The following is a 259,001-nucleotide window of genomic DNA, read 5'->3' on the forward strand; positions in this document are numbered from 1 at the left end:
TACTGATCTTACTATTTTCCAACAAATTGCCTACATAAATAACCAGTCATTTTCATTCCGTCTTTACAGGTATCACATATTTTTATGCATATTCTTTAGTTTCCTCTACCAATGCATTTATTACAAAATAAAACATATGCGCATTGTAGTGTCAGTGTACTATCAAACATGCCTCATAGATATAAACAACACTCTGACTTTATCTTGTACTACTTATATCTCTGATTAAGAAGACATTTTAACTGCTTACTAAATGCAGTTGCTAAACAGGTATCACAAGCACATGTTCTCATGAATTTACTTATAAATTCACTAATATCCCGAGCAGGATCCATGTCTTCCTGTTTTGTTAGAGATTACACAGGTTAATGTTCCAAGTGTTGTTTGAAGGTAACTAAATATTTTATATAAAGCTAGAGTAGAATACATACTTATCTCATTGATAATATGAAGTCTATGAGAAAACACAAGATGTTAATACAGTCGTGTAAATTGCTCTGTCAGTGTGTGAAATCTTTCATACAACACAACATCAGGCAGATTTCTTTGAAATATCAAAAATAAATCTTATCGCATATTTAAAGAATTTCCCACAAATGACAACATACTTATGCTTTTATAACATTTCACTTTATAGAAAATGATACTATGGAAATATAAAACAAAATAATTATTCCATATAACGACACAATATTTTGGAACTATAAAACAAAATAGTATGGGACTAAAAAAGAAAGATCTTCCATATAGAACAAAGTAGTATGGAACTATAAAAGAAAGATCTTCCATATAGAAGAAAATAGTATGGAACTATAAAAGAAAGATCTTCCATATAGAACACAATAGTATAGGACTATAAAAGAAAGATCTTCCATATAGAAGAAAATAGTATGGAACTATAAAAGAAAGATCTTCCATATAGAAGAAAATAGTATCGAACTATAAAAGAAAGATCTTCCATATAGAAGAAAATAGTATCGAAGTATAAAAGAAAGTATCGAACTATAAAAGGAAGATCTTCCATATAGAAGAAAATAGATATGGGACTATAAAAGAAAGATCTTCCATATAGAAGAAAATAGTATGGGACTAAAAAAGAAAGATCTTCCATATAGAACAAAATAGTATGGAACTATAAAAGAGAGATGTTCCATATAAAACAAAATAGTATGGGACTATAAAAGAAAGATGTTCCATATAAAACACAATAGTATGGGACTATAAAAGGAAGATGTTCCATAAAGAACAAAATAGTATGGGACTATAAAAAGAAAATGTTCCATATAAAACAAACTAGTATGGGACTATAAAAGTAAGAAAGAAAGATGTTCCATATAAAACAAAATAGTATGGGTCTATAAAAGAAAGCTGTTCTATATAGAACACAATTGAATGGGACTATAAAAGAAAGATGTTCCATATAGAACAAAATAGTATGGAACTATAATTGAAACATGTTCCATATAGAACAAAAAGTATGGAACTATAAAAGAAAGATGTTCCATATAAAACACAATGGTATGGGACTATAAAAGAAAGATGTTCCATATAGAACAAAATAGTATGGAACTATAAAAGAAAGATGTTCCATATAAAACACAATAGTATGGGACTATAAAAGAAAGATGTTCCATATAGAACAAAATAGTATGGGAGTATAAAAGAAAGATCTTCCATATAAAACACAATAGTATGGGACTATAAAAGAAAGATGTTCAATATAAAACACAATAGTATTGGACTATAAAAGGAAGATGTTCCATAAAGAACAAAATAGTATGGGACTATAAAAAGAAGATGTTCCATATAAAACAAACTAGTATGGGACTATAAAAGTAAGAAAGAAAGATGTTCCATATAAAACAAAATAGTATGGGACTATAAAAGAAAGACGTTCTATATAGAACACAATAGTATGGGACTATAAAAGAAAGATGTTCCACATAGAACAAAATAGTATGGAACTATAAAAGAAAGATCTTCCACATAGAACAAAAAGTATGGAACTATAAAAGAAAGATGTTCCATATAAAACACAATAGTATGGGACTATAAAAGAAAGATGTTCCATATAGAACAAAATAGTATGGAACTATAAAAGAAAAATGTTCCATATAAAACACAATAGTATGGGACTATAAAAGAAAGATGTTCCATATAGAACAAAATAGTATGCGACTATAAAAGAAAGATGTCCCATATAAAGCACAATAGTATGGGACTATAAAAGAAAGTAGTATGGGACTATAAAGAAAGATCTTCCATATAGAACAAAATAGTATGGAACTATAAAAGAAAGATCTTCCATATAGAACAAAAAACAAAATAGTATGGAACTATAAAAGAAAGATCTTCCATATAAAACACAATAGTATGGGACTATAAAAGAAACATGTTCCATATAAAACAAAATAGTATGGGACTATAAAAGAAACATGTTCCATATAAAACACAATAGTTTGGAACTATAAAAGAAAGATGTTCCATATAAAACAAAATAGTATGGAACTATCAAAGAAAGATCTTCCATATAAAACAAAATAGTACGGAACTATGAAAGAAAGATGTTCCATATAAACACAATAGTATGAACCTATAAAAGAAAGATGTTCCATATAAAACACAATAGTATGGAACTATAAAAGAAAGATGTTCCACATAAAACACAATAGTATGGGACTATAAAAGAAAGATGTTCCATATAAAACACAATAGTATGGGACTATAAAAGGAAGATGTTCCATAAAGAACAAAATAGTATGGGACTATAAAAAGAAGATGTTCCATATAAAACAAACTAGTATGGGACTATAAAAGTAAGAAAGAAAGATGTTCCGTATAAAACAAAATAGTATGGGACTATTAAAGAAAGATCTTCTATATCCTTTCCGCAGCCTTTACGTACTAAAACGTATTAGCGTCTGATGGCCCTTTCACGCTTCCGTAGAAACAACATTTATTACACGAAACTTATTTTGAAAATATTTCTGAAATGTCTAGGTCGGCAGCTCTCAAATACGGTTATATCTTACATCTGAGGCATATACTGACACTCTCAGACAACATCAAAAATGACATTTTGAGCGATTTGATGAAGTTCCAAAATTATCAATGTACCTTTGGTCCGTTACGGACCCCTGTGGGATTTGTGTTTATCCAGAGCTCAAATACTTTTTCATAGATTAAAGGCTGACATGCTGTACTTAAGCCCAGGTAATTTCAATTCGTAATAAAGTGCTGAAAATTGGCTCCCCAATAGCAAAAAAAAAAAAAAAGTCCACGCGCATACATTTAGACGGGGTGACCCCTGCGCGTGACCCCTGACTATCTACGAATCAAAATGCGGCTTTCGTTTTCAAGTTTAGCATTTCTACTTTCAATTTATTTACTTCCGGAAATAGCTGAGGGTCGAGTGACGTCAATTTCTGTGTTGTCAAAAACATACATATACTTGGCGAGGTTGCATAAATATGTGCTGGCCGTCCTAAGGATATAGGACAAACTAGTACGGGACTATAAAAGTAAGACCTTCCATATAAAACAAGCTAGTATGGAACTATAAAAGAAAGATATTCCATATAAAACAAAATAGTACGGAACTATAAAACAACAATGAAATGATTGGTCACTTTAATAATTTCGATTTGAAATATTTTATTAGATGACAAAATACTATTCAAATTTTTGAGAATGGCAAATTACCGTTCAACTTACCAGATTTAACAGCAATAATACGTCAAACAAATTTTTACTTTCCATTTTTAAATAACATTTGATTTCATAGTCGCAGATATATAATTATGACGATCAGAAACAAGAGTAAGTTGCTGAACCAAACCTTTTCAGTTCAGAACCTTTCACATTCTGCCGTGCGCTGTCATCTTCATTCAGATGAATAAAATCGGTTTTCATCAATCATTTAAAATATTAAGTACCCAATTAATTAGAACTAATAGTCATGGTTAAAAATACCCAGAATTGATATATTATTCATCGGTGTTAATATAAATTAGTCTGGTACTATAACTGTACTAAATTGATTAAAAAAGCTTTCAGAGAAGTCAAAAATAGTCCTCAGTACAGACGCTTCGTCATTTCTGTAGATGCGCAGAATCGGTAATTTAGGGTATTCACACGCTATCCAAAGTGAAATCAAGCGGTATATATTTTTGTTGTTATGCCTCCTATTTTGAACAGAAAATAAATCCATTTTGTATCATTTCTAGTAATGTCACATTATTTACTGGTAAATAAATTTTAATTTCGAAATAAGGTAGATTTTTAGAAGTTTAATTCAGAAATCTGATAGGAGTTTTAAAGAAGGGGTTTGTACGTAATATACCTTATTGAGGTTTTCCCTCTCGTCGTTCCAAGACGATGTCCAACTGTTTTTTTTATCTGTGCTCGCAATAGCATACATATTGTATAAACCGTATCAGCATCCACATTGTAGATGTTATTTTATCACTTCTGGCTTGAAGATATACATTTTTTCTAGATGATTAAAGACACATTTTCGACCCAAAGTCATACTTGAAAATATGAGTATCAGTGTAAACATGAAATTAACACGAACAGTACTGTGTGTTAGAATAGTACAGACCTGATATATCAATGGACACTGTTAACGCCCCTTGTAATTTCTGCAATATCTTTCCTAAGTATGAAATCGCAGATACTTTTACACAAATATTTCGTTAACAACATATAGAAATTTCAACAAAATCGATTCATTTTAGTTTTAAAAGGTCACAGAAAAAACACCTGACTGTCTTACTTTTTAATTAAAGTACAAGTATCAGTTTTAGAGCAATTCAGTGGTCGATATGAAATTATTTTTGATATATGATCAAATATGAAGCCACATTTAATTTTCTTTTTAGATATGGCAGGGTAAAGAAGTCATTTTGCTTTTGTCATTATTTTCCTCCATTTCAACGACATTCGTTCGTTTGTTATGTGTAAACGTTTATTTGTATTTTAGTGACTTTTATAAACTAAGGGTTTAATATGAATGAAAAGATATTATAACTTTTTCAATTTATTTGAAATTTGAACATGTTATTCAAAACTTATTGTTTTATATATATGAGAAACTTTATAAAAATGAAATAAATTTAAAAATACCGAGGGGGCGTTAAATGTTTCGTTAAGTTAGGAAAAGGTAAGGCTAGATTTCCCGGAAGCACAGAGCACCCCAAACACAGCCATAGAGCCATACATCGCAACGTAGGCCCACAACAAAAAGAAGCTGTAATGGAAGAGAAACAATTAACTATTATACATGGCATTTCATTGTGAATGTAGCTCTACAAACATAGTTAGTTTATATATGTTGCCAGGTCAAAATCCTTTGATGAGGATTTCCTATATTTAAAGTAAGTATCCATAAATAAACTATTTTAATGAAAGATGTGCACTGGATATATTTAATTGTTGTGGCTAAACTGAACATGAATCATGCTAAGGGGTGCTACTGTAGTATACTAGCAATAAAGAAATGAAATAAGTTGTCTTTCTTTAACCATACAAGCCATGAATTATTATATAGATAGAGTAAGGATTTGATACATTTTCAACAACTCATTGTAATACTCTGGATAATTAATATTTTGGTTCAAATTGAGGGACACTTCTATGTGTATTATAGCACATGTCTTTGGGAGCAGGTCATCATAAAGCATCAAATGTTCATGTATTTTAATATCACAGTGAATTTTAATATTAACAGCCGGAAATATAGGCAACAATAGGTCAGACACACCACAAAGAAAATACGAATAAGTTATTTCTCTCTCTTCACCGCTGATATTTTTTTATTATTAAAACATGGCTTTTAAATTAAATCTTACCGTTAGCTGATGCTAGGCTTAAAGATACAGGGTGACGTTTATAGGTGTCTATACTTAACTGACGGCAATCAATCTTACTGTAATATGAACATTATTTTTCCGCATTTTTTCTTAACGAAATCTCGTTGGATCGCAGCTTTCTATTGTTGGAAAAGTATACAATTTCAAACTAATTTTCGCGAAAATATAACTTACAGTAACATGATCTTTAATGGCAGTCGTTTAGATTAAAATGAGGTTTTTACGATGGATAAATATTTTCAAATTATTTCTCTTTTTGGTTTATATTACAAACGTAGTTTTTCTTTTTGTCTTGTCCTCTTTGGTATGCATTTAAAAGCATTTATGCATCTAAATTACAACTGCCCGAAAAATAAATATAACCATACCGCAAATAAAACTGCATCCATTGAAATAGTTTTCATGAAGTTAGTCAAAGCATTTTACTTAGTTTTGTAAGTAGCACAAGACGTTGTGTCACGTAACGTTCGTTGTTCCTGGTCTTCTGTATTTTTTATTTGAAATAAAGAAATGAATGCAGAAAGGATTTGAAATAATGTTTTGGTTTTTGTTTGTTTGGGGTTTAACGCCATTTTTCATGTTTTGGTATGAACGGAGAATATGATATTAATAATAATCTGTTTACCTGAACAATGAAAATATGATAAGCGAGAAAGACAAAATAAGTATGTTTTGTGTTAAAGTGAAACCATAACACCATTGTTTAAGAATTATTTGGATATGTCTTTCATTCCTACAACTTTAATTTAACTGTAACCTTTCTCAACTTAAGGAAGATCGGTGGTAACGATGAAACAAACGCCAAAATATTTAAAATATTCCATCACTACATATCTAATTCTAAACGGTTTGAAGAAATAGAAATCGACATACAGGACTGGCTGCTTGCCCGACCTCCATGCAGTGGTTTTCTTTCTCTTTACATCAATTCTTGCCCTATAAATATTCATGAATAAAATAAACTGTTCATTAACAACTTATTTATAAACGGTTTTTGAACAATTTAAAAGTTCTTTTAAACAAATACTATTTTTATCAATATTCAATATACATTGCCGACAAAGGAAGTCACAATGCAGCCCTTTTTAGATCAACCAAACTTATTTCTTCATTCTTATGACAATCATATTGGCTTAACTAACTTCAGTATGTGACCGGTAAGATTTTTGCATTTATTTTACATGTACATAGATTTTATATTAGCATAACAAATTTCAAGTTACATGTTATTGATCACTTTGTTAACACGAATATGATCTAGAAAATGTATTCTCACATCATTCTGAATCATTTTGAAATATTTTGTTCTTGTAATCTTATATGCGGGAGTATATATATATTCATAATATTGTCGATCACTTTTATAACTAATAAAAATGTTTGATGTTTGATGACCAAGGTGAGAAGAATTAATTAGATGAACATGCATTGCATTAAACTGCAAAGCAAATTTATAACTTACTTGTCTTATATACTATTGTCTCTAAATAATTTGAAATTTCGTTTCCATTGTTTGTGATTACTGAGGACATTTTAATGATATTATTTTCCAGAAACACTCTAATCATGATATAAAACTTTTTTTAAATATTTTCACAAGAAATATTACATGTCCTCGCATAACATGTCCTCACATAACATGTATTCCAGTAGTCAGTATTTCTCGTTGCTTTGGCATATACCTATTTACGATTGATTATTCAAAATTTGTACATATCTTTTTAAAAAGGCAGTTATGTTGTTGTATTTTATGCAAAAATATTATAGCCGATGCTTAGATGGAAAAGTGAAACGCGTTTCATTTTTCAAAACGTTGACTTAAAAGAAGTACATGGAGTTAACATGGAAAATGCATTTTGGTAATGTACGCCACAAAGACAAACCACTGTTTCCATTTTCGAAAAAATTTTAATAAATGATATTACACAAAATTGAAACATGGACTGAGTGTTACCTAAGTACTTTTCGAAAAGATATACGACCAAATATCGCTATAGAAACTAAATATATAATGCTTAATCAATTCACCTGTACAAGAGAACGACACATGTGACGTCATAAAGCTGTTATTATGACATCACCGAGACTATAGCACAGTCTGTTTGACGAGAGACTACTATGTAAATCGAATGATATTGTACGCAAATGTTTAAAGTTGGTTCGTCATTTTAGTCATAATCGAAATGCTTTCTTCGGTATTTATATCCGCCGTACTGTTTCTTTAGCATGCATTTCGTTTATAACCACGTTCATTTTATATCGTGCATAGTGAAATTAACGGCGATGCACTTTTATCTTACACCTAGTCGCTTGCATGCGAATTGTTCAATCAAAAGGAAATTTAGACGAATGTCTTCTATACTGTAATCAGAGACTTGATGGAAATGTGTGTAATATAACAATGACTTCCAATTAATAATTTATCATGACAACCCTTAGGCCTAGGGATCACATCTCAGTACTAATTATTATTTCCTATTTTGGAAGTTCTTAATCAAACCTTAAGAAACTATGGGAATGTCCATGTTACAGAAAACAATTTTCCTTTCATTCTTTCAAGTTGTATTTATGTAACGTTAGTGCATTTCACATAAAACCATGCTGTAAATGATTGTTTTCATTTTCCTCTTGTCAGTTAATAATTTCTGTCGAGAATCAGGTTCGGTAGTCGGGTGAAATAGAAAGATGTTGGTACTTCTTTCCCATTTTATTCAATTATTCCTTTATTGAAATATGATATATCTTGCCATCACACTAAAGTGTTGCCCAGTTTAAACTAAAAGAAAACTCTGGGTCATTCAACTTCATCAAATAATTCTGTCAAACCTAGGTCATCATGAAAGTAAAGAAAACAAGACAATGTTTTTAATAGAACGTTTTCGGGCTTTTCAGTGATTTTATTCAGTCTCAAGAACAAATTATGTGTTCTGGACAGTTCCATTCATTCATGTCAAACCTAGGTTCTAAAAGTAAGTTTTCAAGCTTTTCGGCTTTTCAATGATTTTATTCGGTATTAGACTTCACTTAAAACAAATTAATGAATATAGCGTATTTGTTGGCTAGCTGTCTTGCCGCCGCTATATATGTATACGACCAAATAAGGGGAAACACTTACAAATACATAAAACTATAAGAATTACATGTAGAGTGAGTGGCTTCATTAGGCTAACAGACTAGTGTAAACAAAAAAAGAGATGTGCAGGCATGGAGATCCTTTTTTGCTTCACGAGCCTACTGGAGCCTACTATTAAGCCTTTTCGGTCAGTTTAAATAAAAATATATAACAAGGCGTGGAAGTTACTAGCCTTAACCCTAATATCTATAAACAGAAAATGACGCCATGTAGATTTAAGGCGAACAACAATATACTTTCATTATCTGTTGCGTAACGTTATGCAATTTTTCTTAAAAGTATTTTGAATCGAGATATACACTGTTACGGACAGAGCTCACTTTTTAATGTACTTACCTTTTACACCGTTTTATTTTTAAAAACGAAGAATTCTATCCTGACACAGCTTGGAATGTCTCATGCAGTCGTAAAAATTGCATGATAAATGACGTTATATCAATGACGTGTCGTCTGCGGAAAAGTAATATTTGCAGTCGCTTACGTATTCGCGCCTTTCATTTATTTCGATTTTATGCGATACTTCATCCATTAACACACGTGAAATTTCATGTAATTTAATGTTTTGAGAGTTTATGACTATTTTAAGGAAACATACTCGACTATTTTAAGGAAAAATACGTAATCCGCCATCAGGTATTCTAGCATGTAACATATTATATGTTTATATGAATTGTTTGCGACCTGCATTTTCTATGCATTTAGATATAAGGTGTAACCTTTGTTAAAACAAACGACTCCTTTTGAAGAGTGAAATGGTATCAAGATCTATTTAGACAAGTTTGCCGTTGTAGTTTTGTTGGACTAAGTTTTTGTTTGTTGCCGATTTCCAGCAAAATAGAATAAAGGCTAATGAGACACCATTTAAAGAGAAAAATGTCGCGCACTTTATAGTCGTGAATAATTAATTCCGATTAGATTAGATTAGGGATAGGCAGAATGGATTTTATGAACACTGTAATGATGAGGTTTATGGCGGACAGCTGGCCTTAGTCTTCAGCGTCTACCAGATTCATATAAAAACAAAAATTCCACCTAAAACGTGAAAGGCTGCTTGAAATGAGTATCTATTTCTATTGACACAACATATAATGTAATGTAAGGGCTAGAACATATTAGCCAGTCGAAGAATGCTTGTAATAAACTACATTGCAGTAAAGACGTTTTAAAAAATTAACAGAGAAAGAAACGAAGTGAACCAGCAGTCTTATCAGAGAATTGAATATAATATATTATATTGTGTAAGCAAATTTTCATATAACGCTCATTTTATTGTATTAGCTTTTATGCATTTATTTCTTATATCTGTATTCACAAAGTATTTTTGTAAATTTTCGTCAATGGTTCAACTTTTATCTATGCCCATATTACTTCTATATTAATTTGATTTGATTATTTATCCATTTAGAAATGTGAGTATTTTGCTTCCAGATTGAAAGATAAAAGGAGGGAATATGGTGCGGTATTAGGTATGGAAACATTTTATCATCCCATCAAAAATCTAATATGACTTAATCAAGAAAAGAAGCGGGTACAATCTTTACAATGTATTTGATATGAGTCTGGGAATGAATTGCATTTTTCTGTATGGTTACTCGACAACTTACATAAGCTATTCTCATACTATTGAGAATATGTGGAGAATAGAAAGAGTTAAAAAGTGACATCATATAACTGTCTAGACATTAGGTGACTTAATCTCTCCTGTTAAAATGTCAAATACCTTTTAGAATGAAGTTTGGATTGCTACGTAGAACTTTTCCCCCATTCATACAAACTTCATATAATGAAACAAAAATGGAAATTAATTAAACCACAAAAAAATGAAATCCTGGGGAAAGCACATTTGAATAGGAAGTAAAACTCGAGCAGTGTTACTTTTGCTTGAATGAGACAATAGATTCAGCATCTCCCTGTGGTCCTGCGAGAGATGTTTCAGTTAGAACAGACACGCACTGGCTCGTTTTTCTTAAAGGGGTGCGCCGAACAAGTTCCATTCATACAACAGAATTGGCATTGCGCCATATGAATCCGAATATAGCATCCAATTCAGTTTTTTTGTAGTTTTCATTCACTGACTCAGAGATAGACCACTACTGTTTTTCCTAGGTCTATTAAATGGAATGGACATTTACGTTTTGTGCTGGAATTTAATCAAGCAGGTTCAAAGTAAAGAATCATAAAAGCAGATTAATTAAAATTAACTTATAAAGAACACATTTTTATCATGAAATTAGTATTTTCTCCACAGAATCGCTTCTTTTCTTGTAACAGTTTTGTTGTATAGATCCAGCCTTCTAATGAAGAAAAATCTTGTCAAAATTGTATTGTGGAGAAAAACGAAGAAGCGCATTTTGCAACATTATTGAATGAAACAAAATAACAAAACAGACTTTTTTGTGAAGATTACTGTATGGTTTTTGGTTGCCTCCCCTCAAATGATTCTTTTTTTATTCTTCTTAGGTTGTAACATTTTAAAATGTAAGTAAGTAAAAGTAAGTAAGTAAATATTTTATTATAGTGACATGTGTTATACAGTATACATATAAAGCCAAATGTTAGCTACGTAATTCTAAAAACACCCGGCCCCACGGGCCTATAAGTCACCTTCTGTCAGTATATACATATTTCAAAGACGTCAAATTTTAAAAATGCACTAAAATATACATATTTTCAAACGATGATATATATCTCACTTTCAACCAACCTGTGTAACCGTGAAAATAGATCTGAGTTTTATTGATTACCTTCCGCTCTAGTCATTTTTCGGGGGACTCGTTGACCGAGTGGTCAAGTTTAATTACATAGTAGTCCCGCAATGTATATTGTATTCTTCTATGTGGTGAAGCTATACAACTGGCTGGTTCTATCAATGCGTCGCTTGTCCCTAAAAATAATATCCGTTGATACTACTGGGTTCTTCCTCAACCTTTCTATATAGTTGCCGTTGTCACTGAAATTTAAAAAGAAAAATGCGACTAAATTTTTACTTTGGAATTTCACATTTTATTTTAACATTAAAATACATTTTGGTCAAACACACTTTTGTAGAGAGCTTGATACATTTTGACTTTGACATGCTGTATATCGACCATATGGTCTGGTTACACACCAATGACATTGCTATTATATACAGTAACCATTCTATTACAAATAATAAGACTTTGAACCATTGAAAAAAAAAACAGTTTAGAAGCCGAGAGCCAGAAAATCCCTAACGTAGTTCAGTATTTAATTGAAAAAAAATCAGTGAAAGCTATACAGTATGACCATCTAAATAGTAACAAAGTACTTAAAAGTAATGTCTAGCTAAATGAACAATCTGAAACTTCTATAGATCTCGTAAATGTGAAAGTGCCACAACAGCATTTAATTATGTAAGACATTTCTACCTACGGTACCCGCATCACTTAATTAATAAGTGGTCTCCTTTCTCTTCACTGATTTATTCTAAACGTTTAATTCGATTTTCGCAACCAAAATGTAAGAATAAATGCATTTCTTTCTACTTAATTTAGTTTTAATGCGAAGATGCGTGCCTTTAACAATGTATTCATGCATACCACTTCTAAATAGACAATTTTAAAGTTGCGAATAGAAACATAATTTGTTAATTAGAATAAATACTTTTTCAGGTAATACGTGGGCAATTTTACAAAGTAAGCAAACAGTTTTCCACACATGACGAACAGAACAGTACGGACCCACACCCGTGAACTTATTTTTTTTGTTTTCCCTAATGAGAGTTAGGTGGCAGACGGGCATGCAGACAACCTGACGCCCGCCACGAAAGTGAGAAAATTCTGACAGGATATGCTATCTACTTTTCACAGAGTTAACTATCTCTTACATAGTTTTTGTGTTACTTATCCTGCGCGAAAATTGTTTTTAATCTACACTTCTGACGGTAAATGTCAAATTATCATCAAATGATGCTAAACATGTTTCCAGTGAAATGGTGATTTTTGCTTCATTTTAATGCGTTCATTTGAAATGCGTGAATTCGAATGCTGGCACTGTTACTCGATACACTGGAAAGAAATCCTTCCGTAATTATTTTCTAAATCATGCAACAAAGTGAGACCAAGATACCATCTTTAAGCTTGAGGAGGTGACAGACCAAACGAGATCTTGATTTGAACTACTTAATCGATTTACCACATGTAAACATTTTGTAGCAATGTACCAAAAATTGGATACGAACCGGTAAAACTCCGCCAAAAGTAATCATCATAAATTGCCACAGAAAGTAGACGCGAAACTTCACCAAACAGAACAGAATATACATTGCCCTTGTCTTTGTTACATATCTTCTATTATACCGTTTTACGTAATGTTTCTCACATCGTACGCTACTATGAACTGTACCGCGCAAAATGTGCAACAACTGCACTTTCTCCTTTGCAGCGTTGTCTTTCCAAATGTCGAGTCAATGTTCTCCTTTCTTATAATTAATGATAGATCTGCGTTGATGCTTGTAAATCTTGAAGTAAGGTACATGTATAAGAAATAAAATAGATTCTTAAATAAGACCATGAGCATCTGTGGATAAGAATCGTTTAAGTAATACTTTATGACAGGCGTCAAAAGGGGGGAAGAGATATAGAAGTAATGATATGGAAAGTAAAGACCGATAAACCCGCCCGACGAAGCTTGGCCGTCAGATGGCGCTTTAGATAAACCTGCCTAAATCGGTCGTTTCTTCCATCGAATGGCACATTCGATAATTTGCTTTGACATTAATTTGAGATTTTAATGGGAGTTGTATTTACAACAGGGGATTTTATGGAGCACAGATGCGGATATCTTTAAAACCTTACATCGAATTATTCCATACGATCTTAACTGGGGTATGATATGGCCATGATATCGCCGATATAACGGAATATTTTTACAACTTCGGTGCTGGATATATTCCCCTTGGTTCTTCGAAATTAAATTAGCTAAAACAATTTTTGGAGGAGATAAGATGCATGTGCCAGGGCGTGATTCAAGTAAAATGAAATACGTACAGAATTGTCCCAGGACAATTAACATTTCTAGATGCATCTATAAAGTTATCTCGCATAGGAATATTTCAGTAGTTCTTTATAGTATTTCCAATAGACAAGGTAGAGTTACGGTTGCTTTACTGATTCATGTGTGCAAACTTTTCATAAATCGAAACTATTGTCCATTTAAATTACAGTTCTTGAAAGCAAGTATGCAACATAAAAAGGCATGTAAGTTAAACTACATTCGGCAGGTTTGCAAACTGGTTCTTGGCAATAACATACTGACTGAGTAATGTTTTAGATAAAAAAAGTGACAAATCATTTTATGTGAAAAAAGGTTTCTACACTTTCTGTATAAAAAAAAAGAAAAAAAAATTCAAGAGTCATTTAGTTTAAATTCCAAACATAAAATACGTAACTTGTCAAGAGACGATTACCCATAACGAGGCAGAACGGAATTATGGGTACACGCAATTATCGTATCGACTTTATCCCAGCGTTAAGTCATTAACGGGTCAAAGGTCGACACTGGAACAACTACAGATTGCAACGTGTTGAGTGTATCAGACTCGCTGGCTTTTACAGTCAATTTAAGCCTCGTTTCTTTTTAATATCTGCAAATTAAATTTCTACAGTTTGCGTACCTAATTTGCCAGAAATAGAAAAACATGTGTGTAATAATTTGCATCATTTCTTTCAATATTTGTTCTGTCATGCTATCAATAATAAGGGTAAAAATAAATTATTCATTTTAAATTGCTCGTATACCAATATCATTTCCAATATGTAAACTTCATATGTGTTTGCAAAATTATGGCCGAATTAATTAAAGCAAAGTAAAACGGATCATGGAACAAAGAGTCCGACATTGATAGCATACCAGAACTCTCAGCAGAGACTGGTTTACAATAAGTTTAATTATTGTCAAGCTTTTAGTTCACCTTTGTTTCTTAATTATTTCATCAGAACAGATGAACAAAGTTTAACTAATTGCTAATACACGTATACGCCGAGACTATTCATAAACTACATGCTTAATTTAAAAAAGAAAATTTGGTGACATCACAGACGCTGGCACGAGTCCCTGGCCTGTCAACAGCGATTTGAATCGCTACAGCAGAATGGTAGTGGGTAACAAGACATGTGGGTAAAAAGACATGCTGTATTGAACCTAAAATGTGAGAAAAAGGTTATTAATTCCCGACCTGTTTCAAATGTCTTTGAATATCAACAGTACAATTATGGCTGTACTGGCTGGTAAACGTAAAACAGGTCTCATATACTCGTGTCTGACTCCATGTTTGAAGTTATATTAAGTTACCGGAAGCATTATTTGGTCACCCATGTTTCGGATATCGTCGAGTATTATTACTCTGGTCACTTGTCATTTACAAATCCGGAGCTGTCAATCAAATTCGCGAGGACAATTCTTGTCTTTGTTAGTGATATGTCTGAAAAAAGGACAATCAGAAGTCTCTATAGAAAATATTCTAAAAATAATTTATTGCTTTGTTATGTAGTTGTCCTGGATCAAGTACTTTCTTATACATTGTTTCATGTAAAAATGTAGCATATTGTTTCAATTCATCTAAATTTCATGACAAAACAAAGCATTACCAGACTCACTCAAATGGTATGGGTTATATCTGAAGGATTCACATGTTAGACACAGATACTTGGGGTTTGGACCAGCTACGACCCTGTTCTGGTCTACATTTTGGCCAAATGCAAACAAAGACTAATGAACAACACCATAACAGTTCCCAAAATAACAATTTAATAAAAATCAGTCCACTTTTTTTTAAATCATATCTACTGTAGAAAGTAAGAGTTCAGCGGTATTTCTATGATTTTAAAAAATTGGACTGATTTTTATTAAATTGTTATTTTGGGAACTCTTATGGTGTTGTTAATTGGTCTTTGCTGCATTTGGCCAAGATGTAGACCAGGGCAGGGTCGTAGCTGGTCCAAACCCCAAGAATCTGTGGTTAAACACATTCTTTGAGTGTACCCCTTCTGGAATGGGAAGACATTTTACTGATGGTGAGAGAACTTGTAGGTCAACCCTTTGCATAATACATGAATATAGGATTGATTTATTTATCTATTTTATGCGTTTATATTGACAACAAGATGTTTATACAAAACGTAATGTATAATGGCAATATTTCTACACAAAACATTAATGATGCATAAATGTATTAAATAATACGTAGGTTTGTACGCATTTCAAAAATTGTTCAATGTTCATGTTATATAAATAATATCAAAATTGCTTATCACTTAGGCACATTTAGCTTTCTTAACGTGGTGGTACATGTGAAATTACAAATTTATTTTAAAAAAGAAAGGTTATCGAACATTATACTTATATGATTGCTTCTTATTGTTGACCATTGCATTGGATTGGAGTAACAATTATTCATGTGCTTATAAAAGCAATCGATGATTCTGTCTACTGGTACGGCCAAAAGACAAGATCTAAAACGATTGAGATAGCATGTCCGTTCCTATTTGACTATTTTATACATCACGCCAGAATAGACACATGGTCACCGTAATCTCAGGCAACTGAGAATAAACGAAATCAGAGTGACAGACGAATATAAAAATGTGACAATTTTCCTTTTCAAATCATTTGACATGCTGGTCGCGTGGCATATTGAAGACCGTTTGATACGCCGACCAAGTGTGTTAAAGACCGTATTTGTCAGCAGATTTCATTTTCGGAATCGCATATACTTAGAGAAGGTGGTGGTAAGCAAAGTAATAAAACATTGTCTTCCTTTTTGTGTAATTCATGTCAAAGTCCAAATCTATTTAATCGAAGAAGTGAGGATAATTAGAGTTTATGGAAGAGGCTCCGGATGTCCAGCAGGTCACGTGGGATGGTCAGCGATTAGACAGTGACGATTTCAGCTCGACAGCTCGGTCCTTGGGGAAATATAGTGTTTTACTGATTGAGTGTTACGTTACGTCGGTGGACACGATTTTAAGAAATATGTTCAAGATTTACAACTCCCTCGCACGTGATAACTATGGACATTAACTGCAGCGCCGCCTAGGGAGAGAAAATTGCCTGTTTTATGGGGGAAATGTCACAGTTAATGAACATCTTTTTGTCTCTAGAGCAGACGACAAGCGAGTGACAACAGAAGCGAACAAGACAGACACATGGCTACTGAGATATGAGATACATATTTTTACTATCAGTTCTATCTTTATTACGTAAATGGACAGCCTGTAATTAAATTTTAAATGATAACAAAAAATATTGATAAAATAAATTTCCAAGGTACGCTGCTCATTCAGGTGTATTCACTTTGCTATCAAACTTGTGCAGTGTCTTTATTGTTAACGATATGCAATTATTGTAATAATGACGTTGTTACCTTAAAAATATCGTGTCACGAATATATTTCAGCAGTGAGGATTTCTGACTTTATAGCTTTAATAACTCTGCATTTCCATATATAATTATCTTTGACTGAAAACATACTACATTTTACGTGAACACAAAGACAACCCAATGACGTACGGTTGCATGTCTACATGTATGTGGTAAATAAACGTACAATGATACATGACATGTCTGCTGGTCTATTAATCGCTGTAAATCTTGTTGTCTTCCATGGCATTTTTTGGCACTGTAATTTTAAATATTTGTTTGAAAAAAAAAACGTCATGAAAGCATGGAGTACACCAGACGAAACTGTAACCACCCAACGCAAAGTAGGACAATCAGAAATTGCTACTGTAGTGAAGAGGGTACTAAAATACCCACCGTCGGTAAAGCAGACATAAACAGTTGAGTATGCGATATGGGGTATAAATAAAACATGAATAATTGAGTGTGGTGGATGACGCGTCAAACATATTTAACTGAGTGCCATTGAACTCCATAACGAACGACAGTGTAAGAACACTTCCATCAGTCTGTTATGTACATGATTAACTTGAGTAGACATCGCAACATCAACAGAAACTCTTAATGATCATCTGTAGAGTGGTCAAACCAGATGTGCACTGACCTTTACGATGCTTAGATTGTACTCTTGAAATAAAATTAAATTGTTTTCACCAATCTTTGGTCATCATTAAAGCTGTGATTTATGTTCTATATTTTATTTTTCATTCTCAAAGAATCCCGAGTCTACATTACCAAGCTTAATAAATGTTTTAAGGTTTGTGTTTTTATTTCTTTGAAACTTATGACGGCCCATGGTAAAATTTGAATAAAGGCCTTCAGTAGTTTATGAAAACGTTTTTCTATTGGGTGATTAGATACGAGGCATCCTAAAGTAACCTTCACTAAATGATTTTTAACGTCGCGCGACACACTTTTCCTGCTTTGATGGTAGAGGAAGACCACAGGTGTCCCACTGGTCATCACAGTAGACCCACCGGCCTTCTGTAAGCCAGCTGAGGCTAGAGACCAAATCGGTGAGGGGCAAGTGATTCAAAATCAGCGACCATAACCACTCAGCCGCGGAGGCCCATAAATGATATTTATAAATTATAGTAACCTTCAGTAAATGTACTACTTGAAACTCGTTGTGAGACAGATGTCCATCGTCGTGTATGGTCTCCTGACTACCGGAAACAAGGGATAATGGTGTCTGCGATGGGTCACAAACTAGAGATTACAAAGGTGTTGGGAACGACGCGTGTTCGGTGAGTTTGTAGTTGCGTTCAATAAAAAAGTGATTACATGTAACTCACCTCCCATTTATATCATTTTATTAATGTTGTATAGGTATATTTTACAAATGTCACTATGCAGAAAATAAGTAATAATGACGTAATTGCAAAACTTTAAATACTTTCTACTGGTCATAGACAAATACGTGAAGTATTTTTTTCTTCATTAGTTTCTACAAATGTCACTGCCTTTCAAAGATTATGATCTGTTCAGTTTACATCACCAGATCAATTATTCTCGCGTCGTTCGAGAAATTCTCATTAAAATGCCGCTTTAATAGCCGGAATCACAGTTACCTTCGATACGGCGTTATTTTCTTCATGGACTAATCACCAGTAACTGATATGTACAGGTTATTTGGAAAGTGTCTTCAACCTGTCAAATTCTTCCTTTTTAAGGGATTAAATGACTTTTCTCCGTGAAGTACTTGCGGGGTTCGCTATTATAGTTTCCATTAGGCCCGGAAAAGAAACCCTGGAAATGTGACTATAAACGAGCGCTGCTATCTGTAATAAACACGAACAGTGAGCCGATGACGAACTTGTAGAAAGTCTAAGCTTTCTTTATCGACAAGAGAAATCCTTTAAATGGTAATTTTCATCGAGGAATAATATCGTGCTTGTTTTTTATTTCCTTTTTTTTTTTTCAGATAATCCGCTTTGAGTAGTTGCGTTGCTTTCATTTTTATAAATAAAAAACTTCGCAACGATCACATTTTTATTGTGCTGTGTAGAATATTTAAGTTCGAAAAAGATGAAATTCAGCTCATGCAATGTATAAAAAAGAATATTCGTTCAATTCTTTACGCACCCTTCAAAATGCATGTATATGATTTTTCAGAGATGTTTTACCTATGTGCAATTTGTAAAATGCAACGGAAAATTGTGATCTTGAACAGATTATATTCACTAATATAATTAGTCTGAAATTCAGTTTTGTTTTGTTTTCAGATCATAATATCATAAACTGACTTGAGCAATATGTCTTATACTGATAACTGCCTCATACAATTACCGTTTATACATGGTCCTGCTTGACGTATAGGAATTGTTCCACTTTACTGACTACTACAACCTTCTGATAAAAATGGGTAAAGTGGGTCCATGTTCCGAGGATTTGTCTTCGTTCAGATCTTACTCATTTATTTAGATACAACAAGTTGAGGGTATTACTGCTAGTGAATAGATGACCGATAACAGGTTATCAACCCATTTCAGGATAAAACCAAATCCATATTTGCCCGCTTAGCTCAATAGGGAGTGTACAGACCTACGAACGCGGGGTCGCAAGTTCGATCCATGGGCGAGGCGAATGTTCTCCCCGACGATTTGATATTGTATCTGAAATCATTTGTCCTCCAGTCCGGATTCATGTGGGGAAGTTGGCAGTTACTTGCGGAGAACAGGTTTGTGCTTGTACAGAATCCAGGAACACTGGTAAGGTTAACTGCCAGCCGTTACATAACGACATACGTTAACTACTGTTAAAAGACGGAGTTAAACACAAAACAAACAAACTTCTTTTTTTGGAATTAGTGTCAGTTCAAAGAATTCGACAATTTTTAAATATAATGGAATTGAGGTAAGATACGCTGTAAAAAGCTGATCTAGACCAGTTTTAATCTAGAAAAAACACGACATTGACTACATTTCCTAAGGTTAATAACGGAAGTCAGGTCATAATGAACCAAAAATAACGTATTTCAATTTATTCTTGATCTTGACCAATGTTGGATTCACTGCATCCGTTTCAGACAGAGATGACGAATTTAGGTATTGTTATATGTCAACACATTGTCACTAAATGTTTTATATTTACTCCCTGTCACCAAGGGACTTGGAGACAACCAACTACTCTTGTAAATATATAGATATCTCGAATAAATCAACAACATATATTAAAAGAAGATCTGTAGCCTTATCTATAAAATAACTAATGTATTATTCTAAATTCTGTTTTTTATTTTGCTTTGTTTCTTTCTCATGTTTTAATAACTGTCTAAAAGTATGATACTGATCTTCTTGTGAATTGAGTGTGTAAATAAAAATTCCTTCTAAAACTGAATTGCTTGGCTAGTTGAGAAAATAGAGTCCAGGGGAGGCAATTGTTTCATGCTAGTTAGTGACCGATGCTTGAAAATGCAGTATATGTACACAATATACTGAAAATACATTTCATTTTCTTGTAACCTTATTGCTCAAGCTGCATAAAGATTTTTGTTGTTAATTAACACTACCCCTTCACACACTAACAACATAAGCACAGAAATATGCGGCAAAAGTTCTTCCGCGATACCCCCATTTGACATATTACATTACTTCATCGCCTTGGCCAATATTGTTTTCTTCTGAGGAATTTCACATCATATTAAATTGCTTAAGAGCCAACAACTGTTTTATTATATCAAAGTTCCTTTTTAGGTTAAATGGTAGAGACCAAAAAATGACAGACCAAAAAACTTTTGATTTAAAAACTTAACACATTTAATAAGTAACAAGAAACAGTCAAAAGTAGATATGGACTAAATTTGAACATGTTACAGTCGACAAATAAAACATTTAACATTAACGAAATAAAATTTCAAAGAATCATAAATGCTCCTTCAAAATGATTTTATCAGTTGTGGATAAAACCTTTCTCTGTCAAGTACAATCGCAGCACTCCCACAGCATTTTCAGTTGCTTTCTTTGTATCGGAAGCCTCTCTTTCATTTATACTCTTCTGTACCTATGATAAAGAGGCAAATCTGTTTTTAACTTTGAGTGCGGTAGGTCCCTGTCCGCGTCATACCAAAGACGTGAAAAAAATGGTACAGGCTGCCCTTGCTTGGCACTCAGTGTCTAAAGGGTTGTTCCAGGGGGTAACATAAGTGCATGTAGGTACCTGTTACTGGATGCACAAGAGCTTTATAGCTTATTTTGTCTGTTGATTATGTAAGGCGTTAAATAAAGCTTACCTTTACCTTTACCTGCAGTATAGAGCAGTTTCGTTGGGTCCTTAAGGGTGTTTCCCTTGATGCTCTGTCTTCTGCAAAGGCGTTGAGCACATACGTTTTTGGTTCTGAAGGTTTGCTTTTTATATAATTATACTTGAGCATTTTTGTGTTTTACATGTCATGCCTATTGTTTCCGTTGCATGTGTTAGAGATTCACCTGGCGGGGATTACTTTTATTTATACCGTCCCGTGACTTTGGAACATGGTGGGGATAAAAGGTTGGATGCGAAGCATAAACTGGTTTATGCTCCCCAGTGGTGTTTTTGCCATTGACCGTTCCAAGGCGGTGCCACACTGTGTTCCTGCTTTCTATGTAAGTCTGTGTGTTGGTAGTGTGCACATTTGCGTGCTGTGAGTTTCGTTTTTAGGAGGCTGCGTTTTTGGAACGTGAAATTCCCTGTTTGATATTTATCCTTGTTTTTTTTTCTCTCACCAAGTTATAGTTCAACATTTAATAACTGATTATTTTCGGCGCAGCCGCATAAAGCTCGCTTTTGTCCAGGGCACGACAAGCTCTCAACAGCCAATAAAACACTGTTATAATGACAAGTTATTTTTAGAGTGAGAAACTAACTTTGTAAGGCATCTTTTGATTGGATGATATCGCGTGAAAAGGTCAATAAAATAGTTTTGTGTTTCCAGGGTTAATGTTATTGTAGTGATAGTAGGTTTATAGGCCACATCCAACAGCCTTGCTGTTGGGTTAACTCTTTAGCGAAGTGGTTAGGGTGTCCGCCTACTGATCACGAGGTCCGGGGTGCGAGCCCCAGTAGGGACCTTCGTATTTTCTCTCTCAGGGTTTACTTTAATGGCGACGAGGATGTTTGGCGGACTCATGGGGTGAGCATGGAGGGTCATTATGGAGAGCTAGTGAGCTCTGAAAAGTCAAGGGGGAGAAATGTAGTGATAGTAGGTTTATAGGCCACTTCCAACAGCCTTGCTGTTGGGTTAACTCTTTAGCGACGTGGTTAGGGTATCCGCCTACGGATCATGAGGTCTGGGGTTCGAGCCCCAGTAGGGACCTTTGTATTTTCTCTCCCAGTGTTTACTTTATTATATAGCGTCAACATCACCTCTATTGTTTGATATCGTCGGTGTGTGGAGCAATTATGCTTTTCTATGGATGAAATACGGTTACTTTTCTAGTAATATTACATACCATCATTAATCTAATTTACCTGACTGCAAGCAGCACTACTGTATTTGTCGGAATATTACTTTCTCCATATTCAAAATAAAATAAAATAAATGATAATAATAAATATATTTTTGAAAGTCAAGTTTATTATACAATAGTATAATTCCGCAATTAAAGACTAGTGTCTTTAGAACTATCTGTTGTGCCGATTAAATACTAATATGATTTAATATTACCTGACAAGTGTCAGACATGCAATTTCTAATGTTGGGTACTTGGTTGATTAGACTGAGCTCAATATAAAGTGCTGGTATACCTATGGTATAACAGTCAAGGGCTGATATACATTGAGTTTTGAAAACATGTTCATTGATGAATGTAACTGGCATTCAAGCTCAGTTTTACAGGTAAACAGTGATTTGTTCAATATCATGTTTTTATTATGGAAGTATACACAGAACTTCGTGTTTTATGGATTGATCTATCTTCTGTAGATCGTCGTGGGTTCGATCCTTGGCCGCGACATACCAAAGACGTAAAAAATGGTGTTAGTAGCTTCCTCGCTTGGCGCTCAGCAATAAGAGGATAGTGCTAGGACTGGTCAGCACGGTGTCATTATAATGTGAGTGACTGGGTGGGATATCATGTTACGTGTCTACGGCGTGATATTCCAGTCAGGCAGAACTATAAAGTTGGGCATTGTGCTCACTGCTACAAGAAGATACCGTCGTTTATATGAAAAAAAATGTGAAAAAGACGTTAAACCCGAACACACACACACGCTCCAAGTAAGATGGACTAACAAAGGGTATAAGTCCTAGAGTAATTGGCGCTACATCCAATACCTTTGTGTGCGTGCGTGTGTGGTGCTTTATTTGTGGATTCCCAACATAACATATACCACCCTGGCATTTATCTGGTAGAAATCTATTTGACTCGGTGTGATCAGTTAACGAAATGAATTACTTTTGAACAGTTGCAAAATATTCTAACATCGGTCTCAACTCTTGTCTCCTTTGAGACTCTAGGCAGTTGCATGGTAGGGTTTATATACGACTTAGTGAGGTCGAGACGCCATAAATCCTTACCAGAGATCAAACGTAACCGCATCTATTTTGGCTTCATGAACGCGCACTTCAATGCCGGCGTGCTATTAATAAAGCCGTGTACATATTTCACGTCCATATATTTTCTCTATCAAGAAGGCTTCTCGTTTGATCTCACCGCTGAGGTGATTTATAATCAAAGATAAAAACAATTGCTCTAGTTCTTATCGCAAATGTGCAGTTTTTCAAAAGCACAACAAATTCATTGAGAGGTAATAAGTACGGAAAGTCTAAATGTTACAAATACTCAAAACTAAAGATTTTTACAATCGACTGACCCCTTTCAAAAACGTTATATTTAATGGTGATATTATCCGTGTTTTCTGTGGATACTAGCACAAGTATTCCCAGAGACAATATTTACTCTTGACTGGCTAATCGCAAATGACAATTTTATACCTAATCGATAATGTATAACATTTTGTATATAACTTTTTTTCTGAAGCGTCTCTATATAATTTCGTTTTCTTGCCAAATGCATTTCTTACTGAAATGTTAAAGATGATATCATCTCTTCCGTTTAAATGCTGCTTCTTTCATTATCATATTTTTTATTTCATGTGTGACAGTGTATACATATATCACTATATTGTCATATTAACGAAGATACATTGTCTTTTATTTGATTTCACAGAATCAGCAGCTTGGTTAGTTGTCTCTTCAATTGAATTAGAACCTCCAAACTTCAAAGCTTGTTTGTCAATCACCTGCAAGTATGATGTGGAGTTGACCCGACCAGTCACTTGTCCCATCCCGCAAGAGGATTGGCCATAACCCGCCATACATTCTTTGTCAATCCCAGAGGAGAAGAATGGCGTTTTCTGTCCCGATACAACCAAATGAAAGTTTAATCAGATTATTTTCTGTGTTTTGATGGGCTCCAGATACAGGCGATGTCATCTATTGTGAAGGGAATGGAGAATGATATGTATGTAGTATTAACGGACATACGTTGCTCAAAAGTCATAAAGTGAATATTATATAATATATAAACACATTTCATACCTTTACAAAAACAGAATGAATTACATTTATTATTCAAGTGTTTTAAAATATTTAAAACAATTGATTTACCAAAACGCATTCCATAAAGTATTTAAGTTAAAATAAGTTTGGTGTTTACATACGGTGTGGTATTTTGTTGTTGTTGTTGTTGTTTTGTTCGTATATTTTTGTTGTATTTTTGTTTAGTTATGTTTTGTTTCTTGTCCTAAGTCATTGTGACGAATATCAACATGTTATTAAATTGTCCATAAAACATACAATCAGAAAAGTTTTGTATAAATCCCCAAATATTACTTTCATGTTTTTAATATAAAGTTAAGTAATGTCGAACTGTTTGGAAATGTGCAATTTTAGATACTATGTACTAACTGAAAATATGTAATTTGTTTAATCATCTTTTTTAGTTCTTTAAACATTAAATATATATTTACATGCAAAACATAAACCGGTTTATGTTCCCCAGTGGGTTTTTTTTCCCATGAGCTTTATATTAGTTATTACTGTATATGCTATTGATATGATTTAGTAGATATAACAGTGAACACCAAAAAAAGATAAAAGGTAAGGGGGTAGATTTTCCGGAAGTACAGAGCTTCCAAAAACACAGTCATAAAGCCATGCATCGTAAAGTAGGCCCACGACAAAAGAATCTGTAACGGAAAAATATTGTAGACGGGTTGCTTCAAAAAACAACAACAAACCCAACTATAGATATATGCAAAAGACAGAAAATGGGGGTTGGGTGGCAAGGGGTAGATAAAAGAGGCCGGATGCTGGGGGAAGGAGAAATTAAATTAATTTTTCTTCTGTATTATATTATATTATATTTTCTTGCATACCAGACGGGGATTTCCGGTATTTTACCGGTGCTGGAAAAATCCATCTTACACCCCGGGGTGTAAGATGACTCTCGTGATGTAAATGACGTACTACGAACTACATATATGTAGAAGATTTATGTAGTAATTTATATTTTATTTAAAAAACGGAATAAAAATTCAATACCTTGACAGTTCCTATTGGTTCCTGATAGTATATTTCTCGATTCAAATCACGTTGTTTTATCAAAAATTCATAACGTTACGCTGCAACTGATAAAACAAAACCGGAACTAACATTGTTATTTGTTTTGAAACGTCATGACGTCTTTCCTGTTTACGGACGTTGGTTTCCCGCGCTTTGTTTAAATACACTGCTATATGAAATAGTTCTAAAAAGAAAGCCGTTCGACTGATTTTATTTTCATTATTTTATCTTGATATCGGTATGCAAGAAAAAGATTCTGTCACTGGTTATAGGTGCAGATGGGAATATCCGGCTCTCGGGTAACTGTTTAGGCGGTAACTCGGTAGGAACCTCGTTACCGCCTAAACAGTTACCCTCGAGGCCGGATATTCCCATCTTCACCTACAACCAGTGAAAGAATCTTATAATATTATATTATAGTGTTAGTGAATACAGATAGGAAAGTCGTAGTGATTGCTTTGTAGGATAGGCCAATCACTAAAGTATATGCTCTGTTCTTTACGATGCTTGAATTGTATCCTCTATCCACATTTTAAACAGTTTTCACTAATACTTGAACAAAGTAAATACTATTTGTGATTTTCCGTTTTATTAAATTAGATATTTAAAGTGCTTATATTTCAGATGTGTAAGGCTAAGATAGAGAAGTTATTTATGTCTGTGTTGTGTTTCTTACAAAGTTAAGTCGACTTTTCGAACAAATTTAGTGAAAACTGCCAACGAATTCTGCATGTCCTGCGAAACGGACTTTATACCTTCCTTTTAAAATGACCCCAAAACTGCTATTTGAATATAGGGACACCGCATTGGAACATTCAGTAACCTGGTGGTTAAACACGTTTCTTACACATATTTCATTGCGAAATTAACACAAGGGACTAAATACGTAATTGTCGAAGATAGAACCAGTCCGTGACATGTATACAATACATTCTCTAAGATAGGACCAGTCCGTGACAGGTATACAATACATTCTCTAAGCACGAGCACCAAGGACAAAAGTCAGCTCCCTCCGCCCGTTGTATAGACATTATGAAGTCTTACACTAGAGACAAATTTCTGTTGTCGGTGACGTTTTATATATATATAATATATATATCTTGGTGGTGTTACAACCCTCTTGGTCTCCTAGTATTTTGTTGTCGTTATTACAAGATTGAGCATATCTGTATCTGTGTGTTTTGAAGCACGCAGATTGATATACCTTTCAACTACAGTGTCAATTTTTGCTTGGTAACGGGGTAACATTTGACTTTGTCTATATTCTACTTTTACTTTCTTTTTATCACGATCGATTTCCAAGTTTCAGATCACTTACTGACAACTACAGTTGTTATTTTGGTGTTAAATTTAAATATTGTACACAGCAGTTGTAATTACAAATCAATGTATCAAATACTTATGTATACTTTATCCGCCGTGAAAGTGAAATAATGCCATGTCCTATTTTTGCTATTCAACGAGTGTAATTATTTCAGTATAAAATCTTCTATTTATGCAGTTATATGATAGTATTCATTAACTGGCAATGTTATTCTAGGAAAGACAAAAGCATGTAGATCAACATCAGTAAAACATCTTTTACAAGCAAAATTAGTTGTGTAAATTATTTCGTGTGTGCTTTCTGGTATTTGAATTTGATCAAACAACAATGGCACAATAGAAGTTATGGTATAAATGCAGGAACATATACGGCTCATGCGCTCCTTTATCATTATCTCCACTTTTTAAACGTTTCAACTTAGTGAGTTGATTCTAAAGATGTGTGAAAGTAATACAGTTAATAAAGTTCAGGAGTTTAGCTTAAATGGCTAGACTGTTTGCAATTTCTAACGATCTCAAACCGCTTTACCTCACGCCGTTATACCACATACGTGATTTCAACTCATGTTACCCATTGAAAGCATGCATTGTGGCACAATGTTAGAACCTTCGGTGTTCCATCAGCCGCCGTTAGTTTGACGATTTTGTTGTTTGAGACATCTAAACATTCTTATTGTTTGAAACATTGTAACAGAAAGAATAGTAAAACGGCAAATACACGATATGTTATTCGTGTAAACAGGTCTGGAGATTCCAATGTTTCACCGGTACTGGAAATTCCATTTAAGATTACTCTGTTGCTGTAAATGGCATATGAATTATGTTTATATAGTAGGTTTGTCCCTTAATATTTAGTTTTATGTAAAATATGATGATAGATGAAATACCTTGATTATTGCATGCGTTTCTTTTCGTCAAAATTTTATTTTATAACAAAAACAACGTTACGCATTAAAAAATAACACAATTGAATTCCTATGTTGTTGTACAACATTTCCTGCGCATCGTATTAATACGATTCTTATACTTTATACAAAAAATAGAATATATTGCTGGAAGCTGTTGCGGAAGAGTATATAAGAGTCCTGTTACCGCAAAACAGTATGCCACATTCCCATTCGTAACTGCAACTAGTTCCAGGCCGTCTCAACAGGTCGGTATTACGATAGCATTTTGTTTAAAAACAACCAAAAACACCGAGCTGGCGAATCCCATGAAGGCTTTTTTACCTTGCTTTCTGTACGAGCACGTGCAAATGCATGTGGCAAGTTTGAGAACTAGCTCTTGCAATATATTAAACCAAACAGACTCTAAATGAAAGCTGTTTCCTTTTATTTCGTAACTACTCGAATGATACTTCATACACCTTTCAGTGTCCGATATACTGAAGATTTGCATAATAGAAGGGCCGCTGACTTGGTTTCAAAAAAGCTATTCTTGTAATATATTACCAATACCGCCATATATTTATGGAATATATCTTATAGCTGAAAAGATACTTTATTCTCAAATGCAAATTATATTTTGTATATAATATATGTTTATATTAATAGAATATGTTACATTTGCCTTAAATGTTTGAATATCATATAGTTCATTTTCGTTGGTAAAACCTGCTATACCGTTCACACTTATTTATAGATGATATGATATAGTGTAATATAATTGGTTGCAATTACCTTAATTGTATACACAATTTACCCGCATTTGTAGATGTTGTTTCTGAATGGTTTAAATAAATTTCTCTTTAAAAATCTAGAACTAACATACATACAAATATAATTTTTGTTTATATAGAGAAACAATTCAGAGACAATCAAATGAAATTCAGTAGTCAAACAACAATGAACTTTAAAACGCCTATTATAATAATTGTCGTCATAATTATATACAAAATATTTTATATGAAAATTTAATAGATTTTTTTGATACTCAAAATAGACTGATACTGTAACAAAAATAAATGTTAATCACCTACCATCAATTTATTTTATGTGATGTTTTTATCAAAACATCTTGCACTTTGACCTACACAATGTAGCAGAGTATGTAAAGATGCTCAATATAACGAAGAGTTGCAAATGAACAGATGTGACTAATTTACTTTGTTTAGAAATATTATCAAATTTTCATTTCATTCAATATAATGGACATTATTTTCTGTAAGTTTTATTGTTAATATATTTTTGTATATACACATTAAATGCAAAAAAATAAGTCATAACCTGAACTTGTTAGAAATTTAATTATTTAAGTACAATTAAAACTAGTAAAGAATTTTTTATCATCAAAATGAAATGGAAATTATTACGAATGTGGACATTACTAACGACTGTCAATGAAGAATCCATTAACTATATGGAGGCATTTTCAAAAACAAGTAGAATATTACTTAGTTTGTTATTTTAAACTTCTAGCGATGCGAAATCACAACAGGATAATAACTTGACATGTATATATCCTAGAAGCATGTCAGAATTTAAATTAAGAATTAAAAATATTGTCAATTATTCAAATCTGTTTTTCGAAAACAAAACAATAAAATATATAGCTTAAAACAATACAGATAATTTATGTGAATGTTTAGTTGAAGGAAGCAGTTTTGTGGATACAGCTGAATGCTAGCAGAAATATTCTCTCAGTATGTTGATGACGGACCTGGGGTCACCACTTGGCCCATTAATTACACAGAAAAGCATAAACAACGTCAAAATGTGAAGCCAGAACAATTTATTTACCCTCATTTGATTTGCATTATGATAATTCTTTAGATTTATGTCTTATAAAACAAGGTTTGTCTAATTAATTATTCAAGATACTGTCACTTTACTCATTTATATACAGTTAAATAATTCATAAATTTGCGTCTTGATCAAAAACAGAAAACTTTTGTTTCAGTTCAAAACGCCCTATATATTTTTGATATACTTTATATTTTCTTTAAATAATCTCTAACAAAAATATTAAACCCACAGGAAGTATACACATTATTTTTGCAAGGCGAACACCAAATGCGGAAATTGATTAAATGTTCTATTATTCAATAGTTTAAATATCCATTTGTTCAAAGTTATACATACACATACAGATGGATGGCTTATTCAAAATTGCACATTTGCTGTTTAACAAAATAATTTATCTTAAAGTTATATTGATATAGGTAATGACCTAAATTAAATGTTTTAGCATAACCTATATTGCAATTTGCAATTTGCAATTACAGTGTGTAGTCTAGTTTTTTTTTTTTTTTTTTTTTTTTTGTATATTTTTGTTGGGTTTAGCGTCGCACCGACACAATTATAGGTCATACGGCGACTTTCCAGCTTTCCAGCTTTGATGGTTGAGGAAAACTCCAGGTGTCCATCCGTGCATTATTTCATTATTTTCAGGCACCTGGGTAGAACCACCGACCTTCCGTAAGCTAGTTTGATGGTGTCCTCACATGAAGAATTCAATGCCCCGAGTGAGCGAGTGAGGCTCGAACCCAAATCGTTGAGGGGAAAGTGATATGAAGTCAGCGACCTTAACCACTCGGGCACAGAGGCCCCTGTGTCTAGTTTGAAAGTCTTTAGGGTGTCTGGCATGTTCCTTATTGTCACCCAGTGAAGTCTTTATTCAGCATCAGTACTTGGTTTTGATGTTTTAATAAAAAATATTGACACAAAATTTATTGAAAAGTATTTAAAAAGGGTCCTCCAGCAATTATAAATGTATGCAATGACATTACAGTAACACTAATCTGACTCAATTAATGCACATAAGCAATGCAATATAAAGTTAGTGTGCAAGCGATAAGTATATGATAAAATAATACAGGAAAATGTCGGATGTACTTTAATTTGCTTTTTCCTAAATTGAATTTCCAGAGATATTTTTAAGTAGTAGCATCGTTAAAACAACCCACAAATTCCTTAACAGATGTGTGATTACATGTTAAATGATCCTTTAAAAAGTGAAACTTTTTAGTTACTTGGTGTTTAGCATTTAGTACATACGTTTTCAGGTTCTTAAGGTTTGTTTTTTATATATTTATACATGAACATTATTGTGTTTTACATGCCATGCCTTTTTGTTTCTATTACGTGTGTTAGAGATTCACCTGGCGGGGATTACTTTTATCTACACTGTCCCGTGTCTTTGGAATATGGTGGGGGGTTAGAGTGAGGTTGGGTGCGCACCATAAACACGGTTTTAAACTCCCCAGTGGTGTTTTTGCCACTGACCGTTCCACTGCGGTGCTCCACAGTGTTCCTTCATTTGTTCGTTTTGTCCTCGAGTGTGTGTGTGTGTGTGTGTGTGTGTGTGCGTGTGCGTGTGCGTGTGTGTTGTGGGTTTCGTTTTGCGGAGGCTTAGTGTTTGGAACATGACATTCCGTTTGATATATGGCCTTGTTTTTTGCACACAAATGTACTTGTAGTCATATTACCTACCGTTTGATGTTTTTTCCAAAGGTTAAATCAAATAACCTAAAGCTAAATCACCCGCTGAAAAGTTAGCTATATCAATATATACAATTGCCTTTGCATAGCATTTCTTTTACAGTGTAATTTTTATCAAATGTTTGACGTCATGTGAGCGAAAGAAAGCCATCACGTAAATTTGGTATTTCACTAGTGTAACAAAGCTTTGACGTTGACGTCGTTAAAATGTTAAAGTGTAAATGTTGAGTTCTGCTCAACCCGGGGCTAGAGGGCGTGGGCGGTATCATGCATTTCCACTACCATTCATGAACAGGCTCAATCAAACTGAGTCTGTAACATTTTCGTTTTTGTTGTGTTGAGCGACCTGTGGACTTTCCACTTTGTATAGGAGACGTTGATCGAATTAGATCGAGTTGATCGAGTTTGTTATTTTAAACTTCTAGCGATGCGAAATCACAACAGGATAATAACTTGACATGTATATATCCTAGAAGCATGTCAGAATTTAAATTAAGAATTAAAAATATTGTCAATTATTCAAATCTGTTTTTCGAAAACAAAACAATAAAATATATAGCTTAAAACAATACAGATAATTTATGTGAATGTTTAGTTGAAGGAAGCAGTTTTGTGGATACAGCTGAATGCTAGCAGAAATATTCTCTCAGTATGTTGATGACGGACCTGGGGTCACCACTTGGCCCATTAATTACACAGAAAAGCATAAACAACGTCAAAATGTGAAGCCAGAACAATTTATTTACCCTCATTTGATTTGCATTATGATAATTCTTTAGATTTATGTCTTATAAAACAAGGTTTGTCTAATTAATTATTCAAGATACTGTCACTTTACTCATTTATATACAGTTAAATAATTCATAAATTTGCGTCTTGATCAAAAACAGAAAACTTTTGTTTCAGTTCAAAACGCCCTATATATTTTTGATATACTTTATATTTTCTTTAAATAATCTCTAACAAAAATATTAAACCCACAGGAAGTATACACATTATTTTTGCAAGGCGAACACCAAATGCGGAAATTGATTAAATGTTCTATTATTCAATAGTTTAAATATCCATTTGTTCAAAGTTATACATACACATACAGATGGATGGCTTATTCAAAATTGCACATTTGCTGTTTAACAAAATAATTTATCTTAAAGTTATATTGATATAGGTAATGACCTAAATTAAATGTTTTAGCATAACCTATATTGCAATTTGCAATTTGCAATTACAGTGTGTAGTCTAGTTTTTTTTTTTTTTTTTTTTTTTTTTGTATATTTTTGTTGGGTTTAGCGTCGCACCGACACAATTATAGGTCATACGGCGACTTTCCAGCTTTCCAGCTTTGATGGTTGAGGAAAACTCCAGGTGTCCATCCGTGCATTATTTCATTATTTTCAGGCACCTGGGTAGAACCACCGACCTTCCGTAAGCTAGTTTGATGGTGTCCTCACATGAAGAATTCAATGCCCCGAGTGAGCGAGTGAGGCTCGAACCCAAATCGTTGAGGGGAAAGTGATATGAAGTCAGCGACCTTAACCACTCGGGCACAGAGGCCCCTGTGTCTAGTTTGAAAGTCTTTAGGGTGTCTGGCATGTTCCTTATTGTCACCCAGTGAAGTCTTTATTCAGCATCAGTACTTGGTTTTGATGTTTTAATAAAAAATATTGACACAAAATTTATTGAAAAGTATTTAAAAAGGGTCCTCCAGCAATTATAAATGTATGCAATGACATTACAGTAACACTAATCTGACTCAATTAATGCACATAAGCAATGCAATATAAAGTTAGTGTGCAAGCGATAAGTATATGATAAAATAATACAGGAAAATGTCGGATGTACTTTAATTTGCTTTTTCCTAAATTGAATTTCCAGAGATATTTTTAAGTAGTAGCATCGTTAAAACAACCCACAAATTCCTTAACAGATGTGTGATTACATGTTAAATGATCCTTTAAAAAGTGAAACTTTTTAGTTACTTGGTGTTTAGCATTTAGTACATACGTTTTCAGGTTCTTAAGGTTTGTTTTTTATATATTTATACATGAACATTATTGTGTTTTACATGCCATGCCTTTTTGTTTCTATTACGTGTGTTAGAGATTCACCTGGCGGGGATTACTTTTATCTACACTGTCCCGTGTCTTTGGAATATGGTGGGGGGTTAGAGTGAGGTTGGGTGCGCACCATAAACCGGTTTAAACTCCCCAGTGGTGTTTTTGCCACTGACCGTTCCACTGCGGTGCTCCACAGTGTTCCTTCATTTGTTCGTTTTGTCCTCGAGTGTGTGTGTGTGTGTGTGTGTGTGTGTGCGTGTGCGTGTGCGTGTGTGTTGTGGGTTTCGTTTTGCGGAGGCTTAGTGTTTGGAACATGACATTCCGTTTGATATATGGCCTTGTTTTTTGCACACAAATGTACTTGTAGTCATATTACCTACCGTTTGATGTTTTTTCCAAAGGTTAAATCAAATAACCTAAAGCTAAATCACCCGCTGAAAAGTTAGCTATATCAATATATACAATTGCCTTTGCATAGCATTTCTTTTACAGTGTAATTTTTATCAAATGTTTGACGTCATGTGAGCGAAAGAAAGCCATCACGTAAATTTGGTATTTCACTAGTGTAACAAAGCTTTGACGTTGACGTCGTTAAAATGTTAAAGTGTAAATGTTGAGTTCTGCTCAACCCGGGGCTAGAGGGCGTGGGCGGTATCATGCATTTCCACTACCATTCATGAACAGGCTCAATCAAACTGAGTCTGTAACATTTTCGTTTTTGTTGTGTTGAGCGACCTGTGGACTTTCCACTTTGTATAGGAGACGTTGATCGAATTAACTTGGTCTATGGTAAAGAATGAAGAAGTTTTGATGTTTCAGCAAGAAAAGCTAACGTATTACATTTGTTTCTTTCCACATCATACCTATTTAACTCGTTTAATAAATTCAATATGAAAAGGCACTTATATAATACCTCTTATTAAGTTTTACCTAACAGTTTTCATCCCAAATTCATACTGTAACATCATTTAATTCCATCGGCATGGAATTTTCGTGGTTTAGGTCCAAACAGGTATGCATTCATAAATTTAGAAGAAGTTGATGTGTTTGTTGGAACTGATTTAACGAAATCAGGCATAACATAGTCCGCAATAAAAGTATAATTTCACAGCAGTTTGGTTCTACTTTCACCGTTTACGATGTATGTAGTAGTGCCAGCATACATTATGTTCAAACTATTTGAACGTCTGTTTTTTTTTATAATTCTTTAGGACATGATATATTGTCTAAAGGTACCGCTAAAACAGGAAAGTGAATTCTAGGGATAACAATCATTGCATCATTCTATTTGACAGTTCGCCAAAAATGCTATCCGAGTGTGTCTTAAATAAAATTTTCAATATTTTGTATTTTCTACTGTTAGATTCTATCACATATGTCACAAGTTTTCAATTTAATTTTTAAAAAAGCTGTAGGTTGATGGGTGATGGGTTTGTAATAACAAATTGTATATACAAAAGACCATATGTGCAAACGTCAGTCATTCCCTCTACAATATGTTACGAAAGTTATAAAAACATGGGGAAAATTAGACGCCATATGTGAAATCATTTAAGGATCAGAAAAAAAACGTATACATCTATTTTGATATTTCATTACATGTACAAAATTCAGAATAATACATTTGCTATGTTAGAAACTTCACAGATACGACAATACTTTTGTTGTTTTCTGTACCATTGTTTATTACGAATAGGATTATTCAAAATGAAAAAGACCTATTTCTCTTTTTGTCACATATCCTCCACATATTTCCTGAGTATTACAATTATTCAAACGCAAAAATACTGTTCTCGTTTTTTCTAACAGAAAATAAAAATTTGTTTTAACTAATAAAACGATTAGAATTGTAAGACTGAAGTATGTTTTGATCCATTGATGAAACTAAGTAATGTACATATAAAGCAGATATAGAATACATTTTAAATAATGGCAAAAAGGTTTGCCCACAAGTTCATCTAACGTTAGTTAGAAATCCATCAGACAAGAAGTAGCATTAACCAAAACAGACGTAAGACGACGTGCTTGTACCGTTTCTATTGTCAGAAAAAAATGCCATGTAAATTCAAATATTAATTTCATTGAAAGATTTCAAGACAAAACAGATGATATATTTGGTGAACATACTTTGATTCTCGTCAAAAATAATAATGTTATTGAACACTGAATCAAATTATTTTCATTTTAAATTCGCCGAAGATTTAGAGAAGGGGATATATAAACGCAATGCCAACCCGTATAAATTCTGCAGATTATTTTTATTTCGTCTATAGAGTATAGAAACTATACAACCCAAGAAAAAGTAAATAAATTTCACTAATGACTACAATAAGAATGTAATAAGAAAATGACAAATACATCAAACATTATTTTTGAAGGAAATACTTAAAACAGACAAAATGAAATGAAAATAAATAATTTTCTAGTTCAATCAATAGCCTAAATTTGAAGATTTTTTGGGCTCGTGTCAGGTGGATATTTAAAATGGAGAACTGTACAAAAAGCACATGTATAATGTTGTTTAGATTCCATTGCCAATTTGGCGTTCATTTCCTTATTTTGTCATAAAAACATTGGACTCATTCCATACGGCATGGTTTAGAGACAGTTTTCATCAAGGAGTATGACAGGTCTACCCATAACTTTTCCTTCAAGAAATTACACTGCGTCATAAACCACTCTCAAACTCTATTGACGGTCTTCTCTTCGAATGTGGTTTCTCACCCGTTCTAATGACTTTGCTACAATAAGACGCAGTCCATGTCAGAAAGGATAAGTTTATAATATTCATTAATGGGGGTCTCCATCAATGTTTTATGGCGGAGATTCCCTTGAGGCGGCATGGAAAGTGGTTAAAATTTAAACACTGTCTTGGCGTAGGCCGAAAATGGACTGCTTAGTCTGTAGAGCCATTAGCATAAATTACATCCCCTTTATGCAATCAATAATACTGGTTTACTACGCCAGACAACGGGTTTTTTCTTTTAGAAACTCATTTATCCTCCGGGCTACATAACTTCCAAATTGATGTGGAACTTGAGGGAAAATTTAGCCTGTATTCTATTTTTATTTGAAGACTGCAAGCAAAGATTAAACTACCAGGGTGTTTATTATATACGTAGAAAAGCCAATTATGTTCGTGTGACATGCAGAATTCATAAGTAGCAGTTGAATAATGAGAACATTTTTATCACAGTAGGACTAAACGTGGAAAATATAATTGAAAGAGATTCCTTAACCAAGCAACCAAGAGTGCCTGGCTGAGAACTGTATACATTCTGAAACTGTATTTATATATTGTCCCTGAGAAAACGGTTCTGCAGAAAGACACAATCAGACCTAACTTATTTAAGATGTCGGCTGTACTGAAGCTGTTACTTCCCTTGTTATATGAATCAGTGACAATGCCGGTGGAAAGGTCTGATCTAGGACGAATGATTTCACACATAAGGTCTTTTTATCGTCCGGGGAGTGTGCACAAACTCTGCTATCCATAGATATGTGCTTTCCTTATTGAGATTAGTGGGAGAACTTTCTACATAAATGCATAAATGAAAACAATGCTTAGTTGTTTCCTACGGCTTCATTCTTACATAGAATTCCTTTTGTTTTGTAAAAGATGCACATATCAATTATATTCAGCTCTATAGAATTACAAAAGTGACAGTATGAACTTTTTTAAAATTGAAAGATGTCAATACCAATTTTAATTTCGTGAGCAAAAGGTGTATTTTGTCATAGCAAAGCCCTTTTAAAGCACTTAACGTTCAATTTATTTTCGACCTTTTAATCGGTGAGATGATGAAACAGCATTTTTTTTGTTTTGTTTTTTTAGGGGGAGGGGGGGGGGGGGGTAGGGTGGTTAACGCCGATTTTTCAACAGTATTTCAGTCATGTAAAGGCGGGCAGTTAACCTAATCAGTTTTCCTAAATTCTGTACCAGTACAAACCTGTTCTCTGCAAGTAACTGCCAACTTCTCCACATGAATTATCAGAGGTGGAGGACGAATGATTTCAGACACAATGCCTTTTATCAAATCGTCACGGAGAACATACGCCCAACCCGGGAATCGAACTCGCGACCCCGCGATCCGTAGACCAACGCTCTCCCTACTGAGCTAGGTGGGCGGGCTTACGTGGCCAAAACAGGTAAATCAAACATTACCATTACAAGTTATGTTTTCAAGCGCCTGCTGCAGCTGTCACCTTTTGGTCCTTCAATACTTCAGAATTGTTTTGTGGCATCAGACTGTAATTATTAAAACAATCACTGTGACAGTTAATTGCCACATTTATACAGTATGATATGAAGTATTTTGCGATTATTTGTACTGTTTAAAGTATTTTGATATTATCATGTAACAAAAGTTACATTCATATTGTGCACTTATATAGTGACAAGCATTTTAACAGAATATTTTATAGTTGGCAAATAAAACATAATGTTTAAATACGTCTCCCGCTGTCAGTCTGTGCAGTTGTCGCCTTCTGACCATGTTGTGACCTTGTAAAAGTCCTTGGGCAACGACCACCAGCAGCCGGTTAGAAGCAGCAACATCGCTCAGCAGTAAATGACAAATAAATATGTCACAAGATGAATGAGTACTATACTTCTATCAAGTTCATGGTTTGCTATTTTTATCTTGTTTTTACTATACTGTTTTTCCCGACTTTGATATGTCGACTTAATGATGTTGTTGTGCTGCTGCAATAACTACTACAGTGTAAAAATGCGCATTCGTATTTAAATACTTACCTCCCCGTAGTATATGTACTTTCGTCTCCATCTGTTAATTGATGACTAATTCGTATATCATCCTTTGGGTTGAATGCTCTTATTCTAGTCTGTAGACGCTTTGAAATATATATCCTTACTTTCAGACGCTTTAGAATATATATTCTTACATCATGACGATCTAAGATATATGTCTTCATCTCCAGAAGCTATTGATATTTCATACCGTCATACTTTAAAGATAAAAGGTCAGGGTGGGTTGATTTCCCAGAAGCATAGAACATCCGAAACACAGCCTGAGAGCCATGCATCGAAAAGAAGGCCCGTAACAAAAAGAAACTGTAGTGGAAATATATAGCTTCAAAAACAAACAACAAGTACATTAATTTTTAATTATAATAAAGATACAAAATAAACAAAACTTAGATACATATACAAAAATGGGTAAGGGATAGATAAAGGGGTGGGTTGTTGAGGAAGTGAAAAACGCAAGGGAAGCAACGCTCCAAAACCGCAGTCTCCCCACACCGCAAACCACAGCAGAGCAAACACGGACGTGCATGAGACACGCACCGCTCAGGGACGGCCGGAAGTCAAAACTTTGGTGGGCACCTAACCTCACTCATAGTAAAAGGAGAGGGTGCGTTAATGTAATGGGGCAATGTAGGTAAGGGGGTGGGGTAAGGAAAGAAACGCTACCAACAAACAAGACAATATACGTAACGTACAATACAATACGAAATGGACAAAAACAAACTGAGAATAGGGGCATGGCTTTGAAATGGTCAGTATCCTGTATATAGGAAAATGGGGGTTTAAACGCATTTAAGACATGCCAACCTCGCACATTCCCTATGTTGAACAAGAGCGTAAATAAAATTATTCCCTGCTGAGAAAGACACTAACATTAGTGACAAAATACCAGACTATATAAAGTGAAACAAATAAGTAGTGTCAGTCTTAGGTAAAATTACACCAATGTCCTCAGCAACTTGTCTGAAGCCACAGCACCAAGAGCCTAACATTTGAGAGCACGACTAAGCAAGTTCATTTCCTCCATCCGTTTTTTGTAAGAATTAGAAGAAAAGCATAAGGGAGTCTGACACTTTATTAGTCATCGTACCATTAAATAGGAAAGCACAGAGACTAATTTTAGATGGGTCAACCACAAAACTTGCACTTTGTCTTTACGATTTTCGCATTGTATCCTCTTTTGACAAGCGTACACATTTTACAAATATTTGATTAAAATATTCCGTAGTGTACGAGATGTGTAAGAAAACGTTTTAAAAGTGTTTTAAGGTTTGTTTATATTTCGTAAAAAACGTTTGGACGATCTGATGTAAAATTTAGTGAAGGCCTTTCGTAGTTTATAATATCTGTAACCCTGTTGTAATATTTCTGATTTCTATTATCAAAACCCTCTAACTTCGAGCAATCTCTTGCAAAATGAATAAGTTGCCAAATATAGACACCGTTTTATCACGTCGTTTTGTCGTGCTGTTGCATCCTCTGGTCATGTTATCGCATCGTGTTGTCGTCCTGTCGCATCCTCTTATCCTGTTATCACATCGTTTTGTCGTTCTGCTTCATCCTCTTGTCTTGTTATCACATCGCGTTGTCGTGGTGTCATGGTCGACCGTACGACGGTAAGCGCGTCAATATCGTGTTATTACGTTCCGGTTTAACAAACGTATTATCAAACACATAAAAGATTTAGGTCACAGCAAACCAGTAACCAGTTAAGTCGATCTGCCGATTGGTTAGAAATAACTTAATGGGTATATTAAAGATAAAACATATATCAGAAAGTTTATAAAATATGGTGAAAATATTTCGACTTTAATAATTTGTTGAAATAATGAACATTTATCTTTCCTTTCATTTTCCATTCTCTTTTGCGTCCGCATGTCTAAACGGAACGCGATAACGCGATATTACTGTCGTTCCCTTGACATCGACACCACGTCAAGACAGTCTTATTGCGCGATATTATTGCCGCACTGTCGACCGCGACACCACGACAACACGAAGCGATATCACGACGACACGATGCGATAGAACGGCAACGTGATGCAATTATACGATAACACAATGCAACATCACGACAATACGATGCAATAGTGCAACATTAATGTCACATTGCTGTCACATTGTGTACCGTGTCATCGTGTTGTCGCATCATATTGTCGTGCTGTCATATAGTGTTGTCGTTATGTTGCTTCGTGTTATCGAAATATCGCCCTTATCTCTGCAGGTTCGACATTACCGCGGTACGATGGCCTCAACGGAACACCGTATTTTTAGCTCACCTGAGCCAAAGGCTCATGGTGAGCTTTTGTGACCGCTCAATGTCCGTCGTCCGTCGTCAGTCGTCCGTCGTCCGTCCGTAAACATTTTCTAAAAAAAACTTCTTCTTGAAAACCACTGGGCAGAATTACACCAAACTTCACAGGAATGATCCTTGGGTTGTCCCCTTTCAAAATTGTTCAAAGAATTCAATTATATGCAGAACTCTGGTTGCCATGGCAACCGAAATGAAAAACTTTAAAAATCTTCTTGTCCAAAACCGCAAGGCATGTGACATTATCTTACGGTCCTCTATCAAGATTGTTCAAATTGTGCCCCTGGGGTGAAAAGAGGCCCCGCCCTGGGGGTCACAAGTTTTACATAGACTTATATAGTAAAAAACTTTAAAAATCTTCTTGTCTAAAACCACACGATCTAGGCCTTTGATATTTTGTATGTAGCATTGCCTTGTGGTCCTCTACCAAAATTGTTCAAATTATGTCCCTGGGTTGAAAAGAGGTCCTGCCCCGGGGGTCTCGTGTTTTACATTGACTTACATAGGAAAAAAACTTTAAAATCTTCTTGCCTGAAACTGCAAGGCCTAGGCTTTTGATATAAAGTATGTTGCCTTTCCTAGTGTTTCTCTACCAAAATTATTCAAAGTATAGATTTAGGGTGAAAAGAGGCCCTGCCCTGGGGGTACCAAGTTTAACATAGACTTATATAGGAAAAATGTTAAAGATCTTCTTGTCTGAAAGTTCAAGGCCGAGGCATTTGATATTGGTTTGTAACATTGCCTGGTTGATCTCTAACAAGTTTGTTCAAATTATGCCCCCCAGGGGTGAAAAGAGGCCCTGCCCTGTGGGTCACATGTTATAATTATGAGTTATATAGGAAAAATGACTTAAAAAATTATCAGCTCATATTTCCTAGACTGTTTAATTATAATTACATGATAACTCAAGCGATTAGGGATCACTTGACTGTGACCTTGCCCTACTGACATACTTTCTTGTTTTTCAAGATACAGCCTTGAAATATGGATGAAATGTACAATTTTGCACACCAATCTTAAAACTGTCTTTCAGTGACCATGAATGTGACCTACTGACCTACTTTCAAATACTGTAGCGTCAGATTGCCATTTGAAACATGTTACTCAGGTGAGCGATTCAGGGTCATCATGACCCTCTTGTTAAAATTTTATCCCGACATTTTTTATTTTGGAACCTTTTTCTTTTACTTGGGTGTAGTAACAGAACCTTGGAAACGACAAAAATCATAAGTGTCCTTTGGTCTAACTGATGTTTCTTATGGCGTATGTTTGTGTCTTGGTCCATATTATTCAGCCAACATAAAGCATATGATTTAGAAAATTAGAGCATTAATCAGTTTAATATATGTTGATAGCAGTACCTGACAAGAGAAACAATCCTCATTGTCAAAGAAATCTTAAAGACGAATAGTTGTAAGCTGTGTTACAATTACACATTAATGCTTTGTTCGCTTTTAAATGAGTTAAGTTTCAGGGTCAGTTATAACTGCATACAATAATCTTTTAATATCAGATCTGAGAAACGTTCTTTTGCTGGATTGCAAGAGAAAATCAGAAACACTGTGTGTGGTATACACTGCATTACATGTATCATTTTTCTAATAAAAGCGGAGTGGGCATTTTGCTGTAATAAATATGTGCCTAACATCCCCGAGTCGTGTTATAATATTAAAATCACAGCTGTATTCCTTGTATTTTTCTCATTTTTTATGTGCAGTCCTGTTGAATTTTGGATTAAATACTATAAAAATTTACAATTTAAAGGGAAAAATAATTTACAAAGTTCTATAAATATCTTTTTTACTGTGCAAGGTGTCAATTATATAACAAAGGTTTGTGTTTTAATTGACTAAATTGCGTCGCACGTGCTGCCGTATTTGGACAAAAATCCTCCATATTAAAATGTCTTAACTTTTTAACACTACCAAGATAATTCCGTTGCAAATTCAATCATTACGCTAGTCATTATTTGTTCATAATGCCTTTGAACTCGCTTTCTTTTGTACGGCAGTTTAATAATGCCCTCATATGATTGAATATTAAACAATATGAACGTTTATCTTTAATTAACCACAACCAAATTGCTACATGAAAGCGTCAACCATAAAAAACACGAATTCCCTCAAAGGTGTTTAGATTCGGTAAATGAGAAATACCTGTAATTTAAATTGATTTACCGAAGCAATATCTCCATGGTTTATAAAACGTGATTTCAATATTTGATCAAATGAACAATTACATCTCCCTACAAATAATTTATTTCAATTTTACTGTGGTACTATATTACAGACGATATGACGAATAATAACACGAGAATCCTTGGTATGTAATTTTATTGTACTGGAAAATAATACATCTGCAGAAGGTGCCATTTTTGAAAGAACTTGATTCAGTCGTAAATATCCAGGTATCAAAGACCAGAAAATGTGGACAGATAAATGTTTCTAATACCTGTAATCAGACAAATAAGGAAAGAATATTAGAGCAGTATCAGAAACACAGGAACATGTTTTAACGTGTTTCATTACCAAAAATATTTGAAGTACCAGTTAGTAATAAATTTGCAGTAAGGTTGTCTTTACTTATTTCTGAGTGACATTGAAATAAAAATTTACAAATGGTAACCAGGTAAATTTGTACAAAGACAAATCGCCGAACAATATCCAATCTGCACATCAAACCGACTCTTTGATATTATGTTTTTCAGTCCATTTTGGTAATTGTGTAATTCCGACTTTTGAATCACCAATCCCTTTGATCACGCTTTTGATTTAAAGCAAAATTTCACCTCGATGTTTGAATGGTTAGACAATATACCGTTGTCTTCGTCAGCTGACTAGTGCTATTGCCCGAACACCGTAACATATGGTCCAACTATTTGGGAATCGAGGAACCATTTTGCTTTTTGTCAGGAATTAGAATTTAACGTGTGAAATCAGAGCAAGGTAACAACGTATTTAAGTGGCTTTGTTCGTTCGTGTTTGGTTATCCCTCTACATTCAATATACCGAATGTACTTTAATTCGATTAAGTTTTATGAATAGACATAGGGGACATGTTTTGTAAGTATTTCAAACACAGCTAAATTTAAAGACACTGTAATGTTTTGTTGTCATTGAAACAAAAGCATGACGTACCTTGGCAAACCTGTACTGCTTTGTTACTGCTGTCATTACAGTTAACCTTGGCAAACCTGTACTGCTTTGTTACTGCTGTCATTACAGTTAATATTGGCGAAAGGCTACTGCTTTGTTACTGCTGTCACTACAGTTAATCTTGGCGCGAAAGGCTACTGCTTTGTTACTGCTGTCATTACAGTTAACCTAGGCGAAAGGTTACTGCTTTGTTACTGCTGTCACTACAGTTAACCTTGGCGAAAGACTAGTGCTTTGTTACTGCTGTCACTACATTTAATCTTGGCGAACGGCTACTGCTTTGTTACTGCTGTCACTACAGTTAATCTTGGCGAAATGCTACTGCTTTGTTACTGCTGTCACTACAGTTAATTTTGGCGAAAGGTTACTGCTTTGTTACTGCTGTCATAACAGTTAATCTTGGCGAAAGGCTACTGCTTTGTTACTGCTGTCATTACAGTTAATTTTGGCGGAAGGCTACTGCTTTGTTACTGCTGTCACTACAGTTAATCTTGGCGAAAGGTTACTGCTGTTATTACAGTTAATCTTGGCGAAAGGTTACTGCTTTGTTACTGCTGTCATTACAGTTAACCTTGGCGAAATGCTGCTGCTTTGTTTCTGCTGTCATTACAGTTAATCTTGTCGAAAGGCCAGTTAATCTTGGCGAAAGGCTACTGCTTTGTTACTGCTGTCATTACAGTTAATCTTGGCGAAAGCCAGTTAATCTTGGCGAAAGGCTACTGCTTTGTTACTGCTGTCATTACAGTTAATCTTGGCGAAGGGCTACTGCTTTGTTACTGCTGACACTACAGTTAATCTTGGCGAAAGGCTACTGCTTTGTTACTGCTGTCACTACAGTTAACCTTGGCGAAAGGCTATTGCTTTGTTACTGCTGTCATTACAGTTAATCTTGGCGAAAGGCCAGTTAATCTTGGCGAAAGGCTACTGCTTTGTTACTGCTGTCATTACAGTTAATCTTGGCGAAAGGCCAGTTAATCTTGGCGAAAGGCTACTGCTTTGTTACTGCTGTCATTACAGTTAATCTTGGCGAAGGGCTACTGCTTTGTTACTGCTGTCACTACAGTTAATCTTGGCGAAAGGCTACTGCTTTGTTACTGCTGTCGCAACAGTTAATCTTGGCGAAAGACTACTGCTTTCTTACTGCTGTAATTACAGTTAATCTTGGCGAAAGGCTACTGCTTTGTTACTGCTGTCACTACAGTTAATCTTGGCGAAAGGCTACTGCTTTGTTACTGCTGTCATTACAGTTAACCTAGGCGAAAGGCTACTGCTTTGTTACTGCTGTCACTACAGTTAATCCTGGCGAAGGGCTACTGCTTTGTTACTGCTGTCACTACAGTTAATCTTGGCGAAAGGCTACTGCTTTGTTACTGCTGTCATTACAGTTAATCTTGGCGAAAGGCTACTGCTTTCTTACTGCTGTCATTACAGTTATTCTTGGCGAAAGACTACTGCTTTGTTACTGCTGTCACTACAGTTAATCTTGGCGAAAGGCTACTGCTTTGTTACTGCTGTCGCTACAGTTAATCTTGACTAAAGGCTACTGCTTTGTTACTGCTGTCTTTACAGTTAGTCTTGGCGAACGGCTACTGCTTTGTTACTGCTGTCACTACAGTTAATCTTGGCGAAAGGCTACTGTTTTGTTACTGCTGTCACTACAGTTAATCTTGGCGAAAGGCTACTGCTTTGTTACTGCTGTCACTACAGTTAATCTTGGCGAAAGGCTACTGCTTTGTTACTGCTGTCGCTACAGTTAATCTTGACTAAAGGCTACTGCTTTGTTACTGCTGTCGCTACAGTTAATCTTGACTAAAGGCTACTGCTTTGTTGCTGCTGTCACTACAGTTAACAGTTAATCTTGGCGAAAGACTACTGCTTTGTTACTGCTGTCACCACAATTAACCTTGGCGAAAGGCTACTGCTTTGTTACTGCTGTCACTACAGTTAATCTTGGCGAAAGGCTACTGTTTTGTTACTGCTGTCACAATAGTTAACATTGGCGAAAGGTATTGTTTTGTAACTGCTGTCACTACAGTTAACCTTGGCATACTGTACTGCTTTGTTACTGCTGTCACTACAGATAATCTTGGCAAAAGGCTACTGTTTTGTTACTGCTGTCACAATAGTTAACCTTGGCGTAAGGTAATGTTTCGTAACTGCTGTCACAACAGTTAACATTGGCATACTGTACTGCTTTGTTACTGATGTCACTACACTTAATCTTTGCGAAAGGCTACTGCTGCAACAGTTAAACTATACTTGCTTACTGTGGCTTGACAGCTAAACTGGGAAAATGTACATTGCTTTTGTCATCTGTTAAATAATGTTTTATATATGCAAGATGGTAAATGTGCATTCATTAATATTGTCACAGCCGCTTAAATATCTGAAATATAATGTTTTGTTGAGGTTGTGACAGCACTCTGAAATAGCGAAAGTGTAAAGTTTTGTTAATGCGGTAGCAACAGGCGTAGTGAGGGGGTTATCCTTTATATTTGTAACAATGCAGAAACTTACAGAAAATATGCGAGTTTGTTTCTACTGTTACAAGAACTAAACCTGAAAACAGCTAGCCAAACACACGTCACTGCTAATTTGTGATACAAGTATTGTAATATTTTTGTTGCTGGATCCCTTTTTGTTGCTGGACCCCTTTTTTGTTGCTGGGCCCCTTTTTGTTGACGAAATCTCTTCTGAGTCAGTCTGATATATATCAGTCTATATATTTCCTTTAATGTAGCAATGTCTACTATAAAACACTTAAGGAGGTAGGTTACCTTCATATTTGTATATGCGCATGTCCAACCGGAAGCTAACGTGACGATTTACGACGACGTTTACGACAAACTAAATGTGTTTGTATATTCATTTTTCTGAAAACAAATCATGAACCTGTCTTCGATCTGATGCTTTATGGCTTAATAATGCAGAAATAATGAATAAATTGCTGCAGAAACGCTTCAAAACAATGTTGTCTTAAAATGACGTCATTGACGTCATGACGTTACGTGTCAGTTACCGCGCAAAATTATTAGTTTTTATCTTGAAAGTACGTAATTCTATGCATTTTCTTTATTTTAACTATTTTCAAATAACCATTATTTGCTTGAATATTTCTTATGGGTCTATTGCTCTGAATGATACTCAATATTTTGCTTCTTTTATGTAGTTATGTTGAAATGTTATGCGGAATGTAAGAAAATGGACGAAGATAGCCAATGTTATTTGGAATATAGTTGGGTGAAAGGTTACTTATTACGGCCATTTTCAAAAAAAAATCTAGCAGTTTGATTTGTAATACCTGTTTTTCAGGTTCCGTTGATAATTTGTTACTTATATACTAGAATTTAGATCTAAAATTGTTCAAATTCCAGTAGAAAACTGTGGTTTCTTGAATTAAATTTATGTTACCATGGAAACGAAGCCCGTGACCTATGTATCTAAATGTAAAATTCAAAAGCGTTGACACTGGTCTATTTAAGAAACACAGCTTCGGCTTTTTATTTTCATTTCAACAATATCCATGAGAATAATAGCAGCATGCTGAACGATTTTTCCATAAAAATACCAGACGAGTGGTACTGCTGTAAGTATTCTAAGCTGTGAAATTTGTTTGAATAAATGCAAATAACACGAAAATATAACTTACGTTAGAAATAATATGTTTTAAAGATACATTAATTAGAAAGATAATCTTATTCAATATCTTTTTATATGAAATTACGTCAAAAAGCAAGATATAAGCTATTTTAAACGCCTCTGTTGCCATGGTTACTTTTAACTTTAAGAAAAATAGGGTACCATGTAAAGTGCTTGTTATTTTGCTGATAATATTACCTAAATATTCCATGCCGGTCACTAACAGAATGGCACTGAAGCCGTCGAAAACCCGTATTTTTATTCATAGTTGTTTAAAAATGAGAGAAAATGCGTTACCATGGAAACACGAGCCCCGCGACATATACATTTTAAGCTGATATTAGAAAGCTAACGTGCATTCTAGTAAAATTATCAATTATGCAGACTTCTACGGATATCATTAAAACTAAAATACACTGAAAAGTGTTAAATATCCGTATTTTCCTTCTTCTTTCAATATGAAATACCTTTTGAGGGTCATGTTCTTCAAACCTTGATAAAAACTGAACTTGAAGGGACAGAGACAAAAGAAATTGAGATTGTAGTAGTTAAAACTTCATATTAGATGAAATTAAAAAAAATGCTGCGGTTCAACTAATTTGAATTTACCCTTGTAACAAGGTAACCTACCTCCTTAAAACACAGTGACAGAGAAGTGCGTTTTGTTGCTATAACAACAGTTTTGTCCACCAGAAGACAGACAAAGTAATATTTCGTCGTAGCTGATACAAAATTAGTACATTTTGTAACATGCTTAAAGACAGAATTGTGTTTCTAATAATGCAACTGTTGCAACTGCTATATTTAAATACCATGTAATATTTTGTTGTTGTTAAGTTGTAATTTCATACTGAAAGACAGAGTAGTGTATTGTTACCATGGTTCGTTACAACTGCACTACTGAAAGACAGTGTGATGGTTTGTTGTAGCATTGAAGATCCATCCTGTATTCTTGCTTACATATTACCTAATGCTAAGACTTTGTTCTATTTTCTGATAACCTCTCTGGCTGAATCAAAATGACTCGCTTTGAAGAAAACTCACTTAAAGGGTCATAATGGCTTCGGTTATAATGTGTCTGTCACATTTTGTTTGTGATGAACATAAAGTATATTAATATTTCGTCACGTCCATTTTTTTCAGCAATTGTTTTTTCAGCAGTTTGAATATTTGATTAATATAGCAGAACATATTCTTGAATCCAGTTTTATTACCTCCGTTTATGACTCTAACAATATCAGTTCATATTCAACATTAAAAGTAATCCTTTTTAATCATGTATTTATGCATATTCTCTGTTTGAACAGTTGTTTTATCTATATTTACATAAAGTTAGAAGCCCTACGGAACTTTAAAAGTATTATTGTGTTGGTTTTGGCTAAAGTTACAGTTACACAACTATTCCGAGATAGATATATATTATGTCATTTTCTAGTTGTTTCATAGCTATCATTTGTCAGCCTACTTGTCACTAATATGTATTATTCGCCAAATAAAAAAAAATCAACACATCTTGAAATATTTTAACTTATAAAATATTTAGAGATCTTATAGTGCTATATAACATGTGTTTTAACATTTAGTTTAAATATCACAGCCAATGCGTAACTGAATCATTGAATATGATCAAAATAGAGTCAATTATGTAATTTGAAGATCGAAGACATTTTTCTGGTAGCTCTGTAAAAATTTTATATTTTGTCTGAAAATGTTGTGATAAGATTTATCGCAACTAAATGTTATTTTACTGCTAAAACACATTTTATACAATAGTTTTATGGCCATTTTAAAATACATTCACTAGGTATATTCTAGCTCGTTCATTTATCACTGGAGATGCATCACTGTAGTGAGTGGAAAATTAATCAAATGAAAGCATGTAATAGCAAGTGTTGGCGAAGATGGCAAAGATATGGCTTATTATAGAATACCAAATAAAAGCGTTAAAATTAATTCAAAAACAAGGAATAAAATATAAGTTAAAACGCCATCAAGCATTGTCATAAATCAGCATTAGCGACTTGCCTGACATACATTATGACAAATGATTGGGTGTCGCAAAATAAGAAATGTTGAACGGATAGAAATAAAGATTAGATCAAAGGATGGCAACGACATTGGTCATCAATCAAGTCGTTATTGGTTTTACTTTATTCCAAAAGAATATGTACGTGTGCGGTCTGTGTTTTTGTTTTCTTTTTTAATTTCTGTATGAACAAATTGTGAACCGTTACTGATACATTTCAAAATTAGCTACGGAAAACTGGTGGAAATATACTGTAGTATTCGTAATAGATAAAACATGACTTTGAGAGTTACAAATAGTTGTCTTCTTTGGAAGGAATTACAAATAAACAAAATATAATAAGTATAAAAAGACAAAATAATTTTATTCAGTTAGTCAGTTCTGAATCTAATACTTCTTTTTAAAAAAATCTAATATTTTGTTACGCACAAAATTTATAGAGAAGTATGGAAACTATTATAAATGGTAATAACAATTTTTTATATTTTCATCATATTAAATATCGTCATTTAGCAGATGCTGCTTCAAATTTATGATACATATCTACTCGAGATTTTCTAATTTGAAATAGCAGGATTATAACTCATTCACTAACAACGTACTGACAAAGTAAAAGTGGTGTACATTTCAACCAAAGGACATACATCAAATAGCAAAGTAAATGAACCTTCTCCTCCCTGGAAAACCAATACTAAATGAGCTCCTTGCTTTATTTATTGTGCTTGTTGCTCGCAATAATATAGTTTGTTTGACTCATGAAAACTGTCGTCAGAAACGCTACAGTAGTATGAGGTTTTCTAGGAATAACAAAATACGTCCTTCAAAATTCATAAGCGACGAAGGTGATATTGCCATTCAGTTTCAAAATTTCTGACAGAAAAAAAAAATCAGTGGTGGAAAGTAAAACGGAATGCATGCTCTATTTGAGAATAGCGTCTGCCAAAGTGTAAAACATTAACTGATTTGATTTTATTCATAGACCTTACGTTGTTATTTAATGTTTCACTTAAATTTGTTAGTCTTTAATAAATTAGGTACAGTAGTTGACATGAATGTTTAGGTATCGCCTCACATTTATAAAAATATCACATATCATGCATATCATAGTCTTGTTTTACATACTCTAAAACCAAGTAATATACGTTTCATTATATTCGTCTATGTCAGTTTTATCCCCGTGTAAAATGTTTTCAAACCAAATATATTAGTATGTAAATACATTACGGTTTATTGTAAAATACAAATGACGTTCATAATTCCATTATGAATCTAATTAAAAATGTGATGTTTGACTGGCCTAGGACTTTTAAAACAGTCTGTGGTAAAAATATATGTATTCGCATTTTTGCTTGACATGTTCATTTTCATTTTAATGTCAATGCATCATTTTATATTTATTTCATTTGTACGAAATGTGCAATTTTTATGTTAAGTATGTTGCGACACAGAATAATAGAATGGTTTTAGCCCAGCATATTCTTCATATCGGTTCTTATTACACTAAGCATGTTAGCTTTTCGAAATTAGAAGCAAATGAAAACAAATATAGCTTTAATTTAACTGACAAAAATACAAATAATTAAAAAAAAACGTTGTATATGTTGACATATTTTGAGACTGTATTCTTCTTGGTAATATAAAACCGAATGAAAGGTGCAGCAAAATTGACAATTCTGAAAAAAAAATAATTTCATAGATATACGACATTTCAGTTTTTCATTTTTATGTGTTTTCATGCACACTAATGCTCCATACGTGTGCCTATTAATGACAAAAAAATAATTGATAAGATATAAGCTAATTATGTCAAGGTTTTGCTTTGTATAATCACAAACACACTTCTATACAAAAGAAAGACACAGGTACAATTAATTGCTCTAATTTTGTCAAGTTTCTTAATAAAGGAAAACGAAAATTCTAAAATGATACTTAAAAGTTCGTGTGCTATTACAAATATTTACATACGATTACTTTAGATTCTTCATTTCATGTTTACATAATGGCATATAATTACACGTATACTAAAACAAAAATAACTTGACGCGAAATAGTTCAGACACGCATGGAAAGGAAAACATTACTTTTGCTAGTTTCTGTTTCAATTTGGGGCTACCTATTTCTTCCGTAATAACCCTGTAGAGGGCCAAGCCGTCCTGTCTGAGAAAAATAATTTTAGCATGCTGGGGGATTAGTGAAAATCGATCATCATTACAGTCGCCTGATATTACTGATTTTACAAAAGTGTGGGCCAGGAAATAACCGTCATTAATTATTTACTGGATTTCTCGACCTAACGATGGGGAAGCCGAATTGGCGGTGTGAGACAAGTCCCTAACTCTAATGAGCGGTAACAAAGTGGCGAAACTGCCGTTTTTAGGCTAGAAAATGATCAGCCTCAACGGTTCTAGGGTGTTATCAAATTTGATTGATTGTCGGATACCGGTCAGTGTCCGGATATTCACAAGCGCTTTAGGAGCCTGATGAACCCCATGTTCAGATATATAAAAAAATGCAACTGAAAAAACTAACATATGTTTATTAGATATAATTTTAGTCCTTAATTGTGACGTTGTTCTACAGTGTTGAAAAAAAAAATGTATGAATACAATTCAATGTAGTGGCAAGATTAATTAATTGTAATTAGAACTGATAAGTGATTTTTTACTGAATAAATCATAAAAGTATTTTCACTAATCCGATATGTTAATTACAACATTCTACGATATTCTATATTCATTATTTTCACTTTTATAGGTTTTTAACAGTCGTTACTTGCATGAAAATATTTTTATTTCATAGTTTCTATTTATATATAGGCATGTAGTATTTAAAGCATAGTCATTTTAGGGTTTGGTATATTTTTATTATTTTTTTCGATTTTATTAGTTTTAAACAAAATAATCTGTACACTAGGTGCACGCGTAACATGCCAAAAAAAAATCAAGTGTATTTTTTTTTTTGAAATTTAATTCAACAGTACAATAAAAGACTGATATATTATGTTACAATCAACCAGTTATATTGTGCGCAGCATAGAAAAACAGAGCAGAACAAATTCCATTATTGCGGTTGTAACATCTAACATGGCAGAACAATTTTCTGGGACAATGATTCCACTGACCCTTCATTTCAAAGCAGTCACTCGAACACAATGCAAGAAATGAATAACAACCAGTTTTTCTGATTCACTTGTCATGCTATGAAGAACAATTACCCAGGAACTTTATTAATATACATTCCAGCACGGCTTGCATATGATACAAGCTAAAACAATTACACGGAAATAACAAGCGATCGGAGCTACTGCAAGCACGCGTCAATTCGCATTTCAAACAATCCTGTCAAATATATCTTATTCCGCACGGCGCTCGGGAACCCGTGCAAATGTTAAGCAGGCGATGTGCGGCAGGGTCAAGACCAGCGGACTCTCGGGTATAGTTTTCCACTATTTGTCTGATCGAATTTAGATATAATAGATCAGATTATAGCTGTGTGCAAAAAGACAAGCAGAAAACTCTTGCCATATGATACAGGCGGAAAATGTGAAGTCGCCACAGTACTGTCTCGATGTATACAGGAAAATGTTATTAATATCAGTTTCTGGTTAAAATTACAAAATAAAAACTCTGTGAATGTAAAATTAAATCGGATAAGATTCCAATGTAAAATGCATTGATAGACATCTCGATCCCTCGTATCTGAAATATTGATAATATTAATAAAAACCTCTTTAAAAGTTTCCAGTTTGCTAAAACAAAAACACATTTTGCAGCCCAAATGAACAAAATATCATTCTCACAAAAATGCTTGGAAAACAATATTTAGAATAATTTCCAATTTCTGCCCGACCGGGATACACATTTACATAATGTTGGTTCATTTTCTTTCGTGCACATATTTTTTTTCAAATTTCATTTTTTTTGTTGTTGTGTTATTTTACTTTAGTTTTAGTTGTCTTTAATATAGTATTATATGTATTAGTTTTCTTAAGCTTTTTTGGTTTCATAAAAATATCCTTGAAACATCAGACAGTCGCAATCATTTAAAGGGAAAAAGAGCGTTGTTTTTATAACCAGAGCAAGAAATGGAAAATGTTATAATTTGAAAAAAAAATAACATATATTTGGGCATAAACCCTCTGTAAGCCAAAAGGTCAATTATACGAGCCTCCATTTCCACAGTTTTATATACCTAAATGGTCATGAAATGGCTTAAAAGACGCTTTAACAACCTGACTTAACACGAACTTGTAATTACACCGAGAGAAGCCCTTTCTTTTATTGCATTTGGTAGTAAGTTTCGTGGATCTAAATCGATTTGTATTTTGTATAGAAACGGAAATAAAAAATCCTTTAATTTAGTAAAAAAAAGTAAAATGTACAACGGCAACATATTTTTGGAAAAAGAAAAACTAACTGTATTATTCTGCTCCTAACTGTATTATTCTGCCTAACTGTATTATTCTGCTCCTAAAATGAATTTCATGACAAAAGAAAATGAATACACAGAGAGATATATACAAAATATTAAATGTAATCTAACATAAAAAGCATAAAGTTAAAAAAAATATCACAAAACAAGGAGTTTTGACGAAATGTTTTATTGAGTAACTAAAACACAGACGTGTATATTTCTCTTCCCTTTGAAGGAATCTTACAGATTATTCACAACATGAAGTATTTTTTTGTATTTTTTATTTCGCAACTATTTAGAACAATGAAGTTTGACTTTTGAATGCGCGAAGTGAGGTCAGCATATCAGCAGGGTTTTGGCATATTTAAAGCTACTGCTACACAATCTTAAGCAAAAACTGGAAAGTCAAGAAACGAAAGAAGGAAAAAATACAGAGTTGTTTTTTCTTGCAAAGGAGTTTTTTACGGTTTCATAAAAGACTGTAAGACAATATAATTAATCTTATTTTTTTTACTAAAGTGTGTGTGGCTTAAAAAAAACAACATTGTGATTTAAGGACTGTAAATTATTTCGCACCAGTATTTAAATAAGTCAGTAAATTTGAAATTTTACAATAGTAATGTCTTTGGCAGTTAATGTTTGAAATCTTTTTTTAATTGTTGTGTTAAAAATGCCATTTTACAGCGGGATTAGGAGAGAAAAAAACTGTTGTATTTTAAATTAATTGGATGTATTGTTTATAACATTATATATTTTAATAACATGACATGGAATAAAATAAACATGATATAATTTTTATTCGTCTTAGGCATGAAAAGCAAAAACAGAAATATAAACTTCGTGTATGACATGCGTAAAATACATGTATATTCTGTGTGATATTAAAAATAATGTTTAAGATAAATAAATGTTAAATAATAAATATTAATAATAAATTAATAAATAGCTACAAATACCATATAATGTTAACATAATTATGGATGTAAAGATGTGGGAAATCCCATAACAAAATGTATCAATATATGAAAAATGATTTATGTCTGCAATAAAACAGTTGCGGAAAAATGAACATATTCTTTCACATGATTGTGTAGCTTTGAAAATATTCACAATAAAATAGTCCTCACTGAAAATAGAAACGCCTTGATTTCTTGCTAAAGTCAGTTTCATATTTCTGCATCTGTTTTAAAAAAAATATTATCAAGGGATTGGAACTACATGTCTGGGATATTTATTCAAATTATCTCCACAACTATGCTAATTTTATATCATCAAAACAAAAACGCAATCGCCCGCAAAAAAATAGCACGAGTTCGAATTCATGTCTTCATAATTTGAATGTTTGAAATTGTCTTCTTTTTATATTCTTTTTTTTCTATTTATGCCAGATTTTAAAAATTCAAACTAAGTGTTTTTGACGTTTAACTATACAGAGATAAGGCACACAGAGGTTTTGGGAGAAAAGTCCCGCTTAGATTAAGGGATATATTTTATAACATTGTCAACAAAGATCAATCAAACGGAGAAATGCGAAAATCCGTGTTGTAAACTTACAAATTCCGCAAAATCCTTTTGATCTTATTCAGTAAATTAAAACCGAAGGTAAAATTTTACTGTTACTTAAATACAACAGGTGAAAAAAAAAACTTTGTAAAAGTATTAAAATATTTAAATATAAAGTGTTCCTGTTTTAAAAATGAATATTAAAAATACATAATATCATGCACACAGATGGAACAATAATCGTATATAAAATTGATTTCAAAAAATATATAGAAAGTTTCATTAATATTTCAACATCGTCTAGGTATGCAGACGACTTTTTGCGACACTGGGCTGTGTTTAGTACCAGCGTCTAACGTCACAGCTACGTCACACTAGTTGGTACACACGAAAGCTGCATAGAAATTTCCGTCGTGCGCACAAACACATTTCGGATCTTCTCACATTAGACAAAAAATGTTAGTTTCCTAAAAGCAGTATACAAGCAACACTATATTCTCCGACACGCATAGCCATTTTCTTGAATATAAATATCCATCCAGATGAAAACATATTTGTTCACACTTTTATTTTATCCTTTTCGGAATAAAACAAACAAGTGAGGACAGTAAACACGAAGAAGAAGGTAAACAAACTCCGAGCAGAATTTTCACGGTGTTTCCTTGATAAAACTGCATCCTGAACTGATATCCACAGTCTCCTTGTCCTTCTCTTCAGCCACAGACATTGTCAAGACTGTCATAGTCCCGGCGTTCATATTGCCAGTTTTTCCCTGTTATATATGTTTCCTTGCATACGAGTTGCCAGTTACCATTTGTGAAGAAAGATGGAAGAGACAGGTTGACATATTACCATCGTATCGAAACGGGAATGCCGAGCTGACAAAATCTGTCAGGGAAGCCGACGTTTACACCACCACAATAGATTGAAAATGAGAGAATAAATAAAAATGTTCAAGCAGATCCGGGTGTCAAGATTGAAAGTTTGCTAAACAGCTCCGGCAAGGCGATCTTTGTCCTGTCTTCATTAAGCAATAAATTTGTCTAGAAGGACGATAGGAGGGATTAGTGTTCTAATTGAAAGATATGATCTTAACAAGCATAGATGGAAATGAAGGTGGACATTATCAATTTTGATCATGGGGTCAGTGCAATGGAAGTTATGAATTATAGCTTTATATTACACTTTAGTGATGTTGAACAGAGCAAACACAGATCCGAGAGTAAAGAGAAAGTGTTTTAAGATTATGAGGTAAAACAGCCATAAGATATATGATTTCGTCTCGTATCTCTAAGCGCTTTTGACATTACTTATAAAAGGAAACGGCGGAACAGCTGAAGGCAATGAAGTTATTGATCAATGATATTCTATATAGAAATAATTCATTTCGTTGTGTATTTTATAAATAGTCTGGTTGAAGGATACATGGATACCATGTCAGATTTTCCGTGAATACACACATCTTTGTATGGAAAGTAAACATCCTCACCGATGTATTATATCTTTCACGGGTTCAACGAAGCTGTAAAATTGTAGACAACTAGACAAGCGAAGGGTTAAAATATGATGCACAAAAACTCCCGGGAATACAATGCGGTCATTGTTTTAACGTCACTAACTCGACAATATTGAAGTGGTTTACGGGCAGAATAAAACTAAAACTTTTATTTTTGTCCCATAAAAGAGGCCATAAATCATTGGTTAATGGAGGGACTTTCATTAATTCATAGCAACATTAATTATACATAAAAACAACAAAGGATGAATCCAAAGGAATGCGAAAACAGAAATAGAAAGTTATTATATACATATATATATATATATTTATCACAGTAAAGACACGAGCTGTTGCTGCATAACTGGTTGTTTTACCAAACAATGATCACATGAAATATCATGTCCAGTATTAGCTCATAAATGGTTTTCAGATTATGTAAGTTTAGGACAGTTATAACTAAAAATCATTTAAAGAACATGCTTACAATTTATGTCGAGCGGTTAGAGTGAAAGTGGCGTAAGTGCATATAGTTGATCTCGAGAAGGCTGGGAGCAACAACTATGTGAAGTAGTAGCATGACTGGCTTTGAGTATAGTTAGTACTTCTATTAAAACCTTTATTTATGTATTTGAGATATCCAACAGCCAGGCCATGTAGCACTTAAGATACTCGATGTTATTGTCCGAACATCTATAAACAAAAATCATAATCCCAACTGCTGTAGAAAATGTACACAGCATCAAAATAAAAAGAAGTATACTATTTTTCCTCAATTTTTGAGGCGGAGGTCGTATATTTGTGTTCAGTGAAGAGTTTATTGCTTACACAGCTAGTCGTGTATCCTGGACGCTTGATTTATCCTCTTTCTACTGTCTTTCTATTCCGTTCCCGTCGCGCTTCACACTTCAAATTATTACATTGTCTGAGTCCAACGTAAATGAGTTATTCACTTTTTGCACGCACATATTTTAGAAACTGTTTTTGAATTAGAAAGGAGTTACAGAAACGAAAACGTTTCAGTTATCATAGTTGGGTTTTGCACGACATTCACACATTTACCTTTACTACATTAGCGTTAGTAATTCTAATTTAACGCAATGCGATATCCAAAACTTAGGTAAATCATTAAGGTGTTCAAGCTCGCAATCAGACACTCTTTTTCAGCTAAATGAAATCGATATTTAATTTGATGATGGCTATTAAAACTGCATTCACAAATTCATACTTGAAATGAAGCGACTAGGAAAAATACATTTGTTAGGACGAAAACATTAACTGGACGACTTAATGTCTAATGATGAAGGTACCAATCTGGCACATACACCTACGACAGGCACGCGATGTTTAATCGTATAATCCTTGTAATACGTTGTTAATATGCGTTTAATTTGGCATTGCAAATTTTAAAGGTATTTCAACTTTTGCTTTACAAAATTGTTTACTTTTTGGTATCACTCAAGACAGTGTTAATAAGTTATATATCATAGTTATATATATAAACAAATACAGAGATGGAACAAAACTTTCCTGCTCGCCTTTAGATAAATTAGTTTTGTGTGGAATTTCAATTCCTGGTCCTATCGTATTTAGCATTTAAGATACAACAAACAATACCAAAATGCCGCAAATATTACAAAAAGTGATAAATGTCTCTTCGCATTTAGACGTATTCTTAATGTACGCTCACAAATACTCGGAAACTCGTCTAAAAGGGAAATTTAATATGGCCGTATGAAAATAACATCTTTTTCGATTATTAAGAGTATGACAAAGAATTTGACATATCACATTAGTTGGCGAAAAGTCTCCTTCAACGCGATTTTATCAGTAACAACCTCCACTTCTGGAAACTATCTAAATTCACTAATAAGCCAGACTCTAAATTCTGGTATCGTGTACGTATCTCATTATTTTGTTTGTGATATATTATGTTTAAATTTAAGTTTATGTAAAGAGAACTACATAATTGCTAATTATTACTTTCGAAAGAAAACCCGTATTAAAGCTCTAGGTTTACGGAAAAAGAAAGTCTTTCTCTTTATGATGTATCCAAAGTTCTAAATATGCATACGCACGCACACATACACGCACATGTAATCTATTTCTATGAAGTGAATTGACAGTTGATTCAGTTAGTTAACGTGTATGTTTAACTGATAACGTATGATTAAAGTTCAGGCAGCATAAGCAGCATGAAACTGCTTCCTAATGCATTATTGCTCTTTACATATTCGCATTTTCATTATAATTTAGTACATTGTATTATAATTATGTACTTAACAAAATGGCAATGGAGTGTGTACGAACTGTACCTTTACTGAGAAACAATACCCAGAAACTGTTTATTAATCATTTTGTCTGGCATGAAACGGAGAATTCTGAAAATATATTTTTCAAAATTAACGTAACAATAGGGTGGAGAATAATGGAGAATAATTCGGAGGTATGTAGAGATTTTGTTTGGACTATCGGCATGGCAAAGATGGTGAAGATAACGGTTCACATGATGGAAGATGGCACATGTTCGGCTACCGACACGTCACTGTAGTTTAACGCTGATGGACGATACGCATCAAAATAAGAAATGCCACGTACCGTACTTTTTCTGTAAAACGAACTCATTTCTAAAGCCTATGCTATCAATTTTTATTGCCGAGAATGCTCACAACCCCGCCCCACACAAACACACACCCACATCCATACCATAATTAGTAATGTTGAAATTATTGCATGTCGTCCTACTATCGAACAAAACAATATACTAAGTAAATAACATAAGTAAATAATAAAACTCATATATATTTGAACGTACATTTTAGCAATTTGGGTGAAAACAGAAGACAATAATTTGCATATAAGATTGTATTTTGACAGCGTTCATGCGGTAACAAGCTATATTGTCAAACTTTTTTTTATTTACACTGTAGCATTCATATTAGTATGTGAAACACTACAATTTCTTTGGATGAAAATTTAGCTCTTTCTCTGTGGTTTTAATCTTCATACACTACCTAAATGAAAAAAAGAGCAAAATTCTGGGAGTTTTGGATATGTGTAAGAATTTGATATGCAATTACGAAACTGAATTAATAATGTTGATATATAAGACGGCAAAATATTTTTTGTATATGTGTATTGTTAAAATTCAGTTATTGACACGTTGGTTATATGAATCCTCTAACCTACACTAACATAACTACGGTAGAAATCGTATACACAATCTGTCTAGTGAGTCAAGTTAATTCGTGAGAAAAAAATGCCTAATACTTCTACAATTATATCATGATTAATGCTTTTATGCTGCTATAGCTTTTTCTCCTCAGTACTAAGGATAAATAAATTGAAACTACACGAAGAACATCAAGTGGAAAAGATTAATGAATTGTATACTGTAAATATTCTAAGTACGTAAGTAGAAGAACTATTTGTTTAAAGCAAAATGAATGAGAGAATATGCAATCCGAGCAATTTTACCATGAAATGGCATCTGGTTATATAATATTATTATCCTTTAAAGAAACACTGTTCAAAGACGTTCTTTATAGTATATAGATTATATTTTCCCGTCCTTTATGTTACAAATTCCCTTTTATCCATTTAAATTAACAGGGGACAGAAATGACAAGGGTCGTGTCTGTATAAATCTGACTTACTATGTGCCTAATGACACAGAAGCCGCGAATGACTTGGTGTAATGATATGTCCATCAAAATAGATTAGACTATAATTAATACGTCAGAGGAGGCTTTCCTAGACAAACTAAAAAAGTCTGATTAAGACTGAAGTTAAAAGCAAATGCAGACGAGAAATCACACAATTAATACATTTATTTTCGCTCCAAGTCTTTATGGCCAATGGTCGGATACGAGCACGATGGTTCTCCCCAAAAGAACGCAACAAGTGCAATATTAACACACCATTACCAGGTATATCAAAAGTGTACTTTGCGACTTCAAAAGACAAGGATTTGTTTCTTCAGATTTCCATCAAATATTTTAAGCGAACTAGACAAATGTGATAAAAAATGAATACATCGCCTTCTAGCTAAGATCCCATAAGCATTGATTCTTAACAAAATGTAAATGAATATGTCCAGCACGCAGAACTAAAGTCAGATTTGATTATCAGCAAACCGTCTTTTCAAAGTATCCATACATATTTCATGAAGGTGCAAAAATACACATTTTGTTTAAAGTATTTAAACTGGTGATTATTCCCGATGGATTTACGAAATTGTTTGAGTTTTAAAAAAACTTGCATCGGCAAAGCCTAGAACAAAAACCTGGACAATTATTGAGAATATGGACTTTTTGCAGTTTAATTTTGGAGACATACAATGGAAACAGGATTGATTAATCGCTTCAATTACTTGCAGAAATTCTATTTGTACACCCCGATTGTAGAAAAGTTCAAATTAATTACCACCCTATCCAATAAAAGATCGGAGATCAATCAGGATCTATGGCTTGATACATTCAAACAGATAGCGATGCTTTCTTTGGTCAAGAATAGAATAACGCCATCAGTGCATGTAAAGATTTTTTTCTAGAGAATCTAGGATTTCTGTCTTTTATTATTCAAGGTCTTTCTCCCAAAGTAAATAAGTGTCATCAATTTATCATTGAACGAATAAAAATAATCAAACGTCTGTGAAAACGTCTGCATTGTGGACACAAAATCTTACAAAGGGTTCATTTTCAAAGATTTCCCTCTGGCTGTTAGCAAAAACGTAAATTTTTCCTTGAAATAAAAGGATTCATCGCAGTTCTTCATAAAAATTTCTGACTCAGATAGTTTGATGAAATTTATACTCAGCAATTCTGAATGCCTAGTGTAAAAAGAAAGATTCGGGTTTTCATCCGCCTTAGTTTTCTACTAGTCTTTGATCTGGCTTTGAAAGCCAGTTGCATTGATAACAAGAATTAATGAAACTTCTTTTGATAGCTTATCCGCGGTATCAACTGCCAAAAGTTATGATAAGGAATCTTTTAAAGTGAATTAAAAGAAAAATGAACCCGCTGCATGAGGCTGACTTCCTGACGACGTCATTAGATAGCGTAACTAAGGACAAATGGACGCAACAATCTCGGGAGATATTTAAAAAGGTAACAATGCAAACAAAAGGAGAAAATGCAAATGAGCCGCGCCATGGGAAAACCAACATAGTGGCTTTGCGACCAGCATGGATCCAGACCAGCCTGCACATCCGCGCAGTCTGGTAAGGATCCATGCTGTTCGCTAACGGTTTCTCTAATTGCAGTAGGCTTTAAAAGCGGACAGCATGGATCCTGACCAGACTGCGCGGATGCGCAGGCTGTCTGGATCCATGCTGGTCGCAAACCCACTATGTTGGTTTTCTCATGGCACGGCTCAAATAAAAACACATACGTGCTTCTTCTGGGATTTTTTTTCTTCAGAAAATGAAATACAGTAATTTCAGGTAAACTGATGTTGTTCAAAATAGATATTCCTTTGACGGAAATTATTAAATAAATTTGAGCATTTGAGGTATTTAAGTGAGTCTTATTGTTAAATATGATAGAGTGTACGGTACCACAACAAACCACGAGAACAACGTGTATGCTCAAGATGGTTTACCCTGATATAATTGAATCAGCATATACAACTCAAACAGATTTAACATATTCAAGCTATATTTCATAATCTACTAAAATATATACTCTTTCTAATGACAACTTTTTTTCTTTTTTTTTTCTTTTCTTTTTCATTTTAAATTGTATAAATCGAATTGTAATATACGTCATAAAACCTATTGCAGTATTTTGCTTTCTATATCATTTTTATTCATTATTACATAGATGCTACATACTCAATGTCATAAAACTGAAAATAAAAATGAACACACCCAATCCAAAGCATAAAGAAATTATTTACAAAATAGACTTAACAGTCATAAACTTATATCTTGAAATATTTTCTCAAATTTGACACCAAATCAGTTATTTAACGTTTTGCAGTTAGCATTGTAAACATGAATTTTACAAATACCTTTGCACAAAATGAAGTTATTCATGTAGACTTTTACATACATTTTATCTGCTATCGTGTTTTTGTGTTCCATATTCAAATCACAAGTTTAAAACAGAAACATTTCTTTTTAAGTGCAAAAAAGAAGGAATAGTCAAAATGATTTTTAAATTTCCTTTCACAAATAAAAAAGATAATAATTCATGTAGAGTTTTACGTACATGTTATTTCTATTATCTGAATGTGTTCACATACCATCACAGATATATTTGGATCACAAACTGAGTTCTTGTACAAAAGGAATAGTCGTGAAAATCTGATACTCCAACACAAAAATAATTGTGATATATTACAAGTTAGTTATTATTACTATTTGTTTGCATAAATATGTTAACAATTTAGTTAAAGACTTTGTATTAAAATATTTTGGAGCAAAGACTAAAACAATAAATGAGCCGTGCCATGGGAAAACCAACATAGTGAGTGTGCGACCAGCATGGATCCAGACCAGCCTGCGCATTCGCGCAATCTGGTCAGGCTCCATGCTGTTCGCTTTTAAAGCCTATTGGAATTGGAGAAACTGTTAGCGAACAGCATGGATCCTGACCAGACTGCGCGGATGCGCAGGCTGGTCTGGATCCATGCTGGTCGCACACCCACTATGTTGGTTTTCCCATGGCACGGCTCAAATCGAAAGTGACCATACATTGTGCAATCTTCAACTTAAGGCGTCTGTCGTTCAAATTTACAAAAGCTAAAAGTTCCAAGTTCCTCGTATGTTTTGGAATGAAATGCTTACGAAAACGATATAGTCACAACTGTTGCTGTAGAAAGATAAGAGTTTTGTACTGTCTGTTCTGTTACTGGCACCATATATTTTGGTGCAGCTTTTAATAGCGTTTGTTCTAAATAAGCATACACGGTGGAATAAGCAAGGTATTGCTATGCCCACCCAGGATGTCAAAAAATGTTATTACACAAGATCATTAAAAACAAGGTAATTGTATGCCTAGTCATAACTGTAGTACTGCTCAAACGACGAATTGGCCACCAGCTTGTTAAATATTAGCATACTATAGGAAGCCAGGTAATTGGTGAAGATTACATAGGAACCCGAGATACGGCTGAATTAACTAGGCCCAGTGGGGAACTCGTGCCAGCATCAATTAATGTTGTACGGACCAGGTGCGTTTAGACACGTCTTTAAATTGAGCTAAAGTGATATGGGTGGTATCGTGAAGAAAAATGGGTTTCAATTTGTTTCTGTGTATGCTGCAGTGAATACAGGTATTAATAGTATATATTTTTAATATTCAGTTTGTCTAACACAGTTTAAAATGACATATGAAGTATAGAAAGACTGGTGTTGTGGTCAAAGGAATTATATCAAAACTTTCATAATCATAGGAATAATAAGAGGTCCCGTAAAATGTTTGAAAGAAATGTAAAATAAAAGAAATATAAAGGATGATGAAGTCATGTGAGAGCTTCCACCATTTCTAAACAAGAGCTTCCACCATTTCTAAACAAGAGCTAAACTAGGGCATTATACATGCGTCTGCATATGGAAAATAGAACGGGAGTATAAACAAAAGTTGCCGAATGCATGGACCATAAGACTCACGGACCTAAACCAAGAGGGAGGTATTTCTCAGTTACCTAGTCAAGACTGCTTTCTTCAACATCGCGGGAATTTTTTTTAAATAAATGTATTGAATTATTTTATTATTTTTAAAGAGAATAAATTGAGATAAAACGTTAAAACAAGGAGAAAGTTAACTTGACAGAAATTACACTTTTCTTCCTTTTCTATAAAAAGACAAAAGTAATGTGAGAGAGGAAATTGTTACTGGTACTGATGATAAACTCGAACAGAAAATGAGATTTTTTACCTGTAAGTTTTTCATTTCTGCAAATTGTTATCAATGGTTGGTATCTAGATAAAGCTTAGCTCTTACTGAATGATTGACATGATTTAAATTGATATTTAGTAAACAAACTCACAAGAAGTGAGGCCCTGAAAGAGGTATGTAAAAGGGGGACTGTACGAACGTTGACTAATGATAAATTCAACCACTTTGTCATTTTAAAAAAATCCCCATAGTATTATATTGAAACTTTCCCAAAAATGTTGCAACAGTCATTCGCGATCAAGTAATGAAAAGTTAGATAGATATCTTTATTGCCTCCAAAGATTGAAGAGTACATATTATAATATAACATTTCAATTTACAAAGCATAATTACAAAACAATAGGTGCAATATAACTTCAATGTACAAATCACAATTGCATATTAAGATGGATATTGAATATCAATTCCAATTATAAATGAGATGCAAACACATATGTATATTATATCTGAATAATTACAGTAGTAACAGAAACAGGTATACACATGTGAGGAATAATAATTGTATCACACGATTCGTAAAATCTGCGCATTTGTTAAGTTTTAAAAGCTTATCGAAACGAAATATAAGCATTTAGTTAACAAATATAAGCAGAAGAGATGTGTTAAATGAAAAATTGTAAATCATACTGTACAATGAAATCATCATTTAAACATGGTTAATAACTTATATTTATAGCTATAATTCGATTTCGATATTTTTGGATAAATATTTTTTAAACAGACAAATGTAAGTCATTTATTTATACAGATTATTTACCAATTTTGTTTTTGTTTACACCAGTTGGTGTTGTAATGAGTTACTATTAGAGGGCATGTTCAATTATATAAAAAAAAAAACAATGCAGTTGAATAATTTAAAGGTGGTCGACTTTATCATCTGTTCGAATTTATCATCAGTACCAGTATATATATTTATTCGTTGTTATATGTTTCTATACATGTTTGGAAATGCTATGTACGTGTATTAATTGCTTGTATATACTTTTGTGGAATAAAAATGGGAAAAAAAAAGAAATTACACTTGTGATAAGTGAATTGACAAAACTCACTGTGTCGAATCATTATTGCATATCAACATTACATGGATGTATCGGGTGTACTTCCTTTTTAATACGTGATTAGAGTCGAACCACGTTCTCGGGGAGTCTTGCCTGAAGAACTAGTGTAAGAAATTGCGACATTTTTGTACCATTTAATGAACGGTAGTTTATAATCGTCCAAATTTGACATTTCTTTCAACTTCGTGCCATCTTTGTTCTTCTCACATTAACCTTAATGTAGTGTGACATTTTGTTCCGCGTACAGTGTTCTTGGCACATGTTCTTAGCGTTCTAGCACCGGTTCTTCTCCACGAACATGTTCTTGGCGTTCTGGCACCGGTTCGTTTCCACGAACATGTTCTTGGCGTTCTAGCACCGGTTCTTCTCCACGAACATGTTCTTGGCGTTCTGGCACCGTTTCGTTTCCACAAACATGTTCTTGGCGTTCTGGCACCGGTTCGTTGCCACGAACATGTTCTTGGCGTTCTGGCACCGGTTCATTTTCACGAACATGTTCTTGGCGTTCTGGCACCGCTTTTCCACGAACATGTTCTTGGCGTTCTGGCACCGGTTCGTTTCCACGAACATGTTCTTGGCGTTCTGGCATCGGTTCTTCTCCATGAACATGTTCTTGGCGTTCTGGCACCGGTTCTTCTCCACGAAAATGTTCTCTCTTCAATTACAGCTCGCCAAAAGATGGCCAGTCATATTAACTAAAGTTTGATGGCAGTCCGACTGACACTTTGGCCGAGTCTCCTGTATCTATAAAATGATATAATTGTATACCGGTAGTTAAAAACACTATACGCATCTCCTGACTTATATCAAGAAAACATGACAGTTTATGGACGGACAAAGGGACGGACACCGCCTTAATATGACACGTCTCGATTTTTATCAACGGGCGTACCGAGATGAAGCCAATCTACAAACACAAAAACGATTCTAGTCTTAATTCTATCCTGCAACACTTCATACAACTATTATTACAAAATGCATACTGATGAACTCTAGAACAAAAGAAAATCATGAACAATAATGTTATTTAAAGATTACCATCACAGTAAATATCAACAACAAGTTAACAATTAATCAAAATTATAGTTTTGGCGTTTTCCGTTTCTTTCATTTTAGTACTTGATACACGTGCATGGTTATAAGTTGACAAATTTATAACACTTTGGCTTCTGCAATGCCGTTTTGCATGGTTGCCTAGATTAAAAGAAACAATGGTAAAAGACAAGCAATATGTAATAAATTAGATGACTATCAATGCGATGCTTCGGCGAACTTAGTGCTTCTTAAAGACAGATGGAAACATATTGCTAATAATTTATTGACCGCTCCGTTTCATCTCAGTGTTTTCATTTCAATTACAAGGTGTGAAAATATTGATTATAGAATATAATGCAAAAACAACACCATGTACATTGTCTATAATTAATTGAATTTTCTGCAACAAACTGAACACGATGCAAATAAGTGGCAAGCAAACAAGGGTTGCTAATTCATATTTTATATTTCAAACTTGAAACTGTATGTTCAGTTCATCTTGTATCAAAGTTTAAGGTATATTAGATAAAATTTCATATTTAAAAACATGAACAGTTACTTCGTATAGTTTATGTAAAACATGAAATTAACAAGTTTATGTGTATGTACAGTACTATGCATTAAATTTTAAAATAGTACACACTGTATACATGTATAGATAAATACAGTAAAAAATGAGTACTCCTATGTTTTTTAACAATCAACTCTTACTGCTGAATATATCTCTATATGCATACTTAATTCATATACACGTATTTAGTAAAAGTAAATACAGTTGTTGAGGATTTATACATTTGAATTAAATCTCTACAGATAAAATATTTTAGGTCAAGATGCTCATTGGATAAATTATTACAAAATGAATGAGATAAATAGTTTGAGTTAAATAAGTACAGCTTATTGACAGTATTTTTAAGTAAAGAAAATTAAAAAAAAAAAACAATGATATATAAACTATATAAATGATAACTTATATCATATTTCTGTATATATACAATAACATGCATCAGAAATGAAACATACCGTTATTGAAATTTTAACATTTTGTAAAAAAATATGCTTTTTACATTGCTGGACCTGCAATGAAGCCTAAATAAAATCATTCAAATCGGGAGTTTTTCAAAAATACCTCTTAAAAATGTATTATTGTAACTATGTAACTATTTTCTATACGTCTATATATTACAAAAACCAATTACAAGTGGAACAATTATCTGACAACAAATAAATCCCTTTAGCAGACCCTAGATTTCTCCATTCTGTGATTAAAACTAGAATAAACATGATAAAAGTTTTTAAGATTGTCATGAAACATGCATTAATTCGGAAACATATTAACAACTACTTGAATAATTCACACTATCAGTATAATATCAATACTGAAATAAGTCAATAAAAATACACTATCTTTGATGTTGCCGCGAGTAATAATCTCTTTATTCAATAATTCATGAAAATTTAATGAACTACAATAAACCGGGACCTGATATAGTGTTATAGTGCCGGTTTATTAAAAGACATGTTTTGATGTGTGATTTTCCTTGGCCATTTTTTTCAGAATCGAATCAAAAATACTATAAGGCAGTATTATTTAAGAATAAACACCGCACTTTTTAGACTGAAAATAAGAAAATATTCCTTCTACAGTTATACTGGCTTAAAAGTCCACATCTGTTAAGAGACCACATGCATTAAAAGACAAAAAAAAAACAACAACAAAAAAAAACAAAAAAAAACAATGTTTCTAATGACTATTTGTGTTAAGAGACCACTTTTTGTCCTCCACATAGGTGGTCTTTAAACACAAGGTACAAAAAATCAAACCAAATTTCACGAAAAAAAAAAAAACTTTAAAAACACTTTGCAAACGAAGCAACAATATACCTCACTTTTATACAAACTTTACTGATCGAACTCGATTTTCTATAATTTATACACTCCATCTGGGATGTTGTTTGGTTTTAGTATAAAATAAACCGGTGGTCAATCGTGAAAAGTGTGTAAAACTGACACCAGAACTGACCATAATTCACCCGCATGTTATCCAGCTTCAAGTTTTTTACGCTACGTGGTAACCTGTATTGACCCCATGTCGAGCTGCCCGTCCATACCATAGGTATGCTGTCCACTGATAACAGACTTGTTCGCGTATTATAAAATAAATTCTTTGCCGGCGTTGACAGGTACGTATCACTTCTGTCTGGAGCGAGTATAAATACCTGCCGACACTTAAAACCAAGCTTATCGTCATCAAAGCTAGCATTGATTTAAAGCCAGAAATTGGATATGTCCAAATAGTACCCAAAGCATGATCGAAGTTTAATCGGCAGGTCGACACGATTTCATGAAAACACTGTAAACAAAAATATCTTTTCAAAGCTTAATGATGTTTGGTTTTTGAGATATCTTAGCTTTGATAAATGCAGTACAGACTATTGACGGCGTAAATCAAAAGAGATTGCAATAACTTTCAATTTCTATTCTCTGCAATACTAATATAAAATACAGGTGAAAATAACTCCGCAAATCAAACTTACACAATTACAACAATAAATCATAATGTCTGACAAATCTTAACTAATATAAAATACAAGTGTCATAAACAGAAAACAAGAAATTCCAAGATTTTCCGTGTTTTTCAACTTGTGTTGTAAGGACCAAATTAGGAATCTTTCGGATAAACGGAACTTCTTGCATGCTTCTTGGTGCTGTTTGAACTTAATCTGAACATAAGGCCTACATTCAAAATGTCCTTTGATTAACGAAAATGTATTTTCCAGTCGACGAGCACGTGCCAAAACGCGGTATTCAGTGTGAAATGCAAACACCCATCACAAGGGAACATTTAGCAATATTTGGAATAATATCAGAAGTGTTCCACGGAAAATTGATGGTCAAATCTGCATTGATAATTTGTGTCAATGGGGTGATGGACTGATCTATGAGGCTAAAGGCATTCCAGAGATAAATGGTTCCAGACCAGTGAGAGAGCAACAAGATTACAGGCAAGAACTGAAAGGCAATCAGGCAGTTGTTAATGAAAATTGTATAAGACAAAAAGTATTTTGTCTCGACGCTTGGCAAAAAAAAAAAAAACGCCTGCGTGTTTTCTGTTTTATACTTTAATTCCTAATATCTTTTATGCCCTTTAAATATGTTTTAGACACAAAACAGCAAATCTAAGAAATGTTTACTAGTATTGTTTTGCTATAGTGAATAGGTTTAGTTATTGTAGTCCAATATTCCCTTCCTGTGCTTAGGTAATAAGCTGAAACATCCAAGACAAAGATACCAATAGGAATAACCATATTGCAAGACCGCGGTCTAGAAAACAAGAAAACTGATCAAAGTAGCTAAAAAGACATACACACAAGTTGGCGGAAGCAAAGCCTCTTTACTTCATATTTTCCAAAAAAAAAAAATCTAGTACATTTTTTTTAAAACTCGCCACACGAAAAAAAGAACAGAGCTATTATACTCTGTCATTTACTACCAGAAAAAAATAAAGCAACATCTGGACAATGTTACTGTACCCTGTATGCTTGTTTATTTACACACAGAGACATATCAGTACCGTGTTAATTACAAAGGTCGATCTTAGGGAAATAAAAATCCTAGATAAAATGTAATGGGCAATATGATTCCAAAATTATCATGGCAGAGAAACCAAAATATGCCCTAAATCTTTTTAATGTTGTTCAAGCGACAGATACCCTGTGTTTACAAGATATGCAATAGTACGGAACGCTAGAATTTCAGCGCGTCTCGGAGTCGAGGCACCCATTCCTAAGATAACGTTTACTATAAATCTCGCAAAATATCACGTAGTCTGGCGAGAAGTCGTGACGATTGAGCTAAAATTCGAAACTGATCTCACATTGATTTCTTTTTCTGATAACAAAGTTCCCAAAACGCTGCCACCTTTTCTTCATCCAGTAGTCTGAAACAGTACAGTCTCTATCAGCCTTATACTTTAATACCTATTACTCCAGTAACACTATGACAAAACCGTTTTTCCAAACTATTTACATAAAGTAAATCACTTTCCTTTTGTATGTTTGTATCCAGTTAAATGCACATTCAAAACAAGCAGTAATTTTAAGCATTCAATATTTTATTCATATCGATTTGTTTTACAAGCTTTGAAAAATATAGAACAAAAAGAGAGAAAATACCATGTGATTTCAACAAATCATGAAACAAAACAGTTGTCGCAGACGTCTTTCTTTCCCGTCAGCATTAACACTTTGACTGATGGTTTAATAAAGGACAGGACTATTCTTTCCGTGCGGGAACTTAGTTTTCTGTAATTCAAGACGTCTCCATTACATTCAGCGAGACAAACACAGTTTGGACAAATTTGTGTTTTCTGTTGTTTAGAATATTTTGTATGCAAGAGGTTTGATGAAAATTCCTCCCTCTTCTGTTAAAAATCTGGCATTAGGAAATAGATCCCCATTTCCCACGGCGTTTAGGGCTTTTACAATGTTTTTTCACCTGCGTCTTAAATATCCGAAGAACCAGTTTTACAAATAGCACACTGCTTGAAATAATGGGCATTCCGTAGATGGGTTTTTGCAGGCGATATCAAGTTCCTTCTTTAGATACATCATCTTGAATTTGACAAGAAAGCTTGTACGCACAACAGAATAATTGTCACGTGGAAGGACTTTACGGATAAATGACTATAATTACATTGCAAAATGACCAATCATAGACATTACGGTCGTTATTGCATTACAAAATACATTTGCATATTTTCATTAAAATAAAAAATGGCAAAAGAATATGGGCATCATGTCGCTGTCATGGGCTGTTGTTGTACGACTAACTGTCAAACATTTTGGGACTATTTTATGTGGCATTTTTTGAATGGTCCATTATATCCATTATGGAAGTTACTTGGACTTTCATTACGGTCAGATGGGTTACAAATAAATAGACACCATTTTAAAACAATAAATGGCAGAATGATTCTGGCAGAGTAGCATGCAGAAACTTGGTATTAAATCTGAATTCATAATAAAAAGGAAAGAATGTTGACGTCAGTGGTGATGCACGCATTGTCTTCGGAAATGGCAAGCATGAAAAGCAAAGGATTTTGTATCTGTGTTTTTAAATAAAAAAAGCAAATTGTTTTGCTGAATGCCATTATGACGATATTCTCAAAAACTGAACCTAATTTAAAACAGAGACATAACCTGTACATATACCTTCTATAGAAGGAACTCGATGCTGCCAACAGTGACGAGTCCAAATTAGTCCAACATGCTAGTTTTAACAAATTATCCATAATGAATTTAGATGCAATAAGTATAAAATAAATATTTCGATTTCTGTAGATTCCTTATTTCATTAATATATTATTTACTGACATCATCATATATCAAGTAACTCGTATTGGTAATTTTCGCAAATAATACCAACAAAACGATTTCTAAAAAAAATCACACACGACAAACAAAAACATTGTAAATCTATAATATTCTGTAATTAATTGTCAGGTGAACTTTTTATTTTATTTAAAATATAATAACATTTTCTCCTTTAAGTGAGTTTTATGCAATGGATATTACATATGCTTATTTTTATTCTTTAACCTTCCAGTTTAATCTACAGCCGACATACAAACCAGGACTGGAAAGATTTAGTTGTCGACAATCCCCTAAAGGGGTAAGAAATATGCAAGATTTCAAGATTTTCAAGATTTTATTTATAATAAATGCATAAGTCCCACAATAGCGGGAAACATCAGCAGTATGATAGCATATACTAGTATACAAAATGCACAATGGAAAACGGCTACATTACATTTCTAATACTATATTTGCTAACAGTACTGTTTTACAAGATTGAGAAGATTGGTACTTCATATCTTTTCTCATAACATACATATTCTAATTATACATTATTGTATATTGCTTATACGTTTATACTATAATAATCTCAATATTCAATTATACTGTAAACTGTTCTTTTATATATTTTTTTATAAATTGATTACTTCAAATGTTGTGTTTAATCTTATCGCCAACTTTTAAAATGTCTCATAAATTTCTAAATTGAATGGACATTATTATATAATATACAGTGTTTCATGTTGTTTTTTTTTAAACTGAATATTGAAATATATAATATATATTGGGTAATGGTCTATTACTCTGTTTGGGTAATGGTCTATTACTCTGTTCTATTTGTGTGGCGTTTGCAATATGACTTCTTCTCGGCGATGTATGACCATTTGTGTCGATTCGCCGTAAAACCCAACTCACTCACTGTTCTATTTGAATGTACTAGTAAACAAGATTTGGATATATCATAGCAATGCACTCAACACGCATCTAGCGGTACCATTTAATATAATACTAAAACTTATTCTATATCTGTATCAAATGTGTTAACAATGACAGAAACTTAAAGAAATTGTTTTGATAAAATATTTTCAATTAGTGTTTATCCACAAACATGGAATAAATCCTAAACACATACGAGGTGAAGATGCTGACTACTTTAGAATAAACGATGTTAAAATCCCGAAATATGGACAAGATGTCTTAAATGTTATTAACAAGTCAAGTCAAAAGTCAAGTCAAATGGTTTATCTATGTCTCTTCATACATACAGCATGATATAACAGTACATTATTAAAATATTTTGAAAATACGTATGCCTTTCTATACAGAAATAAATAAGAGACAATTTGATCTATACAGTTTTATACATTTACATATTCTAAAACCTAATATTTAGTAAGATGACTAAGTCACTGACATAAAACTATTGAATTCATTATAAGTAGGTATATCTTCAAAAGGTTTGCTTACATAAAAAACATGAGGAAACTGTGACTCCATCTGTGACTAACTGCAGATAGATGCTGTAAGGAAATTTTGAATCTATCTGTGACCAAATAAAGTTAAAAACTGCTTTAAGACATGAATAAGAAACAGTTTTGTTAATAAATCTTTTATAATATGTAGGTTGTATCTGATCAGATTTGATATATATTTGCAGATTGATTCAATGTTCCCTCATACTATTTTCCTAAACTACAACTGACAATGTTAAAATATTATTGACATTATTCACAATACAATAAAAAATTTCTATGTTTTAGAATATTAAAACAGGCTTTGGCTGTGTACTTTACTATATTTGTGTCAGTGAATAATACACAGAATTTCTCCTCATCAGATAAATTATCAAAATCATTTAAATTTCTTCTAATATGTGTATACAATCCCTCCCTTACAGATGAATATAATAGACAATTTAGTAAAACATGTTTTTCATCTTCAAAACAGTCCGAACAATTGAAACAAGTTGGTTCATTTACGTCTAATATTTCATTAACAGTTAATCTAAATATCTTTCATTGTTCTCTTTGTAAGATGGGCGTAAAATTTCAGCGGCTTTAGATTGTTTAGGTCTGTCTTCTACAGTAGTATAATCTGCATTCTGAACTCCGTCCATGCTGTTGTGAAATTTAAAGTATTTCTTATATATTCATCAAAATGAAGTATATACAATCAATAACTTTTATAGTAGTATAAATATTATTATGAAAATTCATTCACCAAAAATGTACAAGATGCTTAAATCTACATTTCCAGCTAACTGTCTTTATGTACCCTGATTTGTAATAAAAATTTGCTCATACAAACGGGAACGATACTTTGCTTTTTTAACATGTAATTCATTAGTTATATGTGTGTTACAAATATTTCTTATTTGTAGGACAAGTTTTCATTAATCTAGGGATAAATAACTCATTCATCACGTTGTAATTAGAATTTACCTTGAAATAAATGAAGTCTATTTTATAAGAAAGCTATATATTATATCCTTAAATTTATGTTGCTCTGTGAGTCGGAATAAAATTCAATTTCCCCAAAATCAAGTTGATCTATCTCCATTATTTGAAGACATTCTCGTTGCTGCGACGACGAAATTCAGTAGTAAAATATTATAATGAATAGTTACTGCTTTAAAACTGATATATATACGCCTGATAAGTTACAACTTATTGTGTTTACTTGACTTGTATATAATCGATTGTTCCTGGCATAATTCTTCACTTAAGGAATAAATGTAAGTGAAGCATTATCAGTTAAGGAACTTTCAAAGAGTATATCATTTAACAGGTTTGGTGAAATATTTTCAAAACAACAGAAGAAGTTCATTACTTTAAGTCATTTGAAGACGTGTCATTGTCTACGTTTTGATCACTCGGGAAATTTTCTTAATATTTTTACTTGACAAAACGAAAATAAGATATGCAATAATGAATTTGGCATCAATAAATAGTGTAAAATAAGCAAATACAACATTCGTCGAGATTTTGTAAAATTCTACAAACAAGAAAGGACACTTGATAGCAAACACATAATAACTTGCAAGTGCTTATCTGTCAAATAAGTATTATAGGAGGCATGCCATTTTTTCCTGATACATATTTAACAGGAACTTGTCCACTCATGATGCTACATGGTTAGTTTCGACCGCTAGTTTTGCCTCTTCAGTACTAGTTACAAAACAACACGTTTACGGGTACTAAAGTTAACCTATTCCCATTGCGATATGACCATATTCTATTTTAATTGTAGTGTTGTATTGCGATTTCTACTACATATGCATCACCGAAGCAAATTTTCATAGAAATGATTACAAACGATAAATATAATAAGATGATAAACTAATGAGGTAGAAAATGTTTCACCTACATCCGATCACCTAGGTCTTGTACTGTCTTTCTATGCTGATTCCAAATACGTTTTCTACATGTTAGAAATACAGAACGTTTTGAAAGGAAGTTTTTTTCTCCTCTTTTTAAAAATAGTTTTTGCTTTTTAGTAATAAAATCATGTTTTGCGCCGAGTCTAATAACTGACGAGAAGACTTAATTAAATGAACATCGATTCCCACCTTCTTGTTAGGCAAACAAAAATCACAAAAATACATTTAATGTCAACACAGCTGGCGCATAACGGCAACCGATGTCTTTGTAACATCATGAAATATAATATGCAAGGTATCATGTCTGACATAAATATTTTATATCTAAAATAAAACACAGATAGTTTAATCATCATTTTATACGCCTTTAATGTTGCTAGTTCGCGCTACTGTTCTACAAATGGTGTCAAAATTTAATGATTCAAATTAAGCTTTTGAACCCTTTAGTCGATCAATGTCCTGAGAAAGCCCAACACTTCGCAAGAGAGACTAACAGACAAAGAAATAGACTATAGATTTCTTTCTAGGCTCTAAAAGCACAAAAACTGAAATGTTCACTTGAAATTTTATCGACTCCCATCATTAATAAGCTAGTTTATCGCCCTTTTACAGTTTTATGGAGATTATAGAAACTCCTTGTCGTCGACAATGTCGTATAGAAGTCATTTTATATCACATCAGCTGTTTGTGATTCTTTTCTGGCTGACGCCAAACGAGGAGTATATGACCGAATTTGGAGCTGCTTGATCTGGAGATATATTATTCATTGATTGCGATACAGATATGATCGATATCAGCATCTGATTTTCTTCACTTGACACTTGACCCCCTGATACAAAACTAGATATACGTGCCTTAAATGAAAGCTTCTAATATCGCGCACGCGCCGAAAATGTAAACAAAAATGGAGACTATACAAATATTAATATCTAAAGATGTGGTCACTAAGGTCTTCAACAAAATTGCATTAGGTTATACCATTAAGCGGGTAAACAGTAAATTTAGTCTAGTTTCCTTGTAGGAAATGACAGACACAAACAAAACTGGTGCCATGGGAGATATTGTATTAATTCGTTAAATCAAATCATACAAATGTATTTCTGTAAATACATCAAATTGTATTCTTCTTGAAAGAGAAGTTGTTTTTCGAAACCCAAAGCGGAAAAGTTAAGAAACAATTTATTTAATGAACTGTTCAGGTTCAACTGCTGTAGTATACACATTTGTGTTAATGGAATTACTATCACATATCGAAGAGACAACAAAAAATATGATCGTCTGTAAGTTTTGCTTTGATATGTTTCTTTCGATTCACTTTGTCATAAGATGTGTTAATTCAAAGCTTTATTACGTTGAACTAATTCATCATTAAAATGATTTTTGATAATATGTCGAAGTAGGTTTTGTCGCGGACAAATAAACACATCACTAAACCCCTAGAAATCTACATCATTTACTTGTTTCTTCATCCAGTTCTTCCAACTTTTATTTCAATACCTATATTCATACATAATGAAAAGCAAAGCAGACTTTTCAAGTTATATAAAGACAAATATGGTGGACCCATTTTTGTGACTGTATCTAATATGTAAAGATATCCATTTCCATCTTTCCATTGAGTACAAACATCAAGAATATACGAATGATATTAGTTATAAAAAGATGAAAAATCCTTATGGAAAATACATTATAATAAATACATATGATTTCTCACAAGAATATAATACTAGTATATACTTCCATCTTCACATTAAAATGTTGAAAAAGAAGTCTTTATTACATATTTTCAAAACGTATCAACCGTTGCGCCATCGTAACGTCATGATGTTGCGCGTGACATTGTGTGGGTAAATATATTTTTTATTAAAACCACTGAAAAGGCATAAAATAACATTAGATCTTTTAGATATAAGATAAAAAAAATCACTCGTGAACACCAGATTTTACATTTTGTCTAGTGCAAAATATTACAAGCATGCCTCAAAAAAACACAGAACTACTAACAGTATGACGTCATAAAATTGCGCGTGACACTGTGTGTTAACACGATTTAATTAAAAGATACTGACTGAAAAATCATGTAAGGTCAAACTATATTTCACTTGTGAACAAAACAGTTTACACACATATCACATATGGATGAGAAAAGCATGTATATGGATCTGACACTGAAACAAAAATACACCTTACTAGTATATGATCCAGCTTGTGGTGGTCCCCTTGCAACATATGACTAGTTGCCGTGTTCTGTATTTCCGGGAAATCTACCCTTACCTTTTTTGCGTCTCTGTTCATATCTATTAAGCTCATTTTCAGGAATTAAAGAATCATTGAAATATGGAATAAAACTTCACGTTTTCCTACAGCGGATGCAGGCCAGACATAAATTGATATGTTGAGGTCAAGATATTTTTATCATTAGATCTGTGTTTCGTTTGTTGTTGTTGTTTTGTTTATTATTTATATTGATGATAATGTGATGGAGCAATCTCAATGCTGTGCAGTTTGCATTGCAGACTTAACGTCAGTCTTATTAATAAAACAAGTACAACATTCCATCGTTTGGTCTTTTTATCGTTTGTGTCTTTTCTTAATTAGTCAGTTTCTTAATTTTAAATGTACTACCAAGACAGTAAGGTGAAAGCTGTATGCAGTAAAGAACAATGGCAACTAAATACAACGTATTTGGCTCTCTCACCACAATACCAGTTTGCCTAAAATAAAAGAACGGAGACAAATACAATTGCTAGTATACTGTCTCCTACAGAACACCTCAGTAGAATTGTTGTAAGCTATTATTAGACAATAACGTTATAATAGCATAATGCAAGAAACATCAGTATCAAAGAGAAAACACAAGCCTTGGCTGGAAGCATCTGACAGTCTGCAGCTAAAAATCTTAACAACAATATCAAAAAGTATAGATTGAAAGTACCGAAGTTGTGGTCAACAAAATGTATCAAAAGAATGACCATTCACTTAACTTGCAATTATATGTGTTAATGAAAATAGCGAGAAGTAGTTATAACAAACGAGATAAAATCGGGGGAGAAGTAATGAAAAGGAAGCACGAACCATTAAACATTGCACGTGTATTTAATTGACTTTATATGTATAAAACGTAGTTTAAATAAAGAAACTACGTGCAGGAGGAAAATAGCACAAACACGGTTAGAGAACACTTTTTCAAAGAAAACAGTAAATTATAGATATTCTATGCAAATGACGTCACAGGCGCTGCCACTCAAAGCAGCATTAATTAGTGTCATTGTGTCTTCTGTGTTATATATTTTAAAACTCATTAGCAAGCATTAGCTATTTGAACGTGTTGGTCACATTCTTTCATGCAGGTCCGCTGTTAATTGGCATTTGGTATATGTCGCTTCCAATGTACAGCAACAACTGGGTTTAGTCCCTGTCTTCCTTTATTTCTGTTGTTAGAACTATCCTTTCTTTATGTTCATTACGATTTGGACAGTAAAATCTGAATACGTCACTTTCATAAAACGGTTCTACAATACAAATGTAATATATGCCGGCGTTTTAGTGTTATTGTCACTTCCATTTAGAAATGTTTAAATTAAATTATAGTTTGGACCCTCTATTTATATACTGGTTTAGATCTACAAAATGCTTATAAGGCTGGAAATGTTAGTCCACATGTATTTCAAAAGGTATGTTTTCTGTTTCTTACTTGTTGGCAGACCGTTTGATATATATTTGGTTACTTTTCACCGCAGCATAAGCACTTGAAAAAAAGTAATTTAAATAATTTTACTTTGTAACAGCTATGCAATGCTTCTGTTTATTGTAATTTATTTTCTTATTCAAACGTATGCAAGTATTTTGTAATTAGTATTATTAAATATCTTTTAGATGTCCTGTATAGGTTGTAGAGATGAGATTATGCGATATCGTTTTAATATTTGTGCTTTTTAGGGTAGAAAAACAGTGACACATTGTAAAAAAGTGTTTCCTTCGAATTCCTTTCGGCTATTAAGTCGGTTTCAGTTTCACCAAACGACATTTCTACCCCTGTATGACGTCGTACACTGGTGTTGCGCAGTGTCATTTTATTGTAATCAGACCCTCTAAAATGCCTACCTGCATCTTGGCCCTATTGTCAGGTGGTTAAATCTCCAGTCAAGGCGGCTAGTTTAACACCCTTTCTCGTATATCTATCTATCTTACAAGGAATCAAAAACTAACACTCGATTAAATCGCTCTCTTCCTACTTAACAATTTCAGATGGCGATATTTATCTGTTAATTGCCAACGTTCTGAAAGGGTTAATATACGAACGGGTAGGTTATAAAGTGTCACATGTCTTCAACATAAATTCATTCTGGTCTCGGGTTACAAATAAATTGATCTAAATAAGTATAATATAGCATTGATACGAAAGAAAAACATCGAATATCTGAATTAAAAAAAAAACTTCTACAGGAAGAGCTACAGAATCTTTTGTTTAAAATAGATCAGATTGTAAATTTAGGAAGTATTTTTCAAAGTTTTAATAATTCAGTTGCATCAGAAATGATAGAATTTGTTGAAAGAAATAGTTCATAAACATAAGGATATATAATATATGTTATGTATTAAGGAGTTTATTAACACATGAAATAACAGAAATACTGTCAATATAACGTTACAACTACTGTGAAATAAATTAAGGTTTGATTGTACAAAAGTTCTATAGATCTACCAAAAACATGTGCCTTCACTCTGTGACTGAAATTAGCTCCTTAAACAGTAAAATATGTATTTTTACTGAGTTGATGTTTTCAGTTAATCTCTAACAACAAAAGTTAAGTGAACTAAAAAGTTTAAATAAATTCTAACAATTTACACATTATTTTTATTGTTAAAAAGGTTCATGGATTTCTCAAGAGAAGTATCTTCAAACATGTTTCTGCTAAAAACATTTAATCAAAAATCATTTTAAGTAATCTTTAACATAGGTTAGTAGCATCTTTAGTTTTATTATTTTGCGTGGTTGCATTCTATGCTTTAACAGATTTTATTATTGTAAATATTGATATGTTGCTTGTTATCCTGGTCTCTCATAAACATAGTGGACAGGGTGGCTATGTGCAGATGCTTGTGATATATATATATATATGAAGAAATAAATAAATAAACAAATAAGTGAATAAATATTACATTCATTTGGATGAACCTGTTGATATATATTGTGGTAAACAATTCAAACATAAGCGATTATAAAACACTGGCAAGATAAAAGAAATCTCTGGATTCTCTTATTCTAGAGGAAATAATCTTGATTAAGCCACTGTATTGTGTGTATTTGAATTATTCTGTCTGAGTTATATATTTTTATCATTTTTAATCAGATCTCAAATATATGTTGCAAAACGATACATCAATTATTATGAAATAAATTGCTCTTTATTCTGAATTTCCTCATTAAATTCATGCTGAAATAATTAATACGGAGAATTGTGGAAAGATTATATTTTCAAAATTAACCACATATGAGAAGCCTGGTGGCTAAACTCATTAAAACAAAAGTCATTTCTTGAACAGATCATTTTTATAAGATTTACCGCATAACTTTCTTTATTTTCTGGTTCTCATTAGGAGAAGAACCGCTCAATGATATCAATAAATCAGAAATATGATGGTTAACAGGCAATCTGATACGTTCGAGAGATGACGATAACAATAGTATCACAATACATAATTCGTACATTAATTATAGAACTTTTCTGTAATTGGAAATATTGAAAGTGAAGATATAACTATGATTGTGCGGCTACTATGCGCAATAAAAATGGGAGAAAAACCTCATACAGGAAACGGTGTTGCCGTAGCTTCGCGCTGAAGTTTCCACAAAATTGTCAGATTAAAGGTTTGAGCGTTTTTTTTGTGTGTGTGTTTTTCTTTTTCTTTTTTTTTTTTTTGTTCTTTTTAGAATGTAACTTATAAAATTTTCAGATTAAGTCTTTCATCGGTAGCATTCAAATATTTTAATAGTGGAAAATAAATTGTGCTACTTTGATAAAAACTGTTGATTTACTGTGTATTTTATTCACACATTTTACAACAGAAAATTAAAAGAATAATATAAGAAAATGGATATGGCAGAACTTGATAGACGAGTGCTCGCTATTTAAATAATATGGATATAATAGCCAAATCTTCTCAAGAAATAATTAAATTATTTGAAAGAAAGAAAACTCCAATCATTGGAGGTGCAAAAAAATTTACGAAAGCATAAAATCCATTCATAATCTTACCATGTTTTTAGTGTAAATAAATGTTAAAATAAGAATCGTATGATGTTTGTCAACTGTCGCTAAACATATGTTCATATAACATACTGGTATGTAAATTCATCATATATTTTAACTTTTTATTCAATTGAATAGCGTGTATTACTAAACAATTTTTATGTCACTGTTTTAATTATACATGTATATAAATTCACCATCTTTGTAATGTTATATAACACTTTGCTACATATCAATAAATCAAAAACACTGTAAGTACTTATCAGCATATGAAACAGTATTTATTAATTATTCCTTATTAATTTTCTGAAACAATCCAGCACAAAGGCAAATTTATAACCACTAAAATCTCAAATACATTGTTTTCATATTTGTTTTTTTTTTATTCGATTTCATTTCCTGCAAACATTTTTCAGAAACGAGAATTTCTTTATTTCTTTTTTAAATTAGAACAAAACATTTTTGGACAATATTGTAATCGATACAGTTCACCTAATAGCTTCATTTCTCATGGAATGGAATAATTCCGGGCTATGATATAATAACGCCACAGCACAATCGATAGTAAAGACCTTTATAAGGCCGCTTTTACGAATTTATATCATCAGAGGTGTCTTATAATTTGAGGAGAAAATAAGATCACGCTATCCAAAAGTGTTTTCCATCTTTGTGGCTGTTATTTTCTCCGCCTTAAGAATTTGTGAAATGGCCTTATTTCGATATAAAACAAGCAACAGACACTCTTTGATTCCAGACAAATGAGAAAATACTGCGAGCAGACGAAAATATTTTTCCCGGGAAAAGATAATTATATTTGCCCCTCCAAGTATGCTGTCTATTTACCTTAATAAGAAAACTGTTCCCGAAATTCGAGACAATTTGCCTGAGTTCTAATGATACAGCACCGAGTCTAAAGCCATTATGAAATGGAAAAAACGCAAGCCCATCGTAATAAACATTTCTAGTTCTTTCCGTTTTATTTTGATCTATTTCTCCGTCACTAATTGTAAGTATTCCATGGTTCGATTTTGACCTAAGGTTTTGTCTCAGTGAAAAAGCAAGAAAAACAAAACAAGACCGATGTTATCCAAACACAATCCAGTACATAAATATTCATATCCAATAGAGCGCTGACTCCGCCTCCTGCCTAAAGGTCGAAACAGACAGATAGATTATGAAAAACGAAGAACGGTAAAGCATGACAGATTCCATCAGATTGCTTTGTGGCTGTCGTAAACTAGCCGAGGTTTACTTTGACAGGTTGCCTGGCGGAATGACAGCCCATTCTTTGACACATTGCTAAATTTTAAGTTTTCTCTTGTAGAGTATTTCAATACGGATATATTCCCGTCTTCATCCATCTTCCGCCCGAGTCGATCTGTCTGCCATACAACAATATAAGGTATGTGCATTTCAATAATCTGGAATATTGTAACATATTCATTCATGTTCATTTTTTTTTTGTTACTGACAAAAGTTGCAGTTTGATTACTAAATAATTTATAAAATGAAGTTTAATTTAAATTTTGTCGGGAAATCTAGAATAAAGCTTAACAGAGTGTGTTGTTTTTATTGCTTGATATGTTAATATGCAAGGTGATAGAAGTTTATTGAAGATGATGCCTTTAGTCTGATCGTTCATTCGTTTTCGATTGTCATATATAATTTGGATAGTATGAAGTGTACATCATTTATACGCTTTGTCAGTCGTCCCTTGGAGAACGATTTAAAGAGCTCTTCTGTATGGAGTTAATAACAGTCGCCGTAAACAAGTCATGTTCGCGCAACTTAGTTCGACATCTTTGCTCTGTTTTGTAGGGTAGACGGGTACTACTAATAAATTTGATTTATCCCATCAGATAAGTCAAACAACGGACACATCAAAAGAGGCGCATTTTAATATGAAGATGAAAGTCGCACTCGAAATTGGATAATGTGGAAAAAAAGAATTTGCGTTTTTCAATTAGCGACTTTGTTACGATCTGATTCGGTCGCGTCGCAATGATTCCATATTTTTCATATCAGTGTTAAAAGATTTTCTTAAGATACAGCATAATTAGGAAGTGTTGAAATCGAGCTGACAGGAAACTGCGCCGGAGATTCTAGTCTCCATGACAAATGCTAGCATGGCATCTTAGATAACAGGAGTAAATCTCTTGGAAAAAAAATGGGTTCGCACCCGAAAAATATGGTGTTCTAAATCATGTAAATTCTAGGTCATCATCGTCGCGATATAAAAACTAATAACATCAGATCGGTTTTTTTTATTGTCAGAAAGTATTGTTTGGTTATAATAAACAAAAAATATGCGGCTGTTTTTAATAAATTACTGTTTAAATGCATTTTTATTATCCGGAGGGCAGAAAGGTACCTTTATATATATTTCCTCGAAAAAGATAAAAATAAAACCGAATGTGATTTGCGGTAAAATGCACTTTAGGATATAATTTAATTGTGGTAGCGTATAGCGGAAAACAACAACATTAAAAACGGAAAAAATTAAGAAAGAAGAAATACTTGTACAATATAGTAAGATTTGTTTACGTACTACCTTGGTCTAACATTACTTGTAAAATAAAAAATGAATTGAAGGAATAAAAGATTACCTATTCATTAACCTTTAAATGTTGATATATATTTTTTAAATAAATACACATTAAAGTTTGCCGGAACTATTCATCAACAGTGCATATCGCAACTATGAAATACACAACACCGGAAACAACGTTTGGCGTTGGACGCGGTACGAAGCAGCAGAGATCCCCGCTGCAGATATTAATTTTTTTTCATACAAAAAATACCACGACAGAAACAAGACGAATAATTTAATATACAATACCTATTCAGCGTTTACTAATTTCGATAAGATTTGTTTTAACACTTATATGAATTAGGTCTATTCCTAAAAAAAAAACCCCAAAAAAAACCCGTGTCCCATTGCAATACCGTATGAGAGTGCGCGATAGCAACCTTGCAAACTCGGTGCGACTCTAGCATACGACCTCCGGCTTAATCGGCTTGTCCAGTAACACAAATCTCAATGACATTAGTTTTGCTGCCATATAAGTATTGAGAATTCATTCATTAATCAGCCGGAATATGTACAAAGCATGTATTAAATTATATTCTAACATGTTACAGGTGATTTTAACTGAACATACATGTGAAGCAATCAAAAGGTAGCGAATTGTTAAAGTATATCACAGGCTATACACTACTTTAAATCATTTATTACACACTTATTGAATGGCTTGTCAGTTTATAGTAAAAACTATTACCCGAGATCCGAAGGACCAATGGTCAATTGTTTTTTCTATTGACTGGCAAGCCATTTAACGACGTATTATATGACATCAGAAATAGATTTTAATTACATATTCTTTTCCAGTTCTAAATTTAACCCAACAAGATACGGTATTGAGCTCTAGATGGGTCATATAGCACATACCGTAGATCGGCAAATTGTGGTACTCGTATATTAAAAACTACCATGTTATAATTATGGGGGTTTTTGCTAAAGAAAGTCTGAACCCATTGTCTGGCCGGTGGATTCCTATCCGTATTCAACGCTTACATTTGTTCTGTAATAAATGTATATAAGTTTCATGAATAAATGTAATTTGAACATATATTTATCATTTTATTCTGTACATATGATCTTACATATAGATTTGCAATAACAGACCAACTCGTTCAGTATCGGCAAACCAAGATATTTGTTACAGTTGACTATGTCAAAGTACGGCCCCTAAACTCAGTACTGACATTTATTCTATCTATTAAATTTTCGCTGAAATAATATAGAAACCATTCAGTTAATTTAATCCAGCTAAATTGTACAAGGAGGAAACTGTTTGTTAAAGAATTATTCCGTAAATTACATATTTTTTCCAACCCAGGTGGTGAAAACAAAGTCATTTTAGAGTATACATGGATATAAACAGGTGTGCTAGGTTATAATTGTCATCATAATTCGTCAAAACATGACATATCATCCATTTTCCCCGCAAAATTTATATAGCTGTCACTCCCAAATCCTCAATCTATGGTTTTGATGGGGTGAATAAAATTTCCCTGCGGCAAATTTACCTGTATGTTACGACGAAAAGGCGAAATAAAACGGAATAAAACAAAAACGGCGGCTTAATTTACGTTACTCAGCCGTTCCACTACGTTAACGTTGGATCGTTTTTCGTGCGAGGTCACACAACGTTTCAAAAGCAATTCGTTGTTTAAACGTCATTAGCTTTCTCTAAAATGTAATTTTGGAGAATCAAATTGGTAATCAAGCGATTTTCTTTGTTAATTACCCTATGCAAAGGGTGATACATCGATGTGCAAGAGTTTTAATTACCATTATTCTGAACACAAAATGAGTGTGCGGTTTTTAGTATCATACGAAATATGTAGTGAACGAAAACGAAAGGTGTGTATATTGCTTTACGCATAACGGAGAATAAAGACGAAAATATGCAGTCACCATGATTATTAAATCAAATTAAAATGGCAAACCATCCGTTTAAAAAGGCACATATTTATGGTACACCTGTTTGTAGTACGAGTATAAAATGTAAACACGCGTGTTTATTCCCTGTTTAAAACTTTCTTCATAAAATTAGCAATTGTATTACAGTAGTTGACTCATGAAAGTACTTGCCTCCTTCGTCAATGTTCTTAATAGTAGATACAATATTTAGCGTGCATTTAGAATAATCAAGTACTTTTTACCAAACTGAGTACTGCTCGATACTTCTGTTTTAATTTCCAAGAACGGCTTAAAATGTGTGTGTGTGTGTGTGTGTGTGTGTGCGTGTGCGTGTGCGTGTGTGTGTGTGTGTGTGTGTGCCTGTCTGTGTGCTTTAAAAAAACAAACTACAGCAAAATATCGTACGTAATTGTAGAGAGTTGGTACTAATCCTTTAGAATAAAAGTTGACATTACATCAAGCACTGAAAAAAAAGAAAAGAAAAAATGCAAGATTTAACATCTGCCCGGTCAATGTGTGAACATAACGGTCTAGGAGCAGCATAGTTATTATGGGAATTAGTATCAGAGTATGCTGTACCAACCTGAGTTACAATTCTTGAAAAATACTGGCAAGTCTTGTAGCTGTATAACTTCCTACAGTATAATATCACCTTTTAACGTATTTAAATTCTGACACGTAGTGCAAAACGTCCGGATTGTTTTTTGTTTTGCAACGTTTACGAAAAGTAGATTTCTCCGCCAGTCACAAGTTAAAATCAGGGGACCTCAATCAAAGTAGAAAAAAATACATGTACATTAAGCGTTTATTATTTTTAAAACTTTATTGTCTTGAAAAGAATCAATATATTTGACTGTCACAAATGTTAATAAAAAGTACGTCCATTTTAAAATCATAACGATGCAGATGTTCTATAGAAAATGTTAAATACTTTTTTCATTCCTTAATCTGACTGGCACACAGTGCTTTAGCGAAAATGTAGAAGGATGTGACATTGGACTTTTTTTGCACACTCTTCGTGTGTCCACTTACATTCTCTTCATCCCGCCGACATGTAAGAAACAGGCCGCACTTGACATGACAAATTGACGTGCAGACAGACGAACTGCAGGGATGTAACACCTTTATAAGCGTTTGTATGTTAACGAGCATTCATATCGCACAAAACGCTCAACAGTCAAACTGGCATTCTGCTGACAGATCGGACAAAGACCAGTACTCGGACAACATGATATCTAAACACTTTAAAGATGATATGCTAATAATTGTCAAATTAAAATCACATCAAGTTCAGACCAGATATTCAGTAACCGAATAGACTCGCCCATTTCGTGTTGCATCTTGAAGAGTAATATATACACTTCTTTCAGCTTCAACCGCAATTATATATGAACATGTTTCATCAGCGCATGGTGTATTTGCACAAATTTCCCCTGACAAGACAGAAAAAATCCCTTGATTCTGTTTTATTAACGGCACTTGTTCCCTAAACTGAATAAAGTCGGATAATATCGAAAATGAGATGCTATAGGCCGATACCGGCACTTGTGTTTTTTTCTTTATAAATAAAGATTCGGTGCAGATCCGTTTTAAATTCCAGTTTTTGTTTTTGATTGACAGGGTGTATTAGTAACGTTACGAATGGATCTCTAAGGACGAGGGCTGGGTTAAGATGTTAGCAACAGCAATTTCTCAGATAGAATAGGGGTTACAACCCCTCAGAAACGTATCACGATGAAAATATCTTAACTGATTAAAATCCCCCTGGTCTGATTAAAGTGACTATTTCATTTAATTCCAAGCATTACCTGATTATATGGAATGGATTTCGGCTTCTCTTACACACGAGACGTTAACTAGAGCAACTTCTGGAAATTCATATGATAACTGCTATATTCTTAACGGCAATTTCCTTTGTATAAAGAACTATGAGGGACTCGTGTTTTTTCTTATGTGATCTTTTACAACGTATATACACTTAAATTACGCGGCATTCATTTATTTGCCAATGTCTTTAAAATTGCTTGATTAGTACTTCTGAAATTGTACAAATATTTGGAAAAAAAAATTATTTGTAATTGGATGATAGTATTACTGAACAATCGAATTATGCAATCACTCATTTTATTAATTATTCTACAAGAACCCATTTGAAAAAGTCGCAAAACAAGAATTAATAAATAAATTGCATTTGTTTTAGATACTCACATATTAGGGTAAAGTGGAATTACCTAAAATATTTGTGCCAAAATACATTTTGAAAGTAATATACGAGTTCTTGTTACATTATATACTCTATCCAAGACACTTTTGATAGTATGAAGAAATGACATTCATGTACGTTTGCTTTTTTATTACGAGTTTGTCAAAATTCATTGTTCCGCCGATCTTCGGCGCTCAAGTCATAGTTTGGTTAAATAGTTAAATTGTCAATGAGCATGAAAAATGACATCATATAGGATGGTTAAAATAGTGATTAGTATAGATATTACTACAGCTGTATCAGTCCACTTATTGTATATTTCCCGCAATGCGGTTACAATTAAATTGTAGTTTACACAAAACATTACGTTAATTAAGCTGGTTGGTTTGTGTGTTTGAACAGTTAAAGTCTTCCCGGACTTGAACTTTAGTGTTGTTATATTTTGCTGGACCTTTGAGAACTTGGATTCCGTCCACCATCCCATGTATTTACAATAGAATTCTACATATGCTTGTACTGAGGAGTATAGCAAAAAATATTACCTGTCAAACCGAGTGTGCTATAATTTTGCTCGGTTGCGTTCATTGCTTTCCACGGATCTGCTTGTACTCTATTTTCAGTATCTTTCATTTATAACAAAGCTTTATGTTTTTGTATGTTTTTTTTTTTTTTAAATGTAAGGATGTATCTTGTCTGGAGACTTTTACTGTTTCGGTGAGGCTATCAAAGTTCGGAAATTGATGTATTACACTTGAACAAATTATATATAATAGGAAAATCCTAAAAAAAAATACTGTATGATACGTTCGAATTCTCGCAAGACAACATAATTATAGCTATATTATAAATATGAACTCGACTTCTTATCTTTGCTTTATTTGATATGAATTTGTAGTTTGACATTTGTAATCAGTCCGATTTGAAGTGGACTGAAATTCAACACGAGCCGTGAAACAGCAAGTTGTTGAGGTAGGGAAATGCATATACCGTTCTTGCAAGGGGGTATGAGGGCTTCCCTCAGAAAAAAAATAATTCAGGAATGCATTTCGTACAATTTGACATATACCTGATAGCTAAATTAAGTTTAACAACTATAGGCTGTCCATTCAACAGACTCGAGCTGGTGAGATGTTGTATGCTGCCCTTGCTAGTCAGTGAATAGGCGACATTTTCAACATGTCATTGATTCTTTCTTCGGGTACGATTGGATTGCTTTTGCTATGTACCATGTGATCCAAGGAACACTTTGTTAGTATTTTTGTATTAAATATTGATTTTGTTGTTGTTGTTGTTTTTTTTTTTTCAAAATAATGAGGACTCAACTGCATACTCTCGTATAAGCACTACATGCCTGTACGTAGTCTTTGGTCAAAATCAAACGAGTCCTTTTACGGCTAAACATGAATTTTGACGAAAAAGTTCAAAATTGTTATCGCTTCAGTCCAAACTTCAATTACTCTTGAACCAAAATATGTTCATTTTTGTTCTGTTGAAACGAGATTTGCGGTATTGCTGAGTGTTTTCTTTATATAATTTAAGTATAAAAAATCTAATTGTTCATTTAGAAATAGAACTAAGATCTAGTAAATTAGATTGAATATGCAGTTAGATACAAATTAATCTGGTTTTGATTTATTGCACATAAATATGCTGAATTTGTATGTAATAATCGTCATGGAGTAATGATATACAGACATTAGTATGAGTTTTATTATACCATACCATTGGCATAGGAGCGACTCAAATGTGGGGTGTGGGAGGGAGGGCTATCGGAGGCCGACCAGCTACACCTGCCAATATTTTCCCAGAACATATTTGGATAACCAAAAAAAAATAAATAAAGCAAAAAACCTTCTTAGCTCACCTGTCACGTAGTGACAATGTGAGCTTCGTCCGTCGTCCGCCCGTCAACAATTATTTGTGAATACGATAGAGGCCACATTTTGCAATTGATTTTAAGCAAACTAGTATACAACTTGTATTGGCATAATATCTCGGTTTCTTTCGAAAACTGGCCAGATCCCATCATGGGTTCCAGAGTTATGGCCCCTTAAAGGGCCAAAAATTGCTAGTTTGGCTTGTTAACACGATAGAGACCACATTTTGCAATCGGTTTTAATCAAACTTGCATACAACTTGTATTGGCATAATATCTCGGTTCCTTTTGAAAACTGGCCAGATCCTATCGTGGGTTCCAGAGTTATGGCCCCTTAAAGGGCCAAAATTTGCTATTTTGGCTTTTGCGGCCATATAGAGATTTCATTTATGGTTTAATTTGATATAAACTTGCAAAATATCTTTAACAACAATAGATCTTGGATTCCATGATGAATGAATCCATCAGATATAATCACAGGTTCCAGAGTTACGGCCCCTAATTGACCCTGAAAGGAGCAATTTTTTCTATTTTGGCCCTTTCAGTCATATAGAGGTTTCATTTATGCTTTGATTCGATACAATCTTGCATAGAATGTTTATCTTGATGATCTCTAGGCCAAGTTCGAAACTGGGTCATGTGGGGTAAAAAACTAGGTCACCAGGTCAAATCAAAAGAAAGGCTTGTTAACGCCCTGGAGGCCAGTTATGACCCTATTTTTATGAAACGTGGTCAGGATATTTATCTTGGTAATTCCTAGACCAAGTTTAACAGGTGAGCGATATACTTTAAACACTTACCGGTACTTCTAGATTCTCTTTCAAATTTGCTTTTTCTTTATCTACTGTTAGTTCTGAGAAAAAAATGTTTTATATAATATTTTAATATAATAAATAATTATGCTGCCCCTCACCGCTCTCTTAGTTGGGGAAAGGTTAAAGCCACATTTGGAGGCCAAAGGCCAAATAGCTTAACTTCGCGTCTGCCCCACATTGTATTAACTGTATGGGTGATTTTTATTAAACTGATATCAATCGTTTACTTTGCCGAGACGATGTGTAGAGCTCACAGTCAATGTCACTAAGTGGAAAGTCAAGGTCACAGTTGGATATTTAATGTCAAATTACTTCGTGTCCGCTCTATATCTTCTTAGCCACTGGGAATATTTTCATACCACTAGCTGTTGATAACTTTAAAACTAAGTCAAGGGTCAATGGTCAAATAACTTAACCTCGTGTCCAGATCTTCTAAACGGCCTGGTAGATGTTCTAAAAACTAGCATAAATCTTTTACCTCGTCAAGACGACGTGGAGAGTGCACAACCCAGGTCACTAGACCAAGGGTTAAGGTAGCATTTTCAAATCAAAGGTCAAATAGATAATTTCAGTCCACTGCATGTCTTCTAAACCGCTGGAAACAGTTTCATAAAACTAGCGTCAATTGATTACCTCATTATTGATGACATATAGAGCACATGACCAAGGACACACTACGTTCAAGGTCAAGGTCACACTTAGAGGTCAAATAGTTTAAATTTCATTATAGCTCCATATTTCCTTAACAACTGGAGGGATTCGTATTTTATTAGCATCATTTGTTCACCTCATCTAGATGTCATGCAGAGTGTGCAACCCAGGTAGTAAGATGCGAGGTCAAGGCCACACTTAGTGGTCAAATATCAGATGGCTTAAATTTGTGTGCGCTCCATATCCTCGTAGCCATTGAAAGGATTTTCGTGAAACTGGCATCATTTGTTAACCTCGTAAAGACGACTTGCAGAATGTAAAAATCAGGGCACTAGGTCAAGGTCATATCGTGATCATTACATTTTTCTTGTGTAAAATTTTAGCTACATGTATTAAGTGTGTGTAAATCTTTAATAAACTTTAAGATTTGCCATTGTCTTGAAGTACAAGTTACATTACATTAGCTTTTCAATAAAAAACATCTTTTGCGTAAAGTATTACAAACAGACTGCTCACTGAACTTAGATACTTTAAATAAGTATAAAGGCCCAACAATAACTTGACCACTGGTTACTTAATTAAACTGTGTTATATTTTGGTATCGTACGAAAATGTAAAAGCTTAGAAATAGCTGCTCAATACTACACAACAAATATAGTGAAGACATTTTAGTGTTAAGCATTGCAAACAGCCCGAGAAAGTCAATCTTTCATGTTCCAAGACATATTTCAAAGTAATTATTTTCAAAAACCTCTGTTTCGATAACTATGACACTGAAATATTGTTTTAAAGTAATCAGTTATAAAATAATCTTCAGTACAAAAAACAAAGGTATATTTATGGAGATAAGAGAATCTTCATCATCCGAAATGATCATAACTTAAAGAGGAAGGGGCATAGTTCACTTAAAACCCATCTTACTAACATTTACAACACTGAAAGAATTTTTAATAAAAATATATTGACAGTTATTGCTGAATATGGTGTCAACAGTTTTGAGTTTATGACGTCATTTAAAATCTTATGACATTTTTTTTATTATTTTAAACCACGTTGAATGAAGAAAAGCCATAGTAACCATGGTTACACATGTTTCAACATAAAGCATTATAGATTCTTACTCTCTCGCTGAAAATATGAGTAATTTTTATCATTTGCTGAAAATGAATTATATGTATATTCAAAATGAATTTAAATCCGCATTTTTCCCCATTGTCATGGAATGGTTTCCATTTTTGTACTCTTTTGACTTTGGAATTGTTTGACTGATTTTGAAAATTACTTTAGAACATTGAATCTTTAAAAAAAAATAAAAAATTGAACCACGTACACATGTTGCCAGTGTCGGCTTGTTTCTGTTATGTTGCGGGAAATAAATTTAAAGTATTACTTAAGACCTAATATATTGCACCCACTGATTTGTCGCTGAATAAAAACATTGTTTGGCGTTCAGATGCGGAGAAATTATATCACAAAGGCGCAGCCCGAATGATATAATAATACGCACAATGTTTGTGTTCAAGAGCAAATTACCGAGTTCTAACACGTTATCAAGCTTTTTTCATGTACTTCTGTGACGACACCTACCAAATATTTCCTGTTTTATATCGGTTTCTCTTTTCTAACGCGCCGCTACAACGTTGACGCTGTGACGTAAAATGTGACTCATTGCAGACCTGGAGCGCCTGTGGTAAATACTCCGGTATATACCGGATTCAAGCGTTTCTTTAATGTATATATTTTGTAACCATGGTAATACTAACCCTAACCTTTAGTAAGTATATTATACATAATCATTATACACTAAATGCGTGCGTACAATAATTTGCGTATTTTTGCCGTGTGCTCCAAATGATAATCACTTCCGGTCATGCACAGAAAAATAAACAAAGACAAATATCAAACAGGGAATGCCACGTACCAAAAACGCAGCCTCCCCAAAACGAAGACCAGGTCTGCAATGAGAAACATTGATGACGTAATAATTCTGACGTACAGTGAATTGTTGCATACTCTTAACCACGACCCGATCCATTTTCCTGTTGGACAAAGAAGGCTGAAAACTGTGTGTTATTGTACAACAATACATTTTTCTGACAACACAATTGTTACGTCATATCGTCACGCGCTCGGAAAGAAACTAACAAAACTGGCAAATATTTGTGGATGCATTTAAAAATCCTTGGTATTAACGTGTTAGAATCGAAATAATGTATCTAATATAGTGATTTGGTCTTGAATAAAATCATTGTTTGTCGTTCAGATGCGCCCTTTTGTTATAATTCCTTCGCATCTGAACTCCAAACAATGATTTTACTCAACGACAAACTTCAAATTGAGATATATTAAACAGTTATATATTTTCATAAATATTGTGAAAATGTTCGGAATAACAGACCCCTGGTTCCAGAAACTAGCTCCATTGAACCAACATGATACTATACGAATGAATACTGTTTTGCAAGTGAGCTCTCGTGATGCACCGTGTATAGTACGTTATACTTTACTCTCATACTGTATAATAACAAAAGAAGCTTTTTAACTATGGACTCTTTATTTGTTCAGATACGCAATGTGTGTATATTGCATACAAATATCGTGTTTTATGATGATTTATTTTAGTTTTATTTAAAAGATATGCAAAAGCTCAACATCTTGATGTTTCTATTCGTTTCGGAAGGCACACTTTTGAAAGAACAATCTTTTAATCAGAATATCAAGAAAATGTTTTTAACTTTTATGAACCGCTCAAATGTGGAGTTTGAAAGACATTTTGTGAACGGGAAATGCAATGAAAGAAATGTGTCAGAGTGCAAATAAAGTAAACCGGCTTTCAAGGAAATACTGAAATATTGTTTTAATAATACTCTTTAGTATAAATTTGGTATAATACTAATGGACAGTTTTCGTCTTCTGCAATCGTTTCTGACTTAAGAGGAAGAAAGGCTTATTAATTAACAAGTAAAAACCACCAACATATATAATACTGAATCTTAAAAGGTATTAAAATTGTTCACAGAATATGACAGATAATTGGAGCATCATTTTGAAGTACAATATCACTTTTAAAATATCATTGTATCTAAAGCCGCTTTGCACCTGCTTTTGTGTAGAGCCATCAAAATACGTAAGCCAGCTAGATGAAGAAAGACCTTTACATCACGCAAAGGGTTTCGAACCAACAGAGGTTGTCTTACAAAATCTAAAAGATTTTTATCGTTGTATCAAAATAGTTTTATAAATAACAAATCGAACGAAGTTACAATAGTTACATACCGACCGGCCATAGAGCAAAGATGGCCGTCCTAGGATGCCTACTACGGGACATGCAGTATAGATCGAAGTTCTTTAGGCCGCTTGTAACATTATGAGTTATCGCAAAGTAATGATTACCTTTTGCTTTTGTTACCTGGCAACGAAAAAGCTGGCCATATCACATTCCAATGCCTTATAAAATTTCAAACAGAAGATCGAACTATCTAGATTTCACTAAATAAGATCAAAGGAATAGTTGAAATTTAAATGAATGGTTGTATCTTTATTAGGTGTGAAAAAAATTGCAGAGATATGGGCACTTATTTTGAATTATGACAAAATACTGTGTTAAGTCTTCTTTCATAACGAACTGATTTCATATTTTGCACCGGACAAATAGGTACAAACACCGCGCGGAATGTGGCTTAGCTATACGGTCCATAAATATGGTATATACCTTTGTGCAATATAGGAATTAAGGTTGTTTTACAAGCGCAATCTCAATTATGTACCTGGTACATCTTGTTTGTCAAAATTTGGTGCCAATATGCGCATAAAGTAAATATACACACAGAAACAAAACCTGTACGAATTGACGCAGTTTGTGTATACACTACATACAGTTATCAAGTTAGATGCTGATGCACATAGTTTCATTGAAAAGATGGAAAAACAACATTTTAATGTTTTATTTCGTTTCGGTAATTAGATTGTCCAGAAACCTTTAGGGGTTTTGAAAAATATGTAAAAGATATATGCAAATGGTATAATTGCGTTATACTTCGAATAGGCTTTCAGATTTTGCTGCATGCACGTATGTAAAACAAGACAATCCTTAAAATCATGTTAGCTTTGATTGTGACTTGATTGATCTATCTCAAAAACTGCTTTTTTGCACATTGTCCGAAAAGATTTACATCTTAGGGTTTCGACAGTAAAACTTCAAAACACATTTGTTCGAAAGGATTTAAATTTTAGGGTTTCGACAGTAAAACTTCAAAACACATTTTGGATTTACATATGAGGGTTCTGACAATAGAGCTGGGACGATTGTTTCATATAATTCATCTTCAGCTTTAGATGAGTAAAAAGAAAGTTTTAAACGTCTACAAACATGTATTCTCGAATATCATAACTGATTGCAAAAGCAGAAAGTTAAAAAAAACTTTATATCTTACATAATAAGCTTTTTGATTTACACTAGCGGGTTTTGACAACACAATTGCGAGCGAGACATCTCGTTTGTGTATTCCTGTTTGACTAAAATGAAGTTTAGACTTATTTTCGCTGGTTATTATTGCCTTTAGAAACATTTCAGAAGTTAAAAGTACACGCTGGCTACCATAAACTCTGTGTAAATGTTCAATTAATTTACCATAGAAACCACATCCTATACAAGAAAAGTTATCTTTATACATTTTCGGCAAAAATCTCATTAGATTTGCAAAAATGAAATACGGTGTATAAAAGAATGTTGCAGAAAAAAAAGTAGTTTTTTACTAAACTTCTAAAAATGAAAAGGTTATGTATATTTTGGGCCTTATAAAAGTCATTTGAGAAAAGAACATAACAAGAACGTAGCGCTTATGACTCAATTCGCACATACATATTGCGAGAAAATTAAGACAAACTATGGAGCAAAGCTACCACCTCCACTATAATAATATCAATGATAGTTTTTAAAGTTTCGCTGACAAATTCTGTGATGCACTATTTCATGTTTCAATAATGCGATACAAACTTTGGCTGTAATATATGTGATCTCAAATACATTTCTGAATTATGTAAATTTGTGCATTATTCATACTGAATATATAATTATAACATGACTTTGTGTCATACCTCCAATATCAGGGACCACAATGGAAATAGGAATCCTTTCCTCTTTTTTGTGTTACCCCAGGTATTGGTGAGCATTACATGGCTTTTATTTCATATAATTTATCTATGTCATGCCATATTTCTAGTCTGATGAAGTTCACCAATGTTATATGTCACACCTGTGCCAAATAAAACTACTACTACTACTACTACTTTCAAAGGTTTGTTATGTCGATGTGGGCTCATGCCCAATTAGGAGGTTGGTGGGACAAATTGGCAATTATAACATTCTGGCTGGACTAAATGAAGGCATACAGGTGTGTTTCATGAATTGCGTATTCATGTATTGGACTGTTGTCCTCATGGGCTTATTAGCATAATGGATTGAATACATAAACTTGAAACTTGAAACCACATGCTTCTTAGTCACCCTTTAGTTAACTTCTGCCCAATATTACAAGAGAACAAAACAAATTTTATACAAAGAAATGAAGTTAATATTCAGTGATGCAAAGCACAATGTTTAAGTGACAAGGTTCTACATATAATTTCCAAATTTATTATTTGTATAATAATTTATTTACATCAAATATCAATAAAAATTGAAATTTCACAAATTCAGTTCATCATGTCTCATATAACAACAGACATGTCCTTTAAAATATAACTTTTATAGCAATCAGTGTACCTCTTGTGATAACGTCGATCAAAAATTTAAACAGTTATATATATATATCAAAGAAAATACACTAGAAACTATCACATAGTTTGTTCTATGTTCGAGGTCCTGGTTCAACAAATACGCTAGAAACTATCACATAGTTTGTTCTATGTTCGAGGTCCTGGTTCAACAAATACACTAGAAACTATCACATAGTTTGTTCTATGTTCGAGGTCCTGGTTCAACAAATACGCTAGAAACTATCACATAGTTTGTTCTATGTTTGAGGTCCTGGTTCAACAAATACACTAGAAACTATCACATAGTTTGTTCTATGTTCGAGGTCCTGGTTCAACAAATACGCTAGTCCTGGTTCAACAAATACACTAGAAACTATCACATAGTTTGTTCTATGTTTGAGGTCCTGGTTCAACAAATACACTAGAAACTATCACATAGTTTGTTCTATGTTCGAGGTTCTGGTTCAACAAATACGCTAGTCCTGGTTCAACAAATACACTAGAAACTATCACATAGTTTGTTCTATGTTTGAGGTCCTGGTTCAACAAATACGCTAGAAACTATCACATAGTTTGTTCTATGTTTGAGGTCCTGGTTCAACAAATACACTAGAAACTATCACATAGTTTGTTCTATGTTCGAGGTCCTGGTTCAACAAATACGCTAGTCTGGTTCAACAATACACTAGAAACTATCACATAGTTTGTTCTATGTTTGAGGTCCTGGTTCAACAAATACACTAGAAACTATCACATAGTTTGTTCTATGTTTGAGTCCTGGGTCAACAATACGTAGTCCTGGTTCAACAAATACACTAGAAACTATCACATAGTTTGTTCTATGTTTGAGGTCCTGGTTCAACAAATACGCTAGAAACTATCACATAGTTTGTTCTATGTTCGAGGTCCTGGTTCAACAAATACACTAGAAACTATCACATAGTTTGTTCTATGTTCGAGGTTCTGGTTCAACAAATACACTAGAAACTATCACATAGTTTGTTCTATGTTTGAGGTCCTGGTTCAACAAATACACTAGAAACTATCACATAGTTTGTTCTATGTTCGAGGTTCTGGTTCAACAAATACGCTAGTCCTGGTTCAACAAATACACTAGAAACTATCACATAGTTTGTTCTATGTTTGAGGTCCTGGTTCAACAAATACGCTAGTCCTGGTTCAACAAATACGCTAGAAACTATCACATAGTTTGTTCTATGTTCGAGGTCCTGGTTCAACAAATACACTAGAAACTATCACATAGTTTGTTCTATGTTCGAGGTTCTGGTTCAACAAATACACTAGAAACTATCACATAGTTTGTTCTATGTTTGAGGTCCTGGTTCAACAAATACACTAGAAACTATCACATAGTTTGTTCTATGTTCGAGGTTCTGGTTCAACAAATACACTAGAAACTATCACATAGTTTGTTCTATGTTCGAGGTTCTGGTTCAACAAATACACTAGAAACTATCACATAGTTTGTTCTATGTTCGAGGTTCTGGTTCAACAAATACACTAGAAACTATCACATAGTTTGTTCTATGTGTTCTATGTTCGAGGTCCTGGTTCAACAAATACACTAGAAACTATCACATAGTTTGTTCTATGTTTGAGGTCCTGGTTCAACAAATACACTAGAAACTATCACATAGTTTGTTCTATGTTCGAGGTTCTGGTTCAACAAATACACTAGAAACTATCACATAGTTTGTTCTATGTGTTCTATGTTCGAGGTCCTGGTTCAACAAATACACTAGAAACTATCACATAGTTTGTTCTATGTTCGAGGTCCTGGTTCAACAAATACACTAGAAACTATCACAGTTTGTTCTATGTTTGAGGTTCTGGTTGTTCTATGTTCGAGGTCCTGGTTCAACAAATACACTTGTGGTCCAACCCTTTTGTATTATCACACATTCGCAAAGTTACTGAATACTTCCTAATGTACAGTAGTAATATATATGTCTTGTATAATGATAGTTTGCTGTTGTATATATATTTACATATGTATCTGTATAATATTGTCTTGATGTACATTACTATAATGTCTTGTGTGATGATTACAATAAAATATGATTAAACTAAAACTAAAACAAATACACTAGAAATTATCACATAGTTTGTTCTATGTTTGAGGTTCTGGTTGTTCTATGTTTGAGGTCCTGGTTCAACAAATACACAAATGTATGAAGCATGATCAATGCATTTTATGTAAAACTATCGGAGACCTCTTGAAAAATCGAATAGTATCATAATTTATTGACTGCTTTAAGCAGTTATAAAAATGCCGGAGAATGGCAAAGCGTTGTTACTTCAAGTGCGACAAAAATTACCAAGTCCAGGATGCATGGTTATCTTCTTTGAAGTCTGTAAAAAATAATGATGTCATGAAATGTAAGCTTTCCTAGGGCTGTATAGAAATTGCGTGGTGAATGCATGTAACTTTTACATTTTATGAAATTCTGAGTTAAGGATAATTGGGAGAAATAATCCATTCGTAATGTCTTGCAATATAAACAATGTGAAAGGTGTTATGTCCTTTTAGACCCTAGAACATTGTTTTAAGGTTCCATAAGACTTTTAATTTATGTTAAAACAGATAAGGCGGGCTGATGCATAATTTAATGGTTACAGAAACACTAGAAAAATTGTTGCAGTCGTATATTTAGCAAAAGCATTATAACCTTTTAACTATCTTCGTTCATTTCCGAGTAAACATATAATGAATATTCTCATCTGAAGAGGGAGGCAAAGACTTCTGAAATGAATGTATAGGTACATGAAACACAAATGCTGTATATATTGTTAACTTTTGAATTCTGGGACTCTTGTAACTAATGAGAAGGGCAAAACATTTTTCTCAGACAAAGAAGTGTCTGGAATCACTGATATAGATTCACAATTTCTTAATCACGTTGGTATTAAGTAAAGTAATTTTCAAGACAGTTTTGTTGTTGTCAGTTCACAGGGAATCACTTAAAATGCGTCATATATTGTAGGGGTGTGTGCTTACGAAAATGTACGTGACGCTGCTCCATTTTTCAAGGTCCTAAAAAGGCATTCCATTGAGAAAATATATCGCCCGATTTGTTTTTAACTGTGGGACATTATGTTTTCTTTATCCTTTAAGACCAGACCGGATCTAAAGGAAGATTAGTAAATCTAAAACACATTTTGATCTCAGGGAAAACTACGATACGACACTTGATCAATATTTGAACGCTTTTTACTGGGTGTTTTATCTGAAATTCCCATTCAAATAGCGATAATCTTACAAAAGACCGTACTTTCCTCTTGAAGAAAAAAAATAGTTCCTTTAATCGACTTACAGTTCTATATTGAGTTTTGTTTGATTTGTGAAATATACGATACAGATAAGAAATAAATGTTTCATTTGCGATTAAAGGTATGTTCATATGGTCCGTCTGTGCGAAGAGTGATAAATGATTAAATGAAAGATAATCGCCTCAGTTAAAGCTGCCCAAATATTACAATAACACACGCAAATGCTGCCAATATGTAACAGGAGTAAAAACAACATTACACCATCATTTTTCAAAAGATGCACAAAAGCTGACGTGCTTGAACTGCATATATGTCGCCATGAAGTTGCAGTGTTTAATAACCAACCACAGGAGGTGTCAAAACCACGTGGCTAAACATGGCGGTCGATGAATGAACTCATTCTTCGTGGGGAAGACATTCTTACCGGTGGCGTAATATCTCCACACCATGAATACTAATCTCAGCATTGTTGCATCGATTTGATATGTCACCAACATGACAATATACATAATCCGTTAACCAGTCATGATTGATAAAACGTTTTAAATAACCTTGTAAAATGAGTCACATATCTAAAATAGGTTTTCTAAAAAAGGAATAAAGAGAACATAATACGACCTTGCGGACCCTTCATTATCTTCTGTTGTGAGAATATGGGTAAGTTTTCAGAACGAAATAAACAAGCTTCGAGGAGCTCGTGATAATTACGACATAGTTCTACAGATGGAATTAAAATGAAACTAAGTATGCCAGACGTGTTTCCCGGTATGGACAAGTTGTGGTCGGCAAATTGTGGTCATCAGAAACTGACTTTGACGCCAACTTCACACAAATCACGCGTTGCGTTGATTTTGCAACACCATTGCATCACCTTTGCAAGCAAGTGCTGAAAAACAGTCATCTCTCAAAGCTGATCTTAAAGAAATGTAGGTCGCGTATGTATGCAATTAACACGACAGGCTATCATTTAAGTAACATACATAGACAAGAATATTTTATCACTATAATATGCAGATATTAACATACGCGACTTTCATTTTCAGGTTAATGTTTAAATTTGAGACAGTAGTTTCAGTAATTGTCCATATGACAAAGATTCAGTACTCGCGTATGAACATTTTTTTTTACAAAACTCTCCAAGCCTCGCGTTGTAGGATCGGATGAATTAATGTGTACTTTATTTACTGTTCTTTAGCTATTGACACTTTTTATATCTAACAGACTGAACGACGTAATAGATTGCTATCTGCTGAAAAGTTTGATTCCCCTGAATGTAAAAAAGCTGATTAAATTTAACTGAACCCGTTCATTTGAGTGTTTATGTTTATAAGAATATGATGAAATATGGAAATGTGCAGTACAGAAAATGTCAGCACAGTCTAACATCAGAATCCCAGCATGTACATGTGAACTCAAAGAATATTACACGACCACTATAGACTAAATGGTACATGTACATATATATGTACATATATATCCCTTCAAACTAATATTTTTAGAATCATATGCTGTTTCGCAACCAGCTGATACCATAAACACAAGCACGGGGAAAAGGAAATTTTATTAATGAATTTCTTTCTTGTCAGTAATTAATTAAACATCTTGCGTACGCAACGTGTTTTTAATGGACGCAACACTACAGTTTTCGTATCTCGCAAATAATAAGGCTCTCGCACTTGGATTGTTCCCCACGGAACACGGAGCAGAGAGAGTCAAGGAATGAATAAAATAATTCATTTCTTTTGCACATTATTCATTTCCCTTGACAGGCTAGCATTTCATTCACATTCATTGAATTATTCAACAGTTTTTGGACGGTCATCATTATTGAATTTTAGCGAATACCGGAACATGAAATTCTACATTATATGTCCAGTGGTCTGCATGTTAAATATTCTATGAATATACTTAATATGAGGTAGGTGTGAATAATCGTACAAAATGGACAATTAAGTGTACCCCACAGAATAACCCATCCAATTTGCAAAGCAAAATAAATGAAGAAATAGAAAATCCAAGTAAAAATTGGAATGACAAACGCTGAAAAATATGTTCAATACTTAATCTATTATTTCAAATGTTCTAAATGGTGTTAAATTATTTGTGAACACGGGCAAATTTTGGTGATAAATAAATTTCATTTCTTTTGTGTGTTTGCATCCAGCAATATTATGCTGACAGTTATATGTGACAAAATACTTTTAAATTCACTGAAACCAATGGGACATTTTAACTTTGTCATTGTCACATTGTTTCGCTAGTATATCACTTTTTTGAACAAGAATAAGGGTCAAAACGTACAAGTTTTGTAGGAAGCAGGAAAGATTATTCGTTCTTAATTTTGTTACTGAATAATAATAACACGCTACTTTTGTATATCACCGGTTTGTAGCGTTTATGCGGAGGGATACATTTGGGTTTCAAGTATGTTTTATTATGTCGAGTCTTTCAAAAGCATTGTATGCAATACCGGGTGTACTATTAATTTAGAGAGGGTTTAGACAGGTTTGTGCTAACTTCAGGACAGGGACTTTCACTTGCAGCCGAGTGGTTCCGAATGTTGCTTTCTTGACTAAGTATTCCATCTCCTAAAGAGCTATAGAATCTTTTCTGCAAATATCGGTCAGGAAAAAAATGACATATTTAAATCCGTCATTTTTTTTTCAAATTGCAAACGCATATTTTACGTTAGTTTCAACTTTTTCAAGACTATAAAATGGCACAATTTTTCAAACTTTATTAGACAGAGAGAAAGAAATTATATCAGTAGATGTAGAAGTAAACAAATAAATAAATAGATGAATTGATAAAAGAAATGACCCAATTAAATTAAGGAAAGGTATATCCGAATGTGAATAAATTTTATTCGCACAAACAGAAATAAACCCAGTCACACATATATTTTATAGTATAATTGTTTATTTGTGTCTCATATTTGTACATCATAACCCGACATATAATACATATACTTCATATCAATGTGAAACAAAACTATAGGAGGCAAACGTATTACTGAAATTAAAACTCATCATTGAAATTAAAACCATTCAGTACTTTTTAGGATAAATCTTTGTATGTGTGTATTGTTTATTAATATAGCAATCCTGTATAGTATAATATAGTTCCTTTCTTTGGCTGTTGACCAATAGGGAGTATCATATTTTTCTGCTCTTGTGTTTTATATGCCGAAAAAGTATAGAACTGGCAACATATGTTTTATAGGAAGCAATGGTTCCCTTCTAGATACTGTGTACAAATATTTATCCAACTGCATGCAAAATGTATAGTAAAAAATACATTATATAATTTCAAATACAAATGTTGCATACTGTGTACAATCTGTTGATATTAATGGTTCGGCATTTATGCAGCTATTGTTCAAACTATACTTTGGAAAGCTTTGTGTTTTTGTAAAAAATATAGCTATGTCTTGTAAAGACACGATAGGGATCAAGTATTGAAGTTTTCTTTTGTTAAATCATGGAACTGAAAGGTGCATCCGGAAATTATATGGTACTGTATTAATTTAAAATACAATGTAAATGTAAGGCTGTCGCAAATCAACCTGCCAGAAATGTCCCACATTTGCGTTTCGTCACCTTTTCAACACGGGCCTGTCAACTGCCGTAATATTCATACGTAAATAAATGATAGCTTTAGCTTATTTTTAAAAACCAATTTATCAACAAAATTAATTAAATTTCGCTCGCTATCTTGACCTAGTCAGTGAGCTAGAAAATCCATTTACACTCGATTTGTTTCCGTGATAGGGGCTCATTTCGTTTTGATTCTGCACGAAATCGGCACAATTATGGAAATAAAACTGAAAGTTTAAGGGTCATTATGGCCATTTTATTAGGTGGTTTCTGTATTTTGTCGTCTATTTAGTAGGTTTCCGGTGACCCAAGGGATCGGGGCTAAATTGCGCACCCGATATCGCTGCCATCTCAGGGTGTCATCAGGGATGTCTTGTTATCATGGGCTCTATCAACACGTTATCCTTATCGCTTTTGTATCCTCTATTTCAGGGTTATGAAGGGGTCGCTTAACCCAATCTATTCTTGGCAGGTTAACTGTTTCAAATAATCATTCAAAACGCACGGCTTTGTGAAATATTTGTTTTCCAAGTACAACATCAAAACCAGTTTCCGTAGTAAAACGAAGTAGTTTATGGCCAATAAGTCTAAACAATTCAAAAGAATGTTTCGCATAATTATGAAAATAAAACATATGTAAAAAGTACAATATAAGTTAAGATGCTTATTTATCATGAATGTTTTGTATAATGCAATATCTGACGGACTATGATAAAAAAATTGACACAAAATTACTTATGATTCAGTGCAGTTTTGTTTCTAAAAATAAAACTAACAAAATACAATCAAAAATAAATTTTGCCTTTCACCAAATGAAATGTCAGGTTTATGTGTAGCTAAGAAAAACATAATTTTACATGGTAGAAGCAAATGAGCCATGTTATTGCGGTCAGCTCGATTGTTATATTAAATTACATTCATGTTGTTAAAATGCGTGAACGGTCGCAAATTTCATACGGTAGTTAACATACCAGCACGCTTTATGTTTCTAATGAAAAGTAATAAATATAAAACATAAGTTTCCACAGAGTTAAATTTCATGTTGAAACATATACAATCAATAACATTTTGTCTACTTTCGGTATGTATCTAAAATGAAATAAAAATAAAATGAAAATTTACTTATAAATGCCTTTAATTAGATTTTACAGAAATATAATAATATAATTATACATAAATAGTTATGAGTGTAGATTCTAATAAGAATTTGTGAAAAATGTTCGCAAAAGAAAATGCCAGTCGGAGCGTCATGTGTACGCCGCTCTCTTACCTTAATTTTAATCGTTTTATTATAAATAACATGTCCTTTTAATAAAAAGCGTCCATATGTTTCACGTATGATATCTAAAATTCAAGAAAACTAACTTTCCGAGATCTAAAATAACTTTTAAAATGAGTAAATAGAAAAAACAAGAAAATCGCTGTCTAAAGAAGAAAATACAAAGTTTTGCAAGATTTCTCAAGTTTGTTCATAATCAACACAAATCACTAAGGCGGAGTTATCGATTCTACTTACAGCAATGAGTCTAAAACCAAGGCGGATCGATTTTCAGTAGGCGTACTCAAAGGCGGGTAGTGGGAAATTGAGGAGGACTACAATTTGCATGTTCCCGCCTCTCCATTGAGCAGTACAGAAGGGCTCACAGCGGGGGAACAATAACATAGTGAGCGGCAGATTACATATATCACACGGCTAAAAATACTGTCACATTCTTCAATGTTTTATCATTGTGACGGATAACCATACAGATAGAGCTAATACATATTTGACATATCAGTACTGTTTGAAGATTTAAACACTTCACAGTTTCACTTCGTCTTACATGTCTTCTTGAGACAAACACAAATCACCGCAGATCATTCAACAACACGTTTATTCTTTCCCACTGTGAGCAAGTGTCTGGCATATCGTCTTTGTCACATATATATTTAAGCACATTAGAATTTATGAAATATTAACCATTCTGAAAATCACGAGTTCAGTGCTTTAAGTAATACTTTTGTGGGCTTAAAGTGATCAGTTATTTCATGTTTTGAAACAATTTTTCCTGTCTGAGAGGTAATCTTGTTACAGGGTAATTTATAGCGAATATTTTTAGAAAGACTGAACTGGGTCAGGAAAGGCTCACACTGGTATTCTACTATAATAACTCCGGCACATTTAGACAAGGAGTTACCACCAAATCTCCCGACTGTATGAAAATGCGATATATCATAACTGAAAATCATTTTTCTTATCTGTAAATTCCCCAAGTGTGGTCTGATCCGTATCCTATGTACTAAAATTTGAAACAGCCGTATATTCGCTAAGTCGGTCGATAAAGTAGAAAACAGCGCCTCATGCTCGACGCGCCGTCCCGCCTTAGGACGATATATCTTTTTCTGACAGCTCATTCGTTCGTTCGGTGTGCTGTATAGCGTACGGAGAATGATTGACAGCTATACCGTGTTCGGCCGATACTAGAGACAACATACTTGCTAAACCAGGCTTGTGATGATAGTGAGTAGAAACGTTTACTAACATTGACAGTTTTGTATTTCTTTGACAGAATCTCGGATTTGTTTATGCCATCCGGATACATATTGACGGAAAAACAGGGTGTTTTCAGTAGCCACGGACAAGACGGATATTCCGGAATCGGATACTTAGTAGCCTTTGCCTTGGACTGCGTGAAACGGGTCCATGGCTCAAAGGGTAAGGATATAGCGATTCTTAATTTTCGTAATTGGGTTACCGACGTTCTACGCGGTGTTTTGTGTCTGTGTTTTAATGGAAGTTTATAACCGTGAATTATGATTTTTGGATACAGAATGGAAAATTCGTAACGGTGCTTAGTTTGTTGAAACTTAAGTTTTTTCTTTACTTCTGCACTCAGCTGGATATTTTGGGATATATATCTGAAATGTGTCTGTTTCTAATTTCAGTTGGAAAACGATTTCCCGGCCCACTATGGCGGGGCCCTGGCCGGTATGGAGAGCATGTACGACCCTCATCGGACTTCTATCCCCAGTGGACACTCTATACCCCCACACAGTAGTGTAAATCATGGGGGATCTATGCATAGTTCTTACCCTCCATACTCAACAAGTAACTCAATGACGAGTATGGGGACAAATTCAACACAGGACAGTCAATTAAAACGGGATAAAGACTCGATATATGGGTAAGTGTGGCAAACCCATACTTGGATATAAGTTAAAGAAAAGTTGATAAAAAGTGAGGAGTGAACAAGTTATGAAAACAAGATCTGTAAATGTTACCAGAGTGCAGGATTTACTTTATAAACAATGCTTTCGGAAGGCACATGTTATAAACATATGCATTAAGCGCTTATATATAATGTTAAAACATGTATATTTAACCTCACCGTGTTTAATTTAAGGTCAAATGTAAACACACTAATATTGAAAATTAATGTTTTAAACTAAAGCAAACGTTAACAAGCCGCTCAGGATATTACGCAAATTAAGTCAATAAATACGTTACGAATATAATATTTGTTCACGTTAACAGACATTTCAAATAACTTTTGTGAACATTAAACCATTGATAACATATGTCCGATATGAGGATACATTTCATCTCGACAATAGCTCGTCAATATGCCTGTTAAACAAATCTGTGGTAATTGATATATCAACTATCCATAACACATAGACTACACACAATATCTATCATTTTACACATATATTTGACAATTCATCAACACAGGGAAAAAATGTGGAATACCTTTAGCGATCACATATTCAGTAAACTATGTGATAAAACACAGAAACACGAGTGATGCTCCGGGCCAAACATCAATACATAAACTTGATAACCAGCAAAACAAAATGGCTGGCCGATATGTATTAACATATTTTTGTAAACACGCAAGAAAACCATTTATTTCCCAAACGACATAAACAAACTGGATAACACTGCTTTTCGCATCTGTCTCAAGAAACATAATTAATTACACTGAATAAATATAAAATTAGGAATTTATTCCATTTAAAAAAATAAATTAAATTAAATATACTGGTCAACGCGGGTAAAAAAGTTGGTTCAGTTTAACAATGAATATGTCTCTCAATTTTCTTATTTAGATAGATAAAAATGAAACAATATACTTAGTAAACGATACAAAAAACGGAAAAGAGGGAATAAAAAATATTAATATTTTTAAAAACAAAAAACTTAGATTCTGGCAAGATGTAAAATCATTTGGAAATTTTTGTATGTGTTTTAGGCACCCGTTATTCCCATTGTTGGCGCTCATATTTGAGAAATGTGAATTGGCAACGTGCACACCCCGAGAGCCCGGGGTTGCTGGCGGGGACGTGTGCTCATCAGAGTCTTTCAATGAAGATATAGCAGTTTTTAGTAAACAGGTCCTGGTACGTATGTTTTTGTTCTTTTTCTTAAAAAAAAAAAACCCGCGACCGACTCCGTCTTACTTATTGTTGTCTTTCTTAGTTTTTTTCTTTTTATTAAAAGTAGGACCTTTTTTATCAAAAGTAGGACCTCTGTTTTTTTCAATTATGCTTTAAGAAAATACTGGTACAGTAAAAATCGCTTTTGTACACTTCATACAGTTAACCTTCTAAGCCCATTTTCTCATTTATAAAACAAACAATTGCTTTAGTATACATTGCAGTTTCGGTTAAACTCTTAAAATCTTAAATCCGCTGTAAAGTGACCCTTGTCTCGACTTTTAATATTATAACATTTACAATGATTAATCAGGATAACAGTTCATATTTATACAATCAAAAAATAACATTATTTATACTTTAGAAGTGATTAAAACGATTAGTTTCAATTTAAAGAATAGGTTTATTCTACCTTGAACAAAACATGGTTGTGTGGAATTTAAATTCAATAAAACCATAAAAAGGCAATAACCACGCTGATCCGCAATGCATAAATTATTTTAATAAGAATGTATTTAACTTTAAAGGTTTTATTTCTTAAACCGATTTACGGGACTTTTTTTTAATTTTTATATTAAGTGTATTTTATACATTTAAAATTGCGGTGAATCATAAGCCAGCAAATGGTCTCGTGTAGATATAGCTAGTCATTTTTATTACCCAACTTACGCAATAAATTGACAATTCGGGTTGTATTTAAACATTAAAGGTCGTTACAACGATCATAGTTATAATGACTAAAGCCCGTATCGCGAATGTTGGGACGAACTTCCAGCAATAAAAACAAATTACAGGCATTGTCCTCCCACAACATGTATTGCAAAAACCTGATAATGCTTCCAGGCCAAAATATATCATGTTTTCTCTCGGCGAAATCCTACCAGGACACATATTTTTTGTTGATTAATTTAAATGTATTTTTAGAATTCTGTTACATATTGTAACGGAAAGATTTTTTTCTAAAGAATCTCAGTGTAATTTGGAGTGTTTATTTTCTATACGGGGATGCTTCAGTCAGACTGCTCCATACAAAATTGTTGTGTTGATATTTCAAAAGGTATCATGACAACAATAAAACCTATTCCATACCACATTTGTTGTAAAAGCGTATGTAAAAATGAGTATGACAGATTATTTGTGGGAAAAATCTAACTTTATTTTTCCTATCTTATCCGCAGGCACGATCGGATAAACCCTTATTTTCATCAAATCACGAGCTGGATAGTCTGGTAAGTTGTTATTTATGCTAGTTATTTCCTGGTTCTTTTTCAGTTTCTTTTATACTTTATTCCTTAATAACTTGTCCACTTTTTACTCATAAAATAGATATTAATTCACGCTTCAAACATGTTCGCACTAAAAGTGTCAAACTATGAAATAAAACGATGGAACTTTATACAGTACAGTGAGGAGTGTCAGAAACATAGCCCAAAATATACGTCTATTTAAAATACTAGTCTGTAAAACCGAGATAACATTCCGCAAATAAGTATCATGATACAAATGGGTTCAACATGTATAGCACATCGGCAGATTGAAATCCTAAACCCGCCGAGATTGTTATGATAAACAGCCCCGGTCAAAACTCAGCGTTTTCCCTGGCATAAAATGTACTTTCTTTACACGTCTAGCGATGAAAATTACTAGTGTTTGAATTACCTTTTCAGTTCGTCTAATGTCATACATGTAATAAAAATCGCGCAAATTTTCGCATTTTTATATCGAGTTAAAGTATCCGTAGAATTGAAACTTTCAACGAACCATAGTCTGTTGCATATTTTGTTCTGAAATAATGGCAAAGTAAAACACATGGCTCGTTTAGAAATATACAAGTATACTAATAAGCTAGCAGATGGAAAAGATCTCTAATGCGAATCTTTAGGCATTCGTCTAGAGGTGTTAATTTCCTTAGAATCGACGGGAATCTTAGACCAGATTGAACACAGGGGTTTCCAATATGGCCGATGCAATTAAATTCTCACTAGCGCCGCCAATTGACACCTTGTCCTAATTTTAACCATCGTCTCTTTTATCTGGCACATTTGTAATTTCTTTTTCGAAATATGCAACCTAAAATCTAATTTACATAATGTGTTATTACATAGTTAAAATTTATTGTTATTTTCTATACATATAACTTCATTTTTATTTTATTATGCATATAACTTGGCTTATTTTAACTTCATTTTTTTTTATTCAATTCCCTATAGATGATACAGGCGATTCAAGTTCTACGTTTCCATTTATTGGAGTTAGAAAAGGTAATATTTTATGCTGTATTTTGTTTAGTCTTATAAGTAGTACTCGACGGGAAGTATTTAATCCAGGCTGTTACAATACTTAATAAAAACAATAACATATTTCATTAACAATTTTGCCGCATGCATAAATATATCAGACACTGACTGCCGTATTTAAATACAGTACTGAAAATATATAATTACTCATTGATATATTAGTTTTTTTTTCGTCAAAACGTTGGATAGGAATACACTTGAATTTGCGCAGTGTACAAATTAAATCACCTACGTCTGAGGTTTTGAATGTTATCTCCGATAATATTCTCTAAACTTAACAATTTTGTAATGTAGGACCAGATACGACCTTCCGGACGCACAAAAATCCTTCCTGATAAGAAATAAGCTAACAAATTTACTCGCCTTAAAATATTTGTATTTGTGCTGGTTTATGAGAGCAAATAAAAGATTTTATCGAGATTTTCTTAACATTAGCAAGGACAATTACGCCAGATATAATGATAATCTTCTAATATCATGAAATGTATACTACCAAACAGAGATAAAAAAACTCCTCAAAACACGATTCAGTCAACATTTATTTTATTAAACTGCATTGTTACAATATTATAAAATGATTACTGAAACTTACCCAGCCTGTAAAATGAAAGATGAACTATTTCCGTGTCCTGTTGTAAGAAATGTATACATAATTAAGTGAAATGAATTTATCAAAATAATTAATTACATTTGTTTCTACAATTCAAGTCATGAACATATTGTTTTGGTTTATTATTTCAGGTTCACGAATTGTGTGACAATTTTTGCCATCGATATATTAGTTGTTTAAAGGGCAAAATGCCTATAGACTTAGTGATTGATGAACGCGAGGGTACAGGAAGTACTACGTCAAAAAGCCCGGAAAACCCGGACCCTACAGACCTGCAGGACCCGGTAAGTTTGCTTTTTCCATTTTCATTTCACAAATATAGATTTGCTGTGGAATTTTATTATGTGACTTTCAATGTCTGTAGGTCCCTTGGTATGAAACTTATTCTAGTCACCTAAAGTGTATTTAGGAGCAGGAAAAAAGTCATTGGCACGGTCAATATTTTTACCATTTTCATGAGAAATAGCGCCCCATTCTCCTGCCTGACCCGAGACAGAACAAACCAAGATATTGTATTGATCTCCAGCCTATCTCTATAAATCAAATGCAATTGTTTATTTGTGCGAAAAATTCGCCAATATCACTTAAGTGACTATATTTGGACGTATGGGATTGATTCGGAGATACTCAACAAAATCGTAATGGATATAAATAATAACAGTTTAAAACCACACAATTCAGTTCCTTACACTAGACTTGCAAATGTTTAATACTAAAATAAATAATAACCAGTCGCCCTCTTAGAAATAACTTGAATTAAAAATATGTTTATGAGATGTAAGTTAGATAGTAAGAAATCAGATAATTATTTTACTACACTATTTACGAGTATTGACACAGCAGTGTGGATAAATAACGTGTAATTGATCATTGGCCTCGCCTGTTCTGGACAGTTTTGACAGACCAATATACTCATCACAAATGACACATCCTCGGGGATTTTACACGATTTATTACACATTTTGTGTTGATTGTGTGTAGATCCCTGTCCCACTGCATTATCTGGCAAGTTTTGAAAATAATTGGGAAAACATCTGACAAGTTTGTGAAACATAAATTGCAAAATAACAAATTAACTCGACTAATGATTGCATATTTAAACATACAAAGTGGTTAGGGTGCGCACCACACACAGCGATGTACTAATGTTGGTGATTTATAAACAAAATAATGGTAAAATATAATTATGTTTCGTTTTTGAACTTTTCAAAAGGAAGAAAATGCAATATAATTTACAATAGGGTTATCAGCATGGCGTGTTCATTATGGAAGGAAAAACATATCACTCCTCGTTACCGCCATATTAAAGAAATTGTAAATAATTTAAAAGGGCTGGTTTCCTTTGTTTTATGTCTCATCCTCGCAGCCAGTGTTCATTTAATTCAATACCACACACTCAATGGCATAAATTACACACACAGAATTACAGCTGAAAGAAATTGTGTATAATTTATGACAATAAAATTGGGTTCAAGTTGAAATGACGGGCATAATTAGTATTCTGTAATATGAAATCAAACTGAGCACAGCATTTGTGTTTTCAAATATTCAGGCATATATTACAGGTTACTGGGTATGTCTGTATAAAAGTGTGTGCACTAGACAGTTTACAGACATTTGATAAAATTTCTAATAAATAGTAAAACCATAATGGAAGAAACATGATACAGCAGTTTTAGAAATTCCAATAACAGACGTCTAACAGACACATATAAACGATTGCATGAACATGTAAATAGATAATAAATATGCATCATTTAAATAACATACAGAGAAATTAATAAGAATAATATATTATAATGAAAGTGTTCATTTTTATGTACTCTGTAAACATGTAAACAAAAGTAAAAATATGAATTAAACAACAAACTCTGTAAAAAGCTGACACGCTTACTTGCCACGGTTTAAAACATGAACAACAGCAATTTTTAAAAAAAATATGTTTACGATCATTTTTGAAAACTGTTACTTTTACAGATTTTTTTTACATTATGAATAATAATAATGATAACAACAGAGTTGTTGATTTCATGCGCTTCGTTTTATTAGACACGAAATCTACGTAGGTATTCTGACATCATGACCTCTGTACTAGTTTCAAAATGTCACTTTCAAAAAACATCAATGACAAGTGTGCTTTTGTTAGATTAACAAAATAAATACAACCAAATATTCGCAAAACGGAAATGATAATAATTAGTACATCACAACCTATGGTGTGAAATGGTGACAGTATCTTCAACACGTAAACTAAGAAACATTTTAAAATAAAAAAAATACTGTAATATATCGAAAATATGCGAACTGTTCTGCGCTGTCAGCAGGCTCAGAACATGTCTATCAAATAGACACCAATATTCAAAGCTCACAAACTACCCTAACGAAGGATCAAGTAGACTGTATTATCAGTAAATTGTGCTCCTGATCAGCAAAAAGGTTATGGGGTTGTTTATTAAAATGATATTGTGAACCGCATACCCTATTATTAAAATAATTTAGGTATCTTAAAGAGTGCAAGCACCTGTCTTAATTACCGTGCATTTTGAATGGAGTGTCTACAAAGCACTGAGTATTTTACCCCATGCTTCGTTGTCCGGGTGGTTGGCCTCTCCGACCAAGATTTTATCTTCAAACATACATAGTAACCGAAGCATCCAGTCCCATTTCATAGAAAACTCGGGGAAATTATCAAACAATTGACAATGGCATGGCCTCGATGTGGAGATGATTATCAACTATTTCCTTTCACGTGGGTAAGGGAATAGACCCAATTTTCTATGTGTTGTAGAAGGTCAAATCTTTTCTACAATTAGATGAACAGTTTCGCTAATAATGAGATCAGTCATTAAATTATCATTTCGTCCAAACATTGTATGATTGCCCTCGCTAATGCCTGTATTTAATGTCATTTCCTACCGCCGGTATCACTAGTGCCATGAACGCAATTCGTACTAATGTTAAACTGATTATTAAACTAGATTGCACGTGAACATTATGAATATAAAGAATATTGTATATGATTTTTTAAAACGAAAAATATTTCCTGAAACACCTCCATTTTGAATTTATATAGAAATTTACAAGCAATTTCTTCAAATATGAGGAACATATACCTGGGCGAGGAATATGGATGAAGAATATCACTGAGAACTTTGTATTTCAGTAGAGAACAATGTACATTACTATGCAGTTAAAATGGTGAATATTTCGCCTAACCTTGAGTAATTTTATCTTATACAGTAATGTTCTACTAAATAACTTAACAAAATCAAGAATATGGTAAACGTTTTAATCTTAAATAAAATGCGTATACATGTAATCAAAAGTAGGAAGAACTGTTACATGCTGTCTATGTAACATACTGTGTGTATTGTATGTACTGTACTGTAATATAGATGATATATCAAATAATAAAGCAAAAAGTAATTTATGTAACTCCTTTATTAAAACTCATTTATAACCTGTACAATATGACAGGTGTATAATTACAGATAAATATTCCTCACATGACAAGCAAGGCAGGTATTCTGTGAGTTTGCTGACCTTTATAGGGTGATATGTAAGGTTGACAATATAAAAGTTGAGTAAAATTTGAGTACATTACCACGATATATTATCGCACTAACATCTCAATAATCACTAAACTTGTTGAAAGTTATAATTTTATAGTGTTGATATGGTGAAATACTTCAGCGGTTTATCATCCTCTTCTCGCACCTGCGCGTTACCTTGCAATTTCAGCGACCCTACATTTTTGCCTACGGTCCCGTTTAAAATATGTAATTATAGTTTGAAGGTTTACGTATTTATAATTTAGTACAAAATAATTCGAGTTTGATTCATCTTCATGTAACAGCAAGATTTGTATCTTTACTTACTATCATTTTTATAGATTTCATTCCCTTATGTTACCACTAAAACCTAATAAACCATAATTACATGGTAATCTATATATTCAGATGAATTATTTGCGTGGAGTCTTGCTGCAAGTGTTGACTGCATCACATATTTATTTACAAGAAATGCAAAATTCGTGAAAGACGAGATACTGAAACAAAAACTAGTTTTTATCTGTTGTGATTTTCATGTCATATACGATTGCAGTGTCACGGTGTTTTTTATATGATCTTTGACATTCGAGTCATTACCAATGTTTAAGTTATATCTTTGATGTTATATGTAACCGTCCTCTAATTGGCCCAACGCATGCATTCTCAAACGCTGTATTCTGTCATTAACGGGGTAGTTGAAAACATGATGATGTATAATTTTACCCCTAAAACGACAACGACGGGCTATCAATGACAGTGTTTTGATTTCCAATCAGCTAAACTTAGCTTCTGGGTGTTACGGATACTCTAAAAAAATGTGCATTTTGACATTATCGAAGAATAGATCACACACCTTTAATTTTCTGGTGATTGACACTAGCATAAAAAGCACTGATTTAAAGCCATACAAAGTGAGTTATGTGTTTTAAAATGATTTATTTCCAAGATTACGGTGATCCGTTTGCGTTCAGCAAAACATCGAAAATTATTTTATTTGTGTTTAAATGGCATATTTATAAAGAAACTTTATTATTATTATTGATAGGCGTGTTTATGTGAAAATCACTCAGTTGCAAGAAATTAATATGTTTTCTATGAAGCTGTCTTTGTCATATATGATAGGCGGTTGTCAGACTGAACTGGTGGAAAACATTTATGCAGAAAGAGAAGATGTATCGGTGTAAACCCGTTTTGATTTTGTGATAAAATAGAAATATGTTTATAAGACTTGAATGACTGATCTTTTTTTACTATTGAGTAGTTTGCACATAACATACAAACTGTAAATATAGATAAATAAATAAATAAGTAGATAAAAACTTACAGGAGCCATCTATATTAGCATACATATAAAAATAGAAATGTGGCAGTTTGGTCTTTAATTTAGACCACTTTTTTAATAATTCTATAAAATAAGCACTTTTTATTACTGTACATATCTGTAATATTTTTAGACACTTCAGTCTGTACAGGTTATACCCTAGCATTAAGATATTTTCTGTTGTATTTCATAAGGATTTAACTTAAATACCTCGTCAATCGTTTGTAATATAAACTCTCTTGCTTGCAAATTAATCACGTGTAAGAATTACTTAAGGCAATATTTACTTATTACCATATCATATTGACTTGATTTTCAACTTCTTATAGTCGAGTTGATACAAATCGTGTATCAGATTTAAAGCAAATTTTAAAAAGTTTATTCCCTACAGTTTGGTTACGGTCTTAAACGAGCATTCGAATCACTTCGCTCATAAAATGTTTTATGATATTATAATTTGCAGTGATATGACGGTAGTTTCTATCGTCCCCAGGCATTTTATTCTTTTTTATCCGAAGTTAACTGAGCCGCCTCAAAAACAGTATTAAACCGTATGAAATCATATGCAAAACTTTGCCAAAGGAACAATTTAACTGAGGATACCATTCTCAAAACGGATTAATAACGCGCCAATGGCCAATGTAACGCGCCGTTCAATAACATAAAAGCACCCATCATAGGGAGGCGGGAAATTGTTCTTTGCGATTTGTAAATTTGGATGCCTTCTGACTTTTAATGAGATAGAAGAAATCCCATTTTAAATGCAAACAGACGCTCAATTTTCGTATCTGTTTCTATGCTGTGACAATGTGCACCAGAAAAAGACCGCGGCCGCCCTTCTAACAACTTCACGTGTAATCACAATGACTCCTACCTCCGCGGAACAATAACCGGAAATACTTAGCATATGCATCAGGGAGAAGAGAAGGAGAGTATTAATTTTGACTTTCGGCAACACACAAAAACTCTTCATCTAAAAATATTCAATCTCGTTGTTCGGGAAACACTTTCATTTAAGGCTGACACTAAATTAGACCCTTTATTATTGAAAAATATCGTGTATCCATAACAATTCGAGGCAGCCCTAGGGACTGTCGCCATTGTTACGTTAACACGTTATTAGCTGATGGTTTAATTGTTACTTTTACATTCAGTGTTAAGCTAGAAAATGCTGGTTGGCAATAACGCACCACTGCATGACATAAATTGATAAATTTCATTAGGAATAATCAGAAATGCATTCCTAAGACCTAGTTGTAAACAATACATGAGGAAAATCAATGGAATGTTGCAATTATCGAAGGGTTTCCACATGACAGGTCAACATAATCGTAAATACCGCGAGTGTATGCAATTAAAAAATGCCTATATTTACAGGGGTTGTTTAAATGTTTACTCTTGGTAATTGATAGAATTGATATAGTACTTTTTGTCAACGAACAACATAATGACAATAGTATTATAAGGTTTCGTAATTTATACATAGAATATAGTTTATTAAAGTGACATTGTGTTTAAAAACATTTAAAAACACATGACTCTAATGAATGAACGGTAAAAATATATCCACAAATCACAAGAATATACCTAGACTGTCAAAATTAATGGACCGACTAACACTCGATGGCCCCTACCTTTCTGCAGTTTGAGACGACAATGAAATTCATAAATTATATACAAGGAACGACTTTGATCAAATTACCTCTATCAGTATAACAAAGAAACCGAAAACAAGTTTAAAATGTGATACTTTATGAAAATGTTGTCATAAAAATCATAAACACTGATCCTTCAAAACTTTGAGAGCGAGTCTTCCTATAGTACAGCTGTCACTTCAGAAATAAAATTTTAATGAAATACATTGAGAATATTAATTGAAAGTTTGAGATAATAAATGAAATTCACGTGTCTGAATAGATATAGCTTGCTCAGGAAAAAGATATGATAACTAAGCACATCTAATGATAACTAAGCACATCTATGTCTAACATTCATTTAAATTTGTTAACACGTATTTTCCTGCAAATGATACAAAAAGAGAAAAAATAATCAATTCAGCAGACCCGTATATTATCCCATTATGTATAAATATATATTAGTAACTTTATTTTGGTACAACATATTACATATGCAAAACTACCACCGAAACATCAAGTAAATATTCAGTATTACAAAATGATAAAAGTTTAATGTCTAGCGAATGAATATATTTTAAAAAAAAAACACACACACACACAACTATTGACTATATTCAGCAAATATGCTATAAAAAGAAAATGTAGCTGCCCTGGTGGCCACTGTTCTGTATATGGCATAGTATATTTTACCTGGGTTGGGTCTAAAGTTTGAATACGGAAAACAAAAGGCTTGCTTAAAAGGGAAAATAGTACCAGTTTACTTACAGTACTAATGGAACACCATGGTGTCGATAAAATTTTGTAAACGCCATTGTAGTACTAATTTCGGACAGGTCAAGAGTTTGGTCAAATAAAAGCGGTCACTATCAGTGGGATGGTGCTTGATCCTTCACGTTATTCTATAAAGTTTTACTTACTTTGTCTACTTTTGAATACGTTATGGAAGGGAGGCAAAATTATGCGAATGTTTAGCTGTTAATATTAAAGTCAGTGAATAATATATTTGATAAAATGTTTTTTTTTGTCTCCGTTTTTCGATAATACTTGCAAAAATAAGCATCAGTTTCTTATAAACACAAGTTTCTTCGACATAAACTGTTACTTCTTTACACATTCAGAACACGGCGTTTTAAAACAGCAATTACACAAATCCGGTCAGTGAACATGCATTTTCCGAGAGAAAGAGTGCTATATCCTATATCTAAGGTGAATGTATAACAGATGTTTGGAAGTTTTCTGCCAGCAGGTGAAACTACGCGTTGATATTCTTCTCTCGGGATATATTTACACTGTAAATCTCTATCCGGTTGCAACAAGGCTAATACTTTCACTCTAATTAAACTTCTGAGTTCATAAGAGTTTTGAAAATATTCTTAGAAAGTTTTCTGAAGGGAAAACGTTCGTTGTAAAGGCAGTATTATCAAAATGACTTTGCACCATATCTTGTATTGTTATTACTTTATATCATTACATTGTTGGAATATTTATATTATAATGAGCTATTGTATTTTCTGTATCAATATTTCTATGCCTAAAGACTTCAGAGGTTAAGCATCGAAATATTGGTACAGCAGTTATTTTAAGAGTAATGCATGCCAACAGAAACCATGCAGGGTGGTGAGAAAATAAAACAAGTCCAGTGAAAAAAAATCCGAATCTTTTTGGGAAGTAGGTGGGGAAATAAATCCTTGAAATCACTTCCAAATACATATGCAACATTGTTGAAGACACAGGTCCAGGGAGGCATTGCGGTGTTGCTATACTTGTGTTTTTGTGTGTTATTGTGTGTTTTATTTCTCTCAAAACTCCCTGCGATTTCTGTTTGCATTCATTGAACTCTTACAGTAGCTTAAAAGCTCGATGAAAAGCAAAAAAAAAGCAAAACAAGAAACAAAGTTGTGTCGTATGTATGGGGAAGTGTATATCAAGGACTTATATTTACTCGCAAATAAGATTAGAATAAATTCTATAAGGAAACTATTACGGCTTTAGTGGCGTAGTACCACAAAAAAATTGCCGTCGAACTTTAAAAACACGTTTCTAAATATAGTAACTGGGCTTAAAAATCTCACCCTGATCATTGGTTTCTCGTTGACAGGAGCACTCAATGTACTCGATGAACGCTTGGAATGGCCGGTGACGTCAGACGATGTGACCTTGACCTTTGATCTTCAACTCAGTACCACCATTCAACGACTCACATTGCACCCTGGAATCTCTGTATCAAGTTCATCACGGGATGCCATTTGTGGAAAACTCATATCAAATATATCGTAAATAGACGGACCACATCCAAGGGACTCAACTTCACTAAAATATGAAAATCGACATGCCTATCGCAGTGGTGGTTTGTTATTTAAAAATACGTGCTTTAAAAATTATTTGCAAGAAGTTCAATTCTGGACATGCAACGCCAACACCAGTTTCTTACTGGCTATGAAGATCTATTTGATTATTTCTCAATTTCCAAAATATGATGAGAAATTTGCAAATGTCTAGTCAAAGTATATACAATGTGCTATATTTAATCATGTATCATTTTGAAGGAGCATCTGGAAAGTCTGCGTTTGTTATACATACGTTTTTCATGAACAGCTTTCCCAGTGTGCAACAGCTAGGCTTCGGAAGCAACTGTGAAGTTTAATAAGCCGTGAAATAATTTTCATAAGTACTGTTTGCAATGGGTTTGTGAGGACTACGTAGCGGAGTCTTGGATCTCAATTAGCCTAAATTAGGTCGGGAAGATGAAAGAATTGTTCATTATCATTCATAAAATTCAATTTATATTTTCACGTGTGATATAATGTATCTTAATTATGTATTAGTTTGTCAGTTACTGTTAAACATTGCATAACTTTTCCTCATGAAATATCTTTATTGAGTGTTAGTGAGACATTCGGATAGCTTTTATTTTTTGCATTCAGTGCATAGATACTATTTAAAACGATAATTCTAAAATAAATATATATTTTTGGAAAATTCGGAGAATGAATTTTTACAGGTACAAAACAGCAGGAAATTACATCTAGCCTGTTTGAATGGCAGGTACATTACTCACATAATAGCCTTGGTAAATTGAATGAATTGATATATCTAAAGTGTTTCCAGCAAAGATGATGAACATGATCTACAGTTAACGAGAACATATTTCATTTTGTTAAATTTTATTGTCAAACATACTGTAAATGTTTCATCTATTACCATTACATTTTGAAAATGATGACCAATATTTTTGCCTGTATTATGTAACTTTAGTAAATGTTTTGTTTTATAACTAAAACAATAAAATAAAACAATCATCTGTCATATGTTAGGGAAAGGGAAATAAGACTTTATGTTACTTATTTATATGTAAATAATGTTGAAGTATATTTATATTTAAACATTTGATGATTGGGCTCATTTCAAGAGTTACTGATGTAACCTGGGTAGAAACCTTGAATAACTACATACATGCAATTGGTATTATTTACAAGGGCCTGACCATTATAAAACGTTGAAGGAAAAGTATGTTGGAAAATTCTGTATTTTGTAAGCACTATGAAATTTCTCCTTTAAGGTGTACATGTATACTGTTATATCTGTATAAAATTTACTAAGGATAACATGTTTTGTTGGAAATGACAACAATTTTCAAGACTGAAATCCCATTATACAAAGTTTCTACCTAGAAATGTGAAATTATTTACACATTTTAATCAAACAGCATAATATCACGTGTTTTCTTCATTTCAGAAATCCTATGTCTTCTGTCATATGTGCTCTAATTAACAAAAACTTCCAAAAATGGTCATATTAAAATTTTTTTAGTCAAAATAATCTGTAAAACACACTGAAAATTAAACATTAACCAAATTCCTATGTAAAGCCACACATAAATTCAAATTGATCTTTTTTTTCTTAGCAAGTTCTGCTTTACCATTAATGGAAGTTATTTGCCAGATAATGTATCATACATTGACCAAAACAGTTCAATAAATGTTCTTATGTACAGTAGTGTCTGAGCTGTTCTGTTTGGGACAAATTAAAAGATGACCTTTTCCTCAGACTTTTTGACATCATCTTTTTTAATTAAGTGAAAAAAGTAAAACAATGCCTTTTTAACATGTTTTTCCTTCCTTAAAGCAGTACATGTCAGAGTCTGGAGAAATTCATCTTTTGTTGAATATGTTGTTTTGTTAGCATTTAATATTATTTCTTTACTTCTTTATATACAATTGCCTACTAGAATTACTGTTGTCATAATAAATGGCATTTCACTTTTATTGACTTTATCAAGTTCATAGCAACACTGTGTTCTGTTCTTAGATTTTACTTCTATTCACATTTTAATACTATATCTGTTGTTTTACTTTTACATAGAAAATAATGACTAAAAGGTGCTGCTTTCGTTGTTGGTAAAACATTTTTATATGTTTTTTACTTACCTCCTTGCTTACAATTAACAGAATTGATAGGACACTGAAAATATGTTAGAAGGACAATACAAAAAATGTATATTGAATTTATGTTTTTTGGTTAGATTATGGTTTTTTTTTTTTAATTTAAAACATTTTGTTCCATTGTACTGTATCAGAAGCATTCCAGATTGTGTATAAACATGTAACTAATTATATATAATAATTTTATTTACTAAACAAACCCTCTTTTTCATAATACAGAAACTGGGTCCCTCAGACTTTAGTCTAAATGAAATACTGTAAAATAGTTTAATTTACAAAGTCACCAAATTTCATGGTTTCAGTTAAAATGGCATTTTCGTGGGGATATGAATTAGTTAATTTAAGATTTTGAATAGAAAATAAATGGAAATTTACTTGTCTGTTGGGGTTTAAATTTCATGGATTGACTCGACACCAGAAAAGTAGACCCCCAGGTATATAAATGTTGTCATGTTAATTAAACATGATTTCTAGAAAACAGTAATAATACTTAACTCTGTTACTAAGCAACCTTCTTAACAGGTAAGCCTTTATTATATATGGTAAAATATGTGCTGTGACAGTTTTCCACCTGATGAAAATATTTAAATTATTGCTAAATTATCATATCGATGTTTTGAATGTACTTGTTATCTTCAATTACTAATGCAAATCCTGCCAAAGTGCCATCCCCACAACAAAAAGGTATATCAAAGGCTGAACATTATTTTTATGTTTTCTGTTACATTATATTATATTTGCAACTCTGTTTCGAATTAAATTTCAACACTAGGATTCATTAGCCAAGTTAAATAGTCGTTTATATTCAGATAATCATTGCTCTAGGAAGATAGGAGGGCTATTTGATATCCTTCTGTACTGTTCTGTACCTGAAAAGCCTGTATAGTCTGTTTCAAATTAGTGTGCCATTTTCTGTTTTGTTATTTTTTACAGAAGCGGCTTTTTATTTTTAGCTGCTGGCTCAGTTGAACCATTTGCAAACTCCTCTCTTTTAATGCAACTATGTACCATTCTAGAGCTACTTTGTATTGTCTCTGTACGAGTATGAAATATGGGACAGATTTATATGGTTTGGGGACAAAAATTCAATTTTTGTGAGAGAACATTTAATATTCAGAAAATAATTTTGATGTTTTCATATCAGTACATCACAGAACATATAATTACAAGAAATTTCATAATTTGGTTTAGGTAAAAAAGTTTAAACAATTGATCCTGTAGCCCAGGTTTCTAGTGGACATTTTAAAAACACCCAAGGTCTAGTTCTAGCTGACTGATTTATTAGTTGCTTTCAAAAGAGAATGTTGGAGGTTTTGCTAAAGGTTTGTGTTGTCTACTATTTAGTGCCATTTCAAATACAGTTCATTGATGTATTTTCTCTGTCATTTGAGTACAATTATATTGCTTTTTAGATATATCTTTTGTAAATATGTTTTCAAATATTGACATTTACATTCTTGTAATATTGCGAAGTACATATTATATCGTTTTTAAAATGTCTTTTTTATCAATTATTGTATACTCTCTCACTTTATACTGCTATTTTATTCCACATTTGTTATATGGGTGAGCTATATATATATTTTAACTCTTTAGGGCCAATATCTAATAATGCTTTAAGCCTACATTGCAGTCTCAAGTTTCTTAAGCCTGGCAGCTTTTAGAAAATAGCGAAATGTTTGTGTCCAGGTCTTCATAACATAAACAGTTAAAACCCATTTATTCTGAAATTTAAGTAATTTCAACATGGGCAACATCTTTCTTTGATACCCTGGGCCGAAAATGTGGGCTGATTGCATTGTTATGTTTAGTCCAGTTCATTGCTTTGTACCAGAAAGAATACATTTTCCCATGCATCAGGTGTAACTAAGTCAGTTTTAACATTCTACCATATGAGAGTGACTTTCAAAATGTAAGAAATGTTGAAGAAACATTTTTATTGTTATGCACATGTGTCTTTGAAATATTCATTTTTGGGTACAGGAGAAATGATTAAAACCATATTTAAAGCCTTTGAATAATTATGGTAATTTCCACTAAGATTTGAAATGTTTTTGTGAAACAGACTTTATTTAGAAAAAACATTTTCTACAGACTTATGACAAATTTCCTAATTTTTTTTCACCTAAATGGAAGGTAATATGACTAACTAAACAATTCTATAATGTTTTACTCTGACCCCATTTTCTGAACAGAAAACCGTATAGGTCAAACATATTAAATTGGGGCAAGTTTGGTTTAGGTTACTAAGTACAAAAAGAAAACTGACTTGGTGTACATTTGATTCAGTATAATTTGTTTATATTCAGAAGTATGTGAACCTTTAAATGTGTAATGAACACTAAAAATGTCCAAGACATTTATATGTGAGTTAATTGTGTTATATTTGGTGCAAAGTCAGTTATTTGTTAATAAATGGTCAGACTGATCAATTAGTTTTATTATTATTATGAAAATAAAAATCAGTTTTTAGCTGTTAGACACTCAAGGCCTAGGTATAATTCACATTGAATTTCTCACTCATTTTTTAACATTAAAACAAGGTATTCTTCATTACATTAAGTGTTTTATACTTATTGTGTCATTTAAAACCAGGATTTCTTAGTTGCATTAATTAAGTGTTTTGTACATATTGTGACAGTGCCATAATAATGTCTGGTACAACTAATTATACTAATGTGTATGAAAAAATTTAGTAGTTCTTGTCTTAGAAAACATAAAGGATTGCACATTTGCCTTCAAAATGTTCTTACATTGTTTAGTTCTACCTGCCTTTAACAATCATGCTTATCATTACAAACTTTTCTATAGGACAGAGAACAAACCAAAATCTAGCGGAGTAACATTTAAAAGCCTATTTAGAATAAAAATACCAAAAGGAGAACATGACAAGGAAGCATTGAATGTATAACACTTTTGTTCCCTATTACACCATAACATCTGATAAGTACCAGACAAGAAAAAGCAAGAATTGCCAATCCTAATTGTTTTAATTCATGCACATAGAAAATACTTATTATTGATTATGTCTCTTTTTATTTTATTTGATTGAAAATGGACTGCAAAGGGTGAAATGACATGTGTACCATTTACTATGGCTGTAAACATTAAAATAATACACATAGAGCTGATGATAAGATCAGAAAATTCTCATTGGAACCAAACATAATTTCTGTTAGGAAAACACAAATAACTGTAAGAATTTCTAATTCAATATACTTCCCTTGTTAGTGCCCCCAACCTCTTGGCCTCCTGTGTTATGGTTCATGCATCTGGTATTTTAAGAATCAACTTCTCCAGGAATAGGCTCACCTCATTATACTGTCAACAGCAGCAGCACATGGGAAGACATGCCAAATTACACCCTTGGAATTCTCAATAGTATACTCTCTAAACAGTGAAAACCTCAAATACTCTCTAAACACAGAAACTACAAAAAATTCAGGTAATGGATTTCAGATTTGAATTAGAAAAAAAACACACTCATGATTGTAGCTTTTTCTTCTCCCTAGAAAATAAAGGAAAGAGAAATTCAACAGTTTAATGTGTTATAAATTGAAGTAAAATTACTATGACAACAGTACAGTAGAAAGACAAGCATTGAAACAAGTGTTTAAAGCGGCTGAATTGAAATGAAAATGCTGAATATTTTTTACATGTTAAAACAATGTATTTACCTACAAAACAATTATTTCAAAACTTTGACCTAAAACAAAACGCATTATAAAGATTTACTTACTTGATATTTTTCAAAGTGACATTTCGCATTAAACATAACTTAGCCGTGAATGCAGCTTAGCCATAACAGTAACCCATTACTATGCAAAGGTGAGATGTACAAACTTATGACAAGTTAAATAAAATGAGTAAAATGATGCATACTACAAAACAACCTTGGAATGGATAACATATGTTCATGGTAAAGGTCAGGCTTGTATGTTCACCCACTCAGTACAAGACATACACAAACACATGTAACTGTACTTGTGTGCATATATGTTGACATATTTACTTTTAACACTTTACATATTAATGCTTACGAGTAATTACTTTAAACCTTAAATCTAAAAACTTGAATGTTTCGTAATATTTGAATTTGAAATAAGCATTTAACAGAACATGATACATTTTTAACAGAAAAACAACTTTTATATCCCTGACTTCTGTCACAAATGTCTTGAATGTGTGGTACACTTAACTAGTGTATATACCAGACACAATAAATTTCCTTTTGTTTTCAATACAAATTTGGCTAAAAATGTGAATACATAATTATTACATGTAAAAGGTAAAACACTCAAAAGTTATACAACAGAGCTATAAGAGCCAACATTTTAAGGACATTTTGAATGTCAATGACAGGAATAAAAAAGTGCACCAGCTGATTGTAGGGGGAGATGAAATGTCAGCAATAAGTGTGTCCTGACAAGCTTCATGATGGCGGCCAATTTACAACAAACTGATCTACATACATCTCAATCTATGGTTTTCATACATCATTATTTTGTACATATGAGAATATAGTTGTGACAATAGCTTGACATTTCAGAATTTACAGCAGTTATAAACAATGAGATATTTACCTAATGTAGAAACATTTGGTCACCCATATAAATTGATTACATCTTTATAAAATTTCACCATAACATCATACTGCTGATTCATAGGAATGGTGAGGACCAGAAGCTAGGAGATGGGTATGTTCTGTCTCTTAGCTAAGGAATTTATCATGTCAGTTTTATTGCAAAATGTCTGTGGTTGCAACATTTTCCACCATGTTATGGTTAGGAAGTGTATTTGGAATATATAGCAAGGACAGGGGTCAGTAACTGTCCCAGCTAGAACTGAGATAGGAACAGATGGGTGGAAAAAATATCCTGGCTAGGACTGAGACAGGGACAAGACAGGGTGTTAATAAATGTCTTGGCTAGGACTGGGATAGACATGGATAATGTCCTGGTTAAAACTGAGACTGGGACAGGACATGAGTAGGAAAATGTCCCGGTTAAAACTGAGATTAGGACAGGGCATAGGTAGGTTAATATCCCGGTTAAAACTGAGATTGGGACAGGGCAGGAGTAGTTAAATGTCTTTTGTTAAAACTGAGATTCGGACAGGACATGGATAGGTAAATGTTCTGATTAAAACTAAGATTGGGGACAGGTCATGGGTAGGTAAATGTCCCGGTTAAAACAGAGATAGGGACAGGGCATGGGTAGCTTAATGTCCCGGTTAAAACTGAGATTGGGACAGGGCATGGGTAGGTAAATGTTCTGGTTAAAACTGAAATTGGGACAGGGCATGGGTAGGTAAATGTTCTGGTTAAAACTGAAATTGGGACAGGGCATGGGTAGGTAAATGTCCCGGTTAAAACAGAGATTGAGACAGGGTAGGAGTAGGTAAACGTCCCGGTTAAAACTGTGATTCGGCAAGACATGGGTAGGTTAATATCCCAGTTAAAACTGAGATTGAGACAGGGTAGGAGTAGGTAAACGTCCCGGTTAAAACTGTGATTCGGACAGGACATGGGTAGGTAAATGTTCCGGTTAAAATTGAGATTGAGACAGGGTAAGAGTAGGTAAACGTCCCGGTTAAAACTGTGATTCGGACAGGACATGGGTAGGTAAATGTTCCGGTTAAAACAGAGATTGAGACAGGGTAGGAGTAGGTAAACGTCCCGGTTAAAACTGTGATTCGGACAGGACATGGGTAGGTAAATGTCCTGGTTAAAACTGAGATTGGGACAGGGCATGGGTAGGTAAATGTTCTGGTTAAAACTTGAGATTGGGACAGGACATGGGCAGATAAATGTACTGGCTAGGACAGATGAAAGATCAAGTCAGGGATAGATAAATGTGACTGAGATGGGAAAAGGACAGGGGTTAGATAGGACTGGGATAGTGACATTTGTAGCAATATCTATGTCATATGCAAGGGATGGTTAACAAATAAAAAGACATAATGTAATGAAGTCATGTTTTTATAGTTAGGACAAGACAGTGAAGGGGTGTTATGTGAATACTGATATGTAAAAGCAGGGATGAATATGGATAAATATGTGTCAAAATTAGGACTCAGGTTATGGCTTTAACATTGTGTAAACTTGTGTAAATTTTTCTATGATTCTTGATCAGGACTTGGCTAGTGGCATAACATGATTGGGTCATTGTAATATTATGGCCATTAGTTTAGGACCTTTGAGTAAATATGTCTGGGGACTGGGGATATGGACAATGTTCTGCAGTAGTTAAAGCTATTATGCACTACTTTAATGAAATACAGAATTAACTTCAACTTTAAATTCCACTAAATTTCGCTGTATCATTCTACTCCTCCTATAATTGTAAATTGATTTATAGCAAATTCCAGGTATAATCTAAATAACCTTTAGCCAGACTCTGAAAGTCTTGGGAAAAATGAAAACAATGGTATTTTAAGTCTGAATGATTCAGTTTTGAAATACTTGGCTACCTCTTAACAGATAAAGGGGTCCAAAAGATCAGTCTTGAGCCAACAAGTTTGGAATTCAAAGATAACAAGTGATGGCAGTTCAGTGTAGAGTTGGCATCAATCTTTATCCAATCACTACAAAAAGAAGATCTTCCTATAGGAGATTCAGTGCATTGTTCCTGGGACTGCAGATTTACAAGGAAGTTGAAAAATAATTTTTCTTTTCTTATCTCACTGAAACAGAATTAGGGCTATAGGGAAAATTTATCTGCTCTGCTAACTTCAAACAAAATTATAAGAAAACTTTGGTTTGCCAGTAGAACATATAGTGACTAGAGCAGGAAAGGAGTTAAGTGTTTACTGTATTTAATTTTGCAGTAAAATAGTTTTTTTAAGCATTCATAGGTTGGCAAGGAAAACATTTTATGTTTGTTTTTTGTCTAAAATGTATTCAAGACTTGTGTAAATATAATCTAATCTCTTTATGTACAATTCTGAAATTATGTCCTTTTAAAATACTTCAGTTTTTGCTTTCAATAAACAATAAAAATGGAGAATTGTACAATGTAAAAAACTCTTTTCAAAGAAACTCAAGATAAACTGACTGTTACTAAAAATAGCTTCATATTTCAGTTTTCAAAACATATTTTAGAGAGATTCTTGTATTTTTTCCTACTTTATTGCTACTTTTAACAACTCGGCTGGTTTTAATATTTCCATTTAGCATCACCCTGCTTGCCTGCAATTATCAAGTCCATATGCTGAAATCATAGGCAAAGCATTCAATCTCTTTTGGGGCTGAGACCTCTCTCTCTCTCTCTCTCTCTCAAACAAAGGGAATTTCAATATTGCTAGATGGTATCACCCAAAGTCCTGATACATCACAACAGAAGTGATACCAATCTTGCATTGTGGTATGTACATCAAAGACAAACATCACAAGGAAACACTGATAAGCCCAAGCCTCCTACTGAGGTCAGTCTAGGTCAGAATGTTCATATCTCACAGACTGACCAGTGAATGACCACTGATAAAGATCATGGCAATCATAACAAGAGGGAAGAGATAAAATCTAAATGCAACTGTATCAACTGTAATAGAAGCTATGCTTGCAGCTGTAATGTAAATATTGCCTGATTACACACCAGAGATACTCCTCTAATAGAATGTTTGTTTTGTATGTAATATGCTAATCACCACTTGATGGGAGCCATGATTGAATGTTTGTAATAGAAATTAATTCTCATTAGCTGTTTCCAGTGATAATATCAGATAGCTGATAAGCCTAACCAATATATCGTGTGCACCAGAAGAATAATAGTTTGCAATAAACTTATTAGGCAAATACATTACAGACAAGTGTACATAAACAAATCAGTCATCGAAACCCAGGTAATATCAAGTGCTCTGCAAATAAATGTATTGATACTATTTGCTTTTTACAAAAAAAATAGTCTCTTTTTTTTTCATTACTTCACTGTAAGGATACAATGAGAAAGCAACTGTTATACCACAGCACTATAGTAAAATAGCTTCATTTGTTTTATACCATTACTGAATAATTATACATGTGCTGTATATAAATCCGTTGTCTGTAAAAATATGATATTGTTGTAGATGCTGTTGCACTAATCTAGAATATCTAGAAGACCATAACTGTAACCTGTCAATTTAAACTATAATTACCGAGAAAGAGTGTTTCTAATATAATCATTTTCTGTGACATGTGTTGCAAGACTTCAAACATTTTGTCAATATACTGATCATTTTGCAATTGTTTAAAGCATGTAAAACATCCAACCATGTAGTACTGTATGTTCACTGTCATGATACTAATACCGTGTTCACACTAGCAGAACGGTTTTATTTTTATCAGGCACTAATTGGCTATAATTGGTATTTGACATTCAAAACCCATCAAAATATAATCTAGTTTGCGTCCACACTAGGCAAAGAAATGTGGTTTAAATATATACAGGCAATGTTGGAAGTTAACAAATATCTTGCAATAAGGAAAAAAAAAGGTTACAAAGAATTGAGGCTAACAGAAACAAGAAGGGGTCATCAATATTTAAACTTGTGTTCATCTAAGAATTTCTGTTCATTCCATCTATTGTCCATTTTGAGCATCAGCATGACTCCATATCACAATTTAATGTTTTTGTTTCATCAACAGTCCAATTACTTTTGCCAGCCACAGCATCAATTGTTTGAAACAAAAGAGAAACACATGGTATTCTTGCTCCAAAAGGTAAGACCTGTGGATTTGGGATTGTAAAACCAGTTATAACCCACATTTGCGTTCACATTTGTAAAATAATGTAGCATTACTTTTTAATGTAGTATTAAAACCACCTCCTGAGGTAGTTTTAATGCTACATTACAGAAACCACTTGACCTTTACAAAATTCACGTTTTACACCACATATAGTGTGGACGCAAACAAGTTTAAAAAATAAACCCAAGTTAATGTAGGATTAAAAACGTAGTCTGAACACGGTATAAATGTTTAAGCAGTGGGTGGGGTTGGGGAGTGGGTATTGAATTATAGCTTACCATGGAGGTGTTGTAAAAGTGTTGGCAACACCTCGACATGGGAAAAAAACCCTGCTTAATTTCTATTATGAACTTGTCTATCTTTCAATTTGGACAGGGGTGCTTACCAAAAAGATACTGACTGAATGGCGACCAGTGCAGATCATGATCAGACTGCACGTATGTGCAGGCTCAGATCATGATCTACACTGGTCGCAAAGGCTGGACCAATCGTGTCCCGCATGATAAGAACCCTAAAAACCAAAAATACATTAGACCAAAACTGATTCATCTAACAAATATTCTACCATCATTAAGTGTTTCATTGTCCATCTCAAATATATTATATTTCCAAACTTCTTATTTACAGTAAGATTGTGGGAGAAGGCACTCAGTGTTATACCAGAATTATGAAGTGGCTGGTGTCAGATTTATGACCAGACTGTTACTGTCTGCAGCTTTGATCAGCCTCATAATTCCCTATCATAAAAGAAACATGCATATTTCCTATAAAACACACTGTTTGTATGTTGAGCATCATAATAATGCACACATTTAAAGCCCATCTTCTATAGCTCTCCCATTACAACTGGATCATGAAATATAAAACTGCCATAAAGAAGAGTGTTTTACAATGTGTTAAGACCTTGATGGTGTTTAGCAGGCTGTTGACACTGAACGCTTCCATTTAAAAGCGTGTAGTGACATTATTGCAGTTGCTAGAAAATTTGGCGCAAAACCGCTATCATAACCATTAAAAGCCGCACTAAAGGAAATTACAACTAGTGGGGTCTAAATGTTGAAACAAAATGACCATTTGAAATAATTATACCTATACAAGAAAATAAATTTTTGCAGTACACATGAGCAAAAAAATACATATGAGCCTAATAAGCCAATAAGCTCTTGATCTTGTAAAATATACTTGGCAAACTTTTTCAGCCTAATTTAACTGCTGATAGTCATAGAAAATAAGAACATATTTTGAATTATTTGGAGATAGTATTGTAACTAGTGGTCACATGTAATGAAATCTATTTGAGTAAGTTAACAACAATTGCTGAAGGAAGAGACATCATTCTTGATTTCTATTTGCTGGCTCAGACTTGGAGGTGATATAAATGAAAATCTTCCCTATATCCAGAACTTTTTTAAGTAAATCACTGGATGTATAATTTCTACGGCCCAACGTCATTTATTAAAATTTCTGATTATTTCCATGTTTGGGGTTGCGCCAATCTATCTTGATAATAGAACCAATTTTCTATTTCAAAATTGTTCTCGGAAAAAAATGAAAAAGTTATATCGATTTCGCGGAGATTCCATTATGTGACTTCTACATATAATAGAGGAACTTCAATAGAAGAAAAGATGCTCCATATTGAGATTTTTTCGTTGGTCTTATCGCACAGCTCGCTTTCATGGGCGATCAGATCGCCAGCATTATGCGATTGGAAATTTGTGTATTGAAAACAGGAGGCAGAAAATCTTATTAAATTCTGGTGATAATGGCTGATTGTATGAAAATATTTATTTTGCGATCTTAAGAATGACGGAGAGAAAATGTGGGGGATTAGTGGAGCTTTGGGGCAGAATCCTATTCTCTTATATCTGATTGGAGGAGAATTGTAAACGAAGCTGTGCATAGTCCATCTATAAATTGCGTTTGTATTGTTTGGCTGGTCGGAACTTTATAAAAATTTATATGTATCAAAATGTTTTTCTACAATATATAAACAATTGTGTTATACAGAAAATATAACACATGTCAGAATGCAATTTTTTTCTGTTTATTCAGAAATATATTCTTAACACTTAATTTTTGTTTAGGACACATCCAGATTTTAGTAGGGCAATTATTTGAACAAGAAAACAAATTCACCACTTAGTATTCAATCTACCTATAAACTTAAACATAAAAATTTTGAAGTCTGACTATGAAGCTATGTGTATGTCTTCTTATTTGAATTACAGTGTCTGCCACATACTTAACAATGTTGAAATTTTGTTGTAATCCATTGTCAAAAATCACTGTAACAGAACAATTATTAAAGAGATACAAAATTATGTACTGCTTGTCTAAATTCTTGTTAACCCCAAGTGAACAACCACAGATAATTTTATTTTGAACATAATAACTAAAAACTGTTCTATCCCTTATTTATTTTTTCTCAACAATAAAGAAATTTTACACTCCTCAAATTTCCAAATATTAATGTTACATAGAATATTGTCATATTTATCCCTTTCATCCACCAATATTGTATAATTTTAAACATATTTAATTTAAGACGATGTACACAATTTTGCATCTGTTATTACCAAAAGTCCCATTTCTCTTACCAGTTCATTAAGCAAATGTGCAACTTGGGGTGTAAAGTTATAAACATTGTCAAATGTTCAACATACAACTGAAAAAAATGCAATTTTCATTAAAAAAATTGTTCCAGAGAACATTTGTGGGGCTTTAAACTGTTTGGAGAACAACATCCCACCCATGGTGCAACATTCTCAAAGAACATTAAGGTAATTACCTAACCAATTTGATAGCTAACCAATTTGATAGGTTATTTAGCCTACAGAAATACATACATCATGCATTGGAAATTTGACTGAAACAAATTGCTAAAATAAATGCATTTTTTCACTGAAAAGGGTAATTCTTTTCAGTAATGGTGGGTTGAATAAAGGTTTCATAATCTGATTTGTGAAATCATTACAGCTAGGAACACATTCAACGAAACACAATAGAAGCAATCGGAGCTCCATGTAGTAAGACAATGACTTAGCAAAATATCAATGGTGGGATCAATATCCATTTTCAACTTGTGCCGCTTTTTAAAATAAACCGCAAAACATATAAGCCTGGGAGTTTTTTAAAGCTAATGCCTCATAATATGTACACTTCCTTTTCATGACATATTGTTAATGTAAAAGTATACAAACTGATAAAACTGACATGCATTTCATAAACCATATTCTACACTGATCAGTTTATACAAAAGAGTGAAAATAATGGCAAAAAAAACTAGAACTATTGATCCAGCTTGAATATTTCTAATTTTCAGAATTTTTACTCATTTCATTTCCTCATGCAGTGCTAGCATTTCCTGAGTGCTTTAAAATGGTAAAGCACTGGTTTGAAAGTGTGACAGGTGCAGTAGCTGAGTTGTAAGTCTACTGATACAGACCTTCTGGAACTTCAGAACTTAAAGAGTTAGATATGCTTACCAGTAATCAATACCATTAAATCAATTAAGATTGTGGTTACAACAGTGAGTACCCTGTCCAGACAGTTCAGCATGTACCCTGTCCAGACAGTTCAATGTGTACCCTGTCCAGACAGTTCACCAAGATGTTACCTTTAAACCTTTGTACATTAGTTGTTGGTTCTCCTTGGGATGGGGAGACATTAGAGCATTTATTGGTGCAAAACTATTATTGACTTAAGTCAGTGCACAGCTCGACTTTTATCAACAAAGTCATTACCTACTCCAAACTTTGGACCACATTTAGTTATTAAGAAAGCAATTTACACATCAAACCTTGCTTTCAATTACTTATATTTTATGTCAACATAGATCATCTTGCATGGCTGTCAAATATAGCCTGGCATACAGTATGCGAACCTTGCAGAGCTGTCAAATATTATAGCCTGGCATACAATATGCTGTGATCTTGCAGGGCTGTCAAATATAGCCTGGCATACTGTATGCGAACCTTGCAGGGCTGTCAAATATAACCTGACATACAGTATGCGAACATTGCAGGGCTGTATATATAGCCTGGCATACAGTATGTGAACCTTGTAGGGTTGTCAAATATAGCCTGGCATACAGTGTGCAAACCTTCATGGACTGTCAAATATAGCCTGGCATATATTATGCGAACCTTTCAGGGCTGTCAAATTTAGCTGGCATACAGGACACAAACCTTTCAGGGCTGTCAAATATAGCCTGGCATACAGTACGCGAACCTTTCAAGGCTGTCAAATGTAGCCTGGCATACAGTATGCGAACCTTCCAGGGCTGTCAAAGAGGACCTGCTGATACAGGGGATTTGTATAAATGAACTCTGAGACCTACATAATCTGTTTATGATGGGAAAAGGACATTATAATTTATCCTACGGATTTCAAAATTTTCAAATTCCGATACCACTATTTGTCCTTACCTAACACAGATCATATCTGCATTTTACTTCACATGAACCTATAAGGTTCATGAAATTTGCTGAGAGATAGAGGAATTTAGTTAAGCTTTAGCTAGGGTGTATTCAGTATTGAGTCTTGGGTCTTTGTGGGGTTTTGAATGGGTTTTATTATGAGCCATGGAGGTGTTCTTTTGAAAAAATTATCTATGCTGTAAATATAATTTACAAATAAAAATCCTGTTGAAATTTACTAGGAAACAGTATGTAACCCAAAGATGTGTAGAAAAATATCCTGATGAAAAAAATATTGAAATATTTACATAGAGAGATTTTTGTCTTCAACAAAGAAATGAAAGTTTTCTTTTTAACTTAATGAGCAAATCTTGCCCACACAAATTAGTATGAAGGAAAATTGAAAAATGCATTTTATCAGTTCGTAAACTTATTTATTTTCCATCAACTGTAATGAGTGTTCTCTTACACTTTTGAATATTTCGTATCTGTATACAAGCCATATTTTTAACACATCCAGGACACGATTATTTGTGCCTTTGCGACCAGTGCACATCCATGCAGTCTGATCAAGATTTACACTGTTGGCTATTCAGTCAGTATCTTTTTGGTAAGAACGCCTTTGAACAGTTAATGGTACTGTCCAAGTCATTATAGAAATTTAGCAGGGTAAGGGTTAAGATCATGATGACTACAGTGTAGTTAGGTTCAGCCTGCCACTGACAAAATACATAATCAGATGTTCTGACTTGCAACAGTTTACTGTGCCTCATTTAAAACATTAAAGGGACTGGTCTCCATACTCAACACTGTATATGAAGATACTAAAGTCTTGCAGCAAAACTCAGTGTCTTCAGTTACACCCTTAATTACCCATGAGGCCATTTTGTGTTAAACATTAGAGAAATGCACATATTTGAAAAAGAAAGTACTTCAGTTTGCCTGGAGCAGATCCATTTCAGAAATTGTTACCAACTGAACATTTCAGAAATATCAAATATTTCCTCAATAAGATTTTAACTCCCTTGTGATCTGAAGTAGAAGTTACCATGTACATTATTATACTTTACTAAAATATGGCATGAGTTTTCTTAGCAAAGGGTCTGATTTTTCTCCTTGTATAAAATATTATTTTTCCAACTCTGGAAATATCTTGGTCAAGAATGTCAGTACTGGTCTCATTGTCACAGAGTTTTCAGGTCAGTGGAATATCTAAAAAGAAAAGAAATTGTGAACTAAAAAGCAAGATTGGCCTGATACTCCATCCAGGATTCATGCATGTGGAAAAGCTGTAATTAACTGATAGTACCTATTGATCAGCTTATTGATGAAATTAACAAATTACTCCGGTTAAATGCAAAATTACCAATATTCAGGCAAATGCTCCCTATCTTCTCCACGGAGAATTGATTTTCAGCAATTTTGTCCTTAAATAAGCGCCAGACTATGGCGATACTGATCAAATAGAAAAAATCAGTATATATGACCTTGACCCCTTCTCAAACTTGTGTGGACATTTGAATTGCTGTAGAAAGTTTGGTGAACATCAACTGAAGATGACATTTTTTATGCCCTGCTGCTTGCCTAAAAATGTATTCGCTCATTTTTTTTTTCAAAAGAAATAAATTTAATATGTTTTATTTGAGGATATCAAGATTAAATATAAATTACATAAAAACTAATTATTTATAATGAGCCATAACTTGTAGGTAGTTCTTTTTTTCATTTTCACTGACAAGGCTAAATTGATGGATGTGCATTATCAAAAATCTATAGCTATAAAGTTTTGAATGAATAGCTCACAAATGAAAATCTAGATTCATTTAATGAAACTCAGCAGATTTTAACTATTGTGCAATAATACGTTTTCCTATTCAAAGGTGTTATCTGTGATACCCTGTAAGTGGTAGAGAAATAAGATAGTTTTGAATTAAATCTGTGTTTGTCTCATATTTCCTATCTTTAATTATCAAAAGGGACACATTATAATACTTTTGTAAATGAAAATAAAAGCTGTTAAGCCGGGCCAACGCAAGTTCTAAAATCTTTTAATTGAATCTACCTATCATCATTTTAACAACAAAGAACGCAAACAAAAAAACATGTGAAAACTTGATTTCATTTTCTCAGTGATTAAACAAAATCTTATATAGTCATAAATGTAAAAAAAAAAAAATGTTTTGATGTTAATTTTCTTATTACTGAATTTTTTACAGCTGTGTTTTAATTCCAACTATCAGATAGGAATTAAAATTTTGTATCTGCCTGTAACTAACAGAAACTGTCCTAGTATGTGCATTAAATCTTTATTAATCTCATATACTATTTAAAACAAACTGTTTACAGATTGTCAATCGAAAGTGCAGCAAAAAAATCAAATGTTACTAGGGATATTACCTAGGAGTCATAAAACTGTACATGTAGATTTCTTGAAAAATGAAGAAGTGTATTGCACAAACCACTAAAAAACAAAATTTAGTATTGTTTAACCATTTGGTCCATTTTCACAAGCTGGCTCAAGTTTATCTACTAAAATAGCTTCATGACAGTTAGCTTGCCTTTTACAAAGTCTGTATTAGACAAATAATGTTGGTCAGTCAGACATCCATCAAAGTTGTATGTTTTGAATCTGTCATTATGTGACAAGCAGAGATTTTCACAATTAGATTTGAGATGTGCCTGCTAAAGTCCTAGCTGTCATCTTGAATTAAGCTTCACATAAACTTCAGGCTCATTTCCCTTGGAGAAAGATAGAATGCAGTGGCCTTGAGACTCTCAACACTACTGAGTACACAAACTCATTTGCATATATGCAAATTATATGTAAATTAGACTGTGTTCAGAGATTCTATCTCATTTTGCTAGAATCATATCTCGATCCACTGTTGTTAGAATATTTCGAACCATGTGCAAAGAAATCTTCAATTAAAGGAAATTTTTTAGATCGAATCAATATTTCTCTCTTCTTTAACTTAAATAAGTTTCTATATTTTCTTCTCAATCATAACATTGCATAAATACACCCGTTTCTATTTTCAAAGGTGTACAAATCATAAATATCGCGTAAATAAAATGCAGTTAAATACACGGAATATGAATTTAACAATAAAAGTGACATAAATAAGAATATGGTGTAATTTAATACAAATAATTCTGAAATAAACATTGTCAAAATTGACACAATCTGATCAGCAAATCTACTTGCCGCAAGCAAACTTACAGCTATGAGCCTTCAACAACTCGTTAAAAATATCAGTTCAAACAAATATGGTTTTATTTCAGAAACGCTTCATAAATGGCTATATCATACAACTAGACTTATAGCACGTTAAAAATATTAGTATGTACGATAATGGATTTTATTTGAGAAACGGTCTATAAATGGCTATCATTTGGAGCACCTGTCGATCGTCAACTCTTGGACCATCAATATTTATGTGCATTGTACTGCAAGGGAGTCTAGTTACACTCCCTGGTTTATGACAGTTTTTAGTGCGACAGGCAAATAAAACACCTCCCAAATAGAGCAACAACATTTTATTCAATGATAGGCTGGACACGAAGGAAATCGATCTTATTTTCCGAGAAGCTTTAAGCTGTTAAATCATACTGAGGACGAATACACACAAAGCTTTAGAAAAAAATACTTTTTTATGCCTATTGTCAACATAAGCTGGCCGACAAAATGACTCCAGACGAATTGTGTTTGAAGAATGCACTGATTTATTTGTCAAAGAATTACTCTATGTTTAGTGTACACACAATTTCAGAGTATGATACTGGTAATAGAAAATGTACACAAATTATGACAAAGGCCGGAATAACAATTTGAAATTGGAGACGTTTATACAACACTTGAGAATCATCAAGCTGGGCTCCACCAAAGAGTAAAATTGCTTTTTTCCAATTTAAGATAAATTTACATAGATATCCGAGCATTTATTGAAATTGTTTGAATTTGTTTAATATATACTTAAACCTCTCCCATTCAGTAAGTCAAGTGTGAACAAGAAAAGTACTAATTTGGAAGAGGTTTAAAAGTAAAACTACTGTTTGTGCCAAATGAAATTTTCGGAAAAAGTTCTCTACAATAAAATGCAGTTCTATATAACAAAAGTACTTCAGATGGTTAGCATAGCTTTCCTTTTTTATCTTACCCTTCTACGGGAGCAACCTCATTATAGCAGCCAACAGAAGTTGAAATCTTGAAATTAGTACACACTAGATGATTCAGCTGAAATAGTTGATACAGATATTTCTAATTTTCCTATCTTTTTTCTGCATTTATACAATATTCCGACTTCTAACAAGATCTACTATCGGGAATTGCAGCACTTTGTAATGACAAGATTTCTGCTGTTTCATGTGCTCACAAAACTCATTTTTCACGCAACATATGCATTTATCACAGTATATTATAAGCTCCAACTATATTGACATTAAGATGACTATCTGCGGATCCGTTCTTCTCAAAATTTTGCCTAAGGGCCACACGCCTTTGAAGTTGTTATTTACTGATAGACCTACATCACCTTCTTATTGCCGATGTGGTAGAGTAACGATCGAAACAGATCCTAAAAATGATTTATAAATACATCCTTATGTGCAAAAATGAAGACAAACCAGTGAATCAATGGTTTTCCTTTTTCACCTGCATTTTAATATCAAACAAAAATTTCTCTCAATTATTCTCTTCATTTCATTTGAAGAAGTATAATCAGAACTGTTTGATGCGTGGACCATGGAAATTTTTAGATGATATATCATATGAATAAATAACAATAATTATCTATATTTTCCCTAAAAATGCCATGCAATGTGTCAAAACTGCTATGGATATGGTATATTATGTACTGATACGGTATATATCGGTATATCGTTTCTAACAAAAATACCTGTCAGGGTAATAAACTGATATGTTGTTTTTTCAATCATTACTTGTAAATGTATGTAGAAATTATTTGACATTAGTAGCACATTTATGGTCTCCCTTCCAATTATTTAAATGCTCGATTAAGTTTTATCACCAACATTTATGGTCTCGTATACAACTTTTATTGGGACGAAGGTCCATAATTTACGCATAAATGCAAAAATATTTTATATTCGGCAATATATACTTGGTTTTCATATTGAATGACCCCCACAAATAATTGTCATAAAATTCCAATATATAATAATCATGGCAAATATTTAAAATAGTCACACCAACAGACGAAAATTTGATCTCATACACTTGCTGAATGACTTTGAACATAACAACTTCTGTATGTGACACTTCATTGTCCCAAAGTTTTTATTTGTTTGGGTTTTTTAACACCATTTTCAACAGTATTGAGGTAACCTAACCAGTGTTGTTTTATAAGTTCATGGATTTCTGATCAGTATTAGCCTGATAAAGAAACAAATAACAGACAACTTCTGCACATGCAGTAAAGGTGTAAGATATATGACCTGATAGTGTTGCCTTTGGTCAGTGACATCACAGAGACATAATAATCTCATCTAAGATTTGAACCAGTCCTGTCTTCACTGAAAATATTGTGCTTCTCAAACCTGTCCTCATTGAAAATGTTGTGCTTCTCAAACCTGTCCTCACTGAAAATATTGTGCTTCTCAAACCTGTCCGCATTGAAAATGTTGTGCTTCTCAAACCTGTCCTCACTGAAAATATTGTGCTTCTCAAACCTGTCCTCATTGAAAATGTTATGCTTCTCAAACCTGTCCTGACTGAAAAAGTTGTGCTTCTCAAACCTGTCCTGATTGAAAATGTTATGCTTCTCAAACCTGTCCTGATTGAAAATGTTGTGCTTCTCAAACCTGTCCTCACTGAAAATATTGTGCTTCTCAAACCTGTCCTCATTGAAAATGTTATGCTTCTCAAACCTGTCCTGATTGAAAAAGTTATGCTTCTCAAACCTGTCCTGATTGAAAATGTTGTGCTTCTCAAACCTGTCCTCATTGAAAATATTGTGCTTCTCAAACCTGTCCTCATTGAAAATGTTATGCTTCTCAAATCTGTCCTGGTTGAAAATATTATGCTTCTCAAACCTGTCCTGATTGAAAATGTTGTGCTTCTCAAACCTGTCCTCATTGAAAAGTTATGCTTCTCAAACCTGTCCTCATTGAAAACGTTGTGCTTCTCAAACCTGTCCTCATTGAAAATATTATGCTTCTCAAACCTGACCTGACTGAAAATGTTGTGGTCCTCCTATGAGTGAACCCAGCAGGCTTGGGTCAGATTTAAATACAAGTATGATCAAGTCAGTGTATATGAATATTCTCAATCAGTTTGGTAGAATTACAAAATATACTCTCAATACCATGCCATCCACAGGAATAATGGCCAATGTCTTTGACCCTGGTTTCCTCAGAAATCATTTTAATACCAGGCATTTTAATACATTTTAAACATTACTTCTAATGTTAAAAGTTTTGATGTTTCATTTTGCATTGTATATGAATCACATTTCAAACATAAAATTTGAGAAGAAAAATAATTGTCAAAAGAAAATTGGTTAATTCTTCAAACTTCTGAAGAAATTACTTCAAGAATGCATGAATTCATCAACAGGAACTTTTCAGAATGACAAATTTGTTGTCAAAAGTTACGATATGAAAATTAAATCATAATAAATCTTTCAGTTTTCAAGTACTAGCACAGGGGAAAAGATCAGACCTCCGAAAATTATTCTTAATAAAAAATATATCCTACTATAGATTGGAGCTCATTTCTGTTAGCATATGGAAAGATAATAAAACAAGCTTAAATTATTTTTGGTGCAAGTCGAATTAAAAATATCTCAAGCTTCTATATCAGTGAGACAGTAAATGCCTGCAAAAGAATTTATATGATTTTCTAAGCACACTTCATACCCAGTTAATATGTTTGATGGATTTTATATCGCCATATAAAACACACTGATACTGGAGTTGTATTTAGTAAGCTGGTGTTTTATTTGATGTGCTAGTCTTATCTTATTCCTCTTAAATTCCATGATATTCATCATTAATTACAAGCAAATGATACAGCACTGTAATCACTGCTAACCGGGTTGAAATTTTTAGCTTAAATTATATTTCATTTGATTTTATTAATTTTCACGATCTTCAGCGAAATAAGATCTGCCTTTGAGTAGTTATATAACTGCATGGGATCTCGTGTTAATGATCATTTTTGTAATTATATACATTTTTATTCTATGAGATTGCTTGATAGTAAACCGAAGGCCCCCCATGTGAAAAACCTCACTATTTTAGAAGTGCGCTTATACAATCTTCTTTAAAGAGCAGATGCTTATGATTCCGTTTGAAATTGCAAAATGGAATTAAAACTCATAAAATGTATGAAATCATATTAATATTTCTTTATAGAAAGTCTGATATGCAAAAAGAAGTAAAGAAAAAAGGAGTTTTGGGTTGATCCTTTCGTTTTTTATGCCCCCGAAGGGAGGCATATAGTTTTTGAACCGTCTGTCCGTCTGTTGGTCTGTCAGTCTGTCAGTCTGTCCGCAATTTTCGTGTCCGGTCCATATCTTTGTCATCGATGGATGGATTTTCAAATAACTTGGCATGAATGTGTACCACAGTAAGACAACGTGTCGCGCGCAAGACCCAGGTCCGTAGCTCAAAGGTCAAGGTCACACTTAGACATTAAAGGATAGTGCATTGATGGGCGTGTCCGGTCCATATCTTTGTCATCGATGGATAGATTTTCAAATAACTTGGCATGAATGTGTACCACAGTAAGACGATGTGTGGCGCGCAAGACCCAGGTCCGTAGCTCAAAGGTCAAGGTCACACTTAGACTTTAAAGGTCATTTTTCATGATAGTGCATTGATGGGCGTGTCCAGTCCATATCTTTGTCATTCATGCATGGATTTTAAAATAACTACGCATGAATGTGTGACACAGTAAGACCACGTGTCGCGCGCAAGACCCAGCTCCGTAGGTCAAAGGTCCTAAACTCTAACATCGGCCACAACTACTCATTCAAAGTGCCATCGGGGGCATATGTCACCCTATGGAGACAGCTCTTGTTTCGAAATAAATTTTGTACGCAAGTCGTTTAACGTGATTATGAATAATAATTTGTTCATTTAACTGGGTGTAATGTCATTTTTCAGAAGAATTCCAGTTATGTAACAGCAGCCAGTGTAACACAACTGGTGTTTCTGGATACTACATTAGTCCTGACTTGATCTTTGCAAGTAACTGTCAACTTCTCCACATGAATCTGAAGTGGGGGGCCGTTGAATGACTTAATAGACATCATCTTCTAAATCGTCACGGAGAACATATCACATGTTTTGGGTATTAAACTCCCAAACTCAGTTCACAATCTTGTGCTCTTACCTACTAAGCTAACCAAGGGGGGCTTGCCAATGAATAATACATGTTCTAATTATATCATGTAGCGTGCAAATGTTTACACCATGCAACTGCAAACAAGACATTTGCATGCTAATTAATCAGATACAGTTAAAAAATTAACCGAAACAGCAGCTGAGGTTACAGTATAAAATAATGAAAATTTCATAGTAGTGCATGAGAAGGCTGTCAGGAAAATAATAAAATTATTGAACTCTTCTTGATGCAACTCAACGGGGTCATCTTGTTTTGAAAAGATGGTGTTTGTCTAATGCTGTTTCAGTTGGGTTTTTTTTTTTCAGAAAATCAGAATGGTTTCAACAACAAACTGAAACTTGATATTACTGAAAATGATGATTTAACACTTTCTGGCACTATTTTCTGAATATTTGCTCAGGTCAGAGATAAATAAATACTATTCCAGACCATTTGTTCCTCTGAACTGTCTTTGGGTTATTATTTTCTACTTGTAAGGAACAAATATAAATGTTCTGTTTTGTTTGTTTCAGAGATCACCTTCATCACAGAACAATAATTTACCTCCCTTTTCATCACCGGACGACGCTCAGTCGACACGCTCCAATGATACTCCAGTTACTAGTCAATCTAATACAAACTCATCTCAAAATGCTGATAATAACAGTGAAGCAGGTAAGAAATTAAATCATATTTCATTTATATTTTTTGAAAACCGGGACCCACAGAGAGATAACTGAAAAAAACCTTGCCAGGAACTGAATTCTGAGACCAGTTTCAAAACTCCAACATTTCATTGGTTATTTTTGATGAGCTCAGTTTTGAAACTGACCAATGGTGACATTGTATTCTGAGACTGGTTTACAAATTAAAATTTCTTAATCTTGGAGAGCCTGATCAATGACACTGAGATCTCACTTCTGTGCAAAAACCAGTTAACTACACTGACATAAAAAAACATTGTTGGAGTGATGATAAATGTCAATGCTGGACCATTTCCTTGTTTGCGATGAAGTGACGATAATGTCCACATGGACAATTCCTGCCTTTGTTTGCGTCACGATACATGTCCACATGAACCATTCCTTCCGTTGTTTGATAAATGTCCATGTTGGACCATTCCTGCCTTTGTTTGTGATTGAGTGGCGATACCTGTCCACATATACAAATGCTACCCTTGTTGGTGTTGAGTGGCGGTACATGTACACATGGACAATTCCTGCCTTTGTTTGCGTCACGATACATGTCCACATGAACCATTCCTTCCATTGTTTGATAAATGTCCATGTTGGACCATTCCAGCCTTTGTTTGCGTTGGAGCAACCACGGTTTGTGATGGAGTGGTGGCACATATCCGCATGGACAATTCCTGCCTTTGTTTGCATTGGAGTGGGGATACATGTTCACATAAACCATTCCTTCCATTGTTTGCACAACGACAAGTGAAATGTATCACAGAATAACATAAATGATAATTACAAATGAAAGAGATATGAAATGTCCCCCAAAAAGCATTATCACTAACTTTGTACTCCATGATATATTTATTCTTCAGGTAAACAAACAAAACTTAAAACTACATTCTGCTCTGACAACATTCTTTGTATGGAACAGACAGCTTTTAAGCTCACTTCTGTTGCTTCATTTTATTCTTTTGGTGACAGTAACTGACAAAGAAGTAAGCCAACAGCGAAAATATTATCTCAATAGAATTTAAGGGTAAAGTCTAAAAGATATGAACAGAGAACATGTAAAACATGGGCATCGTATGGCCAGATTTACATAATTATTCAATGCCGTAATTAAGACCTGTAGTAAATCATGCATTTATCGCAAGAACCTGTCTGCTGCATGATGTCTAAATGAGATGATTTCTTTCACAATATTTTCATCATCTAATGTGTTTTTCAATACTGTAGAACACTTCATTCAAGACGAACGTAATTTTTGTGATTAAATTTTTATGTAATGTTTTTAGTCTAGAATTTAGAATTCTCATAAAAATATTCTTATATACTTGTCTGTCCTAACTGTAAATTTTAATAAAGTACATTTTTAATTTTTGACACAAAGTTTTTGCCAGAGCACTAAAAATGACACGAAAACTGACACAAAAATATATAGCCAGTTTCATGAAAATAGTATACTCACAAATTCGTAATTTTTTACAGTAATTATTTTAAAGAATGCATTTGTTGACTTTGTATCAAACACAAATAAAGGCAAGTCAATATTATTTTTTAACAATCTTTAAAGTCGCGTGGCATCATACAGTATTACAATAATAATGGTCATAATGCTACAAAATATGGAACAGACCTGTCCTGTTTTGAATACTTGATAGAATCGATTTACCAGAATAGGTACAAGAGAAATTCAGATTGATTTTTCCTCCGGTTCATAATGAAAAAGGATGTAATATGATACTAGGTGTTTTAGGACGCCATTATTAATTTATTATGTGTTGAAAGGATGATTATTTTACAAAGAGAAAATTATGAGATCAACTGATTAATTCATAGTAAGTGCTATGCAACATTTTTTTTTAGAAATTTCATGTTTTTCAATGATTAAAAACGCCAGCACATTATTAATCAAACAGTAATTAAACATTTTAACATGTGAATATTTGTGGAGCCATTGAAAGGGGAACATCATGTTAACAATAAGGGTTATTAAGTAAAGGAAACACATTAAAACACAACAGAGAAAACATTGAAATGTTTTTTTTCCCCAAATTATAATTTATGATAAATATTTTCATTTGATTTGTTTTTATTTTGTACTTCTAGAGTTTGGATGATGTTTGAAACTGAAATATGATGGTAATGTCTAGTAAGTAGTAACATTCAGAGTTAGATTTTGTACTTTCACAGCATCAGTCTAAAACATTTATTTTATACTTTTTTTATTAGGAAATGAAACATTATTAATTGGGAAAAAATACAATAATTGTTAAAGGAACATAAAATGTATTTTTGTCATTCATCATTTTATTATCATCTAATTACGGTAACATCATAGGAAAAAATGTCATTTTATCCTCTAATTATATCATAGGAAAAAAAATATTATCCTCTAATAATATAATAGGAAAAAGAATATGTACAATTCAAAATATTGCTGCAGATAAGCATACAGTATTTACAAAATTTAATAAATTTCGTACCTATGTCCTTAACATCTGCCTAGCTAATACAGAGAACCCATCATCTCTCGGGGAATACAAAATGTACTTCATGACTGTATGAATCTGTCACACCTCTGCTTCAAGTGGAGAAGTTGTTGAGATTGTTCTGAACAGAATAGCACAGTTCAATGACCCATGAATGATGGTAATGTAAGTTAATACACTTCCATGCTAATAAACAATGTCATAAGTACTAACCAAAAATATCCAAAAAGTGTAAATACTATTTTAAAAGTAAAGTCATAAAAAGGAAAAGCAACGGCCCCTAAAAAATCTACTTGCAAACATATTATCAAACAAGACAAAAGATTGTATTTTTGTTATTGTTATACAAGAATAGTTAAAATTGTTATAATCTATTTTACCCAAGTTATTTGATGTATGAATTTAATATCTCTGCACACATAACTTACAAGTTTCTTCATAGCCACCGAGATTGCTGGGTGCTTCAAATTTCTGGTAATTGTCCATAAAATTGAAATAAAATCCTTTAATTTCTTCTGAAAACTTAATTATACAATGAGCCTTAAGTACATTTTGTCTTATTTTATTTCCTAATGATGTCATTCCAAGTAACTATTGCAAAATTTTATAATGTTGATATCATCTCTATGTAATTTACCTTTTCTTTTTCTAATTACACTGAAACACCACTCACACCACCCTGCAAAACCCAGTGTCCAGATTGGTTCAGCAATTCATGTTTATATGGGTCAAGCACCCAGACTGCTTCAGCAATCCATGTTTACATGCATGTTTATATGGATTGAGAATTCAGCCTAGTTCAGCAATATTCATGTTTATATGGATTGGGCACCTTAGACTGATTCAACAGTTCATGTTTATATGGATTGGGCACCCGGTTAAGCAGTTCATGTTTATATGGATTGGGCACCCAGACTGGTTCAGCAATTCATGTTTATATTGACTGGGTATCCAGACTGGTTCAGAAATTCATGTTTATATGGATTGGGCATCCAGACTGGTAAAGCAGTTCATGTTTATATGGATTGAGCACCTTAGACTGATTCAACAGTTCATGTTTATATGGATTGGGCACCCGGTTAAGCAGTTCATGTTTATATGGATTGGGCACCCAGACTGGTTCAGCAATTCATGTTTATATTGACTGGGTATCCAGACTGGTTCAGAAATTCATGTTTGTATGGATTGAGTACCTAGACTGATTCAGCAATTCGTGTTCATATGAAAGGAACACATAAGACTGGTTCAGCAATTAACGTTTATATGGATCAAGCATCAAGACTGGTCTAACAATTCATGTTTATATGGATTGCTTGAAACCGCTGAAAACTCCAGCATTTTGCTTAACCCCTTGCAACCTTCATTGAGCCCTGTTCTACTGTATACAGAATGGTTTGGTTGTTACTCCTGTTTTATTTTCTTCTGCAGTTTTAGAGAACACCAGAATTAATGTATCTAAATTCATAATGTCCATGTGAGGGTCAATCAAAAAGGCATTTTACTTGCATAAAATACTGAAGGTGACACAATGGTTGGTTGTGTAATATATGAACTGACCTTGTAGTACTGAAACACTTAATCTTGTTTAATGACATAGATTATCCATACATAAGGAGTCATTCTACCTATAATCTACAAAAAGATTTGAAAAAGCCACAGTAGGTTATTTTAGGTCAAGATAACAAGGTTTTATCAGGATATAGTCAGAATTGGTCAACCACCAGTTTACAATACTAGGCTACCAAGGGGAGATGAAAGGTGGTCCTTTCAGTTAAAAGGAGAAAATCTGCTTCAGGTTTAAGAGTAGATCATCAAAACACAGAAATATTCGATAAACAAACAGCGTCTTTACCAACAATGTACCTGACCATTACATGTTCTGCCGTACTGTTCCGTACTACGGATACTTAAAATTTTCTGAAAAAGTTGTCCCCCATTAAAAATGAATGCTATTTGTAAAGAAATAAAATAAACAATTCCTGAAAACTATGTTCCACTTAGTTATGTGATATTTCAGCACTTGGACATTATTGCAAATGCATCAAAATGAAGACATGTAACCTTTTCCGGAATTCAATGTATGCAATCGTTTGGTAGGGTAATATACTTGTCTTATATACTGTTCAGTTTTCAGGAACCCTTTTTCTCTATGATTTGGTGTTGTTTGACATTTTTTTGTCAAAATGTAAGGCTAAGCATTCATGGTCAGGTCACCAAAAGGCAAATTTCATTGATGAAAAATGAACTGAGTGCAGGAATAATACAATGTTTACAGTTTTGTCAAGATTTGTCTTACTATATGTGTATGAGTAGATGCTTGTTTTCAAGAGGTTTACTTGTAAAGACTTCCTGAATGGACAAGACTACAGGTGATTCATGAAGGTTACCAAACCAAAACAAAGGAAGATCTGGTTAAAGAGTGCAAGTTGGGATGGGGATTTTTGCTTCCTGTTGTGCAGGCTTTACCTGTTGCACCGATAAACTTCTTAAGAACATATAACTCACTAAATTGCAAATTTGACCTAGATTCAGCTCTGAACACCCATTGAGACCCAAATAGTAAGGATTTTATCATCAAACAAACATACCCATAAGGCATTGCTGTATTGCAAAGCTTGCACCATCAACATGAGAAATTTACACAATGATAGCGCAACTTGAACCTAGGTGAAACTCCTAGCAACTTTCAATGAGAATGAAAAGAATCTCTTAGGACTTTAATACCTCTGGTAAAGTAAGATACGACTGTGATTACAAAACAATTTCCCAGATAAGCAGTACCCAATACTTCATATTAAAACGTTTGGCATATGTTCCCGGGCCAATGGCTTTCGAAAGCTATCTTGAGATAAGATTGTATTTTCTGCAGCAAATTTCCCTTGCAAAACAAAATTTTCACATTTCCAGAGTTTTTATGTTACTTTTTATTTGTCTTTTGGCATTCTTTCAGCCTTTGACATTTTCATTGCTCTGACTACTTTAGCTGCAATAGTAAAGTTTGGTCAGAACAAAAATATTTTAACATGAATATATATATAGGTTAAATGTCTTCCATGTCATAATTTGGATATTTGATATGATATGCCACATAGTCATAAATGGGTTACACATTTCAAACTTGGTAACCGATCCTAAGGTTTGATAATGCGCTGATTGAATTTATGAATAAAATAAGCTGCCTGAGATACGAGACGAACATAAATACCCCACCTCCCCTATCACGCAGAGGGTTTTTATCTGTCTCAATATATCCACTATGGGCTTTTATTATGGATAAACCAGCACCCCTTCTATACAAGCCCAACGATCCGAGGCTTCTATGCTAAATAGGCTATTGTCAAAACTTGAAGTATCATCACTATTGAAAAACTTAACAATCAAGTCAGCCATTTTATGCCATTTTTGATGGAGCAATCCTATACAAAAGCTAAAAACCAGATGTCAGAGTAGAGATAATTCAACAAAGCAAATGCCTCGGAATTCATTTCCCCACTTACTATCCACCAAAGTCATTGAGAAGTCGTTTCAATGGTAAACCAGCCTTTGTATAAATGGAGTATTTTTCAATTTCTGTAAAAGCAATTTAAAGCTAAATGCATTATTTACATGGGGAGGGGATTTCATTATTTCAACAAAACATTTTGCGGATCGTTTTGTGCTGAATTCAGATGCAGATAATTGCCTAATGGTTCGGGTCTTGAACCGAATTAAATTCAAGCTTTGTTGGTTTATTCCTTCAAACAGAAGAGAGACGCATGTTAAATAACTTATAAATAAATATCACTGTTAGAAGTAGAATAATATTTATTCAATCCAATAAAAAACGTTTACCGACAACGATGAACTGAATACACACTTTTAAAGAGATTAATGGGTATTCGCTCAAAAAGTGCCGTGGCACGGTATAATTATTATGAAAAAGATACTGGTATTTATTTAACTTTGAAGTAAGATAATTTTAATATCCGAAGTAACAAGTCCATTAAAGGGGGTAACAGATAATAGAGAGAGATATCCCTTGGATCTAGCATATCAATACAAGTGTGGGGTTCAGAATTAGCGCTGTTTACATTACATTCCAACTGCAAAATCAACGGCTTTCATTTGCATTAAACACTAAAAGACATCAAAACAAACTAAGTCTTAGCATTTTGCTTTCAAAAAAAAGGAGAAAAATTTATGTGTTGATAAGCAAATATTTCTGCTACCTTTAAACGAAACAAGTTATCAAAATGTTGGTTTTCTGATTGATTCAAGACTGGCTTGAAGTACAGTAAATTTCATTTCTCGGTCTTTGTATTCAAGCAAGATTCATCAAGCATTCTCCCCTTACTGCGACTAAAGAATAAGGGCTCAAAACAACATTTTATTATTGTTTACCTACTTTTAAACTTTTATCTACAGAAAAAAAAACTTTTTTTCATGTGTTTGCTTTCAAACTGGCAAGTCTAAAGTGAAAACTTCTCAAGCCTCAAGTTTTGACATTTTTATGTTTGAAAGTCATTTAGGCACTTAATAGCTATACAATTAGAAAAACCCTGCTGCTCCATACAACAACCAGGGTTTGAGGAATATTTCAGTAAAACCTAGCAAATGTTATGGTGATAAAATTTTTCTCTCTCTTTTTTTTCTTTCAGTTTTTTTTTCTTCAAGTTTTTGAATAATATAGCAGAGCAAAAATGCAATCAAAACTCAAAGGGAATAAGAAGGATGGACACCTGAAAGGGAAAATTATTAAAATTATTGGTTTGATTTTAAAACAAATTTGTACTTAATAATTATGTTTAGATATTCTGTTACCAATTTTGTTGTAGAAAGACCTCTAAATTATGGTTCACCTAATGGTTAATTAATATGGAACATAATAAGCTATTACAGAACACCCATGAAACTGCATTCTGGGGAACTGACAACATAAACATTATTAAAGAAATTTGTCATAATTATGGTTTTTGATCATTAAATGTATCACCAAGATAAAAATTAATCAAAACAAATATATATATACATGTATATCATGACAAATTTAAACAAAGCGAATGTAGTAAAATCTCAACTCCCCAATCTCGACACACTTCATTCTTCACTTGATTGTAAGTTGCTGTTTTTTGTTCCTTGTTTTTATTTTTTATAAAATCTTCAGATTTAAAGAGATATTTGAAATGAATTACTTCCTGGTAAAATGCCTTTGTGTAAAGACCTTCTCTTTTTCACTCCAACTAGACAGACAAAAATATAGACAGTTTTATGTTAAGTCATAAATTTTAGAAAATTGTAAGGAAACCCATTCCTTAAGCTAAATGTCTGATAATAAATTGGAAACACTTCAAAAAACTGTTGGAGGAAATATGGCTGATAATTGTAATGATCAGTAATGTGAAACATCTAGAATGGTAACAGAGAAACACAGTGTTAAAACAGCACAAGATGTAAATTTGTGTGCAACATCACAGTAAAAGGGGACTATGCAGCATTGCAAAATAAGGACGTCCACGGAAAGAGTACCTGAAATTTTTTAGTGTCATTATTTCTTTTTTGTTTGAAATATCCTGATTCAAACAGAAACTTGAATTGGATTAAATTTATTTATATACGTATACTGTAGAAATCCAAAAATGTCACCGAATATGAATCTGCAGAAACTGTAGTTTTGGAACACAGTGTGGCCCTTTTTAACATGACCTCTCACATGTTTATATCATACTTCTTTCAAGTGCACAGTTGTTTTCATAGTCCATAAAATATATATTTACTGTGGTGCTATTTTCAAAGGAAGTGCATACAAAAAGTTCTACAAAACTATTTGTGAACATATTACATTACTTAACACCATTAAACTTTGAAATGGGGAAGCCATTTAGGATGCTGTCAAAAGCTACAATCTTTCCATAAATTACATCTGTCAGAAAATATCATTTTTTTCTTCACAAACCATTTGGCACCCTAATAGAATAATGGGGGTAACAAGGGTCTACATTGCCTTTCTGTTTTTATAAGCTAGTGGAATTAATTAGGAAAGTTCTGATGTTTCATCATATGATACAAGGGTTTTAAAATTGCAATGAAATTACCAGCTGTGGACATGCGGTCATTACAAATTACTAGACCAGTTTTCTTTGCGTCATAAACCTTTCTAGAAGGTCATGACCTAGGGAATTGGTGTCCATTACAATTTAATGACCAGTGAGAACCCTAGGTATTCAGAGCATGGCAGGGGGTCACCAGGGGAGCCCTACAAAACTGATTATAAACAGTAAGAGTTCAATTATAAGATGTCTAATCTTTAATTAACAGCTTGGTTATTAGACAAAATTTTTCATGCCAAAACAGGCTGTAACTTTGATTACCTATGATTTTACAGTGTTCTCATACCACACTTCAATAATGGTCCCCTGTGACTGGCATCATGCTAATTAGAACCAAGATCCAGTGCTTGAAATCCATTTTAACTTGGTGACTGTCCTGTACATTATTTGGTAACCCACAACCTACAATTAAGTCAGGAAAACAACATTGTATCAACATGTATGTATACAAAACAACTCTATAAAATGCAAACGGACTCTTCTATGTAAAAATTGATTAATGTAATTTATTTGATACCTATGTATTCTTTCAGGTTTACTCAAAATATTTTGTACCAACAAGAATTTTTAATATTTCAGTTTTAACACATTGTATAAAAATCATATTGCCTTTGTTATTTCGATAGTTCCAAACTGATGCTTTAATTGAAACAGTAATGCTCAAAGACAGTTAGTGCAAAAAAGTGTAAAATAAAATCACTCTGTTTAGACTGTAAATAATGATTCAGGAAGAATGATAACTGAAGAGCTAAACCCGCCTAAATGATATATTTAGTTCTATGAATCACAGAGGGGCGTTTCTCTGTAATAATATTATTGTTTCCAGAAAAATATATTGTTTCTGTAGTTGGTATAATTAATTTCAAAGATAAAAGATAAAGGGTGTATATTTCATGCCATAACTAGATGCATTTGAACAAGTCTGGTCTCCAAACCATACAGACTGGTTTACTGATTGTAGAACAATTCTTGAAGTTTGATTAATGAGGGGAGCTGTGCTGTAAGTGGGTACCAGTCTGTCAGATAAGCCTCTTCGCTTTACATCCTCTCTAAATTACTCACTCTTGTGATTACACAAAAATATATGCCAGTTTATTAATTTGCAGAAAACATATTCATTACCTGTTGTTATTATTCAGTTGGATTTCACTTAGTACTGGCATAGTTTAGTCTGAATGGCACCAGGACGGGAACGTGTGGAATACCTCATCCTTAATGGGATAAAATAGTAAGATATACAAGTAAAATAGTTATAATTGTAAGAATGGGGGAGGTGGCTCAGAAATTACAACTTGACAACATACAGGGGTCTTGATTTATCCATGATACTGTTTCAGAACCCCCTGCTTCAGGTGAAAAAAATATTATGGTATCAAAATAACAAAAACAGCAGTATTTATAGAGGCAGCATATAGTAAACAAGCCAAAAAAAAAAGCTTTCAATTGGACAACTAATATATGTTAATTTGAATGAATAAGTATTATTTTGAGATATGCATTGAAAACAAAAAAGCCAGTTCAGAATAACTGCTGTATTACTGGTATATCATATTTTACTGGTGTATGATTTATCCTCCAGGTGTGTGACCATCAAAATACTAAATGAAAATTCTAACTATATCTGCTAAAACGGCAACAAAACCAAACTTACATTTTGTACACAGACGCGCTGTTCTGCGCATGTGTAAAAGTGTGGCTGATGTTTTACAGTCACGTCACTATTTTTAGTGCGTCCCTTTTATCATATTGCTCTGATCTTATATCATAACAGAACAAAGCAGCAAATATTGAGTAAATTGAGACAAAACAAGACAGTGTTCTAATTAACTTCCCCAAGTTCTTTAATGTACTCACCATTATCTTACACTTGACCAAGCATGAAAAAATTATCCTCACAACTACCTGAGGCTGGTTATAGGTAATACCATTCTACTGGCAATATATCTAAAGCAAAATTCAGCTCCTGAAAAAAAAAAAACAGCTAGTCAGATGTTGCTAAAACTAGCGAGTCCAACAACAAAGTAAAACTAAAATAGCCTTTAAGCTGTCATAGCTCCTAGGTTAGTGTTTTTTGTGCTTCTGTTGATTGTTTAACATGATAAGCATTTGCGCAGGAACATAGATTTTACATTTACCAATCTTCGAACCATGAAAAAAACAGAAACAAAAACTACTCATAAAATAAATCTCTACAATAAATTCAGTTAAGCTAAAATATTTAGTGTCACTCACAGCCAAATAATAAAACTGTCAAAATTTTCAAAACATAGTTTATGGCAAAGTAATGAAGTTGAAATTTATGTAAAAAAATATTGTGCAACAAAAGCGGTTTCTGTTGTTTCCTGATACAAAGCGTATAATTAATGCATACATAATTGGTAAAAAGTGAAAGTTAATTATCTTTATTTCTGGATTGAGAACAGAGAAGAAAGACCCATTGTGTTGCGTTTTACAAAAAGTCAAAAATATGCAAATCATCTCTCATAAAATTATTATAATTCATCATCTATATAATCGTGCATACACCACCCTTTCCTTATTTGCCTATAATTCCACTTAAAAAGATAAAATCAAATTTGTCCAAACAAAATATTAAAGTAATTTAAATCCGCCAAAGCTCTAGCATTGTCCGTTAGATAAACGATAATATATATGAATACGTATTAATTACTTTAAAAGATTTTAAAGATAGATTCTGTATTCATACCTAATTGAATCCCCTTCTGCAGGGGATAACGCCTAACCTTCGGGTTCATGTCACCGAATTACACATTTATACTGATTATAACGCTTTTTACAAATCAGTAATCTGATAGGTAATTAAATTTCATTGAAGTGTTTTTATAAAAAGCATAACATTCTATATTAAATTGTAAAAAGTGAAGATTTCCTGATAAAGTACAATTTTCTACTTTCCCACACTAATACTTTTATTATTTTCGAGTAAGGCTTTATATAAAATACAGACTTGAAAAAAAATCCTTCTTTATAATGATGTCATGATTCACATTTTTTTTTCTTTTTGGTTAAATTTCAGAATTTTATAAAGATATTTCTAGTCTATAGTGCAAAAATGTCTGTATAAAGGTATACACAAATTTTTCAAACTGGTGACATGTAAATCTGTCGAGCACGGCAGTTTCGAGCATTTTGCGCTCGTAATGTTTGACGTGTTGAGGCAAATTGTTCTTCATAAGCCTCAGGAGTGCGTAATCTGAAGTTATTTGCAAACGCATCTTTACATGTCGTGTAATAGTGTAATATGTACAATTCAATTACAACACTATGATAAAATTTCATTCTACTAAATCTATATTAGGAGAAATATAATTAAATTCCTATGATGAATGGTACGCGATGAATTGATTTGCAGTAAAACTTAGTGGGCAAAGAAGCGAGCCGTGCATTGTAAACAGGGGGAATAATCAATAACAGCAGATTCACTGATACCATTCAAGATATAATATAATTTTTCAAAGAATTGTTGATGGAAATGATCAATGTATGTCAGAATTTATATTTGGTTTCCTCCATAAAAAATATGAGACGAAACAAAATATACCATGTTTCTCTGTTGTTTATTGTGCTGCGGAACAGTTGTGCTTGTATGGGTCTTTTACAAGTAAAACTTAAAGACCTTGGGTCCACTTGAGGAAGGTGCTTTATAGGCAAAATTTGAACATATAACTAAAAGGTGTTTCACAAAAGCGTATTTCACAGGAAAGTTTTCACAATGAAAGGGGTATTGTTATACTTATAAGTAATTTACAGTCATATAAATGACGTCCTAAACACTAAAATGGCTGCCTCCATGGTAAACCGTTTTCTTAAGGTTTAGCAGTATATCACAAAACAGCAGATTTTTTTTAGTAAATAAACAGCATCTTGACCAACAACTTACCTGTCCAATACATGTTTTACTGTGTTGTCCCACAGAGTTGGATACTTAAAATATTCTAAAGGAGTTGTCCCCCTTTAAATAAGAATGCCATTTGTAAAGAAATAAATGTAAATGATTGACAAAAATGATGCTTTACCTACTTATGTAAAGTTTAACACTTGTACAATGTTGCAAATGCATCAAAAGTTAGCCAATTGTGTTTCCCGTCAATGTGCTTGTCTTCGAGCATCATTAATACCTACATTTTTAGGAGACTTTCAAACCATACAAAAACAAAAATATACATGTAGCCTTTCTTACGACAACTGGTTAGTTACAGTTATGTCCATTTTGCATGAATTTGAATGAAACAAGGAATTTAATAGGAACAAAATTGCATTAAGATATTTATATTTAATATTTCATTAAATAAAAGTCAAATGGCTAACTTACACAAAGTAAGCTAAATTGTGTGAAAAAGAAACATGTTTCAGTGTGTGTTCTACTTTTGTACGATTGATTACTGATTTGTTGTCACTAAGTGCGACACTAAATGTTCCGATGTGAACACCAAGCCTGGTTCTGACAGGAATCAATGGTGGGAATTTGCAGCCAGGAAATAACCACAATTACTTTGTGCATTTCACATTTTCCTCAGTTACTGATACACAGCTACTATGTGTATAACTCTTGAATACAAGCTTAATGACCCTATGTTCTACAATTTGGTATCTTTTTGTTAAAGAGTAAAAAAAAGTTTTATGTTAAAGTAACAGTCATACTAAAGTAACATCCTTGCAGGAGATAGGAGAATTGTTTTCCATTAAAATCTTTAGCATAGGACAAAATACTGGCCAAAACCTTAATTCATATAAGTTAGAACCTAATTTAATTACTCAAGGTTCAACTTTTACCAAAAATCTGTGATCGGTCCGCTGTAATCTTACTTGACTTTCTGCTGTTGTCAGCTGAGCAGCTTAGACAAACGTTACATTTTAAGTGCACTTTCTACTATTATATCAGACTAAATAGACATAAACGTTTAACAAATGAAATTATTTAATTGACTGTTAACTATCAATTTCAGTTTTTTACCAGTATCCTCAAAACAAATAAATATCATCAAAGACAAGAGAGAAATTGTGTCTGCTGTTTTGTTATTTCTACTTAACATGTCTGTTACTATCCCTTTGTATACCAGAATCTGGAAAAAAATTACATTCCAACATGAAGGGTTAGATAATTAGAAATTTAGGCCGGAGAACAAAAACCTTAGTTTCTGAATACTGACACCTTAAAATGTCAGCCAGTTTTTATAAAATGGAATCATGTTTTTTTTCTAAAGATTTGGTGAAAAAAAGGCAAAAATTCATTCATCAAAATGTCTTTTAAGCTAAATTCCTCTCTTTTTTAAATTCAAGTTCTTTCTATCAAAATATCCTGACAATGTGTCATTTTCTTTTAGAAAATAACAATTTTTTTTTCACTGTTTTCCCATGCAGCTATTTTTCTTTCCATAACAGTAACTGTTGATTCTAGATCTGTCTGGTCAACTTTATTATAAAACTGAGATGATCAGCACACAAACATTTAGTATTATGATAAAAAGATAGACTTTAACTTTGATTGCATATTTTCTTTTTCATTCTTTTTGGTATACTGGTACTGATGATAAACCCGAACAGAAAATGAGGTTTTTTACCTGTAACTTTTTTATTTCAGCAATTTGTAATCAATGGTTGGTATCAAAATAAAGCTTAACATTTGCTGAAAACTTTACATCATTCAAATTTATATTTAGTTAGCAAACTCACACAAAGTGAGGCCCTGAAAGGGGTTAGTAAAATGGGGACTGTAAGTAGGTTGACTGATGATAAATTCGAACACTTTGTCTTTTACAAAATTTTCTTTGTAGTATTATATTGAAACTTTCCCCAAAAAGCTGCAACAGTCATTCCTGATCAAGTAATGAAAAGTGACCCAATGTCAGGCCTCCATGTGGCGACAGTGAGCATGCGCAAAAAAACACCCTCTTCCCCAGTAATTTTGAGTAAATATTTTTTATACAGATAAATTTAAGTCATTTATTTATACAGAATATTTACCAATTTTGTTTTTATTTACACCAGTTGGTGTTGTAAATGGAGACTATTAGATGGTGTGTTCAATTTTATAAATAACCGCTTGCAATCAAATATTTCCAAGGTGGTCGACTTTATCATCTGTCTGGGTTTATCATCAGTACCAGTATTTAGATTTAGAATAAAATATCATATTTCAGTTTAGAACATTTTCAGTTAATTTCGAAAAATGAGGGAAGAAAATGTAAGATTGTAGTTTGCAAATAAGTCAGGTTGTTTTTACTCCAATCACATTCCTACAAAAAATAATAAATAGAAAAATAATTGCATTTCAGTTGGGAAGAAAACCATCCATCAAAACTTGACACCCTCTTATTTTCATAAAAACAATGACAGCCAAATAGCTACATGCTAAGAAATACTCCACCAAAAATCTTTAAATTAACTCAAACATTTTTTCGATCTTAATCAATGGCGTGAAATGGGCAGTAATTTTCTTCATTCTTTGCCAGTTTTTTCTTCAGTAAAATAAGAGATTCTGAACCAGCCCTGCCATTGGATTTAATGGGACACTATGGATAAATAGGTGATTTGGACCACAGGGAGTAAAAAATGTGGACAGTTGTCATATAAAGCTGTCCATTTCCCACTAAAACTGACCATTGAGGGTGTTTGGGACAATGTTTGGGCTGTCAGGGGGGTGAGAATGTTTGGCCCAGTCTGTATCAGCATACTATTAAAGTGATCAATACCCATAATTCTCTGTGGACTGGACACACTAAAAACATTCAGGATTACAGAAAATGCAAATATATGGTGAAAAAAAACTAGTCTATTAAGATTTATTCAGTTTTGCTGTAACTTACAAATACATCCTGAATCAACCAATCAGGTCTAATGTGCAATTACCCAGCATGCACTCTGCACATTGCACAGGTCAATGAAATAACTGAAATTCTTTAGTTTTACATAAAAAACAATAAATATGCATTAAACATAGGAAAACACAAGTTCTGCAGTCATTGAATATGTGGAATGCAGTTTGATATTTTAAGCGGCGACCCCCTAGGGGTAGGATAATGACTTGTCGGCTGGTTGTGACAGTATAGGGACCCCCTTGAGAGATCCACTAAGCCTGTCAAAACCAGAGCCGTTCAAGTGGTGAAATATGGGTCCGCTGGTAATGAGCAGGGGCTCCCATCCTCTCAACGCCATTGTGTACTATAATTACATCATTAGCAGGCATTAGTTAGAAAGCTGATTATGATTCAACAATGTATGCAGTAAGCTGTAACTGTAACTAGATCTAAAATATTCATTTTCTTTTGCTGTAAATGTTAAAATATTCATTTTACATCCGACTACTTTATTTGAATTTATTTAACCAATTTGGATAACGTGAACAATGGAGTATAATCAACAAGAGGATAGAGGTATTTACTGAATCAAACCTTTTACTTTGATATATTTTATAATATATTATAGATTATATTTCATATGGTAATTGTATCCATTTTTTATGATAAAATTTGTTATAATAAAAACCTTTAAAAAAACTTAAATTCTCATATTAATGTTAATTAATACCTCGTATTGTTAAAGGAAACTTAACAACACAAAAATAAGTATATGATATTTGTTGTTTAAAAGGACAATGTATTTTTGTGAGTTTTAATCAGCGCAGCTTTGATTATGTGGTGATTTTTTTTACTGTGCATGATCAAGGGAAGTAAGTCATTCAAGCTCTCTTGAATCCATGCTGCTTAGCAAATAAATGCTTTTTAAATTTACATACATAAAAATTAAGACATATTGTCATATATGCTAATAATAATAATAATAATAACAGACTTTATTTATAGAGGCGACAGTTAGGTCTAGCCCAATCTTCCCTGTGAGCCTAATAATTATATTATCATTAAAAGTTAAAATTTTATGCCAAAAACATGCTTTTTTTCTTCATTTTTCTTTCTCCTATGACCTTTTAGTCCAGGGAATGTAAAAAAACATTAGGCGTCAGTATATAAGTTAAAACTGCTGTTGAGCCTTGTAGGCACTAAACTGGTACAAGTATTTTTTTCTCTGTGCTGCATTCATTAAGACTGAAGCCTTCTATAAACTGTAGCAGTTTCTGTTTTATACTGAAACTGCATTAACTAATCAAATGAAAAATAAAAAATAAATCCCTGTCTCCTGTCTCAGTAAATCAGAGAGCACCAGTAAAAAATCCAAACCAGGAAATGATCATTTGGTAAGAAATTGTTAACATTCTGGGGAAATGGCAGTCTGCAGGTGAAATGATGATCAGGAGTCTAGACTGGGGGCTCCAATATTGCATTAACAAGCAACATTAGAACTTCATTGGGTATATACATGCAAACATTTTTGGAATAAAATCAGGACAGAAAAATGTTATTATGCAATTTACATGAAGGGTCTAATTTTCTTCAGATTTTGTCGGCAATCAGCAGTAACATTCTGAGCATATAATGTCACTTGTTCGGTTGTTGTTTTCTGTTACTTAAAATTTTAGTTCACAGCTATCAGAACAAAATTCAGTTCGTAGTGAATTTTCTGGAAAAGTTAAAGATGTATATACTTTTCTTGGATTGCAGTAAAATATTTATAAAATGACGTAATTATTCAAAGTCATTTTATTTTATGTGAATATAATGAAAAGGTCACATTGTGAAACAGTTAACATATTATTAACCCTTAGGGAAAGAAGTAGCAAGGATTTGAACCTATATGAGCTTCAGCTCCCTAGGAAAACGTCTTAGCTCTCTCGACCAATGCATCTACTGCAATAATTATGGATAGGCCATCAGGAGAAAACTTGATTAAGGTCTTAACAACTAATGAACCGCGCTTGCATAATTCTTGAAATGATAAGTTTACTTAAGCAGAAAAAATTTATTAATTATTTAGAAAATTGGTTGTATTTAATATTCTATATTTTTCTTTTGAAAAATGTGTTTTTCATGTGTTATGTCTCGGGGCAGACCCTGGTTAATGAGGGATTAAAATACTTAATACGAGTGTAAACGAAGCAAAGCACTATAGAGAAATTTTGTTTGTACTGGAAAATCTTTCTGAGCCTTATAATCTCTGAGCAAAATTAAATAATCACAGAGGGAAATTTCCATCACAAATTTTCATTAAAATCTTTACATTTTTTGTCTCTTCTCTTTTTTTCTGTTTCCAAATTTGGTTGTTGTGTCTGGTTGTTAACAGGGCATAAATTCATTGTCTTAACAAGAAGTAATTTTTGAAGTTTTTTGTTCACTTTGAAACAAGAAACTACAAAACCAAAATTTCTTAAAAGTCTGAACGTCTATCAATGCTATGAGAAATCGAAGACATAAATTCTGAGCAATACAGTGAAAACAAATTTTCTAGGAATTTGCCACCATTCAACTTTTTGGCAAAATTACGTTTGGTGTAAAGATTAATATCATCGGTAGAAGCAGCCATATGCCAAAATCCATACTAATTCTGAGCAATCATAATTAAAAACACCATATATGGCAAAAATCGACAATATGCTTGGCTGTATTCTACACCTGCTGTTCCAGGATATAGACATGGTACAATTGAAACCGCTCGTAATTGTATTACCCTCGCGCTAATCAACGGCAAGATCTGAATTACACCAATTCACTTAACTCATTTTAAATTTTTGTCAGGTTTCTACTAACGCAGTGCAGACAAAGCAATTATACATGTACTTTATATCATACAGGGAGAGAACTCTGTTTAAGACAGCTAAATATAAGTATGAAAGATAAAAAGGAAAAAAAAAAGTGTGACAGTCCTTTTTTTTTTTTTTATCTCAGTGAGAAAGTATCAAGCGTTTCTATTTGTCAGTCGGTGCCAGCTGAGGAACACAGTAATTAATTTGCTATTGGTCCCTAGTAATTATTTCAGCAAATTGAATTTGGTAGATGATTGGAAAAATATTATTATAAAATCGCTAACTCATCAATCATACTGCCCAATTTTGTCTACTGGTTGATATTCATCACTTTATAGAGTAAAATCTCATCTAAGGGTGGAAATACTTAACTTACCGAAAAACTTTGACACAAATAGTATTTAAAAATAAACTTGTCATTTCTTTTGTTATCCGGGCCGACATTGAGGGTTTGTCGGTCTGTCACATTAGGCTAGATACATTCCGATACATATCATATTAAACTAAATCTAGTCATTAAAGCTGAATTAGTGTTAGTTTTCATGGTTTTTACTGGCTCTTCAGACCATACATACGTAACACGATCCCTCACTTTTGTTCACATTCAACTTTACGAGCTGAAAATGATCTTAAACGTTATGACTTTACCTTAAATAAAATTTGGAAGAATGAATAGAGAAGATATTTTGGCGAAATTTCAGGAAATATGATAAATAGTATACATTTCCATCCGCCAAACTTTAAAGCTGAGTAAACTGCTATGGGCATCTGTTTAAAACGTAGTTAAATTCCAGCATGTTTTATCGTAATTATCAAATTTAATGGGTTAGTAATGTGATCCTTGCAGAAACGTGTTGATGTGAACTTTTGACGTAAGAAAACAGGTCACTGCCGAAGCCTAACAGATCCCACTATCAGCCTCGCATCTAACAAGCCCTATCACCTAAACGGAGTCAAGTAACTTATCTCAGAAAAACATCAAGCAAACATCAGCGGCAATGTTTACACCAGAACAACTGGAACTACATTTTTCGATTTTCATGTTCTTAAAAATAGCTTTTAACTTCAGTTTTGTAATATACAATGAAAAACGGAATTTGTACCAGTTCAGTTAAGATAAATCTGTGGATAAAGGGAGATAATTAACAGTTTGAAAACTGGAGCACGTAGAAAAATGTGAGTTATAAAATGATGGAGAATGCTACTTGGACTATGTTGCTGGCTAAGGTTCTATGCTAATAGATAAAAGTAATAAAACCATTACATTGCCAATCATGATGGTAGATTTTCTAAATAAAAGATCAAAGTAATCTTAAAATTTAAAATAGAAGTAACATTTGAATTTGTTTTATTTCCAGGGGACTGTTTAGACAACAGTGTTGGTTCTGGCGAGGGTACCGCCGACGAAGACTGTGAAGACAGAAACCCAAAACGACAGAAAAAGCGCGGCATTTTTCCAAAAGTTGCTACAAATATCATGAGAGCGTGGCTCTTTCAACATTTAACTGTAAGTATAGTTTTCGTTTCTAATTTGCATATTTACAACAGATTGTCATAAATAAACATCAAAACAAATAACCAATCAGTGTAAGGCTACTCTCGCTTCTATCAAATCTGTAAACCGTTGTCACTATTACCTAAAGAAGGAAGAAAATCTTTGTGACGTGTAACACCTTGATAAAAAGTAACAATATTTTAATTAACAGACAGGAAAGTACTTGAAAATCTATTAAATCCTATGGCTAGGTATTTTTGTCATCTTGAAATGGTGCCATGTGACTCAGCTTGCATACCATATACCTAAACCTCTATCTCATCAAACTTGTCAATATTGTTGTCATCTTTCATGTTGTGATTCAGTAAATTGTCTTACATAATCTTCATTTGTATCTGTGTGAAGATTAAGGTGGATCTATACTGTCACTAGCACCTGACCCCCTGTTAGCCATGTATGACACCCGTGATAAATACAGGATTATCTCCCCTTTTGTCAATGAAAAATTCTCTCAGAGTCAAGCAGGCTTTAGCCACCTACGCTTGCATATAGGTCATTTATCTCAATTGTCGACAATATTCTTTATGAAACTTAACCTGTCAATGATCAAAAAGCCTTATTTAACTTTATTGAGTTGCATATGAACACTGTGACTTTAATATATCTGTCAACGTTCTGGTCAGGTCTCACAAATGACAGCCAAACTTGTCCTATCTAAACAGTTCATAAAGGAACTTTTCACAATCTTGAGGAATTTAACATCAGATATTATTTTTATGAAATATTGCACATTAAATTTAAAAATGTCTTTAAATAACAGTAGACATTTTCGTAAAGAAATGTTGTGAATGAATAAAACAGAGATCAGAAAGGCATTTTAAAGGGACACAACTCTTTAATTGAAACTTTTTGATTATTACTGGATAGATTCTGATAAAGTTTGATTAAGTTTGAATAAACATGAAAGAAAATTATGTTTATGGAAAAATCCCATTGTTTAAATTATATTGAACTTGTTCCAGTTGGCACTGAAATTAGAAACGCATCCCCCAATGAAAGTGATATTGTATTTAAGATGTTTTTTAATGGTAAGAACAGTATGTGGGTGTAATTTTTTTACTGCTTTTTGAAACAATCATGATTTTGTCTACAGACAAAAATAATAAAAGAAAAATGCTCTCCCCGCCTAGGATCAGTGTATAAGCTATAAAAAGTTGAGCTCTCTGCTAAGTGTGTTTTGCACATGCCTGTAAAGTCTGCTCTACAATAAACCTGACAAAACGCTGCAAACAAAACCATTAAAACTGACATTTATTGCAAGCCAACTTGCAAACTTCTTTCCTTATCATTGGAAATAAACAAATATTTAAATATCACTAGACCCCCAAATGACATTCAAATTTTATTACATATTAGTAATTTGCCAAGTCATCAGAACCACCATAAAATGTCACTTGAAAATGGCCTAAAACAGACTTCTACCTTCAAACAAAAGCCATGAAATCATTGTCAGTGTTTTCAAAAGTTGATTAAGATACTTTATTTACTCTATTGTTGTTTGTGACTTTTTCCACTTACGGAAGTTTTTTTTGTAAATCAGAAAAATAATTACAGTAAACTCATGTTGTGAAGATTAATAATTAAGGGGATTCTTAAAAAAAAATAAAACAAAATGAAGCGAGAATTTTGTTTACAGAAGTTTAACCCTAACCCTAAGGCATGAACCTTTCCTCTAACCCTATATACTAAAAAAGTAAAATTTCAAAGTTGCAGGGCCCATCAATTTTTATATATGCACACTTTTTAAAAATAAATTAATGCAACCAAACAAAACCATTACTTTGACTTAGTTTTGATAGTATATTGGTAGTAACTAAATTTCACTTATGTTACATGTACAATTACTGTTGAAACCAAAAATCCCAGATATAAATTGTGAAAGAAATTTACCCATAAAATAGCCAGTGGTCAGTGTCATGGTGAAAGCTGGAGAGGGCCGTCAAGCACCAAACCATTGTAACTTGAAATAGACACCCCATGGTTCTCACATTATTCTACAATTAACAATTCACTTTTCCAATTACCCATTCACTCAATGACATTTATTGTCTTACAATTTCAATCAAATCCCAATAACCATCAGGGCTCCTGCACTAATTGTTGCCCTTTCAAGATGACCGTTTAGGGACCATTCAAGGGATAGCCAGTACTAAATTACAGATTTGAAAGGCAGGAAAATGTCCCTTTCAACCTTTGGTTGTTCTCTTCAAGCTACATTAAATACCTTTCTTCAGACATATTTAAATTTCACCGCATCTAAATGCATTTTGACTTCGTGCTTTTCAGGCGTCAGCCAAATATGGAAATTTACAAGAATAACTGTCGTATTGTTGTCACCCGTTATTGATGGTCACTTGTACCTGCCTTAATTCACAGGCATGCTTCTCATACAGAGCAAACATATGGGCACAACTGGCCAAACTCTCGGGGTCTAGTTTCGTCTTCCAATTCTTAAATGCCAACTTGTTTTTTGATTTGAAAGTACATAAAAAATCAAGACTATACAAAATTTGATGTGAACTTTCATCAGTTTGTGACATATTCTTGAGCAACACAAAGTAAAAATGCCTTAAAAGCATTTAAGTTTTGCTGAATTTTCTTTTATTCAAACATATGGCATAGTTGTGTACAATATCCATATAATTATAAATTTATATAATTACAAATTACTGTTACAAAATACCTGTTCAATGAAACAGACAATTTCTTCAAGTTCAGTCTTTAAAAGGAGATGGTTAGCCAAATGTATATACAAGGGTTCCTGGTCTATTGAGACAACCTCACCAACATTGGCACCTCACATACTCCTGAATTAGGAGTCAATTGATGCTTTTCCTATGCCTTTGTTTTCTTCATTAAAATTTAAGACAGACTTCAGCTTATAACAAGAAAGGCTTAACCTGCAGTTTGGGGTAGACATCATTCACCACTTTGTTTGGTAAAGATTATAAATACATTTTAACAGACAGATCCTTGTGAATCATTTGACCCCAATGTCCTTTAAATTTAATCTATGGTCAGTCTGGCTCAATGGGTCAAAATCACTTTGATACCTATTTGTTTGTAAATGATGATTATCTTTGTGGTCAATTGTTGTTGACCTTTGGTCAGTGGAGAGAGCATTCAGGACAACTGAACATAAATTTAATAGGTTGAATAATCCAGGTAGGACAAATAATGTAATAAGACTGTTGAAAAGTCACTGTGATCTTAAGGGCAATCAGAAATTACCTCAAGAATCTTGTCTGTCAAGGTCACTGTAGAAAAAAGGTGATAATGTTGAAGAAGTTTATTACATGAAGAAAGGACTTTCTTGTCATTACACTCATAATTTTCATGGAAAGGAAGACATAAAACTGGGATATTAAAGAGATTTTTGTCATTAATTTAATGAGAACCCCTTAATTATTTTATTTGCAGTGCATTAATGATTTGGAACAAACCAACACTTGCAATTTCGAGGGATTACTGCAGAATGATGAAAATAGTTCTAGAAATTATACCCTATACCATCATTAATCTAATTTCGTTGGAATATTTAACATAGGTTGAAACTTCTGTGTATTGTCATTGTGCAAGAGAAACAAATATAAACAAGAAGAGTGAAAACTGCTCAAAGTCAACATTATAAATTCACTGTTCAGAAGCAATATTCAGCAAGAAACAAAATGCTAAATGGGCATTGATAAAGGTGTCAATAGATTTTTATGCTTTCTAGGCATACAGTTAACAGTTTCTGTCTTGTCAAAATTCACTGTAATTGCTGACAATGACTCACTAAGTCCATGAGAATTCTGGCCAATGCATCAAGTGCTTTTCTGACATCCATAATGTTCATAGTGTGCTGATTTAAAAACCCATAAAGTCAGGAATCTGTGACCACTGGCAGTCACCCATGGGACAGTGATATCACCTACACTGACAAGGCCTATCATTACAGCCCATGTCTTGGCACCTGATCTGTGCTTAATCTATGTCCAGTTAACTGGTCAGTGTCAAAATGACCAGCTCAATTGACAAAACAAACACAGTGTAACAGCCATGTTTATTTAACATCTTTAGATTTGCATCATGGGAGTTTTCTAACTTTCCTATCTCCACTCCACAAGAGTATCCATTTTCAAAATTGTATCCCTTCATTTCCTATCAGTTAATGAAGCACGAAACTCAGTTTTAGTTATTTGGTTAGCAAAATTATTGGAAATATGAAAGAAATGAACAATGGCTGTTTTTAATTATTGACAGCTGTATCTAATTTCACTCCTAGATGGCAACGATTTGATGATAAGATTGTTTCATTAGCTGCTTGGTAATAGAAGGCTCTTTTCAATTTCTTTTGAAATGAAGAAAGGCTATTACTTACGAAGCCAGTATACTTGGCATGGAGAATTTTTTTAATATGGTCTGAATTAAAAAATGCTTCATAAAAAAATTCTGGTTTTCAATGTCTTGTACACAGGGTCTAGAAAATTATATCTCCACGTATATTCACATTTCGTGAGTCCCAAAAGTTAAACGAAAGATATTTTATAACGGGAAAGAAATAATAAAGCATAAATCTGAGGGTAAGAATGGGGATGTTCTTTATATTATAGGAGGTAGACATTTATAGGAGTATATTGTGCAATAAAAAGTAAACTTATGCACAGATATGTGAATTTTTATTGTATGTTGAGTAGATGTTGACGGGGCTATTAATGACTGTCATAATATATAGGCAGGCAAATTAAACATATAACAATAAAAAATTATTCAGCCATTGTGTTTTGTTTTGCAGATTAACTTGATGCAGAGTTGATTGATTTCCCAGTAAATACTTAAAATACAGTAAATGAGCCTGGCACCATTCTCTTACAAAATTAACATAGTTTCTTTTATTGCTAGTTTTGGCAACAACAAAACGGAATATCGGTCTCATTGTTTTGCGATCATTTTGCCGATTTCACAAAACTCCTAGCAGTCCATTTCTTTCATATTCATTTTGTCGAATTCACAAAACCGCTAGCAGTCCCATTGTTTTGAGTTCATTTTGCTGAATTCTCAAGAACTCCTAGCAGACTTGTTCCGTGTTCATTTTGCCAAATTCTCAAAACTCTTGACTTACAACCATATTTAACATCAAAAATAGCTTCATAACCCTTATAAATCAACCTTTTCTGCATTTGAAGACCTTTTCAATGTTTTATATACACAATATACTCATAAATTTTGATGAGAAACCCACTAACACCAACATGCCTCTCTCGATGGCAATGATATGATTTATATTGAACATATCTTCCAGATTTAATACAAATTTATAGACAGATATGCTAGATTATACTAGGCTATTGATGATGGCTGTTCTAAGCTAGACACAGTTCATGAAGGGTTAATCAATGATGATCTATAAAGCCTGCATCCCTTGGGAGATGCCAAGCTGTCTTCTTAATTCCATAACCAAGTGTCTATAAACAGGACAATAGAGCACTAGAGAATAGAAATGTATACACCATAATGCACAGAAAATGCATCCACAGTCCCATGTTATGCTAACAGAGCTGAAATAGTTTGTGTCTTTGGAAACATGTCATATAACACTATTTTTGAAAGCTGAAACAAATTATGTTGAGTTTTTTTTAATTCAAACTTAATCAATTAAGTTACTGTTTGACAGAAAAACTCACATGCTGAATGGGTGTAATTTAGAAATAAGTAATGTTACAAAATATAATTTTTAAAGAAAAAAGTTTTGATAAAATAATATGGTGTAAATTCAGTGTCCCTCATTAAAACAAACTTTATGTTATTGTACTTTGAGGCACACTGATCATTTCCTATGGTGGCATTAATTGTACATATTCCAGACAAAAAAAAATCAACAGTCGCCTACATCTCCCATTGTCTCTTTTGAAAACCGTTATAAAGTTCAATACCTCTACGCACCATAAAATGTCATGTGACAAGTCGTCTACGTCACAGAAGCATTCCCTTCGGACACTCAAAAACAATAAACACAGCAGTAGCATGCTTAAAAAAGAATCAACATTACCTATGTCATTAATAGTTGATCATTTTCAAATTAGCAGACAAACATTAAATCAAAGATGTCGTTCTATGAAAATAAAACGGGCTTTAATCAACCGCTGTTTCTCTAAATAACTTTCATGTCAACAAGAAATTTTCATTTACGGTTTCTGCTTAATGCACACATTGTCTGATTTAAACAGGTTTCAAAAGACGGAAAAAACAATGATATAATAAAGTTTACAACTTGTGTGGTATTATGCAAATGATACAATGCCTTAATTAGGCCATATGCAAATTTTAAATAGCCAACCAAGAAGAAGCAAGGAGAGAAGGTTTTTCTCTCCTCCCAATGAAGAGCACACCAAGGTGAAGCCATTAAACAGACTATCAAAGAATGTATACTTTTTCCTCCTCCCCTTGATTAGTTAGGACACCAGAATTCCACTCCTTGAATCATAAATAAATAATTAATCTTTACATACATGCACACAGTGCACGCAATAAGAGAAAGAGACAGACAGTCATTATCGTTAAAATAACAAGATCTGAGGGATTTTCACTGCTTAAACTAAGATTTATTTTTCCCAGACTTTTGTTTAAAATATTGATCTTGCTTTTTAATGACATTTATCCATGCTTTGCTTCTGTACAGGAGAGGGAGTAATTTCTCTGTGTTTACCAGCCAAGAACTTTGAACTGATTTTCACTACAGCAGACATTTCAGTGTTGTTTGAAAGGATGGGTTGTCACAATTAAACACCTGTTTGATCTACCTTATGTCCTTTGATCTATTGCTATGTATGTAATCTTACTTAAAAAAAACAAACATCTAAGGTGCATCTAATATTCATGAAACTTACAAGACATGCTCCTATTCAGTTATGGTTGTTGCTGCGTAGATAAATCTTTATTTTTGATTAGCTTTAATGCAAGTCCACAGTTAAATAGAATTCAAATATCCATGAAAAGTACAAACACCCATTGCTGTAAGTCATGCAGTGTGCATTTTCATTACTGTAAGTCTTTCAAGGTGCATTCGTTATTTTAAGTCTCGCAAGATGCATTCTTCTTGACTTTAGATCATAGTGTCTACACCCATGACTTCAGATTATAGTATCTACACCCTTGACTTCAGATCATAGTATCTGCACCCTTAACTTCAGATTAAAGTATCTATACCCATGACTTCAGATTATAGTATCTACACCCTTGACTTCAGATTATAGTATCTACACCCATGACTTCAGATTATAGTATCTACACCCTTGACTTCAGATTATAGTATCTACACCCTTGACTTCAGATCATAGTACCTGCACCCTTAACTTCAGATTATAGTATCTATACCCATGACTTCAGATTATAGTATCTACCCCCTTGACTTCAGATTATAGTATCTATACCCATGACTTCAGATTATAGTATCTACACCCTTGACTTCAGATTATAGTATCTACACCCATGACTTAGATTATAGTATCTACACCCTTGACTTCAGATTATAGTATCTACACCCATGACTTCAGATTATAGTATCTACACCCTTGACTTCAGATTATAGTATCTACACCTTTAACTTCAGATTATAGTATCTATACCCATGACTTCAGATCATAGTATCTACACCCATGACTTCAGATCATAATACCTACACCCATGACTTCAGATCATAGTATTTTCACCCATGGATTCAGATCAATGACTCCAGGACATAGTAGGCCTATCTACACACTTAACTTCAGATCATAGTGTCTACACCCTTGACTTCAGATCATAGTATCTACACCCATGAGTTCAGGTCAAAGTATCTACACCCATGAGTTCAGGTCATGTTTGGCTTTAGTATCTACACCAGTAGTCCCAGATGTCTTGAAGTCTCTGTCCATTTTGACCATTGTATTGCATGCAAACATAAAGAAGTCTTTTGTAATGCATTCCCTAATGTTTTATACATTACTCATATTCACTTGGTGTCTGTCATATACATTGAATGTGCAAAGTGCTCTGTGCCACTCATTTAGGGTCCATTATAGCATTTTAGGGTTTAAAGGGTTTTTGCCAACTGTCCCTTAAGCGAGTTTGTGCCACAGCATAGCTGTGATCAATTTTGTCTCTTAATTGAATTGTGCTGGCGTTTTTGCTCACTCCTTCGTCCCTATGGAACAGGATGCTTGTATTTTCCAGGAGCATTGATTAAATTTATTCCAACTTTCAACAATGCCGTTATAAGAAGATTTCCCAATTTTGACTTCCTCTGACTTATTTTCATCTTTCCACAAGAATGCATTTCTCATTTTCTAAGAGATGTTTGTTTCTATGGCAACAGTTTTAGATCAATTTTGGTTCAACTTTTAAATATAAGACATTTTAATGGATTTATGTTTAAGTACAATTTCTGTTCTGGTATTTCTATATGTAAAAGTCTCGCTATGTTAAAGGATGACAATGCATGAAAAATTAACGAAAAGAAATGGTCCTAAAATAGAGTATTTTTATAGGCAGTTGTCAACAAGTTTTCAAAAGGTCTTACTTTAAAAAGAGAAAAAAAAAATTGAGTTGAACCACATAAACTATTTTTCTTTAATGGAATCAGAAGCAATGTTCAGTCAAAAAACGTTTATAAAAAAAAATCTTTCAGACTTTTTGAGGGAAGTGTAATTCTGGAGAAAAATGTTGAAAATGTTGTTCTGGGGTAAATGTTTTTTTTTTTGAGGAAAATTTTTTGTTATTTATATGTGTTTGTTTCTTGGTACTCCAGAGCAACAATAATGATAATTAAATACTGCTATTTTAATCAAGTCGCTGCCTTTTTAAAACAAAAATATAATAACCATTTTATGTTGTTTGAGACAACCTGCAAGAGAATGGTAACATTTTATTTTATATTCCAGCATCCATATCCGTCAGAAGAACAGAAGAAGCAGTTAGCACAAGATACAGGTTTAACTATATTACAAGTAAATAATTGGTGAGTACTCTTTCTCTCCTTATTGTTTGTAGGAAAACATTCTGGTGCAGTCAAACTACTGTCCATCATAAAAGACTAAACTAAAATAGTGGAAATACCATCAAAATTCATGCTATCAATGTCCATTAAAGATAAAATTTTAGTTGCTCTTATAAAAAATCTGACTCTAAAATAGGTGATTTTTTTTTATTAAATTATAAAGGTGCAGAACTCTGCCAATCAATGGAGATGCTACAAAGACATACAAAGAAAAACTTCATTGTTTTAGTTATAAACAAGTTACCATGTCTGCATAGTGCTATAAAAGACAGACTTCTCATGTAAGAAGAGACCTTGCTATAATTGTGTGTAATTTATGTTTCTTGAAAGCAATTAAATGGAGACCAGAAGAGCTGTCTTAGATTCATTATCAATCTTGAAGTGCACAATACTTGAGGTCCTACACATTTCTACCTGAATTTGAACCATATGCATCTTCATTTGAAGATTCAACTCAACAAATCTCCACACTGAAGAGCAGTACTTCCTGTTTCTAAGTGGCCATGTTGGTTGTCAAGCAATGTCATCATAGGCTTTATCTCTCTGCCATATGGGGGACAATCTGCTTTTACTATCTCTAAGGACAATTGAAAAGCTTTATCTGGAAAACCTTCACCATATATCATGGGTAGAAATGTAATTTAAATCAGTTTGGTTATGTCATATACAATGATACTGGCTTTCAGACTAACTATTATGAGTTCCTAGCAGTTTTAGCCATATTTTCTTAACCTGTTTAACTTTGGAATTACGCTTGAGGGTGGATCTTCATTTAGTGTATAGCAATGTGTAGCTGTTTGTTTTTGATATTGTCAGCTTTTACCAAGGAGCAAGGCATTTTGTGAACAAAAAATGAGGAATAATTACACAGACAATCATTTTATTTAATATTAGATTGCCGAAATTGTTTAGGGAAGATCCAGTGCTCCCTACAATCACATTAGTTAATCTGTTATATGATACTGTGTATTGCATTTTTCTGCACAGAGCATTAGCTGGTTGTCTTTGTCAAGCAGACATTATCAATAGTTCTATCATGACTTAAATTAGTAATGCTTTATGCAGCGTGACAAACACTGTGTGCGATACAACCCTACATGTCCTTTTTGTGACATTAAACGCAGCTACCTTTGCAAAAACTTATGCAACCTAATATGCATATATTACATACATAACAAGTTACTAGTATCTCTAGTTTCTGTCCAATGTTAATGTCACTCTATTCATTTAACAAAAGAATACAATACATTCACATTTTTACAAACAATAACCTGTCTACATATGTTTGACCTTTCATGCTAAATACATCGCGATAAAGGGAGGTAACTGCACTTGAAAGTGGTTTATGTTACTCAGTTTTGGTTACAGTCCAAAAAGAAAAACAAGCAGAAATAACTGAATTGTTTATTTTTCTTTGTACAGTTTATCTTGAAATATGCTTACATGTTTGATATTCAATTAAGAAATGAAATTTTTTTTTTCAGAGTTCATGCAATTTCACACAAACTCAAAAAATTTACATTTCTGATATTTACATAATATTTCCTTATCATTACATATTTTATCGTATGTAACATTAAATTCTGCCTCCCATTTATTCATCTCACCAGACAGAACAACTACAACATCATTCTAAGGAACGATACAGGCGGCACGTTATCACTAGGCGGTGTTTTATAAATCTGGTACTTTTCCTTTTACAGTTCATACAAAATGAACACCATAATTTTTATTTGAATAAATAAGGTGAATGTTAATATTAATAATTAGACAAACTTTTTATTTTATTTTTTAATGAAAAGCCTTTGCATCTCAAGAAACATAACTCTTGTTAAATTTCCTCTCCAATGAAAATATAGATAAATCAATGAAGAATGTTCACATGTGAATCCTTTCAAAATAATTAATTACAGAAAATTCAAGACATAAGAAACCTTATAGAAAAATAAAACTTGGTAGAAAGGATGAATAAATCAGAGGAAAATAGGAAGTTTCCCAGTCAGAACATTAAACTGAGCACCGCCATGTGCAATAAACTATCATCCTTGGTAAATGATACAGGTTTCCCTACTGCTAGTTGTGGAAATAATTACTGAAATGTGTGGATTTCAACAGGCTGCACACACCAGTTTGAGTTTTAAACAGAATTTTCAGAAAATAAGATGACCAAAAATATTGCAGAATGGAGTATAAATAATAATGAGAATCTGCATTATTGACAGCTGATAGAGATCAAGTATCAATCAAGGTTTTAATTAATATGACCTGGGCAAATACACTTACTGCTAACTTCCATCTTTGTAATCCTTCCATTTACTGGGTAGGAATGGTTGTACGTGGGAGATGCACCTTGAGTCCTTGTATGTCATAAATTGACACAACCAGTATAAAGGTATCATTTTGCAAACTTGCACTAGCAAATCTACAAAATAATGTCATAATATTTATGGTGTGTAATTACCTCCTATTCTGAAACAGTAATTGAATTTAACATGCAATATTTCTAGCAAATATGTTGCTTTTTATTGAACTTTAATTCTACATAACTGATTTATACAAACGCTCACATACAGACCAATCTCCTCAATGTTTTTTCTTTAACTGTATTACCATTGTAATAAAATTCAGGTCAAAATAATTGACCTTTAAAAACCGACTTTAATTTATTATGACATAAATCATTTTACTTGTTTACTTAATTAGATTTTAAGATTTTTGCAAATTTAATTGTGCATGAAATAGTATAAAAATATTGTTAAGGCCTCTTAATTCGCCTAAGTGTTCCCAAGTGCATTTAATAACTGATATGAAAATTAATAGACAGTTACAATTACTGAAATAATTACCTTTCTCATTTTGTAATAAATTGAATTTTATCAAAAAACGTTTTATGATCTTTCCAAAATACAAGTTTTTATCTACAGATCTAAAACTTTTGCAAGACTTTATACAACCAGAGATCATTTTTGAGTAATCAGATAATTGGCAATTCTATGAGTCTAGAAGACACTTTTACTTTTAAATTCACTTTCAATAATCAGACTTTGGAATCAAGATAAACATTTTCGAAAAAAGAAAACTATAACTTTGTATACAGGATTGGTTGTTAGCATGATCATTTTTGTATTCATTTGCAAACATGTACACAGCAGAATTACGTTCTTTTGAATTTGCAAACATGAAAGTTGGTAATTGCTCAGCTAGATATTATGGATATACCTCGAGATAATAATCAGAAAATTACATGAAACTTTAAACTAATGATCATACATTATAAAAATTATTCAACCATTTGAAATATTTCTTCCGAAAATCTTCCATTACGTGGTTTAGACACAGTAATTACTTGTATTTAGATAGGATTTAAAAACGAGATATGCGTAGATTTATGCACACTTTATGAAAAAAGATCAAATAATCATAGATTTTTTTTTTAATCTATGGAATTTGGAATTCTTTCTCAGCAATATACCATATACCATTTCAGGAGTCAATGGTTCTCACCTTGATTGATTTATATTAACAGTCTAACAATCTAAACAAACAAATTTAAATACCTTAAATAACAAAAAAAAATATGCAGGGTATTTAAATTTTTATCAGACGCTTACATCAATTATTGAGTAGATAGATATCAATTGTTGAATCTGGGTATGTAGGTCTCGTATTACCTACATTAGGTTCTATCGCCGACAACATCTAATTATGACTAAATAGTCAGATATCATGCACGATTCTCTATTCCAAAAGATATACCTGCGTGATTAGCCATCGTAATTGTTCGCACAATTGCTTTAGGCGAACCTTTGCATATTAGCAACGATTGTGAATATCATTTAGGGGAGATCTGAAACCGGCTGTTGAAAAGGATGGGGAAATTGAAGAAAAGTATCAAAAATATGATCAGACTTATCCATTGTGTACTTTGTGTAATTAAATTAGAAATTAGTGAAATTCAAGACTTTGCATACGTTCTATCAGGACTCTTACATTTCCTTTGTAGCCCGGCAAGGTAAATAAACCCAGAGGAAGTTTTTGTGTAAGCATTGACAGATCCCTATACCTAAAGAAGTAGACACTTTTCTTTCTTAAACCTTTTAATAGGACTAAAACATTCAGATAATTATATAATAATAAAAAAAATTACATCTTCTTTCTTTTGGAAAGTTTTTAGTCATTGTTCCCTTTCTGTATTTTAAATTGGCCCATTTCACGCTAAATTCTGTCTGAAAGGATGCCAGCCTCTAACCCTTATGTTAAAATTTCAAAAGGAGTATTTCCAATATATATACTCTTTGGTAATATTGTTTTATTTTCTCCCAAATGAGCATGGAAATGTTTATATCTGAGGTAAATTTGAAATGATGCATGTCAGCATATCTTTACTCTAAATTTCCAACGTAAATATGTAAGTGGAAGGCAATAAACTACAAATTTTAATGATGCTAATGTATTAACTTAGAGTCTCTTTTCAGTATATTTATTTCTTTTATAACTCTACTGAAGTCCTTTAATTTTGTATTGTCTTCGAGAGAATCTAATAAAATAAAAAAAACAAAGTATCGAAGAAAACCGGCATCAAATTTGAATGGTTACAAGTACATTTCAAGTGATTCTTAGAGCATCAACGGAAAGTCAGAGGGAGCCATTCTGTTAGAGAAAAGAAGATCACTTCTTCTAATTAGTTAGGAGCTCTCAGTGACGTGTCTGGTAATTTCTGCTTAAGTTATCAATAGCAATCCGATTAATTTGTCGCCTTGAAATACAGATGAAAAGGGCCCTGCTTGATTGTTTCAAGAATTAGTTAGAACAATGCCATTAGGGAATGTGTTCTACAAATTACCAATGATTAAACAGTCATTTCTGTAAGAATTGTCTGAGGCGTGCCAGAAAAAAATGTTTCAAGAAATAACTATTGAATTTCTATTCTTTTGGAGTGGAAACTAGTATCATTTACTAATAGGAACCTGTTACAATTCTGTCATACTATTAAATTCCAATTAAAGAAATTCTAATTAATTGCCAGCACACTGATGCACTGTTAGTAATGGTTCTGTTACAGATTTTTTTCCAGAACAGAATAAATCCAGTTAATGAAGCAGAATCTAGTTTGAAACTCAATAGAAAGGGGAAGATTTCAGTTGGTGATAAATGAAGGAATTTTGGTCAATAACTTGATATCAAGACAAAAAAGCAATCATTCGGAGATGTATTGGAGAAAGGATGATTTTCTCTTTTCTGAGATTATGAAATTAATTCCGATGATTGCCTTCTGCAGTTCTAGTCAAACAATGCCGCATCATTTTCACGGTGACCGACTCAAATGCCACTTGCTATCTTTATTCCACCGCAGCTTAACCAAGCACAAATAAACAATAGGTGATATTGCCCGCATTTATTCCGAGAAGGAATTCATTCGCAGGCAAAAAGATTGTCCGAAACCCGCCATGCATTGGAGTTCTTGAATTAGTTGGTGTTTTATCTGTAAACAAATCAATATAGATTTTTCCGTTCCCACTCCTAGACTTGATTAACTTCATAGTTTTTTTGGAACTATCACAGTGTATTAATTATAGATAAGGGCCTTCATTTGCTTTGGATATTGAAGATCACAATTTCCCCCTTTCCTCATGTCATCTCATAACAATATGGGTATAATGTTGAATTTGTTTCAGAATCTGCTGGTTCAGTTTTGGAATCAGTTTCATGCTAATTAGGGAGTACTTTCTAAATGATATAATCAAAAGAATGCAAAACAAAAATCCAAAAAATTCCATATTTCTGATAAAAATCATCCATTCCTTGACATTAATAAATGGCTTTCTGAAAATGAAGAAACGGTTTATCATGAGGACTGATTTCATATATGCCAGAATATGAATAAATCAATTATATAACAAAAGTAATTACACAACTTTTTATCGTATTTCAAATTAAAAAAGCAGAAAAAGTCGTTATGAATTAGCGGAAAGGTTTCAGGAAGCAGCCGTGTTGTAATAATGTCTTTTCATGCAACAGCAAAAGAATGCTATTGGTTTCCATCGCTCATTTTATTTTGGCAAGCCTGACTCCAGACTGGCAACAAACCCCATATTAATTTACCGTATTCACTGTGCCACAGTCTAGCCGCATCTATGAGATTCCAATTTTGTTTTTCATTCCACGTATACTTTTTCTACCAGCTTTTCATTTTCTTTCGGAGCTCTCGTAATGAGATTTCTGAATTAGAGAATTGTTCCTCATACTCAAACCTTTGCAGAGACAATATCGCATGCATGACGCCATTACTGAAATGTGTTTTGTCGGTGGTAGTACTATGATTAAGGCACCAACAACAGATTTATCTGAGCTGTTCTACCGAGCATTGTCATATCATAGTCATAGTTTCATATTGTGTGTTTTTCCACAAAAGAACTCCCGCACAACAATTCATCCCCTAATTCAGACCTTCTGTCGATTGAGGGCATAATGAAGGGGTACAATCCCGACATTGTGTGTTAATGATAAAGCTTCCGGCAAACTTTCAGAAAAAGAGCAACCAGAGTGAAAAAAATAGGATGAAAAGGCTGTATAAATTGAGTAGTTTAAAACGACAGTGAAAATTGAATCAAAAGACAATATAACATGACTGAAAAGATTTTAAGCAACTTAGATAATTCAGTTATTTAAAACAGGAAAAAAACCTGCACCAAAGGCTCTTTAGAAATAAATATTTACATAGTTATCTGGTATTTATTAATTAGCAAAACATAGCTTATAACATGATTTTACTATTATTTATTTTTTCGGACCTTTAGCAAAAAAGATCATTCACAATTAGCAGCATTTTAACAACTAAATTAAATGTAAATATTAATGTAATAAGTCACATGCTAACTGCATTTAGACAGACAAAAAAAGTACCAGACTCAGTGGACACAGTTGTTTCCATACACAAGAATATTTTGGCTTTTATATCAGCTTGTAAGAGACACTTAATTGACATTTTTCCAACACATAGTGTGGGAGGTTGTGGGTTTAATCCCCAGCTGCATCATACCAAAGACGTGAAAAATGGTACCAGTAGCTCCCTTGCTTGACACTCAGCATTAAAAGGGTGGCTTCTCTTCTCTCATACCCGCGTGGCGATGGATTCCATCAGGAATGAGGTGTCGAGAGTCTTCTTCTTCTTGGCGTTCACCGCCTACACCAGGTGTTTAGAGTGATGAATATAAGGTTGTAGCAATGCTTCACAATCCACCTAAAATAAATTAGTATTAAAACAAAAGCAAAAGTATGTTAAATAAGATGCAATATAATAATTTATTTTGGCATATATGCAGTTTTACATTGTATATAACTCGACTATATTATGATAATTAAAATGATGATAAAGGTTTTAATACAAATAATGACACTCTTGTGTTCTACTGTTACCTGCTTCACAAAAATATAAATTAACTGTATGTTCTCTGTAAAAAAAAAAATGGTATGGCTTTCGCAAAATCATCAATACATATTAGTAAACAGTAAATAAAATTAACCTGTGAAAGCAAAATATCAATTTACAAATTAATTGATAAAAACTTCAAGTGTTGTCTTTTGAAGTGACAAATTAGACAAGAATTTATCTTAATATTGCATTTTGCCCTCTAGTTTTCAAACACATGACAAGATCTGGTCATAATTTGTCAAACTTTACTATAAAGGTGGTTTACTGATTTTAACAAATGACAAAATTGACAAATAGAACTTATCTATGTCGTTTAATCTAGCACAGTTGTCACAGTACATCCTAAGGCGGTTGTGTTTATCGCTATCTTTACGTTTTAAAACAATTAAGCTTATGCTTTTATGGAAGGTTGTAATGAAATTGCTGGCTTTATAGTTATTTTCTCTAAAACTTTAATGATTATCAAAATTCATCAGGCAGTAAACTTGCTATTATTGCTTTTTCGTTAAATATTTTACATCTTGATGTTTTCATGGATATTTTCCATTTTCTGAGTAACTGGAAATGTATAATGTTGGTGACAGAAAAATTGTGACAGGAAAGACCAAAATTACCGAAATTTCAATTTTTTTTTTTTTTTAAAATGGAGTACATTATTTGTCTGAACTGAACTATCTGCTCCTAATAAAGAGAATTTAGAACAGGAAAACAATGTGGAAATATATGAAACTTTCTACATCCATCAGGAAAAATTTCACCGGATGAATACTGTAGAATCAGACATGTTTGCAAGGGATTTATTTTTGCTTTTTATGTAACTGAATACTCTTGAATAAAATATTACTTTAGTTATAAATGGCCCTATATCTCAGCAATATTTAGCGCAAATTATGCCATGCAAACAAAGTTTGGAAATTTGAAAATAGCAAACTTTTAGCCTCGCAAAAATATTTACAGTTGCTCATACAAATGCGACTTTTACGTATTGAAGATGTTAAATCTTTTTTAAAATGCGAATACACGGAAATTACACGCAGCAACCTTTACCCTGGTTTGTATAGGTAACATTGTGAATGTGGTAAAGGACAGTGTAATAGGTTTATACTGTGATTATAATGTTACACGCAAACCTCCCATCAAAGCTAAAAGTGTGACTTGAGTATCAGTTTTTACTATGACTTGTACAATGTATCCACTAAAGCTTTTCACATTACTCTTATAATTACTTGGTAAACCCAGTTAGATATTTTCTCCTGAATGTGTTATTTTATGTGTATTGCGGCGGATCACTTTTTTTCAAAACGAAAGTGATATTCTGCTGATATTCTGCTGACATTCTGACAATTTTGCGGACCGTTTTGTCATTTCATTCAGAAGAATAAACTGTGTGGTTATACAGGTTCTGTTTTGCTAGAAAAGCCTGTCCGAGTGTTCGTCCAGTACTCCGGACCTTCTTTCAAATACATTATTACCATAAAGGGATTTGAACTCACTTCTAAAAGCTAGCCAGCATTGAGTTGTGACGCATGTTGTGTAATTTCTTACCTTTTCAGCAGTGGAGGATATGTTTCTCTAAATGGAGTTGTTTTTGTTGAATGCTACAAATATTGTTTTAATAAACCCAAAGAGCTTGAAGACAAAAGATTAGATTTTCTTTTTGTGTAAATTTCAATATCAGATTTGCATTTTGGAATAAACAGAGTGAATACCGCATGGTAGTTCTGCCATTGTTCCTGTTTCTATACCACGGCGGCGGACAAATCACCATGAAGTAGTCAGATTTCCACAGTATTGGCACACGACCCATCTCGTTACAGACTGAAATATGTCGAAAACAATATGACACCCGTATCATATTATAGATAAAAAGCATTATCTGTAAAAACAATTCTATCTTGATATAATCATCGTGGGACATGACATGAAATAGTCATTGTATATAATTCAATACTGAATAAATAAATTGTCTCCATTAAAATTTGCAATTATGCCTATCAAACATGTTCATTCTAAGAACTGATATACATAAGAAAGTTAATAAATAACAATCGTAACATACAATATTATTCCAAAAATGAAATTTTCTTCTTTTACAAAAGTCCAGCTCCTTACCTGTACCTTTCTGTTAGACTGTCACAAAGTGATAACAGGTTTCTGTGCTCCAAACACTAGTTATATTGGTTCCATAGCAAGATTTTAACCAAGAGTTTGACAACACTTTTAAACTGTATGCTGAGACACAATTTGTACAAAGACCTGTTTAGACTGTATGACAAGCTCTGCAACAAGTCTCAATACATTTGCTGTTACATATAGTTGTGTTGACTTCTTGATATTACTTGCTGAATCATAGAAAATACTGTATTTAGATTTTTTGGTACCACAACAATCTATATACTCAGTAAACAAACACTGGCCGGTGCCAGTCTATGCATATAACACCATTGTCTGTCTCATGTTTGTAGCACATGATAAAAGTGAAAATCTATTAGCTTATGACTGAAGGAATTCGTATAATCAAATTAATGAGATAAGTCTTAAAATTTCAAAACATAATTAGAAGTAAATCAAGCATATGCTGCTTGCATGTGTCAAATATATTGAGTAGAGGAATGAGTGACAGCCATATTGTTCTGGGTCGGTTATCAGCTGTAACTGATACTTACAATGGTAAACATATGCTGAAATTGAAACCAGTCTGTGCTTTGAAAATCTGGCTTGTGATTGGTTAACAGGAGACAGGATGTGACATCACTGGTGACCTAAGACCTACATCTGTCAGCAAGAGTGAAATGTACCTTAAGATCTTAGACATTTGTAAATAAATGAAGTAAATTACCAAGCTATAACGTAAACATAATCCTAAAATTAATGTAAGCATGTAACACAGTGCTATACAGTTAAAAAGAAAAAAAACTAATGGGTAACCATGTTTAAATTATTTTGTTAAAACAGTATAATAATTGCCTGGATCTTTGGTTCAGGCAAAATGAAAAGAAAACATGTTAGGCCATAACATTATGTTGTAATGTAAATTCACTTTCAGTTGGAACTTTTTTTGGTAATTTACATTATTTATAACTGAAAATCCCCTAAGCGATTTCCTTAAAATTGCTTCCCAATCTGGACATATCTAAATTGAACTTTCAAATGACCCTCTTGAAAGTGACAAAAATGTCAAACAAATGCATTTCCTGTTGATCTTCACATAGATACCCTTTCTGCATGACATGAAAGGCTGATTCGTCAACGATCATCATTCAGTGGCAACTATCTTTAAATTTTCTTCCCTTCGTCCTCAACAATTTCAATAAAAATCATTACCAAATTTTGACTGGTTGTTTGCATCTATTGTCATCACGATGTAATAGAAACTGACAATCTTTAGCATTGTATCGTTAACTAAATGGTGCTTGGCCAACATCTTTCATGCTTGATGTGGTTATAATAACCCCCCTATCATGGACTCCTTTCTCTATTGTCCTGTTTCAAGGGTCTGCTGTCCACCCGGTGTCCATTTGTCCACTAATTTCTTTGTCTGACCCGCCCACCTCAGACTAGACACATTATCTCATTACCTGTGCTTTGTATGGTTCCAAAATGTCTCCAGAACCCATTCATAGCTACCTGATCCCTATGTTGCTCATTTTAGGGGTCATTATTGACACAAAAGGGTCTTGTGATGATCCAAATACCTCTGAATCACTGCCTGCAGACATTCCTACTCCAGCTAAAATAACAGAGGTAAAAAACTTGAAATATTTAAATTCGCAATCTGCAGCGAGACTTCAAAATGCTGTAATTGGTGGTTATTTCAAAGAGACATAGGAGATCAAAATTACATACTTAGACAAAAGTCGCCTTCCCGAAGCTAACATTAGCGTTTATGAAATAACATGTGCCAGTCAATGAAATGATAGTGTAGTTAAAATCTTAAAACCAAGTAACAGACATGCTTAAATTGTATTCTTTTCTCTAAATTCTGTTGTAATTGATACATTTTATGTAAATTCCTTACTGTACTTCCTTTTTGCAATTATTACATGCAGTTAACATAATGAATATATGAACAGCTACATTAATATTGCTATGGTGTTATCCCTGGCAACACCACCACCAAACACACTTCATGATTATATATGTAATTAAGCTGTCCAACAGACAAAACCATAAATAGTTGTGAAGTTAGCATACATCAAAATACTTCTCCATTTTTAAAACAATACATTTCACAATTATCTTTTACAACAGCTGATAGCATTGCAGTAAACTAATCAAGTAACACATATGGCTGAGACAAATTGGAAAATTTGGAACTTTTTTGTTGGGGGGTCACAATTTTCTCTTCCACCAACCTCATGTGGGACGATCAAATTTCAGTTTAATGTTGTTTTCAGGCCTTATCAGAATTTTAATTTGAGTAACCATGGTAACAAAATGAAGGAAGTGAGTCTGAAGGTGCCAAGTGAAATAATTTACAGTTTCAGGGTGGAGAAAATTAACACAGGAAAAAGTTAGCAACAGCCTCCATAATGAAGAGTATTCTAACAGGATATACTTTACTAGCTGCCTCATCAAGTATTTGAATGTGTTATCAGATAGGTTTTCGAAGTTTCCTCAGCTCAAAATGGAAAGTAACTTAAGTTATTTCAAACAAAATTTTGTTAGTTCACTTTTTACTTTTCTCAGAACATAAGATGAAATAATTATGAATTGGCCACAGTTTGCAGCTTGTCAGTAAACTGTTTTTAGGAGTTTCACTGTACATACAACATTATTCGCACCACTGAAACATTTTTTTCTCACTGTAAGGATAATCAAACCAGAAATAGTGTATCATATGTCAAATAAAAATTAAAATCTTCAGTTTCATAATGTTGATTTAATGAACAATAGTAAAATAAAATTCTATCCAAATTTCAAGCAAGAGGCTATTACACAGTCGTTAATATGTCAGATTGTTTTAAGCACGTCTTGAGTGACTAGCTGTAACTATTGTTGCTTCACGGTTCAATATTACCAGCTGATTCAAATTCATATTTTATGATATTTCTAGTAGTTAGATAAATACTTGAAATATAAACTAACAAAATAAAAAAACAGAAATTGCTGTTACCGCAATAAAATATTGGCAGTGTATTTTCACTCGATGGTTACTCACTTCACGTGTAATATACGAAAGAATAGTATCATTCTTTACAAGAAATCATATTCTTCTAAAAGTGTGTGCACAATGTTAAATAACATTTGCAGATGTGAAAAGAAATAAAACTTGTAATTTGAAAACCTGCTGGTAATATGGGTTTATTTTGTAATAAAACTCCCAAGTTGGCAATAAAACTTAAATTTAGAACATAAAATAAAATATGAACTGGGATAGCTAAGGAATCGTGTCAATAAAATAAATTTGATCCCCCTAACTAGTTAACTGATTCATACAAACATTTCTCAAGGAAAAATGTTCTTTTAATGACACCAATGTTCATTAATTTGATAAAAACACAATTAATAGCTGATGTTTTGTGTAATTTTGTTTTTTCATGTATCTGTATAGGATATTGGTTAGGAAAGTTAAGTAGCTGTAACAATAAACAAGTTGGATTTAGCTGTCATAAACAAGAGGAAATATTAAGATGTAGGTGGAAGTAGCTCAGCATGATAGCATGCAATGCTGATGGCAGTGTTTGATGGTGGTCCACACAAGCATAATAGCATTCAATGCAGCTGGCAGTTTTTTTATGGTGGTCCACACAAGCATGATAGCATGGTCCACACAAGCATGATAGCACTCAATGCTGATGGAAGTGTTTGATGGTGGTCCACACAAGCATGATAGCATGGTCCACACAAGCATGATAGCATTCAATGCTGATGGAAGTGTTTGACAGTCATGCACTCAAAAATAGCATTCAGTGCAGATGGCAGTTTTTGACAGTTGCCCACACAAGCATGATAGCACTCAATGCTGATGGAAGTGTTTGACAGTCATGCACTCAAAAATAGCATTCAGTGCAGATGGCAGTTTTTGACAGTTGCCCACACAAGCATGATAGCACTCAATGCTGATGGAAGTGTTTGACAGTCATGCACTCAAAAATAGCATTCAGTGCAGATGGCAGTTTTTGACAGTTGCCCACACAAGCATGATAGCACTCAATGCTGATGGAAGTGTTTGACAGTCATGCACTCAAAAATAGCATTCAGTGCAGATGGCAGTTTTTGACAGTTGCCCACACAAGCACGATAGCACTCAATGCTGATGGAAGTGTTTGACAGTCATGCACTCAAAAATAGCATTCAGTGCAGATGGCAGTTTTTGACAGTTGCCCACACAAGCATGATATTACTCAATGCTGATGGAAGTGTTTGACAGTCATGCACTCAAAAATAGCATTCAGTGCAGATGGCAGTTTTTGACAGTTGCCCACACAAGCATGATAGCACTCAATGCTGATGGAAGTGTTTGACAGTCATGCACTCAAAAATAGCATTCAGTGCAGATGGCAGTTTTTGACAGTTGCCCACACAAGCATGATAGCACTCAATGCTGATGGAAGTGTTTGACAGTCATGCACTCAAAAATAGCATTCAGTGCAGATGGCAGTTTTTGACAGTTGCCCACACAGGCATGATATCACTCAATGCTGATGAAAGTGTTTGACAGTCATGCACTCAAAAATAGCATACAGGGCAGATGGCAGTTTTTGACAGTTGCCCACACAAGCATGATAGCACTCAATGCTGATGGAAGTGTTTGACAGTCATGCACTCAAAAATAGCATTCAGTGCAGATGGCAGTTTTTGACAGTTGCCCACACAAGCATGATAGCATTCAATGCGGAATCTGATGGCAGTTTTTGACAGTTGTCCACACAAGCATGATGATAGCATTCAATGCGGAATCTGATGGCAGTTTTTGACAGTTGCCCACACAAGCATGATGATAGCATTCAATGTGGAATCTGATGGCAGTTTTTGACAGTTGTCCACACAAGCATGATAGCATTTAATGCGGAATCTTATGGCAGTGTTTGATGGTGATACATACAAGCCAGCTTTGTTGATGTCCTTATCAAGGAGGAAGTGCACAAAAACACTGAAACTAATCATAGAGTAAATGATGGTCAGTGAAAGTAAAAGGAAGTATTCAAAGACAGAAAGAACTTTGGAAGAGTAGGATATGAAGACAGACATAGATTGTGTACTACATGTGAAAGCAGCAAAGAAATTGGAATATGAAGATAGAGACAGAATGAGGAGATAAAATTGCATACTTACAGTAAAAATATGAATATGGGGACAGAGATAGAATGTGAAATAAAAACTGTATCAGCTTGTTGTGAAAGCACATTTTAATGGTAATGGTTGAGGATATATAGTTAGTATTGTGCTTTGAATAATTTCATGTGTGTAGGAGGGAAAGTTATGTCGGTGAAATCATGTCTGACGAAAATGAAAGTGAAATTGAAATAGGATAAAGAGATATATTGTTGCCATAGAGAAAATAGCAGCTGATATAGTAAAGAAAGGAAAGACATTGTGTGGGTTGAGGAAACAGCAACTAGAAACATATTCCTGAAAAAATCTCAAAACAGTGGTGAAAGAACAAGAGTATGTGCAGATAGATAAAAATGATGCTGTATGAATATAAAATCATTATACAATAACGGCGCATGCTAGTGACATGCAATTTCCTTTTGTTCAGCCGTCCCATTCTGGATATGACAGGACAGAGGAAGCCTGGCAGACTAGCAAGCCTTTCCTATTGGAGCAACCAGTCAAATACAGTGTGACAATAAAATTGATCCTTGCAGATATATTACATTGACTATACAGATACATAATTATGAAATACTACTTTTCATGAATTTTACAGAGAACATTGATAATTTTAATGACCTTTTAATTAACATCATTAGAATTAATCCTTAAGTCTTAGTTACCTTCCCAGACTGAAAGGCAAAATCATCAACATATTACAGCATGAACTTAATTTGCTTTGTTTGTTATAACTAAAACAAGAATCCCAAGTTACCATTGTTTGTTTTAACTAAAACAAGAATTCCCAAGTTACCATTGTTTGTTATAACTAAAACAAGAATTCCCAAGTTACCATTGTTTGTTATAACTAATTGTTTGTTATAACTAAAACAAGAATTCTCAAGTTACCATTGTTTGTTATAACTAAAACAAGAATTCCCAAGTTACCATTGTTTGTTATAACTAATTGTTTGTTATAACTAAAACAAGAATTCCCAAGTTACCATTGTTTGTTTTAACTAAAACAAGAATTCCCAAGTTACCATTGTTTGTTTTAACTAAAACAAGAATTCCCATGTTACCATTGTTTGTTATAACTAAAACAAGAATTCCCAAGTTACCATTGTTTGTTATAACTAATTGTTTGTTATAACTAAAACAAGAATTCCCAAGTTACCATTGTTTGTTATAACTAATTGTTTGTTATAACTAAAACAAGAATTCTCAAGTTACCAACATCATGATAAGAAATAGACTCTCTATTCTCCAAGCTCCTGCCAGCACCTTCATCATCAACATCATCATCAACTTCATCATCACCATGAAAAAAAGAATTATGATAATCAATGCAAAAAGTAATTTGAAATTATTTTCCTGTCCGAACAGTTCTTAGATCCTCAAAATTTTCTATTTGTGTGCATAGACAGTTGTGATCAATATGTGCTGGAATTGACATTCTGTGTGTGTACAGGGCTTAATTTGAATAGCCATTGATGGGATTAGGAGAGCAGTGGCTATAATTGGGAGACAAAGGCACCAGACTGGAGTGATAATAATACGGGTTCAACTCCATGCTGAAATTTGTAATGATTTTACTAGAAATGGTTCCAGAAAGATTATAGAAATAGAATAAGGACCACTGGGTACTAGTGGCATCCCTTTAATGCTAAAATGTTATAAAATGAAAAAGCAGTGAAGGAATATAAGAAAAATTTCAGATCCTTAGGAAGTGTAGTATGTAAGTAAGTAAGTAACGACTTTATTTATAGTGGATGACGTATTTGGCAGAACCAGTTTACAATATGGTCCACTGTATAAACACGTACAAGTACAATAAACATGATTATAAACGATAATAAGAGAAAATTTTACAAAACATGACAAAGTTTTGATATGATCCATAACTACAATTACAGCAAAAGCAATATGAAATGAAATAAAATTATATATGTGTATAAACAAACAAAAATATTCTAAGTATAAAAGTTAATGACATACATTAATAGTCTGCATATGTAAGAACTTTAAAGAATTTGGTATGCAGTATTTTCTGATAGTAATTTTGGTTGAGAAAAATGCCATTGAAGATAGGATTGTTTAAATTTTGCAAGAGTATCAGATGAGCATATATGATTGGGTATGTTATTCCAGATTGTGGGTCCAGAGTAGCTCAAAGATTTACGAAAAAATTCTATTCTTGGTTTTGGTACCTTTAGTTCATTGTTTTGATTTGATCTAAGTTCACTATCAGATGTTTGGTTGTCGTTAAATTTTGAAGTAAGATAGTCAGGCGATTGCATATTTATTGATTTATATACTAGGATAGCTTTTTTTTATTTTATTCTGTCAGAAAATGTCATCCATTTCAGTTCAAGAAATAATTCTGATAACGGAGCATTGAAATCTTTAACGAGAATAATTCTTGCAGCATGCTTTTGAAATTTTAAAACAGTTTCTAGTAGCTCATCATTGCAGTTCCCCCAAATGGTACAGCAGTAATCAAGGTGTGGTAGAATTATTGCTGTACCATTATAGTACAAAGTATAGAAAGCAACCAAGCAAGCTAATGAACAGACTCCACATGATAAAACATGCAGTACTTCTCATGTCCCCTAGCACTGGCTTCAGTACTTCTCATGTCCCCTAGCACTGGCTTCAGTACTTCTCATGTCCCCTAGCACTGGCTTCAGTAGAATTCTACTAAGCAAATATATTAAATGGACTCCATGTTCCCAATAGACCAGAAAATATATCAACACTACATCCAAATACGTGAATAACATAGGCCACAAACTACTGTATGAAAGCAGTCTCTGGGCAAAATCATTCCCTTATTCACTTTCAAAACTAACTATCTCTTGTCCATCCTTGCAGAGCAGTATCGCTCTCAGTACAAATTATCAATTTATTGCCAGAAATCCTGTTTTCATATAACATCCAAATAAAGGCAGAATGGACAAGTGGGTTTACTGCCTTGAGCATCTTAATAAATGGCATAAAATGGCCCATATTGTCTCTTTAGTGTGGTTATTTGTTCATATAAAAGGTCTGGGTTATTTGGCTAGAGGACTGGTGAAGATTTAGGAGCTCTCAGGTTATTGAGGGTTAACAGAATATCCACAGTCTCTGGATTTCTCTGATTTTTTGTCTTTATGTAATGGCTTTGAAGGGTTATACAGCGAACGTTCATTATCTTTACACCAATATTCATATATACTTTTAATAATTTCTTGTCAATGTGTGTTGCCCATTGATCATTCATATGTACTGCAAATGATTTTATGAAGGTTATGATCAGCTTACTACACCAATTAGTTAAAAAAAACAACTGAGAAAATAAAAATTAATATCACGACACTTACAGACAGGAGTATAGTTTCAATCACCTTGCTCAGTTCCTTCCACTGATGTGCACACTTTCCATTTATTTGTAAGTTTTTAGCTCACCTGAGCACGAAGTGCTCAAAGGTGAGCTTTAGTGATCACCCTGTGTCCGTCGTCGTCCGTCCGTCCGTCCGTCGTCAACAATTTGACTGTTAACACTCTAGAGGTCACATTTTTGACCCAATCTTAATGAAACTTGGTCAGAATGTTACCCTCAATAAAATCTTGGACGAGTTCGATATTGGGTCATCTGGGATCAAAAACTAGGTCATCAGGTCAAATCAAAGGAAAAGCTTGTTAACACTCTAGAGGTCACATTTTTGGCCCGATCTTAATGAAACTTGGTCAGAATGTTACCCTAAATAAAATCTTGGACGAGTTTGATATTGGGTCATCTGGGGTCAAAAACTAGGTCATCAGGTCAAATCAAAGGAAAAGCTTGTTAACACTCTAGAGGTCACAATTTTGGCCCAATCTTAATGAAACTTGGTCAGGATGTTACCCTCAATAAAATCTTGGACGAGTTCGATATTGGGTCATGTGGGGTCAAAAACTAGGTCATCAGGTCAAATCAAAGAAAAAGCTTGTTAACACTCTAGAGGTCACATTTTTGGCCCAATCTTAATGAAACTTGGTCAGAATGTTACCCTTAATAAAATCTTGGACGAGTTCGATATTTGGTTATCTGGGTTCATAAACTAGGTCACCAGGTCAAATCAAAGGAAAAGCTTGTTAACACTGTAGAAGCCGCATTTATGACTGTATCTTCATGAAACTTGGTCAGATTGTTAATATTGATGATCTTAAGGTCCAGTTTGAATCTGGGTCATGTAGGATAAAAAACTAGGTCACCAAGCCAAATCAAATGAAAAGCTAGTTTACACTAGAGGCCACATTTATGACCATACCTTAATGAAACTTGGTCAAATCTTGATGATCTGTAGCTCAAGTTCAAATCTGGGTTAGGTGGGGTCAAAAACTAGGTCACTAGGTCATATCAAAGGAAAAGCTTGTTAACACTCTAGAGGCCACATTTATGACTATATCTTCATGAAACTTAGTCAGAATGTTAAACTTGATGATCTTTAGGGCAATTTTGAATCTGGGTCATGTCGGGTCAAAAACTAGGTCACCGGGTCAAATCAAAGGAAAAGCTAATTAACACTGTAGAGGCCACGTTTATGACCATATCTTAATGAAACTTGGTCAGAATGTTAATCTTGATGATCTTTAGGTCAAGTTTAAATCTGGGTCAGATGGAGTCAAAAACTAGGTCACTAGGTCATATCAAAGGAAAAGCTTGTTAACACTCTAGAGGCCACATTTATGACTATATCTTCATGAAACTTAGTCAGAATGTTAAACTTGATGGTCTTTAGGTCAAGTTCGAATCTGGGTCATGTCGGGTCAAAAACTAGGTCACGGGGGTCAAATAAAAGGAATAGTTAGTTAACACTTTAGAGGCCACATTTATGACCATATCTTAATGAAACTTGGTCAGAATGTTAATCTTGATGATCTATAGGTCAAGTTTAGATCTGGGTCAGGTGTGTTAGAAAACTAGGTCACTAGGTCAAATCAAAGGAAAAGCTTGTTAAGACTCTAGAGGCCAGATTTATGACTGTATCTTCATGAAACTTAATCAGAATGTTAATCTTGATGATCTTTAGGTCAAGTTTGAATCTGGGTCATGTGGGGGCAAAAACTAGGTCACCGGGTCAGATCAAAGGAAAAGCTAGTTAACACTTTAGAGGCTACATTTATGACCATATCTTAATGAAACTTGGTCAGAATGTTGATCTTGATGATCTTTAGGTCAATAGGTCAGGTGAGCGATACAGGGCCTTCATGGCCCTCTTGTTGTTCAATTTCTCAGCAAGACCCCCTGAAAAGTATTGATCAAATGAAAAAGAAAGTTGAGTGTCCACTTCACATCAGTAGATATTATAGCCAGTCATAATGTCTCCTCAGCAAGATCTTTTTGAACATCTTTATAGAAAAAAAACAAGATTTTGTGTAGAGGTGAAAGTTCTATAGTAGTAGCAACTATACCACATTCTAGGAGGAGATTTAGGTCTCCCAGAATCATTATCGGTCTTAATTCTGTCAGAAGTGTTTTCACATGTTTTCTATACCTGTCTTTTTATCCTATCTTCTCTGTATTACACTGTATCATCTTTAGTGATTTGCTCAGGTCAGGGGTATAACCAGCTGTTAATGCTGAAATCCACTAACAATTGCGAAAGCCTGGTGTTTTTAATAATCATTTATAACAAACACTCTTAAACATCATAAAACATGTACTATATATTGCTACCCGAAATATATTCTGAATACTAAGTATTTTATTATCATCATAAAATATGGCAAAATTACTTCCCACATTCCCAAGGTAGAGATTTAGTTATTGCAGTTATAGGAGTCATACTTGTTTCCACTTGGGAGAGATCATATGCTCTAAGTGCCTACTCTCCAGGAGACACGGCTCCCTCAGTTTCCATGATATCTGCGTTTATGGGAAATGCTTAAACATACGGAGAGAAAAACATTTATTATTTTCTCCCGTACCACCTATACAGTAAAAAGGCTTAAAATGTAAATAATTGCTGCAAGATTATTAACTGAAATTGTTTGGGTTGTATTATTAATATCAAGTGTTGTATACTTTACCTTTCTATTTCATTGCTTGCTAACAGTTGGGATTATTCAGTTTCATAATGGACTTCTTCCTCAATCTATAACCTGTTACAAACTGTATCGAAAACCTGAAAGAAAAAGAAACTGGTTTGTTAAATGACTGTAGTGAACACATAGATGCCTATCACTTTCCAAATGTGCAACAAAATAACATGTATTTCTGCAGATTTTCACAAGAAATTAAATACATATATGGAGATATACCTGAAATTATAATTATGTATGTTGATTTGCCCTGAAATGATTCGACTGGAAATTACTATGTGGGTAATGCTTCATGTGATTCATAGAATATTCTCTTTTTCTCTTTCCAAAAATATAGTTATATGTAATTTGGCTGTGCTTTTTTCACATACCAGAAATATGAAGGAAACATCCCGGGAATTTAAAATATTATTAAAAGATTTGAACTATGAAATATGATCAAATTGAGGTTCTCAGACATTGCAAGGTGTCATCCTTTATCATCTACAGATTTCATAGTTTTATATTTTCTTTAGTTAATTGAACTGCATCTAATAACATGCAACATATTGACAGCAACTTCATTGCACATGTTTCATGTATGAAGTATCTTCATGACAGTATATGTTACCAGTTTCAGACACTTTCATGTGTCAGCTTGACTTACAAATTATCATGCACATTTTTATCATGTACCATGCACATTGTTATTAGCACATTTTTATCATGGTATTGATTTAATAAAAGTTTGAGAATCATAAAAAAGTGATCCATCTTGGACCTTACAACAATCGTCTGAGGTTTGAATCTCTGATAAAAGTCATTGAGTGATGAAATACATCAGTAAGTGCTTGGTGTGATGTTTCTGTTAACCAGTTTTTAGATGAAATGGTTTCCACCTTAAGGTAGTTCTGCATGTTTGATAAACTGGAAGTGATGGCGTGACGCCATTTTTCCGGAAAACGTAGAATAAAGACTGGATTCGGCATACAGAACAGAAAATCATTTTATGAATTAATTGCAACCTGTGAGTAAATTTATTACAATGGCACTGTTGCTATATTGTAAAGTCAAAATACGATATTAAAACATATCACATGTTACATAATTCAAAGTAACGTCTTAAAATTAGCGTGAAATGTCCGGTTTACTTTAATCATGGTCAAATATCTCAAAAATAAGCACACGGACCTATATATTTTATTTAATCAAATTATAGGCCATGTCTTTATTTACAACTGTGAGAAGTTTCATCAAAATCTACATTGAAGAAAAATTTCTATTCGCGAAAACGTTAAAGAAAGTTATGATTTTCCCATAGACTCTCATTATGAAATATTGCGTGAGGTCCCTATTTTTCAAATCAGTCTAGCAAAAATCTAGCACACGACCCTATCTTTTTTATTTGCTTAATTTTCTAGGTATATTCTGAAGTTTTGAAAAATCAGTGTTTAATCAAATTCTACATTGTAGAAATAATTTCGATACAAACGCGCAGAACTACCTTAACTTCTTTCCTTTTCACTGAAAAAAAATAAGCATAGAATAAAAAGGTTATTAAACATGTTCCTCTAAAATACAGGATATATTTGGACTTGTACCAACCCGAAAAAAAGAGCTGGACACACCCACTGGACACTTGTCTGCTGTGTTACTTGACACGATCGGCTTGTCCACTATGTTACTTGACACGATCGGCTTGTCCATTATGTTACTTGACACGATCGGCTTGTCCACTATGTTACTTGACACGATCGGCTTGTCCATTATGTTACTTGACATGATCGGCTTGTCCACTATGTTACTTGACACAATCGGCTTGTCCACAGTGATACTTGACACACCCATCAGTTTGTCTGTAATGTTACTTGACACACCAATCAACTTGTCTGCAGTGTTACTTGACACACCCATGGACTTGTCCCCTATGTTAGTTGACACACCCATCAGCTTGTCCACTATGTCACTTGACACACCCATCAGCTTGTCCACTATGTCACTTGACACACCCATCGGCTTGTCCGCTATGTTACTTGACACACTCATTGGCTTGTCCACTTTGTTACTTGAAACACCCATCAACTTGTCCCCTATGTTATTTGATACACTCATCAGCTTGTCCCCTTATTTTTGATACACCAATCAACTTGTCCACTATGTTATCTGAAACACCCATCAACTTGTCTGCTATGTTACTTTACACACCCATCGACCTGTCCCTTATGTTACTTGACACACCCATCAACTTGTCCACTGTGTTACTTGACACACCCATCAATTGTTCACTATGTTACTTGACACACACATTAACATGTCAGCTTTGTTACTTGACACACCCATCAACTTGTCCACTGTGTTACTTGACACACCCATAAACTTGTCCACTATGTTACTTGACACACCCATCAATTGTTCACTATGTTACTTGACACACACATTAACATGTCAGCTTTGTTACTTGACACACCCATCAACTTGTCCACTGTGTTACTTGACACATCCATAAACTTGTCCACTATGTAACTTGACACACCCATAAACTTGTCCACTATGTTACTTGACACACCCATCAGTTGTTCACTATGTTACTTGACACACCCATAAACTTGTCTGCTATGTTACTTGACACACCCATAAACTTGTCTGCTATGTTACTTAACACACCCATCAACTTGTTCACTATGTTACTTGACACACCCATCAATTGTTCACTATGTTACTTGACACACCCATAAACTTGTCTGCTATGTTACTTAACACACCCATCAATTGTTCACTATGTTACTTGACACACCCATCAATTGTTCACTATGTTACTTAACACACCCATCAACTTGTTCACTATGTTACTTGACACACCCATCAATTGTTCACTATGTTACTTGACACACCCATAAACTTGTCTGCTATGTTACTTGACACACCCACCAATTGTTCACTATGTTACTTGACACACCCATAAACTTGTCCACTGTGTTACTTGACACACCCATCAATTGTTCACTATGTTACTTGACACACCCATCAATTGTTCACTATGTTACTTGACACACCCATAAACTTGTCCACTATGTTACTTGACACACCCATCAACTTGTTCACTATGTTACTTGACACACCCATCAATTGTTCACTATGTTACTTGACACACCCATAAACTTGTCTGCTATGTTACTTGACACACCCATGAATTGTTCACTATGTTACTTGACACACCCATAAACTTGTCCACTATGTTACTTGACACACCCATCAATTGTTCACTATGTTACTTGACACACCCATAAACTTGTCTGCTATGTTACTTGACACACCCATAAACTTGTCTGCTATGTTACTTAACACACCCGTCAACTTGTTCACTATGTTACTTGACACACCCATCAGTTGTTCACTATGTTACTTGACACACCCATAAACTTGTCTGCTATGTTACTTAACACTACCATCAATTGTTCACTATGTTACTTGACACACCCATCAATTGTTCACTATGTTACTTAACACACCCATCAACTTGTTCACTATGTTACTTGACACACCCATCAATTGTTCACTATGTTACTTGACACACCCATAAACTTGTCTGCTATGTTACTTGACACACCCATCAATTGTTCACTATGTTACTTGACACACCCATAAACTTGTCTGCTATGTTACTTGACACACCCATCAATTGTTCACTATGTTACTTGACACACCCATCAATTGTTCACTATGTTACTTGACACACCCATCAACTTGTCTGCTATGTTACTTAACACACCCATCAACTTGTTCACTATGTTACTTGACACACCCATCAATTGTTCACTATGTTACTTGACACACCCATAAACTTGTCTGCTATGTTACTTAACACACCCATAAACTTGTCCACTATGTTACTTGACACACCCATCAATTGTTCACTATGTTACTTGACACACCCATAAACTTGTCTGCTATGTTACTTAACACACCCATCAATTGTTCACTATGTTACTAGACACACACATTAACATGATTGTCCGCTTTGTTACTTGACACAGCTATCAACTTAACACCCATCAACTTGTCTGCTATGTTTTTCAGTATGGGTGCAGGTCCAAATATATTGTGGTATTGTACAGAATAAGTTTGTATAATAACCTAATATTGTTTAAAGAAAACTGTTGACAAGCCTTTACTATTTGTTACAAGTCTGTTTCCTCACAGTTAAGATTAAGTAATTTGGACATGCATTTAATGCTCATATAAAGATTAAAAAAGACTTCAAAGTTATGATATTTTTTCGTGTAATCCCATTTATTTTTTATGATTGAACCCTCTATAGGTAAATGGAATTTTAAAACATCATGTAAAATTTAAACGGCCCATTAGATCTGAACGGCATGCACCAAGTAACTCCTGATGACAGATGAACATTTCTAATAAATCATAATATTTTGATTTAGTGTCTTCATTATATTTTTCAAATGAGCAAAATTGTAGGATGCTAAACTTTGTACCTCCAAGTTTTGACAATATAGATAACATATATCATATATAACAGCATGTTATTTTGTAATAATACCTCTTTTATGTGTATGTGTAATATGAGTGAAAATCATTTTATTTTATTTTTTAAATATGATAGAAATTGCACCATGCTTTCTGAAACTGATTTTTTATCAAATATTTAAATTAATATTTCTAGCCAGAAAATGCATTTTCATCATTGATATATACAGGTGAATAAAATGGTTTATCATTAGAATGTACACCATTCTGTACATGAAAACATGATTAATTTTATTTATATATTAACCAATTAGCTTAAGGCAATTAAATAGACTTAATCATCAGGTGTATCTGCACTTTTGAAACATGTACACATGCATGTTTAAATAATCTTTTACTTATCAAAGAAACATACTACAGAGAAGTCATGGTTACACAATACCCTCAATAGTGAAGCTAGAAACAGAACAGCTTCACCCAGAATGGCATACATTTTTGTTAACCCTTACCCTGCTAAATTTCTAAAATGAACTTGTCCATCTTTCAATTTGGACAGTACCATTAACTGTTAAAATGGGTGCTTACCAAATGGACACTGACTGAATGGCAAACAGTGCAGATCTTGATCAGACTGCATGGATGTGCAGGCTGATCAAGATCTACACTGGTAGCAAAGGCAGATCGAATCAATCCTGTCCAGCATTATAAGGGTTAATATATACCAACTGTTGTTAAAGATATGTCAGTTGTACAAAAACTTGTAACAGTTGAGAGCAATAGTTAGGTTGCATGAAGTGTCTGCTGCACAACAATGTGTTACTGCTGGGTCACAACCACATGTCCATTGCCAAAAAGGAGACTTCAGTATGACTTAAATAAGGTTTCAGCTTCCTTCAACATCAAGCTTAAACAAATCAAAGATTGAACGCAAAACTGTTGTAACTCCTTTCGAATAAAGATGGATTTAAGACAGTAACTGTTTTAGTTCACTGAACTCCCAAACTTAGAATAAACAAAATTCTAAAAGCTGTTGCTCCTTTCTCTATCCCTTTTATATGATTTAAGTACAATGTGGCTGGCTGTGTTGTATAATAGGCCACTAGGGTCTTTGTAAGTCTCGGTCTGTCATTGTAGACAATCTGATAGAAACTATCCACTCATTGCACATTAGCTGTTCAATATTTCTCCGTAAAGATGTAAGCGAGTCCCTGGACACAGTAAACCTATATCATTGACACTTCAATTCTGGCTCCATGCTCCTGATGACATTTCTTGGCTGGAATTACTTACAACTAATTTACACAGAAATCTACATAAATGAGCACATTGAGGATAGAAAGAAACATTATGACAGTGTTGTCCTTGCAACTAATGTGTTCCTAATTAATCAAGTCTTTTATAGAACCTGAAAGCAGAGACTTTGAAGAAATCCCTGGAAAGACACAAACTGCCCATTTTTCCCAAATGGGTTTTCCTTTCTTCGTCTATTATCTGCTTGTAATTTCTCGTAGTTTGTTTTTGAGATGGCCATGATCATGAGGAGAAACTTCCATATTTTCACTGACTGATTATTTATTACTTTAGATCTGTGTTCCGTATAAGTCTTTACTGTAAATGGGCAAAGCAGGCTTTGTGAAGATAACTTTTTTTTCCAGCTTAGATACAATTACAAATGAGCGGTTCATAAGATAGGTGTTCCCGATACCAGAAGACAAATTGTTGCGTTAATAGCTAGCTATGCAAATGAGCCAAGATGGCTTCCTGAAGATACGAGATGTTTCTGGTATTGAGTAAAAGAGTGCAGCCCATTACGCCAGTGAACCATGCTCATCTAGTTACTGAGCATGTCATCGCTATTACGCTCCGTATAAAACATAACACATGAAAACAGAAACCAGGTTAATAGAAAATTGGATTAACAAATCTGTTGAAAATCAAACTGCGATAGCAAGTTAAGATTTTGTGAAAGATTTGAACTTGCAGTGAAATTTAGCGGATAATTTACTTTTAAGTACAGCATATTTATCTGTGTTTAATTTAGAATTAATTTTAATGTTTCTCAGTTCATGGACGTGTTCTGGTATATTTTTATGCATTAAGTGTGGGCCATGGCAGGATATGTAATTATCTTTCGCTCATTATGTTCTTAATGATCCTTTAAGTACTTCTGTATTCATTAAAAAAAACGTAGAAGTCTTAACTCAACCTTGCAACAAGATTTTGAAAAGGTTAAATGAAATTATTTTAAAGTTTATACAAAAATAGTTGCAAGTAACTGAAAAGCATCAGGCGATACCAATAAAAGGTTATGGTCACCTAGGACGCTTTTCCACTAAATTACAAAAATACAGGAATTACAATTGATTAGCAATAAATGGTCTCATGAAAGTACGTTTTGTCCTTCTACACCTGTAGGTGGTGTATAGCATAATAATAACACTTTGTGATAACTATCAATGAACTTTGTATTGACAACCTGATCGCGTAATAACTCATCGTGGTGACACCATATACCCAAACTGTCCCAGAGTTTTTGTAAAATACATAAATTATTGCGCTATCAGTTTACTAACATTACAAAAATTTGAAAAGACTCCGGTACCGGTAAATAAAGGTTAGGTCCTTTGACTGATGGCGGTCACGTTGCGTAAGAATAACTTTTAATTGTGATCTTTCTACTGTTTACAACCCAACTAATGCTACACTGACTTTGTTACTAAATAAGAAGAGATCTGACTTCTGATGTTGTAATTACTTGTGGTCCGGTCTTATTGTATTAACCTAATATCTGTATTTGGACTATTATCAGGACAGTGAAATGGTATTAGATTAAGTAACTAAATAAGGCTTGGTCAAGAGAATATCTTTGGCTTAGTTTAGAGAATATCTTTTGCCTTACATGGTATCACATGGTATCAGCTTCTAAGTAGATTTGATCATTTTTTAAATTTACCCCATTACATGGTTATGTATTTATAAGTAGTATCTCTCCAGAAATACTAAAAGCCTCGTGGTGAAGTTAGACAAGAGTCGGCCTTTAAGGGAACATATTAAAGATTGTTTAAGTGTGCTTGTCCCCTACACAATACTTGTTGTGTAAGATATATCCTCAGAAATAATTAACACTTCTGAAAAATTTAAGAGGATGTGTGGAAGCAAATCCCATCTAAAACATATTAAGATATTTTTGGCAAAAAGAATGAGCAACAGTTAGTGAAACATATTTTTTCTTCCGTTGATATTTGTTGTGTATGAGGTGTTAAGGAAGACATTTTCAGTGGAATAGTGTTCTCCTTCCATACACCATCTCCTTCCTTACAATCTAAGAATGTTGGCATTTTTTTTCTTACATGGAAAACTGTTAATGTACATTATTGCTGTTTTATGTGTTTAAAGAAGAGCCATCAGGCTATTTGGGGAGTTGGGCATGAAACAAGATGTGTTCCGAGTACAATATACGTCTTCCTGCTTAAAGATCAATGTAGTAAATGACGGGTTTGGGAATTCGAGAATGTTCGCATGTCTAGCGGCATCTCCTCTCCAGTAAATGATCATGATTTTCTTGTAAATATAGGACATTCCGAAATGGTTTGATTATTTTGTCAATAATCACAACGGCTCATGATGAAGTAAATATATGGCCAAGTTCAGAGAAAAGATGGCGAATTATATAGATTATGAATAATATTGCAATGGTTTACTCAATTTGGCTTTTATGGAGATCTGCCATAAATGAGCAGCCATGTGGTTTTAGTTTTTGTTTGCAAGATGTAATACAAGGTTTCTGGTAGAATTTAGACAAGATAATAACATGGGGGTGAAATTTTGGAACCTAAATCAGCAATATATTTCAAATATAGGTATACAGAAAAGTACTTATGCTAGTAAGCTTGCCAGATTTAACAGTCTTGATTAGATTAATATGCAGATAAATATAAACAAAATCACCAAAAGATGTATACAGTGCACCCATAAATTTAAGATGCCACAACATTAAAAAAAATACTATTATGAAAATGGAAGTTATAAGATTTATGACATGGATTCTTATATGAAAAGTAATGTTTATTTTCATTAAAACATTGCAATATCAATGTCACATCAACATAATTGGTGCCATACAGGTGCAAAGAAAAATCGCTACCATATTTTGGATCGGCTGTTTCTAATATGTAGAAGACATTTCAGAATCAAATAATGTAACAGATTTGATAATTAAGCGCAGAAAATATTTCATTCAATGTCTTCACATTCACAGGACGTTCAACCTCCTCCAACTTTTTAAATAATTATATCATGTGCAGCCAGACATGCACTATGAAATAGTGCATCCCAATTTCATCCACTTCTCTTATATAAATACATGTTATTAGAACCAAATAATAGCAGAACCATGTTAACCCTACGAATTGGTTGTATACTCCACATAAAATAATTCCCTCAGGCTTAGAATACCCCCTATTATTCCACAGGCATATAACGTCCTTGTCATGCGTAAATATATTAAAACATGGTTCTCCTATTATCATTTCTTATGTGAATTACTGTAGCTATGAATATTTTTTTGCAACTTTTTTACTGTTTATTGTTATGATTATTTTTAGAATAACAAGCACTAAATTATTTTTCATTTTTAGCTCACCTGAGCACGAAGTGCTCAAAGGTGAGCTTTAGTGATCACCCTGTGTCCGGCGTCCGTCATCGTCCGTCGTCCGTCCGTCCGTCCGTCCGTCCGTCGTCAACAATTTGACTGTTAACACTCTAGAGGTCACATTTTTGACCCAATTTTAATGAAACTTGGTCAGAGTGTTACCCTCAATAAAATCTTGGACGAGTTCGATATTGGGTCATCTGGGGTCAAAAACTAGGTCATCAGGTCAAATCAAAGGAAAAGCTTGTTAACACTCTAGAGGTCACAATTTTGGCCCAATCTTAATGAAACTTGGTCAGGATGTTACCCTCAGTAAAATCTTGGACGAGTTTGATATTGGGTCATCTGGGGTAAAAAACTAGGTCACCAGGTCAAATCAAAGAAAAAGCTTGTTAACACTCTAGAGGTCACATTTTTGGCCCAATCTTAATGAAACTTGGTCAGAATGTTACCCTTAATAAAATCTTGGACGAGTTCGATATTTGGTTATCTGGGTTCATAAACTAGGTCACCAGGTCAAATCAAAGGAAAAGCTTGTTAACACTGTAGAAGCCGCATTTATGACTGTATCTTCATGAAACTTGGTCAGATTGTTAATATTGATGATCTTAAGGTCCAGTTTGAATCTGGGTCATGTAGGATAAAAAAACTAGGTCACCAAGCCAAATCAAATGAAAAGCTAGTTTACACTGTAGAGGCCACATTTATGACCATACCTTAATGAAACTTGGTCAAAATGTTAATCTTGATGATCTTCAGCTCAAGTTCAAATCTGGGTTAGGTGGGGTCAAAAACTAGGTCACTAGGTCATATCAAAGGAAAAGCTTGTTAACACTCTAGAGGCCACATTTATGACTATATCTTCATGAAACTTAGTCAGAATGTTAAACTTGATGATCTTTAGGGCAATTTTGAATCTGGGTCATGTTGGGTCAAAAACTAGGTCACCAGGTCAAATCAAAGGAAAAGCTAATTAACACTGTAGAGGCCACATTTATGACCATATCTTAATGAAACTTGGTCAGAATGTTTATCTTGATGATCTTTAGGTCAAGTTTAAATCTGGGTCAGATGGAGTCAAAAACTAGGTCACTAGGTCATATCAAAGGAAAAGCTTGTTAACACTCTAGAGGCCACATTTATGACTATATCTTCATGAAACTTAGTCAGAATGTTAATCTTGATGATCTTTAGGTCAAGTTTAAATCTGGGTCATGTGGGGGCAAAAACTAGGTCACCAGGTCAAATCAAAGGAAAAGCTAGTTAACACTTTAGAGGCTACATTTATGACCATATCTTAATGAAACTTGGTCAGAATGTTGATCTTGATGATCTTTAGGTCAATAGGTCAGGTGAGCAATACAGGGCCTTCATGGCCCTCTTGTTAGAATAAGAAGCACTAAATTATTTTTCGTTTTTCGTATTTGTATAATAAAAAACAACGTTCTTTTAAACATTCCAAAAAATAATTCTCTTTGAAATCTTACTTGGTCATTTGTCAAAAGTAACAGCCTTTCGTTCAAATTATGGAAGCAGTATGCAAACAGTATGTGTTCTATTACAGGATAGGAATTTTAACAATGTTGCAGGTATTTAGTCTAAACTCTCACCAGAACAAATGGCTCTTTTTGACCAGCAAAAAAATACAATTCTGAGACAAAAATTAAAATTAGAAGAGAAAGATATGCCAAAAAAACAGTGTAGAAAATTTAGGAGAAAACCCATTAAACGTACCAGATCCAGCCACTGATAGTAAAAGTATGCACGGGATGAGTTTGGTTGTGTGAAATGATAAGACGAGCGATAATGATGATGAGCTAGATGATTGCTGATGATAGGACGATGGCGCAGAGACTGGTAAACGATAAAAATGCCATCTCCGATAACCTAAACTAGCTGCGACTCAATTTAAAAAACAATATACAGCCTGGGCTGTTTCCACTTAGAGAAGATTTTAATGACTATCAAATACAGAGTATACTACTAATGAACAGAATCCTGTACATGTTGAAAGGGTCTGTGCCTTGATAAATTAAAAACGGCTTTTTCTACTGGATATGTTGCATTGCAGTTGTTTTATTCCTTCTAGGCTGTTGTTTTTAAAGAGTTACAAAGTACTTGGGTCTAAGGTAATAAACTTCATTTGGAGACCAGTCCCATCTGATTGGTTGATTCTGAGGCCAAACTTAAAATTGACCAATGGCAGGACAGCATTATGAGACTTAAACACGCCCGCTTAGCTCAATAGGGAGAGCGTCGATCTACGGATCGTGGGTTCTTGAGTTCGATCCTCGGTTGGGCCGTATGTTCTCCGTGACAATTTGATAAAAGACATTATGTCTGAAATCATTCGTCCTCCACCTCTGATTCATGTGGGGAAGTTGGCAGTTACTTGCAGAGAACAGGTTTGTACTGGTACATAATCCAGGAACACTGATTAGGTTAACTGCCCGCCGTTATATCACCGAAATACTGTTGAAAAAAGGTGTTAAACCCAATTCAAACAAAAATGGTCTGTTTTACAACCTTTCATTGCATTTTTTTTCCAAGTCTAAGCACAACACAAAACAGTAGTCTTTGTCATATTGTAATATGAAGTCTAGTCCTAAACGCTTATTTCCCGATTGGGTAACTTATCACGTGTGATTATTTCTGGCTTCTTGGAACTTTGTAACAGTATGCCAAATACCAGTTACCGGTATTACCTCAGAAAAGGGGCTATGATATCAGTGGCATTCTGAAGCTGCACAACCTTATTTTACTTGTATGTTTCAATGGAGCTATAAAGCTTCTCTTGTAATTTACTTGCATGTTTCCTCAGAGTATGTTTGATGATTTCAGTGCAGCTCGGAAGCTCCTGAAACCTCTTGTGTACTTGATTGTTTTCTGTGGAAAGATGTGAAGATTGCCATGAGCTATGAAACTCCTCAAACATGTTGTTTACCTCCAGAAAGATGGGCTGATTTCTGGGGAGCTATGAAACTGCTAAAACATTTGTTTTCCTCCAGAAAGATGGGCTGATTTCTGCAGAGCTATGAAACTCCTCAAACATTTGTTTTCCTCTAGAAAGATGGGCTGATTTCTGCAGAGCTATGAAACTCCTCAAACATGTTGTTTTCCTCCAGAAAGATGGGCTGATTTCTGCAGAGCTATGAAACTCCTCAAACATTTGTTTTCCTCCAGAAAGATGGGCTGATTTCTGCAGAGCTATGAAACTCCTCAAACATGTTGTTTTCCTCCAGAAAGATGGGCTGATTCCTGCAGAGCTATGAAACTATTCCTCCTGAAAGATGGGCTGATTTCCGAGCTATGATGCTCCTCAAACATGTTTTTCCACCAGAAAGAAAGGCTGGTTTCTGTGGAGCTACGAAACTCCTCAAACATGTTGTTTTCCTCCAGAAAGATTGTTTGGTTTCTATGGAGTTATGAAACTCCTCAAACATGTTGTTTTCCACCAGAAAGATGGGCTTATTTCTGTGGAGTTACGAGTAATACTTGTATCTGTTAATTTGAGTAGAGCAAGGAAGCTCCCCAGAACTCTTGTACCTGTATGTTTTTCTCTAATCAGGTGTGATGTAGAAGTATAATGATACTTTATGAAGTTGATGTTGCCTACTGCTGTTGGCAGTTGTCATGAAACCTGATTGTATAAATCACTCTCAATCAAGGCCGATAATTTTGATGGCCTGTTAGTCTGCAGTTATATCTGAGCTTCCTTCAGATGTTCAGTCTCAATGCTGTCAGTTAATGTCAATCTCTAATCACAATCTGTCCCATCACATTACTTTTAGATATAATATTGTAGGATTTTACACACCTTTCTTTATGAGTGCCAATAGTTTTATGCAGTAATATGGGTCATAGCTTAGATTATTTAGTACAAATACCTTGCTGGATGTATAAAATGAGTGCCATTCAAACATTTACCAGTTGGTAAATACATAGAATATATAACAGATGAGAAATTACGGCAACTGTGTATGACTACAGAAAAAGATACAATGGTTTGCTCTGAGCAGACAGATGCCTTTTATTGAGTCTAACTGAAATTACACAAACTTTCAACTTTTTTTTCATTCATTGGTTTAAAAATGTAGGAGTATAATTTCCTTTCCAGGATCCCAGGTTATTCAACTGAGTTAGGAGACCATTCTGAAAGCTCTAATCTCTAATTGGTTGGTTTTCAAAACTGACCAATGGTAAGGTCACAGTCTGAGACTGGTCTTCCTATTTCAGGCCGTTCAATGCTCTGTTCAGATGTCTTCTCCTATCTAAATTGCATCATTTACTCAGCACTGTGCATGCAGATTGCAGGAAATAATTAAAACACATTAAGAAATAAATGATTAACCAGTTAGTAATAATCAGACAGTGAAATAGTAAAAGTTTAGTTATAAAAGACCTCTGGCAACTCTCACCAGTTTTGTTTCTGGGCATTTGGTTAATGAAGAATATGCCCTCAAAACAAAAAGATAATAATTGATAGCTGAATTAAAATTACAACAGTCTGATTAATTCCTTAATTAGGGCTTTGTGGCAGTGTTCTGAAGCTTTTATTATCAGCAGAGATTATTTTACAAATTACCTTATCAATAAAGAGTACCCAACAAGGGGGAATAATTATGACATGGGGAGATAATACTGTAATTATATGGTGAGGTCAATGGCAATTACTGCTGTGGTAACAGGCGTTCTCATGATTAGTTTGCAATATTATACACAACAGATGAGCCAAGTGTCGAGACTTTATGATTGTAGTAAACAGTCCCACAGGTCTACAAATACTCTTTTCTTATACAATATTATGTAGAGTTATTTTCTGATGATTTAGTCTTTTTTATCCAAAAATGCAGTCATTGCTGAAATAACTTTTATATTTTTTTTTATTTCTTTGTAGAATGATAAAGAGTAAAACTTCTAAACCCTTACCCTGTCAAATTTCTATACTGAACTTGTCCATCTGTCAATTTGGACAGTACCATTAACTTTAAAAAGGGGTGCTTACAAAAAGATACTGACTGAATGGTGAACAGTGCAAATCTTGATCAGACTGCATGGATGTGCAGGCTGATCAAGATCTACACTGGTCGCAAAGGCAGAATCAATCGTGTCCAGCATGATAAGGGTTAAAGGTGGTTAATCAGAATTTTAATAATGTTAAGGATTTGTTACAAATACTAACATCTGATCTTTTATATTTATTTATGCTCTATGAGTGCTGAATACGTGTTAGCTTTTGACAGGAGGTATTTTTAAAATTTGGTTGCTGAACCAAGATTGAGTTCTTTAGAATAAATTTGATAAACACACCCTTTTTAGGAATGATATGAATGTAAGAACAATTGTATTATATGTTTTGTATTAAGCTGAACTTCATTAAAAATTCAACTTTGAAAATAACTGTTCATTCCCTTTGCCTATATTTGAAATAAATCAATTTCTAAGTTATACACAATTTTAAAACTTGCCTTGTTAAATATCCAAGTGCTAAACATATATTTCTAATAGGAATCTTACTCCATGTAATGGGTCTTTTTGTTCCTTAAACAAATCTCCGTCAGATTATAGGAAAAATGAAAAATGTAAATAAAATGTTGTCGAAATGTGACTGACCACCTTTAAAAGCAGAAAGAATTTTATGCAAGGAGAGAATTTTATGCAGAGCCTTAGATCAAAACATTTTTCTTTCTGTAAAAAGCCTTCTGCTTTCACAAATCAAGTACTTGAAGATATATTTACTTCAGAGTATTTTTCCTAGTCTCATTATCTGTCAATCTACAGAATTTCATCCATAATTCTCTGCACTTCCTGTGTCCATTACCATGAATAGTCTAACTCTATTTTTGAAGAGTACTCCAGTGCCAATCTACTACATTTCTCCCACAATTCTCCACACTTCCTGTGACCATTACCATGGATAGTCTCTAAGAGTCCTCCATGTCTGAAACTGAATCCTTTCCGTTCACTTTAATGAGTGTGAAGAAGCAATTTGTCCAGCACTGGTCATTTAGTGATTGACAACCATCTTGACAAATTCTGCTCATCATGTGGAAATATAATCACTCACTTGAGACTGCAATCTATCCAAGAAAATCTGTCAAAAAAAGTGTATTCTTTTCTATGACTTCTTTCATAAGAAGTTTTAAATAAAAGGAAAAACAAAATACTTGAAAATCAGTTGAGCTATTTAAACTTTTCATTTGATTTTTTGTCATTAAAATGTGAAAATACATATTCAGATTTTACCATGCTAAAATGTCCATGCAGATATTTGTTATCCATTAGTTTGTACCCTGTAGCAAAATATACTTATTCATAAATTGTAAAATATTGGTATACCATAATTTATTACCAGACAGCAATTGCAACCAAAAAACACAATTTATTATTGGGTCAGTCTCTTTATTGTAAGCACAGCATTGTGGGAAGATGACAAAACTCTGGTGCAATCTTCGACTCACTATTATTGGTTAGGAAAAATGTAATAATGTGGCGCCAGATTACAAGACGTGTAATCAATCATCCCAAGTCCTCTGTGACAGAATGTTCACAAAGGCAACATACTCTACCGAATATGAAAGATTCATCATCCCAAACTATTATAGTCCCTAAATTTGTATTTTATAGCTTTAAGATAAGTAACATCCCAAATGAAATTGCTCATAAGTTATTGCTGTAGGACTCAAATATATATTTATATTGCTATGTATTTACTTTACCCTGCAAGTTGAATGATCTAACAAAGAGAGAGAAGGCAGTTTTCTAAGTTTATCAGTTATGTTAAGAGTTCACTCCCCTTTGTGGTCTCTGGTTACTGAAATCTTTCATTTTTGACAGGTCTTCCACTCAAAAGAGTTTTATTTCTGCATTAATTTATTGACATTTAGTCAAATTTGATATACAAGATGTAAATGAAGCCAGCTTTCATTCAGGAAATAATCACTGAAAATCTAGAATATGGATTTTGAGGAAACGGGCCTGCCATGGAAAAACTGTTTTGTTTCAAGGAAAATGTGGCACATACTGCAAATCTTATCATAAAACTACCACAAAAATAGAAATGCCAAACTGATATGTAAAACTCAAGTTAAGAGCTATGAACGCCAATGGGAAAAATGAAACTATTTTGCCAGGTATATTTATGAGCGGAGATAAAATATTTAGTGTGGTAGTTTCCATGCTAACTTATCAACTACGTATCAGAATTCCACTCATGCCAAGAGAGGGGGTAATTTGGCCAGGGACCCTCCAAGATCCATATCAGAAGAAAAACACAAAAATAACATTTATATTGCTGCTTAGCCAAACATTAGTTTCATATGTGCAGATAAAACTGGGGGAGCAGCTAGTTTTGAGTTGTAGATAAAAGTGTCTATCACACAACTGCAGAGTGAACACACATTTCTACCACCTACAATGTAACTACCTGCTGCTAAATTAATTCAAAATACTTGAAAATGTTGGGAAAGATACATAAAAGCATTAAATAGGCAAATTTGCTTTCCTTTTTCAAAATCAAGGAAACTCCACAGGGCTTTGTGAAAGTTCTCAGGGCTTTGTCATCTGTTCACCATATTCAGCAATATTACTTTTGTCTTATTGAAAAAATAAATATAAGAATCAGATTTGATGTTTCAGGATCCGGAGTAATTTGAAATTTCACTAAGTACTTGTAACTTCAAATTAGTAAGTTCACTTCAGATTCTAAGGACATAACGAAATATTATGAGCTCATCTTACTTTGTCCATATTGCTGCCTCCTTATACTGCCATCCTTCAGTTTGATCATGGTTAGTATTTTTTTTCTTTGGGATATTAAGCGTTTCTGTATTCTAGTATAAATGCTTTCGACAATTTGACGAGCCTGGTCTGAGTTAATCGCTAACACTCATAAGAGAGCAAATAAAAAACTTTTCACACAAAGTAAATGCTAACATGATTTTAAAATAAGATGTTATCAAGATGACTCTCCGGTTCAACATACAATGCAGCTTCTTTTTTTGATAAAATGAAATAAGAATTGATTGCTATCAACATAAATGTAAATTTCCCTTTGTGGGAAGAAAAAAAAACAATTAGTCTCACACAAGAGAAAGTGAAGATCTGTTATAAAGAAATATGTAACATCTGTTCTAAAATTCAAAGAAACAGATCATGTTTCAGCATATAGGAGAAAAAAGAGTAACATATGTAAATGAAAGGAGCTGTAATAATGTAAGCTTCAGTGTAATCACAAACAACAACTTCTGCATAACTTCATAAAAAGATAGTACGATAATGAAGATTGGTTACTTATGATAACGACTGCACAATTCTTTTCCTTGTGGAATGCCTGTAAAAATGATGAAGATATTAATTAGAGGTGACGTTTGCATGAAGTGGGTCCCACATATCACTGAGGATCTCAGGAAGTCTATAAACATATCAGTGGTGTAGTCTACATACTTACCATACTGCCTGAAAAGCTAGCTCTACAATAGACTATATATAAGATTGCAGGTGATAATTCACCCAGACAATATATACCAATTAATTAGAAACTGCTGTCAACAATTAACTAATGAAACTTTCATTAACTGTATAGAATGTAACTATACACTGATGACTTTTGATGGATATAGACAAAACTTGGCACGTTGTAAATAAAATGTGCCACATTGAAATAACTACTCCCAGGTAACTTTTCATCATTTTAATGAAACCTCACTGGGAACAGTTAAAACTATATATGAGAATGATATTGCTTTAGCACTTATCTCAACAAAACATCTCTTGTAAAAATATAACCGGAAAATTATATATTTGCTTTGTTTACTTATGCCCCAGTCTGCCCCAGTTATAATGGGAAAATGAAATCTTGCCCCTCTGTCCAAACGTGTATCAAAATGGATATGTGAAAAGGGACATAATTATATTGAATTTGATTAGCTTTAAGAGTATTCTTCTATGAGGTCTGAATACGGACTAACTTGTATCAACAAGTTAGAAATTGCAACCTGTATTATTGATATAGCAACACAAACTTACTAAGGAACTCAGAACAGAGTCTGCGTCCTGGAATGGTCATTATCCCTTGTCAAAATATCCTAAGTACCAAATTTTTGCAGTTTTCATAAAAAAAAAAACAGCCTAGAAAACACTATTTTAATTGTGAGTATTGATGAGGCGTAAAAAAAGAAAACACAAACTTATCCCATTATTTATCCTGTTTTTCTACAGTAAATACTATAGGTTCACACTTTCACTGTAGGGAAACACAGCTAAAATGATACCCAAATGAGAATGCCCTGTCAAAAATGATAGATGTCTATTTCTGAAGCTGACATTTTCTGTGTGATAATGCTTTTATTACTGGTCTCATTTACACACTGTGCTTCAATATGAGATATCCAGTGATGCAGCCAGTTGCATGCATTATCTTCCTACTTCAACACATTATATTCTCTTTTGATTTATTATGTTACTTTTTCCTTCAATTAAGTCCAATTTTAAACGTATATTGTTAAGTAACATTTAATGATTTGGGATACCATAGAAGAAAGGATATTACAAAAATCTCTATTCAAAACAATGTTTTTTAATATTCGCACCATCAGTTTTGCATTATACAATCATGAAGAACAGATCGTGTCGGTACAAAAATGCCGGTACAGTTAAAGACTTTCATCTCGTTACAATTCTAACAGGCTTTCATTATTTCAAACTGTGTAAACTAAGTGAAAACTACCTTCCATTCCTAGGCTGTATATTTCGTTTTTTGTTTGTTTTGCACAAGATAAAAATGAAATCTCAGGCTTTTGAAAATAAAGCTGAAACAAACATCATGAAATAAGTATATTAAGATATATCGGGAAATTCATGACTCCTTCAAAAATTTAAAGTAAGATACTGCTTTCCTTAAAATAACAATAATTAAAAAAGGTAATATACTCAGAGATTACCAGCAGAACAAGTCTGGGATGAAACTATATTCTTTATTTTGAAATATTTTCTACTTTCATGCCACCCTACATCCTACAATATGGAAAAATACAACACTAGTATATATTGGCAACTGTTTGACTGCACCAGAAATTGAGTTCACACAAAAAAATTCACTCGAGGTTTCATTAGTATTGCTGTATTTATCCTGTAATATTAAAGTAATAGTTTGATATAAATTTGTCTACAGACCTATTTAAATTTGGTGTGATATAGTTGTCTAGAATTTGTAAAACAAAATTTTATCTATGAAATTTTTCCTTACAGAATATTCTTATCTTATATTTTCAGGTTTATAAATGCTCGAAGACGAATAGTTCAACCAATGATCGACCAGTCAAATAGAGCAGGTAATCTAGTTTAAATTTACTTAGTTAGATCCACTGTGAGGCAAAACTTGTTTCCATTTATCACTCTCAAAGACACTTTCCGCAGAGGAGGGAAGGGGGGGACCTGTTACCAATGACATACAAGAAGGTACATGATTAAGGTGACTTCATTGGGCTCTATGTCAGACCATTGGGTTGAGTAGCTGATGCACATTAACCACTAAACTACCATATTGTTTTAATCACCTGTCTACTCTCACAAGTAAATACAATGTATACTAGATTATAAATATGTTAGAAAGGACATATTTAAAATGATTACAAATGCTTACATAACCATTGACTACTGTCACCATTGACTACTGTCAGTGACTTCACTTCTTTATATGTAATACTCTCTAGTATCAGTTTTCTAGCACTGTAAGTGTGTAACATATACAAAGTAATTTTTTCTGGCACTTGGAAGGAATATTTGCCTGTCAGTTTTGCCTCATAAATCCAGCATGGCACCACCTATCAATCTGTTTTGCAACTCTGTGGCATATGTTGATTACCTCTCAGTAGGAAGGTAATATACAATGCATAAAACTAAAATAAAATCTGTCAAACATTATTCTTACTTCATGCACAAATGGCAGATATTCTTTACTGTTAAATTGCCGAAGGTATTCTGTCATACTGAGGGTATTCTGTCATACTGAGGCTACTGAGGCTATTCTGTCATACCGAGGGTATTCTGTCATAATTGTGTAACTAGCACCTTACAAGTGCTGCATAGAAAACAACAATATGTCCTGTATGTAACCATTGCCTTGTACAAGACCATGTCTTTTGTGCAACCCAATACTACTGGTCATTTAAGAACTATAGGGCCACCATGTAACAAAACATTTCATGTCCTGTCAAACATGGCTTTGTGAAACAGCAGGTCCTTGGTGTAACATACACCCTACAAGTGTAGCACTTGACTTCATCATACAGCAACAAAATGTATAGAGTGTAACATTATTCAGTATGTGGTACACATTTTTCTGGTCCTTATGTAACAGCAGATTTACTTTGTAATACCTGACCTGTCCTGATCATAAAACAACAACAAGTGTCAAATGAGTAACAAACCCTCCAGTATGTGCTACACTTTTCACCATTGGGTCCCAATACAGATAGGGGTGCTCATGCTTTGCTGAGGTTTCTTACCATGCTACTTCAAAAAACAGTTGAAAAGCCATCATTTCAATATGTTTTATATGTACAGCAATGGTTATATAGAGTAACAAATACTATCTTTAATGTGTAATAGATGTTCTATCTGTCCCAAGTGCAACAACATTCTGACAGTCTACAAATGGTATATTCTGAGTCGGGTCCTGTTACAATAAATGTTAACATACTGATGAACTGTGTATGAAATGTTTATTACGATGATGTTAAAAAGGAATGACTTGGTATAAAAGAATGCAGTGTATTTATAAAGTGCTTGTTGCACGAAGATTTGAAAGAAATGCATTATGGCAAATCCAGAGTTTATTTTTCTAAAAGACAATGCTATTGAAACTTAGATGTTTTGTGTCAGAAAAGAAGATAAATTGCTTTTACACAATTATTCAAATATGGTATCATGATAATACATGCCCTTACAAAAATAATTGAAAATGCAGACATTCAATGAAAAATGCAAATTTAATTTCGTATTTAAGTTTAATACATTTCGACTCCAAATATCATTTATTCCAAACCCATACAAATGATGAATGACAAAAAGAGTATAATGTATTTCGCATTGATTATTCTCTCTTTAAATTGCAATGTTATGGTAATAGATGTAATATCAGGATTTTTGGATATTCTATCACTCACTTGGAGCAGATATTTACTAACTAATCAATATAATGCACATTAAAATGCAGAATTATTTTCCCATTTATTTTGTAACTTGAAGAATAATGTATATATTATGAATAAATAATATGTCCTCACCGCACGGGTGTTCTAGCGTCCATGCATCACGAAGCATAGAAAGATTCACTCCAGAAAAATTAGGAATCCATCATAATAGTGCTTTTTTCATGACCAGAAAATTGTATGTAAATAAATATTTAACACCACCCCTAATCAAGTAAGTACTTCTGAAACTCAATTCAATTTCTTCTTGTCAATTAAAGTTGTATAATTAATGAAACTGTGATCCAGCTGACTTGTGTCTTTGTGAATACACAACCATACCCATCTCGCATACACCCGTGCTGCAGCAGCATAATTAATTACGTCCCAAACGGCTAAACAGTTTTGTTGCAACTGTTGATTTAGATCAAATTAATAAGAAAGAAAATAATATTCACGAAAATTAATTTGTGTCCCCTGAGAGCTGATTTGCATAAACCTTTTCTAGATGCTGTGAAACATTTTAATTCCTTCATTTACTGTAAAATGCATCTGCAGAATTGATTTGACTTGTTGATTTGAGTGTTACAGCGCACCAACACAGTACAGGCTATATGTCACCAAACGGGACTAACAAGTTTGATTTCACATCTTATTATTATTGAAATAAAAATCTGAGAACTTCTATACCTGCTTGAACCACTGATATATAGCAGAACCAAGTGTTCAAACCCCAAGTAGTCACCTCTTTAATTCTTTATATAAACAATTAATACTGGGCTTCTCTCAAATGGAGAAATAAGTGAAAGCTGGTATTATTTAGAATTTTATATTATTCATGATTTTAAGAAAGTCACGGCACCACACTTGTTTTTGTTCTTACATGGGGTATTACTGTGCACAAAATCTACACCAGTAAGTTTATAATGAAAGCCACTGCACAGTACAATTATTTACTAGATAAGAAAGGTTACTTCATAGTTTATGTCCACGCCCACAAAAAAAATCTGAACCAGTGGCTGTAAAGGTGTTCAGCTAATACTTCTATCAACTCATTACAAATACAAAACTATGATTTCAAATGGAAATCATTTCTTTTCTTACTAAGTGGCTTTTTCCTAAATATTATAGTGATAAAATTCAATTATTTCTCTAATTGCCATAAATATAAAGCTAAAAGAAAGCTGATGTGAACTTCGGGGAAGCCAGTAACACCTAACAGAGCACTAATGAGGTTCCCCTCCTTACAGTAAATAATCACATTATACTTTCCACATGGATATCATTATATGTTTTATAGAGAAAGCCATCATTTCTGAATATTAAAATTCTATTTGTATCTCTATCCATTGCTGATGGTAAGTTTTTATCTCTTAAAAGCATATTTTTAGCAAAAACATAAAAGACAGAAGTTGACAAATTGACTGTGTAATCCTGCCCCACAAAATATTATTTCATATTTGAGACATTATCTTCTTTTTGACAAATTCTAGCATAATTATTCTGTTCATGTGACTTTTCAGTTTTGTTTTAACAGAGTAAGCGTGTCTGAACAGAGAGATCCTTGTGCTCATGTGTTGTTAGAACACCTTTTTATATATTATGTGCTTTCAGTGGCAAAGCATAAACATATTACGTCCCCAAAACTGATAATTTAAAAAGGAAATGATGTTGGCATGATAAAATAACGCAGATATTCCTGCATTTCATGGACATTTAATGATGATGATGGACAATGTATTCATTTTTGTCAAGCCCGCTTGCAGTGAGTTTGATATAGTCGCCACTTTCGGTGTATGTGTGTGCGTGCGTCCGTCCATCCGATTTTTTCCGGACCATAACTTTGACATGCATGGACCAATCTTGTTTATATTTGGCATGAATGTTTACCTCAATGAGAAGGTGTGTCATGCGCAAACCCCATGTTCCTGTCTCAAAGGTCAAGGTCACAGTTGGAGGTCAAAGGTCAAATAGAAGTTTGTCGGGAGCATTTCTTCTTCATGCATGGTGGGATTTTGATGTAACTTGGCATGAATGTTCACCATTATGAGACGGTGTCATGCGCAAGAACCATCTCCCTAGGTCCAAGGTCAAGGTGACACTTGACAGCTGGCGGGCTCGACATTCTGCCAGTGGGCATACTTGTTTAGATTTTTTACACGTTTTTATGCTAGAATAATGTTAGTGAATGTTCTTTTCGTGTTCTAACACCTGAAGAATTGGTTGTGTTACGTTGGTACAGTCACCCTACCGGGCTCGGGCACCAACCAATCTTTCAGGATTCTGCAGTTGTTAGAACATGAAGAAAACATGTGTAATTCCTACATTAAAAATACATCTTGTGGGTAAAATAGATTGAATTAAAATCAATTTGAGTAACTGAAATAGAATAAAAGATAACAATACAAAGGAATTGCAGGTAAATTGCCGCTCTTTCTGTGTGAATGTTAATAATTTATCATTGTTTTTCTTCTTTTCTTGCATCTACACTTAGTGCGAAACATCGCATATAACAGTAATGTGTTTCCATGACAATATCTACAGTGCTTTCTATGGTCCTTCTCTAATGGTTGTAAAGCATTAAACTGATTAACGGAACTTCTGAGAATATCCTCAAACTGTTGCAAGTATCATCAATTAAAAACCATTAATGAACTTGAATAAATGAAACAATAATCAAAAATTGCTGTAAAATATGTGCAATAACTGGTAACTTGATCTAAAACATTGGGTCGGAATGCCTCAGTGTAAAATCATAACAACAAGTAGTTTAAAATGAGGGTAACATTTGGACTTTATGCCCCCGAGAACTACTGTGCATTGATACAAAGGTGAGGCATACATTACATATTAACAATAGCCTTTGAACATACTCGATCTTTTTAGACAATTAGAAAAAGTAATTTACATAAATAATTGATGAGTCTCATTTAAGTGTCACATTAGTGACACAGTCGAGGGACACATTTCGTCATTTTCTACAGAACAATAACAATTAAACATTAATGGCTTAACAAATACTCATTATGAATTGATTTCAAAATATACTATTCAACAGTATGGCTTTACAAACATAACCTGTTACGGATTCAAATTTGTGGAAAAAAAATACTTCTCCAATTTCTGAATTGCTTCGGACAGATCTTCATGAATTTATAATGTTCATAACCTATGCATAGAATGAAATTTTATCATTTGAAGATCTCTAATGGTTCTTTCAATATTCATGCAAGAGTATAGCCCACTAATGACTAGCGCAAAACTGATTGTCCTGCACAATAGATGTCCTATTTTCAGTAAGGAAACACAAAAAATTATGTCTGCTGAAGCGTGAAAATATTCATTGAATTTCGCTTTATTTTCAATTCTCTCTTTGATTATTAATTCAGACCTGGCTTCAGTAAACCAACATGTCTGCAATTTAATGTTTATTAAAAACAATTATTTTTATTTGGATAGACTATGATTATGTTTGACTTTCTGGATTTCAATTAACTTTCTGTTTTATACTATACTGTATTTGTGCTGACAGGGAGTGGTTATTCTTTTTTAGCACATGCTCCTGATGCATGAAAACTGATAGTATCTTCTTTTAACTGATTTCTGTGTGTTTGCCACCGAACAAATTTACAATGCCCAGTTATACACTGTTCGGTACATCTTCCGTTATCTTCATTGTTCAGGAATTCACATGTTAGACCTGTATCAGGGTCTTGTGTAACTTCACCTTCCGTATAGTCACACAGTTACATAGCTCACTGTCCTTAAACATTTTACTTTGCAGCCCACAGTTTTCTTGCCAGACTGCAGTTAAGTCTTGATATGATTGTTTTAGGATACATGTACAAATCCCAATTGAATCTTTTTCAGGATACCTCTATGTTGGGATCTACAAGGTTTTTCTGTTCTCCAGTGCCTCATCCATACTGTTTTGAGACATAACTGCATTATTCTGTTTTAAGAAATTACTCTATCTTTCCTTTTTTCAGCTCCAGGGGCTCATGCAGGGTACAATCCAGATGGATCTCTAGCCTGGGAGAACCAGCATATGCAAATGGGTGCTCATGGCATGTACAGTAAGTTACAATATCACTTATTTCCTTTGAAAACCCTATTAAAGGGAGGTAATGAAAATACCAAATTTTAAATAAAACTCAAACAAAATATTTGCATCCCTGATATCACGTTATAGGGTTCTGTATGGTACATTAATAAATTTCAGTATATCAAATGAAATATTTTAATTTTTTTTCAAGGGTTACTGTTTGTAGGAGGCTAATTGCTTATAATTCTTATATATTTTATTTTTAAAAGTTGATTTCATATATTTACGTCCCCATTTTTTAACCGTTTATGATCAGCAACATTTCATGCAAGTAAGATAATGATTATACAGCAATCTACAGTTAAATTAAAATTAATAACTTTCATAAACCCAGTTTTCCATCTTAATTAATTAGTTACTTAAGATTTATTAAAGCTATGCTGAAGATGACCAAATAGGCAAATACTGATTTCTGCAGATTTCAATAAATTTCTTCTTATCACTTTTTTAAGAAAAAATTGTTTGAAACTTAAAAAGTAAAGATATTTACATAAAAATACCGTAATTTCCTATAATGGCTATCAGCCTATGAACATGCCACCCTGACTTCATCGACTTTGACCCCATTAACCCCTGATATAAGGCACCCTACTCTTTTTCGGCATCGCTAATCATAAAAACAACACAGAACTGTGTGTGAGGTAAATGGGCCTGTGCACATAAAGGAAGGGAAAAAAGATTTGCTGATTACAAGTAATACACTCTTAACTTTACACAAACTTCTATGATGTATGGCTCAAAACTTTCTGCCGAAATCTTCATAAATCAGTTGCAAAATTTGAAAATACACTTAATTTAGTTGAAATTTATGGGAAATTATCAACACCTGGGAGGTTAGCTAGTCGTATAGAACCATTTGTTGTAAGTAAAATCATCATAAAAAGCGCAGGTAAATTTTACGTGTAGTAAATGCTTCCAAGTGAAGTCTGTCGGTAATTTATTTCATAATTAATCTATTTTTTTCTTGTGTGTTGTTGTTGTTTTTGTACAATTTATCCCTGTGCTTAGGTTATTAGCATCTAAAACCTGCCGATAATCTAACATGTAATCAAACATCATATACAAAACAATGATTATCAGATCCTCAAGCACTAAAGCAAAAAATGCAGCCATAATGAGATGCTAAAAGAGAACTAATTTTCAAAGTTATTACAACACATTTTGCATGAACTGCTTTATACAAGTAGCACTAGAAATCATAATTCACTCTCAACTTCACATTTACTCATTTTCTTAGCTTTAATTAACTTCCTCACTTTTGTGTATTTTTCAACTGAAATGAAGCAAAACAATTATTCTGTTGCCTAGTTACTGATCTTTCAGAATAATCAGTCATGTTTAGAATATTTAAAATAAACGTTTAATCTACATTTTATTTTCTAAATCATGATTGTATATCACTTAAATAACATAGAAACAATTTTTCAGCAATACAGTCTCATGTATTGGGATATCTTAGAATATATACATATATTTTCAGGGGTACCAGGTATGCCAGGAAGTGAGATGTACGACCCAATGAAGGCTGGTTATCCACACATGGATGGTTCCCAGCGTTATGATATGCTAGGAATGCATGGAGCAGATATGTATGGAGCTCCACCTGTCAGTAGTTCATACTCACAAATGTCACAGCTTCGCGGACACGGCACAAACTCTATGCTCATACCTGGCCACCCTCATCATATGATGATGGGTGCCCATGGAGCCCATGCGATGAGCCCACATGGAATGTCCATGGGCTCAACACAAAGCCCACCTCTACACAGCAGCATGGACTCTATGGGACACATACAAGATATTCACGCGGGTTAGCCAAAACTTTTGTGTTTAGGTTGGGTTTGCTTTTTTAATATAAAATACACGTGATGAAGTGAAAGTTATGTAGTGTTGTGAACAGGGTGAAACTTTTGTATTAATATTATCAAAAAAAGTATTATTTTCCAAGGGAAAAGATTTTCATCTGTGGACAATGGAACGATACTGTCAAAAGGTGACAGGACGGGACTGAACCTTGTTACGCAGAGCTTATGCTTTTTCTGCACGAATATACATTCATCGTAATACGGGTGAATATTTATCTTTCTTTGAGTACGAGACAATGATGTGAAACTATGGTGATTGACAGCAAGCAATATAACAGACAAACAAATCACAGAGTACTGCTGATATATACACAGGGTTTGCAGATTTCTTGTCCATGGAATCGGCAAAGTAAAAAATACAGTTGGGGAATCTTCAGGGAATTAAATTCCCCTGAGTCTGATTTTAAATGAAGATAGAAACATTTTTACCCATAATGCTAAGCATTTGGGTGTCAAAGGTCATGTAGCAGCATGTTCAGCTATGGTACTTTGGTGCAGGAAGGAGCTACCATGTGACATGGGCGTGATATCTGAAAATATGCTCGCCCGTTTCCACAATAAACGGTTGTTCCAGCCAGAACTAGTCATAGAATACAAGTGCTGAATGCTGGATGATTCTACATTCAATGTTCTGCTAGAAAAAAATCTTTGTTGTACTGTTTCTTGCTGTTGAGTTATTGCCCTTTGTTACACATTATTCAGTAGAGTAATGTTCCCTTTGTTACTTGATGTTTTTACTTCCAGTATTGCCTAGTCTGATATATACAGTTGATTTTGGTTTGAATTCTTCTTATGTGTGCTTTTTTTGAATTCTTGGCTTCACTATAATGTGCTGTTATTTTTATTTGTTTATCTTTTGTTTCTTTTTATACACTAAAAACTTACGATGTGCCAATGTGTTATCATTTATGTTGAATATAAAAAATGAATGATATTTTTCTGTCACTTGAAAAAGTGAAAATTATAAAAAAAAAAAATGGTCAATGGTGTGTAACTTTTCAAAAAAAGAACCACAGAAATTTGAACAATATTTAGAAATGTTTTGTTTCTTTGGCAGTACATTGTTGAATCTGAAAAGTGGAATATAGTGGTTGTGTGACCGCTTACCAAAACTATGAACTTATTTTCTGACAATGAACGCGAAATTTTCTGACAATGAACACTATATTTACTGACAATGAACACGATATTTTTGATTTAAACACTGAAGTCTTACTTATTTTAAGTGTACGTGAAGGGCAAATGTTGGGAAACAATGGAACTATTCCATTTAATTGCTTGTTTCTTTTTTGTTTTTGGTTTTTGGTTATATATATTGGACAATTTTGCTGAAAAACAGAAGGTTACCTCATTTTTTAAAAATTTTAATACATTTTTTGTCTAAATGATGCTAACATGAAAAAATATATGTTTATATTCTGATATTGTGTTAAGGTGTTATAAATTATTTACTAGATTTTCAGCCAAAACTAAAACCGTGCTTACACTTTCCTCAAAAATACGTACACAGGTCATCACTTGTATTATATTGCTTATGAGAAAAAGTATTCGGTATTCTAAATTTATCCAAAAAATATAAGGTAGATCTAAATAAGTTGGAGAATTTCTATTTCCCAGGGTTTTTTTTATATAAAAGAAAGTTAAACATGACATATTTCAAAATTCTTATAATACTACTTGATTTAGATGTTAAAGGTATAGTTTTAACTGAGGGTGTTTATAAGGTTTTTATAGCATGGTTGACAAAAAGGGTAAAAATCTAGTATTTAATTTATTGGCATATTTGTCCATGACATAATTTTAAAATGTAGCTAAAATAGCATTCCACCGTTGAAGTTGAAATTCATGTCTGTACTAAAACATGAAACAAACTGAGGAAGCAATAAAGTTACACAATTAAATTGTTTTTTTTTTTTTTAATAAATATTGTTAAAATTTCATAAGCAATAAACCGTCAGCTTTGTCTGTAAATGTAGTAATAAAACATTCAGTTTCTGTGTTAATTATTGATAATTATATTAATACATGCACTATTAAAGTCACAATTGAACACAATATAAATACCAAGAACATCATCCATGAACACCATGACTTTTGAGATGCTTGATTAAATTTTTTTTACGTTTTGTTTAAAATAATTATACATCTGCAATGATGTTTTTCTGTCTCCCAACAAAAACACAAAAATACACCAAAATGTTGGGAAATATCTTCATTGGCCAATTATTAATAAATTATGTGATCAACCATGTTTTAATTTGTTGAAGATTGGGAAAAATCTGAATACAATTTCTCAATTATTTTCAAAATAAATGCAACAGAACAAATTTTTTTATCATATAATTTGTATTTACTGTTAAAAGTACATGAATCTTTTTTTTTGTAACTGCATAAAACATGGGATTCTAGAAACAGGCAACAAAATACAGTTTAAAAATAAAGTCTTTTTTGAGAAAGCTTCATCCTTACCTATCTTCAGAGATATTTTATAATTTGAATGAAGATAATTAAAATATGTAAACTGTTTGATTATGCCATTTTTATTTACTCAGTTGAAAAGAATTCTTATTTGTTCAATCTTCAAGCATTTGAAAAGAAACACATGTTTCATGCATACATTATATACATAGATGATACAATGATTTTCAAACTTGCTTTAACACAGATTTATTCAAAATAAGCCAAGTTGCATAAATTTAGTATCTTCCTGTAAACTTGCATGGTACAAAATTGGTGCAGTGCTATATATTATTCCAGTTACTCTGAAAATTGACTGTGTAGTTTAGAACATTAGAAAATATAGAAAAATAGAATTAATATGCTGTTGTACAAATTGTAAATTAGTGGAGAACACACTTAAAAGGAGGTTTCACTAGCTTTGTATAAAAGAGTTGAACCCTTCATGTTTCGCATTGCATAAAAGGTCAAGGTCACCAAAATGATATTCATAATGGATACAATTCAAGATTTTGTAAATATTAAGCGTTAAAAATGTAATTGGTACCCATTATGTTTATCCAGGTATAATTTGAATGGGTAATTTTGAGGGGACACACAGTGTAGTGTATATAGATATAATAAATAGCTGGAAAAAATCTGGTATCCCCTTAAAGTTTTCCATTGAATTGGTGCACGCATTATTCATGTTTTTGTTACTGAAGATCTGAGAATGGCTATATGCTGCCAAATTGTGAGAATGTATATGTATGAAAGAATGTTAATATCTACTGTTGTTAATGTCCCATCTAAAACTACAAATTATTGAATTAACAGTATTGTATTGTTTTTACATTTTGTTTCCTATTATTCTGTTTCATTTCACTTGTACTGAGGGATGAGGCAGGGTGAATTTCTATCACTCTTCCTATTTCTTTTATCATTATGTAAAATAACTGAAAATGGAGTGTTTCAAAACGTTGCTGCATACAATTATTCAATCAGTGTGCTTATCAAAATCTCTTATTTTTAGGCAAGATAGCACTAAATTGTTGCTTTTAAAGTGTTTTAATATTGATTTCTGTTTTCAAAACAAAACATTGGAGTAGACTATTTACTGACATGAGATATATTGCTGTCCTTTTATACTGTATTGAAAAACAGAGAAAATTAATGTAAGCAGATACTTGGCAGTATATAAGTGTCATTTGAAAGCTATTAAAAATTTCGTTGTTGAAATGATTTATGCTTTAACTGTTTAAAAAAAGCATTGACCAGAATGCCATTTGAATCATAAAATTTTATGAAAGTAATATACACAACCATGTAAGCTTTATTCTTGAAAGTTTCAAGAAAAAAAGCCTCCAGGGTAAAATCGTTCTGGCGTATTGCAGTACGATAGTACATGCTGTATATAAATAGACATAGATACATCAGTCTAGGGTTAATACCCTTAAACATGTCTTTTCATTATAATAAGTGAATTTATATTAAATAATATACTGACATCCTTCCATCAAATTCCATGAATAAATTACAATGCATAGATAAATAATGTCTGAATTCATAATCATTGTGGTACAAAAGGTCATAAATTTATTCAAAGCTACTGTTATTCTAGTTGGAAAAACTCGTTAACATTTCTATAGTTAACATAAACTGACATTAAGGAAAAGAAAATTTTCAAAACATTTTATCTTGTAAAAATTCTCATTTTAATATTAGTGAATGATAATTAAAACGTATTCAAGTGTCAAAATGATATTCTACCACTTGAAATGAGTACGGTATCTAATATATTCCCACAAGTACTTATCTTACTTTGTTAAAAGTCAACTACTACCTATAGTCGTCCCCCCAAATTTCACATTCAGTCGCCAATTTTTTCTGAATTCCTTATGAAAATCAGATTCCTAAAAAGTTTATTATACTTTAGTAAGCAAGAAACACACCCTTTTGTTCCGTAATTATCACAGGAATCGTGCACTTCCACCATACACTATGTAGATGACAAGGTTAGTAATTGTAACTCATTTACTATTTTGAACAGACCCAATCTTAACTGATTGACAATACCTTGAAATATTTTTTTATTAGAACTATATTATGCAAATGTTATTCCTTGCCAAATGTTATATAGCATGGAAGAAAAACAAATAAATTGCTAAATGCGCCATCAATGGACATACGATCGGACAGATAGCATGGCATTGAATCAATCAAATAATATGTATCAACTATTCTATACCATAATGTTGTTTAACACTATCCGTCAGCAAAATTTGATCTTGTCAGAGGCACTAATCTTAACTAGATAGCAAGTTCATTGTGAAGTCCCTACCTGTACTTTAGTACTTAAATCTTGCTTATCTCTTCCATAAAGGGTTCACTGTCGGCTTTCTTCTGTTATATACAAATATTTTAAAGAAAGATATTGTAACATAAGAAAACACTAAATGATAAATAATCACATCTTAATATATCCTCACTGCTGTATGGTACATATCAACATGTATTTTTGTCAACACTTATCAGTATTATTCATAATTCACCCATTAAGGTTGTTGTTCACTTTGACTATTTTGATGTAAAACTGTTATTTTAAGTAGTAGGATACCTTGCTTATAAAGCATGATTATGAACTGATTTTGTCTTTAATGTAACATTGACCTCTATCAACTAAAGTAAATGTTCAAGCTGAAAAGTACTGGAATGTCATACTGTATAGTCTGTTTACTTTAGCCTGCTAAATGCCTAAAATGAACTGGTCCATCATTCATTTTGGGCAGTACCATTTATTATTCGAAGGGGTGTTCACTGAAAATTTACTATCTGAATAGCGAACAGTGCAGACCATGATCAGACTGCACGGATGTGCAGGCTGATCTTGGTCTGCACTGGTCGCAAAGTCAGTATCGCTTGCCGCCAGCAGGGTTAATTTAATTTCTGCTACAGGTATCCTGCTATCTTAAGGGACACTTGATAATTCATGGTTTTATCACAATTTACATCAAAATACACATCTGTCATACCAAAGAATACTGTGTATGAAATTAATTGTAAAATGGAAATCCTTTATAGTACAAATATAGCATAAATACCCATTGGATTCAATAAAAAGTAGGTAAATATGTTCATAACGTCAAATAATTTTGACATTTTACACAATTCTGTTTGCTTTATGCAGTTCTAGTATTCTTCAGTTGTTATGGAGAGCACCTGTACTTAGCTATATTATCAACAGAAGTGTGCTGAAATTACATATATGCGAATATGTAAACTTATAGAAATTTCTACTTGTCGTTACAGCTCCACTTCTTACATAAATTTTACTGTAACTGGATAGGTTTAAAGTTTATAGTTACATAAAACTTGAGCAGAGTTTCTACCATTAGAAATAAATGATGATATTAAACAATAAATTCATGACTGGAGTCTTATGGTAATTAAACAGTCACTGCCCTTTTAATCAATTAGATATGCTTTAACATGATATAGGGAGAAAAAAAAAACTGAAAAAAAAAATCCATCAACGTATTCACAATATCATTGCACATTCATTATCATGCACTTCAATTAATGAAATTAAAAAAGAAATTAATTTAATGTAACAATCTAAATAAAACTTAAATTAGAAATTTCTTACAAGCAAACAATGTCCCAAAATTCTATTTTGTTGTAAATCTGTTACGCAGAAATGGCCTAAGCTGTCCGACAAAGTATTAAGAAAACAACAACAAATATATAGCCGACAATCATTGTCTACCCCTGCATACAAAGTAGAACTGCGAAAAAATACTCAATGGATGAATTTATTGTAACAATAAAATGTTTAAAAAAAATGAATGTTTTCACTTTTTAAAAAATTCTTCCTGACTTGAATCAAATATGAAGAAGTCTTCCAGATGTTACTGAGCAAATCAAACATAATTTCTGTGCAGTGAAAATTGCACAAATTATTTGAATAATCTATCTATGAGTTGCTATGTTAAGTATTTATTGTAAAATGTTCTAGTAATGAACTCTAGAATATAACAAGAAATGATGCAAGAAACAATATATATATATACTAGTTTATATGATATTAGGTCACAAATTAGCTAGCATAAAGCCACAGCATTAAATGTAAATCAAACGTGATCTTTAAAGCAACTTAAAAATTAAATGTAAGATTTCTTAATTCAATGGATGTTAATTTTCTCAATAAGAAAGACAAAATGTTTTATTTCATAAAATAAGTTACTTGGTACAAACAATTTTAAAGTCATTTGAATATTCATATTGAAGTGTTTGACATTTTAACATTCAAATAAAGGAAATGACAGTATTAGAAATAGAAAGTTTTAAAGAATATTGCACATATGTTTATTTCATTTGTTTGTGATTGTGAAATTTATAGCATCAAGGAAATATCATCAAATTAGACAAGGACAGTAATTAACATTTTAAATATTATATATTCCGTTTGCAGTTAATGTATTGTTTTATTGTTGAGCAATTTGCATATTTAAGTAAAGATTTAAATGTGAATTTAATATTGTAAATTGCTGTTGTTTTTATGAGTGTTCATTAAGGTATAATTGACATTTTCATAAAATATATATTTGACAGGATATCAATCAAGCTCTGTGGTCTGGTAGGTGGCTTGTAAATTCTTCTTCCCATTAAAACTTTAACTTACATACTTAGCAGTTTCATGCTATAATAATGTATCTACATTTCACCATCATGGCACGAAACCTTTTTATTTGTATATAAATTTAGATACAATTACTTTCATGTTTGGACGACATGTCTGTTGAGGTCTTCCAACCTATGAATCTCATTTAAGAGAGGGAATGCGGCCAACTCAGTGTAAAAAATATCCGCCTTCTTGCATTATATATGAAAAATGTGCTATTACTTTTTGCCCTGGCTCTGATATATTTTTCCTTTTCAATATTTCATCATTTTTATTGATATATAGAAGATGAAAATGTGAGGGTTTATAACTTAACTTAATGCGTATCAAAAGGGTAAAACGATTTTTTATGAGATCATTTATGTAGTCAAACATGAATTTTGGATCTCTTCCTGTCTTTATGTATATATCTTGCTGTAAGTAGAAATAATTTTATGTGAGGTTACAGAATATTTAGAACAAAAGTTAAATGGAGAAAAAATAGAAACTATTTTGGTTTAAAGCTATCCATGCTTGGGGGTCAATATGTTACCTCACTAGAAAAAGATGTTAATTTCCATATAATGGCAACTGATTTTAAAGAGAAGTACACACACAGGGACCAGTAATAACTAGGTATATACAGAAAGACTCCTGCAAACCGTCCATTGTTGTTTTTTTTGCATTCGTCATTTATCAGACAATACACTATTATCTTACTATAGAACATCTGTCCTTTAGTAGATCTATGCCTCATTTTCAAGCTCATTCACCAACACAGTTACACTGTTCGAAAAATATGACTGAAATATCTTGAATCCTGTGAAAATAAGGCACATGGACAAGACCGCTGATACTGGCTCCTTAAATTATAATATGACAGATGGAGATTTTTTTAAATAGAATTTTTGATCAAACGTGACACTTTTTCTTGCACTTAATAAAGGCAATGCTGATGTAAGAAAGAAACTGAATTAAGTGGATCAAAAATAAGTCAAATATGTCATACTTTTACATTGCTGACTTAGGACAAGAATAAAAATGCAAGAAAAGTTACTGTTAATATACATGCGGTGAAAAATGTGGAAAATATACTACTGACATAAAACACCACACTGAAACACCAAGCTCGGGTTTCAGTTGTTCTGTTCATATTGTAGACCCTTCTTCAAATTTCTTCTTCAGATAAGACTAAGCAACCATTTAATTTTTTATTACTTTTTTGCATATATCAATTCTTCAGTTTTCTGAAATAGAATTTACATTCATGGAACCTTCCCAAAATGCCTCGATGCCTTTTGACCTTAATTGTTACTACTTAATCTTTATGATCACAAGTTACAAAATGAAGATAAATCCTGTGCATTATTATATAATTTTTGCAGAACTAGAACAAAAATACTGTATAAACAGTTTCATTGATTTGCTACGGTAGTTCTATTTTAATGTAACTACGATATAAAAAATGTGAAAAACTGCATAAGAAACCAAACTTCATTGTATAATGAAAAAAAAAGACTGGGTTAATTTTCAGTATGATAGCATAATGAGATGATATTTCAGAAGTTTGTACGAAGCTGCATACAGTATTTCACATTCACTATTCCAGTTGAGTGCATGTATGTCTGTCTGTCTGTCTGCTTGTGTTAATGATGTTTGAATGTATAGTATTGATTTTGGTGGACATGAACAGAGAATAAACTTTAATTTTTGTATGTTAAAATACAAATGTGAAAAGTGTTTGTCTTTTTTATTTACTCTGCTAATCCAACACATTCACAGATGACCCATTCCCAATAATGGGACATAGATGATATATACACACTGTGATTATTTGTGTCACAAAAGGAAGTTTATGTAAATTCTTGGAGATATTAGGGAGTGGAGGAGGAACAGGCCTATCTTCCTCTTTAAAGTAACAATATTTCTGCCTTTTGACGATGGCTTGATGGATGTTTTCCAGACTTTCCCCAAAACAGCCTTTCTTTCAATTCCATTCGATTGCACAGAGGGACTGACGTACATGAAATTAAAAAAACTCACGAACCACTTGATGGATTCTTATCATACTTGGTCAGCATAATCCTTGCATGGACTTTTCTAAAGTTTCTTCAAATGGTTCAGTTTGAGGTAATTTCGAGGCCAAAAAAAGCTGAAAAGGGAAAGATACCTTCCAATGACTTCTTCCAAAGAACGGTTTAGTGAATATTAATTAAACTTGGTAAAGACCAAAGTCTTCTCACTAGGTGAACGAATACGGAACTACTTGTGTTTGTATCAGAGATACTTGAGGTAATGAAAAGTAAACAAGAGATAGTGTCTGTGCTTCTTAGTATGGCAATCATTCGAGTTTACAAAAAGTATTGAAATTCTCTGCATTTTAAACAAGTGGAATGTAGACATGGAACCACAATATTTCTATTGCTATTATGTTGTCAAGTCTGTTAAAGACAAGTACATCTTTATTACCCCTGTAACTGCTTCAGCGCAGAATCCTACAGAAGACAGGAAGTGATTAGTGCAATGCTGTGGAAAGATCTCTAGCAATAGCCACAGACCTTTGTCCTTTATCATAAAATTCGGCGTAAGCATCTGCGATGTTTGCACGGTATCCTCATAATCATTCACAGTTACAATGTTCAAGACATCAGTTCCCAGTTTTCTGAATAGATGGCGATGTTGTAATCTAAAACGAAACAACTATGCTTCTAGTTTCAGTCAGTAAACTATTTCTTTAGATAAATGCACTGGAAGATGACTTTTCGAAAAACAGTTGAACACGCAATGATCAGTATCGTCATTACAGTGGCTTGACCAGCCCGAATTGATGTGCAGCCACGTACATGCAGGGCATCCTCCTACAAAAATCACCTCGGATACTATAACACTTCTTCATATGATTCACTTGATAAATGGCCAGAAGCTCTCAGTTTTCATCAATAGGTTTCACTTGTTGCACTGAGGCCTGCCAAAGTTAAAGAAGGAAAACCGTTTAAAGACCCACCAAGTTTTGTCCATCCCGTTTTACCACTATAAATAATACCAGTTTACCTAAATGAGCATTGCGGATAAACTATCGATGGCAAAACAGTCCAGTCTTTCGGTATCAAGCTGTGACCTTTTAGATTATGTAAGTTGTGTCAATGATGAGACAGTCCAGCCCGTGGTTACAAGTCTGACGTCTTTCACAAAAACATAAACAAATTTTCAAAATTAGACTCAAAGACTCACTTTTCTGACGGTAATCGACACTACTATATGATTTTTGACTGGATTTAACAATATTTGAAATAAAAAAAAACAACAGGAATTGTAGGCGAACTACAATTGAAAATGGGTGTATGTTTGTTTTTGGTTTTCTTTTTGTTTGTTTTTTTTTTGCTATTCCATCTGGCTGTTGAAATGATCTATATCCTAGAACTTATGATCATTTATTTTGTAGCAAGCTACTGTGAAACTGTAAATGTCAGGTTTGGGTTAAACATATTTTATTGCATACCAATAATATTAACATCTCAAATACAAGACTTAACAACGGTATATGCAAAAAGGGTTGGGTAACAAGTTCTCTCAACAAATATCAGGATAGCGCGATTCATGGATTTACAAGAAGTCCCAATGTGGTTTCTACCCGTATAAACGCACAAAAATAACATTTAATTCTTAAATACTTATATTAACTACATGTATATATTTTGTATGGAAAGAAATCAGCGTTTATTTCGTATTAACAGCATTGGCGTAACAATATCAAGCCCGGATGACCCTTTTTCGTGAAATTATACGCGCAGTCTGACGTGATTACAATTTAAGACATTGACACAATAGCGTGATTCCAAACATTCTTTCAAAACTTTTCACGCCAACTCTTCAAAAAGAACAGTAAATTATAACTTTTTTTTTCTTCTGACGATTAAGATCAAAATTGAATCGACAGGACTGTATGATTTTTCACTGCATTTAACCTGATATTTTAAATAAAAACCTAGAATTGTGTGTTCTTTTTGCCTGTTTTATTTTGATGACAGTGAAAATTGTAAATTTAAGAATTGAATGCCATTTCTTGTGCGTTTATACGGGTATAAACCACATTGGGACTACAAGAATCGTTAGCCCGATTCATACATTTTCAAAAAGTCCCAATGTTTTTATACACGTACAAACACAAAAAAAATCCCACAAAACAAAAGCTTTAAATTCTTAAATGAAAGCTGCAGATTAAAAGATATACTAGTATTATTTAATATAAATGGAATGGTATATTAAACAGCAAAACACCTATCCTATATAGCACATCAAAAGTATCACATCTTCATGATTTTTGACAAAATTCAGCTGCATTTCCAGTATTTGCAGAGATAATGTAATAAAATCAGTATTATTAACGTTTCTAGATTACATTGTTGTAAGATGTATTTCAAATGAAAAGTAGACTCAAGAAAACAAGTACACACGTCTAAAACCAGATGTAGTGTTCAAGACTTTTAGGGATGTATGTAGACTTAATGTTCAAGACATTGAGGGATGTATGTGACCTAATATTCAAGACTTTTAGGGATGTATGTAGACCTAATGTTCAAGACATTGAGGGATATATGTAGACCTAATGTTCAAGACTTTTAGGGATGTATGTAGGCCTAATGTTCAAGACATTGAGGGATGTATGTAGACCTAATGTTCAAGACATTGAGGGATGTATGTAGACCTAATGTTCAAGACATTGAGGGATGTATGTACACCTAATGTTCAAGACATTGAGGATCGTATGTAGGCCTAATGTTCAAGACCTTTAGGGATATATATATAGACCTAATGTTCAAGACATTGAGGGATGTATGTAGACCTAATGTTCAAGCCATTGAGGGATGTATGTAGACCTAATGTTCAAAGCTTTTAGGGATGTATGTAGGCCTAATGTTCAAAACATCGAGGGATGTATGTAGGCATAATGTTCAAGACATTGAGGGATGTATGTAGACCTAATGTTCAAGACATTGAGGGATGTATGTACACTGTACACTATGTAGTCCTAATGTTCAAGACTTTTAGGGATGTAAGTAGTCCTAATGTTCAAGACTTTGAGGGATGTATGTAGACCTAATGTTCAAGACATTGAGGGATATATGTACATTATGTAGTCCTAATGTTCAAGACTTTTAGGGATGTATGTAAGCCTAATGTTCAAGACTTTTAGGAATGTATGTAGGCCTAATGTTCAAGACATTGAGGGAGGTATGTAGACCTAATGTTCAAGACATTGATGTATGTAGACCTAATGTTCAAGACATTGAAAGATGTATGTAGACCTAATGTTCAAGACTTTGAGGGATGTATGAACATTATGCAGTCCTAATGTTCAAGACTTTTAGGGATGTTGTCACAAATTGACAATCGGGCCTTATTTTATCTGTGATGTAAATGCAGGTATTGCATCATATTTTTGTAAAATTTTGAGTTATTGAGGTAAATGTCAGATTTCACGCATAAAATACCTATTTTTCTGTACATTGTATTTCATAACTTAAATTTCCATGTACATTTCATTAAATTCTGTTCAGTAATAAGAAAGTTGATATTTGATAAACTTCAGTAACCCGTGTTTTTATCCCCAAAACTACTATAATGGGCCTCAAATTGTCAATTTCAATCCGCGCCAAAGTAGTCAGATTTCCCGGCTATATCGTGAATCCCGTGGAAATACAAATAGTCAAGAGTTCACGGATTATCCTTGAATCCCATGAAATTACGGCCTTTCCTGTCACAGATGTATGTAGTCCTAATGTTCAAGACATTGAGGGATGTATGTACATTATTTAGTACAGACGTTCAAGACATTTAGGGATGTATGTAGTGCTAATGTTCAAGACTTTAAGGGATGTATGTGCATTATATAGTCCTAATGTTCAAGACATTTAGGGATGTATGTAGTCTTAATGTTCAAGACTTTTAGGGATGTATGTAGACCTAATGTTCAAGACGTTGAGGGATGTATGTACATTATGTAGTCCTAATATTCGAGACTTTGAGGGATGTATGTACATTATGTAGTCATAATGTTCAGGATGTAAGTAAGCCTAATGTTCAAGGCATTGAGGGATGTATGTAGGCCTAATGTTCAGGACTTTTAGGGATGTATATAGTCCTAATGTTCAAGACATTGAGGGATGTATGTAATCCTAATGTTCAAGACATTAAGGGATGTATGTACATTATGTAGTCCTAATGTTTAAGACATTGAGGGATGTATGTAGTCCTAATATTCAAGACATTGAGGGATGTATGTAGACCTAATGTTCAAGACATTGAGGGCTGTATATAGACCTAATGTTCAAGATTTTGAGGGATGTATGTAGACCTAATGTTCAAGACATTGAGGGATGTATGTAGACCTAATGATCAAAACTTTGAGGGATGTATGTAGGCATAATGTTCAAGACTTTGAGGGATGTATGTAGACCTAATGTTAAAGACTTTGAGGGATGTATGTAGACCTAATGTTCAAGACTTTGAGGGCTGTATGTAGGCATAATGTTCAAGACTTTGAGGGATATATGTAGGCATGATGTTCAAGATATTGAGGGATGTATATAGTCCTAATGTTCAAGACTGTGAGGGATGTATGTAGGCATAATGTTCAAGACTTTGAGGGATGTATGTAGACCTAATGTTCAAGACTTTGAAGGATGTATGTAGACCTAATGTTCAAGACTTTGAGGGATGTATGTAGACCTAATGTTCAAGACTTTGAGGGATGTATGTAGACCTAATGTTCAAGACGTTAAGGGATGTATATAGTCCTAATGTTCAAGACTTTGAGGGATGTATTTAGGCATAATGTTCAAGACATTGAGGGATGTATGTAGACCTAATGTTCAGGCCATTGAGGGATGTATGTAGACCTAATGTTCAAAGATTTTAGGGATGTATGTAGGCCTAATGTTCAAAACATCGAGGGATGTATGTAGGCATAATGTTCAAGACATTGAGGGATGTATGTAGACCTAATGTTCAAGACATTGAGGGATGTATGTACACTGTACACTATGTAGTCCTAATGTTCAAGACTTTTAGGGATGTAAGTAGTCCTAATGTTCAAGACTTTGAGGGATGTATGTAGACCTAATGTTCAAGACATTGAGGGATATATGTACATTATGTAGTCCTAATGTTCAAGACTTTTAGGGATGTATGTAAGCCTAATGTTCAAGACTTTTAGGAATGTATGTAGGCCTAATGTTCAAGACATTGAGGGAGGTATGTAGACCTAATGTTCAAGACATTGATGTATGTAGACCTAATGTTCAAGACATTGAAAGATGTATGTAGACCTAATGTTCAAGACTTTGAGGGATGTATGAACATTATGCAGTCCTAATGTTCAAGACTTTTAGGGATGTTGTCACAAATTGACAATCGGGCCTTATTTTATCTGTGATGTAAATGCAGGTATTGCATCATATTTTTGTAAAATTTTGAGTTATTGAGGTAAATGTCAGATTTCACGCATAAAATACCTATTTTTCTGTACATTGTATTTCATAACTTAAATTTCCATGTACATTTCATTAAATTCTGTTCAGTAATAAGAAAGTTGATATTTGATAAACTTCAGTAACCCGTGTTTTTATCCCCAAAACTACTATAATGGGCCTCAAATTGTCAATTTCAATCCGCGCCAAAGTAGTCAGATTTCCCGGCTATATCGTGAATCCCGTGGAAATACAAATAGTCAAGAGTTCACGGATTATCCTTGAATCCCACGAAATTACGGCCTTTCCTGTCACAGATGTATGTAGTCCTAATGTTCAAGACATTGAGGGATGTATGTACATTATTTAGTACAGACGTTCAAGACATTTAGGGATGTATGTAGTGCTAATGTTCAAGACTTTAAGGGATGTATGTGCATTATATAGTCCTAATGTTCAAGACATTTAGGGATGTATGTAGTCTTAATGTTCAAGACTTTTAGGGATGTATGTAGACCTAATGTTCAAGACGTTGAGGGATGTATGTACATTATGTAGTCCTAATATTCGAGACTTTGAGGGATGTATGTACATTATGTAGTCATAATGTTCAGGATGTAAGTAAGCCTAATGTTCAAGGCATTGAGGGATGTATGTAGGCCTAATGTTCAGGACTTTTAGGGAGGTATATAGTCCTAATGTTCAAGACATTGAGGGATGTATGTAATCCTAATGTTCAAGACATTAAGGGATGTATGTACATTATGTAGTCCTAATGTTTAAGACATTGAGGGATGTATGTAGTCCTAATATTCAAGACATTGAGGGATGTATGTAGACCTAATGTTCAAGACATTGAGGGCTGTATATAGACCTAATGTTCAAGATTTTGAGGGATGTATGTAGACCTAATGTTCAAGACATTGAGGGATGTATGTAGACCTAATGATCAAAACTTTGAGGGATGTATGTAGGCATAATGTTCAAGACTTTGAGGGATGTATGTAGACCTAATGTTAAAGACTTTGAGGGATGTATGTAGACCTAATGTTCAAGACTTTGAGGGCTGTATGTAGGCATAATGTTCAAGACTTTGAGGGATATATGTAGGCATGATATTCAAGATATTGAGGGATGTATATAGTCCTAATGTTCAAGACTGTGAGGGATGTATGTAGGCATAATGTTCAAGACTTTGAGGGATGTATGTAGACCTAATGTTCAAGACTTTGAAGGATGTATGTAGACCTAATGTTCAAGACTTTGAGGGATGTATGTAGACCTAATGTTCAAGACTTTGAGGGATGTATGTAGACCTAATGTTCAAGACGTTAAGGGATGTATATAGTCCTAATGTTCAAGACTTTGAGGGATGTATTTAGGCATAATGTTCAAGACATTGAGGGATGTATATAGTCCTTATGCTCAAGACTTACATACATCCCTCAAAGTCTTGAACATTAGGCCTACATACATCCCTCAAAGTCTTGAACATTAGGTCTACATACATCCCTGAAAGTTTTGAACATTAGGCCTACATACATCCCTCAATGTCTTGAACATTAGGTCTACATACATCCCTCAATGTCTTGAACATTAGGCCTACATACATCCCTAAAAGTCTTGAACATTAGGTCTACATACATCCCTCAATGTCTTGAGGGATGTATGTAGACCTAATGTTCAAGACCTTTAGGGATGTATGTAGGCTAATGTCAAGACATTGAGGGATGTATGTAGACCTAATGATAAAGACTTCAGGGATGTATGTAGGCCTAATGTTCAAGACTTGAGGGATGTTGTAGGCTAAAGTCAAGACTTTTAGGGATGTATGAGCCTAATGTCAAGACTTTGAGGATGTATATAGACCTAATGTTCAAGACCTTTAGGGATGTATGTAGGCCTAATGTTCAAGACTTTGTGGGGTGTATGTAGACCTAATGTTCAAGACTTTTAGGGATGTATGTAGGCCTAATGTTCAAGACATTGAGGGAGTTGTAGGCTGTTGTTCAGACATTGAGGGATGTATGTAGGCCTGTTGTTCAAGACTTTTAGGGATGTATGTAGACCTAATGTTCAAGACATTGAGGGATGTTGTAGACTAATGTTCAAGACATTGAGGGATGTATGTAACCTAATGTTCAAGACATTGAGGGTCGTATGTAGGCCTAATGTTCAAGACCTTTAGGGATACATATATAGACCTAATGTTCAAGACATTGAGGGATGTATGTAGACCTAATGTTCAAGCCATTAGGGATGTATGTAGACCTAATGTTCAAGCTTAGGGTGATGTCTAGTAGTCCTAATGTTCAAACTTTGAGGGATGTATGTACATATGTTCATAACATTGAGGATGTAGTAACCTAATGTTCAAGCATTGAGGGATGTATGTAATGCCTAATGTTCAGACTTTTAGGGATGTAATAGTCCTAATGTTCAAGACTTGAGGGATGTATGTAACCTAATGTTCAAGACATTAGGGATTATGTACATATGTAGTCCTAATGTTAAGACTTTAGGGATGTATGTAGCCTAATTTCAAGACTTAGGAATGTATGTAGCCTAATGTTCAAGACATTGAGGTATTAGACCTAATGTTCAAGAATTGGATGTATGTAGACCTAATGTTCAAGACTTAGGGATGTATGTAGACCTAATGTTCAAGACTTTGAGGATGTATGTAGGCTAATGTTAAGACTTTAGGGATGTATGTAGACCTAATGTTCAAGACTTTGAGGATGTATGTAGACCTAATGTTCAAGACTTTGGGTTATGTAGGCTAATGTTCAAGACTTTGGGGATTATGTAGATAATGTTCAAGATTTAGGGATGTATATAGCCTAATGTTCAAGACTTTAGGGATGTATGTAGCTAATGTTCAAGACTTGAGGGATGTATGTAGACCTAATGTTCAAGACTTTAGGATGTATGTAGCTAATGTTCAAGAGTGAGGGATGTATGTAGACCTAATGTAAGACTTTAGGGATGTATGTAGCCTAATGTTCAAGACTTAGGGATGTATTAGCCTAAGTTCAAGACTTTAGGGATGTATTTAGGCCTAATGTTCAAGACTTTGAGGGATGTATGTAGCCTTATGTCAAGACTTAATTAGTCTTGACTTTAGGGTATACCTAAGTCAACATTAGGTTATATCCTAAAGTTTGAAGATTAGCATAATGTTCAAGACTTGTAGGATGTAATTAGGCTAATGAACCTTAATGTTAACATTAGTTTAATAACCTATGTCTTGAGGGATGTATGTAGGCTAATGTTCAAGACTTTAGGGATGTATGTAGGCCTAATGTTCAAGACATTGAGGGATGTATGTAGCTAATGTAAGACTTTAGGGATGTATGTAGGCCTAATGTTCAAGACTTTGAGGGATGTATGTAGGCAAAGTTCAAGACTTGAGGGATGTATTAGCCTAATGTCAAGACTTTGAGGGATGTATGTAGCCTAATGTTCAAGACATCGAGGGATGTATGTAGGCATAATGCTCAAGACTTTGTGGGGTGTATGTAGACCTAATGTTCAAGACTTTTAGGGATGTATGTAGGCCTAATGTTCAAGACATTGAGGGATGTATGTAGGCCTGTTGTTCAAGACATTGAGGGATGTATGTAGGCCTGTTGTTCAAGACTTTTAGGGATGTATGTAGACCTAATGTTCAAGACATTGAGGGATGTATGTAGACCTAATGTTCAAGACATTGAGGGATGTATGTACACCTAATGTTCAAGACATTGAGGGTCGTATGTAGGCCTAATGTTCAAGACCTTTAGGGATATATATATAGACCTAATGTTCAAGACATTGAGGGATGTATGTAGACCTAATGTTCAAGCCATTGAGGGATGTATGTAGACCTAATGTTCAAAGCTTTTAGGGATGTATGTAGGCCTAATGTTCAAAACTTTGAGGGATGTATGTAGGCATAATGTTCAAGACATTGAGGGATGTATGTAGACCTAATGTTCAAGACATTGAGGGATGTATGTACACTGCACACTATGTAGTCCTAATGTTCAAGACTTTTAGGGATGTAAGTAGTCCTAATGTTCAAGACTTTGAGGGATGTATGTAGACCTAATGTTCAAGACATTGAGGGATATATGTACATTATGTAGTCCTAATGTTCAAGACTTTTAGGGATGTATGTAAGCCTAATGTTCAAGACTTTTAGGAATGTATGTAGGCCTAATGTTCAAGACATTGATGGAGGTATGTAGACCTAATGTTCAAGACATTGATGTATGTAGACCTAATGTTCAAGACCTTTAGGGATGTATGTAGACCTAATGTTCAAGACCTTTAGGGATGTATGTAGGCCTAATGTTTAAGACTTTTAGGGATGTATGTAGACCTAATGTTCAAGACTTTGGAGGATGTATGTAGACCTAATGTTCAAGACTTTTTGGGATCTATGTAGGCCTAATGTTCAAGACTTTGAGGGATGTATGTAGACCTAATGTTCAAGACTTTTAGGGATGTATATAGACCTAATGTTCAAGACCTTTAGGGATGTATGTAGACCTAATGTTCAAGACATTGAGGGATGTATGTAGACCTAATGTTCAAGACCTTTAGGGATGTATGTAGGTCTAATGTTCAAGAGAGTGAGGGATGTATGTAGACCTAATGATAAAGACTTTCAGGGATGTATGTAGGCCTAATGTTCAAGACTTTGAGGGATGTATGTAGGCCTAAAGTTCAAGACTTTTAGGGATGTATGTAGGCCTAATGTTCAAGACTTTGAGGGATGTATGTAGACCTTATGTTCAAGACCTTTAGGGATGTATGTAGGCCTAATGTTCAAGACTTTGAGGGGTGTATGTAGACCTAATGTTCAAGACATTGAGGGATGTATATAGTCCTAATGCTCAAGACTTTGAGGGATGTATGTAGACATAATGTTCAAGACTTTGAGGGATGTATGTAGGCATAATGTTCAAGACTTTGAGGGATGTATATATTCCTAATGTTCAAGACTTTGAGGGATGTATGTAGGCCTTATGTTCAAGATATTGAGGGATGTATGTAGGCATAATGTTCAAGACTTTTAGGGATGTATGTAGGCCTAATGTTCAAGACTTTGAGGGATGTATGTAGGCATAATGTTCAAGACTTTGAGGGATGTATGTAGGCATAATGTTCAAGACTTTGAGGGATGTATGTAGGCAAAATGTTCAAGACATCGAGGGATGTATATAGTCCTAATGCTCAAGACTTTGAGGGATGTATGTAGGCCTAATGTTCAAGACATCGAGGGATGTATGTAGGCATAATGCTCAAGACATTGAGGGATGTATGTAGGCATAATGTTCAAGACTTTTAGGGATGTATGTAGGCTTAATGTTCAAGACTTTGAGGGGTGTATGTAGACCTAATGTTCAAGACTTTTAGGGATGTATGTAGGCCTAATGTTCAAGACTTTGAGGGATGTATGTAGGCATAATGTTCAAGACATTGGAGGATGTATGTAGGCCTAATGTTCAAGACATTGAGGGATGTATGTAGACCTAATCTTCAAGACTTTTAGGGATGTATGTAGACCTAATGTTCAAGACATTGAGGGATGTATGTAGGCATAATGTTCAAAACTTTGAGGGATGTATGTAGACCTAATGTTCAAGACTTTGAGGGATGTATGTAGACCTTATGTTCAAGACATTGAGGGATGTATGTACACCTAACGTTCAAGACTTTTAGGGATGTATGTAGACCTAATGTTCAAGACATTGTGGGATGTATGTAGGCCTAATGTTCAAGACACTGAGGGATGTTTGTAGACCTAATGTTGAAGACTTTTAGGGATGTATGTAGGCCTAATGTTCGAGTCACTGAGGGATGTATGTAGACCTAATATTCAAGACTTTTAGGGATGTATGTAAGCCTAATGTTCAAGACTTTGAGGAATGTATGTAGACCTAATGTTCAAGACTTTTAGGGATGTATGTAAACCTAACGTTCAAGACTTTTAGGGATGTATGTAGACCTAATGTTCAAGACTTTTAGGGATATATGTAGGCCTAATGTTGAAGACTTTGAGGGATGTATGTAGACCTAATGTTTAAGACATTGAGGGATGTATGTAGACCTAATGTTCAAGACATTGTGGGATGTATGTAGGCCTAATGTTCAAGACATTGAGGGATGTATGTAGACCTAATGTTGAAGACATTGAGCGATGTATGTAGACCTAATGTTCAAGACATTGAGGGATGTATGTAGACCTAATGTTCAAGACCTTTAGGGATGTATGTAGACCTAATGTTCAAGACATTGAGGGATGTATGTAGACCTAATGTTTCAGACCTTTAGGGATGTATGTAGGCCTAATGTTCAAGACATTGAGGGATGTATGTAGACCTAATGTTAAAGACTTTTAGGGATGTATGTAGGCCTAATGTTCAAGACTTTGAGGGATGTATGTAGACCTAATGTTCAAGACTTTTAGGGATGTATGTAGGCCTAATGTTCAAGACTTTGAGGGGTGTATGTAGACCTAATGTTCAAGACTTTTAGGGATGTATGTAGGCCTAATGTTCAAGACTTTGAGGGGTGTATGTAGGCCTAATGTTCAAGACTTTGAGGGATGTATGTAGGCATAATGTTCAAGACTTTTGAACCAGCTCTGCATCTCGTGCTGTTTTTCTTACCGATATGTAATCTTGTCGTCACTGAACGTCAAACTTCACACAATATGAGGAATTGTATTGACAGTTCCAAGGTACTTCTAGAACCTTAGACGTCTGTAGACAACGAATAACCTAGTAACAGTTTTAAAGTAATTAAACATTTAAACTTAATCGCGACCAACCGGCTCGTAGCGATAATTAAAGCTGAGATGTGAGGAATTGAAAATAAACCCCGAGTGACATGTAGACCGCCATCGCTCCCACTTAGGTTAATCAGATTTGATCCGTAACATATCCATATATAGCAGAAAAATACACGTTTCTTAAAGTAGTCTATCCGTGGCCAATGGAAATTTAGCTGACGTGTAAAAAGTCTAAAAAAGGAAGAAAAGATATTGAGTGTCCGTCCAGACCGCATATTGATGCTCTGTATTTAAGGCTTGTACTGGTATCAGTGGATGGATGAATCAGTTTTGTGAGACTGACATTTACTGGACGTACAAAAGACAAGGGTGACTGATCACCATGAAGTCTTCCCACTCATGTTTGACTCCTCTTTTTCACTTCGTTGTTTTCTTCCTATGATTTTCATTCCAACTTATTTCTGATGACTGTTTTTAAATTTTGATCGCTTTAATGACGGTTCTAATGATTATAAACATGTTGAACAATATCGAAGATCAGGATGAAAATGATGATACTGATGATGCCGGTGATGATAAGATGGAAAAAATTATGATGATGATGATAATGATGACGATGATGATAATAATGTCATAGAAAATAAAGATGGAAAAGATGATGACGATGATGATGATGACAATAATGTCGAAGAAAATAAAGATGGAAAAGATGATGATGATAATGATGACGATGATGATAATAATGTCGAAGAAAATAAAGATGGAAAAGATGATGATGATGATGCTGATAATGATGACGATGATGATAATAATGTCGAAGAAAATAAAGATGAAAAAGATGATGATGATTATGATGATAAATGCTGACAATGGCAAGGATTACGATGAGGACAATCGTGTAAAATGTAATTAAAATTCATCCTGCCACATTGTCTTCTAATGTCAAAATGTCACAACGATTAACAAATATACACTTTATGTTTTGTAAATGTGCAGGCGAATCTAATATCTGCTGAGGGGAGGGAAAGATTTTTTTTTTCATTGAAGTATATCAGCTAGTAATAGTTATGGCATTTGCATTTCAAACAGCAAATAGAATAGTCAATGGATAAATGAATAAGCAAAGATGTAATTTTATTATACTGCTACTGGCTACTCGTGTTTGTAAAAATCTGCTTTTATATATTTTTGGGTAAAAAGATTCCATCGGATACCCGGCATGGAAAATAAACGAAATGTTTTACAAGAAATTAGAAAACTAGAGTCTACTGGCTTTCGCTGTTCCTATCTAATTGTGATTTGAATATGCACAAATGTTCCACACGCCTACGCGTGAAAGAAAATATTTCAACTACAAACCCTTTTATTTTTATTACAAAAATTTATATTTAATGATCAAGAAATTCTTGCCTACATGAGAAAAATTGTAAATTGTGTGTATATAATAAAGAAACGGGGTGACATATAAATACACAATGTAATCACATACAACGAAAGGCTGCAGTCATCAGGGACACCAAGTCACTTTTTAAATATGTATTAGACCTACTTTCTAATTTCCGAGCGTTATTTAATTTAAAAAAAAAATGTTCCCGTCAGCAATAGTTCATTATTTATTCAAGGATATAAAATATATCTACATTTTGAACACGCTAGTAATCTTGAAAAATGTGCGCAGTGACATTTCCTTTGAATAATTAAAGACCTCTGTGACAAGCCATAACGAATAAATCTTTCCCCAAAATTCCGCTTGCGCGTCATTAACACAATAATGAGATTTGCTTAAACCGTGTCTCCTATACAGTTTACAATTTTCTTTTTTATACACATACAATTTGGATTTGTTATTTTCTGTAAACTAATTTAAATACCTACAACGTCTGTACATGTATAAAGACCGATCCGGGTCACATTTTGTATGCTTCATTTCTGAATTTCCCTATCATATATAGCAATCTTTTCTATTTTTAATGTTATTATTTTGAATTATATCTGATATAAATTACACACAATCCTTTCGCCATTCCTATCGTACGCCGTTAACACAATAATAATGCTCGCTCGGTTATACTTCATTTCCAAATTTTCATGCCATTTTCTCATTTCTCTATGGCGTATTTTGCATTCACAGAAGCCAAAAAATCAACACATGCTTTTGCAGACTAGTCGTCGGAAATCTTCAGAATGTTAATGATGTCGTGCCTAAACCCTGATTAGCGGCACGAGTACTTTGACTTTGAACGATTTTGCACGTGTGTGTAAAGAAAAAGCCGCGCAAATACTCAAAATATGAACTTCGATGTTTACAGATATGTACCTTTATTAGTATCAGGGAAACTAAGAACCATCTTTTCAAAAATAAGAGCAGTTTGTTTCGATACCGTTCTAGAGATCATATTCGCGCTGGAACCGACATTCAGGACCGATATATGCGATGGGATGCACCCGCCTTCCCTTCCTGCCCAATATAAATGTGGACAAAATGTGGACAAAATAACCAAAGTTTCCAAAAGAAAGATACCATTTAGTAATAGGCCAAATTGTACATTATAATGATTTTTTCAACGGCAAGTCCTGCCGGCAGGTCTGTGCAATAAGTCTTTCAACAACGCAAAATGCTCAACTCATCATCTGAAGCATACAAGAAAAGAAATCTCAACATTTCTTCTCAGTCATATACGGGCACCTTAACTGAAAATAATTGTGTGATGCTAATTAACTATGACATGCAATATAATCATGACTGTTTTGTCATACATAAAACATGTGTAGCCCATATTTTCTTAAAATGATATGTTCAACGGCCAAGGTTGGTGTTAAAGTTATCTGCAGGTCACGTATGTCTGATTGCAGTTCAAACATAATCAAAAATCTATGTTTAAATATAACCGCAATAAACAAGCAGTTTTACCAATTTTTGTTTCTGCTGAGTTTGTTTTAACATAAGAATAAATTTGCGTTTTGAAACAGGAAGATAAGCTTGGGTGCTAGACAACATACACGTGTAATAAGTAACTCACTGACAAGATACATGAAAATTTCTTAAATCTTATTTCTCCAGATTTATATAAATACTGTTTTATATAGATTCGATATGTTCTTATATCGGTCCTCAACATCAAATAAGTTTAAATCAATGTTCGAAAGATTAAGGCCAGTACGTATGACAATAAACTCCTGTATAAACTCGTTTTTTCGCGGAATAATATTGCGCCCCTAAAGTCCCGCAATATTTTCGCTGCTGAACTCGTGCATATTTCTCGAGACAAATCTAATAACCTATAAATCTTGATTAATTAATAATAATTTCGACGTGTCTTGGGACTACTTTGTATATATAATTTAAGTTATATATCTTAATAACACACGACATTTTTTGGATCAATCTTTACTAACTGTTATCTAGATACATATACAATAGTGGTTATCACAAAAAAATACAGAGTATCAATATTCAATGTATATTATTTTCAAAACTAGACTGAAATGCCATTCAAAGTTTTCTTACAGTCATCTAAAACTGAATTTGGCTTATATTTCACACAGCTAAGTCAAAATGGCATGATTATAGTTAAAGGGAAAACCGTTTGATTTGATAAAGTCACGCCCTTTTCAAAATTCAGTGAGTGGCCCTGATAAGTTCAATCATTATTATTCGTTTATTTTCTACTGGAGTAAATATGTTTGGTTAGGTAAAATTTCAGTTTTTAAATTCGAAGAAACGCAGTTGACACCTGTCAGTACTAGGCTTCTGTATTCTGTGGATAAAAACTTTCTAACATACTTTGACATAAGGCCTTTGTTTTATATGATCATCTCAAAATTGCATCGTAGGGTGGTCGTAATAAAAAATAGTTTGGTGTCGTAATTAACAAACAGATAAAAAAAAGATGCACAGTGTAAGAACTGTCCTATTAGTAACGCTTTAAATGGCCTACGATGTTTTTTCTTTCATGACAAAATTTGAAGAATGACGAGACTGTTTTGAAATCTAACCAACTCCAGTATTCCGTGTTTCCAAAAAAAAAAAAAACACACACAAAAAAAAAAAACTTTTCTACAGCTCAGTTCAGTTCTCACTGTTCAATACGAGACGTCCAAAGAGTTTGTCATCGTTTCTGCTTCTTTATATTCCTAATGGACTTATTTTATCCGTCTGATGTCAAAGTTTAGTTTGTTTTCATGTGTTCAAGATTTGTCTTTTGGCAAATTAGAAAGACAGGCTTTCAAATCTTATTTGGATTTAATTTCTAATCATATCCTTTAGTTTATCTAAAAAATGTAATGAAATAGAAATAAAAAACTTGAGAAATGTTTGAACATTGAAGTTCACGCAGACATTGTTTTTTACGTAACGTATGCTACGGTAACGTAACATGATTTCTTGAGTGTCGTAAACTTCTGTACATATCAAATACTTTAATTTTATGAACATTTTAATTAGTGAACAGAAGCACATTGACCTGCAATGCTATTAAAGGTAATCATATTCTATGGTAAATGAACATTTATTACATTTGTACAGTAACGCAAGAAACACGAAATGCAGTACCAGTCAGATGCGTGTCGAAGAAATAAATAAGACAGATTTGCGGATCGGTGTTACATCTTAGTGTTAGATACCTAGATATAGTTTATTGTTTTGTTGTAAAATACATGTAAACAGTGTATACATTTACACATATATAATATATATACCTGGTTAAGGTAAACAGTTATACTCAAAACTGATTATTATTTCAGTAAAGAAATCTTCCAGTCAATTACTATGAAGCAAATATCAAGAAAAGTGAACGGAATTCCGAGTGACGGTTTTAACGGAAATAATGCTGTTTCTGACAATTGAATGCAACCTTGGACGTCATCTTGGAAACAAGCTTGATTCAATCAAAAATATTTCAATCGATGAGGACGTTAAAGACCGTACAAGTCGTTGTTTTATTCATAACTTTAGTTATTCTAAAACTTTTAACCGGAGAGGACGCTGGATACCAGACAAGCTATTCCAAGTATGACCGTGACCTTTCAGTTTATGTGGGTACACCTACAGCACCGTATAAGGGAAACACAAAATAAATCATTTTTTCTGAATAAAATGCCTCGTACTCTGTATGATCGGTCTTGGAACTGACCGGTGAACAACAGGGTGCAACGTACTATTACCTAACTATATTTGTGGCTACGCTGAAAGCGCTCATCATTACACACAGTGACCTGCGAATGAGTCTCCTGGAGACAGTTTCCAGTTATTGCCAGGTATCTTGTGGTAACCAGTCTCTCTCGTACGAAGACAATACCGCTATCTTCTCTGCAGTACACAGATATATAGAGAAATCGAAACGCTTCCTTAGATAATTCACTATTGTACAAACTAACAACCCTGTCGCCTACCTCCATCTTCATGTCCATTTACTCTCTGATTTCTTTCTAACAATCTAGAATCTGTATTTTGATTAATTTATTTTTGTTTTGTTTTTGCTAGTTTTATATGTTTTTTTTCCCGATAGCTTAGATCAAACTTAAATACAATATAAGAGAGCATTTCCTTTTTATAAGTTCAATATCGCCAGGATTCTGTATAAATTGATTATATATATGGAGAGGACTTCAATAAGCCTACTGGCTTCCAGTCCAATCCACCATTTATGTATGTAACTAATTATTTAAAATGTACATATTGAGAAATAAAAATATGTTTAAACCAACGTACTATTGCAGTCCTCGACCCTACCCACTTAGATTATACATAGCCACTCTCCATTATTAGGGACAAATCAATCATTATGTGTGTGTGTGTGTGCGTGTGTGGAGGGGTGGGGAGGGCGAGGGGAGGGATTGCCTGCGTCCGAAAGATATCACTGCTGGAAATCCTATCCTATCCTATTCTATTCCTATGTAAATTTGTGATATATTCTTAAGATTTTTGTGAAATATTCGCACAAATTTCTCACATGCGTGAAAAATTCATTTCTGTGAAATTTGCGGTTCAAAAGAGCTTTTTTTTGCAGTTCAGCCAAAACTGCCAACGACACTCTTCATATAATCAACATACAGCCAGCTATTTTTGATATAAAATAATTGATATAGACATTAATACATAACACTGCGCATAGAAAAGGGGAATAAGGGAGCACACCCAACACCACCCTCCCCTTTCTAAAACCCGACGAGGATACATGTTGATATATGCCTAAAACTTGGACCTCAGATCATTTTAGAATATTTTTTCTGCTCGCGTCACTCGCAACACTTGATATCAGCAGCATTTATAATAAGCTGAATTGGAGAGAGCTAACGACAGACCTGCTCTGCGAGCAATGTGGAAAGAGTGGCCGTCAAACTCTGAAGGCACTGTGGAAAGACTGAACTATAGACTAGGTCTGGGGAAACTATCGAGGTACCTGACTACAGACCAGGTCTGAAGGCACTATCGACATACCTGACCACAGACTAGGTCCGAGGCCACTATCGAGATACCTGATTACAGACCAGGTCTGAAGGCACTATCGACATACCTGACCACAGACCAGGTCTAAGGCCACTATCGAGATACCTGACTACAGACCAGGTCTGAGGGCACTATCGAGATATCTGATTACAGACCAGAAAGTGTTAAACAGAATATTCTCTACAGTGTCCTCAAAGCGGATATGTTCTACGCTTTCTCCACAGTGTCCACAAAGCGGATCTGTTGTACGCTTTCTCCACAGTGCCTACAAAACGGATCTGTTGTACGCTTTCTCAACAGTGCCCACAAAGCTGATGTTGTACACTTTCTCCACAGTGCTCGCAAAGTGGATCTGTTTAACACTTTCTTCACAGTGTCCTGAAAGCGGATCTGTTGTGCGCTTTCTCCACAGTGTCCACAAAGCGAGCCTGTTGTACGCTTTCTCCAGTGTCCTCAAAGTGGATCTGTTGTACGCTTTCTCCACAGTGCCCTCAAAGCGGATCTGTTGTATGCTTTTTACACAGTGCCCGCAAAGCGTATCTGTTGTACGCTTTCTCCACAGTGCCCACAAAGCGAGCCTGTTGTACGCTTTCTCCAGTGTCCTCAAAGTGGATCTGTTGTACGCTTTCTCCACAGTGCCGTCAAAGCGGATCTGTTGTACGCTTTCTCCACAGTGCCGTCAAAGCGGATCTGTTGTATGCTTTCTCCACAGTGCCCTCAAAGCGGATCTGTTGTACGCTTTCTCCACAGTGCCCTGAAAGCGGATCTGTTGTACGCGTTCTCCACAGTGCCCTCAAAGTGGATCCATTGTACGCTTTCTCCATAGTATCCTCAAAGCGGATCTGTTGTAAGCTTTCAGTTTCAAGAACTTCTTTATTGTTTTGCTTGTCGTTTTTAAAACTTATATGATTTTTTTTATGAAAACAAGATTTTTATATTATGTGGGCGCACCAGCTGGTAGTGATATTCTTATCCAGTTTCCTTGCTATATAAATGCATTTGTGTTTGTCCAATGTATGTATGTGATTATTTGCATTATATTAAACAGTCTTGAATGGTTTGCCGGCCAATAGTCAAAACCATTGCCCGAGGTACAAGGATTTTTTAAAATGTTGGCTTATTAGCCCAGTATGCATTTAATATAAACTAGTCATGTAGAGCAAACTATGAACCGACGATTTATTTAAGGAGACATGAAATAAATTAGGGACTTTAATTTGATTTAATAGAATTGAGTAACGAATACCCTAAATATCTAAGCATTATAATCATTATCACAATATTGTAATTCGTCACTGATATTTTTAACCATATTGACTTTTTAAAGAAACAAATATATAATTATGGCGCATATTTGAATTTCATAGGAATGACATTAACATTTTATTTCAACTATTCCTATATAAAATTCTTTTAAAAGCTACAAATTGTCTAATTTGCATAATAAATGGTTAGTGCGCATAAATCTAGCGCACACGAGGCATGACGTCGCCCGTGACACGTAGATCCGGGTAATTACGTATGTAAATTAGGACGAAAAAGAGCAATGAACGACGTCTATAATGATGAGGTAGGGCTACATCATTCTTGATGACACTAATCAATAAGATAATGAGATGTTGCGCTGTGTAAAACGAACATGTCACTTTTTCTGTGCTATATGGTTTCCTACAAATACTCTCAGCTTGTTCTTTTTTTCTTCACCACCTTGTCAGCAGACGACTTTATGTACTGAGCAAGTCCTTAGTGCAACAATGAGTCCTTGGAAACCTGAAATAAAAATATATGTATGAATGGCAACTAACCGATCGTTCCGATGCTTCAACAGTATAATCATATTAAAATGGTAAAATTCATGTAGCGCCGAGGGGTATCGCTGAATCCTAATTTCTAGAAAAGGAACAAAAGGTGGTCAGTCATATTTTTTTTGACAATTTTTCACTTTTCGTATATTATGTTACAGATTTATTTCAGAAACAAAAAGACCCACTACATCTACATATAGTTAGATACCAATTAAAAAATTACATTGATGACTTTTTATGAAATTTTGCAATTACCAACATTTAGTATGAAATAATATTAAAAGCTAGATCTATTATTTATTTTTATTTCAATATATATTTTTTAGTTTTATATTTGCATTTGATAAATATTTAGATATTTCAACTACCTGAATTTATTGAATACAACCAAAAAGCGAGTTTTAAAACTGGCATGTATAGCTTTTGAAATCACTGATTTACTGAGCAGCCACGGTATATAGGCCGAGGGAGGCAATGAACATTTTTTTTTCAAACTTATTTCCAATAAATTTCAGATATATAACTGTAATACAAATATATACCAAATATAATATCTATATTATTCATTGAGCAAATTATCAAATTCATACTAACGCAAAAAAATAACCCCTTGCTGGCTGGACAACCAGCGTTCACTGAGAAAATAGAGCGCTTAAGTGAATACAGATACGTATGAAATAAATTAACCACCTTTAAAGATCAAACCATTACCACTAAAACTATCTGGAAAAATTCTATGCATAATTCATTTTTGCAATTAGTTAAAGAGAAGGTATTTTCCAGGTCAGAAGGCTTTTCATATCAAAATATAAGACAAATATTTAATACCCAGTACAATTCCAACTCGGGAAAGTCTTGTCACCAAAGAACTGAATTTTCATTTATACTTGAAACAATCGTGCATGTTTGTATTCTTCATTACGTTTTTCTCAATATTTTGATTAATTTTAGTAAGCAAAGCTCTGCACAAGAATAAGCAGGCAATTTTCCCAGGGAGTCAGTTGATGCCCGTTGATTTAGTCCGACTACCTTCACAGTGTAGGTGGACCGTCACTAACGACACCTACCTTTGACCTAAATATCTATTTTACGACCAAAATAAAAATGTAGATTAAATAAATAAGCACTAAAACGTGACAGTCCTAATATCTTACAGTATTACTTGACATACGATCTGAGCGCTAATTTGCCTCAGGTCTATCTATGGAGGACTATAAAATCGCCTAGTACTTAGTTGCTATTGTTTAACGGTGGGTAATTAAGTGATATTTGCATTAATTGCTTAAAAGGTCGCGGTAATAGTTTGTTCGATGAAAATGATGACAGAGGAAAAACATGGCTGTCTTATTAGGTTTGTTCATTCATGCACAATGATATTTATCTGTACAGAAGTACATTAAAAGATCTAGATTATCAAAAAATGCATTATTTAGAATATCATTTACCGCTACTCACAATGACATTCTTACGCAATGGTACGTATGGACTATTCTATTTTAACTTTAGGTTTTGTATAGGTGTTTTATCGTAAAAAACATTGCACAAGATGATAGGTCAAATCCTATGTATGAATAATCGATTTATAAGTTTTCGATTCCTACCTGGATTCTATAATAAATATAAGTTTTATCCGGCGTCGGGAATGAAATTCTTCTAACTAATAACACACAAAAACATGGTTCCGTCACCATTCCCAAACGCCAGAAAACAGTATTCCTGAGTCCTCCAGGTGGTTGTAGCGTTCCATTTTATCAAAAGTAAAACTCGCTAATCTTGGTCTATGTTGATTCCGGCACTGCATGTTAAGCTGAGAAAAAAAGATGCCTTATATTAGTTATCAAAATGTGGCAGTGATGGATATAAAACTGAGAATAAGGTTTATGCTATAGTGTTAACAAAACAATCTTACCATTTGTAGTGATACTGAAGTCCGCTCGAGTTAGTGGGTTGGGGGCATCGGCCGAATTTTTTGGCTATTTAAGCAATATCTTAAAAAATATTGAAAGTAATTTTTTGACACTTAAGGTTACATTTAGATCAACACGTTGGTGAAAAATATGAAATTTCAAAAATAGATAATTACTCAAAGTTATATTTTGATTAGCTCACTTGAACTCTGTCAAGTATGGTCCTGTGTCCATTGTTCTTAGTCAACATTCTTACATAAACATTTTCCGTTCTGAAACCATTTGCTGGAAGTTAATGAAACTTGGCCTGATGGTCCTCTTACCAAAATTGTTCCATGCAGAATTCTGGCAGGCACGGCAACCAAAAGGAAAAACTTGGGACTTCATTTCTCCAAAACCTCAATGCTCAGAGCTCAGACATTTGGTATTTAGCATCGTCTAGTGGCCCTCTACAGAATCAAATCAAGTCATGCCCCTTAGGTCATATTTGGCCCCCGCCCGATGGTTCACTTGTTTCATATAGACTTGTACAGGACAAATCATTCAACATCCGTTGCTTAGACAGTTGATATGTAGCATTGTCTAGTGGTCCTCTACCACTTCTTTCAGATTTTGTCCCTGATATCAAAATTGGCCCTCCTCATGGGGACCACTTCTTTTGTATAGACTTATACAGGAAAAACTTTAGAAAGCAGTATGTCGATGGGTCCTCTACCAAGAAATCATGTAACCATTTGAGTCAGGTGAGTGATAATAGAACTATCATTTTACTACCACATCCCATTTTTAAAAGTCACATAATATATTACCGGGTTTATAAAAGATTTTGTTTTAGAAAACTAATGTAAAAATATAGATGTGTAGGTTTTTTTTTTTTTTGGCAGACAATGGTTAAATATCATACATATATCATATTATCTTTTTCGATAGGACATGGCAACGAAGATTTTTTGTTTTTCTTGTCATTTTCATCACTTATAACGCTTTTCTCTAGTTTGTAAATTCTATACATTTTAGTGTATTCCTGTAACTTTTTGAAAATGGGTTGAAACCGTAAAATAAGACTTAGTAACTTTATATGATGTCAATGTTGACAGTTTAAAAAAAATAGTAACAATATATTGTTCTAAGCGTATGCTGAAGTTCAAGAAAATAGTTTCTGTAAGTTTTAAGATATTGACAAAAATAATAAATGGCGATTAGCTGTTTTGTTCAGTATACACACATTAACATAACTTCTAACACCCTCGATATTTTGATAATATCTTTCACACAACTAACAATACGTTTTTGAAATTTCCTACATATTTAGAAAAATGGACTGTTATTATATATACAATTTTCAAGTAACGAAAAATATAATTTATTCAATTTACAACTGATATCCCTTATAAAAAGGTCACAAAAATACACACGCATGTTTTGTTGATTCAGATACAAATACATAGATTACAGATATTGAATTTTAAGCTGTTACACCAAATTTAAATTTGTTTCCAAGATATAGCATGACGGTAGATTGTTTTTGTCATGAATTTTCTGCTTATGAAAATGTTCGCTCGTGTGTAAATTCTAGATATTTATGTGTATTTTTTGTGACTTTTTTGTTGGACGGAGGTCTTATAGAATGAGTTCATTTCATTACTCGATTTTGTTGAAGTTTGAATAATGTATGTTCAAACGTGAGTGGTAATATGGAACAATTTTATTCAAGGTTTTTGTTTGCGAGTCGTGCCTGGGCGGGTTTAACATGAGCGCGGTACGTCTAGTAATTAAAAACATTATTATTTTTTGTTTCCAATTAATGCTATTACACAAGCCATACTCTAAAGAAACTGATGTGCCATTTCTCAACATTCTCCAGCTTCATACCATCCTAACAAACTGGACAGACAGTTTCCATGAACAAGATTTCAAGATTTTCAAGATTTTATTTTCAATCAGGGGCGTAGAATGGGTACATGGTCATAACATAAACATATTTACAAAACAAGCAAATGTGATCTGCAATATACCATACATTTTTATTGTTTTTGCGTGGGTAAAGGGCCGTAACACACAGTTTTGCCTCAACGAATGTTGATGAAATAGACATTTTTTTACAGTTTAAATAGTTTACTTTACTTGTGTTTAGCTACTAGTATACATGAACACAGATATGACACCGCTTAATAAACTAGATGGTAAATAGTAAAATGAAATGACGACTTAAGACTACAATGATGAATACGTAAAAGTGTCAAAGTTGTCTCTGAATCCAAATTTAAATGTCTGCATTCTATTCTTAAGTAGAACATACAGTATAAATGTCTAGGTTTTGTGCATCCATGTAGGAAATACAAAAAAAATCTAAAATTTTGAACAGTTAGTCATTGACCGACATAGTAACAATAAACCATCTTCTCTTCAGGTGTTTTCTTAGCGAGTTTCTAATGCAAAATAATTAAGCTTACTAATTCCTACATGTACTCAACTAAACGTGTATCTGAATCCTCATACAAGAAAAAAAACTCAGATATGATTCTGAGACTGTACAGTCACTTCAAGTCGTACGGCAACAAGTAGGTTCCTTTATCAGGATTCTTTTCATGACGTTTTAGCAAATAGTAGATGTACATACCTCTCTTCATCGCACTGCAAGTGCATTTGACTGTCAGCAGCTCTATGTCGGAAAAAATATGCATCAAACCCATATCGTTACATTTATTTTATAGGCAAAATGCTATCAATAAAATCTTTGAAAAAAAATCCAATTCAGTGTCGTTAAAAAGGCTAATTAATAATTGCATTTTTTACACATCAGTTATATTCAATTCATTGAATTAATGTGATTGTTACATAAATAATTTAAAAGTGAATAATTAAAGTCATTGCTTTCAAGTAGGCATTTCAGGATATTAAAAAAGGAAACCTGCGAAATCATTACTCCACAAAAATATTATCAAATACAACATTACAGTCAAAGGGAAGTAATCAAAATGTTTAAAGCATTCTCGTGCTTTGTATATCATTATTTCTTTTTACCAAACATTGTTTAATATGTAGATTTTATTGTCAGAGTCTAATAAATGCATCGCTTTTTATATACTTATTGCAGTCAATAACCGGTAATCATCATAAATAAATTTGCATTTTTCCAACCCAGCAAGCATATGGCGTATGTTGAATCTGGGAAGAAGATATATCATTGCTCCAGAATGAATACAGCATAAACTATGGTCCGGCGATTTATATAAGTAGTCACACATGTAACAAAATGAAATGTATGATGTGAGTATTTAAGCTTTGTTGCACCTCAAAATGGTAGCAACGCATTTTGGTAGTCACTACCAAAATGCGTTACACTCAACGCAATTTGGTAGTTTACAAAAATATGCGTTGGATATGTACACATCCAACGCAAAACGGTATTAATAATAATCTCATGATTTACAAAAAGAATATTTTGTGACGAATGGACAATATTATTTCAAAGAGAGTCATGATTGAACTTTGTCGCCCACCCGACCTTAACCGTTTGACCTTGAACATATAACGGCTCTAGATTCAGTCAAGCAGGACCATTGGAACACACGTGAGAGAGGTCAATGCAACTCTAACTTTGACATACATGAGAGACATTGAAGGAACTTGGCACAACTGTTTAGGCATTGTAACTGAAAAACCAAACAAACAACAAGTAGGCACTATCTAAATTAGACATATATGTAGCTAACTGCATCAAAGTACGCAGTCCGACAAAAATATTTTAGATATCATTTTCTGAAAAAGAGATATTTGAGCTGAAAAAAAATGATACTGGGTAAAATATCTGGAAAAAATGGAGACAATTCCGTAACTGTATTGTGGGCTTAGGTGGCTATGTACATAACAGTCCTGAAAAGCATGCACTTTTTACCTCTATGCACGAAAAAATAATGCATAATTAGTAGCAATTACTGTAAAGATCAGCACTTTGAAAAGAAAAAAAGTAAAGATCAAATCATTTACTGCCCCGGGGGAAAGTGTGACATTTTTGTGGTGAAAGTCAACAAACAGACGATTTTTTTTTTAAATGTTAAAACCCACAAATTTCATAATTAAAATTTGTTGAGAAAACTATTGCTGGAAAGAGAATGATCTCTGCTACCCGTATATATGTGTCAAAGTATGGGAAGCATATCTAGAAATATGAGAAAATCAAAAACAATTTCAGGACTGTTAGATGCATGAATGCGTTATCATGTATAGCAGGTAAGATAGATAGCTTTCTTTTCTATTGCACTGGTATTGTCCGTAAGTATTGACCTGGCACTCATTATTCTTCGCCAATATTTTCGGGCGTTTTCGTTATTTCACGTGATATTCGTGACCTGAAAATATCTAGATTTATCAAAATAATCAATTTAGAGAACCAACGGCACAGTGGTGAACTTGAAAACACGTTACCAAGGGTTCGAATACTTTTCTAACCATTTTTTTAAATATAATTCCTTGTGTTTGTATTTGTATCTATGATTATATATATTTTTTATGAAACATTGCATTTTGTATCGCTAACAACTGTTCTTTGAATTGTCTGTTGAATGAATTAATGCTTGTCCGGTCCTGAAGATTTTAAACGACATTTTGTAGAACGGTTTTATGTACGTAGAAGAATGGTAATCGATAGTAGAGTATTTCGTTGATAAAACATGATAAGTGTGACAAGTTTCCGTCTTTTACAGATAAAATCATAAAAAACAACAATTTGGTCAGACAGAGGACTCGAACACAACCCTGAGATTAGTGGCAAAACGCTTTGTCCGCACAGCTATACCTGCACATGATACGTGATGGTATATAATTGGCTTTTCAATAGTTATATCATTGTTTGGGTTCGGACACCGAAAATTAATTTACGGAAACATACGGAATATTCATGAGTGCCAGGTCAATACTTACGGACAATATAACATGGACAAGGTTATGATTGTCAAACAATTTCACTCAATAAACAGATTGTTTCCATGGTGTAAAGAGGGCTTAGGGTAAGTCTCTATATAATATATATGTAGATAAATAATAAGATACATGACATCGTATACCTTATTGCGGAGGAAGCTTCATTTCGTAGTCACAGTTGAAATGATATATTTCTCACCCATCTTAGTCATAGCCACCACTGTAACCCATACGGGCGACTCCTCGTGTAGACTGTTGGTAATTCTAATGGGAGGATAGTGCAATATACAAAAGACATCGTATACCTTATTGCGGAGGAAGCTTCATTTCGTAGTCACAGTTGAAATGATATATTTCTCACCCATCTTAGTCATAGCCACCACTGTAACCCATACGGGCGACTCCTCGTGTAGACTGTTGGTAATTCTAATGGGAGGATAGTGCAAGATACAAAAGACGCTTCAATTCTAAGTTTCCCTGGTTCTCTAGCGTGCCGGATGTAAAGCATCCATTCAAGG

General features: G+C 33.4%; 2 protein-coding genes across 4 annotated transcripts; one reads left to right on the forward strand and one right to left on the reverse strand.

The window, feature by feature from the left end:
- Window positions 1-66,325: 66,325 nt before the first annotated feature.
- LOC128547991 (variant surface antigen F-like) lies at window positions 66,326-66,649 on the reverse strand. The gene has a single exon (XM_053522157.1). It carries the CDS (start codon window positions 66,647-66,649, stop codon window positions 66,326-66,328), a length of 324 nt encoding a protein of 107 aa, XP_053378132.1.
- Window positions 66,650-77,093: 10,444 nt separating this feature from the next.
- LOC123545201 (homeobox protein Meis1-like) lies at window positions 77,094-230,665 on the forward strand. Of its 3 annotated transcripts, XM_045331546.2 has the most exons (14): window positions 77,094-77,111; window positions 83,410-83,487; window positions 107,310-107,455; window positions 107,686-107,924; window positions 108,993-109,140; window positions 110,355-110,405; window positions 111,387-111,437; window positions 112,215-112,367; window positions 145,064-145,205; window positions 164,805-164,953; window positions 173,902-173,978; window positions 214,163-214,221; window positions 220,071-220,157; window positions 221,667-230,665. In XM_045331546.2, exons 3-14 carry the CDS (start codon window positions 107,444-107,446, stop codon window positions 221,999-222,001), a joined length of 1,503 nt encoding a protein of 500 aa, XP_045187481.1. In that variant the 5' UTR covers window positions 77,094-77,111; window positions 83,410-83,487; window positions 107,310-107,443; the 3' UTR covers window positions 222,002-230,665. The 3 variants fall into 3 exon arrangements, with proteins under 3 accessions (XP_045187481.1, XP_045187479.1, XP_045187480.1); XM_045331544.2 differs by lacking the exon at window positions 77,094-77,111 and having other exon boundaries at window positions 83,297-83,487; XM_045331545.2 differs by lacking the exons at window positions 77,094-77,111; window positions 83,410-83,487 and having other exon boundaries at window positions 107,184-107,455.
- The last annotated feature ends 28,336 nt before the right edge of the window (window positions 230,666-259,001 follow it).

The sequence above is a fragment of the Mercenaria mercenaria genome, chromosome 1 (assembly GCF_021730395.1).
Source record: "Mercenaria mercenaria strain notata chromosome 1, MADL_Memer_1, whole genome shotgun sequence".
NCBI classification, from domain to species: domain Eukaryota; kingdom Metazoa; phylum Mollusca; class Bivalvia; order Venerida; family Veneridae; genus Mercenaria; species Mercenaria mercenaria.

What these genes read in the sequence shown, in the direction of transcription:
- LOC123545201 (XM_045331546.2), top strand. An exon ending in ATTTATTGGAGTTAGAAAAG is followed by an intron (nt 111,438 to 112,214) that starts GTAATATTTTAT and finishes TTATTATTTCAG; the next exon opens with GTTCACGAATTGTGTGACAA. An exon ending in GGCTCTTTCAACATTTAACT is followed by an intron (nt 164,954 to 173,901) that starts GTAAGTATAGTT and finishes TTTATATTCCAG; the next exon opens with CATCCATATCCGTCAGAAGA.
- LOC128547991 (XM_053522157.1), bottom strand. Translation starts at nt 66,649, where the DNA reads ATGCCAGAACGCCAAGAACATGTTCGTGGAAACGAACCGGTGCCAGAA.